This window comes from Thermobia domestica, chromosome 5 (assembly GCF_964235325.1).
Source record: "Thermobia domestica chromosome 5, izTheDome1.hap1.1, whole genome shotgun sequence".
NCBI classification, from domain to species: domain Eukaryota; kingdom Metazoa; phylum Arthropoda; class Insecta; order Zygentoma; family Lepismatidae; genus Thermobia; species Thermobia domestica.
Genome location: NC_137458.1, coordinates 219,136,772 through 219,425,129, shown reverse-complemented (window position 1 = coordinate 219,425,129; position 288,358 = coordinate 219,136,772). Strand labels below are relative to the sequence as shown.

At 35.0% G+C, this 288,358-nt stretch overlaps 2 protein-coding genes and 1 long non-coding RNA gene across 6 annotated transcripts in view; 2 read left to right on the top strand and 1 right to left on the bottom strand.

Moving 5' to 3' along the window:
- LOC145685395 (serine protease 30-like) overlaps positions 1–22,295 on the top strand; it is a 106,007-nt gene extending 83,712 nt beyond the window's left edge. The window contains exon 6 of the mRNA XM_081757790.1: positions 22,180–22,295. Within this exon, the coding sequence (XP_081613916.1) occupies positions 22,180–22,295 (116 nt within the window). The remainder of the gene's footprint in view (positions 1–22,179) is intronic.
- A 63,014-nt stretch (positions 22,296–85,309) lies between these two features.
- LOC145684770 (trypsin-1-like) lies at positions 85,310–164,011 on the top strand. Its single transcript, XM_081757142.1, has 7 exons — positions 85,310–85,419; positions 100,618–100,660; positions 120,665–120,809; positions 125,020–125,219; positions 145,858–146,057; positions 159,521–159,587; positions 163,733–164,011. The coding sequence occupies exons 1-7, from the start codon at positions 85,357–85,359 to the stop codon at positions 163,849–163,851; spliced, it is 837 nt and encodes a 278-aa protein (XP_081613268.1). The 5' UTR covers positions 85,310–85,356; the 3' UTR covers positions 163,852–164,011.
- Positions 130,220–198,206, bottom strand: LOC145684771 (uncharacterized). 4 transcript variants are annotated; one of them, XR_014131391.1, is made up of 4 exons: positions 198,028–198,206; positions 195,835–196,041; positions 166,037–166,196; positions 130,220–130,825 (listed from the first exon to the last, which is right to left on the bottom strand). It is a non-coding gene; the product is annotated as an uncharacterized LOC145684771 (long non-coding RNA). The 4 variants fall into 4 exon arrangements; XR_014131390.1 differs by having other exon boundaries at positions 130,220–130,804; XR_014131392.1 differs by lacking the exon at positions 166,037–166,196 and having other exon boundaries at positions 130,220–130,804.
- Between the last annotated feature and the right edge of the window lie 90,152 nt (positions 198,207–288,358).

The following is a 288,358-nucleotide window of genomic DNA, read 5'->3' as shown; positions in this document are numbered from 1 at the left end:
CAAAGAATGATGTAAAACTGTATGCTTCCTTTATAAATAATTATTTTCCTACACCGCTAAAGATAAGAAATATTCTTGAGAAATATCAGTGTGTGGTTCACCTGCTGAACTTGTCATGAAGCAATTGAGCTTTATCGTTTAAATCGAGTATGCACCATGCATGTGGTAGCTTGTTTTAACTGAATTTTGTATTTCAAGTCACTACAATGTACGAGCAAGGGCATTTTCACTGAATAGACTACTAGTGTTCGTTCATAAGCATTAATAACTTTACTCACATACCAAATTAATATGCTGGGTGGAATTATTACCGTTTAGAAGTGTCTTAATTTTTACATGAGAAGAGGATTCCTTGTTCAGGAATTACGACAAAATGGTAAATTGAATTCAAATTATAAATTATCTTTTCACGCTCATAAATCGATATAAACTCAGAATAGTTTATATCGATTTATGAGCGTGACAAAGATAATTCTACTAATTTGAACTTCAATTTACCACTCTTGTCGGATAATTCCTGAACAAACGGAATCTTCTTTCATGTCAAATTTCTCTTTTCATTCTTACAGTCGGATAATAATTCCTAATGATAAGAGGCATTCCAATAAAGTTCCTTGCGTGATAACACTTGATTTGAAAATAGAAACAGGGGATCACTACATTAGTTTATATTTCTAAATATTGCATGTTTACCTTTAGCACCAAGTATTACAGTTACAGCCCACACAGGAAGAAATATTTTCAAAACGTTTCTAAAACGTGCCATCATTTTCCTTCAGAAAATGTATCCTACTTCATGTAAGGAAATATATTCTGTATGTTGTTGAAAACATTTTCCAAATAATACTGAAAATATTCTCTTAATACACTCAAAAACGTTTTAGAAATATTTTATATGCCGTTAGAAAAGTTTTCGAAAAATGTTTTCTGTACGATTTCCAAACATTACTGAAAACTTTTTATACAATGTTGACGGAATGCTTTTTAAATTGTTTCGTATGGAATATTTTAAAATTATTTACTAATAACACGGAAAATAATTTGTCAAGAATAAAGAAAAAAAATCTAAATATTTTTACAATGTCAGTATACCGCCCAAAAGTAACGGAAAGTAAAACGCTCCCACTGTTCGACAACACTGAGTGAAAGAAAGTGTGGTTTGAAATTATTTGGACCAAAGAGAACGGAAAGACACGATGAAAGATGCAATGCAGGGCTAATTTCGTGTCTTTTGTATCTATTCTCTCACACAACCCCGTGGTTGCTACGCCACTGGCGCGGATGCTGAAGTCGCATGTTTTTCTTTCATCGTGTCTTCTTTCAATTCTTCTCGGTGCAGCAAATTTCAGGCCACACATTCTTTCATTCATGTAGTCCAACATGACGCACGGTAACGTATTTTCTTTCTTGGACGGTATACTAGTACATAACAAAACGCTGGAATTTAAAAATATTCTTACCTTATTTTCATATCTGCAATAGTAACCGAGTTGGCCTATGGGCTCCGGACTTTTGCGTCACTCTGTATATATACCACCTCCTTTCTAGGAACAAGTAGTGGGCTGAAAACAAGCCGGCCAGGCAGCGACATAGTAGTTGGAAGAAAACATAAGATTCGTCTGTAGAATTTTACCTGCTTAGGAGCTTTTGCATCACTCTGTCTTCATCACGAGGAACTGTTACTACTTGTATGGGCCAGGCCGTGCATGTATGTTGCGGTGTCTTATGTGACGTTACGAGGTTCAAACTTCAAAATCGCCACCTGCCAGTTTTAAAAGCGGCTATGTTGGATTATTATTATTATTATTATTATTATTATTATTATTATTATTATTATTGTTATTGTTATTATTATTATTATTATTATTATTATTATTATTATTATTATTATTATTATTATTATTATTCTTTTTTTACAAATAGGAAAAGGATTGAAGTTTAATCATCAAATTCAAGAAACAATTCTTAGCAATCGTTTTCCTATTTTAAAAATAGTAAATCCAATATAGCCGCTTTCAAAACTGGCAGGTGATGATTGTGATGACGTTAATATACAGTTTGAACCTCGTAAGGTTACATAAGACACCCCAACATACATACCCGACGTGGCCACACACCAGTTGTAGCAGTGGAACACCCAAAAACATTCTTTGTAAATAAGATTTTGAGTAAAAAAATGCTTAAAATTATGAGAGCAAGCGAACATTATGTAGTCAAAAATTACTCTATCCACTATATATATATATATATATATATATATATATATATATATATATATATATATATATATATATATATCAGTTTATCTCGGTTAGTAGTGAAATAAAATATAAATGTACATTATCCTAGGTTTATTTCTTTATATTCTCTTCAGCAGCATCTTTTTCATGCTGCTCGTATTATTTGTTTCTGTACATTAAGGACAATCTCTTCAAATATCAGAAATTCACCTTTTAACTTTTATACACTTGTTCTAGAAAATTGTTGCTGACACCTTAATTAAATAATAAAAAAAACAACAATATTTAGATATGTTGCTGAAAATAAGTTCAACAAGTTTACGGCGCATTGGGAATAGAACTTTTCAAAAAATGTCACTTTTTGTCAGTTTCAAGAAACAAAACACATTGCTGAATAACCAGAAATACATATTTGCTCCTTTATAATGTTACTTTTGATTACTGACTGTAATTTCGAATCTAACTCTAATTTCGACGCTGCGAAATGTCAGATAAAGTTCTGTGGAACTGCAGCTAAATTCTTAACTGATTTTCTTGTTCATCTGTTTGGCATATTGAAGCCAATTCTCAATAATCTCGTTAGGCACTCGTTAGTAACGTTTCTCTTGTGTTGGCGCACAGTTTCAGAAAATACAAAATAATAGGTTCTGCTTAATAAATTAATAACAACAGGGAATGATTAAGAATCAACTTTTACATCTTAAACTAACAAAAATATTTAAAATGTTTGCGTAGGACTTGTAACAGCTTCTGAAAACAATATTGCGTCAAAAACGTAACACACTGAAAAAATTTAAACGACAAGAAAGACAACAGCTACAGCTTAAAATGACATACCTCAGAATGTAGCTTAATTACAGACGTTGTAATATGTTGAATCAGTCACACACTTATTTTTAAAAAGTATAGATTCTTATAAATATTTCAATTACATAATACACTTAATTTATTTAAAACACTGTGCTGTAACTAAACTTATGGTTCACTCTCTCAGTCGTAGTACGTAAATCAAAAATGAAAATGTTATAACTGAGGCAAATTATAATCTCAAATAGCAGCATAGAATAGAAAAAAATATTAGAAATATTTAAAAAATAAAATAATATTATTTGAAAACATGTGACAGCATTTCAATTGATGAAGAACTAGCGTCCCATTCCCAAGGCCTCAAATCTCATCTCAAATCTTGGCCTGGCCATTCTTTTTCCCTCATTCTCACCTGGTGAATACCTAGATAGTTACTGAGGCCATGACGACCGCTACCATCCTCATTCCCACGGAGCAGGCCATACATACTACTTTGCCTTATACAAATGAATAATTTTGATAACGTTGCATTGCAAAGAATACAAGAAATCGCAAAAGTAGGAATAAATCATGAAATGGTCAAGAAAACTACCAACAGGGCAGAACAGTTCAGTAAAAGACTGAAATTAATTTAGGCGTGAGCGAATGATCCACAACCTGAAAATTATCCGTCCAAATGCCATAGAAATACTACAATTTGCACACAAACAAAACATTTTTTCAGTAAGAATAAGATTTACAAGTAACTTTTTTTTAACGGAAAGAGCACATCAATATTCTTGTGTCTGCTAGTGACAATCGCAGTAGCTTACTCTTGCAACGTTGGCAAAATTGGACTCATTAACTGCCAGATTGTAGCTTGGCGCCCTTTTGATAGTTTTACATACATATTCACCTCTCTATCGCCGATATACATATTCAGCTGTCTCTCTTCCACGGCCTCTTAACCTGTCACTTGAACATGGGAAAACTGCACATTTTGCCAAAATAAGGATTCCCAACGTCTTTAAAACGTTATAACATGTCTTTGGGAAGTAAACTTTACAGAAAGATTGTTTCGACAAGTATTCATGGCACAATACACTAGACTCGCTAATCCGGCCATTCCTGGCAGATATGGGTGCCGGTTTATTGAATGTCTGACATTTATTTGATTTATTTATTTATCTCGTTTTTTATTTATTTTGAAAATATAGGGGATATAGTGTACGGTACCTTATTAAATCAAAGGATATAATTTTAAAACATAGAGGATATACTTTATTAATTCCAAATATACATTAATTTTCAAAGAAAACTTAGTCTTTGAGTAGTATCACTCACTATGAAACATATCCCTAATTTTTAACTGTCGGAATGATGATACGCGACGATGTCATGCTCTATCACGCAACCGAACTGCAAAGAATACTACAGTTTCGAATAGGTAAAAAAGCATTGTTTAACTAGGCATTGTTTCGCATGCGCAGGATAATACATTGTGGACGTGTTTTTGGTTGGATGTGCGCCGTATTACTGAGAAGCCGGATTAGCAAGAGTCTAGTGTAGTATATACTTAAAGCGAAAAAATAGCATCAGAAAGTTTGTTTGTTTGGTTGATTACTCTTTTTTACAATAGTTTAAACATAGAGTATCCCTCTTCAAACGACAAGTCCTACATTTTTTTACACTCTGGAAGTGAGATTAAAGAACAGTAGGGAGAGTTCCTTACCTATTATTGTGTTTGTGATTAATGAGTTAAAGCTTTCTTTCCATTCATCGTACCAACTTAATTGCTCAGCTACTCCATTTGTTATGTTTTTCTTCTTTTTTATAATGGCTTCTAAGCTGTGACCTCCAAGTTTTTCATTTCTTAGATATGTAACGAAATGCACAGTAAGTACACAAGTAATAGTAATGGAAATTTAGAACATACATCTAATGCCCTTAAACAAATTACATTGATTCTAGACGATAGTGTCACCAAGTCAGTTGCAATTTTCGCATACTCAAAGTTAGTATTTGTACTGCGTTTCGTTTTTTCAATAAAAGAAAATATACATACTAATTTTCAAGCAGTTGTAAGTCAGGAATTGATGAAAGCAACGTATCTATAAAAATTATTATGAAATCTACAGGAAGACAAGGAATAATTTAACGGTTTCAGATGTCAATATATAGGGTGGTTGTAAATTCAGTGCTTACTTTTAATTTAGATTATCCTACAAACTAGCATCAGTTCTAGCTGCCTGGCGTGTAATCCTGTAAACATTTTAGAAGTTTGCGGAAAATGTGGGTGCATACGTTGAAATATAACTTAATAACCAAAAAGTACACCCTAATAATGTATTCCTTAGAAATAAAACTGTGATATGTTGTTTATTTTAGAAATACTTGTTTTTACAAATAAGAACTGGCTTTACACTCACGCTGTATTCAGAGAGTAGTAATACAGAAAACAGAAATTACTCGCGAATTTCAAAAAGGATGAGATATACTCTCCAGTATGCATTGAATAACAAGTCATGTCTTTCCAAATTACTTCCGAAGGAAAGCCTACACGAAGTTGTTCTATCAGATTTCATAAATGTCAAATTCTTCGGAGAATTGTAGGCACCAATATGTCAGCAGCCTATATTAATACACTAGTTTAATATAGTTCACATATGGAAAATATTACATATCTTTAACTCAAGAAGCAGGAACTTGGGCATGGAAATGGAGATGAAATGAAACGTTTAGTTTCACGTCCCACGCTTATGAATGGAGATTAAGTGAGACACTGATGATGATAAATGAATGAAATGGTGGAATGATGAACGGTCTACCACTGACGAGGAAGGTCCATAAACCGTGAGAGTTTAATTTTGATGAAAATTTGTGACAAGATTCAGTTCAAGTTGCTAAGTAACGTAGTAATAGTCACTCGATGCGCAAATGCTTCGTTGAGCTGCTACACCGACGCCATCTTGAAATCCTGTAGGGAATGTCCAAGAATACCCTTTTAGCACAAAAATGAAAAAGCTTTTGATATATCTGACTTCAGTATTGTAAACCAAGGTAGATCATCTATATGTGAGAGTACTTCCAGTGCATGACCGCCATCTTGAAAGGCGCCATATTGAATCGTCGTCAAATATGATAAATGGCAAGGGGGTCATGTGGGGTATGAAGTAGCACTGGAATTTACTCCTGAATTCATTTCCGTAACCAAAATTTAGATATCTGTTTTCACTTCAGAGTTAAGAGCCCTCTTACCCACAGGAACATATAAAAACTGTGCGAGTTAAACTTGTGTCATGAAACACGGCCGTGCGAGCACTTGCATGATCTTAACTAATGCAGTAGTTAATGCAGTACAATAGCAACTATACCAATCAGATCTTGAGACTAGTAAGAGAAATCGTTAATTAAATTGAAATTTCTGTAGTGAAAAATGGAATATCAGCATGCTACAAGTTATACCTATTTCAAAGTGCGATGGAATAGACTGTTGGTCGATGAAACACATGCCTAATAGTACTGACAAGCAGAGAATACCAAAGGGATTGTTCGGATATATATTAAAAAAATTATATAAACTGGTACATATTAGTTGAACGAACAAAATTGTTCGGATTCCACTATAATCAGTAGGTCTACGTCTCCTTTAGTGTAGCAGGCGTGTGGGACGTTGAATTGTATCAAACCAAAAATCTCTTTTAGGCAATTTTACGTGGTCCATTATAGTGTGTTAAGTTTTATTCTCCAATCTTGAAACCTTACGCAAAGACCATTATTGTTGCAGAATATTGCGTTCCTTTCCAATACTCATATTTGACGACCTATAATTTACCGTGGATATTACCAATTTAAGATACTTTAATGTATTTATTGACAGTTTCTCTAAATACAATCGATTTATTGCTGCCACATTGAACAATGAAGGAGATTTAAATTATCAGCCCACAGCCAATTCTTAGAAGATACACCTGGAAACTTAGAATTCACTTTTCTTGTGTCTGTTCTGCTATTAGTGATAAGAGAATGCATGCACAACTGCTAAGAATATGTGGCAGTAAAGATTATTACAAGATTCAATTCCAAGTTGCAATCCATAAAACAAGCCTCTTTCTTCCTTTTCCCTTCAATATAAAATAATTAAATATCTGCATCTTTCCACCTTTAACGATAAAACACTTGCTTATAATAAGGGCAAGACTAGTTTTCTTATCAAAAATGTGATAAATAACTGATTGTAGCAGGTGTTCACTTGTTCGGTGTACAAGTAATATGGTAGAATTTTCATAAAGAAAATGCATTCTGTTGTGTATCATCAATTTTGTGCGCCAGTCCTAAAGGACATGCTTGCATATGCATAGCAGAAATGTGGGTACGTAACAGGAGCAATAGTTGGTTCATTTACAAATGTTCTGAAGACTAGTAGAAAATAGTGTCTGTGGTCATGAAGATTGTGACGAAAGTGCATTTGTTAAGTGTTTGCACTGCTCCATGATGCTGTGTGCTAATCACTACGTTTTGGATCTCCATCATCACAATTGAAGAGCAAAAGGTTAGTAGGTTAATATTTGCTTATGTGCAATAATTTATATTACTTTTCTAATATTTTTTCTATTAATTTTCTAATAACTTCAAGACAGATTCTTTAAAACCATATGTGCCGTTCCACCTAACTTATATTACAGCATTTAAATGCTATGCATAATCACAACACACACAGACTCATATACAGTATATATAGCGATTTTGAAATAGGTATAATTTGTTTCAGTGCTGCTATTCCATTTTTCACTACAGTCATTTCAATTCAATTAACGAAATCTCTCACTAGTCTCAAGATCTGATTGGTATAGTGGCTATTGTAGATCAAATAACTACTATTGCATTAGTTAAAATCATGCAAGTGTTTGCACGACCGCATTTCATATCACAAATTTTACTTGCTCAGTTTTTGTATGTTCCTGTGAGCGAGAGAGCTCTTAACTCTGAAGTGAAAACAGATATCTAAACTTTTGTTACGGAAATGAATTCAGGAGTAAATTCCAGTGCTATTTGATACCCCACATGACCCCCTTGCCATTTATCATATTTGACGACGATTCAATATGGCGCCTTTCAAGATGGCGGTCATGCACTGGAAGTACTCTCACATATAGATAATTTACCTTGGTTTACAATACTGAAGTCAGATATATCAAAAGCTTTTTCATTTTTGTGCTAAAAGGATATTCTTGGACATTGCCTACAGGATTTCAAGATGGCGTCGGTGTAGCAGCTCAACGAAGCATTTGCGCATCAAGTGACTATTACTACGTTACTTAGCAACTCGAACTGAATCTTGTCACTAATTTTCATCAAAATTAAACTCTCACGGTTTATGGACCTTCCTCGTGAGTCATCGCAGCTCCCGTAAGAATTTCTAAAAACAAATATAGTTCAAGTAAACTTTATTGTTCCTTGGTATAACTGGGTACAATTTTCTGTTATGTCGCAGTTCAGTAAAACCTCTCTTAACGGACACCTCTATAATAGGACAGATTTTTTGTCCCAGCAAATATGTATGGTCTCCTATGAAACAAAACCCTCCCTTTTATGGGCACTCTGATATGGACGCGGAGTCTTTTTTTTTTTCTTTTGAAACGTTACAATAACCTCTTCAAAACGGACAGGAATTATTCTCGGTTATGCGACATATCATAGTTGAAAACAAGTCTTTTACCCACAAGTGTATCTGAGTCTAGACCTAGTGAACCATTAAACAGAACAGTTTCGACCTGAACTTGAAATTCTTTTTTCTGCCCAATAAACTGTCTTCTCGTGAAAACCATAAAAAACCTTCAATGAGCAGTTACACTCATGCAGGGACAATCGTATGGACAATAATTTTATGTGAAAGATCTTTCCTTCTGTAACAAATTTAGTAGTTTTTCCTCTGGACTTTGCATCTTTCCCGAACGCATCTTTTGGGAAGGTTCTGAGAATTTGAAATAAATGAAAAACCCTTTCCCCTCCCATATTGAAAAATAATATGCCAAAGATGTTTGGATATTTCCATCAGTTGATTGGCGGTATGTTAACGAATATATTAACATCCCCCAGCAATAATATTATTTAGCAGATACGTATTTCTCCTTCAACCCTCCCAGTAATTTAAATACGTAATAACTAGAGTATTTTCATATTCAATTTTACGTATTTGCGCTCATACATAATATATTTACTGTATACTGCTGCATACAATTAACCGTTGTGAGAAATTTCTGTAACCTCTCTGTAGCGGAGATAATTTCGCGTCCCATTGGTGTTCATTATTCAGAGGACTCACTGTATAACAAACGGTTCTGAGAACTCGAAATATTTCAACCGGTTCTAACGAAATATTTCAACCGGTACGTAGCACTACTGGTTATAGTAAGTTCACCTTATATGACTTGAAGTGACACAGCATAAGTAAAACAAAATAAGTAAATTATATGTCACTTCACTTCATTTCGCATGTAGTTCTTCTGCCAATGTCCCGTGTTGGCCACTTTTGCTAAGCTAATACAAAAGAACACTTGAGGTAAGGTTGAGTGAGCAGTTTAAAATAAACGTATCTGAATAACGTATGTCCTGTAAGGTATTATGAATCTGTAAGCAAATATTCGGCCATGTGCCCATAAGGGTAACAATTAGAACTAGTTGAACATACCCGCTACACTGTGTTAGAACAACAATTGAGCCCTTTTCATCCTAATAAACGGAAGTTTCAAAAACTCGGACACGTGTCTGATTATTTTTCCCACTTTGTTTCTCCCTCCATCACCATCAGCGAACCTTTTCTTCCCTTCTAGGACATATTTAAAACAGACCGCTTAATTTCGTATCTAATTATTTTAGATGAGAAGTCCAAATACCAAATTCCATATTTCTAACCTTCAAACCAAAACTGTTTTTCCTTTTCCCCTCTTTTCTTCCGATTTTTACTAAAATATTAAAAAACACTGCAACACGTTCAAATTATTTTAAATTAGGAACCTAAATACAAACGATCAAGTTTCTAAGCTTAAGGGATTCAGAGATATGGCCATCTTATTAAAATACTTCGCACCTCTTTCCCTGTCCCGCCTCTTTTCTTCCATTCTAGGTTCTATGTAAAAGAAACTTAAATATGTGGCTAATTATTTTAAATGACTAGTACAAATAAATCTTGAAATATCTAACATAAAGGCCCAAAGGGGTATTCCCACAGCTGGTAAAAATTTAAGCATCTTAGGAACTACTTTGACCCCCTCTTATCTTTATTCAGTTTTAAAAACCAATACATTCATTTACACTAACACACATGAGATATATATATACATTATAAAAACAATAGTAAAATGCAATGGTACTTCGTAAAAGAAATTTGTATAGTAATAGGTGTATGTATAACTCTATTCAGTTCCCCTTCTCTCTCTTACTACCTTCGTTCTGATTGTTACTTCTATTACAACACATATGATACAACCTTTTAATACTCATAGTTGTGTAACCCTCAATAAAATACAAAGTTTTAATAATCCAATAATAGGAAAACAGAGAAGTCAAAAGCTAAAAGCATTATCAAGTACACCACAGACCAAGTTATGAAAGATAAAGCATAAATAATACCAATAGAAAAGAACTATCTAAAATTGTAATAATTTTTTCCAAACATTTATATACAGCAACAACACCATTGTTACAACAAGTAACATAATAAAATTATCCAACCAACATTTCTAGTATTAAAAGTCATTAAATAAACATAATGTAAATAACATAAATATAATGTAAACCAATTAGTAAAATACGTAAACTCACTAAAAGCCTTTGATTTTGTTATATATAACAATCTTCTCAACACTACATTAAAAATTTCTAAATCATCCTTGTTTGTAAACTAATAAAACTACTAGGTATAATCTAAATGCGCATTAAGAATTTCAATACTTGATTTCAGAGCAAGTACATCAATACGCTTGACAATAAAATTAGCCACATTAAATTCTTTCAATTTTTTTTAGCACTTTTACTAATTGCTCTCCTGGAACCAATAAACACCGGTATTACCTTGAATTTCTTGTTATCATTAAAAAATTCAGAGATAATGCCACATTATTAAAGCACTTTCCACCGCTTATTCCCGCTTTACTGTAGAATTCCTTTCATAGCGGTACCATACGTCACAAATCATATGTATTCTGCAAATTTCAACTTTTTAACTTAAGCGGTTTGGCCTGTGTGAGGTTTGGTCAGTCGTCGCTAAAAACTTTGAATTGCGGGTGCTGGTTTACTTTTGGCGCACCACATTTTGGAAGATCTACAGGCAAACGATTCTACCAAATTTTGACACATTTCTCGCATTTTCGGTTTCTTTTTGCACAACATTCACTAAATGAGGAGCACTAAAGACTACAGTGCATAAACCACGAGCGAGCTGAAAACCACGAATGCTATCTAACCGAGTCAAGGGAGAAGTGCACCAGGGGGGCCCGAGAGACAGCAAGGAGGTGTGTCCGCAGGAAGCAGACACGTCAGCGACGGGGGGTATACGGATACACGACGATGTGGAAAAACACTTAAAATATCTGTAACAATTCCTATCCTCAAAAACATCTAATTGCAATCCTTAAAAAAAACTCACAGCTGATACACGAGTGTTAAACTGTCTTCCTTTCTTACCTTAACGACAGAAAATAGTGCATGCAGGTTATTGCGTCTGTTCTTAATTTTTGCTTCTTTCCCACACTTTCCACATTTGAAGGGTAAGGGTAAAAGGAAGGAATATCACAAAATTTCATTTTCGAGAAAACGGCGTTTCAATATTGAAACTGCGTACGAAATGAATAGGGATTGTCAAATTCTTAGCCCCTTCTTACAAGAACATTTCTACATCTACTCATGCATAGCATATACTGTCAAATAGTACGAAGAGTCACAAAGAGATAGTACAAAGCACACGTTGAACCACACAAATGGACATTCCTTGTCTTTCCCCTTGCCCTTCATTTGATTTTACGCTTCATCGTACCATGACTCTGCAGAAATTTTACAATCCTTCTCTCTATTATCACACAATTTATTTTTTTTTAAATATTACATTCATCGCAGATGTTCATAACAAATTTATGAACCGGATATTCCCGACGTTTACTTTTACCCTATTTTGTTTTCGGTAGAAACGTCTGCTCGAGGTAACCAAAATAATTATAATACTTCATTATTATATCGAGTGGCACGTCAAAAGTAAAACTGCAGACAGAATTATTATAATCCGTCAATAAAACGGTAATGTACGCACCTTTTCACTTTGGAAGCTTCTCCTCGCTCCTCATGGGTAACCCACATTCACGCCGAACTGACTCGGTTAGATGGCATTGCTGCTTTTTAGTGATCACCTAGCACATGTTGTTTTAAGCAATACATACGGACTTCATAAAGAAACGCAAATTTTAAAAGAATACTTGTAGACTTACGGCGATCTCTTCTGATGGACCCCTTGAATTTTATCTATGCCAGGTGAAATATTTACATGGCGCCTAGCGCAAATCATTGAACAGATAATGAGAAGAAAATTTGTGACAGAATTATACTTTTCCAGCAACTATTTCGAGTGGCACGCCAAAGTAAACCTGTAGGTAGAATTAAACATTACTGGCGAAAATGATTCTACCAAATTTGGACACATTTCTTGCACTTTCCGGTCTCATTCTGCACAAAATCCACTAAACGAAGAGCTCGAGAAAGACTGCAGTGCATAAACCATGAACTAACTAAAAAGCACGAATGATATCTACCCGAGGCAAGGCAGCAGCGCAGCAGGTGAGCCCGAGCGGAGCGTGAAGGTGCGTCTGTAGGGAGTAGGCACATCAGCGACGGGGGATATACGCATAAACGAGAATTGTAGAAAAGCACATAAAATATCTGTAATAATTCTTATCTACAAAAAAACTACCTAATTTCAATCCTCAAAAAACTGATGCACGAATGTTAGACTGTCTTCCCTTCTTACTTTTACGACAGAAAAATAGTGAATGTATGGTTATTGCTTCTGTCCTTAATTTTTACCACTTCTTTTCCACACTTTACACACATGATTTAACTCTTCATCACACCATGACTGCAGAAACTTTATGATCCTACTCTCTTTATCACATCATTTTTTTAAAAAAAAGTGTGCTAGTATTACATCCATCGCAGATGTCCATAATCGACGTATAAACCGGAAATTCCCGCCGTTTTCTTCTACCCTGTTTGTATTCCCGTATTATTCCGCCTTCTGCTTCAGTAAATAGTTACACTTAGAATACATTCACTACCATTCAAAATGTATTTCAATATGACATCCGCTGACAGAAATTACTTATATTCACACTCTGCTTCTTTTACAAAAAGTGTTCCACATCGTATTTTACCAATACACTTTGTTTCCGGTAGAATAGTCTGCCCGAGTGAACCCTAATAATTCTAATACTTCATTAACTATATCGAGTGGCACGCCAAAGGTAAAACTGCATGCAGAATTATTATAACCTGTCATTAAAATGGTAATGTACTCACCTTTTACATTTGGAAGCATCTCCTCGCTCTTCCTCGGTCCTCATCTTCGCCCTGCGCTGAATCGGTTGGATGGCATTGGTGCTTTTTAGAGGCCAACTAGTAGAGATTGGCTTATATTTTTTGCACTCTAGCTTTTATGTCATACATCCGGTTCTGGGCCCCTATATATATAAACGCAAATCATAAAAGAATAATTGTAATTTATCGACAATTACTTGCGACGCCCCTTCTGAATTTTATCTACGCCATCTGAGATATTTCAAGTCGGCTAGCGCAAATCATGTAGGAGACAAGAAGGAAATCAGTAAAAGCAACGGTGCAGTTTTACTGTACGGATACACATATTGTAATATGTAGGCTACGGAAAAATTTAGAAAGTCTTTAATTTGTCCATTTTGTATCGAGAACAGAATCCAACGAACCCCTGTGGGGCTTCTAATCCGTTCCTACTCCTACTGCCACCTCTACCCCTACTCCTATTACTACTTATACTATGGATCAGTATAGTAAAACTGCACGAAAGAATCAATTTTTTCAACTATTATTTCGAATGGTTAGTCAAAAGTAAACCTGCACGGATTTTTATGTATAAAGATAAAAATAGAAATTACAAAAATATAGGCATTTGTACCGAATTGAGAAGTCACTCTCATATGGACAAGAGATAGAATACTTTTCTAAATGTTCAGCAGCTCACAGAAAATGTTCAATACTTAATCCACACAATATTCGCTATTCCTGTATGGATAAAATATATGCGCTCACTCACTTTAGCCGTATACAGTTAAACTGACCTAAATTATTTTATGATCGTTATACTTACCGACTTTTCAATTTACGTCTGTTGGCTTCCTTCTTTCTTCTTCACTATTATTAGTGTTGAAAGAGTATCTCCGACTTACAGGACCATATTCTGTAGAACTTCGTATCACGGTAACAAGGACTAGAAAATGACGTTTGTCGAAAAATAAACTGGAGTTCGTGATGGCCTGTCCTATAAAGACGCAATATTGCCTCGAACCCTTCTTGTTCTTAGTCATCTCCAATACAAGTAGCGCGCAGGGAATGCTGGTAATTCTGATAAACAAATGACGGCTGATGTAGCGATGCTAATTTGCAACCTCACGTCTATGCGATGTCACACAGGTTAACATTATTTTCAAATTTTTAAGAAATATATTTGTTTGATGCTGCTGTAATTAGTACAATAATTGCTAATTTGCTAGTACGATATTCTCGTGAGAAAATTTATGATGTACTCTTGAGGATATCGCAGAGACGTCGCCATTTCTTATTTTGAAAAAAAAAAACTTTAAGATTTCTCACCTGTCAGTAATGTAGGGGAAGGGAGGGTAAGTTGACGATAGTAACCTTCTATGCATGTTTTGTCAGCCTTGTGTTGATGAAATGTTTCGATTTTATGTTCACGGCAATTATTAGAGTTTCGTTTTACTCTGTTAATTGTTTGATGGTTTTAAATTCAAAAGTTACGATGATATTTCACTTTTATTGACCCCATATCATTTTCGTCATCTTACCCTCCTATGCGGGAAAGATGACTTCCATAGGTGGGTAAGATGACGAGACAAAAAGCGAGAACAGAACTGGACTGATTATTGTATTTCAAACGCAGTATTTTGCAGAATACACAAATAATAACATGAATAGAAGAATATGAACACAAGCGCAATGTGATTTCAAGGACAAAAGTCACAGATGTATGCTTTGAATTTTGCTTCTGTTACAGACAATTCAGTACTAACAACATGGGCTCAATTCTGACACATATTACAAGCGAACCACGTTTCACTTTTACCATATTTATTACATACTACACACACTTCTTCCCCCAAAACATCGGAATCGTCGTCTTCGTCCATATAAGTCACTGATATAGAAGAGTCAGAGGAGTCGACTGAATGCATGTCTTCTTTGTATACTACGGAGATTTGTCTTTTCGTTTCCGTGTTCCTTTTTTCTGGGTACGTGTATCTTCTTTTGTCTTCTTTTTCGCTTATTTCCCGGCTTTCCTTTCTTCCAGAGTTCTTTTGACAGGACTGCTGGTGATAAGCAACGAAGGCAGCTTCTTTCGCTGTTTCCTTCCTTCATTAACTGCTTTAGGAAGAAGGGGTAGACCATTGTATGATTTCACATTTGAGGTCCAGGGTCTGCATGAGATGGTCCGGGTTCAAAAATGGAAGAATCGGGTTCTGCAAGTGTTGATGCAGGTTCAGATTGTATTTGGTTAGATTGCACAAAGGAAGGAGACAATTTTGGAATAGAAGGTTTAGGTACTGATACAGATGATGCATATGCTGAGTTAGACATTGTAGTTGTTGAATGTTCCGTGGCATTTATTTCAGTTGCTGCGGTCGCTGTAACTTCAGGAACATATTGGTTTTCGGTTGTCAATGATGGCTCGAAATCAGAATCACTGAAAATCTGAAAATTTAATGGCACTAACCCTGTAGCACGGAAACCCTTTACTGCGTGACTGATCGTGGCCACCCTACTATATGCCACGCCACATTGAATGGCAGCAACATTCTTTATGCTGATTCTCTCACCTGGAGGAGCCATCAAGTAGTCATAACAAGCACGGCTATATGCAGTTTTCAATGAACCATACAGAGCAACATCCAAAGGCTGCATCCGGTGGCTTGTGTGCGGAGGAAATCCTAAGAGGCTAATATGATTTTCTCTGCACACGTAAACTGCCTGTAAGGTAATATGGGATGGGACTCATTCCAGATACCAGCAGAGCCAGGAGGAGCATTGTTCAAAAAGTGTTCCTGCATACGCACCTTGGGGAAAATAAAGAATGGTGAGAAGTAGTTGCCAACAGCACTAAAACGACAACCTACACTTACATTCACACCTCTTTCAGCAGAAGAAACTTTATTTACTCTTCGATTTCCTTTTGACCTTAATACGTTTGGGGTTTTCCTGGGTACAGTTGAACAGCCCGTTTCATCCATGTTAAAAATCTGATGAGATTCAAAGTGTTTCTCATTTAAACCATCTTTATAGACATTAAAGAATGATTCAACCTTTGTTTTATTGAAAACAGTTAGCCTCCCTGCAGATGTAGTTCCGCTTTTCGCAGAGAGTAATGAAATTTATTCATAAAGGTCTTGATGAAGTCCTTGCTGGCCCTCTTTTCTTGGTTCAATCGGTGAGGAATCTTCATAGTCTCAACATAGTCATAAACTATTCTTCCAAATTGCTCCCTTGTTAGGCTCACGCAGCTCGGGCAAGATGACGAATTCTCCATCTTGTCCGCCTATTTGATTCGTCATCTTACACGAAACAGCCATTTTTTATTGCAAAAGAGACAAATCTGTCATCAAGTTATTTCTGAGTTACATTGAGCTATTGATGTAATTAATATACTACATTGTTTCGAAAAAACAGAAATCATATCCTGGGGACTTACCACAATAGCTTCAGACGTTATTTTCTGACACCGGAATCTTACAACGAACCGACGTGCAAACAGTCAAACCACTCCTGGTCAACTGGAACACGGCCGATTGGAATAGTTTCTATCTCCCAACACGTGTGGCACTAGTGCCTTCCGAACCGCATGAAGGCTGTGTTGCCATATCACTTCAGGATTCTGAAATTGACAATTCGTCATCTTAAACACCTCGTCAACTTACCCTCCTTTCCCCTACCAGGGACATCTCACAGGGATGTGTCCCATTGAGATGTAAATAGGCTATAGTGGGACATCCCCAGAACGTCGCGTCTATTAGCTTTTGCAGCAGTCGGTCGCTGGCCAACTCCTTTACCACTATTGTTCCGCCATTCTCCCTAGTCGAAAAATGCGCTCATATTGACCGCCTGTTGACTCATTTTTTTACTTCCATATAAATTCCATTCAACTCACTTTACGTTTCAATACATTTGTTTCAACGAATGTCCTACCCGAAACGCCTACTCGTGCAGGATATATATATATATATATATATATATGTGTGTGTGTGTGTGTGTGTGTGTGTGTGTGTGTATTCTGATAGAAAACATTAAAAAAATCTCCAAAATAGTGGAAAAAAAGCAAAAACGGTATGTTTTATCACGATTTTAACTCGACATACCGTCTACCTAATTGTTGAAATACAATGGCGGTATGTTGCCTGAACGATTGCACTGCTATTTACATAATGGCTGAAAGCCAGCGGACAGCTTCTTAGTTATAGGGGCGGATATTGAGAGACTTTGATCCTTCGCCAATCACGTTCTGAAAAAGAAACTCCTTATGTTGTATTATAGAGAATTATACACGAAAATGCTCAGAAACTGAGTTGTTATATTAACAATTTGCTGCGAGCAAGCTCCCGGATCCCCCACTCGACTAAGGTGTATTCTAAACTCCCGGAAGACTTACCCCCACAGCCGACAAACCCGAACTACATGAACTTATATAAATGAAAGAGGTATTTCCGGTTGACGTGGAAAGTTGAAATTTTGCATGATTGTAACTTTTCGAGACTAACCGACAGGAAAATTGCCAAACGTTAATATTTTTAATTTTTAGGGGGTCTAAAGGGGGATGAAGAATTTCCCCGTGTTATTTAAATGGGTCTTTTTTTTACACATAATCATATGTTTCAGACACTTGGTATTGGAATAAAAACTTGAAATTCGGTATTTTTGTTTGTTTTCGTTAGCATTACCGAACTAGATTACCAAAACTAAAATTTTCCAACTTTGGAGTATTTTAATGGGAAACTGAAAAATCTTTCCCATGTTAATTATATGGAACACCTTTTACATCCCAAAATTATTGGGCACTTCCTGTAGGGCTACAATGATTAAATTTGACATAATCGTCGCTTTTCAGACAGAACAATTGCCAAAAGTGAATATGTTTTAATTTTTAGGGCGTCTAAAAAGGAGATGAAAAATATCTCCATGTTATTTAAATGAGCCTTTTTTGGATGTAAAATTCGATAATTTAGGAACTTGGAATTGGAATACAAACTTGAAATGCTGTATGCTTGCATGTTTTTCTTAGCGTTATCTAAGTAAATCACTAAAAAGGAAATTTTCCAACTTTAGAGTGGTTTTATGGGGAACTGTAAAATATTTCCCATGTTTTTTATATGGGACGTTTTCTACACCCCAAAATGTTGAGGCACTTCCGGCAGGATGAGAATTATGAAACTTGGCGTGATTGAGGACTTCCGGAACTAACTGACAGGAAAATTGCGAAAAGTGCATATTTTTATTTTTTAAGAGATTTAAAAGAGGATGAAGAAATGACCATGTTATTTAATTGGTCGTTTTCTTCGGATACAAAATCTTATCTTTTATATAATTCAAATAGGAAAAGAAACTTGAAGTTCGGTAGAATTGTGGTTTCAAGAGGTGCGAGGCCATAGGCCGAGCGGGAGTGTAAGCGAGCGGGGGTGTGGGTGCAAAGCCCCCAGCTGGGCACATTCAGGGACTATGAACAGTAAATATACGAAATTCACTGTTGATGCAAAGGCTGATACACAAGAGGTGCGAGGCCGCATTCCGAGCAAAAAGCGGAGTCTGGGGGTGGAGCCCCCAGCTAGTCAAAAGCTAGTTAAAATATATAACTAGATGAACTTTTTTGAAGATATGTGATTTGAGAAACAAAAGGTAGGGAAAATATAGCAAAAATTTTGGTGCTGTTAACTTAGGAAAATCTCTTTACGTGCAAAGCTGTTCGTCAGTTACTGTGTATATAAATGGATTTATTAAAAAATCTACTCTCCAGTGACGGTATATCTTGATCATTGAAATACCAGAGGCGGTATGTCTTCATCACTGAAAAACCACAGGCGGTATGGCATACCACCACTTACCGTCTCACTTCGACCACTGTCTAAGGATATGCAATACTTTAAGTTAGTAAACTGTTTCAGAAATAATTCCGGTAAAATTCATTTTAGGAAATCTGTACTTTTATTGAAACTGAAGAATATATTATGAGAATATTGTCAAAATATTTCTTTAATATTTCAGAAAATATTAATAGCTAAAAGCGCAAACTATATTTCATAATCACGATGGTAAACAGTTTCTATTCATTTTTAATATCTGTTTTAAAATTTTAAATTCAACATTCAATAAAACATTCTGGAAATAATTCTAAAATATTGTATGAAAATATTTCATTTAAGTTACGATAGGAGGTAACAAAAACATTTCCATACAAAATGAATAGGCGTTTTAAAAATATTTCCTACATTACGTACGAATTTATTTTTAAAATATTCGAAACATTTTAAAAATTATATTTCATATGTTCTCTCGTAGCAATAAAAACGATTTCAAATAAAATGTTGGAAAACGTTTGTGAAATATATCGAAAACATTTCCTATTCTGTCTTTTTTATCATGTGCGTAAGACATTTTTAGTATTACTTCGAAAACATTTTCTCTGTCAACATTGAAAACATATTACATTACATTTAACACAATAAACCTTATGCAGAGGCATATTGTCGTATAATTAGCGTCCTACTAAAAGCCTGACTACTACAGGAATCATATGTTAGTCGAACTCTTTAGTATGGCACTAATTACGCTTCAGAACGTCTCTGCGTAACGCCCAATATTTCCAGTACAATTTGTGAAAATTTTGCTCACATTATTTTCCTGCTAACGTACTAAATATGTACTTCCTGTACTTTACAAAATGTTTGCCAAACATTTTTTAAAAAGCATAAATATTTGGAATACTTCTCAGATATAACAAGGAATATGTTTTCTATAGTAACGAAAAAGTATATTCTGAAAACAATATAAAAATATTTCTATAATATATCAGAAAATGTTTTTCTCTAAACACACAAAACATTTTCCAAAAGACAACAAAAAACATTTTCTATTCATTTTCAATATGTTTTCTTTTTCCTGTTTTAAAGTTTTATATTGAAAATTCGATAAAATATTCTGGAAATAATACTAAAATATTGTACGAAAATTATTCAATTACAGGTGAAAGTTACTTAGCATTGCTACGTAACTTGTTGATTCTGCACCTTAGTAATGCAGAGGTAGACGACTTCGTTCTACAACAAGATGGAGCGCCGCCACACTGGCATCGTGCTTTACGCAGGTTTCTAAACTAGAACCTCCCAAACCGATGGATAGGGCGCTCTGGAGTCAATGATCAAGTTCTTTGCAAGTTGCCTCCAAGATCACCTGACCTCACTGTTTTGACTTCTTTCTGTGGAGATTTGTGAAGGACAAAGTGTATGCACCTCTACTACCCGCAACTCTGAACGATCTCCAAGAACGCATCAGTGATGCTGTCAACTCCATCACACCGGATATTATTCACAACGTGTGATTGGAGCTAGATTACCGCCTCGATATTTCCCGCGTTACAGGTGGCGCGCACATCGAGTGTTTGTGTTTTCAATTATTGCTACAAAAACGTTTTGAGTTTATGTATCACTGTTCAAAATTTCAGCAAAATATTCCTTCGCATATTAAATTTACGCTAATTTGAAACTTTGGACTGTTTCTGTGCTCACCCTGTACTTTCGTAAAAATAAGTAAACTTTTTAAAAATATTTCTGAAAAATATTTCTTATATTGCGAAATAATTTATTTTTAAAATATTCTAAACGTTTTCTTAAAATATATATTCTATATATTTTCTCGTAAAAATAGAAAATATTGCAAATATCATATTGGAAAACATTTTTTTGTTTCATTGTTTTCCATATTATATACGGAGAACATTTTAATATCATTTCGAAGATATTTTCCTTCTCAATAGTGAAAACATATTTCATTACATCCAATACAATATTTCTAATACAGTTTGTGAATATTATCCTGAATTTACTTTCCGGCGAGCATTCTCAAAATGTACTTTCGGTAATTTCTAAAATGTTTTCCAAACATTTTTTTTTTTTTAATATTTTCGGGAAATATTCGTATGACATTTGGGAAACCAGCATCTCAAGAGAAGGAAAACGTTTTGGAAACCAAGGAAAATATTTGTTTTCTTTTGCTTGAGGAAATATTCCTTGCTGTGTGGGAGTCGGGACATGAACAGGAACAATGCTGCGTTACCATCACAATACATGCACTAAGCAACATTACGTGTCTATGTTATAAGTAAAGAAAAATGCTGCTGATCACTCTACCGTTAAACAACACACATCAAATCAGAAAAGAGGTCGACTAATACGGACATCCGCCACTGCAAGTTCTATACATGAAATTAGACTTATTCATTTCGTTCTTTGCAAATGATACAATTTCTTCTAGGAGTTGGTTTCGCCTTACTTTTGTGAAATTAGTATTCTGCTTCCAGCAATTGGTTTCTTTTCAAACATTTAAGTACGAGCCTAAATGGAGAATATAATTATTATAGATACGTATTTTTAACGATATTGAAGTAGAACATATTTATTAATTACTGTGGCTAACTAAATCAGTAAATAGCAACAACATAGTTAATTTATCTTGCATCAGATCATGGAAAATTAATGAAAGAGGAAAATATCAATGTAATTGCAGTAATAAGTAAGCACATATAAAAACTGCTTTCGAAAATCGATAGTACATTTCTTTCTAAATCTTTATCATTTTGTAGGTATAGTCTCCTGGGGAAAGAGCTGTGCTCAAGAAGCATATCCTGGAGTGTATACAACATTACCAAACTATCGAGATTGGATAGAAGCTAAAACAGGAAAACTAGAACAGTTGTAATGATTAAAATTAATATTATTAAAATATTTTTGTACTTTCAAATAAGAATAAAATAATATATATTAAACTATTATTTCGCATAAGCGAAAATACAATTACTTATTTAATTCCAGTACATATTTTTTGGTCCTAATATATTTATCTGTTTGAAATTTATATATATTTATTAACTTACTGTTTCGATAATAAAAACATACATGTAAATCAAGGAGAAGTGAAATCAAGTATATTCTATGTTTCACAAGTAAATAACTCCACATCAGACTTCTTTTTTCGGTGATATATATTTTGCAATATAGACTCGAAAACATTGATTGAATTCTTTGAACATACAAACCAATTTGTAAGAAAATTAATATTTTTATAATGTCGTCACTGTTCTATTTTCTTGTACAGTTAGGGAAGTAAATTCTAGTGAAAATAGAGAAGAGAGAAAACTCTTAACTACTTGAAATAGTAGACAATTTTTGTCGATTTTTTAAAATTCTCTATAAGGTATGTCATTCTTTTGTTTGTCAAAGTAAGTCATTGTTTTAAACTCAATTAGTTAGATAATGAAACGTGTAGGGCGAACATTATGGAATATCACAAGTTTTAACTTTCAAGTAAACTGGAAAAGGGGAATAAGCAGTTTTAAGCAATTCAATGCAATGACACCTAACAAACAAGCTTCCTCTGTTTGAGGCAACCACATTTACGAATGAAAACTATGAACGTACTCTTGTGCCGTTCAATCACAATCCATTGCACCTCATATAACAATTTCAACAGACGTGCCCTTTCTATTACGTTCGTCCAAGTATTTAAACTAAATGCATGCCAACTTTTGTTGTATCATTAGTGGGAGAGCTTCAGAAATTAGTAATCTTTGAGATTATATATATGGGGGGGGTTACAGAATATTAAAGAGATAGCTTCATATACAATATACGCAAAAGCATATTGAACCAAATATGAAAGTACCGCTTGCCTGTGAAATACCCTGTTTCCACTATTTGTTGAGTTCATTGTACAAATCATCTGCACTAACTATTGACCGCCATCAGAGTTTAAATTACACGAAGCTGTGTTGCAAGTAGACCATAGGTACTGCATCCTGTTCTTGTGGCCTCGCGTAACGTAGTCAACGCTCTGGCCTTCAGTGCGAGCGGTCCCGAACTAAATTCCCGGTGGGGACACTCGTTCATGAAAGTGTAAAAAGCTTTTCCAGGCCAGCCATCCTGATTGAGGTTTTCCTCATTCCAGTCGGGAGATGAGTTAATTGGACGCAACACTTTATTTTACGTTTCGCTCCAGCTTTCAGGGACATAGTTTGCTCCTGGGAAACCAGCCACACTAATTAACTCTTTTGAGAAACTCACTGCTCACGGGCGGAAGAATGTGCTTCACAGTGTTTCCACACAAGAACTGTGCAAATTGTTTTAAAAAGGGAATTTTATAGGTAAATTCGAAAATTTTCCCTCCGTTTCTTCGCTCTTGTATAAAATGCTGGAACAATTTGTATACCATCTACAAGCCTATTTCATTAGCTTTCCCACAACCCCAATCATATCAATATTTCAAACGAAAATCGGCAAGTGCAAGAAGCAAAAAAGTTACCCCTACTCCTATCTCCGAGACAAGGGGGAATAGACCTTATGTTCATATAATCATTTTTTGCTTAGAATGACTTCCCCTATCACCTCCGGAAATCTTTGACTTTCCTCACCGGACACCCTTTATAACCACGAGGTTGATAGCTTTTCTTAATATTTTCATGGTAGGCATACTAAAATAAGTAAATGATAGGTATGTTTTAATGAAAAGTAGTTTAATATGCCATAAAATTCCTGGGGTAGATTATAATTGTAGACCACGTTATTAGTTGATTAATAAATGAAAAATCTGGGGCGCCTGGAGTCGTGAAATGCAGGCGAAGATCGTTAAAATATAGGAATATTGGGGGAACATGGTGCGAGGATTCACTAGTTGACATAACTGGAACTCTATAAAATGTGGGAGGTCACTAAGAACTACTAAGGTTCGGAATTTTCCACCAGGCTACCAATTCAGAGAACTGGTACCAGCCATGTTACAGTCTCATTGGTCCCATAAGCCTATATCAGAAATCCAGGAATGATATTGAAGTATTCACATATATATTAAAACTTGCACTCCAATTCCTTACAGGCATTGCTTTCCTATATGGAATTTTCGTCATAATATTCCATCAAGATATTTCCCCACCATATTAAGATATATTTATACACCACATCATTATAATCTTAAGTGCTATATTCGGATTAGTAGATATTTACTGATTTAAATTTTCAGACTACCGTCTCCTTTAGCCTAAGCGGCATAATCTTTCAGTGGGACGTAAAATTGAAAGATTTCATTTTTCTAAATTTCCAGAAATTAAATTCCGACACGAAATTAAGATATTAATGGTAATATTTCTAAATTTCTTTACATAGTAAGTTTATAATGCCGAATAACAAGTTAACCTTTCATAATCTGATTTGCTTAAGATAGGCTTGGTGCCTCAGTGGTAGAGCGTTCACCTCCGGTGCTTGGGGTCCCTGGCTCCATCCCAGCTCGCGCCGTGTGGACTTTGTGGTGGACAAACAATGTGCTCATGGGTTTTCTCGGGGTTCTCCCATTTCCTCCCAACTTCTTCGTTCCACCTTTTCATTCATTTATCATAATCACCGTCTCTTTTAGCCTGACCGGCATAACCGTGGAACGTAAAACTGAAAGCTTTCATTTCATTTCATTTTCTGATTTGCTTACTGGATTTCGTATTAAAATGAGAGAAAATTAAATTATTTAATCAGCGATAATTCCTTTCCAATCGACTATCAATTACAAGTGAAAATTTCTTTTCAGGAATACTTTGCCTCGTTATTTCCTAAGTTTGATTACTATATTTGATACGATATGGTGTAGCAAACAAAATTGTAACTTGTATAAAATCAAGAATTTAAAATATCAAAGTTCCAATTAGCAATTGTGTTGTGGTAGTGCATTCATCATAGCTTACTCTAACAAGATCAAATGGAAGTTATTCCGTATAAATGCACAATGCTAAGGCCGGTCCTGCCATGGTTAGTGTTTTTTTTTTTTTTCATTGCCGGTTATGGCTCCATAATCGAAGTCAGGTGGCTTATAGCTTGTCGCTAGTTACCAATGTTCACCAGGGTCTGGCAATACTACATAACGGAAAAGAAAACTATGCACCGGCCGGGTGTTTGGATGGAGCGTCTCCCCTGTCTGCTACCGCGAGTAAGAAATTACATTGTTCTTACCACATGAGTTAAGTTCCTACGTGATGCACACGATAAAATCCGCGGATGGACTAACTGACAGGTTCTGTTCTAGGGCGCGCTCAACACCTCGGTTCATCCGTTGTGCGGGTGCAATTTTGCTACCGACACAGTTCCCATTTCCGCTTTGTGGGTGTAGTTTTGCTACCCACACACTTCCTATTTCTGCTGTGTGAGCGTAATTTTGCTACCCACTCATTTCCTATTTCCGGCAGCGGGGGTACCTGCCAAGGGAGGGAGTTTATTTTTGTTTGTTTGTTTTGTTCTTGTGCAGTGGTTCGTTTGTTCTTTCCTTTTTTCCGTTTCCTATTTATTTTTTTCTTTCAAACATGGATATCGATTAAAGATAAGAAAACAAATAAATGGCTATGACGATAACCCATTCCGGTCAAGAGTTCAAGATGCCATATCGGAAAGACGGGACTGAGTTAAAGGAGAGTAGGTACTAAGGATTGACGACATACAACGAAATTCCTCTGTTTTTCCTGTGATCTCAAAATAAATCGGAAATATCCATGACCTTGAATTTGTTTACAATTTTGCAGTTTTCTTGTTTACATTATAATTTTAACTTAGTTTAAATATTTGTTAATTAGTTAATTGTAAATTAAGTAATTCTTTCAAGGTTCAAGGATAATTTCTCATGATTAAGAACTCATTATTTCAGTCATTCCTAGCATCTTCCTTTATCATTGTTTTCCTGTTTTTTTCTTCGCTTTTTCATACTTTATAGAGGGAGAGAGAAGTATGCGCAAGTGCTGATTATAATTTCAGCCAATGAACTACGCTATAGCAGACTCAGTCTTGCGTCTTCTTAGTTGTTTCCCAATGTATTTCGCCAGCGTTACGACTAATGACAGAATGTCTGTCTGTGGTAGGGGTCCAGCTCCTGATGTCGGCTGTAGTTACCGTACCATTATATCGTCCTTTGATTTTGTTGTTCCGTTCTGCATCAGATAACGATACCAGCAAGACAGAAACCAGGTGGCAAGATTGGCTACATGAACTGGGCTTTCTCTGTTATTATTGCTTGTTTTCTGCTTACACAGGATATTGATCATATATCGTATATTTTCACTGAAGCTTCACAATTCTCATGATGTTTCACCGTTCTATAATGTTGTAATGTAGGTTCCAAACTTTCGTCTTGGATTTTATTTTCCCAGCTCTCTCCCTGGCACTGGCACTAATCGCATTCACTGGTTTGGCTTAGTTTCTTCTCTGGCTTAGTTTATCTTCGTCAGCTACCGGATAAAACAGTTTTGTAACTAAGTTGGGGCAAAATTAGCAAGATTGAGTTTATGTAGGATTTTATTCGTATGGATTTTCTTCATTGTACGCTGTACCCTTTTATCACGTAGCATAGTTCTGCCAACATTGCTACATGGGACATAGTTACAGTCCTGATTTCCGACATCTAGTACATAAAATCATGTTACCGGATGTTCCTCCTATTTTCTAGTAGAAAAGGGAAATATCATTTGTATATGAATGTGCATAGAAAAAATAAGAGCAGGTATTATCGATTTTTATGTTAGGCTGGGTACACAATAACTTATGTGTGATATACGTGGCGCTTCATTCGTTGATCAGTTTACAGTACAAACATTGATATCATATCATATGCAACGAAGAGTACTAAGTAAATCTTATTGGAAATGAACTCCTTTCTTTAGAGTTACCTGAAGCTGAAGATATCACATGTGTTGAGTAAAGTTGTATGAACGTAAATGCTACTTCAACTCTATTCTCAATATTTAGGGGAAATATTTTAAATCTAATGTAAAAACTTCCATTTTGTATATCGCATTTAGAGACTGAGCATACCTACAAGTTTTATCACAAATGTTTCCAAGAATTGTAAGGTTTAATGGCACGGAGGTGTACTACCATGAGCAAAATAAATGACGCGTCTCTTTATTTTGAATTTTTTGAAAATATCTCTGCTTTCTTTATATGCTCGAAATTTCGGAAGGTTTCCCCAGCAGGACAGGTTAATAACAAACCCGTTTTTAATATTTGTGTTAGATATTAGCTTAAAATAAATAAATTAGAAGCAAAAAGCATTAAATCGACAGAAATCTCGAGAATTACCAACTCTGCTAAAGTGGGAAATTTTCAAGAACGCGAGGGAATTCTGCAGTTCAACACGAAGCAGCGACATCTATGTCACTGAGAGAAATGTGGATAAAATCTACAAACGAAACTTTTAACGAAATATTTCTAATATGTCTTATTTCGTGCATTATCTGCAAACTCCAAATATATGAATATATGCCAAGTATTAACGTAAAGATAGAGCAAAAAGTGGAAATTGTCTATGGAAAAGGACGAATTGGTAGCGCGACCGTAATGAAAAATCGTCTTTACCGTAGAACAGGGTCGGTTCACGTGAGGAAACAAATAGCTCAGTTAGTTAAAGCAACTAGTCTGTATGCCGAAGGTAGCGGGTTCGAATTCAGATGGAAGTGACATTGTCATTTTTATTATTATGGTTATTTTTATTTATTTTTTATGTGGGAAAGAATCAAATTGTAACATATGTGTAAAATTCATGACGATACCAAAAAAAGAAAAAATGTCGTTGCCGCACTTGCATTAGCATCCCTAATTTTGTTTGCAAAAAGTTTAGTAATTATTTCCCCTGTGCTCACTGCTCACTATACGTAATGCTCGCTGGCGCGTTGTTTCCCAGTAAATGTTAATCCTAATTTGGAAAATTTTATAAAGTTTCACAATATTTCTCACTAGATAGTCTTCTATCTACTTGTTTGGATATTTTGATAACAGATTTCCCTATTAAATGTTAAATTTTCCCTAGATGTTTAATTACGGAAAAGTTTTACAATGTATTTGTATTAAATTGAAATTGTTTTGAATTTACCACATGAGATAAGTATCTCGAAGGAGGAAAACTCAAGTAATTGATATTCTACGTAAAAGCTACCTATTGTAGAATGATGATACTTCTTGCCATCAGCACATAATCTTCACGTTAGAGAGTCAGACAGAAAAAAATTCTGGTTTTTCCTCCATATGACCACCCATCTTAAACCTCTAGATTCCATTGTTCGTCTCACAAAATTTCGGTGCTCCAAAAACATTCATATAATAATAATAATAATAATAATAATAATAATAATAATAATAATAATAATAATAATAATAATAATAATAATAATAATAATAGAGCATTCATGCGGTCCGTGGCTCGACTCCACTTCGCGCCAAGTGAAATTTGAGGTAGACAAATACCGTGTGCATGGGTATGGGTTTTCTTGGAATTTTCCATTTTCCTCCCACTTTCTTCATTTCATCATTTCATTCATCATCATTCTCCCTTAGCGTAGGTGCATAATCGTGCAACGTTAAACTAGATATTCCATTTAATTTTAATTTCAATAATAATAAACAATTAATTCAACTGAAAGAACTGTAATTTATGTTGACGGCAATTATCATAAATATGCAACCATTATAAAAACAATGCTTTGAGTAGAAAGATAATCCTTCCCAACTGTTAACAAATGCGCACGAGATAAGACATGTCTCGAGAAAGAGACGAGACGCGCTTTGTGACATCCAAAAGAAGACGTAACAAATGTTTTGGACACGAGATAGCTTTTAAAATGTCTCGTCTTTTTTGGAATATCTCGAAAACAAAAGTCTAAGTTTTAAAATTATTTTTAAAGATCTATTCTCTCAAAAGTAGTTCTCTGCCTTAAAATTAATAACGGCATTTGTGATTTTTTTTTTAAAAAAATAAACAATGTCTAAAGTTAATAGTTAACTTTTCGAAAAGAAGCTTCATTAAAGGTGAACCTGAAAGATGTCCACAAACTTCGGGAGATGATTCGTGACATCAAAAGGAGACAAATAGCCCTCTTGCAGTTTTCGAGTTCACCTTCGTTGTCGAGATACAGGGTTGCCAACTGGTAGTGTTTGAGAAACTCACTGGAAATAAATTCAACTCCAAGAATAAGCTACTACAGGTCAATTGACTTATACCATGCTGCAAGGTTAAATATTTGTTTATGAAGTGTGTACAAAATTTGCCAGTGTCCTTTCTGAGAACATCGTCGAGAAAAAGTCACCCCCAAGAATAAACTACCCCTCGTAAATTTTTCTAAGAGAAATATCTGATACTGCAATATAGGGTTGTTAATTAAATATTGATTAATGAAAAATAAACAAAATTGTTAAAACCATTTTGGAGAAAATAGCTTTTTTCGATTTTCGGCTGTTAGTAAACCACACTTATTTTAGGCGGTAGGAAAAAATGGGAAAATCTCCTGTAGAATACTATGTAAACCTTAAGTTTAAAATTTGGTGTAGATACGTTGAACGGTATGGCCTCTAGGCGAGTGCACAGAAAAGTGTACCGAACGGACGGACCGGAAGGACGGGTATCGAAAACTCACATTTCCGGTATGTAGACGCCATGAAGTATGTAAATCCGTTGAAATCTGAATTTGATATACTATTTTCACAATCACCATATTTTCTTCTCTCTTTTGTCGCTCGAAAAAGAAAAGCCTGAGTTTACCACAAAAAGCTAGGGTGTTTACCAAAAAATATTCAATTACAGGGCCACCGCACTAAACTTTTTCAATTCAATTTCTTAACTGTGTTAGGCCGCAGTTGTTACTGAAGTGTGTATTTGGATAATACGAAAAAAATATCGTATTATTCAAATACATCGAATGTCAGATTATCGAATAAAAAACTTCGATTGAAGAAAATCCACACTACAAAACTAACTCACACTTTGAGCACATTTTCATGAGACATATAATAGAGCAATTAATGCAATAATTGTTTATGAAATATGAAAAAATAAAATGAGTCATTTTCGAGAAAGTCGTTCAAAAAGAACATGTCAGAAGTAACCTACCTCTTGTGAATTGTTTCGAACAATGAGTTAAGATATACTTTTGCTTATTAATGAAATATTTATTTGCGAAATTTGAACAAAATCGCCTGTCGTTCGAGAAAATTGTTGCTAAAAACCTTGGCCCCCAAAATAATCTATCCGTCGGAATTTGTTTTTCATAGAAATGACTTATACTAAAATATAGGGTTATTAATGAAATATTTATTTATGAATTATCAATAAAATTGTCCACGTAAGTTTTGAGAAAATCGTGAGGGAAAAATAACTCCCCGAATAAACTATCTCTTGAGGATTCTTTCAGGGCAAGCGAGTTATTCCATATTATTAGGTTTTTAATGAAATATTTAATTCTAAGTACGAACAAAATTGCTTGATTCATTTTAGAGAACACCGTGGAGGAAAAACACCCCCAAGAGTAAACTACCCCTCGTATATTTTTTTTCAGGACAAACGAGTTTTGCCATATTGTTCGGTTATTAACGAAATATGTATTTTTGAAATACGAATAAACTCTTTTGAGTCATTTTTGAGAAAATCACCCAGACAACACACTCAACCAAGAATAAACTACCTCTCGCATATTTTTTAGGACAAACGAGTTATTTATGCCATATTGTTAAGTTATTAATGAAATATTTATTTATGAAATATGAACGAAAACACTTGAGTCCATTTTGAGAAAATCACTGAGAAAAAACTCACCCCTAAGTATAAACTACCCCTTGTAGATTTTTCTCAGATAAATGCTTTATACCACAAAATAGGGTTGCTAATTAAATATTGATTTATAAAAAAAGAAAGAAAACAAGATCGTTAGAGCCAGTTATTAGAAAACATATTTTTTCTATTTTCATCGTACAGGAAACTACCCTTGTTTTGGGAGTAGGAGTAAAATAAAAGAAACTATAGCAAATACTATGAAAATCTTAAACTAAAATTTGGTGCAGATAAGTTGAACGGTTGGCCTCTAGGCGAGTGCACAGAAAAGTGTAGCGAACGAACGGACGAACAGATGGACATGTATCAAAAAATAACTTTTTCGGTATTAGGGGCTATAATACGTGTAAATTCGTTGAAATCTCAAATTTGATTTTTTTTCGATCACCATACTTTCTTCTCTCATTTGTCACTTCAAAGTAAAAGGAACTCAGAACTACAGATAAGAGACACCTACTTTTACACATAGACATTTATTGATTTAAAACTGTTTTAGTTTGTCATTTCACTTCCAATTGAAAGGTTTTACCATGACTAACGGCATACCAATGACGAGACGGAAGTTTTGAGGAAGTAAATGCATTCAGAAGTCTAGACTACATTACGCCTATCAGCCTGTTTTTACTTGTTAACAGTTGTAATTTCGTCCAAACACTACATGAAATAATTCTTGGTTGACGTCATTGTGTTACTATTTTAGTATTTTTCTCTTCAGACTTGGTTGAAGTTTTGTCTTAACGGTTATACATTTTTTCTTTCTTATTTCATCGTTACACATAAGAAAAAAATGTTATGGTGAGTGGATAAATTCGAACCTACAAACATTGAGTTTTCATTCTTCCAACACATTACCAATGGACCAAGCTTTGTCTTCACGTTAACGCACAGTTACAGGGTTTATTACAATTTAAATAAAATGGCTGGCTGTTAGAGTTTCCTGCCCAAATATTTCGATAAAAAATTTTCATTGCTTCGTAGATACGTAGAGCAATGTTTAGATACACATTTTAGGATAGTGCATTTTAGTGTATATAATAATTTCATGATAGATAAAAGCTAGATAAGTTTTGATAAAATGTTTCATATGTAGTTCTCAATAATAGGCTTGCTGTTCGGGGTGAAGTTTCAAGGTTCAGTATTGACTAGCAGTTTTTGCTATTAATATCCCTTCTAACAATATTGGTAGTGGACAAAAGTTAGCCCGTGTTGAAGCTTTTTGCTCCTAATTTAATTATTTTACTTTATTATTTAACGAATATATTGAAAATTGTCAGCAGGCACGTATACAGTAATTTATTTCGGAAGGGGCCCGACTTCAATAATAGGATAAATTATAATAAAATTTTAAAAGATAATCCCAAAAATTAGGCTAAATTTACAGAAAAGTTGAGATTTCAGAGGGGGTCCGGACCCCCTGTACCCACCTCTAAATGCGTCCTTGTTTGTCAGTAACGTTTCGTCATTTTGAAACCCTCAAAAACTTCGAATATATAAAGGGAAAAGAGTTATTTTCGATAAAATATCACTTCAAGGAGACGCGACAGTTTTATTGCACATGGTGGTATCCAACGTTCACAAGGGCAAGAATTCCTTCCCTTTTAATCTTTTGCTATTGTGCTCTATCGAAAGGTTAGGTTTGTAAAATATTACTCTTACAAACAAGCGTGATTGGCAGATAGGAATACTGAACAGAACTCCACAGAAATGCATGCTGAACTTACGTTTATAGCTACTCTTTGGTGATTTGGCCTCAAGGTCAATAAGGTGGTAATTCAGTTCCGTCTCTGTTCTTGAGCCATGTTCGTATTACTTTGAACAGTTTTGCTAATGAAAAGCATGCCTCGTAATCTAACAGACTTCTTTCGCGTAAGAAATCGAAACTCAGTTGGTCACAGCAACTTTTGTTACCTAACCATAACGGCCTAGGGTCGTCTTCAGTAGAATAAAAAATGTTACGTGATATTCCATCACGAAGGAAGAAAGGTTACTTTAAATATATTTCTTATTCATTTTGTCTACTCTGCTTCTCAGAAATTATATACTTTCTGTTGGGACGGTGCTGAAAAGAGAGGGGGGAAATAAAACTTCGTGCCCCCTCATACATTTTAAATTTTGTTACATGGTTGCTCAAATTATTACTAAAGAAAGCACTTTAAACCAAGATATCTAAAGTTACATTATGTAAGGGTGGCATATTCAGGAATAATAATAATAATAATAATAATAATAATAATAATAATAATAATAATAATAATAATAATAAATGTCTTTGGAGAGCCGAAATTATGTGACACGAATCATTACATGTAGAGCTTTAAGATGAGTGGTCATAGGAGAGGAAAAAACAGGGTTTTTCTCTGTCTGACCAACGTAAAGATTATGTGCTGAAGTTAAGAAGCATAATAATTCTACAATAGGTTGCGTTTACGTAGAATATCAGGTACTTTAGTTCTCCTCCTTCCGGCTACTTACCTCATATGGTAAATTCAAAACAATTTCAATTTAAGACAAATACATATAAACTTTTCTGTAATTAAATATATATAGGGGAAATTAAACATTTAATAGGGAAATCTGTTATCAAAGTGTCCAAAAAAGTAGATAGAAGAATATCAAGCGAAAAACATTGTGAAACTTTATAAAATTCTCCAAATTAGAATTAACATTTACTGGAAAACATTCGTTATGCACCAGTGAGCATGTAGTGAGTAGTGAGCACAGGGGAAATTATTACGAAACTGTTTGCAAACAAAATTTAGAGACACTAATGCAAGTGCGAGAACGGCATTTTTTTTTTTTTTTTGTATCGTCATGAGTTTTACACATATGTTACAATTTGATTTTTTCCCACATAAAAAATAAATAAAATAACCACAGTAATAAAATTTACAACGGCACTTCCATGGGGTTCGAACCCAATACCTTCGGCATACAGACTAGTAGCTTTAACTAACTAAGCTACTTGTTTTCTTACGTGAGCTGAACCTGTTCTACGGTAAAGACGATTTTTCATTACGATTGTGCTAAGAATTCGTCTTTTTCCATAGGTAATTTCCACTATTTGCTCTATCTATACGTTAATACTTAGCATAGATTCATATATTTGGAGTTCGCTGATAATGCATGTATACTACGCGACAAAACATAGCCACTTTTTTCCTCGAAGGTCAAGATCTAAGAGTTCACTTGTCCCTACCATAAATCCTTCTTTGTAACTAGAATCCGGCGTTGCCGTCGAACTCACATTGAACTTTTTTCAGCTGTCAGTATGGCTAACCCCACTACGGTTATCATAGTAGCATTGTACTGCGGTTCCTCCGTCTGGCATCCGTAGCTTTTACTAGGCTTTGCAATCAGCCCACGTCATATGAATAGAATAAAGCTATTTTATTCTACTTGTTCAGCTTAAAATACAAATTACTTTGATCAAAATTATGTCGGGAAGATGCAAATATTACCGAATAGAGCAAAACTTCTCTACTCCCGATCTAAGCCTTTGCATTATGTTTCCTCCATAAGTGACGTAAAGGCAATGGTCTAAATAGAAGAGGGGAAGGAGTATGCATGATATACTTCTTTAGATCTCCCACTTCGAGCACTGCGTAAAGAAATAGCAACGCAGTTTAAAAGCCGATATCTTCCTATCTCGAATATTTTCAGTGTGTGGCCGATGGTTGTTATTGAGTTGAATTGAGTTTTACGTCCCGTTCAGCAGCGAGGCTATATGAGACGTGGGCCTACTGATTAACGTGAAATCCGAACCACATAAGCTCCCGCCGGGAATCAAACCCGGGTCTCCCACGCCAAAGCCGCGTACTCTAACCGCTTAGCCACGGAGTAGCTCTCGATGGTTGTTGCAATGCGCCATTGGTTAGGCACAATCCGTCATGAACCGTAGCTCTAGGGAGTCAGTTTAGCACTTCCTTATATTTCCTTGCAAATGTCCTCACTATTTCAATATGCATTTATTATTTTACTACCAACGCCCAAGCTACACTGGAATATCACTACCCGTGAGATCAGCGAAGTTAAGCAGTGCCGGGTCTGGTCAGAGGAAAGATAAGTGTGACCATTCGTAGCTACCAGATTGTGTTGGCGTTGCAGCGTTCACCCAGCATCGTGAGGACAATTCAGGGGAATAGAAGCAAACCCTGTTAAATCCATTTTTTCAATTTTGTTAGGGAACGAAGACAAAGTGATGCCCTTATGTTTCAGAATTATTGATTTTTTTTAGTGGTAGATTTGACTCATCTGTGACCATTAAAAAATCAACAATTCTGAAACATACGGGCATCATTTTTTCTTCGTTTCCTGACAAAATTGAAAAATTGGTTTAGCAGATTTTGCTTCTATACCCCTGAATTTGGAAGCCACTTGAAAGAAAAAAGTAGCGAACTGCAGTCTATGAAGCCAGCATTAAAGGCGAGGATAGCCGATGTGCTGACAATATATCATCCCACAGTCATCAGTGCCATAAGTCCAGGCCTCCTAAGGGCTATTGCGCCAGGAATTTTGTTATTATTATTGCCAATAATAATATTAGCAGTAGGCTTAATAAAGATTCTAAGTGTTTGTTTGCTCTGCTCATAAGAACATTATTTATCACTTTATGGGCGTAAAAACTACCACATTATTATTATTATTATTATTATTATTATTATTATTATTATTATTATTATTATTATTATTATTATTATTATTATTATTACTTTAATAGGAGAGCAAATTACTTGTTGAATGACCTCTACGTATTTTATCCCTATTTTAAAAGGTTATTCTGGTTTTATGTATTTGCTTATTGGTTTGCAACACTCAGAAAGAATTGTTCGAGACTTTATTGTTTACCCTGGCGACAGGGATAGCGGCTAAGCTTTTGTAATACCGGCAGCATCCAACTGGTTGACAAACCGCACGTGGCCGCTTACAACCATATGACAGTTTTACTGCTGATAAGAACACTTGGTTTAGCTTTGAAAAACACTATAATAAGACACATTAGAAATGTTTCGTTAAAAGTTTCGTTTGTAGATGTAATCCACTTCTCTCTCAATGACATAGATGTCGCTGCTTCGTGTTGAACTGCAGAATTCCCTCGCGTTCTTGAAAATTTCCCACTTTAGCAGAGTTGGTAATTCTCGAGATTTCTGTCGATTTAATGTTTTTGCTTCTAATTTATTTATTTTAAGCTAATATCTAACACAAATATTAAAAACGGGTTTGTTATTAACCTGTCCTGCTAGGGAAACCTTCCGAAATTTCGAACATATAAAGAAAATGGAGATATTTTCAAAAAACTTCAGAATAAAGAGACGCGTCATTTATTTTGCTAATGGTAGTACATCTGGCTTCAATGTCGAAAGGGCATGGACAGAAAGATCGAAGTCAAAAGGCGTGGGTAAAATGGGCCTTACGACATAACGTCCACGCGATAGAAGGGCCAGGGTCAAGAGGACTCCGTGACAGAAGGACATGGGTCAAAAGATCCCGACATCATAATGGCCCGGGTCAAGATGGCCCCGGTGAAAAAGTTCCGGGCAAATACGGAGCCACGGCCAAAGAGTCTGAAATCTAAGCAGGTGGGGAAATCGGGAGTCACGAAAGGATGAAGTAAGTTGAAGTGTTTGTCCAAAAGAAGGAAGAATATAAGTGATTATTAGTAACGAATGTGGAACTTGGATGTCTATTTTGATTTTGTTTGGTGGTTGTTTCTTCTTCAACAATCACTTAAGTCGATTTCCATTAAAATTTGCTTGCGCTACCGTCTCTCTGGGCTTGTATTCTCGTGACATAGCCCGATCAGACTATATATATTAATGACTGTCCGTTTAGTTCTAGATTTCCATTTCCACTTCTGGGTCATAGTATAAAATATTTTATTAGTATGAAAGCTCTTCTGTGGAAATCACCTGTTTCATTTTGTTGTAAGGGCATACATGTCTATCTGCATATAAGATTATTCAAATGTATTGGGAGAGGCCAGTAACAATGACACGCGTGGAAGGAGGAAAAGAAAATGTTGTAGTTGGTGTTATTACAAAAAAAAAAAAAAAAAAAACTGCATTGCTTGGGAATGTGATCACTGGGAAGCCTGCTTGAATTCCATCATATTACAAATCACACAATATTCTTCTGAAACGGAAAGAAGTATGTTTTTACACTTCAATTTAGATTTCAGTGTTCCTAGGAAAGAGAATGTAAACTGATTTTAAACCTATAACATCCTATAAACCTATTTATAAGAAATAGTGTGCCATGATTGTCGTATAATCTAATGGGGAAAAGTATCATGACAACAAAAGGTGCGGGACGGAGGGAAAGCAATATTACAAGTTGGTGTTGGTGTAACAACTGCGTTGAATGATTGTGTATACATCATGGTAGCCATCTCGAGTTCCACATTTTGAACTTTAAACAATAATGTTAAATAGGAAAAGGTAGCTATGTATGTCACGTAAATTTAGACGAGAATTTTTTTAAAACGAAAATCTGAACTCATTTCTGACCAATTGCAATTTGTTTATGAGATACCGTGTGCTACGTTGTCATTTGTTCTTAGTACAACAAAGTATCGGGTCAAACAACCAATAACGTTAGCTGTGTTTTTCATATTTCTGTTCGTTTTCATGAGTTTATAAAATATTGTGGAGTTGGTTACCGCTTATTTTAATAGTAGGTGTAACATATATGCATAGTAAATATATTGGTTGTTAATTGTTACTTTACAGTTATAAACCAATAAGAAAGCTCTTAATATGCAATGTTTTAAATATTCACTAGAGCTCAACGATTTTGTTCAAATGGTAGCAGTTGGTGACAATGTTCTGTCTGGTCAATGTATTGGGTGAAGTTAATACGGAAAGAGTATAATGGTAGAAAAGCTAGATTGAAACCATATATTATCCTAATTAAGAAATATAAGATACTTAAATTTGGTAGAGCTTTTGTGTGTAAGCCCAAACATTGGTGGGAATACCGACAAATCTAAATTGAATCTGCATAGATATGATGGTAGAATGATAGCTTTTTCGACAAGTAAATAGAGCAAAATATCAAGAACGTAGAAGGTACTGTAAAACATGGACGACGAAATGTAGTAGTTTGGACTATATAGGTTCATCAGGTATTTGAGAGTTAGTGTGTGTTGACAAGAGTAAGACAAATTTTCATCAAAGTAAGGTAAATTGAGAATGAGGAGGAATTCTAACTGCCAAAGGTGTGCGAAATCACATTCCAAAGTACCAACTTTAACCCCGTTGAGAATCTTTGGAACGAATTGCAACGTAAGAACAATAGCTACGAGTAACGGTTAAAGAAGATTTAAGAAAAACATTACGCATAGCATAGAACAGTTTTTCTTCACACTATACCAGAAAAATTATAACAACAGTGCTGATTCGCTTAAAGGAAGATATAAATCGTCGTGTGTTTGATATTAAACATTAACTGTAGTGACTTGGTGCAAGCAAATAACTTTTGCGGACAATTTATATTAGTTTGTTTCGTTATGTCTGAATATTAACGTGATGTGATAAATATATAGTGCCTAAGCAATTTTTATTTTATACTTTAAATGTTCATTGAATGCATTTTGCATAAAAAGATCCAACGCATTTCTGGCAAAAAAATCTTATTGAAGGCCTTATATATATATATATATATATATATATATATATATATATATATATATATATATATATATATATATATATATATATATATATATATATATATATATATCTGGAGAACTACATATAATGTAGCTAAACAGAAACTATCACTTAAATTAGTATGATGTGCTTATTTCGTAAAAAATATGAAAACTCGATTTAAGGGCCACTCAAAAATTTTCTGGCCCCTGATCCAAAGAGGCACCATAAGATCCAATATATTTCATTCAATTTTTTTGTGTGCGCCTTATATTTGGAGAACTACATATAATGAAGCCAAATCTAAAATATCAGTTAAAATATTATCACAAAAAATACAGAAATTTGATTCAGGGTCTATTCAAATATTTTGTGGCCAGTAATCCGAAAACTAATTATTGGCGAAGACGACAAACTTTTGATGCATTTGTTTAAGTCTTCCCCAACATACTTGGCCAAAATCGCAATCTTTTCATCCATTTCTTCGAAATTTTCTAAAATTCTTGTTATAATTGTAAATCCGTATTTCAATTTCGTTACAAATAATATGTGTATACACGACTTCAAAAGTGCATCACCACCTACAATTCTTTTCCTGCAATAGTAGGCAACCCAAAAGTAGATTCTATGGGTAGTTGAAAATTAGAATGTGTTAGACCGAACCTCAATTTTGTTACAAAGATATCAGAGTGGCAAACTGCAAACAAGAGAATAAAATAAATTGTTGGAATGACGATTTTATTATTAGAGAGGGAAATACATGACATAAAAAAATGCAAAAGGATCTTACTTAAGCAGTTCAAACAAGATGAATGGTAACAAATAGATATCAGAGGAAAGCAGCTTCTTTCCTTTTTCACAAAAAGGTGAAAAAAGATTACATAATATACGTTAAAGGTTTAATATAAAAGCCTAACAGAACAACAACAAACATCCACAAGAAGCGGAAACAGAGACAAACACAGGCTAAGAAATTCCATTGCCGTAGCAGACTTGCTGGCCTCAGATGCAAGATGAATCCTTATTGTCAACGCAATTATTATTATTATTATTATTATTATTATTATTATTATTATTATTATTAGTAGTAGTAGTAGTAGTAGTAGTAGTAGTAGTAGTAGTAGTAGTAGTAGTAGTAGTAGTAGTATTGAAAACTCGTTTCTTTTTTAAACCTTTGCCTCTGCCTAAGAGCATGTGTGCATATAGAGGTCATATATGCAGGTTTTGTCAATGAGTAGCTTCAAAGGCAAAATGGGATCGAAATCTCCGAGAGAGAGGAACAAAAGATCTTTCTTATGATAAATTCTAGGTCAAACTGCGAAGCACTTTTGACAGGTGCTTTTTTTTCTTTCTATTTTTCAGGAAAATAGAACGTTTTCACCTAAGAAATTACAGCATATGTTATTGCAAATTTGCAAGTGGATTTATTTACATTACAATTTGTAGTGATAAAGAAATTGTCATTTGAGGGCATTATTGTAAAAACTAAGTTTTGTTTCTTCAACCATCCCAAGTTTTAGGGGCCCCTATGCCACGCACCCACTTAGCATGGGCACCACAAACTTAGGATATGGATATAATGATGTTGATATATTTGCGATATCGAACGTTAATATGTGTCAATACCGATATCGAGCATATCGATATATCCACATAACGCACAGGCCTAGTTTTCATAAATGATGCTTGAAGTATACTCGAATCAAGAATCAAAATCTACCAATGTTCTTGCAAAGTTGAAAATGAAGGGGTGAACCCGAAAGGAAAAAATGTTTGTTAAAATAAAAGTAGTCTTAAGACAAACTGTTACTATTTATGTTTTAATCCTGTTTCTGATTGTCATCAGAAATTAGTGACAGTGCATATACTTTACATAGTATAGCAATTTGCTCTATAACTTTTCACAACTAAGCAAATCGGAAGATGAAATTCCTGTGATACTAAAGTGGAATGTTCTACAAAATAATCATAATTCATTGTGCTTATCTCTGTCACCAATTTTCACATAGACTCAGAACTACAAGACTAATAGTACTGGAAATGATAGATTTAATTATTTTTTTCTCTTAGATTAAAAGACTTTTGCATTTTGCTAAGACTGTAATTCTTTAAAAATATAGGTCACCTATTCCGTTCTAAATCTGGCTACCGAGGTTTCGTGGTAATCGATACCGGAAAGTGCAAAGTTCGTCGACTCTCAAATCTCGACAGTTTCCTAGAAGACATTTTAAATTTCACGTTGTTATTTCATCGTTACAAAAACACTTCTGATTTATTCTCTTCATGGCGAACTACAGAACGTAAACACTCCATATAAACGCGACAGATGACACCTTGCAGCTAGGTCATCCAATATCAACCTTCTTATCCCATAATCGTGCCTGAGAAAGGGTCACCATCTCTCTCCTCCTTCCCCTCTACCATATTAAGATCAGAAACAACACGAGCACAATAGTAATTTCAAAATATATATGTATTAGTATCAATAAAGTGAAAGAATTAAAATAAGACGAAACGAGATTCAGAAGTTGATGTAGGGAGAAACTCATCTCCCTATCTCATATCTCAATGAAAAATTGAAACCAATAGACATATGTTAGGGTTACAGAAGTGAAACAGAGAGAGTAAAGAAGGCAGAGGAAGAAAACAGAAGTGAGAAAATATATAAATATATGACTTAAAAGAAGTAAGAAGAGAACAATATAAATGTCTGTTTCCTGAAATCGAATACTAATATGCCAATAAGGTTTGTTCTTTTAACTTTGTCCGAACTGTTCGAATATATACGTAGACGATGCTTGAAAAATACATTAAGTCACTTTCAACATGAATACCAAATTTTGTGGCCAAATTAAATACTCAATTTCCAGTGAAACTAAAAACTCCCGAGACAAATTTAGGATCATGCCAAAAGTTTAACACACATTCTGTCTTTCCGATAGTTCGGTTACAAATTCGGTAGTGTTCATTAAACGTACGGGAATCTAACACATTATAATAAACCTAATAGGTCATACCTTCCATTCCATACAATTAATGCAAACTGAACAAAAACGAAAGAAAGAAAAAGAGAGAAAGGGAAGTAAATTAGAGCTTTTAGTGCCAGAGGAAAAATGATATTTTACGTATTACCTTTACATAAAGTTTGTTTGTGTGTGTGTGTGAGAGAGAGAGAGAGAAGAGAAATATGTAACACATGATAAGGAAACGTGAAGAAAGATGGATAGAGAGAGAGAAAGAGAGACGAATATAAATAGTACACCTACTTATCATTACTTTGTATAATGAAAATCACAAGCACTCTTTTTTGGATTCTCGCCAGTGCTGCCTTGAAACTTCTCCAATCAACGTTGAAAGCGAATATTTATGGAAAAGAATATACTACCTGATGGATACTCTTGCGACATTTTCCGTTTGCAAGTCTACGGAGGTACCAATACACCACCAGTTACTTTAACCGAAACATATTTAACAAAAGGTTGTTTTTATTTCTAGGAATAATAACAACAAACGTGGATACTACAGACCAATTAAGTGTTTCTGATTGTCCTAGTAGCACCCATAGTTATTATTTGACCTTCCCCACCAAGATTTGTAAATCGTTCCTACCATGATACAGGTGTTTGTCTCCACATTCTTACGGATATCTCCTTTAGTATCAGTAGTCACTTTTCGATTCTTCATGATCACTTTGTGGAAAAAATACCTTTGTCTTGATCAGAAATTGAACTTACGTTTTGAATCTATACTTCTTGTAAATCCAGGATCAATATAAAGAATATTTAATATAAAGAATATTCTTTGAAGATTAGGCAGTTGTTCCATTTACTCTTCTGTTTCCATAAAATCCACGCACGTGATGTTTATCCACTATAAAGTACGTATGACGTGAAAATATCGATCTTATGTATACATCAAAGTCGTGACAAGTTTTACACATGTTATTGTCGAATAACTCAAGCTTGTGTGCAGTGTTACACAAGTATTTACTTACGTCTTGTGCTCGTGGGCATGGATTCAATTTCTTTGGGAAAACAAAACACTGTTGATTGTTAACATACTTTTACCAGAAATGTAAGTCGCGCCGTTAGAATCTGTTCTTCGTTTTAGTCTTTCGTAGCAATTATTATTGATAATGTTTTTAACGCTAATTTCTGTGCATGCGTATTTTTTATTCCGTTCTTTATTTTAAAAAAATATGCCACGAGTAATTACCCTTATTTTGAATGTAAACGCCTTTTACAATTGACAACGAGCAAAAATTTAACGTTCCGACGTAGCTGCAAAAAACATAAAACGAAAGTTGAAGTACGTATTGGGGTTCGAACCCATATTCATAGACATCAAAAGTTTTACAACCAGATACCTAAAACCGATTGGCCCTGACGATTACGCTTAGTTACCCGCAATGATTTCTTGTTCTGTATTGCCCCTATTGGGAGTATTCGTTCCAACCCAAAAACTTTCACTTTTTGCTTTTTTAGTATTTACAGTTACTTCAGAACGTTAACTTTTTGTTCTTTATCAATTGTACATGGCGTTTACATACAAAACAGGAGTAATTATGATTGTATTTTTGAACATATTTTGAAATAAAAAAGAATCAAAACAATTGGCAAAGGCAAAAATTACCGGTACTAAAAATTATCAATAATTATTACTACGAAGTACTAAAACGAACATGGGAGCTTCTAACGATGAAACTTACAATTTCGGTTCAAGTATGTTAAGAACTACTGTGTTCTATAGTTTCCAAAGGACTTAAATCTATGTCCACGCGCAAAAGATGTAAGTAAATATTTTTGAAACGTTGCAAACAAGCTTGAGTTATTCGACATTAACATGTGTCGTACTGGTCCAGACTATTATGTATACATAAGATTGATCCCATCTCATGTCATACAGACTTTGTGATTTATATACACCACGTGCTGAATTTTTTGCAAACAAAAGAGTAAATGGAACAACTGCCTATTATTCAAAGAATTTTCGTTAGATTGACTCGGCATATTCATATTATTATTTGTTGAAATGAAAAAATACAGTGAAGCTTACAACGATATGTTGTATTTTTAATTGTATTCTTTGGGCAAAATGTGTGATCTTTCCTATAAATATGCACTAGCAAGCTAGGTTAAAAAGAAGAAGAGGAGAGTGTTGTTAATCTTATTATAAATCAATATTTTTTTTTTGTTATCACCAAGACGACATATTTGGATGTTACTATGGGAACAGAAGCAAGGTTAGGCATAATGACTACTACCTTTTAAGGATCATAATGTTTATAAAAAGAAGGTATAGAATAAACGACATTTTGTATTATGCCAATTTAGTTTACTCATTGTGGCTCAATAAGATAATATAATGTTAGAATCAGGACTAAAACGAAAATAATGAAATGTAAAAATTATTGTTATATATTTTATGGTGCCTAAACGCCGAGAAACCTTGTGTATCGTTTAGAAGTTTTAGTAAAATAATTACAATTGAGCTAAATATTAATTTTACTATTCTAAGAAGTGGCACAAAAATACATAGACGTGTCAAGATGAGTGATATCGAAAACGAAGTGGTTGATAACAGTATGAGTGAGACAGGAACAAATCATACGGAAAGTATAGTTGACCTATTCAAACAACTATCACAACAAATATCTCAACAAAATATACAGTTACAACAACAACCTAAGGATGAATTTTCACAACAATTAGATGGAAAAATGTATCAACTTATTAGCAAATTGGACAAATAATAGCAGCAATATGATATTAAGTTAGTTAGAATACAGCAGCAATTGATCCAAGTGAATCATCAAATAGATGAGAGGTTTGAGTAGTACGATAATAAAATGGAACAAATGTCATGGAGGTTCACCGAGGTCCAGGATTCGATCGAAGAATTGAAATGATCACGAATTAACATGCTAACCATATTCGTGAGATAAACGGTGAAATCAATTCCCTTAAGGAAACATATATATACGCATGAATGAAGAACGTGATGGCGGGCACAGAAATGATAGTCATCCCGTTTTTATCAGAGAGGAAAATGTGCATCCTCCTAGAAGGATTTTAGAAGATAGTGATATTTTAGACTACCATGGAAACAGTATGGAGAGGGAAGGAAGATCAAAGTATTTATCACATAGAAGTAAAGGTGTGCCAGGTAGTCCTATAAACTTTAAGTACCGCACAACAGGTAAATCAATAAAATTTAGTGAGATCAAATCTTTAACAAAATTCAGTGGTTTGCCAGAGGACATTTCGGCTAGAGTATTTCTTGAAAAGTTCGAAGACGAATGCAAATTAATGGGTGTAAATAAGACTCAGTTTTTTGAAAATTTTACCGCACATGTTATTGCCTCCATGGCTAACGTGGTTTCAAGCTATTAGGAATAAGATTAATGAATATTAAGATTTTAAGTTGCACTGTTGTCCAACTATGAAAACGATTTCATATTGGCCAATAATGACGCATTACTTCGTACAAGACCTTTTAATCCTAAGGTGCATAAAAATATCACCGAACTTGTAATTTCAATCTATAACGAATTAAAATCTCTCAACCCTAATCATCCTGAGACCATAATAATCGCTTCAATACCTATTCTATTGCCTTTTTGAGTACAGTAAATGTTAAGATCAGCAGACTGTATTAACTTTAATCATTTAATTATGCTTGTACAAAATTTTGAAAGTCAGTTTTTAATGCAAAATAATAAGAGAGGGTAAGACAGTGGACAGGGTAGTTTTGTCATATTAATTATTCCATCAGGCCTTTTTTCCATTTTGTATTAATACACAATAGCACACTGAGCAAGGCTATGTGATAATATGTAAAAAAACAGTATCACGTAACAGTTTCAACACAATAATTGTATCTTCATCAGACTTCCACTCCTTCTCATGAAACTGTTACGTGATACTGTTTTGTTACATATTACCACATAGTCTTGCTCAGTGTTATTGTGTATTAGTCATATTAATTATGCCTCTGTTCACAATCTTAACGTACATGAAAATATTAATTATAACAATCATTCAAACAATAGAACAAATAGTAGAAATGCTACCGGTAATACGACGCAATCTAATCGTAGAAATGGTAATTGAAATTTCAGAAATGGCCGGAATCACAACAGAAATAATAATACTCGTATGGCTTTTCAGAATCCATTCATAGGTGGCACAAATTATGGTGATAGAGTTCAAAGTGTGCCAACAACATTGATACGCAAGATTACGGGATACAATGTGATTTGACTAAAACTATGGATCATCGCAATTTAAACTAGATTTCGCTGACGTGGAAGGGGCAAAACCACGTCAGCGTTAAATGTACCTTAATCTTTTTTTCTGATTGTGAGACTAATTTAAAAATTATAGATACGAATACTATGTATCAATATATTCCTATCGCCAACTGTTTTTTAGATGTTTGATGATGAAGTAGAAGGGAATAATGCTGTCGAAAATGATTTTGTTTTTCTGAAACTTTTTGTACGGCCAGAATACCTATTAAAATTAACGGTGTTTCTTTACAAGCATTGATTGATACTGGAGCTACAGTGTCACTTTTGTCTTATTCGTTTTGGCGTGAAATTACTAAAGACTATTCTAATCCGAGAGTTCAAAAGGTAGACAATCTGATATTAGTCGACTATACCGGCAAGTATAAAAAGATGGTGATGGGAAAAACACAAATTGAAATCAGTATACAAGATTACAAAATTATCATACCTATATTATTATTAGTGAATTAAATGAAAAGGTGTTAATTGGTTTAGATTTCGTAACTTAATTGCGTGTTCGTTTAGATTTTGAAGATAAAACGTTCACTATAGGTACCCTAGATGATGTGATAATTCAAAAATTCATCCCTACAAGCGACAGCATAGCTTGCCAGTCTCAACCAATGTGAATAACGTTTTCGATATTAAATCTAATAGTTTGGAAGTAAATTATGTTAAAGAAATTATACAGGAACCATCTTTAGGAGTAGATGAGGATCATTTATTTTATAAATGTGTGGATGGTATTATAAATTCATTAAATTTTGTTGATGAAGAATTGGTATCATTATTTAGGGATATTCTCTATAATCATAAAAAGGATTTCTGATTTAAAACTGAATGTTGTAAAAATTTCGCGTATAAAATTGAAGTGAATTCTAAAGATCCCATTGTAACAAAACCGTATATTATACCGTATCGTTTCGAGAGGACGTACGTAAACAAATATTAGATATGTTGGCACAGGGCATAATACGGCCTTCACAGAGTGTCCATTTAAATCCTCTACATTTAGTTCCGGAAAAGGACGGCAAGCTGAGAATAGTTATGGAGCTCAGAAAGCTAAATTCACATATTAAACTACAGCAAGTGAGATACCCACCTTTAGATAAAATCCTTAGTTCTCTTCAAGGCAATACAGTGTTTGGGAATTTAGATTTTGTCATGACTTACAACCAAATCGAATTAGAAGAAATTTCGAAAATCTTTACTGCTTTTTTATTTGAAGGACAACTGTACGGATACAATCATGTTGTTTTTGGGTTAATTAGTGGGAGTGCCGCTTATGCATCATGCTTGAATCGGATACTAGGACAAGACGTATGAAGTAACGTTATTTATTATGCTGATGATATTTTAGTCATGAGGAAGACTCCAATGGATTATTTGAAAAGTTTAAATATGGTCCTTGGACGATTGGAAAATGCAGGTCGAACTGTGAATATAGAAAAAAATTTTTTTCAGAAAATTGAGATCTTAGGATATTATTTTGATGCAAGTGGCATATGTTACAATGACCAGAACGTGCAAGCTATTAGAGGTCTACCCACTCCCACTAACGTAAAAGAAACACGACAAGTTCTAGGCATATTCAGTTGGTTCAGGAGATCTATTCCTAAATTCGCAGAAATCGCACGAACTCTATTTTCGATTACAAAGAAAGGAGTGCCATGGCGACGGGGATACTCACAGGAACAAAGTTTCCAACGACTGAAAGAATGAATTATGAAAAATATTCGCTTGAAACATCACGATTATGGTCGTCTTTTTTTGTTCAATGTGATACTGCACTTTCTGGAATTTCTGGAATACTTTGGCACCCAGATGTCACCACCAATGAACCAAATGTAATACATTGTGTAAGCCGGACACTAAAGAACATTGAGAAAGTGTACACAATCTCAGAAATCGAATTGCTTGCAGTACGTTTCTCTTTACAAAATTTGCTCCATACCTTAGTGCATGCAATTTTACTGTTATTACTGACCATAGTTAAGTATGTCATTTAAAAAGGGTACAGGGATATAATAGTCGTCTGTTAAGATGGTCTTTATAATCCTTTGAGTTTGAAATTCGACATATAAAAGGAGTTTATAACGTTCCAGTTCACACTCTATCTAGATTGTTTCCCACTGAAAATCACCGTACATTATCAATAAATGTTTTTAAAATCTTGCAGGAAGAAATATCTAATATCTCCGTGGAAGAATTGCGAAAATCCACAGATCTACTTTCACTATAGAGGATTGCAGGCATTGTGCGGTAAATTGAGCTCTAACTTTGACGTTCACTGAACCCAAAATACGACAAGAATGGGTGAGAAAGTTTTGCCTGTAGCTAAACAAAGTCTTGCCTGTCGCCATCTTCACTTTATGCTAAAAATTAATTAAGTTAGATTTTTGTTACAGGAAATTGAGTTTTTGTTCTCTCGATGACAGGCAAAATTCTAGGAAGAGAAGAATAGAGGGATAGACAAAGTTCGAAGCAAGAGCAGAATTGTTATTTCCTATGTACTCAAAGGAAGTTGAAGGAAATCAATACATGGATCACCTAGACTCAGATTCCGCTTAAACAAATGCAGTGAAAGGCTGCTGTAGCTTGCAACAGCCAAGAGATGAAACATGAGCTTATCAAGAGTGGTGGTCAACTCAGCTATCAATGCCAAGGAAAAGAAGAAAATGGGCCATGGGGTAACGAGAACAATGACCTCAAAGTTTGGACGGATATGTTTATACTTTGGATTCAGCATCCAGGAATTAGTATAAAACTCACAATTACAAATTTATCCAAACGCGGGTACTTTCATCATTTGGCACGAGCAACGTTTTAAATGTCCCAAGTTTTCGGCGTCCCTAAATTAGTATGCAGAACAATTAGAAAATTATCGAAGCGTGATCACATTTCACCAATGGCATTAGCTTTATTTCTTTTCTTAATTTTATTAAATATATACTTATGGATTAATGCTGTACCTATATAGGATGTTGCGTCATGATTTAACGTAGAAGTCCTTGCCTCAACTTACTTTATAATCACGCTACTTGCTTGGTATAGTTGATTGCAATACGTTGCTTATGAATAGATATTTGAACGGTATAAAAGTGTATTGATTCACAGCTCACAGTGTATTTAGGTCTTTTCAGCAATGAGCTAAATAATTCCTTTTTTATAAAGAAGAGTACAGTTGCTTGTTGATAAGTATAAAAATATATCTAAAGCAGGTGAAGTAATCTAAAACCAATTATGTGTGTACAGTTATTATAGGGTCAATTTGGCTTTATAAATAAATGTTTATTAGATATGGAAAACGAAATAAACAACAAATCCTTACTCCCAACCCCATGAAATGTAGTACTAAATAACACTCTTTAAAATAAAATAGGTATTGCATGGCTGCCCTCGAAAGCACGCAATGAGAACTTGTTTTTAAATTTATTATCAAAGATAATAAATTTTATTGTTAATATTGTTTATTTAAAAATGCACGTCAAAGTTGATAAGTTGGAAACACTCCTATTATGGTGGTGGGTAGAAGACAATATACTGTAGCATGTCTCTGTGCAAAAAGGAGAAGGAAAAAGTCTCAAGAAGCCGCCGCCGACGGCATGTCCTCAGCTTCATTCAATAAACAACAAAAGACAATATCCCTATTGAAGCTTCCTCTGAAGTCAATTCCAAAATATGATCAAAAAAACCACTGGATCCCACGGGTTGAATACTATGAAAGTTGTTTGTAAAAATGAAAGGAAACCGCACTCTGTTCTCTACAGTTCACTGATCCACAAGAAGAAATGATGGATGAAGACAGAGTTGCAGTCTAATACGATTTTAAATACCGTGCCAATGTAGATCTTTTCGGCGAGGTCAATTTCTGATGATTTGTTTTGTAAATAAAAGTTATACTTCGACTATTTCCTTGCTGGATTTAAGAATCCTCCGTTTCCACTAATCCTCCTGTTGTGAAAGCAAAAGGGTAAGAAATAAATTTAAACGGCAATCAAGTGGAATGAAATTAAAATCACTAACAAGTCTAAGCGCATCATACTGTTCAAACACTCACATAGGTATGTATGCATTATTATTATTATTATTATTATTATTATTATTATTATTATTATTATTATTATTATTATATACCAGGTAGAAATACAAAAAATCTTGCTGTGTATCTGACTACTCTCAATACTAAAAACTGTGTTTATTGATTGATTGCTGTCCTCGGTGGTTGAGAAACCGAGGTGTCTGAAAGGCCAGGCCATACTTCACTGCGTTCCTGTTTCGAGTTCTGGATTTTACAACAATGGTAACAGGCTAAAAGCGTGATGTGGTGAACTTTTAGCGATTGGATTGGCCTAGAAACACGATTTTTTTTTAACGGAGATCAAAACTGTGAGTATGTAAGTCTTCACTAGAGATCGAATTCGGGACTTCCCACGCTCATGTCCACATGCTGTAAATGATTTATGTATTTATTTATCGTTAAGTGGGAGATAAAATGTACTATTATCGCTTTAGACCCAGCGGTATATTTCTCTATTCTGGCAATCTTGCTTAGACGCTTAGACCAAGAAACACTTGCTTTTCGGCCGGTTTTGATATTATATTCCCTACGAACTTGTACAGATTTTTCTATTTTTATCTTGACTGACTTCTTAACAGTAATAAACATTCGGAACGCTTTGACCTGTCACAAAAACGAACCTTTGTTGATGTATGCATGGTTGTTTCCGCTCAATTTCTCTCTGAATTGCACGTGTGTTGTACTCTCTTTTCACGGGAGTTCAGTGACAAGGAAATTAACGAGACATCGTCTCCTGCGATTCAGTAGAATTGACATTCTGTGTGCAAAGTTTTTTTTTTTTTAAATTGTTCAGTGAATGTGTTACGATTCCTTGAAAATGAACAGTAACAAAGTGATTCGGAAATTACGAAGTGGCCAATGTGTTGCAATTAGAAAAGAATCCGGGAAGAGTGACGTGTGGAGAAAATTCAGTGTAATTATTGAAAAAGACACATCTAAAGAGACAGGTTTCACACAATGTAATTCTTGTCAGAAGGTTTTCTCGTATTCACCAAAAGCAGGGACTTCCCATTTAAATCGTCACACTCTAGTCTGTAAACCATTACCTCAACAATCAAAGATTACGCAACACCTAACGCAAAAAGTGCCGGCCAGTGTAAAAACAGCTGCTGTAAGCATGTGTTGCAGTGACCTTCGCCCGTTCGAACTTGTTGCTGGTGAAGCATTTACCCATTTTTGTCAAACTTTACTGCGATTGGGAGCGTCTTATGGAAACGTGCCTGTTGCAGATCTTCTGCCACACCCTATCAATGTGTCACGAAATATTAAAATCGAAGCCGAAAAGCTAAGGAGTTCGCTTATGCCAGGACTTCAGGCAGCAATTGATCGACAAGAGTGTGCAACAACAATGGACATGTGGACTGACAGCTATCGGCAGGTATTATATATTAGTGTTACTCTTCATTACATAAATGCTGAGTGGGACTTAGTTAATCGTGTTTTGTTCAATTGCGAATTTCCTGACGAAGCTGAAACGAGAGAAAACATTAGGAAAGAACTCAAGAGAAAAGTTACAGAAATTGGATTTACCGCGGACTCTCTATCTAAGGTAATACGGGTTACAGATCATGGATCAAACATTGTGAACGCTTTGCTTCCATATCGTCTTCTGGATTGTTGTGCGTATGCTCTAAACACAGTTTTCGTAACACATTTCAGAAAAAGATTTTAGTTGAAAGTGTTCCTGAAATGGATAAAGTATTTGTTGCAGTCGGGTCCATCTTGTCATACTTAAAGTCCTCTGGAGAAGTGAAGTACTTAAGCAGAACTGTCCATCAAGAATGCGAAAGTCTGTGCTACAGCAGAGTTGACATGTTGCAAAGCGTACACGAGATGTATGATGAAATAGAGGTTAGGCTACTTCAGCGTGATGAAGAACACAGGCTAAGTGGAGTATATCGAAGTCTTATGAAAGAACTAATTGAGCTTTTGGTTCCTTTCAAGGGTGTCTCTCTTCAGTTCGAAGCCGAAAAGAAACCAACCTTGCCTTTAGTGCTTCCTCTAAAATTTAATTTAATGGAACATTTGAAACCTCGCACAGAAGATTCTTCTGTCTCGGCAGTCATACGGGACCGGGCTAGAGAGCTACTCCTTCAGAAATTGCCGACAGTAAAGGAACAGAAAATTGCAGTGCTTTTGTGGCCACAGTTTAGGCAGCTACGAATGTTAAGCCAACACGAAAAGGCCTTTCTGTTCTGATATGCGTTTCTTGATAAAGGACATGGAAAGAGAGCATAATGGAGCAATATCGCAACAGAGCTCTGCAATTACTCTTTCCGGGGAAAATTCAATCGCCAGTACTTCTAAAGTAGGACTGGTTGACGAAAAGTCCTCACAAAAACAAAGCAAAATTTTGGACTTTGGTGCAGTGGCAGTAGAGTGGGGACACTTGAGCGAGTTTTTTTTCCTACTGCGCATGCGCAAACCCTGGACGCTGATTGGCTGGCGCAGGTTACGCCCCCTGACGCTGATTGGCTGGCCACGCCCCCTTGACGCTGATTGGCTGGCGCAGGCCACGCCCCCGGCCACGCCCCCTGACGCTGATTGGTTGGCCACGCCCCCTTGACGCTGATTGGTCGGCGCAGGCCACGCCCCCGGCCACGCTCTTTTACGACCTCCTATCTACTGTGCCGATTGGCTGGCAGCGGACCCCCTTCCGATTGGCTGGCGCAGGACTCCCTTCCGATTGGCTGGCAGCGGACCCCCTTCCGATTGGCTGGCGCAGGACCCTGATTGGTCGGCCACGCGCACGCTCTGCTGCGCCGCACACCGCACACATGCCACGCGCCACATAAGACTCGTCCCCTTTTATGAGCACTTTACGAACACATAACATAGCACATATTACACAAAGACTCGTTCCCTTTTATGAGCACTTTACGAACACATAGCAGAGCAGATATCACATTCTTCATCCGCCTATTTAACATAGCACATATAACATAAGACTATCTAACATAGCAGGGGTGCACTCATTCCCTTTTATGAGCACTTTACGAGCACATAACATAGCACATATAACATGAGACTATATAGCATAGCAGGGGTGCACTCGTTCCCTTTTATGAGCACTTTTTTTTCAACATAGCAGAGAATAATGGGGGAGTATTCGCCCTCCATTTTGAGACCAATTTTTTGACCTACTGCGCATATGCGCAGAAACATAAAATAAGACATAACACCCCCGTTCTCTTTTACGAGCAGACCGCAGATTGTTCCAGTTTAGGAGCAGACTACGGCTATGCGCAGAAACATAAAATAAGACATAACACCCCCGTTCTCTTTTACGAGCACTTTATAGCAACATAATAGAGCAGACTGCAGATTGTTTCAGTTCAGGAGCAGACTACGGCTATGCGCAGAAACATAAAATAAGAAGCAGAGAATAATGGGGGAGTATTCGCCCTCCATTTTGAGACCAATTTTTTGACCTACTGCGCATATGCGCAAAACTGTTCCAATTCCGCCGTTAAAAAAAATAACAACACACACAGCACACCGCAGACTGTTCCAGTTCAGGAGCAGATTACGGCTATGCGCAGAAACATAAAATAAGACATAACACCACCGTTCTCTTTTACGAGCCCTTTATAGCAGCATAATAGAGCAGACCGCAGATTGTTCCAGTTTAGGAGCAGATTACGGCTATGCGCAGAAACATAAAATAAGACATAACACCCCCGTTTTCCCTTACGAGCACTTTATAGCAACATAATAGAGCAGAGAATAAAAAAATAACAACACACACACACACACACACGCACACACACACACACACACTTGATTGCTTATGCGCAGTAAAATTAAATTTCCAATTAATTACACATTGCACGCATGCGCAGAAAAATTACACTAGACTACAGACTGTCCCAGTTGCAGTGCTGGTCCCTGTTCAATAGAGCAGACTACGTGCAACAAGCAGGTCATAAAAGACTATGACCTATTTTCATCCCCTAAATAACATAGTATACACCCACACTTGGTTGCGTATGCCAAATCCGATTTAGTACAAATAACACGCATGCGCAGAAACATTTACATTTCCGATTCGACCATGCTGGTAAAGAATACCACGCCTATTTCTACCAGGGTCTTATAGTTTATGCGGCATACGCCCTTTCTATGACAATTTTAACCGATTTGGATGAAACTCAGTATATGAGGGTTTTCGAACATGCTGATTACGAATATCATACTTATTTTTACCTGGGTCTTATGGTTCATGTGGGATACGTCCTTTCTATGATAATTTTAACCGATTTGGATGAAACTCAGCATATGGGGGTTTTCGAACATGCTGAGTACGAATATCATACTTATTTTTTAACCGGACGTCGTTTGTATGACACTTAAAACCTAATAACTCAAAAAAGGATCCACATATTGAGGTCGTGTTTCCACATTTAGTAACGGGTCACCAGCAACCACAAGTTCCAAAATAATGACCATCGATGTCAAAGGTCAACATACTTAAAACCTAATAACACGAAAACGGAGCCACATATTGAGATCGTGTTTCCACATTTAGTAATTGGTCATCAGGTACTACAAGTTCCATAATAATGACAATCGAGGTCAAAGGTCAACATACTTAAAACCTAATCACTCGAAAACGGAGACACATATTGAGATGCTGTTTTCAAATCTAGTAATTGGTCATCAGGTACTACAAGCTCCATAATAATGACCATCGAGGTCAAAGGTCAACATACTTAAAACCTAATCACTCGAAAACGGCACCACATATTGAGGTGGTGTTTCCAAGTCTGGTAATTGGTCATCAGGTACTACAAGATCCAAAACATTGACCATCGAGGTCAAAGGTCAACCTACTTAAAACCTAATAACACGAAAACGGGGCCACATATTGAGATGTTGTTTCCAAGTCTGGTAATTGGTCATCAGGTACTACAAGATCCAAAACATTGACCATCGAGGTCAAAGGTCAGCCTACTTAAAACCTAATCACTTGAAAACGGCACCACATATTGAGATGGTGTTTCCAAGTCTGGTAATTGGTCATCAGGTACTACAAGATCGAAAACATTGACCATCGAGGTCAAAGGTCAACCTACTTAAAACCTAATAACACGAAAACGGGGCCACATATTGAGATGGTGTTTCCAAGTCTGGTAATTGGTCATCAGGTACTACAAGATCCAAAACATTGACCATCGAGGTCAAAGGTCAACATACTTAAAACCTAATCACTCGAAAACGGCACCACATATTGAGGTGGTGTTTCCAAGTCTGGTAATTGGTCATCAGGTACTACAAGATCCAAAACATTGACCATCGAGGTCAAAGGTCAACCTACTTAAAACCTAATAACACGAAAACGGCACCACATATTGAGGTGGTGTTTCCAAGTCTGTAATTGGTCATCAGGTACTACAAGATCCAAAACATTGACCATCGAGGTCAAAGGTCAACCTACTTAAAACCTAATAACACGAAAACGGGGCCACATATTGAGATGTAGTTTCCAAGTCTGGTAATTGGTCATCAGGTACTACAAGATCGAAAACATTGACCATCGAGGTCAAAGGTCAGCCTACTTAAAACCTAATCACTCGAAAACGGCACCACATATTGAGATGGTGTTTCCAAGTCTGGTAATTGGTCATCAGGTACTACAAGATCGAAAACATTGACCATCGAGGTCAAAGGTCAACCTACTTAAAACCTAATAACACGAAAACGGGGCCACATATTGAGATGGTGTTTCCAAGTCTGGTAATTGGTCATCAGGTACTACAAGATCCAAAACATTGACCATCGAGGTCAAAGGTCAACATACTTAAAACCTAATCACTCGAAAATGGATCCACATATTGAGATGGTGTTTCCAAGTCTGGTAATTGGTCATCAGGTACTACAATATCCAAAACATTGACCATCGAGGTCAAAGGTCAAACTCGAAAATGGATCCACATACTCAGGTGCTGTTTCCACATTTAGTAATCGGCCACCAACTACTACATGTCCTAAAGGTACTTACCACGGAGGTCAAAAATCAGACTAGTAAACGAAGCAACATATTGAGGTGGTGTTTCCACATTTAGTAATTGGTTACCAGCAACTACATGCCCCAAAAAGGTCAAATATTTAAACCAGAATAACTCGTAGATTGAGCGTCGGAAAATTTTTGTACCAAGGAGAAAATGTGAAGGAGGAATAAATTTGAGTGCCCTATTGAATTTTGTACCAACGAGAAATCTCATTTGCAACTAGCTTAGAATTTCTGTACCTGTTTGGGTTATTCAAAATTTGGATAGACTAAGAAAGCAAGATATGCCATTTTAACCAGCTGAGAATTTAAAGAAACAAAGGGAACCTACTCAATTTTCTATCGACGAGAAATGCCATTTCAACTACCTCAGAATTTATGTGCCTTTTTGTGCTAAGGTCTATTTTAACTCTTCTTGACTAATTAGATAAACAAAGGAATATTGTACCAATGATAAATGCCATTTTTTCTAGACCATGTTCTAATATTTAAACAAACGAAGGGGTGAATTTGATTGAGCTATTCAATTTTGCACCAATGAGAAATAACAGCGTATTTTAAATAAACAAACAATCGGATAAATTTCATTTCATTTTGAAATACTCAAATTTGGATGGAGTGTTTAGTTTTGTTCGAACCAGAAAAATTTGATTGGATTATTTCCTTATGTACCAACTGGAAAAAAGGGAAGGGCCATTAATCAAATAAATGAAGGAATAAATTTGGGTAGAATATTTAGTTTTGTACCTAGCAAAATTAGAAAAAGAAGTGAAGAACGAATAAAATCTGGATGGACTATTTTCTTATGTACCAACAAACAAAATGGAGCACCAGCGACAAAAAAGAAACCGAAGAAGGAATAAATTTGGGTGACCTATTCAGTTTGCAGAATCAGCATTCTATACTTTTTTCTGCCATTCGTTGGGGGTGTCCTATTTCTTTTCGTGCCAACGAGACCATTTTTAACCGACTTAGAATTTGTACCAAACAGAAAAGAGGAGCTACACGATTAAACAAAGCAATCAATTTTTAACTAGCTCAGAATTTATGTGCCTTTTGTAACGAAGAAACAAATTTGAAGAAGGATGATTTTAACTAATCCTGCTGCGAGTAGATCAATTAGTACATAGTAAAAAATAAAACAATATGGCATTATTGCGACTTTCATTTTCGAATACATACGGATTAAGCCACTATGGCAAAAAAATACTGCTCTCTCTTTGTGCTTATTTGGAGCAGACTTAAGAGGACCAAGCATTAGAAACCCGCTAGTAGGGCGTCGATTCAGTAAACTCTACATCTAGTAAAAGAAAACGAATAGATAATTTTGAGACAGTTCCATATGGGTAAATACAGTATTAGTAGAAACGATAGTTTTTAATTAAGTAGAGATAAGGAGAGAGTGAAAAAAATGGAAAATTAAAATTTTAAATCATTATTATTATTATTTTAGAGGTCAAAAGGAAGAATAAATGAATTTGAGTGGCATATGTACGGAATTTAGTTTTGTAAAGGGCAAAAAAAATTTGAATGGAATATTTTATTTTGTACCAGCTGGGAATTTAGTACTGTACCATTGTATCAATTTAAGTATTTTGTACTATTTATTACCACCGAGAAGGTGTAGAATATTTAGTTTTGTTGGCTTCTTTATTTTGTATTAACGACTAAAACCGTTAACACATACTTGGTTGTGTGCATCACAATGACCGAAGTTTTTCATTTCCCTGTGGTACAACGTAATGGTCGCCCCGCTTATTCTAGGTCTACAGTTAGATATTTTCGGTTGGATAATGGAATAAAGCCGTGTTTTGTTGAGCACAATGCCCACTATAACGATGTGGTAGACAATTGTTTGATGGATAGATGTTTGTTTAATAGTCGCTATAACAAATGGTATATGCTAGAATTTGTTAAGCATTTATCGCAGGTAGATATTAAGATAGACTTTTTGTCGTTGGTTACTCGTTTAACCGCACACAGTTCTCTTTTCCAATCAGCTACCTTTTTTGCCATGAAAACTAAGGGTAATAGTTATACTGTGATAGCTTTCTTTCGCTATGGGGGAACGCAGGACACTTTGGATGAGTTATTAAAGTTTTGGAATCATGTGTGCGAGTTCAGGCCAAGTATCCAGATTGCGGATTTACTTGGTTGCTTTACACGATGTGGTAAAACTGGACTTTTTGCTGTATCTCCTGATACCTATCTGTTGGACCTCGCGGTATTTGGAAGCATGGTGAAAAAGAATAACAAATGGTTTTTCTCACAATAAAGCTATACATACAGAATAATCCATTATGGCAAAAAAAATACTACTTTCTCCTTATGCTTAGTTGGAGTAGACTTCGATAACAAGAACGATACATTGTGTAAGAATTTCCAATTAATAGCGGTATTGCACTGTACTTATAATAGTCTGTAATAGTGCGGTTTATTGTAGTCTACCAGCAATAATGATCTCTAAGAGAGTTATTAGGTAAAGATAACAATTACACCGTCATTCGATCGAACACATTTATACGATCCAATTTCTCAGATTTAAACAAAGAAAGACCATATTCTGTTACTCAAACAAACGAAGGAATAAGCTCTGAATTTCTATACTTTTTTGTGCTATTCAAATAAACGAAGGAATAAACCTATTCACTTTTAGTTTTGTACCATCCACAAAAAAGGGAAAAAGGACCATTATAACAAGCTCACTATTTTTATACCATTTTGTATTATTCTATTTCATTTTTGTAACAACCAGAAGAAAAGTGAAGATGATACATTTTATATATGTTTGGGTCATCCAGAGAACAATTTAAATTGCCTCTCCCGTCACTATATGGGTATTGTCGTGTGTTTAGCGAATTAGGTTTACAAAATACTAACGGCGACGCTAAAGTCCAAAGTTTCCCGGTCACTAACTAAATTGCGTCATAATTGTGTAGAACAGACTCCATAGCAATTTGCGTAACATCATGCATGGCCATTTTTGATCACAGCAGAAGAAGAAATCATATCAAAGTAAGAAAAGTTTTAAAAGTTCCAAGTTGCTGCAGATATTTAAACAACGTTACGAATGCGTTACCTAACATTTGTATTGCTAAGGTACTGCCTATTGTTCAACGATTCAATTATTTATAGACTTTCCTTCCTCGTCTAAGTCAAAAAAGACAAATATATATTTTTGCAGTTATGTATTTTATTATAATGGAATATAAGATTATGGAGTATATTTGGAAATAATAGAACATACATCATGACGTTATATTAACGAATTATTTTGCATTGCCTTGAAACATATTATTAAACACAGCGAATGCATAGAATGCTTTTATTGTAGGTATATAAGTAGATGTGTCACACTTGATTTTTTGCGGAAGAGTAGAAAAATGACTAGCATGGAAATTGCTTATGTTTCACCTAGAGAAAAAGAAATTCAGCGTGAAAACGAGAAACCAATACTGTTAATCCAGCCGTCTGACCCTGATTTGCCAGATGAATTACGTGATAAAGTGAGAATCATATATCCAACACAAGAAATAGAAGAAGTGTATTATTTTAGACGCTATAATAGATATAATGATGAAATACTCCCGGAAAGTGATGATGACAGTGTTTCAAATATTACCTGTTTTGGAGTGGAAGCTAATGAGTGCGAGTGTACTAGTGAAAGTATTAGTCATACATGTGTTATACAATTATTTAATGAGTATACACCAAATTCGGTATTATTATGTGAGGCATGTTCTAAACATAACGAGAATGAAAAAGATCACAACTGTTTGCTGCAGTATGATTACGAATTATTGCAAAAGGTGTGGACAATCTTAATTAAACGTGAAATGAGAAAGAAAATCTATAAACTCTATTTAAAGAAGCATTTTAAAGGTTGCAATATTAAGAACACTTATACTTTGGAGAAAAAATTTAATCTGGTATATGAATACATTACAGAGTGTGATTATTATATCAACAAAATAGTAGAAATGTTTTTAGAAAAAGATAAACAATTATTTAATTCTGTAAATGAACACTGAGCCCACTGTAGCATATGCATTTGATTGTGTAAAAATAGAAGAACTTGAACTGTTAAATGGATCAATCTGTAGTATTGTAATATTACAAACATTGTTCTCTGGATGACCCAAACATATATAAAATGTATCATCTTCACTTTTCTTCTGGTTGTTACAAAAATGAAATAGAATAATACAAAATGGTATAAAAATAGTGAGCTTGTTATAATGGTCCTTTTTCCCTTTTTTGTGGATGGTACAAAACTAAAAGTGAATAGGTTTATTCCTTCGTTTATTTGAATAGCACAAAAAAGTATAGAAATTCAGAGCTTATTCCTTCGTTTGTTTGAGTAACAGAATATGGTCTTTCTTTGTTTAAATCTGAGAAATTGGATCGTATAAATGTGTTCGATCGAATGACGGTGTAATTGTTATCTTTACCTAATAACTCTCTTAGAGATCATTATTGCTGGTAGACTACAATAAACCACACTATTACAGACTATTATAAGTACAGTGCAATACCACTATTAATTGGAAATTCTTACACAATGTATCGAAGTCTACTCCAACTAAGCATAAGGAGAAAGTAGTATTTTTTTTGCCATAATGGATTATTCTGTATGTATAGCTTTATTGTGAGAAAAACCATTTGTTATTCTTTTTCACCAAGTTTCCAAATACCGCGAGGTCCAACAGGTAGGTATCAGGAGATACAGCAAAAAGGCCAGTTTTACCACATCGTGTAAAGCAACCAAGTAAATCTGCAATCTGGATACTTGGCCTGAACTCGCACACATGATTCCAAAACTTTAATAACTCATCCAAAGTGTCCTGCGTTCCCCCATAGCGAAAGAAAGCTATCACAGTATAACTATTACCCTTAGTTTTCATGGCAAAAAAGGTAGCTGATTGGAAAAGAGAACTGTGTGCGGTTAAACGAGTAACCAACGACAAAAAGTCTATCTTAATATCTACCTGCGATAAATGCTTAACAAATTCTACCATATACCATTTGTTATAGCGACTATTAAACAAATATCTATCCATCAAATAATTGTCTACCACATCGTTATAGTGGGCATTGTGCTCAACAAAACGTGGCTTTATACCATTATCCAATCGAAAATATTTAACTGTAGACCTAGAATAAGCGGGGCGACCATTACGTTGTACCACAGGGAAATGAAAAACTTCGGCCATTATAATGCACACAACCAAGTATGTGTTAAAGGTTTTAGTCGTTAATACAAAATAAAGAAGCCAACAAATTTCTGCTTGGTACAAAACTAAATATTCTACACCTTCTCGGTGGTACTAAATAGTACAAAAATACTTAAATTGATACAATGGTACAACACTAAATTCCCAGCTGGTACAAAATAAAATATTCCATTCAATTTTTTTCTGCCCAGTAAAAAACTAAATTCCGTACATATGCCACTCAAATTCATTTATTCTTCCTTTTGCCCTCTAAAATAATAATAATAACGATTTAAAATTTAATTTTCCATTTTTTTCACTCTCTCCTTATCTCTACTTAATTAAAAACTATCGTTTCTACTAATACAGTATTTACCCGTATGGAACTGTCTCAAAATTATCGGTTCGTTTTCTTTTACTAGATGGAGAGTTTACTGAATCGACGCCCTACTAGCGGGTTTCTAATGCTTGGTCCTCTTAAGTCTGCTCCAAATAAGCATAAGGAGAGAGTAGTATTTTTTGCCATAGTGGCTTAATCCGTATGTATTCGAAAATGAAAGTCGCAATAATGCCATATTGTTTTATTTTTTACTATGTACTAATTGAACTACTCGCAGCAGGATTAGTTAAAATGAACCTCCTTCAAATTTGTTTCTTCGTTACAAAAGGCACATAAAATGATCTCTCTTTATGATATAGTCCTTCTTGCTACAAAATTGGAAATCTCACTCAAGAGACCTTCGTTTGTTTAAATAGTACACTTTTGAGCCGGTTAAATTTATCCGATTGTTTGTTTAAAATACGCAATTATTTCTCGTTGGTGCAAAATTGAATAGGTCACTCAAATTCACCCCTTCGTTTGTTTAAATATTAGAACATGGTCTAGAAAAAACGGCATTTCCCATTGCTACAATATTCCTTCGTTTATTTAATTAGTCAAGAAGAGTTAAAACAGACCTTAGCACAAAAAGGCACATAAATTCTGAGGTAGATGAAATGGCATTTCTCGTTGATAGAAAATTGAGTAGGTTCCCTTTGTTTCTTTAAATTCTCAGCTAGCTAAAATGGCATATCTTGCTTTCTTAGTCTATCCAAATTTTGAATAACCCAAGCAGGTACAGAAATTCTAAGCTAGTTGCAAATGAGAGTTCTCGTTGGTACAAAATTCAATAGGGCACTCAAATTTATTCCTCCTTCACTTTTTCTCCTTGGTACAAAAAATTTTCCGACGCTCAATCTACGAGTTATTCTGGTTTAAATATTTGACCTAATTTGGGCATGTAGTTGCTGGTGACCAATTACTAAATGTGGAAACAGCACCTCAATATGTTGCTTCGTTTACTAGTCTGATTTTTGACCTCCGTGGTAAGTACCTTTAGGACATGTAGTAGTCGATGACCTGTCACTAAAATGTGGAAACCGCCCCTCAATATGTTGCTTCGTTTTCGAGTTTGACCTTTGACCTCGATGGCCACTATTTTGGGACTTGTGGTACCTGATGACCTATTACTCAATGTGGAAACAGCATCTCAATATGTGGCTCAGTTTTCGTGTTATTAGGTTTTAAGTATGTTGACCTTTGACCTCGATGATCATTATTTTGGAACATGTAGTACCTGATGACCAATTACTAGATGTGGAAACACCACTTCGATATTTGGCGCAGTTTTCGTGTTATTAGGTTTTAAGTATGTTGACCTTTGACCTCGATGATCATGATTTTGGAACGTGTAGTACCTGATGACCAATTACTAAATGTGGAAACAACATTTCAATATGTGGATCCATTTAAGAGTTATTAGGTTTTAAGTATGTTGACCTTTGACCTCGATGGCCACTATTTTGGGACTTGTGGTACCTGATGACCTATTGCTCAATGTGGAAACAGCATCTCAATATGTGGCTCAGTTTTCGTGTTATTAGGTTTTAAGTATGTTGACCTTTGACCTCGATGGTCATTATTTTGGAACTTGTGGTAGTTGATGACCAATTACTAGATGTGGAAACACCACTTCGATATTTGGCGCAGTTTTCGTGTTATTAGGTTTTAAGTATGTTGACCTTTGACCTCGATGATCATGATTTTGGAACGTGTAGTACCTGATGACCAATTAGTAAATGGGGAAACACCACTTCGATATTTGGCTCCATTTTCGAGTTATTAGGTTTTAAGTATGCTCACCTTTGACCTCGATGATCATTATTTTGGAACATGTAGTACCTGATGACCAATTACTAGATGTGGAAACACTACTTCGATATTTGGCTCAGTTTTCGTGTTATTAGGTTTTAAGTATGTTGACCTTTGACCTCGATGGTCATGATTTTGGAACTTGTAGTACCTGATGACCAATTACTAAATGTGGAAACAACATTTCAATATGTGGATCCATTTAAGAGTTATTAGGTTTTAAGTATGTTGACCTTTGACCTCGATGGCCACTATTTTGGGACTTGTGGTACCTGATGACCTATTACTCAATGTGGAAACAGCATCTCAATATGTGGCTCAGTTTTCGTGTTATTAGGTTTTAAGTATGTTGACCTTTGACCTCGATGGTCAATATTTTGGAACTTGTGGTAGTTGATGACCAATTACTAGATTTGGAAACAGCATCTCAATATGTGGATCCATTTAAGAGTTATTAGGTTTTAAGTATGTTGACCTTTGACCTCGAAAGTCGGTACGTCATGTACTAGTTGATGACCAATTACTAGATTTGGAAACACCATCTCAATATGCGGATCCGTTTTTGAGTTATTAGGTTTTAAGTGTCATAGAAAGGGCGTATCCCACATAAACTATAAGACCCAGGTAAAAGTAGGTGTGGTATTGGTAATCAGCATGTCCGAAAACCCCCATATGCCGAGTTTCATCCAAATTGGATAAAATTGTCATAGAAAGGGCGTATGCCACAAAAACTATAGGACCCGGTTAAAAATAAGTATGATATTCGTACTCAGCATGGTCGAAAACCCCCATATGCCGAGTTTCATCCAAATCGGTTAAAATTATTATAGAAAGGGCGTATCCCACATGAACCATAAGACCCAGGTAAAAATAAGTGTGATATTCGTAATCAGCATGTTCGAAAACCCCCATAAGCCGAGTTTCATCCAAATCGATTAAAATTGTCATAGAAAGGGCGTATCCCCCATAAACTATAAGACCCTGGTAGAAATAAGTGTGGTATTCTTTACCAGCATGGTCGAATCGGAAATGTAAATGTTTCTGGGCATGCGTGTTATTTGTACTTAATCGGATTTGGCATACGCAACCAAGTGTGGGTGCATACTATGTTATTTAGGGGATGAAAAATAGGTCATAGTCTTTTATGACCTGCTTGTTGCACGTAGTCTGCTCTATTGAACCGGAACAGTCTGTAGTCTAGTGTAATTTTTCTGCGCATGCGTGCAATGTGTAATTAATTGGAAATTTAATTTTACTGCTCATAAGCGATCAAGTGTGTGTGTGTGTGTGTGTGTGTGTGTGTGTGTGTTGTTATTTTTTTATTCTCTGCTCTATTATGTTGCTGTAAAGTGGTCGTAAAAGAGAACGGGGGTGTTATGTCTTATTTTATGTTTCTGCGCATAGCCGTAATCTGCCCCTGAACCGGAACAGTCTGCGGTCTGATGTGTGTGTGTGTGCGTGTGTGTTCTGGTACCATTGATATAGAGAGCGGCAGTTCTGCTCCGGCGGAATCGGAACAGTTTTGCGCATATGCGCAGTAGGTCAAAAAATTGGTCTCAAAATGGAGGGCGAATACTCCCCCATTATTCTCTGCTATGTTTAAAAAGAGTGCTCATAAAAGGGAACGAGTGCACCCCTGCTATGTAATATGTGCTATGTTATGTGTTCGTAGCCTCTGTGTAATTTCTGCCATGTTAAAAGTGCTCATAAAAGGGAACGAATCTTATGTATTATCTGCTATGCTATGTGTTCGTATTCTCTGCTGCAATGTGGCATGTGCGCGGTGGGTGGGGCCCCGGCGCCGACCAATCAGCGCGGTACTCCTAAAATGGCGGCCATAAAAGAGCGTGACCGGGGGCGGGGTCCGGTGCCAGCCAATCGGAAGGGAGTCCTGCGCCAGCCAATCGGAAGGGGGTCCACTGCCAGCCAATCGGAGGTCGTAAAAGAGCGTGACCGGGGGCGTGGCCGGCATCGACCAATCAGCGTCAGGGGGCGTGGCCTGCGCCGACCAATCAGCGTCAAGGGGACGTGGCCAGCCAATCAGCGTCAGGGGGCGTGGCCGGGTCACGTGACCTGCGCCAGCCAATCAGCGTCCAGGGTTTGCGCATGCGCAGTAGGAAAAAAAACTCGCCCAAGTGTCCCCACTCTACTAGTGGCGGATACAGTAAGCATCGGGACAAGCCCCCGAGCCACCCAAGACAAAGTTAAAAAATGCTTAGATATTACTTCCAGCGAGTTCAATGTCAACGTTGATTTGGAGAAGTTACCTAAATTGTGGGGAAAACTTCAGCTCCATCTCCCCGCACTAAGTAAGGTAGCAAAGAAAATGTTATGCATTCCCGCAACTAGTAGTCCGTGTGAACGAAATTTTAGTGTAGCTGGATATCGCATTCAAGAGCGATGTACAAATCTGGATCCTGAAAGTGTAGATAGTATGAAGTAAGATTTGAAGCTTTCCTGGCGGCGTATATGATAAAGTTCTTCCTTCTTGCTACGGTTGTTCGGTTCATGAACTATGGCGAGAGATTCGGCTACTATCCTGGTCCAGTAACTGGTGCTCTTGGTAAAGATGGATGTGTCCTTAAATAAAACTTTATGGCCTTCTGATAAACTGTGTTCAGCTAAACCTGATTTTTCTGGATGGAATAATCTAATGTAATTTTCATGTTATCTGCAACGTTGTTCAATGGTGCGTCCTGTTTGTCCTTTATAAGCCGTTCATGAACCGAACAACGTTAATAGAGACACTGGATTTCAACTCAGCCCCCTGTGGAACCCGGTCATCAGTACCACAGCAAAGAAAACGACACACAAACATCCAGATAACCCTCAGCCAATCAATAGCACGGACTACGGAACATAGCCAGCCAATCATAGCTCCAGTTTTTCAGATTGAACCAGCCAATCAGGAACCAGCATTTTCAGCCAATCAGGAACGAGCATTTTCTCCAGCCCAGAGTATATATTACTTATATCCGCTGATCTCTACATAATTGCCCTGATGACGAGAACGATGACAGCTCTCGAAACGTTGGCCTATCCACCAGTTTTCACCTGGCTGATTGCCCGAGAAGAACTTTATCATGTAGATAGTATGTTTTTCCTGCATACCAATAGTGTTCAACAGATGTAACGAAATATAAAGGAAACAGACAGCGTTTTTACAATTAGTTCATAAACTTGTAATGTTTCCGTGAAAAAACTGCGATGAGTGTGTTGTTTGGTTTTAGTCTTTTAGTGATTGCTTTAGTTGCTCAAGTACATAGAAGTATGAAGTAGTCTGGTGGATGTGTGCATTTATTTCATTAGTTTTTAATAAGTTGTGTGAATAATTTAATCTCTCAACAAATTGCAAGTGTAGAAATAATTGATATATTGGACTCTTTTTGGAGAAGTCAAGGCATAATTACATCAATGGTAAGTTGAAGGTTTCCATTCACAAATTCTTATATAGTATTTTGGTTTTAATTTATATATAAATATATATATATATATATATATATATATATATATATATATATATATATATATATATATATATATATATATATATATATATATATATATATATATAAGAATAAAATCAAAGTTAAAATGCTCAAGACTAAGTTTTAAGCAGTATTTTGATCTATAATTGGTATAAGACAAGTAAAAACGACAAATCTTAGCACTTTTAATAAAAAGTATATGTGATATTTAAAATTTTTACCCACCTTTGATGATCTTCATACCATTACAATGTTTGCTTTCAATGTTTCACCGAATATTAGTTTAGTTATATAGATTATATAAATCAGGATTCTAGAATATTATAAAAATAACCAATTATTGTATGTATACATTCTAATAGAAAAGTAAAGCTTATTAGATCGTAAAATTCAAATAATAATAATAATAATAATAATAATAATAATAATAATAATAATAATAATACTTACTATTCACTAGTGTTGTAAATAGAAAAAAAACGGTTCGTATTTTTTCAGAAATTTGCGTTTTTTTTTAGAAAAAAAACATTGCCTCTCGTTTTTTTTCTAAATTTCGTTTTTTTTTCAAATAGTCATTTGTAATGCATCTTACGTCAATTTAAGTATGAAATATTTTTATGTAGGTGTAATTACCGTAAAATGTAACATAAATTATACGCTAGATGCTGATACGCTACAAATATTTTACAATTTACATGAATATCATACCTATTAACAATTCGGGTTTCAGCAGTTTTCATCACTATCAACTAAGAAATAAAAATAGAAATGAAATTTTGTTTTTTCGTGAAAGCAGGCCTTTAATAAGTACTGTCACGAACAATATCCAATAACTTGTCTAAAGGTAAAAACTAATACTAATTTGCCTAATAGTATTTTTCTAAATGTCATATATAAATAATTTGTCGACTAGATATATGCAGAGCCGACTCTACCATCTATGCAACACGGGCATTTGCGTGGAGCGGCAAGCTTGGATGGTCCGGCAAAATCTGTCATAAGTATATTGTAATATCCTATGTGATGTGGCAAACAAGCAATTCCACATCAATGTTTACAAACACCTCTACATAGTTCGGCAAGAGGATCTCCCACCAGAGGGACCTATAATCACATGCAGACGACGGCTTCTGGCCCCTCCCACGGAGCAGAAGACGACATCGGAGCAGCAGCGCCACCGCCACCCAAAGGACCCTATAAATTGGATGGACGAAGGCAACTCGATACCAGTTTTCTGGAGACCCTCCTTTAGTCTGCTACGGGACTCTTGGAGTAACCTAACCCCAGGCCTCTAGTCTGCTATGGGACTACGCCTATCCCATCTCCTGGCTTAGCCTGCTACGGGGCTCTGTCTGGGAATCCTAACCTCAGCCGCTTAGCCTGCTACGGGGCTCTGTTGGTCATTTAACCCGCCTCAGCTTGCTACGGAGCATTGGTTCCTTAAATCCACTCCTCTTAGCCTGCTACGGGGCTCTGTTGGAGATCCTGTCTGCGACCTTACGGTCAAAGACCACCTATAACTCACCTTGATTCTAGAGAGATCAATTTGTATAGTATTTTGTGAAAATACTTTTATAGAGGAAACTTTTTATAATAAAAACTGGTAGTGGAGAGTCGATTCCGGACGCTCTTTTTATTAACTGCTCTACCCAAAGATCCTATATGAGACAAAGTTTTACAATATTATTTAAATTAAATATTTCTTGTTGGAAACAGACTTCATGAGGATGGTAGTTACATTTACTAAGCTGACCTTCTATTTGAATACTACATTCATAAATTAAGTTTAGCTTGCATTAGTTTAAGGCCACATGGACAATGCTAAAGCAAATGGTGGAATAAATCCGAGCACAAATTGCTTGATTGTTTCAAATGCAAGAATTCAATTCTCGAATAGTAGTGAATATCTGTTCCATGTAGTACGTTATCACAGTTTTGATATGAAACGAGTCTTGTTTTTGTCAGAAACAAGTTCCTTATCATTGAAGATAGAAACAAGTTTTTTTTAAATGTTAGAAGATATAGAAGAAAAATCAAGAAATAAAGATAAAAGAGCTAGTTGCACTGGAATTGCAAACTTATACATTGAGATTGAAGCTCGATAGTGAATTCTATAAAAAGGATTGCCGTCTTTCCTCTGCAGGTGTGTTTGCTTTATCTTTCACTAACATAATAGATTAATATTTAAAGAAAAATAAACAGACACGACGGGATTGCATTTTTAGTAAGTATTTAAGCCTTTCTGAGTGCTACTGCACTTACCCTCGCCTTTGTTGTTCATGCTGGAGTAGCATACTTAAAATCATGACTTTTAAGATTTATTCTTTCTGGAGAAAGGGGGAGGCGGCAAATTATGGCATTGCACGAGGCGACAAAATGACTAGGGCCGGTCCTGATGATATGTATATAAAAGACATGAATATAGGATGAGTCAATTTGAAGTAATGCAGGGTGTTTCAAAATTAATATTAGGGTTTTGAAACTTTGTAGTATCTATTACAATTATAAATATTATGTCAAATGAAAGAGCAGCTCAAACAGTTTTGTACTCACGCATGTACATGCATTGTTTCTTCTGTCTGCCGTTAGAAAGAGCAAGTAGCAAATATGGAGACTAGAGAGCAGAAAGCTTTTTGTGTTTTAATAAAGACTGAATCTGTATGAAGAATATTAAGGAGAAGCTTGTAACTACGTCTTTATCGTTTGCAGTTGCTACAGGTCTAAAGCCTACAGATTACGGTTTACATGCCAATTTCACAAGTTTAAATATCCCTGCATAACAATGAAGATTTTCTGGATCGTGTCGTCTTCAGTGATAAATCGACCTTTCACCTAAGAGCTAATGTGAACTCTCATAATGTTTGCGAGCTCCCTCGTGGCTAAGCGGTTAGCGTACGCGCCTTTGGCGTTGGAGACCCGGGTTCGATTCCCGGCGGGAGCTCATGTGGTTCGGATTCCACGTTAATCAGTAGGTCCACGTCTCATATAGCCTCGCTGCTGAACGGGACGCTTAACTAAAATCAACTCAACTCACAATGTTTGCATCTGGCCGTCAGCAAATCCTCAGGAGATAGTACAGTTGAAACGAGACTCCCCTAAATTGAATGTGTTTTGTGCCATATGGCAGAAACTTGATGGGCCTTTCTCGCCTATCGACTAGATGTGTGCCGTGTGACGAATGAATCTCACATCGAACACTTGTAGCAAAGACTGTTTGAGGTGCTCTTTTACTTGATGCATTGCTTATAATTGTACATAAAATGTAATAAGTACTACGAAGACTTAAAGCCCCAAAATTTATTTTGAAACACCCTGCATTTCTTACCAACAGTGTTGGAACTAAGATGTAAAAAGGAGAGAAAATTTTCCTTAAAGTTATTGTTTACAACGATATTATTATTAGTCGAGACTATAACTACAAAACAACATGAGTTAGTAGTCAAAAAATGTAATCAAATGTATACTCGGTGGCCCAGGTGGCCAAAGTGGCACACACGGGTGTATCACTTGTTTAATCCGCTCCTGTGTGGACACTAATTAAGATATCGGGATATTATTCTTGCAAAATATGGCTGGACTATAGTTTATCATATTAATTTCTTTTTCTTCTGGTGTCGAATTTCCTTTTCAAATTTCACCCCAGTCAAAAATTCGAGAACTTTCGAATTTCGAATTTCCTTTACATCTTTTTTCCTTGTAGCTTCCTTAGTTGTAGAAAGAAATCCTTAAGACTTGCCAGGGAGATACCTAGGATGGATACCTAACTGTTGACATCAATTGGACGGGCCTGCGCGCAGTGTTGCCAATTAGGGAAATTTAAATTCTCCTATATTTGGGCAAAAGATTAGAAATTTTTGTTTATAAATCGGTACTTATACGTCCGAGTGCAAGTCAACTTACGCCAATCGAAAATTTGTCCTTACTTAACAAACGCAAGTACAGATCGTTACAATGGGGTAATTAGGGGGCGTACGTAAAATTCGTATTTAGGTTCTAACCCTTGATTTTTCTAGTTTTTGCCTACTTTTCTGTTTACCGTAATATATTTTTGGTAATTAGAAACTTTATTCCTCAAATATCGCCATCATACTTGTAGGATATATTAGTGGTGTACCAATATTTAATTTAAGATAATTTGCGTCTGTCTGGTAGCAGTGTTGCCAGCTACAGAAAATTTTAATTCCAGATTTTAGGGGGAAATTTTGGAAAAATTATATGTTTTGTCTCTATTATTTACCTCTTGTTAGCTATATCGGAACAAACGTACCAGTATCTGGAAGTCTCATCTTTGCTCTACACAACGCACTATAGAAAGTTTCAATAGGATAATTAGGGGAAGTACAGTTGAGGTTTACAGTAGACCTTGTTCTCTAATTGGAAAGATAACTGATTTTTTTAAAGGTAGAATGAGATATTTTTTATTGACATGCTTACTTTGTTCTCTAATTGGAAAGATAACTGATTTTTTTAAAGGTAGAATGAGATATTTTTTATTGACATGCTTACTTTATTAGATATCGTCACAATACTTGTTGGATATATTAGAGGGATACCAAAGCTTATTTTAGGATAGTTTGTGTGTGTCTGATGGTAGTGTTGCCAGCTACAGAAAATTTTAATTCCAGATTTTAGGGGCAATTTTTGGAAAAAATTCCCTTTTTATTTCTATTATTTCCTTCTTGTTGGCTACATTCGAACAAACGTACCAGTGTATAATAGCCTCATCCTTAGCCTACACAGCGCACTACAAAAAGCTTCACTAGAATAATTAGGGGAAGTACAGTTGAGGTTTATAATAAACCATTTTCTGGAAATGGTAAGAAAATGGTGAATTTGTGAGGTAGAATGAGATTTTTTTTTTAATTCCATGCTTACTTTGTTATATATCGCCATGATACTTGTAGGATATATTCTTGGAGTACTACTATTTATTTCTAGATAGTTTTCGTCTGTCTGATGGCAGCGTTTCCAGCCAAAACAATTAATTCCCACTATTAGGTGAAAAATTCGGAAAAATTCCCTTTTCCCCTCTATTACTACCCTCTTACTGGCTACATTGAAACAAACGTATCACTACCTGAAAGCTTCCTATTTTCCCTACAGAACGCACCATAAAAAGTTTCAATAGGATAATTAGAGAAACTGTAGCCTCGGCATATTTGATTTTTGCTTCTGAGGCCTAAAAAGTGTCAAAATTTCATGTGTATGACAGAATTTTTTTCCCCTCTTTGTTTGGAAGCCAGCGACTTCAGGATTTCACTGTATCTTGTCAACACACCAAAGATTTGTTTAGGTGACTTGAACTCATATAGCAGCAGTGGTGCTAGATACAAAAAATTTTGAAATTCGGTTAGGAAATTTTTTGTAAATTTTCACCCCCTACATTTCCCTCAACAATTTCCCAGCCGTTGGCAACAATGCAATGCAACTTACAACAAAAAATACCCACTTCTATTTTCTAAAAAACAAGACTTTAACCATATCAATCAAATGAATGGTTTTTGAGCAATAATTCACTAACTGGAAATGTAGGAAAACGCCAAAAATGACCTGGGGCCGAAAGGAATAATCGCACAATTTTGCTCGTATAGGTACAAAGAAACAAATGATTTGTAAGTTACGAGAGCTTCGACTCAAGCTCTGTTGATTATTTCAATAATCTTCCACATAAATCAATAAATAATAGTTGCCAGAAAAAAAACAGACTTTTGAAAAAAAACATGAAAAAGAACGTTGTTTTTTATTGAAAAAAAACTTCACACAAAAAAACCGTTTTTTTACAACACTACTATTCACAATTCCTTTAAATATTTTATTACTTAGAATTAACGTATAATTTTCATGCTTAACAAAAGTATCTCATAAAGATCTTATTTTAACATAAAAAATGAACGATTCTTAAATGAATCTTTGCATAGCATACTACAGAACACCTAAATTGGTTTCACGATTCACTAAAATCCGCATGTGAGGGTCCCAAGTACGGGGGTGCAAGCAAAGCATGTGCCCGGGGCGCGTGGTTGGAGCGGCGCTTACATTCCTAATATTTTCAGTACTTAATATTTTTCATGCCGAAAAGGGCGTGGAATTTTGTGTTTGCGCCGGGTGACAGAAGAACCAAGTGCGGGCTTGCCGCACGTAGGCCACCAAATGGGAAACGCTTTATAAGTCAAACACGTTTTCACAAAATATTCAGCTTTCTTACCTGAATTTTAATTATTCCAGTGAACTGTCTGAGAATATGCCAGATTAAACTTTATCCAAGACGCAAGTCGCAACAGGAATTTCACGTTACCTCTCAATAAGCAAAATTTGCCAAATTATTTGAATCATTACATTTCTTAATCATAATGACAATACTGGAATCCTTTGGGCATTAACTTGCCAGATAAAATATTGGGAGAGATTATCATCCGACAACTGTTGGCTTATCTGTAAGCCAATCTCACTTAAAAAAAAAAATTGATTTTCAGCTCGACTATCTTAAAATATCAGCTTAAAGATAGTACACAGACGTAGGCGTGTCCACGGGAACAAGACGGGCGAACGACGTCTCTAATATTCGACATATCGATCCAGAACATTACTTTTCAACGAATTTTTTATATATGAAAAGTTATTAGTAGTGCACATTTTTCAATCAGTTTCTAAAATTAAAGTATATTTCACAAAAGTGACCACTCCAGAAACCTTCAGCTACCCACAGACACTCCCTTATTTATCATCGGTAATCAAAGTATCTTTTGGTTGTAGCAATATTCATCAACATTTCTGGTTTTCAATTATATTTTGCTGTCTTTCTTTCCGTTTCTTTTATCTTCCAACAATGACCCCCCATTCCTGCTTTTTACTTGACGTCACTTGAATGTCTGCTAGTGGCCGCGGTCGTTCAGTGGTAGAGCGTTACCTCTGGTACGTGGGGTCCCTGGTTCGATCCCAGTTCACGCCAAGTGGGCTTTGTGGTAGACAAATACCGTATGCGTGAGTTTTCTCGGAGTTCTCCCGTTTCCTCCCACTTTCTTCATTCCACCATTTCACTTATTTCTCACCATCACCGTCTCCCTTAGCCGTAATCGTGAGACGTTAAACTAGATATTTCATTTCATGTCGGATTTCTGCTTGTTTGATGATTCTTTGACCAAAAAGGAGACGTCTTCTTAATGTTTTCGTCCACCGACTGGTATTCCGGTATCTGATGGTGAGAACTAGACATGCAAAATTGTGCCGCTACAAGCAGCTTCCGGTGGAAGATGACAACTTTTTTTTATGCTATTCAATATAAGAAGACGATGCCACTGAATCCTGTTAAAAAGATGCTACTGACCTTTCCTTTTTTTGGTTGACACAAATATCACCTTTTCGCATCCAATTCAGTACTCATGTTACGGGTCACGGATGACTGACTCAAATCATACAGGTGTCTGTCTTTTGTTGTCACAGTTTGCCCTTGACTGATCCCGCGATATATTGGAAGTGGAAACAAATATGTGGTATTTTTCTAGAATTTTCTAATACATTTCGAAGTGTCACGTATTTTGCTAAAGGCTTTCCTTTAAATGGTAAGTAAATGGGTTCCTATAATTTATATAATTTAGTACATTCGATACTTTTGGGAGTTGTCTCATGTTCGAAAAAACTTAAAACTACTGAATTATTGAGAAATATTATACTACATTTGCAGGACTGAAGTTCAGATATTAAAATACAGTATGTTCCTTGTCTCTGCTTCATTCAATATTATTTTTCTTTGTTTTATATTATTACCTCTTATGATTATTTTCTTACGAGTAAAGCAGATAAAGAAAAATGCAAATAAATAATAATGAATGAAGTTGATGGAATGAGGAAGTTAAATTGATTTTCAAAATTTAAAAGGTATCTCCAATTTGGGGTATTGACTTCCCCCTCCCTAATTTCAACTGAATTGTGATAGGCGGCTCTGGATCTTCCCCTGACAGCACAGTAACATTCTTGGGGTGAGGCAAAAGGAATCAAATAAAATAGGGAAATGACGGAATGACAAGTTGGTTACATATTTTAAGAAGTAACACTACTAATTTTCCCCCGTGCCTCTACGCCTATGTACACATACCAATATTTACGCAAGTTAGGAAAAACTACTTGACGTTCTAAATAATCAAAATTTTCAATTTATGTTCTGGTAATTTTTATCAAGTGATTAACTGAGGTTATAATTCTTATCGAATATCCTTTAGTGTACATCCTTTGGATTGAACTGCTCCTGTTTCTGCAGGAACACAATATAAATTCATTGTAATCTATCTCTATAATAGCAAATTGCAAACACAGATAGTACCATTCGGGAGGCAAGCATCAGGTTGTGAACCAGAGTTTAGAAAATGTTTCTGAGGGTTAGGTCAAGTTTAATACTAAATTTTGAGAAAGATTGTGGCTCGAGCTAAATTTATATATATATATATATATATATATATATATATATATATATATATATATATATATATATATATCGGGCCGGGGTCGGGTCAAAAACTTTTAAAATTTATCGGGCCTGGGCCGGAATTGGGCCAAGAATTTTAAAAAACTTACCGGACCGGGCCGGGCTAGGGCCGGAAATCTTCGGGCCCGTGCTGGCCCGGGCCTAGATACATTCGGGCTGGATTGGGCTTGGACCGAAAAATTCGGCCCGTGCAGGTAGGTGTGGGATACCGAGTTTCAATCGAATCGCCTGACATTGCGATGACTCGTTACAGCTCTAGCGTGTTCATTCTATCATTGCGAATTGCCACGTCGAAGATTTCCATCCAATTTAGCCTTTGAGACCGCTTATTGACAAAAACTGCACATATGACCACTACATGCAAACATGCTCTCAGTGAGATTCAGAAATCTGGAAAGGAAATGAGTTTCCAATAATAATAATAATAATAATAATAATAATAATAATAATAATAATAATAATAATAATAATAATAATGGGTTCACAACTATTGTGCATCTTGTTTGGGTAGCCCGGAACTCTGCTACGAAAACGGTGTCTCTTAGTCTGTGTTTGTCTCTTTCTGCTTCTTGTGGATGTTTGTTGTTGTGCTGTTAGGCTTTTGTATTCATCCGTTACATTAGCTTTGTAATGTAACGTCATGCTGAAACGTCATTGCCAGTATCCACAGAAATAAATGCTTGAATAGAGATATAGGAAACATCGTTACTCATCCTTTTTAACTGGCTGCAAGCTGACAGGTGAGGAGTATTTGACAAGGCTTCGTAAACAATTATTCCTGTCATCAAATTTCCAGATATAAATTTGACCACGTTTGGCTCCAACAGGACAGGGTGCCGCCACATTATGCATTGAATTTATGACAATACTTACATAACAGATACAACCTTTCCACAAAATGGACTGGAAGAACGGGTGTGACCGTATTGCCTACAAAGTTGTCTGTCTCTCACCACTGGAATACCTTCCATATCGCAACATTAAGGACAAGGTATATCACATCAAACTACAAAGTCTGAATGACTTACGCCATCACATTGTAAAAGAATGAAGCAAACTTCTTTCGGGCATGCTACAGTGTGCACTCTCCGATTTTTAAGGCCGACTGACCTATTGTCAGACAATCGACATAGTGCAAATAAATGTGAGTCAATGATATATTTTCTTGTTCATGCTCTCTGTAATATGCAGAGTACAGTTTCCCACAGAAATATAGTAAATCTTCTTTCAGATAAATATCAATTTTTAGTGTCAAACATAGGGAAATGCTCTATCTCTTAAAGAATTAGTAATAGGTGAAAATTAGTTCAGATCCTCTTTTCGGTAAAGATGCTACCCAATAGTAGTGTGTTACACATATCCTTTCAATCTAAATATCCCTTCAAAGTTAATGGGTCTTCTACACCAGCATTCACAATTCGTAAGTTCATACATCAAGGAGAGCTCTGCCGTTGATATAAAATATGCATATATTTTTTATCACTACTGAATTAGGTCGTAAGCTTCTGGAATTCTCGTACTTCCATTGTAATCTTCACAAGATAACATTATTTTATTATCCGTTCAGAACATTATTATCAACAACTTACACAAGTTATTGTTCATCATCGAACATCTGCTGGAGCTAGTCTGGATGCATAAGTGCAAATTTGTAAAGTTTCTGAAATAACCCTAACTTGTATGCCAACTACATATCCAATGTGTCTCTATCTTAATACACTCTACCAGACAATTCTTTCCTTAGTGTTTGTTTCTAATTGGGAACTATTGGTTACTAATATAAGATTACTTTATCACAATACTCGTTTTCGTCTTTTTAATTTGGAACAAGAGATCTAGTTTAGTCATCCATAAATTTAAGCTAAATTATAGCATGTTATCAAAATTTTACCTGCTCTGAAGGTTCGTTTTCAGCAAATTTAATCTTTGAATTTTTGCAATGTCTCTTAACCGCCACCATCTCGTGTTCCTTATTCAATACTGTGTAAAATATAAAAGTGTGGATTCATAAACTTGGTCAATACGTATGTATAGTATTATATACTGTATCTCAGGAAAGCTTGTATTGAACTGTTTTTCTTCACCGAAGAGTGGGCCTGAATCTGGTATCAAACAGTCGAAATAAATGTCCCGTTATATAGTAGTAAATTCCTCCAACTCTTTATTATTTAAAATAAATATCGTTAAAGGGCCGTTATTTACAAGGAGATCCGACTTCTTTTCATGAAGACTTACTAAGATGTACAATATAACCTACGGTTGCTTTCTGACTAACTTACAGTTTTCTAACATAGAAAGATTCAGTCTCACCTCTTATTTAACGCAAATTGGGAAAAATGTGCAGTCTTATCAGACCACAATATAGCCTATATGTATTGAGTGGTTTAAGTAACCCATGATTTTCTTCTCACACTAGCTCGGTTAGTATGTGTTAGGTTTCTTGCATACAATTTATGCCCCTCTTCTGGACAGGAAAATGAGAGATTTACGACGTGCTCCAAGAGTTTTACAAATTTGATATTTATTATGAGCTGTGTTAGGTTATATATGTCACAGTGGGATACAATTATTTTCAGATACACTGTTACGATTTTCTAATTTTTGCTGCAAATGGAGGCCTAAAATAATATAATAATGTAGTATTGAACTTAACGGTGTATTACGTTGTTATATTTATAAATCATTCAGAATATCAATACAAATTATTCTCGTACGATGAACATATCAAATATCAACATGTTTTTTTTTATTATTATACTTATTTTGGTAATTGTTTCAATTTTTCGTTTCTCCTTCTTAACTTGGGGCGTTTTTTGCTCTCTAGTAATGTACATTGTATAGTATAGGATAAACTGTACACGTGTACTGTTAAGTTGTAAAAATGATAAAGTAATAGTGTGTGAAAGCAGAGCATTACTGATAATGTAGTGTAGTTGATAGCCAGTTAATCCTCCACTGATGAAGGTTATATATATATATATATATATATATATATATATATATATATATATATATATATATATATATATATATATATATATATATATATATATATATATACAATTTTATAGATATATTACTCAGAGAGAAACAGAGAGAGCGTTGGCGGATATAGTTGAGGACTCAAAGCGATGAATCGCTGGAGACTAAGGTGTAATTTCGTTGAAGATCCGTATGCTGCAGAGCCGACCGGCCGTCATTGTGTTCCTAGAGGTTCGCCATCTATGATCAACAGTCTTGCTAATATGAATATATTCAATGATTTAGTTATCAACTGTGGTAATTTTGTCTGTATTTTTTATATTTTCATATTATAATTATACAATGTAAATTCCAATAGAACAAAAATTCAATAACGCAACAGATGACATTATATAATGTGTTTTTTTTATGATATTATTATCTGTAAAAATGACTGTCACGATTTTCCGTCATTACACAACATAAAAGAAGGAACTAATCTGAAATCAAAGCATTACATTACTTTACGTATAAAACCTCTATAAGAAAACCTATTTTGAAATTGTTGCTATGATAATGGATTTACATCATTCGATCTTCAAAGCGACCTCTGCAAATTAGTACAATACCTAATAACACGAGTTTTCTTGGTACAGTTCTTAATGTTAAAATCTTACAAACTATGTCATACTGTGAATAAGTTTTCTAAATAGTCCTACGTTTTTTTTTTGTTTTTTTTTTTTCGGATTCATTCCATTCACACAGCGGTAAATCATATTCGATACGCATGTCGCCTATGTTTTTTTCTTATCATAAACGTATCTGTAAAATGCTCAAGATAAACTCTACATTATATCTTCAGAAGCTTCATAATTGCTGTTGTTCAGTTTTAGATTTTACGTAAACTTTATTCGATTATTTTATCTCGTCTCATTTATTTCTTTATTTTGGGTTCAACAATACAAAATCGCTTATATGAACCCACAGAGAAATGTAATATGATAATCGCTATGTCAAAAGAAAATAATTGCTCATTTTCCGTATACTTCAGATAACTTATACCTATAATATTATTTTAGGTTCAATTTAAATTCCTGGGACCGCAGTGGCTCAGTGGTAGAACGTTCACCTCTGGTGCTTGGGGTCCCGGGTTCGATCCCAGCCACAGCCAAGTAAACTTTGTGGTGGACAAACACCGTGTGCGTGGGTTTTCTCGGGGTTCTCCCGTTTCCTCCCACTTTCTTCGTTCCACCATTTCATTCATTACTCATCATCACCGTCTCCTTAACCTAACCGGCATAAACGTGGGACGTAAAACTCAAAAATTTTATTTCATTTCGTTTCAATTCAATTTAAATTTCGATAATTGACTGGTGCTTTAGGTTCAAAACGTAACATCTTCACCAAGAAGAAATCTCAAACATATACACATCAATTCGTGACACACAAGACACTCTCTTAACCAGTATATACGTATGGATAATAGAACTGTTCAAACTGTAAGCTGTTTTCCATTACATGGCAAAGTAGAAAGCATTCCTGTAACATCAGGTCATTGAAGCACGAAAAAAGGGTCGATGATCAACAAATATACCACCAAGAGAATATTGTATGAAAACTGTTAGAAGTAACATCTTTAGTAGTGTCTATGGAGCAAATAATGAGTACAGTGATTTCCGTGGGAAAGCAACATTACATTAGAGATATAAGTTGAGTAATAAACTCAACAGCCACATTTCACATCAAATAGCACCATTATTAACTTGACCACGTACTATTTTAGTGTTCTATGCGACATCAGCACAGATTGAAGTGCAACTCCATATATGAAGCTCATCATATTTCTTTTTCCTACATTGTCATTTTTAGTAATTCAAATACATACAGGTCTGCGTAACCATCTGTTCCATACAATGTGAAATTAAGATCAACTTCCTCAGCTACGAAAGTCACGTTGCAATAATGAAGACCTAAATGAGGGAATATTTCAGTATCAGCTTCGTCTCAATAAATAATATTGTACTCGTACAGCATAAACTTTTTAATTTTATTATTTTTCATTTATCTCAGACTCTACGTATAAACCTTTTCACTCACGTGTATCTTTTCTTTAGCTCAATAAGATTTGTCGATTAGTATGCCTCTCATCTTCCAATAGTTTTAGTGGTAAACACCAATAACACTGAAAGAACACAGCCAAACATCCCTCTTTATCGTGATTTACAATAATGTATGAATTTGTTATATAATTATAGTGTTATAACTTTAATTTTTAGAACATTATACGTAATTTTACATATCAGTAAATTACTATCAAATATGATTATTTCATTTCCTCTTAAATTCTTATGCCCGTTCCATAACCATTAACTTGAACTAATCATCCGTCTCATTTAGTCTCAAGAGTATAATAGTGAAACGTTAAATTAAGCTCACCGTTTAATTTTCTCATATTAAATTATAAAAAGCAAAGAAAAAGATAAAGAACAAACATTTTCATAAAACTTATTTCAGATTCTTCCAATGATTCAGTGTGTATAAATTTCTCCATCATCTTAATTTTGCTTTGCAATTGGTTGCACTATGCTTTATCAGACAATAACTTGGAAACATGGCTTCTCTTTGATAGCGGCACAAATAGTGATGAAAGTATCATGGTTGACAAACCTTGTTCGTAACAAATTGAAAATATAGTGACTAGGTACTAGTGCTTAGACGTAGAGTAATGGTAAGTTTTCATCTTTCTTCTAAATGCGTGTTTGTATTTTACGTCTTTGTGCAGCATCCAGGTTATGAGGATCGGGGCTTCTATTAACGTGGGCTTCGGACTACCACCCGGACTTCATACTTTTAGAGTAGGGGATAACACATATCATTCTGCAAGATTATACGTCATAATATGGTTTATTTCCCACCCAACTATCTAATCTCCAAGAAAGCTTAATTCGAGAATCACCCTTACATCACTGTTAGTCCTCTGATTTCAGATAATGTTACTTGTTCCCTTTCTTCATTTATTCTTATGTTGTTTCCATATTTAAACATGAGATTATCTTTTCATATTGGCTCATATATATTGCACTTTGAAATTAAAATGATTCCTTCCGATTAACACCACTATTGGGTACACAAAAACTTCGTTACCTAAAACATCCCATATAACCTAATACGGATATTATGTAGTAAATCAACTCTTAAATTACACATGTCAACCATTAACACATTTTCAGCCAATAGATTAATACCCTCTGAATTTCTTAGTTTAGGCTGGTTTACAATTGACAACACTCCAACACATGGACGGTGACATCACAGATAAATGTGCACACTTTGATTTGTACAATATCAAGCCTAAATTTCATCCAGATAAACGTAAGGACAAGATTTTAATCGTTCAAACCAGAAGATCCATGTATCATCCGACATTTGAACAAGGAGAACTGGCATACGGTATCGGGATGCTTAAGGTTTAGCACAAAATATATTTTAAAAATATCATTCATTCCACTTCTAAAAGTTAATGTGGAAATACCTCCTGATTTCGAGATCTGGACTGCAAATGTCCTGGCGTTTTTTAAAGTTCATATTCTTGACCCTATACTTGTTTAGGAATGGTATGCTAAAAATACTTTTGCTAGAATTCATCAGCTAGAAAATCTGAAGACATCCTTTTCCACATTTATTTGTAGAAGATTTCATGAACGGTATTAAATGAACACGAACGTAAAAGTAAAAAAATTGTATTGACGCAACTTTTGCTCTATTACGAAGGTAAAACAAATAATAGTGTTTCGTATCTGCTACAACAATATTACCGAGTTCAACTGAAATATGTATAATATTCATTTGCGTTAAGAATTGAAGCTTTTGTGACAGAGTGTGCATCAAGTAATGTGGAGAGGCAGAGTTGTAACAGCATGACAGAAGGGAAAACTCACCTAGCCCAAAATATATATGAGGAAACAAGCACAACGTTGAAAACATTGTAGACTCTGTCAGAGTCACATTACATCAAGGACCTTCCTTGAGCCCATACATATTCAACCTAATTATAAACGTCCTGGCTACAGGTATACATTATACATCCCTTTGCTCTATGCCTATTGCAGATGACCTTGTATTATCTAATACCAAAGAGAAATTAGAAGAGTGTGGAACAATTTTGGAATACAGGGAATTAGTAGGAATAAATCCCAACATATGCACTTCCGAGAACATGGTAAACAAATTGTAAAGATAGAAGGGCAATATCTAAAGAACAAAATAAATATTTACAAACCTAATTTCCACTGTGATTAAATATGGGGTATCAAATGCTGAATAGAGCACAGAATTGAGGATGTGCAAAAGTGAAAGATACGGTCTACAAGATCGTAGAAGTACCTATAATGCTTTACGAAGCAGAAACTTGAGTAATCCAGAATGCATTATAAAAGAAAGTTGACATGGAAAGAATGAAAATACTCAGATGGAAGTGTGGTTTTAGCAAACTTGATATTAGAAACGAAAGCGTAAGATTCAGCGTTAAAGTAAATGAGATTTCAAAGAAGTACAAAAGGTACGATAAATGAGTGTCGTCACGTTATTGAAGCAATTATGATTTTGTCGGGAAGAAAGAAGGAAAGATAAGGTAGACTGTAAATGAAGAAAAGGGAAACCAAACAGTTGATGGATAGATTCTGCCACTATGGACAAAGACGCGAAGAGGTTAATAAAGCATGGTGATCGGAATTCAGCCTGATGCAAGTAAATCACCAAAGTGTTGACCTCGTGTAATCGGTGTCGAACACGATTGGAATGTGCTCCAGTTGTTCTTCTATAGAAGGCATAATTTTGAATGGGCATTACAACCTTCACACTCTGTATACTTCCCGGTCAACGTATTTTATGACACAGCACTCCTACCCCTAGTGCGTCTTTTCAGAGGTGTATACGGTCCTGCTTCGTCTTTGTGGATAAATGTTGTTCACACCGCTTTAATCTTATAGTCAGTGCGATATACTATACTCACCTGAAATTTTAACCTTTAAAGTAACAGGTGTTAAATGCATTTTCTTTGAATGCTTTAGTGATATGCAAAATTTAACGAGACAGATAAAGTAACACAAGATACTGCGTAGTTATTGGAAATGTACTAAAGCTCGGTAGCATGTTCTCAGAGGTCCCCACATGTCCAAAGGAAGTAAGATAATGCATGATGTGGAGCCAGTGTTATCGTGGCATCAAATGAGTCTTCTTCCCCAACGTAAAGTATTTCAATGAAAGAAACGAGACAGTGTGTGTCAGTTATAAAACTAAGTTGCATTGTGGTGGTATTACTCCAAACAACCTGGCACGCATATAATATTTGGGTTAATTTACACGTAGAAGAAACATAGGATAACTAGAAGGAGGACGAAATGTGACGATTGTAACCGAGGAGTTTTGTATTGCTGACATCATTGTTTTATATAAATGGGGAGCATTCCGATCTGAAGGCGATACTTCGTGAAGAATGTATAGCGGTGGACCACAGTCAAGTACAGCAGCAGACCACAACTATGTTATGCAAGAAGCGGGAAGATCAAGAAGCTGGTGTGCTTAAAAAAAACATTAACGTGACTGATATGCAACCAATCTCAAGCTTTACCGTGGTACATCGAATGCATGAGGCTGTCCTTTTCGATACACGAACATTGAATTTGTGTTTCGTTAACACACGCGAATTAGCGGCACTGTTTGCGGGGGTGCGAAATACATAAGGAACGAGCTGGGGAGGAGTGCGGTCACGTTTGTTTTCTCATATGGAAACATATTCAGTATGAGTAATGATTCTAGAGATGTACAAGATTTTCCGCGAGATGGAAACACGTGAATATCCCAGGAAAATTCTCCAACGCAAGTCTTATGGTCGTCCAGTTGTTCTGATGTGGAAGGTATAATTTTGATTAAGCAAAATGACCTTTAAATCTTTAAACACAGCACATTTACCTATCAACGTCATTGTGGACCTACACTTTTAACCCCGGTGCATCTTGGGTGTAGTAAGTACAGTAAGACCCTACTCCATCTTTATGAATGAATCTTACTTGAGATTAATAATTTCTTAGTTCCCACCAAATGATTATAGCAATTAGAAATATTTCGAAGTACTAACAAGTAAGTAATATATTTTAATCACACAGTTAATGTTTGGTATATTTATTTATTTATATGCGTATAGAAATTTAAGGAATATAAAATGTATTACTTTTTATATGCTGGAAAGAACCGTGATTAATTTCTAAATAGTACACAGTTACATGTAAATAAGGAGTTCGTATGCCATTGATCTTTTTAATAAGGTAAAAATCAACTGGCATGGTAGTATTTCAAATAATTAATTTAAATCAGGCGACAACGTTTATACGATAGTTGTTCAAGAACCTTCTGTAATTTTACTCAAAATTAAGTTCAATCGCACAACTCAAATATTACCTATGATGTAAGTTGCGCTATAATATAGTCTTGTAATATATTCATCACAATATTATATTTTAATACTATTATATATATGAGTTTACAGCATATGTCAGTCACATATTCAGTGTTTAGAGCTATGAACGTTAAAAGCCAACAGTTTCATATATATATATATGTCAAGTAACTGCAGCAACTATTGTGTTCAAAATGCGTATCACATGCTGATAAAGCTTCTGAAACAAGCTTCACTTCAAAGGAAATAAAATATTTACTTTCCATGAGTCACATACATGTTGAGTATACATGGATGTCACAACAAATTATTTTCGTGAATATAAATTACAATGAAACAGCTTGTGTCCCTTCTCCTAGCATACTGCGTTTTCTGTTTTGTGCATTTGATGAAGGTAAGTAACACATAGAAACTACAGTTCTTCCGGAATATAGGAATAAAGGAATTTAATAATCTATTTATATTTTACACAGTATCGTTACTCACGTTCTATTGAAAGTTTCAAATATTTTTAAATAATACATAATGTATTGTAATAAAATACAACCACATAATAAAACCCTTTAGAATGGTTGAAATATTTAATAATCTTATTTAGTAAGTAGGCGTGTATGTAATTTAGAAAGTATTTACCTGTTTATACATGTGTCGTGAGGAATATATATTCTTCACAGCTGATAATAAAATAAACTTACATTAATTTTTCAATTTGCTGAAGTAATATTAATTACAATAGTTTGTAAACTGTTAATTTTTATAAATGCCAATTTTGGTGTAGCAAAAATTTAATTTATGACGAAACTATATCTCATAATCTAGGAGAGATCAGAAACGATAATGGAATATAAACTTGAATTGAAAGTTACGCGAATAAGTTTGTTTGGAGGAATACTTCTATATACGAAATGAGTCGTATTTCAATATTTGTTTGTGGACATATGCATGCTGTTATAGTCTCTTAGACTAAAGGAAAGAATATTTATTTTCACGAGAAAATATGCTACGAAGTACCTTTTCCACTTTTGAACTCGAGTTCCGCTTAGAAAATCTGCACATATCAATTGTAATTATACAGGGTGGCTCAAAAGTATGTATACGCCGCTGCATTGATCAAGTATAGCATTCTATTTTAAGAATTTATTTGCTACGACTGTTTCGGGCTTAAGTTATAAGTAAATAGACGTTGAAAACAAATGCTAATGAAACTAGGTCTACTACCTGTTTGATAGCCATAAGAAGTTATATAAAATACATTAAGCTGATAAGTAAAGAACTGTATCCCTACTTTTGGGCACCCTGAACTTCCGTAAATAATTTTCGATTATCTTCTCTACAGCACAATTGAGATATAGAAATTAAAGGAAATAGGGAAATAAAATAAATTAAAATGTATTCTTATACAAGTATAACTCAGTTTCCTATAAACTGTCTTAAAGTGCCTAATTAACGTAATTTCTACTCACCGTTAGAAAATAAAATTTAGAGTATTATTTTACCACCTCACATGTAGGCAACTTAAACTTAATACAAACAGAATTCGTGTTATTAGCATATGATAATTGAAATTATATATCCATTTTTGATAAAATTCTATTTAAGTTGTCTTGATTAATTGAACTTGATTTTAAAAGAAATCAATAATTACTACACAATTTACGATAAAGCAGATCATTGAAACATGGAATCAATATCATATTACAATGTTAGGATAATTTACGAGTAGATTTTACGTCAAAAACAATTACGTTTAGAGATATGAGTAATTTGCGTAGATAAAGAAAATAAAACATAGTGATTCACAGAACTTAGTAAATAATTAGAATTGAAATATTATTAATGAAAGTCGTAGTGAACGTTGTAAAATGTCATATAAACACATCAAAAGGATAGGCATTACTTCAGAGTAGCCGTACACATTAATTACAATCAGAATTAACCAACTTTCTCTTAGAATTTTACGCCTTTATAGACTTCCAAACTATGTTTTATATCAATACCGCAAGTCTTAGAAAATGCCATTGCTTGCCCGTCTGTACATCTCTCGATAGCTAGAACTGTAAAATATAATGAGAATCATTTTTGTTTTGCAATCTATTCAACGTCCCAAAATTTGCTTCTATCTCCTCTTAACAAAAGAAACGCTGACCAAAGCTTCAAACCCACTATATTTTAAACTATAATATGTAGCGGTTTCGGACATCTAACATATCCTTCTTCAAACACTATAGAACGTAAATGAAAATACAGACATATATATATAATCATTGTTACGAACATTTTTAATAACAAAAGGTTTAATTTCTATTTGCTGAGGCTTTCAGCCGATCCCTTAAGTCTCAGTGCTCACTTTCCAACCAATTACGTTCCGCCATTTTTGGTTCTTATAAGGGCCTTTTTTATTTTCTTCTTGTCTCTACGCTCTACCACTGAGCTACCGCGGCCCGTTTCTATACTGGGATTCCAGATCTAAAGGTCTAAGATATCTAACCGGAAGAATTCTAAGGTCACATTCAGTCGTAAGGCATTTACCGCACCAATGCTGACTGTAGAGAACGGCTTGTGTAACTCTTTCCATATTTTCGGAGTTACGTGCCGTTCAAGGAAATAGCTTGATTTCTGTGGATGTTGAAATGACTACGAAACTCACTGTGAGCGACCGTTACAAAATCGTCATTCTTGACAAAACTGTCATAGCAAAACACAATGTTCTATTGTTCAAAGTTCCAAGGCTAATCTAAAATAAGAAGAAAAATAATATTAAAATATTACAGAACTTAAAATGAACTGACAATAAATTGCTAAGATTCACAAACTTAATATCACTTTTGTATATATGTTATTCCACCTAGTAAAGATTTTTTAGACATTTCAAAAAGATAAGATTTTTTAGCCCTATCCTGTACTTCACGTTTGAGTATTAAATTTGCGTAATTTGAACGTATATTATAGTTTCACACTGTAAAACGAAACTAACTTCTTTAATTTGTTATTCTGCAGATCGTTATCCAAGTTACTTTACTGATTTTCCTAAGGGTAATTTATCACTTCAAATTCCAAGTATAAATATGTTTACAATAGTAATGTTCGTATTGGCTGCTTCCTAACTAAACAATATTCCATTATCTTTCTTAAATGATCTTTGAGTGCAAAAAGACTTGCAAATTGAAGACAAAATTGCTTAATTCGTAAATTGTCATCAAATCTGGAAACGACAAATATAAACATAATTACAAATATAATTATAATGTTTTCAGTAAATTAAATTCATTGCTACGTTCAAGCATGCAATTCTATGTTCACATATTGAAACATATTACTGTCTCAAAGTACTAGAAATATGTGTGGGACTAGTTTCCGTTTAAAATATATCTCTTTGTTGAAATCTACAAATCTCACATTTAGTACTAGCAATTTTCATTATATATTGAAACCTTTAAGAAACATTTCTTATGGGTTCTTTTCTTTTATTTTATTTTGAAATTTTTATTTGCAAAGTACATCTTTGACACTAAAGGTCCTTTTAAATCATTTTAATCATTTTTGTGCATCTACTGTTATTATTGTTATTACGCCACTGTGGAAATACCTTACAGTTTAATCTCCAATACGAGTAAGTTAACATTGTCATATACTCCTGGGAATAAAACTACGAAATTTAACATTGTCCATGTATCTATTGTATCAAATAATATCAATATTTAAGGATTTTTAAAAAAAATCTGGTTCTTATTTTGGTTCTTAGTTTGGTCATTTTACGATGAATGTCAATTATGCTACCTGCTTTTATATTGTAGTTTTTGCTTCGTTTTCGTTTACTGGTATTGCTAGAGGTGTATGAAAATAATGTCTACTTCCCTCGCAAGCATGGCGATCTTTTTTTTTTAAAAAAAGAGAAGAGATATAGAAGACACATATCTCTCTGTCGATCTGATTATCTATACATCCCCGAATAAAGCAAAAAAAACTGAGTGAGTATTTAGTTACGAAGTACCGCCTGCCAGATTTTGAACTGCTGGAAAATTGCAGCATTTTTTCAGCTGAGCTTAATACTTATACATTGTGTTACAAAATAAGGCAGGCATTGACACATATATTGGATCCGTTGACATCTACATATGGCAAAAACATATTCAGTATTGACGGTTAAGTACTTTCTGTCAACGTTGTGATGCTACAGTTGTAAAACAACAGAAATTTAGTGTGAAATAGGATGCCAATCGGAAGAAAGACGAACCATAACTCAAACGTAAAAGTCTAAAGATCTAGTATAGTAGTTAACAGGTGAATGGTATTGTAAATATATCACAGATTTTGAAATTTATGAGGAAAATCCAAAATGTGGTAAACACTGAAAATTATAACCAAAGTAACAATGTAGGTGGATGATAGGGATTAGCGTTACTGTTTGAGGACCCATCACAGTGATGTCTCCCATCTTCAATTTTACGCAATTGTCTTAAGTACAAACCATATCATATAATGTAGCATTTTTATAGCATGTAGAAGTTGAATAACACTGTTATTTGTTGGTTCTAGCACTAATCATTATGAAGTTATGACTGGTTTTTGAAGTATTGTTGCAGTTGATTTACTTGTAGAAGTTGCCCATGACACAAACAGAGCGAATTAATATCGTACTTAGCTCTGGAGAATGGAACACTAGGCGACTGTAGACGATTCTAACGTCGACGTCCAAAAAGGACACCCATCAACAATCGTACTGTGTTGAAAGTACAAAGAAAATTTTAAAAAAGCGAATGTCAAGCAGATTGGCCCAAGACTGGTAGAAAACACACAGCCTCAAAAATGTTAACAATTTAAGTAGTGTTTGTATCTTTCAATAAAGGTCTAAAGAGAAACACGTTAAGTAGCGCTTGTAAGTGGTGTAGGTTGCACCTTAATCATGCGGATTGAGTCAGTGAATAGGTGGCATATTTCAAGCCACAACTTCACCAAACCTTGCAGGACATTATCCAGATTGTCTTCTGAAATGTGCTCAATGGGCCACAGAGTAAATTCGACAGAACTCCACATTTGCAGTTGTTTATTGATGAGGCAAACTTTCACTTGCCGAGCATGATTAACAAACAAAACGTGTGGTACTGGTCGGATACTAACCTGCACCAGTTTTGTACATCTCCAAATGTTCCCAGAAACGTAATTGCGTCATGTAACATGTGCGTACTCGCGCTCTGGGTGTGGCAAAAGGCTAGTTTATATTATAAAATTGAAAGTGACTATGTTTGTGACTCTTAATCTCTTGAACCGCCCGAACGATTTTGATCAAATTTCCAACGTGGATATGTTTCTGGCCTGGGAGTGTTTTTAGCTATTTACTTTAACGGTAGAACTTAGGGTTGGGGGAGGACGGGGACATAGAAAAATTAAATAAAACTTAATAACTCTTGAACCACCCGACCGATCTTCATCTAATTTTCAATGTAGATGAGGTTCAAGGGGTGGGAGTGCAGGTGGAGATATACAAAAGTCAACAAATATAAAAATAAAAGTGACTATGTTCATGGATTAATAATTTTTTAACTACACTATCAATCTCAATCAAATTTTCATCATATATGAAGTTCAACCTGAGAAGTTTTTTGTCATTTCATTTTGACAGTAGATCTTAGGGAAGGGGATAGGGGAGGAGGGGAAATATATGAAAATGAATAAAACTTAATAATTCTTGAACCACCCGACCGATCTCGATCAAACTTTCAACATAGATAAGGTTCGGTCCTGAGATGTTTTCTTCACTTCACTTTTACAGCGCAACGAAAAGGAGGGAGAAGGGGGGTGTATATGTAAAAAGAATAACAATTAAAGTGACTGTCTATCTGACTTCACTCTTGAACCACAGAACTGATCTTAATCAGATTTTCAATATGGATGAAGTTCGTTCCTTGGATGGTTTTTATCATACCACTTTGACGGTAGAACTTAGGGTTGAGGAAGGAGTGGGAACAGATATACAAAAATAAATAAAACTTAATAACTCTTGAATCACCCAACAGACCTCGATCAAATTTTCAACATAGATGACCTTCAGTCTTGAGATAATTTTTATAATTTAACTTTGACGGAGCAACGTAGGGGAGGGGGAGATATATGTAAAAAAAATGAAAGTGAATGTCTATGTGACTTCACTCTTCAACCAACTGAGCGATTTCAACATAGATGAGGTTCGGGCCTGAGATGGTATTTATCTATTCACTTTGACGATAGAACTTAGGGGAGGAGGTAGGAGTGAGAGACATATAAAAATAAATAAAACAACAACTCTTGAACCACACAATAGACCTCGATCAAATTTTCAACACAGATGACGTTCGGGCTTGGGATATTTTTTAAAATTTACCTTTGACGATGCGACGTAGGGGAGGGGAGGGGGAGATATATGTAAAAAAAATAAAAATGAAAGTGACTGTCTATGTGACTTCACTCTGGAACCAACTGAGCGATTTCAATATAGATGAGGTTCGGGCCTGGGATGGTATTTTTCTATTTACTTCGACGATAGAACTTATGGGAGGAGTTAGGACGGGGAGATATATAAAAATAAATAAAACTTAATAACTCTTGAACCAGCGGACTAATCTCATTCAAATTTTCAACCTAGATTAAGTTCGAACATGAAATGATTTTTGTCATATCACTTTGACCATGTAACTTAAAGGAAGGGAAAGACATTTACAAATGATCGAAAATGACCGATATTAGTGTCGAATCTATAGTTTTCAAGGTCACTCAGACAAACAGTGACACTTCTGATTATATGTACTGTATAATCAAAATGACCAATATCAGTGTCAAATTCATACTCTGAGGTGAACAATGACACTTCCGATGCCGTGGCCCGCAACATGGAGAGGAGAAGGGATATATAAAAATAATCGAAAATGACCAATATCAAGGAGTGCTTTAGTAATACTAACAAGTGACTGACTAACGAAACATATTACTATTGTTTCTTAATTTAATTGATACTAGTTATATTTCTAAAATATATCTGTGGCTATATTGATTTATTGGTATAGCTCTATATTTAGCTTCATTTTGTTTAACAAAAATTTTTGTTACAAGAACTAAGAAGTGTTTTTCCAGGAAAGACGTTTTCTCGCTTTGGCTACTTACGTTACTAAACAAATTCGGTGGTTTTAATACATGAAATGGTGCCCGTATATATACAGGATGTAACTTAATTAATGTAACAAACGTCTGAAGGTGATTCCTGGCACAGAGATAAAACGAAAAGTGTACACCAACATAGGTGTAAAAATGCCTCCTTTCGGCGCCTTGATCATCCGGAAACTTGTCTGAAAAATGTAAAAATAGCCATAACTCAAGAATAGAACGTCGGATCGAAGTCAGATAAAAGAGAATGTCCGTTATTTTTAGTCATAGAATCCATTAGTGTACAATATAATATAGTGCAGTGGCGGCGCAAGGGTAACTCCCAACGGAACTGGAGTATTTCTTTGAGTATTTTATCAAACATTCATACACTCAAGTACATGAATTCAATAATTGAAAGTAGGCTAATAATAATTGTTCAAGTCAGAACACTTAGAATTCGAAAGAATCAGAGATGTGTGAATGATTTATTTTGTCTCAGCATCAGAATAAACTCTCGGAAGAAGAATTTAATTGAAACGAAGTCTTTTACGTATCACAGTTATATTTTTAGGCTAATGATGACAAATGAAACGTGAACGGCTTCCTGTAAAAGTTACGAGAGTGTGAAAATGGAAAAAATAACTTTGATCCACATTAGTTTTGAAACGACTGTACATAGGACAGTCAGACGGCATGTAAAGAAACATAACATGTAGTATTCAAAAATGCAAAAATCACGTGTGATGAATCAGTGTACAAGGGATTCTCCACATTACACAGGGATTCCCAAATATTGCGTGGATACATATTGGGCAAAAATGAGCTGCATTAAACGGTATCCTCCTCGTAATATGTAATTCCGTGGAATATGATACTTCTGTGCACAGAAAAAAGAAAAATGGATGAAACACGAGATGATGTACACGTTGCATAACGATACAAAGAAATACACTGGGACAGTGTACTTGATTATTCCGTTAGGTGAATCTTGTTAGAGGGATACATTCGAGGGGCGTTTCCCTTCACTTGGAGTTTGCAAACCATCCCTTACCCCTGAGCTACAAAAAACTACATTGCTATTGTAAATATACCAATATAGCGTCCTAGTGTAGCCCACTTACATTTTGATTTTGTCACTGCTGGAAAAATTTCCTAGAAGAAAGCTCATTGTAATTACATCCAAAAAATGGGGGAAAATCTTTTTTAGACGTTCTAATGCACTTTGGACTTGGATGGAATGCTTACACAAAGAAAAAAGAATGTGACACTTTTACGTACGTAGTAGAACGTACGTAGTTCGTAGTACTTTCACTAAGAGAATGACCCTTTGGTCGCACACAACGGAACTATCGTCCCTTGTGTGCCAATTGCGCGTGGTTCGCAGAAGGCTGTCTTGCAGGTTTGTTGTGGAATCGACGTCAATTAGTATGACTGTGTTGTAGTAGGTATCTACGCAACTTGTGAGTGATATACATAGTCCGATGCTCTGGTGTTGCGTGTGAAACTACTGTATAACAGGACAGGAAGTGTTGAGTTCAACGGTAGATTGTTGTGTAAAGGTATTCACGGTCGTATAAAAGTGTAGACATTGGTATTTAAGTAAAAATCACGAAGTTAATCTGTACGTGCCTATACAATGGCAGATTACCCTGTCCACGAGCTGGCAGACATGCACTTTATTTATGGAGAGTAATGGAGAAATAGCCCAGAGGAGAGGCATTTATATCGTGACCGTCGCCCTCGAAGAAGAGTAACTTTTCCTGTACTTCTTTCACGCCTCCATTTCGCCTTCGAGAGATAGGGTCTCTTCGATTCCCTTACGTGAAATCGGAGAAAATCGCACCATGTTGACAGTTGAATTTGAAGATAGCGAACTGGGAACGATCTTAGACTATTGCGGAACTAGCAGTAGCCATGTGTAGCCAAAATCCACATGCAACTCTAGTGCACGATCAGCAGCAAAGATTTAGTATGAGCGTGCGGTGCGATATAGTGGACAATTTTGTGGTAGAACCTTATATATTACCGGCCCGGCTATGTGGAAGTACGTATCTTTTATTTTTACGCAATGCTCTCCTAAAATTGTTAGAAAATGTGGAATTGAACATAAGGCAGCAGATGTGATCATAGCATGACAATGCACCTGCACATTTTGACAGGAATATGCAGACATACATAAATGAAACATTTCCAAGTCGTTGGATATGAGAGAAGGACCTTTGTTATGACCACCTCTTCACCCTACCTCAAGCCGCTAGATTTAGTTTTTTCGGGAGGGTATGAAACGCTTTTTGTGTGCAACACCAGTCACGACAGCCAAAGAACTGGTTGCTCAAGTTAACATAGCTGCGGCAGTCATCTCAGAAATTTCAGATGTGTTTGACCGCACGAGGAAAAATTTGCTTCGCCGATGTCATCTTTGCAATGCGGTCAATCGTCGACAATATTAGTCTAAGAACTGTAATTCTTCACAGCTGTCTCGTGTACACATACTGCTTTGCACAAATACTGAACAAGGTATCTCTGAGAAATTCACAGTTATCCTACTTTGTATTAAACGGAGTATACTGGTAGTTTGAATCTCTATTTCTTTGTGTCATTGTGCAAACATGCGCAACAGTGTGTGTTTCGTCGGGCTTCATTGCTTCTGTGTTCTGAATTATTATCTCCCACTGAATTACGTATTACGACCCAATGCAGCTTACTTTTGCCCAAATTTACATATTTGTGGTAATCAGTGTTGTCATGTGAAGAATCTCTTGTACTCTCGTTCATCATACATGATATTTGCAGCCTGACTGTCTTATGCACAGTCGTTATAAACTTAATCTGGATAAAATTTATTTCTTCCATTTGCACACACTCTTAACTTGGACAGAAAGCTGTTCATTTATCATCCCTTGCCATTAGCCTAGAAAATATACTTGTGATGAGTTAAAGACTTCTTTTCATTTAAATTCTTCTTCCGAGAGTTTATTATCTGTTGAGACAAAAATAGATCAATCACACATGTGCATCTCTCTTTCTTTCGAATTCTAAGTGTTCTAATTTGAACGATGTGTTATTAGCATACTTGTGATTTGTTGAAATCTTATACTTGATTGTAATTAATTTTCCTTATTCAATGTGATAAAATAGTCGGAGGAATACACCAATGTCTTTGGGAGTCACCCTTACACCGCCACTGCACTATATCCGATTGTACACTGATGGAATCTAGGACAAAAATAATAGCCATTCCCTTCTGTCAGATCTCGGTCCGACATTTTGTTCTCAAGTATGGCTGTTTTTTCATTTTTCCGAAAATTTTCGAGTGGTCATAGCTTCGAGAAATTTCTTAATCCAGCTTGGTCTATACTTTTCGTTTTATCTCGGGGGACAGGAATCACCTCCAGACGTTTACTACATTAATTAAGTTACACCCCATATATATATATATATATATATATATATATATATATATATATATATATATATATATATTCAAGTTTGGATGGGCGCCCTTTTGGTAGACACGTCCACGCCCTCGTTAGTATCCCAGCACGGGCCTGGATACATGGTTCTGTTTCATATTTAGTACAAAAAATGAAGCTACCAAGTCGATTATATTTTTATTTTTGCATCAGCTCACTAGCATTAGGATTCTAATGCCATTTCCGGTGAAATGTCCTTTATTATTCGGGTAATAGCGTGACGTAAGTGAAAACAATCTTGAGAGTACTCTGCTAGAAACCATGATCTTGCTTATACGAACATTGTTTTCCCTTATATAGGTGGTCCCGGCGATAAACAGAATATGTTTTGCTATTCCACATATCCTCTTGCAGCACTAACACAATTTTCTAGTCGATCCTGCAGTGATGCAATACCAGCAAAAAACCACTATTTCGGTTGGTTCTACAGAAAAAAAATCACATTGTCCATTGCCCCAATGGCTGCAACAAAGGCCTTCCTTCAGGTTAGGAAACAGATCACTGGAAAACACATCTGTCAAATAGAGGCAACGGGGACACACTAGAATCCTGATTCATAAATTGCACACTCCACAACTTGAGAAGTATGAACAAAAGCACTATTGCAATGGAACAGCATACCACGGATAATCCTTCCATGACGTTTACTCTCATAGGAATGCATAATTTGGCAATTAGGGTTTCTCAATAAACACCTGGCAATTGTCTCTTCTTGTTTGAGATAATCAGTTAAAGTAATTCCCTGTCTCTTCTAGGAAAGAGATGCCATCGCTTTTCCCTTTACTAGCTTTTCCTTGAAGTCCTTGCGTTCTAAGGAGCGCGGGATTTCCATTGCATGCTTTGGGAATTTACACTCAGGTTGGAAATGATGACCAACGATTTATCTATGGTGACAAACTTTCCTAAAAACTTCCATTCGCCAGCCTTATTTACAAACAATATTCCAGGTCTTCGCCCACAACGTGTCCTCTTTTGCTCGAGCATCCACGGACCCACCGTTCAAAAACGTTTTGCATTAACACATCTTTATGAATAATTGAATACATATTGCCAGTTGAGATTTAATGTGTCTCTGCTGGGTGATTAACAGCTACACATAGGTCCCTCACAATGATATCATAATGATGCTACAACTGCAGATATGTCAACACTATAACCACCAAGTTTGTCTGCAACAGCAAATTTATGTCACCTTCGTGTCACTAGCTCATAAAAGAGGCAATTGTCCCTAACAGTTCGCACCATATCAAAATGGATATCTTAGGGTGTTAGATATTTTTATTAGATAGTGTATTTACAATTAGACAGAACTCTTTTTGTTAGCCACTCTACATTTCTTACTGACCAGTAACCAGTACAATAAGAAAGAATGCTTTATTTGTTTTAATCACAATGAATTTCAATTTGAAGGATGTGTGATATCATGCGCAAAATTACAAGGATTTGGGTTCAAGGGCTGAACATACGGAACGATCCTTATATTTAGTATAAAGTAGCTGGGAACGTTCTTTTTAGTAGTGGTATCATGATGTTCCTAACATGAGAAGGTTCGCTTTTTCCAATTTTGTAACCATATCAACTTTTACTTTTCAAACTCATGACCTAATGTTTTACTACATTACGCTTTTTTCTCTCCAACCTTGTTAACTTGAAAATATCAAGTGTTTCGATTCATATATGTACCCTTTTCTTTCGATTATTTTAACAAGTAACGATTGGGTCTTGTTCCAGCTGTAATTGTATTTAACTAAATTTTCATATATGTTTTTATTGCTATTTTATGAAAGATGACTTCGTAATATAATAAGAATATCGTTAAAGGTAACTGTTTTAATTTTATATTCTTCTCAAAACAAATTAGAACAAAAAATGTTAAAATAAATAGTGTTATAATAAATACCACATAAACAAAGTTTTATTTATAATAACTTATCTCCATATATAAGGCAATACTATGAACAAGTTGGTTTTATTATGTGAATAACTGAACCCGAAAATTTAGAAAATGCAGTGGTTAAACAATTTTTTCACACTTCCAAAAGCAATTGTTACAGCTTAACATAACAAAATGAAAGATACATATGAACCAAACTACTATAAATAATAATTGTAACATACGAATGCATAGTTTAACATAAGAAATAATAAAAATATATCAAGCAAAAAGTTAATAAAATTCGAAAGTAATCCTGATAGCAACTGCATTAAAATTTAAAGCTATGTATTTTCGTTATCAAAGCAGTGCTCTTCAAGTAATTCCATACGTTTACTTAACGCACAATGAAAAATAATATAATTAGCTGGCTGGCGATTAATACAATCCAAAGCTCACCTCACGCATAGAACACGTTTTATGAGTTTTCCCCAAAATGGAGTTGGTTCTATTTATAATAACATATATATTCGTACTCTGAAAAGAATATTATCAGAGGCATGTTAAAGAACATTGGTAGGATACATTTCATCTACATTGCAATAAACTATCGTTTTACATTTCTTTTAAATTAAAAATACAATATGCGATGTGAGAAAATCTTACGTTAAGGAATTATTAACTTATGCAACTGAAACATTGTCTGAGTGTTCTGCGACGAAATAGGCTGAACGTGATTACGAAAACGAGAAAACTTTCCTTTTTAGTTATTTATTTTCACAAAAGTAAATTAGGTATAATGTAGAGTTGTTAAAGTATGTATCCGTTGAACACGAAGAAAATCGTCAAGATCTCAACTCTATGTTTGGTCTGCGTTATTCCGAAGAAACTAATTGTATGACATTATAGGAAGGTCGCAAATTATGACCTCATGACTGGCGCAAATACATTATAATCAATTTGATGAGTACCTGAACGGATCTTTGAAAATAATATTATTTACATTGTATGCAAAGACTCGTGTTATTCTATTCAAAGCTAGATTTCAATTTTGAAGGACACAAAACTTTTCTTATATTGCAACTCCATGAACGATTATACATGTGTTTAAACTACAGGTTAAAATACCTAATGAGACAATTATAATTACAGTGTTTCAATAGGTTAGTAGTGAATTGCACATAAAACGTCACAAATGGGCGACTCCTAAGAAAAAGCTGGAATATACCTGATTTAACTATAAGCAAAATCTAGGTGTTTTAAAGGAAAACTAGCGTAGTTTTAAATGTTTAGGACATCCGAAATACTCTTTTTGTTAATTTATGGTGGGTACAATATAGCATTAAGAGGTAAATGGAAAAGCATTCAATTTATAGATGAAACTAACAAAAATATGAATCATTAGAAATGAAGATAAACTTGAGACAGTTTCATAACGTATTCAATATGAAAACAGATTAACAATCCAAACAAAAATGAACAATATGATATTTATTTCACTTACTTTACACTTTGTCTGAGAATATTCGCATTGAAAACATATTGAAATATTAAATATATTCCAGAAAATATCAAAGCTAAAATACGGTTAGTAAGTGTAACGGATTTATACCAACCTATTTCTTACAAATTACAATATTTAATGTTTTCTTAAGTTGAACATGAAACTCTCTATTCACTAAGTTGGTAGAACACTTAATCCGTGAACATTTATTTAAAACGTACATCCATTACCCGAGACTACAATTACTTCAAAGGACAGAGTATGTGTGTGTGTGTGTGTGTGTGTATTTTTTTTTTTTTTTTTTTTTTTGTGCTGCAATTTCTTGAACAGAACTTTCATTTACCCAACTGCACAGCATTATGTTCATTAAGTTCAAGGAAAATGAAAATATTGATTTTCTTGCAAAAGCTATTAACTGTCTACAAATAATTATGTAAATTCCAGAAGCACACCTGGACTACAATACGTAATCCTAGTTAGTTTGTCCCATATAGCACTTGTCCACATCAATCTTCTTGCGTAATTTGGATGTCTGCCACCAAAGCAAAGCGCTCAGCTTGCGGATTAAACGGAATGCCTCAAGATATAAATGTTAGCTGCGATTATGTTGAACAAGCAATCAGACCAAGATTGATAAATCTGCATGACCTGAGCAAAGTAAAATGGACATGAGATTTGGAACACGGAATATAAGGAGTTTATTTGGCAGGCGCTTTACGTTTCGTAACAAGTGAGTAAGAAAAATATAGGATGGATGATCCTAGTAGGTTTTCAGGATGATAGATTTGAAGGACAGGGAGCAGAGAAATCCGGAAATTTTACACACCCTTATGGGGAAGGAAGTAAAAATCATGAACTAAGAACAAAGCTTTTCGTTCACAAACGAATAACATCAGCAATTAATCGGGTTGAATCAAGGGTTTACTTTCTATTCCCCTTTGTAGAAGATTCACCGCAGTACTATCCTTTCATTCGGACCACAGTATTATTCATTCAATTGTGACTTTGCGATTGGGTTCATAGTTAAATTTTCGAAAGGGGCCCTACTTCCTTCCATTCTGCCTATATAAACAGATCACCTGAGCTTCCCATCTTTAGTAGCTGTTCAACCATATCCCACTTTCGTCTCATTCGGTCCGAATATTAGCCTCGGATTTAATTTTCGTATACTTTTGGTCTGCATTCTTCACTCAAAATAAACATCTATGCTTTGCAACCAAAGAGTGCAAGAAGCTTGATTATCGTTTTCATATATTAAGGATTATTTGACAGAATTAGCAAACGCAAAAATCTTTGGACTAAATGGAAGTACGGATTCTATGCACTTACCCAAGATTCAATTTATTTGGGGATATGGTTTTAGTCTGTTAATTTTGACTCTAGATATTCGAAACTATCATAACATATTCTGAAAAATAAGTTAACTGGTTGGCAAAATCTAAATACATAGATATTTATAAATTCTAGAGATTCTCAATTGCATTGCATCAATTACTAGTTTAAAGGAAATATATCATTTATCTTACATTAAGTACCAGTGTGATTAAACAAGTTTAACTGCTTCGAGGCATGTATATAGACAAATAAGTATTATTAAATCTAAAATCGAATTCATTTAATTTTCAGTTTCCTGAAAGTAACCAAATGGTACAGGCAGGACAAGTAAATGGTTAGTATTTATACATACATTTTTATATGCTGCAATCACAACAACTTAAATAACTACTAAAGACACTCACGGGTTGAACATCGAGGAAAAATAAGTAATTTAATGATGCAAAATTTTATTTATACATCACTTTACCAGAAAATGACTAAAGTACAATTTATTGTTATAAATACAATAGCAGATATGGAGGGTTGAATGTTCATATTGATATCCATCTGTAACTTTTAAACCAATAGAAACAAATCACTCAAATTTCGTGTCGTGTAAATATCGAAAAGCTATATTGCCTGATATAGTACTTCACTGAACACCATATAGACAGGATTTCTAACCAACAACTTTTTTAAAAAAAATGCACTATGTTGGGTTACTACACACTTTAAATTAACATGTAAAACTAAAACTTCCAATACCACACATACTAATTAGTACTACACAGTAAGGACGATAAAGCATTACAAACATCCATCATTGCATTCATCTGTATATCTACTGCAAAAAATGTAATTAGATGTGGTAGTAATCTAAGCACTTTTTCGTGGAATGAAATTCTTTTGGAACAATGAAATTTTCAATTTTGTGTAACTTTGGGCCTACGAACAGTGCACGAAGTTTCTAAAACTGCTACTTATAATACTGCTAATGTCCCTCCATTATAAAATTCAAATTCAAAAGACAGGGGGCCGCGCTGGCTCAGTGGTAGATCGTTCACCTCTTGTGCTTGGGGATCCGGGTTCGATCATAGCCCTCGCCAAGTGAACTTTGTGGTGGACAAACACAGTGTGCAGGGGTTCCTTGGGGTTCACCCGTTTCCTCCCACTTTCTTCATTCCACCATTTCATTAATTTCTCATAATCACCATCTCCTTTAGCCTAGCCAACATAACCGTTGGACGTAAAACTTATTCATTTCATTTTTTTTTTTCAAATTCAAAAGATTGCTCCTTATACGTTTATATTATATATGATCTTTTGCATAAATGATTTGTGTATTCTTCACAACAGTGTGAAGAAGTAGGTACGTTTGAAAAAGTGGAGATGTCTCGTTAATGCGTTTGGGAATGATTTACGTGATTTGGAATGTACTCTGTGTAGTTCAACACGAAAATTATGTATGAAGTGACTTCATTTTACTTTTAGAGATGAAGAACTTTTGAAAAAACTTTGAACAAATGATTTTCCGAAATATTGGGGGTTGAACACTCCTCAGTAAAGAATTTCATGAAGGTCATCCACCGAAGTGTGTTATTGCCAGTAATGTTTATGCTGTGCGTGTAACGGTTCAGAAAGATCAGGATGTATCATACTATGAGATTACAGCATCGTTGGACGTTAACATGAAATAAATGCGTAGCCATGAAAACGTACGAAATATTTGAAGCCGTTGGATGCCACAAAAATTGACTCGACCCCAAAACTAAGTTGGTGTAAATCAATGTAAATAAATGCTCAGTACATTCAACCAACGTAAGTGAAATTTAGTTTTACAGGAGGCCAAACTAGGATCTATTCAAATGGACCTAAAACTAAAGAGCAAACTAATGTGTGGGTGTTTCAAAATGAGCCGAAACGAAGAAAAGTTCTCTATCGATGAATCTACCACCGAAGGATTGCTTGTTTCTTCTTTGGGTGACAATCATAAGTCCTAAAAATATAGGCACTAGACCTAAATTTTAGGTCTTGTGCCGTTTAGGATTTGTGCATTTTAGGACTTGTGCCGTTTAGATCTTGTGCCCTTTTCATTCACTTTCTATAGTTCTGAAATTCACCGCCACCACACGAATTTACGACGATGTGGTAACTAGTAGCGATAATGTCACGAGCGTAGCTAGTTCCAACGATAACAGCTATTTTGTACTACTAAGATTATTATTCTCATTATCTGTTCTGCACTTAAACACGAATTACATAATATAACCTATTCCATTCTGAGAATTTATTTTGTAATTGGTTAAAAAATTCGTTTCTTTCAAATAGAGATACGAGAATCCCAAGACAAATTCCTTAAAATGAGAATTAAATAAAACTGTTTATAAAGCATATTTTACCAGACTTCTGAAACCAAGAAAACATTCAAAATTTCCATTTATACTGTGTGGAGTGTATTTTATGAAGAGTAGGAAAAATTTCACCGAAGGTTACTTAATTAGGACAAAAGTTCACTAGACATTTCACGAGTGAACATTAAATACCAACTGTATACATTAAGAAAGCAGTAAATTTAAAATTGAACAAAGAACATTTATACAATACAGTTACAATATTTCACAATATATGTATAAGCAAAAAAAAAAATCAACAAATAACGCTAAATTACTAATGTAATATGCAATACAATACGTTTGCAGAAACCACTATATTGTCGTTTAGAGATGTAGCCTGCAATTTTTTCTATAGGAGCAGTCTTTTTATATATTAAAAGCAAACAAAAAGTTTATTTCCAGATTACAAAAGCTTCAATAATTCCCTTTCTGCCTATTCTTTGGAGATGGGGAATTTTGTACAGGGAGGGATTTCTTCTAGTTTTTTTTTCCTTTTAATTGTGAGAGATTCTGTAAGAAGAATAACTATTTCTTCAGATTTCATCATAAATTTTAAATGCCCTTCTACTTGTTCTTCTCAGAAAAATGAGTAGATACTGTTTTTTATTAGCAGTATTATTCACATCTATTTTAGTAAAATTGAATGTGATTTTTTAAATACCAGCAGAGAAATAGAAAATTGATTGACTCAGTTGCAAGAAAATCGTTTGACATTGTAACTGAAACAATCATAAAACAAATTTAATTCGGCCTAATATAAAGTCATTTGAAAACAAAATTTTTCTCAATTTTCCAGTAATTCATGTCCAGCATGGTAAAGTTAGCAGTAAATAAAAGGCATAATATTTTACATCCTTAAGACATGGTTGTCCATACATTAAACAAATAATCCAAGAGGGTGCATAAGAAGGCCCTCATCCCAGATTATCTGACCTCTTGATTTGGTTTGAACTCTATACAAGAAAACATACAAGTATTTGAATGTGTGATATGGATATTTTGTATTGGTACTATTTACAAGCTTGTACATTGACAATATAAATATGAGAAGTATGTTATCGCATATAGTATAGAATTATGTACAGAAGACAAATCAGCTGATAAGGTGATGATGAAAAAGAAGTTGTGATGTACAAGACTAAGACTTTTTCTTAAGGTCTTTCTTATGCGTTCTCTTGCATTGTTTACTTAATATGTGGCCAAACATCTCTTGAGGAAACTAACCGTGACACATTTTACGTACTGAGAGCCTTAGCATATTGGAAATGGACTTCTGGAAAACTGAATAAAATTTTGATGTGAAATGACTTGATATTAGGCCGAATTAGGTTTATTATATGTTCGTTTCAGTCACAATGTCAGACGGCTTTCCTGCAACTGAATCAATCAGTTTTCCATTTCCCCGTAGGTGTTAAAAAATTACATTAATTTTTACTAAAGTAGGTGTGAATAACACAGCTAATGGCAGAACTGTATCCTAGTCCTTTTTCCGAAAATAATAAATAGAATAACATCTAAAACGTATGATGAAACTTGAAGATATTGTTATTCTTCTTACAGTCTTTGTTAGAATTACTAAACAGATTATTACGAATGCAGGACAAAATGCAAGAGGACAAGACCTTGAAAATTCTGACAAAATGAACTAAAATCAAGGGACAGAATCACAGGCACACCCTAATAAAAGTATGTTTAATTTTTTCTTCAAGTGTCACACACCTTCGACAGAGGGAGAGGCGAAGGAGACTACAATAATATTGATTGACGATATCAAAACAGAAAAATCGTACGTCAATAGAAAGAGGTTAGTGGAAGACCATGGAGCATGGAAGCTTCTCAGTTGCAACAAGTGACCTGTCAATAATGGCAGAATACCTATGATGATGATGGTGCCATGCACCTAAAATGGTATCTGTAATTCTTCATTTTATTGAAGTAAAATTTTTAAAATACTGAAAACTCAACAAAACACGTAAGACTGTTGTACAGACGTGTTCAAATTATGAGACTCACCCTAGAAAATGCGAAACTGATGCTGCAGTCCTAATTTAGGAGTTCTTGAATATGTAATTTAATTGTTTAAACCACCCATATAGAATCCTTCATTTGTTTACTGTAAATTTGAAGTGGTGATATCACCGTTGAACAGCAGAAGGCATTAGTACAGACGAGAGAGTTCTGAAAGTGATATTTCAGTTGTAGGCAGCTATTGTGGTTTCTAACAACAAGTTACGGTCTGAAGTATTGTACTTGTAGTTGTAAGCAGTTACGACATTCAAGGTGTTCAACAGTTCCAATGGGCCAGTTCAAAGTAATCTTGACGTGTTTTGTATATTAATCTTTTATTCTATGAAGTCCTGTAATCGCGGCATAATTTGAAAAGCCATAGACATTTCTTCCCGGAAAGTGGAAGTTGTCAAAACAATTTTGGCGGAAGGTAGATATACAAAACGACAAATTTCTATTACAGTTGAGGTAGGGCAAAAATTTGTGAGTAAAATCTCAATTGCGATGAGCAAGAAGCATATGTATTAGCAACATAGTCCTTGAAAGTGTGGGCGAGATCCAAAGTTATCGCTAAGAGGTATCGAAAGACTAAAATGATTGGCTCTGGGAAACAGAAATGCAACTCTAGAGACTTAAGAGCCTGCCTTACTAAAAATAATACAAAATTTACCATTTTTCTTTTGCTTGTTTATTCATCAGTGAAATGAGATAATGAAATGCAAGTCACCACAATCGTAGATAATACTATTCTACAACAGAAAATATAAACCTGAAGAATGTTCAGTACTGCCATCCATAAGAATTACAGTGTTGCCAGAAAAACAATTTCCCTAAAATCTAAGTTAAGGCAGCGAGTAGAGGAACAAACAGTACTGCATTTGGTTAGGTATCGTATTATTTTGGTTCCCTGTGAACTACTTTTTAAATAATACTTGTATTTAGTTCGTAATAAACAAAATAGTTTTAACATACAGTTATTAAAACTAAATAATAATGTTAATTAAAAATTAGTTCACAAGAAACCAAAACAACATGATACGTAATCAAATGCAATTAAGTACATTCCCCTCTACTCGCTGTCTTAACTTAGATTTTAGGGAAATTGTTTTTCTGGCAACACTGTAATTTCTATGGATGGCAACACTGCACATTATTCAGGTTCATATTTGCTGTTGTAGAATAGCATTATCTATGATTGTGGTGACTTGCACTTCATTATCTCCTTTCACTGATGAATAAACAAGCAAAAGAAAAATGGTAAATTTCGTATTATTTTTAGTAAGGCAGGCTCTTAAGCATAAAAATGCCTGAGAATGGTGTAGACATTTCGCCTGAAAATGTTTGAAGGATTCTTTGGGTTGAGGGAACAAAAGCACTCAGACCAAGAAAGAAAGCAAAAAACTACTCCAATCATTGCAAAGAAGCGCCTCGAATGCGCACGAGGCCTAGAACGTTGGGCTGGTGATGATTGGAGAATAGGAGATTGTGTGATTAATCATGTGTCTTCGTGTCTGATAAATGTTCACAATATTTGCGACGTCGACCTCTGGAAGATTTCAAGTTGAAATTCCTCCAACAAACAGTGAAGCATCCTACTTCAGTCATGGATTGGGGTGTGATGTTTGTCTTCGGGCCTGGGAAACTGTATAGGGGAGCTCGCTCCAGTACCGGACTCTCCCCAGTGCCGGACAGTACTAGTTTTAGCATTCTGGCGTTAGAGAGCAGTAGCTGTTCTACGTGCGTCTGTAGTATTTATCAGCAGGGGTAAGTGTTTGGTGCCGCTTGACTTTCGTGTTTGCCAGTCTCAAGTAAATCGCTGAAAATTGATCCTCACTGCTATCGTGCATTACACATATAACTTTTACAGAAAATTTGCACCCTCCTCAGGTAAGTGAACTAAATTTATTTTACTCTCATAATATTTCTTATTAATTAAAGAAGAGTACAGTGTGGAAGCATTAGCTAAACTTTCCATGGTCTTTAGTTGGTCATATTTTTTCTAATAGATCGTGTGGTCCCAATACCGGACACTTCCAATGTTCCCAGTACCGGACAGAAGAAATTACCCAATTAGTCTTAGTTGAGAAGATATTTAGTGTGGACTTGATTTCTAGGAAGTTGCTACAAGGATGGCTACATACAAGAAAGGGAAACGGGATGAAGAAAGTATGAAGAAAGCTGTGGATAGTGTGTTAGCGGGAAACTGTAGTGATCGGACAGCTGCTGGACAAAGCAGAGGAAAATACTCTCACGGAGTTTCTTATTTGAGGAGGTTTCGATGAGGTTTGAGTACAGTGCTGCTGCCGGTCACATTTTGGGTGTACCGATAGTGAAAATATTGATTATTTCACTTGTGAAAATTGTAAGCAGTGAGCTTTCTGAGATGAAGCACTTAATGTGAAAATATCTTTTTGGCTTTATTGTCTTTTGGCTTTATTCTTATCTTTTGGCTACACATTATTGTTACTATAGTCTTTGTTTTATTATTGTTGTAGAAGTTTATAAATATGTTGGTTATGCGAACGGTTGTAACACTAGTCACTTTTGTGTACAGTTTAATAGGGAGAGAAACATTGTTGCGGTGAAGTACTACTTTATTTTGCTTTTTTTTAAATTTTCTAATCAATTTTCATAGTTTTAAACCGAAAATACTAATAGAGGTTATAGCTAAATACTAAAGAATATTGGGTTGGACAGTAAACAGAAAATAAATCGACACGTGTTGAACACGAAAGACCTTATTTTACATTTATAATATCTACACACAATATCATTCGCTTAGTTCCACTCTTTCCGCCACCCAACGCTTCGTTACACCTATAAGTTTCTTTCTTTTCTTTTTTTCACAAAAATGCGAATCACCTATTCCCTAATCTTACGTCTACAATATCTATGTACAATTTTATTCACTTCGGTCTACTTCTTCTTGCCTTTCGGGCGTCAACTTTCAAAATTTTGGGTTGGGGCTTTTGCCCCTAATACCGATTTTCCGCAGAAAATAAAAAAAACCGTATTCGTTTATTTTTTGCATATTGTCACTACACAAAGTTTCGTTGCATCTCGTCATGTCCTTTAGGCCTTCTCACGTACTGTATTTAGCACTTTTGATATTTCGTGATCAAAGGTTTGCAAGGGTCCGTGCCCCACCGAACCTTTTTTTTTTCAGAAAAATACAAAACACGTATTTTTTCATTCTACGTCTACGTCTTGCAATTTTGCCAAAAGCAGGAAATATCTTTTTATTTGATAATGAAATATAGAGTTATTTATTGTGGCTTGCAGCTTTGTACTTTTCTTATATATATATTTATCTTACTTAGAAGAAGAAATAAAGCGTTTTCTTAGTTACAATTTCAGAATGAATGAATATATGAATATTTATTAGTTTCTCTTCTGAACGAATATGTATAAAAAAACTTTATTTCCTGAGAACTTCTAGTATTTTTAATGGGTTACTATCGTTAAACTTTGAAATTTTCGGTAGCCAAAAACTTGCAGTAGATATTTTTATATATTTCGTAATTATTATTTCTATAAAGTGAAAATATATAAATATAGAAAAGTAATAAAGCTATGAGAACATCTTGTCATCGCGCATGAAAAGCGTATGAAAGTGATGCAATTTTGAGTGGGTGCTTTTGTCCCTAAAACCTTTTTTCCGAAGCAAATAAAAACACCGTGTTAGTTTTTTTTTTTTTTTTTTTTTTTTTTGCGTACTGTCCCTACACAAAGTTTCGTTGCAGTTCTGCATGTCCTTTAGGCACTTCTGACATACTGTTATTAGTATTTTTGATATTTTTCATATTAGCATTTTTGATATTTTGATATTTCGTCTGCTACACACCACAGACTTAAATATTCGATAAAGGATTTCAGTAGTAAGTAGTTGCCACAATACTATTATGAACGTATTTAATTCCAACGGTAATAGCTATGTTAGTAATACTAAAATTATTATTACTAATCACAACGAGTTGGGAGTAGTTAATCACGTATATGACAACAATTTGCTACAGAAAGACTTGCATACAATAAATATATGTGTAAAAATAATTCACTTCAAAACAACACAAGGAAAGAAATATTAATGACGTACATAACTAAAACACAATATTATGTTACTAATATGAGGTCAATGGTGTGGAAATAGAAAAAACAGACATTATGGAAGATCTGGAAATCACATTTGTAAGGAAGTTAAAATTTTGTCACTATAGAAATATATCGTGGAAAGAGCAAGAAAGGCAGTAGGCTTCGTTTATTTATTTATTTATTTATTAGTTTAGAACGATAGAATATGTATTTATACAAATTACTTGTAAGAACTAAGGTTGTGTAATATGAAACACTATATATATAAAACTTTGACTAGCAGATTGAGAGTGTTCTTGGCACGGACGAGATGGTACCGCCACATGAGATTTTTAGGTCCAGTGCCGTTTAGGACTTGTGCGCGAAATGATTTTTAGGACTTTTGCCGTTTTGACTTCTGACGCGAAATGATTTTTAGGACTTGTGGCGTTTAGGTCTTAAGCCGTTTAGGTCTTGTGCCGTTTAGGACTTCTGCCGCGTCCCCTCTTCGTTTACACAGGGCACGCGAAATCACAATATTAGACGATCGAAGGACTGTAAATGCTGAATAATAGATAATAATTTGTTTACCAAGAGTCACTAACAAAAATGTAAAAAACCAAAATGAATTTCAGTTTTATGTCCAACAGTTATGCCGGCTAGGCTAAAGGAGACGGCGATAATGAGAAACGATTGAAATTTGGTATGAAAATGTGGGAGTAAAAAGGAAGAACCCCGAAAACCCACGTACACGCAGTTTATCCACCATAAAGTCAACTTTGCACTAGGGACCCCACACACTAGTAGTGAACGCTCTACCACTGAGCCACCGCAAGTCAACTAATTCCACGAAATAAATGCATATTCTTTCATCATTTTTCACCATCACAACATCAGTTCTCACTGGGCACAAATGGTATTACTTTATTTTCATTAAAATGTCGAATAAAGAACTAGTGTGTCCGTATTCCCCTTATATTTTATCAGTGAATGGCATTGGATACTAAAACAACACAGGTGGTATGCCCTTTCTGTTACCTCAAGCAACTATTATGAATTTCGAATAGCAGTTTCTATTTATTTCTAAAATCTCTACGAAAAATACATAATTTTAAACTAGCAACCAGCGGAATACGGTTCCACTGTAAGTAGCAGTTTACAGAAACGCATTGAGCAGAATTCGTATTTATTCAAAATATATCATTACATGATCATACTACTCAAGACTGAGGTACTTTGGGTGTACGTTCTCCAGTTCCTTCACTTGAGGTATTCTTGTCGCAGAAGCGTCCGAGGTTTTGGTGTTTTCAGATGTGTGTGATTCTGTAGCCTGAAGGTTCATTGGAATAAAATTGCCAAAACATTTTAATTTGGGTGATTTAAACCTAATTTATCCCTCCGGATGGGGCTTTATTACCTAACATGGTTATATGATAGAGTAATAGGGGTCCATTCCCTTTCATAAAACATTGGTATATTGAACCGAGTTATTAAAATTATAATAGGAGTACTTAAGACTACCTCTTAAATTTGGAATTGCAAAAAGTAGCGACACGTTTCCTAGGATCCTAATACACCATTGTAAAATTAGGTGGTCCATTTCGTTCCCTATCCTGGGTACAAAATTGCGAAAAATTTAACTTTCGAACATTTTGGCCCATTTTATCCTCTTCGATAATGATTTATAATGTTATATGGTTATATAGGTGTTTATATGTGTTCATTTGTTTTTACGGAATATGATACTTTAACAAACTCCTCTAAAATTTCAGGATGGGTACTTATAATCACACCTTTTAAATTTAGGAATTTAGAAATAAAACTTCTAAAATTGTTCTCTATGACCACAATATATACCACCGTTAGCTTGTGTTGTCAACTTCGTTCCCTTTTATGGATATAAAATTACAAAATATTTAAAACTTGAAGCTTTTTGACCTATTTTGTTCTCTTTGATAAGTTTTTATTATCCCATATGTTTATATGCGATTTGTATAGGAGTTCAAACTCTTTTATAAGACATGGGTTTATTGATATATTTTTAAAATTTTTGAGAGGATCACCCCTTACTTTTGAGAATTGACAATAAATAAAATTTAATTAATGTCCTCTAGGACTTAAATACATATCATTGTATATTTGGATAGTCCTACTTATTCCTTTTGTAGGTAAAAAATACCCAATATTTGTATTGCCACGTCGGCAGTTATTGACCTAATTTATGTTCTTCGGCGAAGTTTTAATACATCAAATGGATTTGTGGTTAAGTATAGGTTCTTATTATTTTCTTAGGACTTAGGCACTCCATTTAAATTCTGGGAGGATACATAGGCATATTCTTTAAATTTGGAAATTATTATTTTAAAATTTGGTATTTTCCTCTAGGGCTAGAATATACACATTTTAGTGGTACTTCTAGTTTCCTTTAATGGATAAAAACTTAAGCCACACATCACGCAGGTAAATGCCAAAAGACACCACGCTTGGTGTAAGGAGCGTAAACATTGGACGATTGAACAGTGGAAAAACGTTGTGTGGAGTGACGAATCACGGTACACAATGTGGCGATCCGATGGCAGGATGTGGGTATGGCGAATGCCCGGTGAATGTCATCTGCCAGCGTGTGTACTCCCAACAGTAAAATTCGGAGGCGGTGGTGTTATGGTGTGGTCCTGTTTTTCATGGATGGGGCTTGCACCCCTTATTGTTTTGCGTTGCACTATCACAGCACAGGTCTACATTGATGCTTTAAGCACCTTCTTGCTTCCCACTGTTAAAGAGCAATTCGGGGATGGCGATTGCATCTTTCAATACGATCGATCACCTGTTCATAATCCACGGCCTGTGGCGGAGTGGTTATATCCCTGTAATGAACTGGCCAGCACAGAGTCCTGACTTGAATCCTATAGAACACCTTTAGGATGTTTTGGAACGCCGACTTCGTGCCAGGCCTAACCGACCTACATCAATACCTCTCGTCAGTTCAGCGCTCCGTGAAGAATGGGCTGCCATTCTCCAAGAAACCTTCCAGCACCTGATTGAACATATGTCTGCGAGAGCGGAAGCTGTCATCAAGGCTAAGGGTGGACCAACACCATATTGAATTCCAGCATTACCGATGGAGGGCGCCACAAACTTGTAAGTCATTTTCAGCCAGGTGTCCGGATACTTTTGATCACATAGTGTATTTTGTTCAATATTTCCGTTGCAGCAGCCTAGACAAGGTTTTCAGCTAGGGTGGACAATTTTATCAAGGTGTCTTTTATACTTTTTCTATTCAGCTATCTCTAACGGTCCACTCCAAGTATGCTAAAGGTACACTCCCACTTGAGACAGGCCTACAGCCTACAGCAAGGCTCCACATTTTATTGACCTTCGACACGTGGTTAAGATAGTTATGTGGTCGCAAGGAAGGTGCATGAAGCTTTCAATGTGACGAAGAGTGGTCTATACAATTGACGCAGAACACCAGAAAATGTTAAATGCCGAATCCCTACATTGGAAGAACGTAATAGAATGACTAGTAGCAGTAATACAGTTTTTAAGTGAACAATGTCTCCCGTTACACGGAACATCAGATAAACTTTACACAAGTAATAATAGTAATTTTCTGAAACTGGTAGAACTATTTGCAAAATTTGACAGCGTCATGGCTGAACACATTAAAAGAACCATGGTAGGCCAAAAAATGCCAGCATTGCTTAGGAAAATATGTCCAAAGTGAAGTTATTCAAATTCGTAGTGAACAAATAAAAAGTAAAATACTGTCTGTTGAGAGCTTCAAAATATTATAGTATAATACTAAACTGTACGCCTAATATTTCTGGTATAGAGCAAATGACAATAATCTTTCGTTTTGTACAAATTAATACAGTAATAGAGGTGCCTTGTATAAATTTGCGAACACCTTCTGGGTTTCGTACCGATAATAGACACAACTGAACTAGGACTGACAGAAGTAATAATTAAACTGGTAAAGGAAAACCGCTTGTCAATAGCGCTTACCGTTTTAGGTCTAGGAAAATCAATATTGAAACCAGAAGTAGTAGTGAATTTAAACCACTTCCGATTTTAGTGGAAATACAGGAGTACAGGTGGTTTGTCCCCTTAAGACCTTAAATCGATTTCTGAAAACTCTTTATCGTTAGCTATGTTTTATATTCGTTTATGAGTTATGAATATGTTTGTTCAAACCAGATATGGTCGACTTCTACCACTTCCCGTTTAAGTAAGATTGTTGAAAGAGATGGAACATATTCTGGCAATGCAGAATTGATTCCCGAAAACCGTTTGTTGATAGCTCTTACCCTTTTAAGTTTATGAAAATAAATATTGAAACCTGAAGTAGTAGTGGAACCTACCACTTCCAGTTTTAGTAGAAATGCAGGAGTTAAGGTGGTTCCTTTCATACCCACCTATTTCCGAAAACCGTTTGCCGATCGCTATTACCGTTTTTTACTCGTGGTCTTTAATTTGAAACCGGAAATGTCCGATTTCTACCAATTCCGGTTTAACAGATTGACTGCCAAGGTGATTTGAGGGTACCTGTTAAGTAGGAGGTTGTTGAAGGAGATGCAACCTATTATTGGGATGCTGGATCGATTCCCGGAAACCGCTTGTCAATAGCTCTTACCGATTTTGATGTGATACCTGTTAACAGACAGACACACAGACGGACACAGCCGTTCTATAAGACTTCTTTTTCATGTGCATAGCGTAGTTTGGAAGTCTAAAAGTACGTATATAGCCAAAAGCAGGAAATATCTTTTTATTTGATGATTAAATATAAAGTTATTTATTGCGGCTTGCAGCTTTGTACTTTTCTTATATATATTTTTCTCTTACTTAGAAGAAGAAATAAAGCTTTTTCTTAATTACAATTTCAGAATGAATGAATATATGAATATTTATTAGTTTCTCTTCTGAGCGAATATATATATATAAAACATTATTTAGTGAGAACTTCTAGTATTTTTGATGGGTTACTTTCGTTAAACTTTGAAATTTTCGGTAGCCAAAAACTTGCAGTAGATATCTTTATATATTTCGTAATTATTATTTCTATAAAGTGAAAATATATAAATATAGAAAAGTAATAAAGCTATGAGAAACATCTTGTCATCGCACATGAAAAGCGTATGAAACTGATGGAATATTAATATGACGATTTTCTATGAACGACGATTATTTCTAAGAAAAACTACATTACATTTTCTAACATATTTTCCAGAAATGAAGAATTGCAAGATAATTAATTTTATGAACCCTTACCCTCACATTCAATTGACGCCCTCACCCTCACCTCCTTCACACTCACCCTCAACGGATACCCTCATCCTCCATTGACACCCTCACACTCACCCTCCCTCACACTTACCCTCCATTGACGCCAATCACACTCACCTTCCATTGACGCCCTCACACTCACCCTCCATTGACGCCCTCACACTCACCCTCCATTCACGCCCTCACACTCACCTTCCCTCACACACACCCTCCATTGACGAACTCACACTCACCCTCCCTCACACTCACCCTCAATTACTTTATCGCCCTCACCTTCCAACGCCCTCACCCTCAACTACTTAAATGAGGGTGAGGTGAGGGTGAGGTAAGGGTGAGGTCGATTCTAATGAGGGCAAAATGAGGGAGGATGACCATCTCTGTCTGAAAATATCTGAGAAAATTCTGGAATGTTTTGCGTCACTCTTACCGTTCCCGAGATATTGGCCAAAAGTTACAATTTCGAGAGGTTTAAGGAGCTGTATCTCGAGCTCATATGTCTAGAGAGATAATATTGGTGTTGGTCAATTCCTAAGAAGTTTCAACGTATTAAGAGGATATACCTCGTGAACACCCTCAAATTTGAATTTGACAATATTTTATCTGTCAGAACACAAGATAAATCACACATATTTACCAAAATTAAAAAATTCTAAATTTTATGAATGAATCAAATATACTTCTCTTGATCTCAATGCAACATTACGTATGTTCAAAGAAAGACAATGTAATCTTGTATTGATCTCTATGGTTGTACTGAAATCCATCATAGTGAACGTTAAACACAACATTCAAACTTTGCTTCTCCTGTTAATTCATTTTCCCTCCAAACCTTAAATGTTTATTCAAAATGCCAAGCGTAACTTTTACATTATATTTACGATTATTTTGTATTCATAAATTAGGGTATATGAAGAAAAAATAAGTTTTGAAGAAGTTTTAGAGAACATTTGCCAATATAATGTTTCAAGCAATTCAGAAATTTAAGACTTACCTGCCAAAGTTAGAACTAAAGCATCAATATAATCATATCCTATCAAAGACAATGACCATATACTCATCTATTAATTAAATAATAGAGTAAAGCTTCATGAGAAATGATATAATAGGTCAATGACATCGAAATTTTGAATATTTGACAATTTTTACCTATTAGAAGAAGCGGGCAGAACCTATCAAATGTATAAATATTCAAGGCCTTGAGAGCATTTACCAAATTTTACTACCTTTCGCAAATTTAAGGAGTGTGCCTATTTATCTCTTTCAAAATTTAAAAGGAATGCGTCAATGTACCAAAGCCCTAAGAAACAATTTTGTCCATTGCTTGACAATAAAAATAGATCATGTATTAAAACCTCATCTCAGAAAATAAATTACGTTAATAACCGACCACGTGGCAATAGCAATATTTGACAATGATATATCCACAAAAGGGATAAGTGGGACAATTCAAATTTATATTATAAGTATTTAAGTCCTAGAGGACAATTATAAAATTTTATATTTTGACTACTCCAAGTTTAAAATATTTAAAATATTCCAAGTTTAATATTTTGAATATTCCTGGTCCTCTAAAAATTAGAGAAGTACATCAACGTATTGATGTCTTATAAAAGAGTATGAACTGCTATAAAAACTCATATAAACATATAAGATAATAATGCCTTATTAAAGAGTATGAAATAGGTCAAAAACTTTCAAAGTTCGAATATGTGGCAAATTTGTATCCATAAAAGGGAAAGAAGTGAAACACACAAGCAAGCAGTGGTATATATTTATGTCACAGCAAAACGTTAATGAAATTTTGCTTTTTAAAAAATACCCAAATTTGAAGTGATGATTATAGTACCCCCTCCTGAAATTTTAGAGGAGTCCATATTTTATAAAAGAAAATGAACGCCTATTAACATAAACGTAGCAATATAGCATATTGGAGACGATAAAATAGGTCAAAAACCGTAGTACGTCATTTTTTGGTAATTTTGTACCCATAAAAGAGACCAAAATGGACCAGCCAAGTTTACAAGGGTATATATTAGAGTTATACTAAACATTTTGAATTTTTTAGCAATTTCCAGATTTAAGAGGTGATCCTAGGCACTCCTCTCAAAGTTTAAGAGAGGAGCAACAATGCACAAATGTCCTATGAAAGGAAATGTTCCCCTATACTCATTCATATAATCATAAAACGTAACAAATGCCTGATCAACGAGATAAATTAAGTCAAACAATATTCACATTTTAATTTTCTTGTAATCTATGAAAGGGAACATTCTGAAGAACCTACATTTAGAATTGTATATATTAAGGTCCTAGAGATGACTAACCAATTATAGTTTTTTTTTGACAATTCCCAAATTTATCGGATGGATCTAGGCACCCTTCCCAAAAATAAGAAGGGATGCGCCTATGTTTCCAATCTTATGAAAGGAAATGGTCACCAGTATACAGGCAATCCATTATCATCAAAGAGGGTAAAATAGGTCAAGGACTTCAGAAATTAACATTTTATTTTTTCCCATGAAGGGGAACGAAATGGACCACCTAAACTTCGAATGGTACATACAGTAATTCTATACTTTTAGGTTTGGTAATTTTCAATACGTAAATTGGGGTAGTCCTAACAAGCCCTCCGGAAATTTAGAGTATGGGGTAGATACCTCTGCCAAAATTAAGAGGGCGTTGCCCTATGTACACCTGACCATTGTCTCTGGAGAGAAGCGATGGACTCTGAGCCAGGAGTTCCGAGCGCACAAAACTGGTATCAAGTGCCCCATCACTAACTGCTGTTATAGGTTGTTTTTGACGTTATTATTTGTAAGAATTGTATGTAGTAAGACAGCAGGTGTCGTAATTTATTACTTCTAAGTATATAATATTCGTATGTGTCATTATGTTAGGAGGCATTGTTTCGGCCAAGTATAGAATATGATTGGTATTATCAGGAAAAATCATAGCTAAATATGATAAATTGCTATAACATTAAGCATATTTCACAGTTTACAAAATATTAAAGTATATCGTTGCTAACCGAATAATGCTTTCTGCAAATATTACAACTCGTGATTGATTCAACCGTGCAATTCGTCTTAACTTTAGTTCATAAGAATAAACAACTAAATTTGTCTCATCACTAATCATTAAACATTTGGCTAATCTTTTCCATGACAACGATTGTAAAGAATATATATATATATATATATATAACTGTTACAATTCTTTTTGTGGTCACAATTTAGTAATGTAGTGTATATCTGGTATATGACTACGGTGTTTCGTAGTATTTTTCTGACATATTCTCTAGTTATAACATCAACAAGACTAGATAATGCATCTGCTTAAATATGGGTTCGTCTTTCCTAGATTTTGGCTTGTCAGTCTTTAAATAATACAAGAAGCTAGACACACCATTTCCTTTCTATTTTTATCAATTTAACTTGTTCAGTTGTAGTACAAGCAATAAAAAACGTTGATGCTGCCTTGTCTGAAATTTTAAAGAAAAAGCTCACATGACAATTCCACGACAAACTTGTTGGATGCCTACTTTTTCCTTGAATCTACCAAGACTAAAACCTTCTTTTGGCAGGTTTATATCCTAATGATCACAATAATACATCATGAGCAGTATATCATTGTTTCTCCTATCTGTAGTTATTTATTCCTCATATAAATTTATACCAAAAACACAGTCTACAATAGTGTGTCACAGTTTTTAAACGTTTATTCTAACATATACTGTAACCAGAATGTACTTGCTTGGAATTAAGTGGCAATGAGACAAGATTATCGTTGTCCAAGTAGATGTTTCTGTGTATTACTTATGTATACACAAATACGTTAGCCTTCCACTTATATTTTGTCGAATGGATAGATGATTATTACACTGACCAGAACATTTAGAGGAACAAGACAAAAAGTTGCTACACTGACTTAGAGAATAATTTAATACTGCTTTATGTGTTTTTGATCATCGATGTCTTTCCTTTGATTGGCTGCGTAAGAGAGAATTTGTGTGGTTTCGAGAAGTATGACTGACTTCTGGTGTCAAAACCTGAACAGAAGAGATTGACAAGAGGACTACAGTAGTGTGTTACTCAAGGTAAGAGAGAGAGAAGGATTATCAATAGTGTGAGGCATTGTTTCGTAACTATTTATTTGCAATATGATTTAGAGGCACATATGACATAAAGAACGATTATAATGAAAAAAGCGGGCTGACACAACAGAAGATAGCAAAAGCCTGACATGTGTCTGCAAGTGTGACTTACTGAGTGTGAATACGTTTTTTGCGGATACAAACTGTTGAATGTAGGACAGAGCAAGGCCTACAGATGCCATACGCTACAACAGTAAAAGACAACTGGCATCCCCAAGTAGGAAAGATGATATTCTACAACGTTCAGCTTCTCATGGAAACAGAATACAGAGTATCAACTTACACTACCCATAACCTCCTGTGGGGGAAGCGGAGTTTATACACGATTTCCGTTAGTTTATGACACTCTGGAAACTTTTAATACAGTGCTTCTCTGTATTGGTAATGTTTCACTTCCTTTTCTGTAGCATATCCTCCTTGTTCAATGTTCATTGAAAGGAAACCAGGAGGATATGAGTGCGTAATTTGGCTAGACTGACTACAGCAAATTCAAATAGCATGTGTATTGAGGCTCGAAATTATTCCTCAGAACAGAATACAAGAAGAATAAACCAACCGTTTGTTTTTACGTAATTGGAATAGCCTTCACACTCACACTAGTACATCAGCAAGTACTGGCCCCGAAAGGAAGATTTCACTCTCTGCATTAAGAACATATCGAACAATTATGAGTTGTGTGAAATTCCTTTATGAAAGGTCGTCTTCCCACCAGCTACTGTTTTTTATCTCACTACCATCTACTATCACTAAATGTTGGTAGTTTCATGGATTATCACCAGACATTGAAATGTCCACTGCAACGATATGCGCTGAAGCATGTGCAAACAAATTTTGGCCTATTTCCAGTTCCATTTATTATGTGGCAATTCTGTATTTAGCTATGGTTATTTCGATGATGAAATATTTTTCTTGATTTTGTTTCACTATTCGGTGGTACGAAAAATGTGCGTGCAAGATGATGTACCCTCATATCCAATTATTTTCATGGTATACCCTTATATCATTCTTTGTCGTACTTCTTTAATAAAAATTTTCACACTACTATCTTCATTTACAAGCATAATGGCTTATAAAAGTACTTTTGATTTGAGATTTGATCTGAATTGGCTATCACGTAAAGTTAGTTGTATTATACATAACGTATATTGTAAGTGTTTATATATGAGAAAGCTTTCAAATACAACGGAAAAGTTATTATATATTGAGCACTAACAAAGAACGAAAATATTTTTTGAAAGTGTTTCAAGGCTCATGTGTCAAAGATATTCCTATATTTGCCAGAGGAACCTGAAAAATTAGCATCCAGGACATTTGGTGTCGAAATGTGATCCTTGGTAATCGCGATTACGAAGAGATAATGCTAACGACTGAACTATATTAATAATTTGGTAAATTAATAATTTTTCTGTAATTATTTTTGTAAAATGTTTGTTATTTCTAGGAAGAAAAGATTTTTTTTAGCTCGGTTGAAAACTATCCCTATTTTACTTTTAACTAACAAGTAATTTTAACTAACAAGTGTTCATTACTTTTGTCTAATTTCTAGATCTCACATGTAAAAGATGTTGGTAGTAACTTTTCTGTTGTGTCATTTTAGTAATGTTTCATTAATATTTAAATGTTGCCCTTGCAAGTTATGACCATAACTAGAAATGAAGGTGTATCTTTTTGTAACATTTTTCATAATTTTAACAGTTTTTAACACATAACTCTGAGTTATTTGTTATCTCTTAAAAGAAAACTACAATGCAGTAAATAACAGGAAGAAATTCTGAAACAAAATATTGTTCAATGAATTGAGAGAAACAACATAAACAGTTTTACTGTAAAATATGGACTTGAAGTGGGAAAGGTAAGCCATTAGAGGTTACATGTTAACCAATTACTCTACTAAAACAAGTGGAACTTCTTCTGGCTGGGGGTTTTATTTACAAATTTACTTATTTACAATATATTTTTAAAAATCACTAACAAGAAATTCATGCTCATTTCGATATTTTTTAGCCTAGTCGTGCGTTTAATTGTAAAATGATAAATGATTAAAACTTCAAATTGTTCCTATTTATAAATTACTTACTTATACTAATTTTGCATTATTTTTTTAAAAACAAAGATATTTTTATACGTTTCCGAAAGACATAAGGAAGTTTTTCTCATAAGAAATATAATAGTTTCTCTTTGTGTAACTTCGAAAGATATACAGCACAAAATTTGATCGTGAATGTCCGTAGGGTAATAACGCTTCACTGATCAAAAGAAAACCTACTGCACATTCAATCGTAGAGAGCACACACATAATAACTCATATTTCGTATTTCTATTAGAAACAAAATTGAAAATACCACTGCAAAACATTAAGAAATAAACTACGAGATTTCTTTTAATGCTAATTCTGCACAATGATGTCTAAATAATGAAATAAAAGGCATATTTTTTCTCCACACAGAGCTAGTAAGAAAACCTAGAGACATTAGAATGGTGGACAGCAAGTATCCCTTCATGGCTTTACTTCGGTCAAACAAAATAAATTTATGTGGAGGAACAGTTCTTAGTCAAAATGCCATACTTACTGCTGCGCATTGCTTGCAACGGTAAACATCTACTCACCTTTCTTCGTGTAAGTGTATATGTCACAAATAGTATAGTCTTTATTACACTCTGTTTCACCATGTAGTCACCTCAAAGAATATACGTTTTCACATTATTTTCCATATTTTCTTCTGGGATTACTCAACACATCATGGAATCAATATGCTGACTAGTTGGAACTTTATTTTACAATTTAGTTTGTTTCTATCAATAACTGATTCTTTCAGGAGACTATTGAGTGAAGCATGTTGTGTTGTCTATTTTACAGTCCTAATTAGAGTGTTGGTTTAAATTAATATCAAAGTATTATAAAACCAAAATATTTTCTTTAATTGTTGTTAGTTGTTCCCCATAGCTTTCTCTCGGCTACAGGTTGCTTGCATAGCTATCTTTTGGCGTCAGGAAAAAGTTAGACGACTATTAGGTTGAGTGCAAACTATAAAGAATTAGTGCCACGAGACGTCTGGTGTTTATAATAAGGTTTACGTATATCTAAATATTTTGACTAGATGTTCATGTAAACATTTTTTAAATGTTTTGAAATTTGCATATTAGCATTATTCACGGACTGATACGTTTCTGCTTCATAAACAAGACAAAATATGTTTGTTATTTATATTGAGCAATCTATTTTAGTTCAGTGCAAGGTTAGAATTATATGAGTATACTGACACAGAATACACTCCTGCATTACCAAATAGGACGTAGAAACCCAATAGTAACAGATTATTATTATTATTATTAGTAGTAGTAGTAGTAATAGTAGTAGTAGTAGTAGTAGTAGTAGTAGTAGGAGGAGGAGGAGGAGGAGTAATAGTGGCAGTCGAGCCTTTATTTTAGATTGTCACTTGAAGGTTACACAGAATTCTGTGGTCTTGAACATTGCAATGTCATACAAACAAAGATAAGTTATAATTCAACCAAGTTTTAAAATTTCGATACTGTGCTTTGGAGCATTGAGTAATACGCTCTCTTTTTCTCTATTATTTCAACCCCAAAATATAAGAATAGGTTTATAATCTTAAAGGAAACGGAATTTAATTTGTAAAAATTGAAACATTTTCACAGATTTTCTCGAAATGTATATTATTTTAAACCATGGATGTAGCTAACGCTTTGGTTATTCATTTTCTTAATAGCTTCAAACCGTAGAGATAATTGGGAATTATCTCAACAGCAGATTATAATCCATCCTAATGTACATTTTTTTACAAACGGTATCTTCGAATAGATTGTTTATTTTTAAGTTAAAGCGAGAGGTAGACAAAGTTAATACTTACGAAGCCTATTATTCCGATGTCCTTTTAGCCACAACAGGAGGAGCACATGAGAAAACGAAACGGGGATAAGGCTAAATTGTTTATTGAGGGACATCTCCTCCCAATACAGATATAGTGGTCTTTCAGTTCAATCATTGTGTAGTAACGAGCCCAAAACCATATCGAGTGAAATCGAAGGGACCCCCAAATATGAGACTGGACTATGTAAATCGATTAGTCAGGCAGAAGGACATACTACAGCCTCAATTGATCGTTGAATGAGGAAAAATGTGGCAGGCACCTTTAAATGATGATGGTGTACATGACTACTGAAGAGGATATTTAAAAGAACTTAATAATATTCAGCACGCGGGCGGCCAAGAGTAGAAAACAGTGACGACAAACAGACTTAATAAATACGCTAAAGGTAAGAATTACGATTTCTGAACTTTCTGCTGAGAAACTGAAATTTCCAGATTAGTACTTCGAGAAATCAAATTATACGTGCCAAGTGCTTTGATTGCACTCGAAATAATTTAAAGTTCGCTACTCAACGACAATTTCTTGGTAAAATCCGTCTGTGGATGTCGTGGGTGTACATTGTCCAGTAAAAAAATTTATGTTATCCCCGTTCGTCATCACATCCAATTGTTCTTTGGTAGCTTAACGAAGTTGCAAAGAAGAATAGCCTCATTTTGATTAACCAACTCGAAGCAACAAGAATTATACGACACCTCGATAACCACACATACTATGTTATGTCAAAATCGAATAATAATTCCTATATTAACGAAATGCTGTAGCTATTATGTTTAATACTCGGCTATTGTATATAATGTCCGGATTTAACATATTTTTCTTAACATGTATAATATATATGATATATCCAACTTACAGTATATATACTTTTTGGGGTTAAAATATATCAAGAATGAAGAGTAAAAAACCCCTCCCGATTTAAAAAACAGTTGCGTTGACAACTTTGGTGAAGCATTCATTTCTGGTACAATATGGCGTATCCGTCTATTTCTCGGGATTTGCAATGATGCACACACATTGAATTTAAAATGAACCAGAAATGATGAAGTGATTTAGCTCCCCCTCTCCCAATTCAAATACTGTATTGTGTTTCATTATATCGTAATGTATGGTAAAATGATTTGTTTCCGTGCAGTATAAATATTTCTGATTCCTTGCTATAATCTTCATTGCTCGGAGTACTACGCGATGAATTACGGCAATCAATTTTGTTCCTTCCCCATATATAAAAAGTAAGATTAAAGCAAATGGTAAGACTCAGCCGATTACCAAATACTGAAGCATATGATATTATAATACTAGATGAATGTGATAAAGTTATATGTCCTGTAAATGAGGACACCTACACTATTTCATATTGTGTTCAGTGAATGTATGAACGTCTGTGTTGGAATTGATTAAATTTGGACATGGCCATATAGATAAACTACGCTTCACAGAATTGCAACTAGCATAATTGTAACCTTCCAGTGATGTATCGAGGCTGTACACGATGGAAGGGAGATGTTTTTATCAAAACAGAAAGACGATTTTATTAAACTATTCTCTTTCGATAATCGGAATCACCATAACCATGTATATTTGTCTAGACCAAAAAGAGGGCGAATTTTAATATTATCAGTATAACAGTTGTCCACCAAGTAGGAATATGAGCAATAAATAATCGATTGTTGGAAGCAAGACTGCATTACTCTCTCACGATTACTTCCTACAGTTATACATTGCCGAGAGCATATTCGGAAATTTTGGGAGGAACGGCATGAGAAGTAGACAAATCATTGTTGTATTCAGCAATGTGAGTTATTTTATCTTTGACAGACGTCTTAGCTTGTATGCGCCTGGACGCGTGAAGGAGCGTCGTAATAACTAAAGGTGTTCAAGTCGTCATACAACTGGTATTCGGATAGGAGAGAAGTTATCTACTCACCTCATTCGCCTCTCATTGCCCAAGAAGTATGTTGACTAGATGCGAATACGAAGTGAATTATGTGGATCAGTTGTTTCCGATTGTGAATTAAGAAAACGTACTAAATGATGCAGATGAGAACAATCCTAGTATGCTGGAATTACAAACTCGTGATTACAGATTCTATTTTCAGACCAAAGAAAACGTTTACAGAAACAGTGTGCAGGTCAAGTGAAAATATACATTTTAGGAAGATAAAACACTAAAGAACGATTTCATACTATACTACGTCTAATGATAAAATTTTTGAGTCATATTACACAGTGTTCATATAATAACCAACTATGAACATTTAATCCTTGGCTACGTATGTCCAGATATTATCATGCTTCACAAAAATACGTTCTGCGAAATTCTTATTTGATATATTATATTAACGATTATGCTATCTTGACATGATGTACTGTAAAACAATATGGATAAAGTGCGTAGGAAAATACTCTAGCCTCTCTACGGGTAATTTAATTTCATGCGAATAAACATAAATTCAATAATGGAGACAAGCAATATGTTTTGTGAAACATAGTATGATATATAACAAAAATTGCTATTGTTACGTATGTGATAAGTTTTAATATATTTATATGTCTCTCTATACTATACAGATCTTCAAAAATAAAATTTTACATTGAATGTTTAGAACTAAAATATTAATGTAAGTAGTAATTACTAATCTTTGTATTCATTTTTTTCTGACTTGAGTTCTACTTCGTATTCTCTTCCTTTTGAGATGCAACTGAAGAAACGGCACAAGATATGATGCATCTGTGTCAGAACAGATAGCTTATAACAGCTTTCTCTTACCCCAAAACCCTTAGGAAATTAAAAAGTTGTGTATATTTATGGAGCTTTGGTTACATATGACAATGCTAGACAGTGCTATAGACTGAAAAGAAAAAGGGACAATCAATAATATATCATTGTCATTACTGTTTTATTTTATTTTAGGGATGTGGGAAATAACTTGGAAGTCGTTGTGGGAATACCTGTGATCCTTTCCGACAAGGTGGATTCAATCAAAGTAACAAATACAATTCCACATGAGAGTTATGACCCGAAAACTTACGACAATGACGTTGGCATTGCAATATTGGAAAACCCAGTTAATTATGGTGATCTGATACAGCCTATATGTATCGCATCGCAAGGTAGGTTACGGTTTCAAGTTCTAAAATTTGTTAAAACTGTTATTGAGTAACTTACACCATCAAAAAGTGTAAACGAAAAAAAATATACAAGTTCGTTTACACAAATCGTATTATTTGGTGAGTAATAAAAACTTAACGGATGAGAAACGATGCCAAGTGCTATTGAAATTTGACATTTTTAACACGAAATTTGTAAACTAAGTGCTGAGAAGAACTTACGTGGAAAACAAACCGTCTGAGAGACTATACTGCGCAGAACTTGATTGCTGTATTAAAACAGAAAATTTCATTTTCTAATTTTCAGATTTGAATAAAACTTTGCAGCATTTCACATTTTCAATGGTAAGCGCTTATAAATAACTATTCTGAAAGAAAGTAGATATATAGACACACCATCTTGACTGATATCAAACACCTAAATTTGTTTGGAATTTTAAATCGTTTCTTTACAGTAAACATTTTACTGTATATGTTTCACTTACTATTGTTGGTAACTCAAATCTAAGTTTTAATGTTTACAGTTAGGATGCTTTAAGTTTATATTTATTTTAAAAGGTAATGTTAACATATGATTTTACCTTTATCCCCAATTCTCCTCCCATTTCAAGACAAAAATTTGGAGTTTCTTCGGATTATTTCTACTTTACTTTCAGCTTACGATAATCGTATATGCAAACTTTTCAGTTTACAAGTTTACAGGAAGTATCCTATCGCCTTCGTACATTGTCGTTAGTGATGTAACATTATGCAATTTTCTCCTTTCCGCTAATTTTCTCATTGCGTGGTAGAATTACCAATTATCAGAATTTTAATTTACTTAACGAAAATCTACATTTGTGATGAATATCAAAACTCTATGTCTAGAGAACGTATCGTATAGGTTTCAAATTATCGTCACAAGAGACGTACCAATATATACACAGAGAAAAAACATATTTGGTGTACGTAAAAACGTACGTTACATCCGTAAGTCCTGTACTTTTTTGAACTTAAAGTACGACTATATATATATAACATCATGCTGGAAACATATAACTGAAAACGTATATTTCATAGTACTGCCAGTACAAGTGTACCATATATACATACTTTCAGTATAATTGTATATAAACGGTAAGGATCTCACATACAGATGGGCGTATATAACATATAGCTGACTTATGTAACCAGAGCAGTAGCTATGAGGACGTGCGGGGCCGTTGATAGCAAAGGTGGGCGAAATGAGCAAAAAGAAAGAGAAAGTGTTGGAAATGATTAAACGACGAGTCGCCCTGAAAAATTATTGGAACTCTAATAAATCATTATTGTTGTCAGTTTGCAAAGAAATGGATCTGTAAAATAAAATTCTTGCTCGCTGCTCTAAAAATTTACACGTGTCAATAACAGTCACAATAATTATTTACTTATTACCTAAACAAAGTTATTACGAGGGCTATCCAGAAAGTAGATTACGTTTTCGTCTGTGTCCGCTAGGGGCGGGGCTAGCGCGGCCATCTTGGGGTCAGAGCGTTGCGCAGCTCAGTCGGCATCTAGCCGTGCTAGTGAGAGGTTCGTGCTGTGCTCCGTTAAGATACTGTGACGGTTTGAAATGTCTGCGTTAATTGAAAATCCCGCGAGCTGCGAGGTGCGTGCAGTAATAAGGTTTCTGACAGCAAAAAACTGTAAACCGATAGAAATCTATCGGCAGCTGTGTGAAGTGTATGGGGACAGCATTATCACTGAAGGTGGAGTGCGACAGTGGGTCATAAGATTTAAAAATGGCCGAACCAATTTTCACGACGAAGATCGAAGTGGGAGACCCAGCAAAGTGACTGCCGAACTTGTCGAAAAAGTCGATGTTAAAGTCCGTGAAAATCGAAAGTTCACAATAACGGAACTTTCTTTGAGTTTTCCACAAATTTCGCGAAGTTTGTTGCACGAAATCATCAGCGAAAAGCTTGGTTACCACAAGTTTTGTGCAAGATGGATTCCAAAAATCTTGACAGAGGACCACAAAAATCAGCGAATGGCTGCAGCGTTGCACTTTTTGGACGCCTACAATAAGGATGGTGACTCTTTACTCGATCGCATCGTTACTGGTGACGAAACATGGGTGAAACACGTGAACTGTGAAACGAAATTGCAATCAATGCAGTGGGGGCACACAGGTTCTCCCCAAAAACCCAAGAAATGCATGCAAACAATGTCGGCAAGGAAGATGATGGCGACTGTTTTTTGGGACAGAAAAGGTGTGATTTTGGTGGACTTCCTGGAAAGAGGCACTACAATAAACGCTCAAAGGTATTGCCAAACTCTGCAAAACCTCAGAAGAGCAATTCAAAACAAGCGCAGAGGAATGTTGAGCTCTAAGATATTGTTGATTCACGACAACGCCCGGCCCCACACGGCAAATGTCACGCGTGAAGTTCTTGAATCTTTTCAGTGGGAGTTGTTTCCTCATCCGCCGTACAGTCCCGACATGGCACCGAGCGACTTCCACCTATTCCCAGCAATGAAGAAGTGGCTGGCTATGCAGCGTTTTGATGACGACGAACAGCTGCAAGAAGAGGTAACGAAGTGGTTGAAGTCGCAGGCGGCCGAATTTTTCGACGAAGGAATTTCCAAGCTCGTACATCGCTACGATAAATGCCTTAATTTGAATGGTGACTATGTCGAAAAGTAGTATTTGTGTGTGGCTTTCATCTGTATATAATAAAATTTGTTTCCTATACTTTGTTGATTTTTTATTCCAAAACGTAATCTACTTTCTGGATAGCCCTCGTATATATGATTTGTTAATGTTATACAAGGTGCCTAGTAATGACTTATAGAGTAGCGTTTTCAAAATCGGAAACGGTCAAACTCTGAAATACATGTTCGGCGTTGTGATGCGATGAGTTTGCTTAAATAATCACGCTTTTCTACCCAATCGGATTAACTACGATGATGCGAATGAAGTTATGAAATTGGGATGAGTAAAGAGACACACGCAAGCTATTCTTTGCTTGGAAATATTAAAAATGGGGTAAAACAAGGGGAATAGTAACATTTTGAACTTGAAGTAATTTTAGAATAGAGCTTAAGGGGTCAGAGTTTATCCCAACGAATTTCTTCTTTTTCAAAGAATGTTCACTACCAATTATTTTTTCTATTCCATTGAAATGTGACATACTTTCAATTTGAGGGAATTTATTGGGATCATTAGTCCATCAACTACTTATATCGTCCTGATATTTTTTCCGTTCCCACGTATCTAGTTTTGTTTACCTACATACATACAAAACCTAGATAGATAGATAGATAGATAGATAGATAGATAGATAGATAGATAGATAGATAGATAGATAGATAGATAGATAGATAGATAGATAGATAGATATAGCGAGAGAGAGAGAGTTTGTCTGTATGTGTGTTAGTGTATTTTTACTATGTTAATCAAAATTAAGTGAAAATAAATTCAGAAATTTCATTCACTAAAATATTAAACAATTCCTATAATTTCAAACATATATAGTAGCCAAACTACATCTTGGATTTTAAATACAAACATTAAAAGTATTCCTCAACTTCAACAATCAAAATTGAGAAATTCGAAAACAAAATCTTTCTGAATTCTGGTATATTTCACAATATTTTTTACCGTAAAAGAACTAACTAACTCAATGGCCAACGGAACCCGGAGGTTCAATGTCACGTTCACAAAATCTCTCCAATAACTTCTCTCCTTAGCCACCTCCACCTAGTTTCTACTTTGTATTCCTATTTCTGCAAGACCTATCTTAATAATTCTCTTCCCATTTGCGCCTAGGTCTTCCTAACGGACATTGCTCAATTGAATTTCCAGTCCAAATTTTGCAAGCGTTTTTAGTTTCTTTCATTCTCGCTACATGATCTGCCCATCTAAGCCTACTAGGCGTGATGACTCAAACAATGTTTGGTAATCAGTATAAATTATGCAGTTCATCGTTATGAAGTTTCCACCATTCCCCATTCCCGTTCCTCTTGAGTCCGAATATTCACCTCAGTATTTAATACTCAAAAACTTTCAGTCTGCGCTTTTCCCTTAAAGTAACGACCATGTTTCGCCAACATACAGTACAACAGGCATAGTTATCGTTTTATATCTTTTAAGCTTCAAATGTTTCGACAGAGTTCACGACGACGAAAGACTTGGAACTGAATAATTATAATAACCCAAATTCCCTCTTTTCAATCGACATTTTATTTCTTTGTGTGTATGATTTTGGTCTGTTAATATTGATCCCAGATACTGAAAGTACGCACTTTACCGAAAATAGTATTTGATACTTTGACGCATCCGTAATTCTCAGTATTTCGATCCCATTGAATTTCCATATATTTACTTTTCTCTGCAATTACTTCTAAACCTGCAAGTTTTTAATGAGATCTTTGTATTTATTTCTATTTTTCTATCATTTCCTATGAGATTTACATCAACACCATACGCCATAACCTGGTGAATAATATTCAACTCTCGGGCCTGGTTGCTATCTTTGATGTTCCTTCTAGCGTATTCCAAACCAAAGTTCAATAATAATGTGGACAACGCACCTCTTTGTTTCAGAAGATTCTCGACGTGAAGCTCGTGGACGAGAATTTTCCTACTCGCCCTTTACTTTCGAGTAAATTTAACGCATTTTAATTAATCTAACTAGTCTATTTTGGTATTCAAAATTCTGTAAGAATGTTGTACAATGTTTATCTCCTAATACGGTCGAAGCCTTTCAAGAAATAACTAGGGTAAGTTTGGGTGAATCCAGACAGTTGTGATGTTTCTTTTCTTTTACTACTACCCCGCTAAACAAAAATATCCAATACTTCATCCTATGCTTTAGTGATATGTTGGTATGCATGTACAACTGAAATAGTTTTCCTGGAATGGCATGTTAAGACATAAGAAATAATTTTCTGAAATTTGACGAAATCTTTGATTTTCAAATTTGGAAGGGTGAATCCGGACAGTAGGCTGGCGATTCCGGACATTCAACTTTGAAGGAAGATATATACATGATAGGTATATTTTAGCTTATTACCTTGCTACACTAACATGATAAGTACAGAATTTAAATACAAATACATGATAAATACAGACAAATTACGAACATAGCAATTTCTATACTAATGTCTTTAATGTTGAAATTGTAAGCTAAATGCAAAGTAGTGTAACTATCACTATATTGTTTAATCATAAAACATAGCAATCACATTTGTTTCCATTAGAACTACATTGAACTAGTATTTTTAGCAAGTAACAACTATATTATTAGAAAAATGTATTATTTGTGTGCACTGAGACTAACATTTATTTATTTATTTTTGCGTTAATGACGCCTGCCAGTTTCGTGAAGCACTAGAAATAATTCAGACACATTATCCACAGATAAGACACTGTTCCTTATCACCTGTCACACATCTTTCATGAAACCAGGTCTTTCACAGAGTAGAGGATACCCAGGAATCGTATTTGCTTGATGCCCTAATAGCACAAGATGTGCTAGGCATTTGCCATTTAGTTGTCCCAGCGAAGAAAGCGGTACCATCGGCATACTGGAATGTATGGACGTTTGCGAGCAGAACCGGGAAGTCTGAAACAAACAACAAGTAGACTAAGAGGGATAAAGCTGATCCTTGAGGGACGCCAGAATGTAGAAATATTGGATGAAACAAATGATGGTTAATATGAACATAGGTAATACGGCAGGCCAAAAAGTTATAGACAAAACAGACGTATGGTGATGGTAATTTAAGTTCGATGAGTTTGAAGATGAGAGCGAGATGCTACACTTTGTCAAATGCTTTTTCTAGGTCAAAAAGTACAGAGTTATAATGATTTGTAATAAGGGTGCTTAGCTGTTGGAGCTGATCGTTTTTAGAGTATGACGGGCGGAAACCGGCTTGGTAAGATGGGATGAGATTACGTGCACTGAGATAAGGATGAAGCCTATTGACGAGAATGCGTTCAAGTATTTTGCTAAAAGTTGAAGTGAGTTGCATAGGGCGATAGGAAGACACGGCACTGGGTGGTTTATTCGGTTTCGGGAACATGAGCATTTTAGACATCTTCCATTCAGCGGGGGAAAACCTGTGCGAAGGATGAAAGTGAATACCGAGGCTAATAGGAGGAGGAGTGACTTTCCTTGATATGGCGATATGTGATTGAATCCAAACCTGGAGCAGAGTTTCGTTTAGCCTGAACAACAGAAGTGATGTCGACAACAGTGATAGGAGAAGTGAGTTCATTCGGCGGCAATATATGATTGGCACTAGGTTGGAAGATAGGAGCTGCTGTGTTGACTTTGTCTACTGGGTGAGAAAAAATACGATCGGAGGGATTGAGGGGTAAAGATATCTTGGAGGTAGTCGGCAAAAGTGTTGGTCTTATCCGTATCAACAGCAACTTGACTGTCGTTGATGATGAGTGGGTGAGAGGTTTTACTGAATACACCCCACAAAGCGCATTGCAACGTTTCCAGAAATGTGGAGGATGTGCCGTGTCGGCAAGAGTGTTACAGTTTTAATCCACTGGCGTCTGTTGTACGCTTCAATATAATTTTTACAGAACGTTTTAGTTGATTGTAAAGACGTAGAGCTTCGTGATTTCGTGTCCGGACGTAGTCACGATATGCTTGACGAGAGCGTTTGATCTGAGCTAGGTAGTGCAGAGGTAAGTTAGGTTGGTATGGAGTGGAACAAGAAGTTGGGATGAACAATTCAGATTCACGGGTGATCTCAGAAGTCATAGTAGAGACGTGAGCATATAGCTCGTCAGATGATGTAGGAGGGTGGAGATCTGCGACAGCATGGGTAAGATATGTGCGATAGTGATGCCAATTGGCTTTATCAAAGAGAGGCGTTCGTAGTGGTGGAGGTGCAGTATGTGAACGAGCGGTGCCAATATGATATGAAAGTTTGACCGGGGCGTGGTCACTACCAAGGAGATCAAGAACTGTGATTGTACTGTTAGCGGCGAGTGTATTAGAGGTGATGGCAATGTCAGAAGTGGTATTGGATACGGGTCTAGTAGCAGATGGGAGAATATGTGTTATGCCGGTAATGTGAGTGGTGATATGGGGTGTAAAGCGTGTGCGTTCATTGGGAGTCCGACTATGGCAGTTGATATAGGCGAGAATTATGAAATGTTTATAGGTATTAGAAATATGACTGAAAAATTCAAGTGGGATGGGGTGGCCGGGTCTAACATAGATAGTTGCAAAAGTGATGATGATTGACTTGAAGTGCAATGTAATGATGATATTAGTGGCGGCGGTTGGACGTTAAAAGTGAGGGGGCAAGACATGATCTGAATATTTAATTTCAAACGTTAGTTTTCCTGGTTGCTTGTAACATTTTGTTTGACGAAAACTTGTATAACTATTAGGATACTGTCTTTTTCAGTTAAAATACCGTTATATTGAAACTGGAAATTAATGAACAAGTTATATTTTTAATTCCACGCATGCTATTATATGTGTTATTACTCTTAGGATGACAGTGAATACTACAAACATATGCTACGACATTTAAAGAAAAACTTTTGCAGCTTTCCGAAACATGTTCGCTGCCATTAAGTACAGTTTTCACTTTCTTGGAATATATCACAACTCAGCAATACTTAGAGTCACTTCACATTTCAGTTATACAAAATGATCCTAAAACCTAGAATTATGCTGAATTTACTAAATTTAATTGTATATACAAAACTATATATGTACACCCCTAAACTCGTATATTACACTGCAAAATTAATATACATTACTGAGCCCCTTCGTGGCTAACGGGTTAGCGTACACGCCTTTGACGTGGGAGACCCGGGCTTGATTCCCGTGGGAGTTCACTTGGAACGGACACCACGTTGATCATTAAGTCCACGTCTCATGTAACTTCGCTGCTGAACAGAATGTTAAACTGAAAACAAATATCAAAATATTCCTTATTATTAGAAAGAAGAAAATACATTTTAGGAACTGTTGATTTTTGTGCAATTAAATAATAACTTGTGAAGGACTTCTTTTCTTGTTAAATGTTATCTCAATTAGTTCCAGAGTGGCTGACTAACATATCGAGCCCTTGCAAGAAGAAATGAAAGTACGCTCAAATTGTGGCGCTCCAATAGGTTAATTTTTGGGCCATTTTTAGTGGCAGTTCAAACGCAATTCCTGTAGCTTTCTTAATTCCACGGGAAGAGAACCAATACGTACTCATGGAACGACAAATATTTTATGGCACCCTTTTTATTCTATGAACCAATAATACATACAAAACTTTATATTTCCAAATAAAATTATATACATTAATGGGTAATATCAAAAAGGGAAGGCAACTGCCCCCCTTTGGCCCCCCTAATCGCCGCCCATGGATGATATGCTCAGGGAGGTGTGGAACAGGACAAATGTGATGGCGAGATGGTATGTGAGTGCGAAAGCCAATTGCTACTCCCCCATTGGCCCGTAATGCAGAAGCTGTATTTATTATGACGAGTGACTGTGTAGCGAGGAACATTACTATGGTAGACTTGGTTAAAAAGGCCCCATTCTGCAAAAATGCAGATACATGTTCTTCGAGTAACAGTGCTTCGAAAAGGGTTTTATTTGTATTTAAGGAGCGAATATTCATGAAAAGAAAGACTAAATCCATTATAACGGATAGGTTAAACAGTTGTTTCTTGACGTTATGTATGAAAATGAACGTAGTTATTGGTATAGATGGCGTAGAAATTGACATTGAAGACTGATTTAGTAGCTATGGTAAATTGTTGTAGAATATGAGTGCGTTGAAAAGGATGAATGTTTTGTAGGGTGAGTGTGAAAAATTAAAGAAGCTGCTGGATAGTAACTGGATCAGTGCTTTGGAGATAGGTTTTAGGTGGAAAGTCTGGCATCCGGAGCGATACGACTAAATCAGGATGTTGTGGATCAAGTTGAGGTTTATTCTTGCATTTGTCACTATAGGCCGGATCTTGTTCGTGTCATGTGGGGCTTTCAGGCGGCTGTTGAAGGTTGGTGCAGAGGCGCGTAGGATGTGGTCCTGTGCAATGTCCATATACTGGCTGATTTTTGCAATTTACCGTGTTCTGATCTTTGTAGATTTGAGACTTTTCGCATCTCACAGGAAGAGGATCTGGAGAGTGTGAAGGTTCAACCCTGTGGCGACGTTTATAGACGTATGCGCCAGTAGTGAGTAATGCATCTATCGTATCTTGTGAAGGTGTGAGAACGCGTACCATATAATTTGCACCTTCATTGTTTCGTATGCGAATGACCTTATGAATATTATGTCCCTCATGTTGAAGCTCTTCATGAATTTCGGCGTCGGAATATGTTGGGTCAACCTCCCGGATGACAACAGATAGATATGGTGGACGTTTAGGTGGCGGTGCTTGTTTCTGACGAGTAGAGAAGAGAGATGTAAGAGTAGCGTTTTTCCCGAAGATCTCAAACGAGGCCTTGTTTCTAACGGTGATAGCGAACTGAGGATCTATGGACTTTAAGATATAACCGTTACGTGTCTTAATTATTTCTGCTAGTGAAATGCTCGGAAGATATTTTCTAAGTTGTAATGTGATGAACTTTTCATTGCTGTATTTCGTGTCATAATTTTGAAGAAGGAATGAATGAGAATCGAGCGATATGGAGGTAGATTATTGGTGAAAGATGGTTGAGAACGTAGATTGGTTCTATTACTATTGTCATCAGCTGCATCCATATCAGAATTTTCTGAAATATCGTCTCTGTGCTGCTTCTTCGACTGATGTCGAGGCTGCTTAATAGTATCAGCATACAGTTGTGTGGTTCGTGGAGACTTAGACCGGGTGGAGGCATTTGAAGCTGTTGAAGCGGTGGAACTGCCGGATATGATTCGCTGCCGGTTGCCAGTATCCTTCCGCTTGACCACTTTCGTGCTGGAAGCGGACAGAGTGGCAAAAACCGGAGGAAGACTACCGTGCCGTCCATCTACCTTTGTAACAGAAGCAGCTTGATCTGTCATAGCAGAGGCTGATAGTTTTCTGGAGAGCCGTGAGACCCTAACATGAAGTGTAGATGTGTGATGAATATGATGAAGGCAGGACAACCCGTTTGGATAGTTGTCCAGGAGGAGCGGCTTCTCTGGTTCGATCCGTAGATCCGGACGCCCTTGGCTTGATAAGTCTCACGGACGGATCTCTAGAAAGAAACAGAGGAAGCGGCTCAGGATGTGGAAAAGGAAGGATAATTCAAAAATCGTCACCATATACAAGGTAACGCTTCAGAGCAAGCTCTGGTTAAGTATGTTCTCACCTGAAAAAAAATATCTTAATGTTACGCAAGTTGATTTTTTCATACATAAACTGAAAAAATGTATGACCTACAAAAGAATTTATACCAGAGATTGTCTGGAACATTATTATGCACGTTATACAATTTAATTTGTATAGAAAAATAAATGTCAATTATATGGACTAAATTTATAACTAAGTTTCTTTCCTCATACCTACATCAGCTGCATAATTGCTTACAGACGCACTGCTGCTCTCTAGGGAGCGCTTGATGAACTACAGAGCAAACAGATACTCTTAGGTTCGAGCTTAATTCCTGAATTGCTAGCAATTCCAGGGAGATAGGCAAAAACTAATGTCAGATTATGAATGAGAGACCTCAACACGTGTAATACGCCTGAAATTTTCAAAACAATAATACCCACGTGGACCAGTGTAATTGGTGTTAAAATTTTTAAAGTAACCCTAAAATTAGGGAAAACTTACAGAAAAGTCGAGAATTCGGGGATGAGGTCCGGACTTCCAGAACACACCTCTGCAATTACTCAAATGTTTAAACCAAAGCGTTTCCACTTTAGTTTTATGTGGAAAGTATTCTACTGCACGTTTCAAGGAAAATAAGTGTAATAAAAATGAACGAATATAATTGAACACCAAGGTATATAACAAACTAACTTTTAGGATATGCAAAAGTAGTTTACTTTAAAAATCCTACACAGGCCATAATTCGATGAGCTAAGAAATACAAAGTAACAAAATAGCATACAAGTTTCAGTCTACAGAGCAATTGTTACCTAAAGAATGGCTATACACTATATCGAGAAGCGACATAAGACGAGATATGTTTTAGATATTTTTCGTATCGTCTCGATTCTCAGGAAGGAAACGAGACAATATTTTGAGTTAGCCTTGTCTAGTCTCGAATGTAAAGTATTCATTCTCATCTAGACTTTATTTGTTTTGTTTCATCAACGACAAAAGAAATTTCTTTTCTCATGAGTAACACTAAAAAAATCGCAATATTCTTGCCATATATAACATTCCTCTTTAATAATAGTAGTATGACCTTAGTGATAATAACCTCCTAACTTTTAATCTTCTACAAAATAACTATTATTATTCCTGAAGATTTGATAGTTCAAGTATTGAAACATCCCACTATTCAAATATCTGAAGATAATAAAACGTGTGTCATCGCAGATCCCTTGTCAGGAAGAATTCTAAATTAAAAAAAAACACCAGCTGGAAATCCGAACCGAGTACCTGCAGAATACCGTCCGAGCACCTTCACCACTGACTCACGATCACTACACGATGAGTGGTACGTCTTTACTGTTTACGTTAGATTTCTTTCTCTCCAGTTACAAAGTTATACGTCGTTTTTCCTTCGCTTCAAAATGTCTTTCGTATTTCTTTTATTATGTTACGCCTAGTGTATATTGTTAACTTGTGTTGTTCTTGAAACTTTAGTTCACAATTTAGTTTCCTCCTCACACCCAACTAGAGTTATGACAGATTTAATTCTCACACTCACGTTTGTTTCCAAAGTAATCGACATTACCTGGTCAAGGATTTGTATCCGCCACTATTTGTTATAACGATTTTAAGAAGTGTTAAGCAATGTAGACCCACGAAACAAATATTTTTCACGGATAGTAATGTATTATTTTACCACCCAAGACGCTCGTTTCAGATTTCATCGTTATTAATTGAATAACTACCAACACACAGGTTTCTATGGTAGAAAAGAAATACTGTCCCACACTCAAGATTTCTTCAAAAATTGTTGTCCTAACCAAGACTTGGCAACTTAAACCTTGTTCAGCAAACCGACAGTTACACTGTTTATTTCTTTTTGAAAAAATCAAATTTTCTTTCCGTTCTTTCTCCCTCCGACCATCACCCCATGACAAAACTCTCAAGTTAGGAGATCGGAAGTATTGAAACAATAGTCGAGGTGTTATAGGCAGTAGGTTAGTAATAGTGGGGTCTTGTGTTCAAATGCACTGTAAGTCAATTTAACCCTTTTAAATTTAATTTATTCTTCCAAGGTGTATGATGACTTCTCTTACTCAAAGTTCTCTATCTAGAGATGAAATACAAGAATCATGATCATGATAACCGAGAGAAAGAGAGAGTGGAATTATCTCCAATTGAAATATTATCCGAAACATTCATCCATACTCATATTTGACTACGTTTTAGTTCATTTCTGATTATTCTTCTTTACAAAATTATAGTTCTCGATAACTTAGAATATAGCAAAAGATAGTGAATGATATATTTTTGCGTATTATAAGAAACAACTCGTATTCTTTTGATATCGTAAATGCTTCTAATAAAAACATGCTTGTGTTATTAATTGGAGATCAAATTACACAAATTCATGTTGTGTGCCCACAAAATATGGCTATTTGTCAAATTATAAACATATGGCGCGTTTTCTACTGATGCAGTGGTTTTCGAAAATTGAACTCACACACACTGGATATAATTTTCTTTACTTTCTTAGGTTGTCTTTCCTTTTTCCTTTTCATTTTCGTTTTTCATCTTGATTTGTTTCATTTTCCGAACTCACTGGAAACTAATAATATAAATTCAGAAAATATTCCTGTTATATTTAATGTGTAAGTGAATAATAATAATAGTAATAATAATAATAATAATAATAACAGGGGGCGCGGTGGCTCAGTGGTAGAGCGTTCACCTCCGGCGCTCGGGGTCCCTAGTTCGATCCCAGCTCGCGCCGTGTGGACTTTGTGGTGGACAAACACCGCTCTCGTGGGTTTTCTCGGGATTCTCCCATTTCCTCCCACTTTCTTCATTCCACCTTTTCACGCATTTCTCATTATCACCGTCTCCTTTAGCCTAACCGGCAGAACCGTGGGACGTTAAGCTTAAAGATTTCATTTCATTTTCAATAATAATAATATAACACATTTAAAAAATAAAAACTACGATGGTTTTGCTGATAAATAAATATCCTCCTGAAACGATGATGGGAGTCAAATCATCTTGACCTGATATTTTTTGCATAAAGTTTTAGTAGAAATATTAAAACTGATAAGCAACAAAAGTGGAGCTGACGTTTAAATGAAATATGTAAAACATTCGGAGATTTTACAATATACTTTAACCTGTCGTATAAAATGAACGTTTGATCAACATTGTTTTTTCTGGGTATGTCTAAAGTTAGATAAGATTTCTTTGTAAAATTATCATGATATCAATCGCTCTGTAGATACTACGCGGCGCTTTCTACCTCATTGATTTTTTTATTCATTGCAGAGGCATAGATATATTTCTAATTGTTTGCTGTTTTCTACATTGACATATTTCAAACAAGCCACTGCATTTGTAGAACGCCTTGTGTAGTTCTCAACCTACAAACCTTAACAGTATTGTTGGTTGTCTAACGTTGCAGGATATGAAAATTGATGTATGAATGCACTTTTGCTCATGTATATACCTTATGAATGACATCAGTAGCAAATTGAGTTTTCTAGCCAAAATTAACTTGAGACATACACCATTTATCTCAACCCCCATCATCTAGACTTTCCTAGTGGACAGGAGCTGAATGTGCTGTATGAACGACGATAGACCAAATTGAGTTCAGATTCTGAGTTATGAGACAGTTCTAGCCTGAATTTGTATGACCAAATATTATCCAAATATCGAAGTAAACATTTCTTCTGGACAACCACGGTACATACTTCATGAAAGAGAAAATAAACCGAACTGAGATCACGTTTCTGAGACATTCTAGCCTAAATTATTAAATTAAGCGTACTTCTTTTTCTCCACCTCCCACTAGATACTCCTTCGTGATGTTCAAAACCGTATCTAATTTACGAATAATTAACACCAAATTGAGTTCTGAGATTCACATATACTTCTAACCGTAACCCAGATACTACTACTATTATACTTTGAATAATCCTAAATGGGACACGCATAATCCTAATAAAGACGCATATTAACAGTGACACGAATATCCGTATCGGTAACACACACATTACATCCATAAAAACTAAAAATATTTAACAATGAAAACATTCTCTTAACAGTAACGTAAGTTAACAAAAACATCTATATCGCCAGCAATGAACCTCATGTAACGTTTATAAAAACTAAAACAATCCTACGAGTAGCATACATACTCCTAACAGTAAGTACGTTCACTTATACTCCTAGGAGTGATTCATATTTTACTTCTACGAATAAAAATGCCACGGACAACATGTGCGCCACAAACTGAAATGGACCTGAGATCTCTTCTAGGATCACTTATTTTACTCTAGGAACGAATAAAGTTCTAATTTTAAGTTCCACATTTATGTCAATAGAAAAAGAGATGTACCACCAGGGGTGAATGCTCTAGCACTTAGCCCCTTGCTTTTCGCCCTAGGGTCAAGGAAACGATTTTTCACTCCCGAAATGAAATGAATGATGTTTTCTTAATTATGCGTCGTGCCCTTATAACCCCTAGAGAAAAAAGAAGTTGCACCAGAAATGAGCTCTCTATCCTGAGTCACGGGCCTCACGAGGTCAAAGGAGCTGATTTATTACTGATGAAATCAAATATATGTTTTCCGTATAGTTTTGTATATCACGATTATGCCTCATACGCTAAAAGTGATGTATTATCAGAGTTGAGCAGTTGTCACATTACACACACATTAAGGAAACATAGTTTTAATTAATAAAATTATTAAGTTTGGGTCCTACGTTTATCCCTTGAACTAAAAGATATATACCAACCCGGTACATGCTTTACCGGTCACCCGCCGCAGCCCAATTCAAGGGAGTCAATATTTGTATCATAGAAGACTATCCTTTCTTTTATATATATATATATATATATCATTCCTATCTCAAATTTATTACCACCACTAAAGTGCATTAGTGATCTAGTTTGCCAAACCAGAAAAGTAACATAGAAAGTGCCAACTTTGAACCGCTTGGTGGTTCATCTCGGCCAATAAATTCACAAAATGATCTTAATGCTTTGGATCTGGACTTAAATCTGTCGAAGGAGTCAGCAGAAGTTCTTAGTTCTGGGCTTCACAAGTATAACATATATATATATATATATATATGTATATATATATATATATATATATATATATATATATATATATATATATATATATATATATATATATATATATATATTATTCAAGTTATAAATTGTTATAGCAAACACACACAGAAAGGTATTAACATACCAACCTCAAAAGTTAGCTTTTAATAACGCAGCACTCAGTCTTCACCTCTACCTTCGCTCCTTACCAAGTATTAGGTAAGCTTTTTCTATTGTGTTATAACGTTACATTCCTAACGTATTTCTTCACATTAAGGTCTTTTTATAACTATTTTCTCAATATTATTAATACTTAAGGAACACACACATCAGATATTTTCAAGATATATACTAAGAAACACATTATTTTTATAGACGGAATTTTCTTCATACAAGCCTAAATATTGCTCATATGGGGTTTGCTGAATTATTTTCAACCCAATTTCCAAACAAAAAGCAGTTAAACACATAATAACTGATACTATTTCGGGCGATACTTTTAAAAATGATAAAAGTTATGTATGTTATAAACAAATATTATAATTCTGCTAACAAACTGAAGATCGACAAAAATGATTAACAATACCACATATTGAAAAAATATGTCAGGCAAACTTTTCCGAACAAAATTTTTTTGTAAAAACAATCAAAAATGATTTTCAAGAAGTGAATAATTGATCAAACATGTTTTAACTGCAAATACATAAAACTGTTCAGTAGAAAGTTTCAAGGAAATTCCGTTTAACAAAACGGAAATTGGCAAACAATAATATTGTTGTACCAAAATCGTTTCACTGTTTATCGTCATGTTTTATAAAATCTGTAGCCACTTCATTAAAAAATATACGGTTTTTAAATATACGACTCAGAAAACAGAAAGGTTGTAATGTTTAGTTTACCATTCTTGCGGTGACAGAAATGTTCAAGAATTTTAAATTACTAAATATTTTCTTTCTGTTATACATTATTTCACAAAATTTTATATTATTAAACATAGGTAAGGACAAAGTCAATGAATACGCCTAACAAATCGGGTTTAATAAAAGATAATTTTCTACAAATAATCTTTCGCTATGAGTTGTGACTAAATTCCCTAAAATTAAGACTGATGAATAGTTGTTATGTAAAAATCGTCTGAAACAATTAAATATCAGGTTTCAAATCCAAATTTGAGAAAGCGAATTGGTACTGCCATTTGTATTAGATCATAGTAACATATCAGGACTCTGTACCAGTTCAAATAAGTAGTATTATGATAGATTTCAGTATTCAAGATAACCAGTATCCTTCTTTAGAGTCAAAACATTTTATAGAGTGGCCCAAAAGTAGGTTTACAGTCCCGTACTGATCGGTCATGACATTTTATATAATTTGCTTACTGTTATCCATAGAGGTATTGAGTTACTTTCTTCCTTATCTGTTCTTAATTTAGTTTCACTTATACCTTAAGCTCGGAACAAACCAAGGAAAATAAATTCATCATCTTAATAAATTAAAATGTCATATTTTATCCATGCTGGTTTGTATACTTACTTCTTTGCCACCCTGTATATTATAAATATTAATGTAACATTTCTTCAAACGTATTTGAAGGATATTTTCAAACTTAATCACCCAAGTAAAGAAATATGTGAACGTGACTGTGGAACAACTTTCTAATTTCAAATATCTCATCATTTACTGAGATTTTCTATAAAATATAAAATTATGTTAATAAACTTGATAAATAATCATTAAACAACAATATATGGTGGCTTCAACCAGGGAAGGTATTTTCCAAATCACAACTAACTAAATTTGGTTCCGAAATCTTTTGTGTGGTCCATTGACCAGATATCTAAGGATAATGCAAATCGTTTAATTAAGGAAGATAACATCCAATTCGCATTTCTATGTACCAAATTTCCTTCCTAATTTTTAGAGAGTTACATACATTGAACTAGCTGCATAAGAAAGGACTGAATCACTGATGATACTGAAATAAGTTGAGTTGAGTTAATTTTGAGTTAAAGTCCCTTGATACTGAAATAGTTGTCACAAGTTAAAAACACATATATGATGATTTGAATAAGGCAAATTGCTTCCAAAATCATATTTACCATATTTTTTCCCAAAATTTGAAAACGTGTCGTAGGATAAACCATGATGAACCTCATATATCTCTCGTAAGTTAAGACACGAAAGAACATCTAAGATGTTTCTATTAACAAAAGCAAATTCCAAAATAATATATTACATTTAGTTCCAATTGTTTTGATAGAGGTATCTAGAACGAGGTAGTACCTAATTTACAAATATGTTCATGGCCTATACATTAACACTACTCACAGTAACATTTTGCTAGTTATTGATGTAGAATGACAAAACGTACCCTGTGCGTATACGCTCGAAGTTCTGCAAATGTTCACACAGACTTCAATTGCGTGAGTGATATGTAATTATCAAACAGATTTAGAGATTTGTGCATTAAAATTAAATAAGAAATATTGTTTCGCAATATCATCACAATATTCAGCACACTGTAAGCTACGAAACGGTTCAGAGGAATCGTAATTACCGCTTTCGTATTATTACTTCGCAATTTTAGGGACAAATTTATATCATAGTCCTATCCTCCAGGGACCTAATATTACATTTACTATAAGCTATAGTGAGTTTCTAAATTAATAAATGAATTATAATGTACACCATCTAATTCGTTCACAAATTACAGAGTGGATTTTTACGACTCACTTTCCGAAATATTATTTAGAAAATTTGGGTCAATCCGAAAGTATCTTAGTCCTATCGTCTATGAACGTAGCATTCAATTTTTCCCTACGCAGATATACATTTCCAAATTAAACCGTAAATCATAACAAATTTCTTACAGATATTGTATCTGCCACTCATTTGTCATCATAATTTCCACTCACAAGTTTACTGAAGTGCATGTTCGAGCACTATAATAATTTACCAAGTTTTATTTATTCGTAAATCCTAAATTAACGTAATGTTTCCTCTATAACCGCTGCAATGACCCCATCTGGCGAGCAAATAGTGAAATAGGCGACACGTGTCATAGCTATGCCATATAAAGTACTTCATTGTGCAGCAGAGTCTAGAATAATGCCTACTCACATTTTGAAATTGCGGCATGTGATTGATCCGAGCAGTATAGGAGGACAATAAAGGTATGTCATGCTCTATGAATTTTATAACGGAAAATTACCCATCAAAGCTTCAGGAAACATCAACGCCGTACGTGGTCAAGGCGATGTAAGGTGCGGAAATATCAGAGGTAAATTCAGAAAGTTTTCATCTGCTTAAAACATCTCGCCGGAAATCAACGAAAAGAGAAACATGTACAGTTGGACATTAGCGGTCCAATTCTTAGACCACTAAATCGATTCTTTACAAAAAGAATGTTCGCTCTCTCTTATGAGACCGTGTAGATCAATACTGAAACCGAAAGTTGTGGTGAGCCTTTACTGCTTCCGGGCTTGGTAGAGAGTAAAGGCTATGGCTGAAAAGTCTGTTCGGATGGGTAATTGATTGCAGAAAGCCACTTCTCCATATTATCCTTTTCACTGTAAAGTGATTAACATAAAAACGCTAATTCTTTTATTTCTATTAACATTGGTTTGAATATTTCTCCGTAAACGAATTCGATTACCCTTGCTTTTGATCCTCTACATACTGTACAAAATAGGTGGCTCATCAAGATCTTTGAGAGATTTTCCTCTTGTGGACTTAACGGACACACAGACAGAGTAAGTATATATCGGAGTGTTGGTAAACCAATCACGTTAGCGAGGTGTTTCTCTAATTGTAGTACTTTCATCTATAAAATAAAGTTGTTTCGTGTGTCTATCCTTACGAAGATTCGAAAAGGAATTCTATGATGAGGAAAAAGTATCCGTGCCCGGGATGAAACTTTCATTCTTCAAGCATGCACACATTTTTGTCAGATGGAAATTTCTGGCATTCTGCTCCTCCGTCAATACGCGCACTGCAAAGAATAAACCCATAACCTATTTTGTAACAATTCACTTGCATTTACATACCATTACAGAAAAGAGAAAAGAAAAACCGTTCAGATTATTCATTTTCTTAGTGTTGAAAACTCGTAGGATACAAACGACAATCACTTAACGACATTCTAAAGTATGACTTCGTCTGAAGAAAGTGCATTGCAAAATACTGTTAACTACAAACAGCGTAATTGAAGAAACAAATAAATAAAAAGCACAGAATTGGATTCGAACTACTCTATTTTTGGTATGAAAGTTTTGAATATTCACACAAAGAAAGAACTAAACATAGGTTATCTTGCTTTTTCCTGAAAACTAACTGATTTACCGAATGTTTCTCAGTAACTTAATTTCCCTAATTATCACAATTTCTACTTCATTTTACTTTCTTCCATTCTTAAGAGAGGAACACGAACACACAAACTTCGCGGACAGTTAAAATTCATAAGGATCTCCCACCAGGAACCAAACCCGGGACTACGTACACCAAAATCTCACGCGCTAGCCAATAAACCAGCAGGAAAGTCATGCATGGCTATGGAAAAAGCTGCGGAACTTGCTTTGAGATATATTGATATTGAGGGAACTGCTTAATACCATTTTTGTTTATTACGATTTTCTTTGGATTAAAAAACGTGTGTGTCGTCTTCAATTAAACACGTTTTCTACATTTGTCAAGGCACTATTTGGTTCTGAAACTAACATTACATTAAGTAATGGAATAGACCCTGAATGTTTCAAACAGCAAACAATCTGGTGAGCTGAAAACGCTTCACTACTCTATTTTTACTTATGAATTTCTCTCCTATCGTAGTACGTCAATGCCAAACTCACAATGTTAAGAGACTTAAAAAGTTCAGGTGAGCATTTATATTTTGAAGAAATGTACCATCAGGTCTGTAACTTTGGAGCTGTCATATTTGTTTTTTAGTGGTATTACGTTCTTTAATGGTGAGCAATATTGAAACCTTAATTCACTATTATAACATTATTTTTTACATTATTGACTTCGTTAAAGACCAGACATCAGTTAGTTCCAGAACCATTTTAGTTCGGAGCGATTGTAAGTAGAAAGAATACCTCGTATATTGCAACAGAATTGAACGTAACGAAAACGAAGTAAATACTATAGAATCTTGTGAATAAACTGCTACTTTTTATTGTATGGAACTACCAAGAGATCCCTTTCTTCCAGCGTCACCTCAATTTCAATTACTGTAATTTTAGTCTTTTTTCGCAATATAGTTTATTCTAACAAGTAAATCTCCTATATTGGTCTCTACACAGACTTTGGTCAAGAAGAGGGCATAATAGCAGGCTGGGGTCAAGAATCACCCGGGGGAGATGTTTCTTCTATATTGAAAGATACAGAGCTGCCATTAATTCCTATTAATATATGCCGCACAGAGACTAACTATCAAAGTAAAGAAATTACTGACAACATGATCTGTGCTGGATACGAAGAAGGAGGAAAAGATGCATGCTTGGTAAGTGATTTTTTTCTGAAATTATATAGGAAACACTAATGTTATATTTTCACACATATGCATTTTTCGAACTTCGAACATTTCGGGTTTCGTAGTTTCAGCGAGTCATAGGTTTAAGAACATTGCACAATATTAAGCTTAGGATTTCAAAGTGGCCTCCTCAAACCTACAAGATAGTTCTTGTTAATATATATATATATATATATATATATATATATATATATATATATATATATATATATATATATATATATATATATATGTGTGTGTGTGTGTGTGTGTGTGTGTGTTAGGGTGGTTCTTAATTTTTGATTTCTGAATTTCTTTGGACTAACCCCTAAATGGTTTCATATGGGACCAAGTTAAGCAAGGAAAAAAATTAGCTCCAATGAATAATATTAAATGGTGCCTCAAGAGACCTAAATTTGGAAGCCGGTTACAATGCATAGCATATGAAAAAAATCTAGAATAAACTATTGTAAATTAGAAACGGCTTAAGAGAATCCGAAGATATCCTGGATAGTGGAACTAGAGGAAGGAACACACCTAATGTTGTATAGTATTGTCATAGCAACCATGAAGTTCGCCATCTTGGATTCAGGTGAAAATTTTCAAATAGGAAGAGGGTCATGTGACACATCGGTTTGAGGTAGCATTTTAGGAGAAACACAAATTTGGCACTATTTTAACGGTAGCTTTAGTCGTCTAAGAATTATTACCTGTGAAAAGATTTCTCTTTTTTACAGATAATAATTTATACACGACTAAAAAAAAGGACATGAATTTGCCGCGAAAAGAACTAAAAAGATATGAACGGTTTCAAAAGAAAAAGGAACGCAAAGCAAAAATGCAGTTCTGAAAATTATTTGTTAGAATTTTAAACACCAAAATACATGGAAGTAAGCATTTCAAGAAATCCAGACCCTGCAAGAGATGTAAAAGGGGAAAAACTATTTTTAGGCCTACTCCAAGACATGTTGCTACTCTTGATTTATACAAGTCACTGATAGTGCAACAATGCATATTCTGACAGCGACGGCAAAAGCATTAGGCCATAATGTATAGGAACTAGTAATAAATATGTCTTTCATTCACCTATGCTCAGAGAAAATCCGTAGCGGACTTACACAGGACCACCAAAATAATCTCGGTGTGTATCAAGTGCGATGAGACGGAAACGTATTGCCGAGTTTGACTGGCTGAAAGACTCAAGAGTTTATCAATAATTATTACAGGAGATGGTCATGAGAGGCTAATTGGTTTTTCATTATCAAGAGGAGAACATATTGCTTCTACTACAGTTCATTAGCTTGGAGAAAAGAATTTTGTAAAGTTCGTGCACTCAATTTGTTGTAACAGTACTCCCTGCAATATGTGTCACGTCAACGATGCCTGCATTCTTCTAGAGCAGAAGCTCCAAAACAATCTTCTATATCTTCCTCAAAGACATTACATTTATGAATTGGTTTTAAAATGTGTATTTGACAAGTGTTGTGTTTCGTTTGCATCTGGACTAGATGTTCCCCTATTTGAGCGTTTTCAGAACGAGTGGTCTAAAATAGATTTACCAATTTTATTCCAGGAATTGATGATGATGATGTAAGGAACTATATTTCCGATGTAAGAAATGAAGTATTAAATTTTGCTATCAAACTTGTAGAAGCAGGACACTGCCTAGAAGATTACAGGGAATGTTTAGAACTGACCATCATATTCTTGGGTGGCATACCTCCTGGAGGAGTTTTCTTTCGTTTAACTGGAGCAATTCGCCATGCAAGGTGGATGGGAAAAGCTATCTACTATTTAAAATTACTTCTATTTGCCAACAATTTCGTTTAATGAAGTAAATAGAAACGGGTCTACGGAGAGTATGCATTTTTCTGATACAACTATATGTGAAAGCTTGATTTAAATGTGATCAAGCATCCCATTCACTAGTACAAGACCTGCAATTTTTGAAAGGTTTGTACAGTTATAGACAAATAGATACTGAATTGTCTGAACTGGTTCTTTCTCTACTTTCTCGGCATCTCTGGTACTTGACGGATGAATACATAGCTTTGTTTTTTTTTATGATGAAGTTAGCATAATGGAAAAACAATAATTGGGAAACCGTGAAGCAGCAAAGAGGCTTGACGCAAGCAACTATCGTGAAAAGAGAAATCAATCATTTTGTTGCAAGCAACAAATTTTTCTCGAGAGATTTAAAATATTCAAAGGGTTTCTTGAGTGCGATCCGATTTCATGGTCAAATAACAATGACTATCTTCAAGGAAAAACAATAGTTAAATTCATCCACATAACAAACGATGCAACAGAAAGGTGAGTGAAACTAATATAAGATTACAGCAATGTTCCTACGAAAAATTAGGAGCACAAACAGCAGATAGTGAAAGCCCATAGAAAATCTTTACCTAGATGTGACAAAAGTCAACTGTGTACGAAATAAAATTGAAAACTTACCATAAACTATTACATAAATAAGGAATATTTCGATTTCTTCCAAGTTATAATTTTTCTTTTTCCTTTATAATGGTCTATGAATCATCTTGATGGGACACCTTATTTCTAGTTCACGGGAAAACAAAGATTTTACTTTCTCTAGCAGTTTGTTTCCAACTTATGTAAAATATTTCCAAAATTCTTACAAATCTCTGGTGCATAACTACAATAAAATAACATTACATCGAAGCATTTCGTTTTCCGCATGTAATAATTCTTACATGATTATTGGTAGCGTAAAAATAATGCCAGATTTGTGCTTCTGGGAAAACGCTACCTCAAAACGATATGTCACATGACCCTCTTCCTATTTGAAAATTTTGACCTGACTTCAAGATGGTCGCGATGATAATGCTATACAAGATTAGCTTGGTCTCTTCCTCTAGTTCCATTATCCAGGGTATTTCCCATTCCCTTAAGTCGTTTCTAAATTTCAAGGGTATATTCCAGATTTTCCCCATATACTATATATTGTAAACGAATTCAAAACTTTAAATCGTTTGAGCCACCATTTAATATTTTTCAATCGATCTAATGTTTGTCCTAGCTTAATTTGGTCACATATAGAAACATTTAAGGGGGTTCGTCCAAGGAAATTCTTAAATGTATTTTTCTCATATAAGTAAGGACCATCCTAATATATAACAAAAATGTCCTTAGCTAGTTGTTCTTGTTTAGTTATTTGATACTAACAGTTAGTTAGATAATTTGTATAACCTGGTACTAGAGTATTATATGGCTAGAACACCAAAGGAATTTTCATCTTCCACGTTTCTGAATTAATTAAACTATATATACTGTATCTGAAAACACTAACCAACTAAGCCACAATTTTATACCACTGGCGGCAGATATGTCTGCTTTCAAACACTTTCTTATCAGATCAACATCAACAAAGAATAATGCAGCTTACTGTAAAAAAACGAAATATGTCTTATGTATTTTACGTACGAGAGTACATGAACGTTTGTGAGCTAATAAAATGTATTGTAAGTCCTCTACATGTAAGTATATAAACAAATAACTGACTCGCCTACAAAAGTCCTCCCTTGGAATAACCTGTAACCTAAAATAACTTGGGAATTCTCGGCTTAGCTTGCTTGTATTCTTAAAATTGCGGGGCATTACTCATAACGGATTAGTTTATATACATGAATTCATTATACCACAAATAAGTACTTGTTCTTTTAATATATTTCTTTATTATGCAAAAATAAGTAAAATAATTGTCATGTCTATACTCAAGGTTTAAGTTGTCAGGTAATAACTGCTACATAAAATATATATGAATTACTATTAAATTTTGTCGTCCATAATAATCATTATACTGCAAATGACTATTTAAATTCGGCTAGAGAATTGTTTGATAAGACCTTGTTAATTTATTACAGTAATAAAATTGGTTACTACCGGTATGAGAAAAAATAATTAATAGTAATATAACTTAACATATATATTCATTTTCTGAGTATTTTTAGATAGAAAGGTTTAAGATATTATCATACATTACACTTTAAAACTTACACAAATTAGTGTAGGAAATTGCGTTACTTCTTTCTATCGTATGTGAAATTATCCGCATTCTTACACGCAGACATAATGTCGATGTTCTATATCGACATTAAATAAATCTATAATTAAATGAATGTGTTCTAAATGAACGTGTAAAATTCAAAGAAATGAGCCTACTGTTATATGAATCAAGAACGACAAATTTACAGACGTTCCAGTGGATAACTCTCCTCTCTTCTACGATCTATTCAGTCAAAAAGATACACTCTCATTGGAAACCAGATTGGAACGAGACCAAGAGACTGAAGTTTTATTCTCTAAAACCTATTAATAGTTTCATCAATTAAGATATGTTTGCGTCTGAATAACATTTGTTAGGTTTTGGTGATATCCTTATTTATTAGGGTGTATCGAAAAAACTTTTTTTCGAAATCCGGTTACGGCTAGTGCGGATTTTTGGCCAAATGGCATCAATAAAACGTATAAAAAATCTCAACTCGATCAGACAACTCCTTCTGCTGCCGAGTAGAGCCCAAATATTAGAAAAATCAAAAAAAGATTCACTTTTCAAATGATTTTCCAAAAAATATTTTTAAAATATTTCCTATATTTTTCGGTCTTTTAAATTATTGAAATAGCATTGGAAAGGAGAAATAAATACATAAAACAAATTTATTACGGTTATTTCAGTACATCACAAGCATAAAAACCTAGTTAATTATTTGTAAAAATGCACTGATTTTCTGGCCTATCGTACAATTAAATTTTAATATAAAATTATTGAAGTCTCTTGAATAACGAAGAAAACACTTTAGTGCTAAATTCTAAAAGCAGTAATAGTATAAATAATTTGCTCCCAATGCCATGTGCATCTGCTTATCACACTAGATCACCTGCCGCCCACCTCTTCCCGAACGCCTCTTCTCTTGTACTTGACCAGCTGAAAGGATCTGTCTTATCAGTCGCCAGTAACCAACCAGCTGTGTCGAACGTGATTGTCGCTGCTTGAGTTATTTATTAGTGCTGTAGGAAATTTTAACTACATAATTTGTTTTCGTGTGACGTGCAGTATGTAGAAGTGAGAACAGTGTTTCAGTTATGTTAAGTATGTTTTATTAGGAAGAGAGTGACAGATATGCTGATGTTACGGCATCGACAAGTTTGTTACGGTCTGACGTTAGGAAAAAAATGAAATCTTTGAGTTTTACGTCCCACAGTTATGCCGGTTAGGCTAAAGGAGACGGTGATGATGAGTAATGAATGAAATGGTGGAATGAAGAAAGTGGGAGGAAAGGGGAGAACCCCGAGAAAACCCACGCACACGGTGTTTGTCCACCACAAAGTTCACTTGGCGTGGGCCGGGATCAAACCCAGGACCCCAAGCACCAGAGGTGAACGCTCTACCACTGAGCCACCGCTGCCCTCTGACGTTAGGAACAGCATTATTGGGACACCCAAGGAATTGGGTAGAACACAGCTACCAACCGTTGAAATGTATTGAGACAATACCTATGGGGGCGAGAAGAAAAAATGAGAATTTCGTGATCCCGGAAAGAGCCTTCAACAAAGGATTTATCTTCTATCGTCGCCAGGAAGATTGTAGAAAATTGAGATTACGCCTCAATCTTGTGGTTCTTTGATCTAGAAGAAAAGGCACCTCTAGCACTGGCACTTTTCTTCCTTTTTCGCAGTTACAGGCAAGAAGATCGGAACACTTACAAAAGGCTATATCAAATGAAATATTTTTGGCAGACTGTTGAAAATCAGCAATTCGTTTCGCAGAAGTTTGGAAACCGGACTTTGCTGAGTTTTGCAAGTCACGGACAATATTATGGTACTTCAATATCATTGCAACAATCCTTCTGACACTGAATATTGCTTCGCCGCTCATTGAGGCGTAATTTCAATTTTCTACAATCTTCCTGGCGACGATAGAAGATAAATCCTTTGTTGGGGGCTCTTTCCCATTGGTATTGTCTCAATATATTTCAACGGTTGGTAGCTGTGTTCTACCCAATTCCTTGGGTGTCCCAATAATGCTATTCGTAACGTCAGACCGTAACAAAATTGTCGATGCCGTAACGTCAGCGTATCTGTCACTCTCTTCCTAATAAAAAGTACTTAACATAACTGAAACACTGTTCTCACTTCTACATACTGCACGTCACACGAAAACAAATTATGTAGTTAAAATTTCCTACAGCACTAATAAATAACTCAAGCAGCGACAATCACGTTCGACACAGCTGGTTGATTACTGGCGACTGATAAGACAGATCCTTTCAGCTGGGCAAGTACAAGAGAAGAGGCGTTCGGGAAGAGGTGGGCGGCAGGTGATCTAGTGTGATAAGCAGATGCACACGGCATTGGGAGCAAATTATTTATACTATTACTGCTCTTAGAATTTAGCACTAAAGTGTTTTCTTCGTTATTCAAGAGACTTCAATAATTTTATATTAAAATTTAATTGTACGATAGGCCAGAAAATCAGTGCATTTTTACAAATAATTAACTAGGTTTTTATGCTTGTGGTGTACAGAAATAACCGTAATAAATTTGTTTTATGTAATTTTTTCTCCTTTCCAATGCTATTTCAAAAATTTAAAAGACCGAAAAGTATAGGAAATATTTAAAAAATATTTTTTGGAAAATCATTTGAAAAGTGAATCTTTCGTTGATTTTTCTAATATTTGGGCTCTACTCGGCAGCAGAAGGAGTTGTCTGATCGAGTTGAAATTTTTTATACGTTTTATTGATGCCATTTGGCCAAAAATCCGCACTAGCCGTAACCGGATTTCGAAAAAAAGTTTTTTTCGATACACCCTATTATTTATAGACACCGCATTTACAGATTTATTTATATTCAAATAGTTTACGTTCTCAGAGTTTTTCACCTGGCATTTATCATGCTGTTCCTTCAGAGAGAGAGAGAAAGAGGATCCTGTTTCCATAGTTGTGGCAAAGAACTACGCTCCTGCAACTCTGGTATCATCAAGTATTTTTAACCGTAGAATTTACAAGCAGCAGCCTAGAAGCTGACTGAAGACTTATATTTGATATGAAGTTCTGTTTGGTATCCTGTGACTGTATATCGGAATCTGCAGCAGCATTGGAACAATGGCCAATCGAGCTCCTTGCGAAAATTCAATTGGAAAAATAACTTCAACAAGCTTTTAATGAATCTGACATAAAAGGTAATGAGCTCTGATACATTGAGTCGCACCTCACCTAACATAATCTAACCTCTGAAAATATATATCTTTTGCGGAGCCTGAATTTAAAAATCTCTCGCCGTTTCAAAGTATTCAAGGGTGGACGAAATTATACCTTGTAATATTCGTGATTCTGTAGCTCTGTTAGTTAGCAACACTGGCAGACAAGCTGTAGATTGTTTGCTTACGTTTTACACGTGTATTCCACTGATACAGAAACCTGACATTGTGCTATTAGAAAAATTGTAATTTTATGTTAGATTGGCAACGCTGCTCCTCATGTGACATTCCCTGCAGTGCCCAATCAAATTTCTTCACACTGTCTATCTTTTCGCGGAAAGAAAATGTAAAAGTATTTCGCCATTCGAAAGATAACCAGGATGGAAAAGTGTAAAACGGTAACCTTGAATTCAATGGAATACTGAAATATTCCCCATTCTTCCCCACTCTACCACAACATCATTCAAATGCGATTAGAAGAAGCCTTTGTACACATACTTCACTTTACTACGTTGTTAGTGTTATAGTTTTTCTATAAAAGCAAATGAAATAAATCGGTCATAGTTACTGACATAAATTAAAGAAATGGTAACTTAAACAACTACACACATCAGGTTGGCAATACTGTACTCAAAAACCTAGTAGTAGTGTAGAATAAAAACATGTGATGTCTTAGACACCTCAAGTTCACATCAAACAATATATTTTTTTTCGTGGGGAAATAATGATATTACAGTTGTAGGCCTCAGCGTCCCCAAACCCCGGCTTGGTGCTTAATGTAGCCCAAAAATACCTTGGTGTTCCTAGGGTTACACTTTATCTATAATTACGAGTATTCCCATTCTACCGTTCTGGCAAATATCCACTTATTTAGATTTCTTTACAATCACTTCTAAAACTATGTCCCTGTCTGCCTTTAGTAATATCTCTACATTTCTTTTTCTTGTTCTACTATCCCACTCAGATTTACATCACCCTCATACGCAACATAACCTGGAACATACCGTTCAGTTTTGGTACTGTTTGCCATCTTTGAGTTTCCTTATACCGTACTCAAAAACAAAGATGAATAATAACGACGACAGCGCTCCTCCTTGTTTCAGGCCATTCTCGTGGACAAACACATTTTTTTTTCTCGGACTTTACTTTGGGTGTCAATAAAACACATCTTAATTAATATAATATAACTAGCCTTTTCCGTATTCCAATTTCTGTAAGAATCTTATAAAATATTCCCTCCTAACTAAGTCGTAGGTATTTCTAAAATGATTCAATAATTGATTTATGGAAGATTGTTCTATCATTTCTTTCCGAGTATTTGTCGAATGGTAAATATAGGATGTATAAGAAGTTGACAGACGAAAGATGCCTCGATAGTTATTTCAATCACTTTTGTCGGGCTACTTGTAAATTGGAGAAATGAGTGATACTTTTCACTCGTGTGGCAATTTCTACTTGTTCCAGAAAAGGAGAATGAATTTGCATCTTGATCCACACTGTTTCAATTCAGCTAAAATTAACTCACTTGGAATTACGTCTAAACCCAGAGCTTTTTCTTTGTTTAACTTAATTATAGGAATTTATATTTCTGTTCCGTTATTCTCTAGAATGTATGGTTCTGGTGTCTTCTTTTTCTTTGTCAAGGGACGATATCTCTGGCTTCATGTTAAAGAAATTCTCTAAGAAATCTTTCAATATCTTAGAATATAATGTGTACTAGTAAGAATTGTTCTATCGACTTTCTTTAATGTACGTACAAGAGCGAGGTCGATAGCCTTTCTTAATTTTGCTAATTTCCTTTTACATTTCCCGGATGTTTTGGATTTTACTATGTTTTCAGAAAACCTTGTTTCCTGGCTTTATAAGTTCTGAAAGCTTCCCAACTGATTTCAACGAAGTTGTGTGAGGATTGTGTAGCCAACTTACCTTTACCTGTTTTCTCTTCTCTGCTAGCTTAATAAATTCTCGTTCAAATCGTTTTTTGTTTCTTTGTATTTCTTCGTGTTCAATTTTTTTGTTTAACTTAATTAATAGTGTTATTTCTAATTTCTATGTTCCAAATCTCATATTCACTTTACTTTGCTGAGATCGTGCCAAATTACAAGTCTTAGTCCGAAGCTTTCGTGAATGTTTCTGAACAAGTAGGTTTTTTACACGATAAAGTTATTAGCTTTATGGAAAAACCCCAAGCTGAAGGATAAGCCCTAGTCGTCTTTCCGTGACTCCTTATTTAATATATTTACAGCTTACCTCTATATCTAGGGAACTTTTCCTGTATCCGCACCTGACAGAAAACATTAAAGGACAAAGAGACGCACTAATATTCTAAATGCGTAGTAGATAGAGGAATTAATGGGAATATATTTATTCGTGGTGTTTATTGTGGTGTTTTGCAGGTAGTCTGAGGTTGATTAGAATTTTGTAAACATCGTAATTTTATAATTTGATGGACTTTACAATATATGTTTTGTTTTTAATCAATAACAGTACTCAGGTGTGAAAGGTTACAGAAGGTTGTCCAGTTTGATATATGGGGGGTGCGTGTATGTACCTGTATGTATTATGTATATGTGACACACGTGATTCCTGCTTGTCACGTGCTATATATATATATATATATATCCAAAACATACTACACTTTACTTGGTGCCATATGACACCGAAGAAAAAAGATATTACTTACACTAATGCCTGTATCGAGAGAGACCCGAAGACTTACCTTAAAAGGAGGAGCAGCGAAAACCTCAGTATCACTCTATCCCGAGAATGACTACATGTAACCACTGTTCGGCCGCTCTGGGCCGTAGAGTGTTTCCTGCATTTGACCTTTAGAGTACTCCTACACAACTACTCACTCTGTTCGGTTACACTCAGATGCGGAGTGCCCCTTAATGCCAACTCACACACTCTATTTGGTTGGATTGGGCCGTGGAGCACTCCTTACCTGCTCTGTTCAGCTATACTGGGTCATGAAGCAATCTAAAATAAACCTTGAACCATGCAAATAAAGAGAGAATGAATTAGAGACTGAGTTGCATCTCTGGAAGTTCTTCTTACAGTTTTTTCAACTTAGTGAATTTTTATTTGTGTATTAATCTTTACTAATAAAAGGTGGCGGATGACACACAAATAAATCGGATTTTCACTGCTCTGCCACTCTGGTATGATGGAACATTGTAATAGGATGATTTTTCTAAAACTCACGGATTTCATTTAGGTCTAGAATTTCTAACGGAAATCCGATTTTCTTGCGGTTTCTGGCAAATGATCAAGGAATGGTGAGAGATTTATGAAAGTATGTTTTTGGTTTAAATTCATCCAGGTAATATCGACCACTTCTCAAGAAAAACAGCAAATTTCCGCAAGTGTTCCTTACAGTTCTAATGAGATGCTGTTTGGTGAGAACATCTGGGTATTCTTCGTAAGATAGCAACCTCGCTAAGGTCAATAACAAACAGGAAACTGGGTTGTTACATTGGGACTTATGCTGTACAGTTCTGTGCTGCTGTATGAGTATGATTACGACACAGTAAGAAGAGTGTATTCTTTGGAATAACATGAATTTATCGTTAAAAGATTTTGGAGAAGGGAATCTGTTGTCGCTACTCAAAGGGCATTTAGAAACAAATTTATCTCACGCTCTGCCCAAGACAGAAACATCATATGGTCGTTAGTGAACAAATTGGAAGAAATAGGACAACCTCTCAATGAGACAGGGAAGCATCGGACCCGCAGGCAGGTTTTCTGAAGGATGTCAGGTTTTGACCCATTAGGTAGTCCAAGAAATAATTCCGTCGTTTGTCGCGAGAAACCGTCTATACCTATTCAACATATAATTTATGGGTGATAGCACATTCCACTAACACTTAATTTGTATTGTGCAATTTCGTTTCAAAAATCCAAAACCACATTCCAACTGTAAGGTACATTGGCGAATATTTGCTGTTTTCTTGAGGCATGAGTGATATTACTCCGAATGAATTTAAATCAGTAAACATAATCCCATAAATCCCCCATCCTTTCTTGATAATTTGCCGCAAACCTCATAAAAATCGAACTTCAGTTAGAAATTCTAAACCAAGTGAAATCCGTGAGTTTTAAAAATCTCTCCCTCTCTCTCTCTCTCTCTCGCTATATATATATATATATATATATATATATATATATATATATATATATATATATATATATATATATACTGTGTATGTGTGTGTGTGTAGTGTTATGGGTTTGCCCAATTTTTCATGACACGCGTCGCAAATTCTTAAATGAAAGCTTAAGTGCATAGAAGAAACTATTGGAGCTTTCGGATAAAAGGTTGCATAAGTAAAATACATTAAGTAAAACTCAAAAGCAGGCATGATATAGTGAGATACAAACTACTGATAAAGATATTTCTACTTCTCAATGAAAGAATAATTAAATTATTAATATCTAAATTTTAGAATTTCTAAGCATGCTCTGAAAGCATCAGAAGATTTGCAGAACAGCTTTATCCTTGCGTCTCTCTGTCTGCTTAATTGTCAACAAGTATCAGAGCAGAAACGGTAAGAGATATCGAAAAACAAATTTTTGCACCGGCTTCAGCGTTTAAAGAGTTAATTCCACATTCCATTGAAAAGGAATTGCTGGAAATAATTTCCAGCTTGAACGTTAATTGTCATAGACCAACACGTTAACAGAGCGTCAAGGTTGTTTTCTGGAATTCATTCAGTGCTTCAAGAAAAAATACCATATTCAACTACATAACTTTGCTAAAACCGGAAGTGATAGAAATGTACTATAACATCACATATCCATATTGATCGGTATAGGAGGAAGACAATAATAGATAGCGACAAGCATTCTTTTGGAATCGATTCAACATTTCAAGAAAATGTTCCACGTTATCCTTAACACTCTTTTCAATTTCCGGTTTCAATATTTATCTACATTAAGCTAAATCTTAAGAGATAGCAAAATCCGGTTTCACGAAAGAGATTCAGTGTCTGATGTTATTTCTCTCGCTAATATTTTATAGAAACGAGAAATGGTAGAAATTTACTTTAACTTCCGTTATTAACATTGATCTACATATAACAAAGACGGTAACAAGTAGCGGTAAGCCATCTTTTGGAACTGATTCAGCACTTTCCACATTATCCGTAACGCGCTTTTAAAGCTGGAACTGGTAGAACTAACACATTTCTGGCTTCACTGTTGATCGCCTTGAAACAAAGACGTTAGAAATAACGGCAAGTTTTCTTTTAGAAACGATTTTCCATCCCAAGAAAATGTCCAAAATTACCCATAAGCCTCTATTCAAACCATAAGTGATAGAAATTAAGTTTCCTTACTGTCAACGTTGATCGACATGTGGTGGAAACAAAAACGGTTATAGAAAGCGACATGTGGGTTTGCGGAATCGATTCTAATCTTAAGAAAGGATACTATCCTTACCCGGATTTCTATACTAAAGCCAGAAATGGTAGACACATACTACTTCTTCCGTTTTCACGTAAGAGAAAGCTAGAAGCAGTTTTATATAATCCATTAAGCATCTGAAAAAAACCTTCTATTTCCGAATCCATTAGTCTAGTGTAAGTGGCACTTCCAGAAACGTCCTACCACTTCAGGTTTGAATATTAAGTACGTATAGCAAACGTAATAAGAGAAAGCAGGAAATGGCTTTTTGACGTTCCAGCATCCCAACAATAAATTCTAAATATGTTCTCATTAGTGAATTGCTTCAGTAACTTACATACTTACTATGTCTAGCTTCAATATTGAGCTCGCATAGTTTGAAGCTTGGCCGTGGTTTCAAGATGAAACGAAACTCATTTGCACATTAAGCATCTTTAAAAAAACATTGACGATTAAGCTTCAAAAGATATGAGATATTATGCTATTGACGTCTAGTACAAGGCAAGTTATGTGTTTATTAATAATGAATAGGGTTTATATTGTTATCGTTACATAATGTTATACTGGAAACAACCATCTGTGAACACCATACCTCATAATCGAAAACATACTTTCATCAAATAAGTAATAATTGAAAACAATCGTCCATGACCCATGAACGTATATATAGAATTTAACACAGAAAAAATATTTTTAAATAACGCATCAAACAAATATTAAAGTTATCATATAACTATATGTTTAGTTTTGATATGTTGACAGGAATTAACAATCTGAAGTTATACAGATTATTACAATAAAAGCAAAAAAATCACAAACATCTTAATTTTTTAGGGAGATGGTGGTGGACCCCTATTTATAACATTACCTCAGAACCTATCAGAAGAATTTGGACAAATTGGTAAGTAATCATCATTGCGTTCCCACTTGACCAAATACACATTAAAACACACACAAACACATGCACATATGCAAAGTCTAATATAGTATATACTAACGTCAATTACCCGCTTCGCTGGGTTAAAATACATAAAAAATAGTACTGTGTTCCATTAGTCATTTTCTTTATACTGTTACTGAAGCGCCCTCTGACGGACGATGTTTTGTCTTAAAAATTAAATATTACTATTGCGGGCTGAATTTGGAAGATTTAAACACCATCAGAAGTGTTATTGTTCATCTCAGCTATCCCGAAAACTCTGGGTTCGACACTAAGATGAGTCACTTTCGATCCTGTATTGAATATCTCCACTTTTTCACAAATTGTGGTGCTAAATTTTGATTTAAATTAGATCTGAAGTGTCACTGTTCATCTTTGTGACCCCAGAAACTATATATTCGACACTAATATCATTTTTTTCGTTCATTTTTACATATCTCTTTCCCCCCTAAGTTGCACTGTCAAATTAAAATGATGAAAACTATCCCAGGTCCAAACCTGATCTACAGTATGTTGAAGATTTGATCGAGATCGGTCCGTCGGTTGAAAAGTTATTAAGTCACAAAAATACTCAATTTCAATTATATATATTCCTCTCCCCTCTTTCTTAAGTTGCACCGTGAAAGTGAAATAATAAAAAGCATCATAATCCTGAACCTCATCAATGTTGAAAATTTGATTGAAATCGGTTGGGTGGTTGAAGAGTTATACAATCACAAACATAATCACTTTCCAGTGTTTTATTTTTGGAAGTACGTAACGGCACAGCGTATCGGCACGGTTTAAGAGAACGTAATATTTACTCCTCTCTCTTAAAAGGGGTTGACGATGAACTTCCAAAACACCAAGTAGTAAATACATACTTTTATTGAAAATTAGATTTTTTATTGATTTTCTTTTCCCTATTTTTTTCTTTCTAGAGAAGGAGTTGCGAATATTTGTTCCTTTTTCGAGTCAGTTAATTCTATTTAGGGAATAGAAATATTTGAGCCCTTCGGTCTCTCTCTCGCTGCCACGTCCTCGCACCTCTTTTTCTTGATTCCTTTTTCGCACGGTCATATAACCCATAAAGGTTCTGAACCGACAATATTTTTTTTTTTTTCTGAAAAGGCTAACTTCGCACAACGAAATAATCGCGACAAATTTGTCTTTTGCTAAAGTTCGACTAAACTGAAAGTTAGTACAAAAATTCTGTTGGGACTCCACCTCTTTACTTTTCTCCGCAGAAGAGCCTTGTACATAAAATTGTACATGAATTTGATGTTTTACGTGCACTTATTCTCATTTGGAAACCCGGAAGTTGAATCCAATATGACGGTCCAAGATGGCGGTCGGGTGGATAACATGTCAGAGAAGCAGTACTTGATCCTTTTTTTTTTTTTTTTTTTTTTTTTGCATATGATCACATTCATCTTTAGTTACATCTAAGAAAAAAACCTAAAAGGAATTGTGTATCCGAGCGTTATAGTAGTATAGATTGAATTCCGGATATATGAAGGCCCATAAATATGCAAATTACCAGTATGGGCTGCTGAAATTAATACAATAGACATTGGGTTGTGTAGAACTTTGCATTTGAATGAATTTTACACGAATCCCTGGGAACACTTTACGAATGTATCTTGTTAGTGTATTTGTATTAATGTTTGCGTTCTGTACAGTATTATGACTTGGCGATTGTTATGAAATGATACTTTTTTGTATAGCATGTTCATGTTAGTTGATTCTTGTTCACAATCATGTCGCAATTGAATATTCCTGTTGTGAATTATTAGTTCATGACTAATATTAATGTTTGTGTTGGGAGTGAAATCTCGGTTCTTTAACATAATGTTTTCTTCTTCTCAATATTATAAAAAGAAACTAGTATGCAGATAGTAGAAATTAGTATTATGATGGTAGTTAAACCATTCCTAACAATATTGAATATGTGTTATCCATTCGAAGAGGGAAGTAAATAAACAATAAAACTGATTTAACCTATATGCAATAGTACTGAATAATATAAGAGTATCCTCGTCAAAGAATCTCATTTAAAAGAAACAATTATATAATATGGCATACTTATTTGTATCAAATTCTTAATATGAACATCTTTACCTAATCTTCGATTAGGATAATATCACCCATATTTATCGTTTATTTTCATTTATGCTGTATAATATTTCATTGATTTTTGGACTGAATATTTCTATGCAACACACTGTCTAAGAGTAAAACTATGATAATACAGGGTGGACCAAAAGTAAGTATATAACCTTGCATTACTCAAGTATAACATTCTAGCTTATGGGTTTATTTGCTTCGGCTGTTCCAAGATTAAGATATAAGTAAAAATACATTAAGAACAAATAATAAATAAGCTAAGTCTACCTGACGGATAACAATAAGAAATTATATAAAAAGCAGTGAGTTAACCAGTACGGGACTGTATACCTTCTTTTGGGCCACCCTCTGTACTGTATATAATTCCAATCAATGAATTCGTCTTCAATTTGTATAGTAAATAAATCAATCAACGATTTTTATTTTGATTTGGTATCATTTTAATTTATGTTATTACTTTGCATGTTACATGTATTGATAATCAGTTATCCTAGATATAGTCACTATCGATTCCAAAATACTTGGTTTCTAAAATTAAATAGCTGTTTGAAACACGGCAATTGACAGTTTGTTTATAAAGGAATAAACTTAAAATTTTATCAAAACTACTGTCTCTTACCTCATTTCAGATTACCATTGAAATTACTACAAATCCAATGACGTAAAACTTCTGCAATTAGAAAGTTAGGCAAACATAGTAATATAAAAAGAATTACAGAATATTATTTCTATTACAAATTATTTGGCCATTACTTAAAATAATTAAGCATTTACGGAAACTTTTGTTCTTACGTCGGTTCTATGAACAAAAAATTCCTGTTGTGAATTATTAGTTCATGACTAATATTAATGTTTGTGTTGGGAGTGGAATCTCGGTTCTTTAACATAATGTTTTCTTCTTCTCAATATTATAAAAAGAAACTAGTATGCAGATAGTAGTATACAGATAGTATGCAGGACTTAGCTTATTTATAGCTTTCTTTTTTCTTATTTCCAGGAATGATACTAGCTCGTTTTATATTCTACTAATTTGGAATATTGTCTGGAAGAATTTTACATGTGAGACTTATAACTACCGGACTAGTTTGTTTGCTTTGGTGGAGGTTAAATTTCCCTTATTTTATCTATTTTTACTCTAACAAGAACATTAAATGCGGTAAGCCATGGCAAATGTCTCAATACAAATTCAGTGAACCATGGTGTGTTTGTCAGGGAAACATTAAACCTAATCTAACATTTATTATTCTTCCGTGTTTTCAAATCCTTATTACTTTCAAATATTATTGTTTCTACTATTATATGAATATTTAACCTCTTAATGGGTATCCACACATTACGTACCAAAGCGGAAATCATTAACGTACCATAAATTAGAAAATTGTTTATATTCGACCTAAGTAAATTACAAATGTGTCAACATACAAACCTCTACTTTTTGTCCAAGGCTCACACTTCCTAAAATGTATTTAATATTAAATCGACGCATTCATATCGCGTTCAGTTCAAAGAAACACTAAAAATATTGACATGAATTATGTTCTCAATTTATGCACCGTGGATGCTAGTATAATTATACACTGTACACCACCATGTTAAGGAGAAAACGATTAAATACATTTGGTTGGTAACGAAGAGTAAGATTTATGTCAATTATATGTATATTTCAGGTTAAGAAGCGCTATTAAAACATAATGAATGCCCACTGAAGTACAGTATTATAACGATAAAGTTTATTCATTTCGACATATCATATGAAGTGATATGCTAATTTGCTAATGGATTTTTCTAATAATGACAAACTAAATCTTTGGAAACTATTCTCAAAACAGTCATGAATATCAAAATTATGCTCATCTGCGTTACAGCGGTGTTTCTTTAAAAACATAATTATAAGAAATTTTTAATAATGTTATACTTTGAATATTTTAGTTACATTTATTTAAATTCAAAACGTTCATTTAGTAAGATGAACAGTAATCCTAACACAAATTTGTTTTCAGGTATCATTTCGTGGGGAAGAGGATGTGGAGTTCCACGCACTCCTGGCATATACACTAATATTGCCAAATACATCGGCTGGATGCGAAAGAATGTTCCAGATTTAAAATTGTGTACCTAAATGTAATAGATTAATAACACATTAATTAAAACCTGACTCAAAACTTTGTATATATATTTTTTAAATATTGGTCACTGTTTTGCTTTCAGTCAGAAACAAACAAACATCGGCTGGCATTGTTTAATACAAATCTTTAAATGTAATAGTGGAGTACATTGGAAATTGCGTGAAATCTCCTTTTTTTATTTCCTTAATAAATTAATAAACATGGTTGATCTTCTCATGTCAAGAGCTACAATAAACTGCATCAGTAATATTAATAAATGTACAGTATAATATAATGGAAAAGTTCAAAGGATATACAAATTAAGTTCATTATCGTGACGTGAAGTAATTGTAGAAAGTAAGAATATATAACTATCATGAACACAAAGTAGCTAACCTGAACTAAATAACTATTCAATTGATTATACCAATACAATTCTCTTCCATTGCTTACGGAGTCCGGAATTGCATAAATCGTATCTCGAAGAGGCTAAATTGTATAGCACAACAAAGCAAATCAACTTGAAAATATTTTTGATATATATATTGTATCGTATGTGTGGACTTAGCTCTCTGAATTATGTTGAACTAACAAACAATAACGTATGTGTAGTGTGCTAAAACAAAATCAGCATCCTAAATTCATGATCAGGTAAAAATGAAACATGATAAATCCGGAAATGCATGGAGTTTAACAATGCGTAGATCGTTACAATCACCTAAATGATGTGTTATACTTATCAATATAGTCTTAAATCGATTTATCACTTTAATAGATACGTATCTTGTATCACATAAGAGTTGGAGAGTGATTGTAGTATCTTATAAGCTTACCGAATACACGTGTCATTCAGGATTTAGGATTTTAGATTTCTGGGCATTCGGCATCGAAGGCCATTAGGCCTTCACGTTTGAAGGATGACGTCCCTTGGCGAGCACACACTCTGGGGAAAGGGAAAGAATAAAGGGAAAAAAGGATTGAGGAAAGAGGTAAGTGGCCTGGAACCTATAAGTTAGGACGATCCCGGCATTTGCCTGGTTTGAATGAGGAAAACCAAAGTAAACCTCATTCAGGATGGCGGGCCTGAAAAAGCTTTCTACACTTTTTCGACCGAGTGCTCCCACCGAGAGTCGAACCCGGGACCGCTCGCATTGCAGAAGAGAGCGTTAGCGACTATGGAAGACACGTGTCGTTGTAGGAAATTAGAAATTCATGCTCATATACTGGGTTTCCGAAGGGTGCAATAATGAAATTCATTCTTATGTTACGTAGATCGCACCTCAAAACAACGTTCACACTAGACGATATATGGTCAATCTGTCCCAAAACAAAATTGTACTTAGTGTATCGTTTAGCATGTTTGAATGATATATTCAAATTAGAACTAGACGAGAAAACGTCTCGACGACGGCAGTCATGACGTTTCAGACATTTTGAACGTATGCACGCACTTATACGACACTCCAGGCAAGTAAGTAATCACGGAAAATAAACTGATACACGCCCACAAACGACTGCCAAGTCCTCCTAAATGGAGTTCGACTGTTAGGAGTTCATTTAAACATGCTTACTACATCAAATGACGAATGAAAATAATATAATAAGTAGAAGTTCCCGTTCTTCACACGAGGAAACAAAGGTTTAATAAATGTAGAAACTAGGAATTTGAATTTGTAAAAGTTGCCTGTCTTTTCCTTTTAAAAGTGGAATTGTTGAGAAAGCTACAACACATGTTGACTCAGTTTTTATAATGGCTTTGTCAACGACACATCAAATTGTACGCCTTCAAATTAAGCAAATGATCATCTTTTGCATTTTCTAAATAAAGAATAAAAAATGTTGGTTAGAAATTGTCCCCAACAAGAGCTGATTTTTTAAAAAAAGAAGAAGGTGGGAAAACATTTCTGAATAATTTCTATTAGTAGTATATGAATGTATAATAGTGTGCAGTCGCCCCTTGACAGTCTGAAAGTTCAGATAACATGCTAATTAATTGTGTAATTGGGGATGTCAGAACTGAGAAATTGCGCCCAGCATTTTGTAAACATTGCATTTGGTAGAGTATAAAGTACAGGATCTGACCTGGATTGCATAAAGATAAAATCAAGCATAACAAACGAAACATATTGTGATGTCAAAGGGGTTGAAAAAGATGAGAAGGGAATAACTTTTAGGATTGGTTAACCTACTCGCACTTACGTGCAAATCCCGGTGTTTCCTCCTCGACGATTCATCCAGTGAATTGATGTCCGTCCATCTTTTCTCTCTGGTCTACTGGGCGTCCAGGTAGTCGTGAATTAAGGGTCTGCGAAACCCGGGCAGGAAAACTAGCATTTGTAACAAAAGCCGCCACTGAATCCTGGATTTGGAAGAGAATCGTCAGGACGACTTTTATTACGAATATAGAAGCAGATATAAAATAAATCAATACTGTTTAACATCGTAAAGAGAAATGTTGTAATTACCAGATTACCACTCCAATTACCAGATCGTTTATTTGTGAAAAGAGCGATGAAAAATCGATCACTCCACTTTATTTCCTCTTTCCTGACTACGTTGTTACTTATTTTGAAAGAATATCTTCTTCTGTCTTTTTTTTTTTTTTTTTTTTGTTATTTGCGATGAATGGAGTGGTTTGAGTAGGAGTTAAATCGAAGGTCACTATTCCGTCCGAAGGAGAGAGACGACGAAGAAGATTGGTAAGGAAAGATATTTGACCACCATTACAAGGTAAGAACCAGTTTAATTTTTGTACTTCCCTGTGACCCTAATCAATGTTAGGGAATATTTTCTCAGATGTGTTGGTCATCTCTTAGAGTGCTTCCTCTAATCAGGTTACACTTCCGTAGTTCGTTAAGTAGGAAGTCATCTAGACCGTATTTAAATTACTCAGCCGTTTTTGACAAAATCTCAGCTCGATCCTTAAGAACAAATTCGCAGTAGTCGAAGGAGAAGGAGATAGTTTGTTGCCTGGAAATACTAAATTATTTATTTGCATGAGAATGTTTAAAAATGAAATTAATGTTGGAACTTTGACGGGATCAATCCCAGTGTTATATTGGTATGAGTACGAGGCGTGACCACTTGTAACTTTTGAATTATAAATGACATCAATTTAATCTAGTTTAAATTTTAAAAAATAAAGAAAGGAAAGTAGAAAATTGTTTAAAGATTAAGGTTAGGTGGCGGTACCCCCACCAGATTTCTTGAATCAGTAACATTTGAGAGCTGCTTAAATAATTGTGATCTTTAGATAGCTTTGAAATTATAGAAGGTTCGATATATTCGAAAGTAAAAAAAGAGAAGATATTTAAAGTTTGAAATTTTGAAGGTTCACGTCGCATATAGATACGACATTAAATTGTTATATTTGTTATTCTTTACAACGAATTATTTCTTGTTATCCCTGTTTGGAGTTCAATAAAATTATAAAAGAAGAATCTTGAGTGATTATTTCTGAGATTATATGTATGTATGTATGTATGTGTTATTTTGTTTCTGCCAATTTAATTGCACGTTATATTCAATCGAAGGTTGGTGGAATTTGACACTGTTTGAACGAATAAAAGGTAAGGGTTGTTCGGGGATTGAGCTGAGATATCGTACACAAGAATCTTCAGATGACCCGCACCAAAAGCGTCCGATTGATGAAGACTGTTTTATTTTTTTTCTATTTTTTAACTGACCGGATTCTTTAGGGCGCGTTATACGTTGCGAAGATAGTAAATTTAATCAAAGTCGAAGTTGTTCTTTAACGAACTATCCATTGAAGCTGATAGCTATGACATTAGCTAACACAAGGAGCTCTCTAGGATAGAGCAAGGTAAACTTCTCGTAAACCCGGAATTGTAGCTTGTGTTCCTACATGTTGACTTGTCTACAATCTAACCAGACTACCTGTTCCAAAAGACTCTTAATGGTTTTGTTCGATGTCCCTTCGGGGTTAATATCCTGAGTCGTTGACTATTTCTTCAGTCTCGATGAAAAATGCGTGCTCATAGATTATCCAAAGGTGAGGCTATGATAGAAATGCTGAAAGGGAAACAATCTCTCGTTTCTATTGGTAAGAAATTACATGTGTTGAAGGAAATAACATACAGCAAGAAAACTTCCTATTTTAAAAAAGAAAAAAACATGAGCATGTTTGTAGCTCTATTCAGTAGTCATAATAAAAGTCACAGCAGCAATTGCAGTCTGGAAAGAAAACATATGGTAAGAAATGATGAGTACAACATAAATGTTCACACAACACAGTTGATAGCAGAACAGTCATTGCCAAATGACGTAAACACAGCAACGTCGATGTTGTAAACACCGCATCACTAAGCACAAGATGTGGGTCTGGAAATCACAGGCACAGTGTCCTTACGCATCACATAACTGGAAAGTTCATTCAGCACAAGTAGATCATATGAGTAGGGTAGATAGGTTTGTTATAGTAACATCACAAAGAGTAGGGGATACAGTCAATGACTGCCTAAAACATGTAAGATATGAAAGTACGGAAAATAATTGGTTAAAACAATGAAACGAATAAAAATCAACGAAAAATCAGGGGGATTGAAAAAGTAATAACTTAAACCGTAATCCATACGTATATATCTATATATAATAAATAAAAACTCCAATACCAATAAAAACTTAACTCTATAATCGAAATAATTATTACGCGGTAGAAGATAAAGTAATCTAGCTACCCATAGAAAGAACAGATAAAACTACACAAAAGAATGTTGATTTCAGGTTTTAGAAAAAAAAGTGGAGAATTTAGTTCCACAATGACCGACATATTGGCAGAGTTATAGCCCTCTGCACTGGCTCTTAAAACCTTAAAGAAATCAAATGACAGACTATCACCAAATACATCCCTAAATCCCTAACTAAACATGCGATAACAGAGAAAAAAATCGTCTTTCTTCTTACATGAAAATAAAAGTACGTGGACCCACACCAAAATGTGGAATCAAGTCCATTCTTCAAATATACAGGAACACATGCTATATAAAGCACAAAATCTTCTTCAATCGTGAATCCCAATTCATCTCCATGATGAGATACTGGAGTTCACTATATACACTGCAGGCAATGAAAAATTCACTAAAATCACACAAGAGGTTATAACAGTATATATTCCTTTCAAAATAATACATTGACTGAATATGTTTACACTAACTAATAACAAATGGTAGGACCAGATCAAAATAATCCAGGAAAAGAAAACGTCATTTTTCTTTACATCCACATTCGGATCATAAAATACATCTTCAAGAATGCAAGAAAAACGTAAGAATCCCTTCTTCATTACTATATTAGCATAGATAGCATGCAAATATCAATTCATAGTTGCATCTGTTTCCCTTTTTTCTTCTGCTAAGCATAGTATATCAATAAGATGTTGATTTGGTGTCGAAATACTAACTATTCAGGTTATAAGCTGTTGATAAAATAACCAAGAAAAAGAAGGTATTCTACAAAGTTAACCAACAGTTCTAAGTAATTGAGAAAACAATGATGTCTATATGAGTACTCCTTTTTCTTCTTTTCTTCGTTGTAATTGTTATTACAGGCGACTTAGAAACACAAACAAACCAAAACAAATTCCAAAATTACATGGCCAGTGCCAAAACAAAATTCGTTACCAACTTCACAGACGTTCCTAATCCATCAAATCTTCCTTTGAGAACCGTCTTCTTCCGCTTCTTTTCCTTCTTCCAAGGGAAAATACACAGGTAAAAGACGCTGATAGAGATCCCAATTCTCCTTGTCGAAAATACACAATACAATACGGTCTACGTTGTCCACATGATCCTCTAAAAATTTTCGTGTACTCAACAATGCAATTCTCGCAGCAGGTTCCTTAGGGAAATGAAATGCACCAGCAGCGATGCAAGGAAAAGCCACAGTTGAACACTGATTTTTCAACACAAAATCAAAACAATTGTTATAACAATTCTCCAAAGCCTTCTTGTTCGCATCTCTGGGATCACACGTCAATAAGACATGATCAGCGGGGAGATTATAACCTGGAGCAATCTTCACTTGTCATGGTTTCAAAGAACGTATTTTCTCACAATCTTTACGAAATTCTTCTCCTGTAGCTTCTTGGATACTTCTGTCTGTTCCTCCTAATGGAATAAGTAATTCATTCGTAGGGTTAACAACAGCGTCAGCTTTAATCATAGCGATGTCTCCTCGAAAAACACGAGTTTTCTTGTTTATTTCAGAATTGGCACAAAACTTCGGTTTCAAACCGGAACAATTCTTCCCTGTTTCAGCCCAAGTGGGTAATTGGCTAGCAATCACAACCTCACGAAATTTCACAGATGGAATACCTTCTTCTTTTTCTATCATGTTCACCACAGGATTAAAAACAATTTCACAATATCCATCTTTCTCTTTCTCTCTCTTCTGTTTCTCTCCCTGTACTTTGGCATGGCAGGCATTCGTAGTAGCATCCTCCACAACGTCTTGTATATCCAAGTCAACATCATCTTCATCCTCTTCTTCGTTTTCCTTCTGTTTCTCGTAGTAATTTTCAACCTTTGTAGTGCAATCGAATCAACCTTGAATCTACCTCGCTCAGTCTTAAACTTAACAAATTAGGAATTTAGGTGGTCAATATCCTGAATGATTCCTGGACCAAAATAAAGTCCACTAAAAGCTCTGGTGGATCCTTTCTTCACGGTAGTATCCAAAATCCACACCTTGTCTCCGACTTTGAAATTGGGTATCGAATGACGTTTGTCATAAAATTTCGTTGCCGTCTTATGTCTCTTGAACCATTTGTCATGGGCTTTGTCTCGTATTTCTCCAAGTTGCCGCAAACGTTCAGCATTGTCCTGAAATTGACAGGGGGTGTGCGAAATTGCTTCGTGTAGTATTCTGCATCGAAATCCATGCAAAAGTTCAAAAGGGCTGTATCCAGAGGATAAATTGACAGTTAAATTGTGAGCCAACACAACAGATAGCAGCAGTTTGACCCATTTTCTTTGATCCTTATTACACAACGCAGATTTCAGTCTGTGTAAAAGTTTCGGGTAGCTATCTCAGCAGTCCCATTAGCGTAATGAGCTTGAGCATTTACGAATCGAATCTTAGCTCCAATCATTGCACACAACTTCTTGAATAAGTTACTGGTAAAGCATGGACCTTTCTCTGTAACTATATATTTAAAAATACTGTATTTCAAAATTATGTTTTCATAAAGAAAACTACTTACAGAGGAGGCTGTTATATCTGCTAGTGAACCACAAATAGTATAACGAGTGACAGCATCGACAACCACAATCAAATATTTGTGTCTCAAAATATTACTCCGGGAGTACCCCTCCGATATCAATGAAAAGGCGATAGAAGGGTCGCACTTGTGCATACGTTTGCAATGTACCATAAGAACAACCAGGTTTCTTTTTGATTGTCTGAAAAATTAAACATTCCTTGCATTTCTGATATATGTCTTGTTTCATGTTAGGGAAATACACATATTTCAACAAAATGTCATATGTCTTTGAGAAACCTCCATGACTTGAACCAATGGCAGAAGTATATGAGCCGCATTAACAACTTTATAGCGCAATGAAACAGGTACAGCAACTAAAACTTTCATACCACTAGATGTTTTTTGTTTTCTAGTATGTACAGATTTTGCTATGTATAGACTTAGAAGAAACTCACATTCAGTTTTTCTGTATAAGAGATCAGACATTTGAATAATACTGGAACTGTTCACTTTTCCTACTAGAAGTGAATTATCGAAACACGCTTCCGTAACTTTTAATTAAGAGTTTAAATACCGAACCCCACACATCAAGCTTGAGTAAATCCTCATATCGGCATTTTCACAATAAAGAGTCGAAATTTGTATTCCCCTTTTCCTGTCAGTTTTATACGTTGAAGCTATAGTAGCATGGTCCTTATGTTGATGCGTGAGGTACGTTTGTTCTTTTATATAATAGCACAGATATAAAAAGACAAATGTAATGTATATATATATATATATATATATATATATATATGGCCGTGTGCAATAGACTAAATGTCGATTTTTCAGAATTTTCGATGATTTCTTTTTGTTTTTCTACGTTTTTACTGTATACAGTTGACTTTTTTTAAAAGCTAAAGTATGTTCTGGACTTTGTGTACCTTGACAATAGAAAGTAATGATTCTTTTTATTTCTTATTGGCAACAGTGGTAGGAAGCAGGCAACAGTGGTGAACAACTGCATCACTGTATACTTATATTAGCCCATGAAGTGGAGTTGGTCCTTTCTATATGTGATACTAAATTTGCTCTCTATGCTATTGTGTTTTTAGCATTCCAAATAATATTTTAATGTGTATTAGGTGCCAAACACATGGGATTTTTCTTTCTTAGATTTTATGTTTAGCTGAAGATATGTGCAAAAAAGTACTAAAATTTCTTCTGTTTTGTATTCGGGGGTTTAGTGAAAGTAACAATTATAGGCAGAGCCAAAGTGTTATCACCAGATAAAATTGTAGTAACTGAGTGTCTTTGGATAGAATAACTTTACATATAGCAAGAAATAACTAGAAAACTCTATTTCTCAAGAAACGGTTAGTTGAATAAGTCGGGCTTTGAAGCTCGGTGAGTCACACATGCAAAATCACTCCCGTAAATGTGGGCGTAAACCGAAATCAGTCCTCCTGTTCAACGAAAACTACTACAGAGGCCAAATCCGATAGAAGAGCTACTAGCAAGGATTTTTCAAATCAGTTAAAGGGATACGGAAGCGGCATATCTCCGTCTACAGTGAAAAGACGATTATGTGCAGCGGGCTTACCAAGGCGAAGAACCCGCAGAAAGGCGAAATTAACCCCAGCAAAAACAAAGAAGTTAAAATATGCAAAAGGAAACGTAAAATAAATTCAAGGATGACTGGAACAAGATAAAGTACCAAGCATTATATATTTATCCTGTATAGTTTATCAATTTGGGCATCTTTGAGGTGTTGTGGTACACTTGAATATTTTTTAACTTTAATGTACAAGGGTTTATGGAAACAATTGCTCCTCTGAATATGATGTTTGGTGTATAATATTGTGACAAAAATTAAAATAAATACACTGATATATATTACACTATTTCCAGGTATGTTCTCTGATGAATCAACATTTACCGTAAGAGAAAAAAGTAAACAATATGTTCGCAGGACGTCAGATGAAACATTTTCTCCAAACTGTGTTTCCCAAACGGTGAAGCACCCAACGTCAATCTTGGTCTGGAGCTGTATGCCAGTGTATAGTCCTGGTGTACTGTATCTCATGAAAGGAATTATGAATCCAAGACAATACCAAAAGATGCTACAAACCAGACTTATCCCACAAATGAAAGAATGGAAATGTTGCTTTTATGCATGATGGGGTCGTATGCCATAAAGCAAGGACTGTAATTAATTTTCTGAAGGAAACTGGTCTTGAAGTTCTGCTATGGCCAGGAAATAGTCTCCACTAAAGCGCAATCGAAAACTTGCAGGCTATTGTTAAGAAGAAAGTGAAGATTGATCTTATCGCAGCACTTATCAGAATATGGCATCGCGATGAGGAAGTAAACATAATTTTGTAAAGTTAATGAAAAGTATGCCAAAATATATAGAAATGGTAATAACATCGAAAGGAATTCATGCTAAATACTAACAAGTTGTAATATTGTGAAAGAACACAGTAATACAAGATTTATTTAAAATTATATTTAAGGTTCCTCATTTTTCAAACTTTAGTCTAATAATTTGCACATATATATGTTAGAGTGGTGCAAAAAATTTTTGCGAATTTAATTGATCATTGTTGCTAATATTGTTTCTTTTCTATAAGTATATCTCACTGCAAAAAATCAACTCAATTGGATAATATTTAGTGGTCGCTCAAGCGGTACGACGTTGTGCCATAGGATGCATATAATTATGTCGTATAGAGACATAGTCGAAGTTCAAAAATTCAATTCTTATAAAGTAAACTGTACTTTTTTGCCCTGTTATTACTAAACTTGCAAATAGCTATTACCAAAATTACCATTTATAGATTTCAAAATAAGTGAGATACCTCTAAATAAGCAATTGCTATTTATTTTAAACAAAAAAATAAGGTTATTAACGAATTTGGTAATTTCTCAAAGTGCTCTTTCGAGCGTTTGGAACACGCTTTCTGTGGTCCTCAACAACGTGAATTAGGCTCTGCATTTCACTTTCTTTCTTTGCGATTGACTCATTGAAATTGGATATAAGAGCCCCTGAACGTTCAGCAGCATCGTTGACAACCTTAAGTGACTCGACGATTCGTTTGTCCTTTTGGAATTTGTCCGAGTTACTCCAGTGCTCGGGATCACACTGGAACAAGAAATCAATGTCAACTCGAACAGAACGTAAGGCGCAAACAGAAGCTGAATTAATCAAACATGAAGATTCTTTGTTTCTAAGCCGTGGCAGTCTGTGAGTTTTATGCCTCTTGAACTCCAATTTTCTTCACAAGCCTTAAGACGATTTATAATTTTTACTTTTGTCCTCGAAAGATAACTTCTCAAAGAACAGTGAGAGTGGAACTAACTCTGCTCCAAGATACCACAAGTTAGTTTGAAACTTGTTCATTGCAGATTTAGACACAGATTTATTCACTATGGCGTATTGTTTGATCTGCTTAAACAGACGTAAGTCATTGACAGGGGCATCGCATACCTTGGGATACGAAATCCACGCGTTTACGTACATGAGACTTGCAAACAAACACACTTCCCGCAGATTTTTTTCTCTTTAACTTTAAGCTTAAATATTTCACGGAAAAGGTATATCTTGAAGCAGTATATTACCTTTCCCATCCAACGAGCCTACGGTGACCAGAATCTGACAAGCGAAAAATAGGACACAAATTTAATAGTATATGATAGTTTACTGCGTCGGCCATACGCATGTCCTCATTTCATTTATCGTTAACTTCAAGTTAAATCATACGTTTTCGTAAACAAAAATATTGAAGGTATTCAACACAACTTCAAAATGCTTTGATGAATAACAAAGTGGTTTATTTTTATGAACATACAGGGAAACTTCGTGTAGGGCTAAAGACTTTTTTTAATCGATTTCCGGAGTGTGAGATTATTTTAAGAAATAAAGGAAAATTTAGACCATCACGCCATAACTTGGGTAGCATCACTATCGTAAGTTGAAAAAGAAACCTTTCCTACTTTACCGATAAATCAACAAGCCTTCTAAATAAAATCAATGTATTTGCAAAACAATGGTTAGTTGATTCTTCTCCTTTCCTTTTGAGGAGTGTTAAAAAACATAGCGGTTCACCATTCAAGAAAAGAGTGCCTGTGATTCAAAATGTTTGTGAGTAAAGAATGAAACATTAAGATATTGCCAATAAATTAACTCAGGACATTTCGCAGGACATTTTAAAAGAGAAGGACATGTCTCGATTTCTAGGCGTCTTCACAATACGCAGGACAGCTGTTTGAAAAACAGTACTGTACTGCGAAAATCAGTACGTCTGGTCACCATAAATGAGCCATATGGTTAGCACTTGGTGACTTGAAACAGTACTCTTTCTTTGGAAATTCGCCAAGTATCAACAGGCAAAGCTCTACCATTTTTTATAATTATCACGGGGAACATAGTTATTATCTTTCTTATGTACAAAACAATTTTGTAGAAACATGACTTCATTTTTCAGTGTTCGTACATATGGCATGGTAAGGCGTTCCTCTTCCTTCGCCTTAAAATTATAATGCTTAAGGTTTGGCCAAGACTCCTGCAGACATTGAAACAGTATAATATTTGTACCTCTAGCAGGCCCAAACAAGTGTCAAATACTGTGGTAATGATCAGTTCGTGAATGTGGTGCCTGCAAACTAAATACAACACATTTCTTCCAATACGTTGTTCAAACAGAATGCATAAACCTCTCATCCTACCTGTATTAGCTGCTGTTGTATTGAAACTCATTTCCACAATGTCATCCAGCACTTCCCAATGAACAACAAGTTGGTGCATCGCTTTTACTTGTACCTCTCCTGTTCCAGAGGGTAGTTTGGCAACACCTAGTATTTTATTAACACCATAACCTGTCACAAGTACTGGAAGTCTATCCACAGTTGCTTTTTGATTCATTTTATTTGTTCGATCTTTCATCACCTTACTATCCCACTCCAAGACTAAGGGAAATTTTGCACTGTTACGAAGTTTCTCACACACAGCTTTATCAATGGTTTCCCGATGAGACTCTCGCTTTCGCTTCACTGCGGAAAGTGACAGCCTTCCATCGTCGAGATTTTGGCCATCTGGTTTTCCAACCGCTGCCGCAAGTATAGTAAATTTTCTGTTCGAAAAGTTGATAGATCTAAGGTTGAAGCAACATCTGAAGAGCTGAGCATGGTTTGAAGAATGCATGATTTTTTAGGTGCATCAATAAGATCTAGTTCTCCAGGTGCTGTTTGAGTTTCCTGTAGCTGCTTTCTGTAGTACATAGGAATTTCAATCTCGTAATCGTTATCATCGTAATCTTCATATTTGTCACTGACATCAATGTCGCTTGCAACCACGCATGACGTACTGGCTGCAACTTTCAGTCTTTGTTCTTCTTGACGTGTACGCTCTAATTCTTGTTCTTCCCTTTGTCTTGCTCGTTCTTCCCTCCGATTTGAATTAACATCAACCCCTGCCATCTTCATTATCCGACAACTTCTCTGATCTCTCAAACTTTCTTGTCCATTTAGCATCATTTTGTTTTACTCATTCTAATTTTCGTATGTATAATTCTTTTCCTATGCAATTTTCCTCATTATACACATAGTATAATTATTGAAGCTACACTGCAAAATCATTATCAAATTATATTCTTACAAGAAGACAGTTATAGATATGTGACAATCATTTTGGATATGGGTGTACAATGGGAATAAAAGTAAAGACCACTGAGCACGATTGCATTATCTCAGGAAGCAATGGAAAGTAGTATACCAAATAGAAACTTGCAGAGAGAGGGTAGAAATAAAAACAAGTGTAACTAATCATGTAACGTAATGTAATAACAGGCAGAATACACAGCAATGCACTATATTTCTAAAGTAGTATCTAACAAACAGTTGCACTACAAGTTACTAGGTCGTACGTGCTAACAATAAACATGCCTACAGAAGATATTCAAAGTGCTGTCCTCCCAAATCTAAGCAACGTGCTGCTCATGAGTTTCGAAATGCATCCCATGACTTCGGGTGTGTTGTGTAACTGTTCAAACGAATCTTCAATGTGATTTTGTAAGTAGGCTAATCCCTTGCTCTAAGTGTTAAGTTCCTTTCAACACACATTCGAAGCTGTCTAGCTATGCCCCTGTCAACTTGCGGACTATATGCCATATAAACTTTTTTCTTGTTTTGGTGCCAGGAAACTGGTTACATTTTCCATTACTCTTCGAACACCCTATACACACACACACACACACACACACATATATATATATATATATATATATATATATATATATATATATATATATATATATATATATATATATATATATATATATTTGTGTGTGTGTGTGTGTATACAACAACCATTAAGTGGCGTCCTCATATAACTTCTTGCAACAGGAAGTAAAGCATTAATTACACAGAGGTGAGACGAATTGCATGAAATACTGTGGAAATTTCTATGAAATACTACAATAAACTTCATAGAGCTAATCATGTAAGGCTATGGCCAGCCAGATAACTTGCTTCAACTGGGTGATGAGTTGTCAATGATTTGGTTTCCAGACATAGTGTTTTATTTTTGGCGTTCTGGATCTGAGTTCGCTTCCTCTTGATGTAATGAGGTCACGCACATTACCAATGCTCCTATTAGGAGCAAAGTAACAATAATAATTAAAAATCCTATTTCTTGTTAATACACTCTATTTGCAATGGCACATGATAAGCTATGATGCATATAGTAAGGAAAAGGATTTAAAAAATTGAAAATATAATATATATAACAAATCTGTTGATATCTTATGTAGAGTTAAAGAAATAAAGAGTTAAAGGATGTCAGAATTTTATATATATATATTTGTGTAATGCTTGATTTTCGTGACAAACAATTTCTATAAAAGCATCATAACATCGACGGAAAATTCGAATACACTTCATGAAAGCGGAATTCATTTCGGCATGATTGCGCTAAATGCGAATGGCTTGAGTTCAAGCCGCGTCCTACCTACGTCATTGGTACTGATTGACCATCAAGTTTGTTACTTTCATTTACCTAATTGGATGCGCAAAATGGTTGTTTATTAGTCTATTTGTTTCTTGAATTATTTTCAATTTTCACAATTGTTCACACAAATAAAGGCGGAGTCAAACAATTTTTTTACTATTCCTAAATTTTTCCTAATTTTTTTCTTTTTTATGAATAGTTTTCTGAGACAGCCCGTAATTGCTTTGTTTCAAGTACAACCTTCGATTTTAATTTTCCAGTCTCAAAACCCATATTTCAACTACAAATAATAAGAACATGTATAATAAATAACTAATCTACGCACGGCGAGTTATTAAATCTTTCATAATCTCAAGCAAGACATTTGATTCGCTTTTATTATATAAAAATCTATTTTCCCTAAAATAGTTATGTCCCCAAGAAGGTATATATAGTACTTAGATGAATGTAAGGAACACGTTTTCAAGCGTGATTGTCTTGTGTATCGTTTGGATGTCAAATAGTGTAAATCCAAAATGTATTTTTCTTCCAGGAGAGAACTTTGCAAGTCAATATCTAATAATAAAAAAAAAATTGCATATACCGGTATTTTATGGTTGCAACCAAAATCACAATAGACATTTCCAGTGATTTTTAGAAATTATTATTATTATTGCTCTAAAACAAACTTCAGAGCTTGCTGATTACGCAGAACAATTTCGCTCGTGCGACAATTCTAACTAATCGAAATTTGCTATGGAATCCCGGTTTGCTACTCGTGCGCTTAAAACAATGACCACCATGTTAGTACTCACAGGTCGCTACAGGGGAAACGGTCTGCACCGCTCACTAGGTAAACGGCTTAGCGAAAGATACGATGCATGTTTTTCAAATCTGCACGACGTTGCTAATAACACAAAGATTAAGAATGGTAACAGAATTTAAAGTTTATTTAAAAAGCAAGCTATTTATTTATTTATTTATTTATTTATTATCAATCATTTTAATAAGCTTGAATATCTTAGGACAAAGTTGAAGTGAACTAATTTGCTATATTATTGATATTGTTTGCAGCCTGAGGTGATAAACTAATTAATATTCTCATGTTTCTGTCACCGACCGACCTTACTAAGCGAATTTTATTCATTCTTAACCCTAGAACGGTCGGGCCGGGTCTGTGAGACCCATCTTCTTATAATATAAATAAATTTTTCAACTTAAAGTTAGTAGTTCGAGTTGTAACTTCGTATATCTTCCTGAAACTCTCGATAAGAGACGCTAGTGTTGAAAACAAGTTCGGTTTATTGTTAATTTGCTTTTAATAGAGCTCTAAACTTCACGTGAGCCTGTCGGACACCCCGACCATTCAAGTAATTTTTTTTTTTTTTTTTTTTTTTTTTTTTTTGCTATGTCAAAAATTTTGTAGTAAGTTTACTTTTCTATTGTGATTACCTATTCGATATTTTTTGAGTGTGTATATACGAACAAGATTTCAGTTGGTGTTTTGAGCAACTTTAGAACATAACAGAGCGCGAAACAGTTTCTGTGAGTCAAATTCATACAATTTTATGATTATGAAAGTGAACTGGATGTTCCCGATGCAAATTCTGATTTTGAATTATTTAGTGACCATGATAGTAACAGTGAGTGTGGTGAAGACAGGCCCGTGCTGCCCCATCGGGACACGTCCCGTTGCGCCCTCCGCGACATTACATTATAAATAAAGCTACATTTTTCTAATAATAAATTCTTACTGCTGTTAAAGAACCCGTGATATGTATAGTGCACAATTTACACAAGGTGCCCTTGCGAAACCACTTCAAAGATAAACGGTTTTATGTATTTTTCTGTATAGCACAGTTCTGTGCAATTAATAATTTACATACTGCTACTCTTGGTAAAGAACCCATGAAGGGTACAGTGCGCCCTTTACATAAGGCGCCCTTGCGAATCCACATCAAAGATAATCGGTTTTATTTATTCTTCTATATAGCACAGTTCTGCACATTAAATACATACTATTAATGTTGATAAATAACCCGTGAAGAATACAGTGCGCCCTGCGAAACACCACATTATAGATAACTGGTTTTAGTTGTTCTTTTGTATACCAGCTATGCATTATACATTCATAGAGTTGTTATTGGCAGAGAACAGGTAAAGGGTACCATCACTTTTAAAAAATATGTATAAAGCCACTAAAGCAATTAGCATGTAGGTCTGTTTGGTACGAAATCGATATCAAGTGGTTCAAGCTATTTTAAGCTCTTTGTTTACAATTTTGATTGTTAATGTGTTTTAGAGCGGTGTTCGAATAATCAGTGCCCATTGTATTTCTAAATTTTAGCTAGGCTATATTGATTTATTGGTATATATTTAGCTTCAGTTTGTTGACAAAAATTTACTACAGGAATCCAAAAGTGTTTCTCTAGTAAAGACATTTTCACAATTTAGCTATTTACGTTAGAAAACAAATTTGGTGATTTTAATACATAAAATTTCACCCGTATATATACAGAGTGTAGCTTAATTAATATAACATAAGTAGGGAGTTGATTCCTGACTCTGAGACAAAACGAAAAGTATACGCCAACCTGAGTGTAAAAGTACCTCCTTTCGCCGCCTTGATCACCCGAAAATCTGTCGAAAAAAGTAAAAACACCTAGTATAATTCAAGAACAAAACGTATTATCAAAGTTGGGTAGAAGAGAATGTCCATTATTTTTAGTCGCAAATGCCATTAGTGTACAATCGATATAAAGCAGTGGCGGCGCAAGGGTGAACCGAGAGAACTGGAGTATTCCTTCCAGTACTTTATCAAACGTTGAATGAGGGAAATGAACAAGAACAAGATTTCAACAATCAAAAATAATAGTACTTTATACAAGTTAGAAGAACACTTAAAATTCGAATCAAAGAGATATACACATGCGTGATTGATCTATATTGTCTCAGTACAGAATAAACTCTCGGAAGGAGAATTTAAATGAAACGAAGTATTTAACGTATTACAGTTATATCTTCTGGGCTATTGGTGACGGATAATAAATCAACAGCTTCCTGTCGAAGTTATAAGTATGTGAAAATAAAAAAAAAAAAAACATTGATCCAGATTAGGTTTAAAGCGACTGTGCATAGGACAGTCAGGTTGTATGTAAAGAAACATAACGTGTAATATCCGAAAAGACAAAGATCATAATTATATGATTAACGAGTGCGCAAGAGATTCTCCACATGATACAGGGATTACGAAATATTGCGTGAATGCATATTGGGCGAAAGTTAGCTGCATTAGAGTTTCCTCTTCGTAGTATGTAGTTCCGTGAAATATGATACTTCTGTGCACAGAAGCAACAAAAATGAACGAAACGAGATGTTCACGTTGCATAACGATACAAAGAAATGTGCTGAGACAGTATACTTGGTTTATCCGTTAAATGAATTTCTCCCATGGATACTTTCGAGGGGCCTTTCCCTTTGAGTTGTAAACCGCCCCTTACCCCTGGTCGCACATTATGGAACTATCTTCATTTGTGTGCCAATTGCGAGTGGCTCGCATAAGGCTGTCTTGCAGTTTTGTTGCGGAATGGCGTCAATTAGCCTGGCTGTGTAGTAGTAGGTATCTAAGCAACTTGTTTTTGATATACATAGTTCGACGCTCTGGTGTAACGTGTGAAATTGCTGTATAACAGGGTAGAAAGTGTTGTGTTGAACGGCAGAATGTTGTGTCCAGGTATTCACGGTCGTGTAAAACTGTAGACGTTGGTGTTTCTGTTAATCTGTACATACCTGCGCAATGAAAGATTACCCTGTCCACGAGGTGACAGATATGCACCTCATTTATGGAGAGTCAAGGGGAATTAGCTCAGAGACAAGGCGTTTAAATCGTGACGTCGCCCTCAAAGGACAGTAACTTTCCCTTCATTTTTCCACGCCTCCATATTCGCCTTCGAGAGATAATTCAATTTCTCTACGTGCAATAGGAGGAAATCGCACCATGTGGAGAGTTGAATTTAAATAAAGTGAATGATCAGAGACAATCCTGAAACTAGCAGTAGCCATGTGTGAACCCCCGTGAAGTTAGCGACCAAAAGTTTAATAAATCGATATTTTTTTAGAGTTCTGAATAGCACTCAAAGAGTTCTAGAGTTCTTGCTAGGTTAGACCAATAGTTCTGGGTTAATCAAGATTTTATAGCGATTTTAAAGTTTCGCTGCTAACTTCACGCAACACCAAAAATCTTAAAATATCTATATTTTTTTAGAGTTCTGAGTAGCACTCAAAAAGTTCTAGAGTTCTTGCTAGGTTAGACCAATAGTTCTGGGTTAATCAAGATTTTATAGCGATTTTAAAGTTTTGGTGCTAACTTCACGCTACACCAAAAATCTTAAAATCTCTACATTTTTTTAGAGTTCTGAGTAGCACTCAAAGAGTTCTAGAGTTCTTGCTAGGTTAGACCAATAGTTCTGGGTAAATCAAGATTTTATAGCGATTTTAAAGTTTCGCTGCTAACTTCACGGAAAACCAAAAATCTTAAAATATCTATATTTTTTTAGAGTTCTGAGTAGCACTCAAAGAGTTCTAGAGTTCTTGCTAGGTTAGACCAATAGTTCTGGGTAAATAAAGATTGTATAGCGATTTTAAATTGTCGCTGCTAACTTCATCCAAAACAGAAAATCTTAAATGTCTTTTTATGTTTTTACAATTGTCAGTATTGGCTAATGCTCATTATTCTATATTTTGTGACCTGTTTATAATTTTAAAACAGTAATTTTGTCGCCCGACTTTTTTGTTAACAATGTCGACCACAATCCTTGTGTTTAACAATGTCAACAAGAACTCTGCAGCAAACACCATAAAAATACTATATATATTGTTTCCGTTATTGTTTATTCCTTGTATATAGAAAACAACAAAATGAAATTTATATTGACAATATAACAAAATAAATTTGTTTTCAGCTGAAATTGTATACGTAGCGGAAGTAGTAGCTTAAGGTGACCATCGAGCAGTCCACATAGTTCCGCCTTAGAAATTATCTCATTCTAGTAAAAGGTACAATTTTTATTTTTATACAAAATTATCGCATATTAAATGCAAGTAGTGTTATCTAAAAAGTAATATTTTTACATACTACACTGAAGAATGGTTCAACTAAGCCCAATGAAAATTTAATTATTTTTTATTCTAACAAAATTAAAATTAGTCCGTTAACTTATTATACTCTCTCATATAGACATTTTATGATTTTTGGTTTTGCGTGAAGGTAGCACCAAAACTTTAAAATCACTTTAAAATCTTTATTTACATAGAACTATTGGTCTAACATAGCAAGAACTCTAGAACTCTTTGAGTGCTACTCAGAACTAAAAAAAATACTGTAGAGATTTTAAAATTTTTGGTTTTCCGTGAAGTTAGCAGCGAAACTTTAAAATCGCTATAAAATCTTTATTTACCCAGAACTATTGGTCTAACCTAGTAAGAACTCTAGAACTCTTTGAGTGCTACTCAGAACTCTAAAAAATCTAGAGGTTTTAAGATTTTTGGTGTTGAGTGAAGTTAGTACCAAAACTTTAAAATCGCTATAAAATCTTCATTTACCCAAAACTATTGGTCTAACCTAGCAAGAACTCTAGAACTCTTTGAGTGCTACTCAGAACTCTAAAAAATATAGATATTTTAAGATTTTTGGTGTTGCGTGAAGTTAGCAGCGAAACTTTAAAATCGCTATAAAATCTTGATTAACCTAGAACTATTGGTCTAACCTAGCAAAAACTCTAGAACTCTTTGAGTGCTACTCAGAACTCTAAAAAAATATCGATTTATTAAACTTTTGGTCGCTAACTTCACGGGGGTCATGTGTGAGGTGTAAAAATCCACATGCAACTCTAGTGAACGAGCAGCAGCAGAGATTTAGTGTGAGCGTGCTGTGCGGTATAGTAGACAATTTTATGGTAGGACCTTATTTATTACCGGCCCGCCTGTGTGGGAGTACGTATCTTTTATTTTTACGTAATGTTCTCCCAAAATTGTTAAAACATAAGACAGGAAATGTGATCCCAGCATGACAGTGTACCTGCACATTTTGACAGGGATATGCAGACCTGCCTAAATGAAACATTCCCAGATCGTTGGATTGGGAGAGAAAGGCCTGTGTTATGACCACCTCGTTCATTCTACCTCAAGCCTATTGATTTTTTTTGGGGGGGGAAGGGTTAGGAAACGCCTTTTGTAAGCAGCAAAAGCCACGACAACCGAATAACTTGTTGCTCGTGTTAATATAGCTGCGTTAGTCACCTCCGAAATTTCAAGTGACCACACGCGGAAAACTTTAGTTCCTCGAAGTCATCTTTGCAATGCGCTCAACGATCGACAATATCAGAATGTGAACTGTCTCGTGTACACATACTGCATTGCACAAATACCGTACAAGGTACCTCTGACAGTGAGTATTTCATAGTTATGATAGTTTGTACGAAACAGAATAAATCGGTAGTTTGAAGCTATATTTTTTTTGTATCATTGTGCAACACGTGGAACAGCTTGTGATTCGGCGACTTTCATTGTTTCTGTGCTTGGAATTATTGTCTTACACGGAATTACGTATTATGAAGAGGAAATCTTTCAATGCAACTTATTTTCGCCCAAATTGTATTCATATAGTTTGTAGGAATCACTGCTGACATGTGAAAAATCCCTTGTACTCTCGTTCAACATATATGATCTTTGCCGACTGTCTTACGCATACTCATTATAAACCTAATCTGGACCAGTTATTTTTTCCGTTTTCACACACTCGTAATTTTCACAGGAATCCTTTCATTTATCATCAGACCATGAACGACCATCTACTTTAAAATACATATAACAAGTTGTTGCAGTTTCCTCGGTATGTAATTTCTAATCATGTAAGTTCATTAACTATGTGAAACAGCTTCTTAAAGCGGGTGTGAAAAAACATAGAATCGTTATACTTTTCACAATTTATTATTATTGTTGCAAAACATAATTCATGGAAGAAAATTATTTATGCTACAAATACTATAGTATTCGCGCCGACTCGTGAAGCTTGACCTAGATCTACCGATTTCACCACCCAATAGAACGCGAGGGTGTGTTCCATTCGTCAACCCCCACCCATCAGATTTTGTCACTGTCTTCTCTCACGCTACACGGAAAACATCTTCCGAGAGTACAGTGTTGTCGGATTGGCGCCAAATTCCGTTTTATTAATTGCCTTTTTATTGCCTTATATTTTCGTTGTTACTATTCGTGTTATTGTTACCATTTTAGAATAATTGTTACACTGGTTAGTGTTGTGGAATGTTATTATTAGTAATTTTTAAATGCTTGTTTAAATATTACTTTACTATGTCTTCAAAGTTTGGCAACATTGTTGGTGTTGGCCTGGGAGACCCGGTTCAATTCCCGGCGGGGCTCATCTCGTTCGGATTCCACGTTAATCAGTCGTTCCACGTCTCATATAGGCTCGCTGCTGAACGGGACGTTAAACTCAAAATCAACTCAACTCAACATTGTTGGTGAATTTCAGCTGTTTGACGTTTCCCCAAGTGTGCGCTCGGGAAGCGGCTCCAAGAATTGTACCGAAGTTTTCCGATGTGTTGGAGCTCAAGCAAAATATTTCTATGATTGGTTTAGAACCCAAACTTCACGACTGGGCGCGAGTACTATAACTATATTGTAAGCTTCTGCAGGAAGCAGGTTGGTAGAGACACATAAAGCCACACAGAAATGGGCTTTCTGGCACAAATCTTTTATTTAAAAACTTCACTATGTTATAATATAAAATTCTAAAGGTAGCCCGAAGACCATATAGAGTCCCTTAACTTGGTGTTGAAGACTAGGGATATCCCAGGGTCCAGTCGCGGCTAAGGGAAAAGGTTGGGAGAACCTGAGGGCACAGTCACATCCTAGAGGTGAATATATGCTATCTCTCAGGACTCAGGTGCAACAATACAGTGACTCGGAATTCTCAGACGCAGGAAAAAGCATGTGCTAAGGAGCTCTCGGGGCTCAGACGAAAGCAAGAGAGGGCAAGTTTTTAGAGCCCTATGCAGCCAAGATAAGGCAGGTAAGGTGACCAGTCCAGAGCAGATTCATGGCTTCAAAGGTATTACAGCTTCTTATATACCTTATCCTCAGGAGACCTCGGGGCGATAATGACCTTCGTCTTCTTTCGGATCACATGTTTATTGATGACACCTGTCGTCTGCATTGTTGTTGCTGTTGTTAAACACGTGCATCGTTGTCATATGGAGATGATATTACAATACCTTTCTGCCTATGCGCTACGGCTTTTGTTTTTTATAACTAAAACCAAAACTTCATATAATATCTCATATTCACGAAATGAATGTGCACTTCCAGGATCATATGGAGTACTTGGATGCCAAGTGTGTAACTCCAAAATGGGTTTTGTATTCATGAGATGACTGTGAAGTTCCATATTTCGTGAAAATTTTATATTTATTTTATGATTGCAGCCAAAAACATGATTCGTAAGCATGATAAATGAGCAGTGAAAGTTATAACAAGAAAGAAAATTTTATACTGTATTAACACTACAACAAAAATCACTTTTAATGTTACTTATTATACATATGGCACAGTCCTAAATTGCATAAGTATTAACAATAAGGACTAACTAGAAATAAACTTCAGAATATCAAAACCGACCAAGCATACAGTCTAATGATTTGTTTCTATACATATTTATGGGACAGAAGAGCGGACAGTGTCAGTGTGCATGTATCTAACGCTTTTAAAAGTTGCACTTTAGATGTTATAAGTAGTCTAATCTATTTGCGCTTAATAAAGAACGTCATAAGTTATGTTAGTGTATTCAAATTACCAAAAAATAAGGAACAAATTAGTAACAAGCTGAGAATTGGTATACATGTTGGGAATGATCGTTCTAAACACATATCAAAAGTCCACTGAAATCCCACGTGACTTTCGTCGCCATATTGCAAACTGCAAGCTGGAAGTGTCAAATGAACAATAGCCAAATAAAAATGGCAATTTCTTCGCTATAGTTGAACATAAAGATATAAACTTAGTGTCGTTTTATAGAACATAGATAACACAATATCTTTATAAAGGAACAATTTTTCATAACTCGCAAATTTTTAGAAATATTTAGCTCTAAATTCTAAAATTCCGAAACTACTGACAAACTGATTTAATTTTTTTAAAACTTAGGATGTAACTATTAACAAGTTAAAATTTCACATAGATGTTGGTAAAGATTATTTAAATGACATACTAAAATCCCACAACTTCTTCGTCCGCCATATTGGAAAATGTCAGAAGTAATTGAAACATGATATTTTTAAGTGAAAAATAAAATATGAACCGGGCTAAATATTTGAGAATCCACAAATGCAGTTAATCCGGAGTCAATTGGGATCAATGCAGGTGCGAAGGGGAAATAATATGACTTGTATAAGGTTGTCTTCGCCATCTTGGAATCAACTTGTTTATTTTAAATGATAACATAGTTCTGTGGCATATTAAACAACATCCTAGTTCAAATAGAAACCAAACGGCAAGGTTATTTTTTCAAAACTTTCAACAGTTTTGAAGTTGTGAACAGATTTACGATATGTTATGTGTGAAATGTGCTGTGGGAAGTTTCGAATTGAATAATAAAGTAAAAATTTTTAACTTTTAATAAAAGTAATAAAGTAAAATTTTTCACCTTTTTAACATCTCAAATTACGTATTCTTTAATAACTAGGAAAAGAGAAAGCCAACACACATAAGACAAATGCAATCACATGACATATTTAACATGCCCACCGTTCTGTTCTATGCACATCCTTGAAAGTGCGGCCCAGTGTTTGTGCACTCTGCGAAGCACAGTTGGTGATATTTGTTCACATGCCGTAATGATTCTCCTTTTCAGGTAGAAAATGTCATTAATTTTACACTGTCAATAGATTTAAAGTGCCCCCAAAGAAAGAAATTCAACGGAGTTAGGTCGGGGTACTTTGCTGGCCACTCAACTGGTCCATGCCGATCTATCCAGCAACGGGGAAAATGTTCATTAAGTCATCGATTACATTACGACCATAATTGGGTAGAGCCCCATCTTGTTACCAATATTGATGAAATCACCCTTTCTCCTTCAACAAAAGTGGCATAACAGTGTTTTCAAACAGATCTCCATATGGTGCAGCATCCGAGGTCCCATCAATGAAAACAAATCCAGTAAGTTTTTCGCTCCATATTCCACACCACACCATTACCTTTCCTGCTCCTTGCCAATTAAGATTTGTATTAACCCAGTACCGAACATTTTCCCCAGTACCGAAAAATCATAAGTAAATCTTTTTTAAAAAAATCTGCAACGGTTTTGAAGTTATAAATGGATTTAGAATAAATTATGTTATCATTTAGACTTAAATTTAGTTGTGCGCGGAACATTGTATAAATGGGAACCGTCTCTTTACTTTTTCTTGTAGTTAGGAGAGGATGCTAACTCGAGAAGAAAGAATCGAAATTATCCTTTTGGCTGAAGGACGCAGTTGAGCAATAAGAGTAGTTTTCAAAGAGCGACATCCTAATCGCGAGCCGGTGACAGACAGTTCTGTACGAAAACTAATCCACAAATTCAGGTCAACGGCAAATGTTAATGATTTACCTCGATCAGAACGACCACGAAATGCAATTGATCCAGATATATCAGCAGTTGTATTCGGTGTATTGGTAAAAAGTCCTGCGAAGAATGTGCCACGTCTATCGAGTGAACATAATGTTAGTGTTAAAAGTGTTCAAAGAATATTAAAAATAGAAAAGTGGCACCATTAAAAATTACAGTTGAAACAAAAACTTCAGGTGAGATTAATAAAAAAAATATCGGTACTGGGCTAATACAAATCTTCATTGGAGAACTGCATGAATGATGCAAGGTGCAGGTAAGGTAATGGTGCGGTATGGAATATGGGGCGATAAACTTATTGGATCCGTTATCATTGATGGGACCTCGAATGCTGCACCACATGGAGAATGTTTGAAAACACTGTTATGCCATATTTGATGAACGAGGAAGGGTGATTTCATCAATATTGGCAACAAGATGGGGACACTGCTCCATTATGGTCGTAATGTGACCGATAGCTCGGTGAACACTTTCCCGGTTGCTGGATAGGTCGGCATGGACCAGTTGAGTGACCAGCAAAGTACCCCGATCTAACTCCGTTGGATTTCTTGCTTTGGGAGCACTTTAAAGCTATTGACAAGGATGTGCATAGATCAGAACGGTGGGTATGTTGAACATGCCATGTGATTGCATTTGTCTTATATGTCTTAGCCCTCTCGTTTCCTAGTTATTAAAGAATACGTAATGTGAGATGTTTTAAAACCTTGTTTTTTACTTTATAATTCAATTCGAAACTTTCCACAGCACATTTCACAGCATTCCACATATAAAATATCCTAAATCTGTTCACAACTTCAAAACTGTTGAATGTTTTGAAAAACAACTTTACCGTTTGGTTTCTCTTCGAACTAGGATGTTGCTTAATATGTAATACAACCATGTTGCCATTTAAAATAAACAAGTTGATTCCAAGTTGGCGAAAGACAACCTTAAACACGTCATATTATGTCCCCTCTGGCAGCAGCATTGATCCCAATTGAATCCGGATCAACTGCATTTATAGATTCTCAAATATTTAGCCCGGTTCAGATTTCATATTTCACTTAACAAAATATCATCTTTCAATTACTTCCGACATTTTCCAATATGGCGGACGAAGAAGTTGTAGGATTTTAGTATGTCATTTAAATAATCTTTACCAACATCTATGTCAAATTTTAACTTGTTAATATTTACTTCCTCAATTCAATAAAATTTTAAATCAATTTAACTGTAGTTTTCGAAATTTTAGAATTTAGAGCTAAATACTTAAAAAAGTTTACGTTTTATGAAAAATTGTTTCGCTATAAAAATATTGCGTTATCTATGTTCTATAAAGCGATACTAAGTTTATATCTTTATGTTCAACCATAGCGAAGAAATTGCTACTTTTATTTGGGTATTGTTCACTTGATATTTCCAGCGAGCATTTTCCAATATGGCGACGAAAGCCACGTGGGATTTCAGGAGACGTTCAGTGTGTTCTTTATAACATCATTTCCAACATCTGTACTAGTTTTCAGCTTGTTTCTTTCTTCATTAAACTCGAGCTTCATTTACTGCACTATATAGTTAGTATTGAATGCAAATGTATTGTGTGTAAAGACATATGTATGAGAATTAGCAGTTTAAGAGCAATACAACACAATTGACAATTTGGTGAGTTTCGACCGTGTATTAAGCAGATTGTATAAAAAATTACGTTTTGTTTGATAACATTATAAAATAGAAGCAACCTTTAAAACGCAGGCATAACTTCCGCAATACCTTGTAACTATTAAGTTTAAATCAAGTTAAGGTTAAGGCTCACGATGCTTGTGTTTAAGTGCATTATATAGGTTGACAAATAAATTACTTTCTGAGTTTTGGCCTCAGAAGAATTTCAATGTTTCCACTGTGGAAGTCCTCTCCATTGGTCTATTGGCTGCCCTCCCACTGGTCTAGTGGCTAGCACGTGGGCCATTGGTATACGGGGTCCCGGGTTCAATTCCCGGTGGATAGCCTTTGGAATTTTACCTGTCCTCGATGTTTTGTGTTCGTGTTCCTGTCGTTCTAGGTTATTAAAAGCGTATAAAATAAGTAGTTAAACAAGTTAATGAGGTATGTTCGGTGAATCAGTTAGCTTTAAAAAGAATGGCTAGCGCATATGACTTTGCTGCACTTGGTTCTGCCTTCGATTCCCAGTGGGAGCTCAAAAATTAATTTTACAATCCTTCACTTTCACTATTATCAAAATCCACCCCTTCAGTAAATTTGTAATAGAAGTATTCAATATCATTGCTTCGGCACATAATAAATTCACAGCTGTTATTTATCAGGACAGAAATTCCCCTCCTTGAACTTCCTCTGAATTTCCCTTAGATTCTGGCTCTCAGGTGAGAAAGAATTAATTCAACTAACCGCTTTCACACACAATATAATTTTGAAACCTGGAAGCATATTGTTAACTTTCTGTCTGTAATAAATAATCTTTTGTCGATTGACTTCAGAGGACTGAGTTTAGCCTGTCAACATAAGTTGCCTATAGGTCAAACATATTCGATGTACGGTCTTGTTTAGTAAAACCCGACCCTCTCTCTGCTTTAGCTAAAAAGTCGTCTATTGTTATGAAATTCAAAGACAGGTCTTTAACATATTATATTTTTATTCAATTCTAAGTATTAAAGAGTGCTAAGCGTGATTGCGAGGAGTTGCGTAGTTCTTTTTTTAAATATCGAACTTAAATACCTAATATTAGCACTCATTTTCTTCATGAATTGATGTAAGAAGCGTCCGCGTGATTTTCGGCCAATTATTTCATCACCGATATCTTTGAGCAATAAGATAACAGTGGAAGACAAACTTCGTTCTTTTCAAACTTGATACTTCGAAAACTTACGCGAGTCGTTTTGTTATTCAAATACATATTCACACTAATCAGTTTCAGAAGTAGCATTAATCTTATAATAACGTAATGGCTGAAAGAATTACCCTGAAAATGTTTTTTTTTAAACACGTAATTCAGGTTTTTTCAAAGAATTTCATTGATTATAAGGAACCCTCAATTGTCAGGTACCTACTTTAATCATTCCCCGTCCGCCCCCAATGCAGCATGGGATATATTTCTTTCAAATAAAATTTTTAAAATGTGGAAGAAATACTAGAATTTCTTTATTACCAAACCATACTAAATAGTGACAGGTTAGACACCAGAGAAAGTTACCTTTACTTTCATCTGAATCAGAGGAGGATACAGGAGTTCTTCAGAGGAAGTTAAAGGTTATCAATTTCTCTCTCAACGGACTAGTGATGTCAATGGGTGAAGCGGCTCAGTCACCACGAGCCGAAACTAAAAGTGAGCCGAGCCAGCAGCTCACCAACCGGGCCGGCTCGAGCGAACCGATGAACCAAGCCAATTGAGCTGAGCCCACACGAGCTGATGGCCAACCGAACTTGCTCGAGCTGTTAGCTCAGTTCACCTGAGCGAGGATGAGAGAGCTCGAGCAGAGCCGGTTCACGTTTGTTATGAATCAGTTCTTACTAGTTTTCCACCAGTATTAACGTTTCATTGCGTCCTTATATTATCTATAACAATATATGCAATTTTATTTACCATTATAACATGTCACTACATAGAAATGACATTGAAACGGATATTTCAGGAACAAGTAAGGTGTAGAAATGGAAAAGTTAAAATTCGAATGCAAAAGAATTTTGTCACTCAATACTTCTTAGACAATCGATCGGAGTTTGCATGGTCTGACTTCGTCGCAATTTCAAGACATCTTTTCTCAAAAACACAGAGTAGAACTTGCTTTAAACAATGGAAGTGGAGGTGCCAAATGTATAACTTTGATTCACAAAGACTAATGTCGAAGTTTTGTTAATAGGAGGAGTATAAATTCCTTACACTCGAATGCTACAAAGTTCTTAGTGTTTCTTTGTACAACACTGAGGTTAGTTTATTCGAAAGTCTTTGCCTACTTAATATGTTTTTTTTTTATTATTTTTTAATGGGTCACTTAGAATGTTCTCTGAAAATAACTTCCAAAACTTTTGAGGCGGCGTTTGTCTTAACTTGAACTTATGCATCAAGTGGTTTATTACGAACAGGACTAAAGGAACTGTGCTAGATTAATTACAAATAATCCAGTTAGAAACACTGTTGCTTGCACTTTAGTTGTAAAATCGGCCGTCCGCACCCGCTCGATGGTCAAGTAATAGTAACCGGGCTCTACTGTGCATTTATTCTATTCAACTGTTTCCTCCCTATGCGATAATAAACAACAGGCAACATAGCTTTCAATATAAAGAAAGGAATATGCGAAAATGACCTCTCCCTCCCTAAAATGCACTGAAAAAAGAAAACGTATATGGCTTATGTAAAAATATAGGTTACATGTGTAAATCCTGTAATTTTCGGACTACGTATAACAAACGTATAACTGAAAAAGTATATTTCATACGTAATTTCTGTATAAGTATTCTGAATAAACGTGCTTTCACGAGCTAAAGAACTGTATATAGGCGGTCAGGATCCCACATACAGATAGATGTATGTAACATATAGCTGACATAGGTAACATACATATACATATGTAATATACGGAAGACTGTTAGATATCAGACATTCCACAACGCCATGATGTAACATAACATCTAAGCGGGAACAGTATGTAACATTGGGTAACGCATGCCCCCTACAGATTCCCGTAGTAAATATGAAGATTCCGTATATTTGTACAATATACCTTTCACCAGATAATGAATTTTTCTCAGTGCAGGAATTTTCAAAAAGAACGGGAATCACTAACTCTTCTTTTGTAAGGAGATTATGTACCGAGTTTCATCTTTCTGCCTTGACGAACTTGTAATATGCTGTAAGCGCCTCAGGTTGAAGTGTATACGGAAGGCCCGTTACACCACCTGCTACCGCGTCACATTGCCGAAGGTAATATGAACTGCAGGAAACTGTATGAAAAATGCCTGGCGTGTTCCAAATTTAAGAAAGTTGACACAATGGATGAACTATATATTCATCTTACTTCTGCTGGTTACATTCGGGCGATCACATACAGTGACATTGACGGCAAGAAGCACAGCAACCTTGTTCTCCTGTGAAGAGAACTCGTGGCTTTATGGTTGTTACAGGATTCGGATATGAGAATACGTTGTTGATGTACAAGGTGCATAAAACCGTGAAGGTGAATGCAAGATACTTCCAATAACCCATTTTGACACCTATCTATCAGAGAAACATCCCACAATTGTATGGAAAGCGCGTAAACAAGGTGATGATCCATATGGACAAGACTTCGAGTCATTGAGCCAGAATATCACTATTTTTATTAGGACGTGGCACGGAATATAGGAATTCGTGTCATTCGTTTGAAGATATTCCTATGAAAAGTCCAAATGCCAGTCCAATGGAGTTTTGCGCATTTGGATTTTTTAAACGTCTTCAGCAACGCCACCCACGCACACTGGATGGTTTATGGAAGGCTCGCATGGAGGAGTGGAACAGAATTCCCATGGCTATCCTGAGCCGGAGTTTGCCGCGACGGAAACCGTGCTGTCGTGTTATAATCCATAATGATGGGGTCCAACGTCCAATAGAACATGATCGGTGGTGGCGGCACGGCATCTTTTAAGATGAGTGAGTACCTGTCAAGAATGGTCGAATATAAAGTGAAAAAATTTCTGTAGTTGAGCAAATTTCATATAATGTCTCCACAAATAAAACCATTTTCATTTTCACACACTAGATTTTAAAATTTGTATGTGGATAATTACTGATGGGGGCAAAACAAAATAAAGTAATAACGAAAATTCGAAACATAAACAAATAGTAGGCATCTTGCATTAATGTAAAAAAGGTGATTGAGTGCAATCATAGGTAAATCTTCAGAAGTTAGAAAATGCAAAGTAAAATCCGTTGTTTTATACATGCAAGAGCCAAAAGTTGCTGAAAATCTCAGACCTAATGGGAAACCAACTCCAACATTCTGAACAAAATTCTTAATATATTGTTAATGATCCTAATTCGCTTCGATAAAATTCTATGGAAGGACAAATGAAAGAATGAGGGTTATAAAGAGTTCAGTGTATAGTCTAAGAAATGAAATCACCAAAAACCCAATCATTTCGCTGTATTTACACAGATTAAGTGTTAAGTTCCGATAACCTCCCCCCTCCCGCCAATAGAATGAAATAAGTGAAAGAAACAAAATTTAATCTAAACTAACCAGATCTCACCTAATCTAATTTTCTAATAAACAATTATTGTCATGTTGAACAAGCTTGCGGAGGTTAACAGAAAAAAAATACCAGACTAATACCAAATTAACTGATTGCCGAACTATATGGAAAATTACTTTATAACTAGAATCTGAATTGTTTAAGTTCGAAAAAACAATAATAGGTCTACAAATTGAACGAAAAGAATGTTGTTTGTCATTAATTACAACACAACCTAGTCGAACGAAAGATTGTAATTATGAACGATTTTCTGTGCAGTAATTTTATTTGGTTTGTGATGGAACAATATCTCGTCTTGGTGAATTCAGTATTTTTATACAAAGCAATCTTAATATTAGATAATTACTAAGCAAGTGTGTAACTTCCTGTTAAACAAACATTTTAAAATTAAAAGAGTAAGTGGTAACACGTTTCAATCAAACAACATGAAAAACACAATTTTAAACTAAAGTGCTGGTCCAGAATATGGAAGCATAGATTTTAAGAAATTGCGGAAGAAATATATCTTGTGATTTGGAAAGAACAATACATAAGTTATCAAAACATAAGTATGGGCTTCAGTATGCTTACTTGTGATAAGCATAAAAAGTGCAAATACCTAATGGAAAGTGTATACTTCTAACCACACTACAGTAAATAAGAAACAAATTATGAAATATGTGAAGTCAATGTGCTATGTCATGATGCGTAAGTATACAAATGTAGAAAAGTGTCTCACATTCAACGCATTTCGTAGCAATGAACTATATTTGTCTACACAGATATCCACTCTCTCCCGTTTCCTACGGATGCATCCGCGTGAGGAGTGCTAGTACAGTTTATGGAACCATAGACTGTTAAAACTAATATACCAAATATCTAATGTTATTTCAAAACAACAATGCGTAAGTAATCAAAATACATTGATTTCTTACCTGTGCCACATCCAATCACGCAGAACCACTCATAGCAAAATTCAAACGTTTAATGCTCATATTCATGTATAAGGAATTCATTGCTACGTGATGTCACGTAAAGGCAGTGCACTAACTCACGATGTGCTATTGTGAAGGTGTTCGACAAGCATGAAGTCAGTGTGTTCATTCAAAATGTCCAACCATTTAAGTATTCGAGAGCTGTCCCTGTAAAAATATGAAAGTATAACGTAAAAAATTCTTTCTTATATGCGATCGTTGATTTAGATAGGTATTTCCAAATTAATATATCTTTTGCGCCAATTTCGTTTAATCGCATACTCACCGCCGCTCACGTGCTAGTTCCCTATGGATGCAACCCCATACTACCTCGCGTCTCACCAGCTTCCATCTGCCCTTACTGGGTTTACGTACAAGTCCTACTTTAAGTAGTCACCTAGCAAGGTTCATATGCGTGGTTCGCACTGTTGTTTTTATGGCACTCATAACAGTATAAGCTCCCTAGAACGAATCTGCATCCACAATTGCAACTTTCCCTAGAAAACAATACCTTTTCCAAATAAATAAATACGAGGTGCAACACAATTTTTCTTAGGACTGGTAAAGTGCTGTTGTTTCTAAAAATACGTAACATTTCGTGGTAACGGAGATGACAACATCGTATGGCACACAGATCTCTAGAGGCAGTAGTAAGAGTGATGACTGCTTTTGATACTTACAATTCATTACAAAACAGCGTGTAACTTCGTTTTCTCTATTTGCGCGATGTAACACTGCTTGAAATTAATCGCCAGTTGAGTGATATATCCGTTGATACACCTGATACACGAACGCACATTAGACATATCCATGAAACCATAACCACATACAGAACTCAACTGGCGATGAATTTCAAGCTGTGTTGCACCACGCAAATGGAGAAAACTAATGATTACTCGCAGTTTTTGTAATGAATCGTATATAAAAAAAAAAGTCATCACTTTTAACCCTGCCGCTAAAAGTCTCTGTGCCGTACGGTGTTTCCATTTCTTATCCCACATTGACAAACCAGTACTCACGTGTTTAAAATAAACAGCACGTTTCTATCTTTTACGTACCAGTCCTCAAAAAAATGGAAGTGTTATAACTTGTATGCACCTCGTATATAGTTAATTTATGTATTTATGGCACCATAAATTGTATTTCTGTCGCCATTGTTTGCTCACGTTTGATGCAATTTTGTTTTTCTATACACCTAACACAGATTGGTCAGTGCTTTTCGCATTTCGTCTTTTTTTTTCGTATATATATATGTGTTGTATTTATTCCCATCAAGGTTAGGTCCTCCTGAAATCAATTTGCGCCTAGTAATACAATTCCATCCACAAAAAAAAAATATTTAATGGTACTACCAGTTTATTTCATAATGAAAGGTGTATCAATAATTGCTGTTGAGTTACTTTTGGCACACCACATTTTAGATTTATAGATAAAATTCAATACTTTTCATGAAAATACATATTTATAAAGAATACACTTATACAGGCGATAGAATTAAATACGAAATTATACAGCTGTATTTTAGGCTTAAAAGTGTGTGGTTATTATGTAAATTCATTACAAGTGCTTTACGACAGATAGAATAAGTGAATGCATATGAAAGATAAATTTATTCCACAGATGGTGTATTTCTGTACAAAGTACAAAATTTGTATTTTATGTTTACAAGTGGAGTATTACTAGTATGAAACCATGACAAGTGCTATTGAAACATATCATTGCCAAAACCAACGTGTTTACTACCTACACGTACGCGTATACTCAACATTGCTGACGCGCCTGCTCGCTTCGGACACCCAAACTCGGTTACAGAGTATTCATGCTTTTTAGTGGCCAACTATCATACTTTAGTTTCTGTATTTTGCACTGTAGTTTTTATGATGTATGCTACACCTGGACGCCGTATGTATACGCAAATTGTAAAAGAATCGCAAGTTTTCAAAAATTAATTCTGATGACCTCCTTGAATAATATCTATAGCAAGTGAAATATTTTAATGTCACCCAAATCATTTAGTAAATAAGAAGGAAATTAGTGAAAGAATTATAATTTTCCAACAATTATTTCAAATGATGTGCAAAAGTAAACCTGCATGCAATAATTAATGATTAGTTTCAGATTCAAGACCTGCACGAAATCGACTTCCAATATTACCTGTTTACTTTGCAGAAATATGCAAAATATGAAAAGAAACTTTGTAATGTCATTACAATAAGCACCATGTATTTGTTTTTTTTTTTTTCTGTAAACGCGACAGATAACGCAACACAACATACAATCAAACGGCTATTGATATGATTACTCAAGAACAAGTTGTAGCATGCCTATCTACATTTGATCCGTTATCTTCAATGTTGCCAACACAATATTCAAGCAATCCGATAAATCGAAACCCAAAATTAGCTGTAATATTTTGCTTTGTTTTCAAATAATGCGTCTTGAAATTCTTTCCCTTGTTTTTTAGCTTACCTGAATAGCATATTTCTATTCAGTTTCTTAATTGCTTTAAAATAATAAAAAAAAAAACAATATAAACACAAAAACTTTGGTAAGAAACGTTGGCTATAGATTTTAGAAGTGGCGACTCCTGACTATACTAACACTTTTTACCCTAAAATTAAATGTATACATGCCTGTATTAAGTATTCAATCTGGTTGCCATAGGAGAAGTTAAATTCTTTATTTCGTCGATAGAAGAAGCACGTTTGATCTTTTTTCTCGAATTTCATTTCTTGGAATAGTCAATGTAAGTATGTTATATGTATGTAGATACAACTATGTGTTTATCATGGTTCACAAATCAACAAGGAAAAGAAGGTGCCGAGTCGATCTTGATTTGTGTATTCCCTTGTCGAGAAGATTGAAAGAAATTTAAAAAAAGGCTGATGAAATACAGAAGATTTAAAAGATGCACAGCTATAATATCACATTGTTGAAGACATTGGCGGCTCTGGCATGTAAAATTTGGGGGGGGGGAATCAAAGGAAATGATCTAACTGCTAGTATCTCAGCCGAATTTTAGATTATGTCACTTCAAAATATTGGGGGGACACGTCCCCCCGCCAGAGACGCCCATGGTTGAAGAAGATGAATAATCACAAGTACCTAAGAAGGAAACAGAAATACGGGAGACTCACGAAAATGCTGGATTTATAGAACTTCTCAACTTTGTTGTGGAGTTCGATTCAGTCATGAAGAGCCACATTTTTTTATGTGAAGCGAAATAAAGATTAACTAAGTAAATTTCAACAAAATGATAAAATGACTTCATCCAAATTTTAGTTTGTACAACTAGAAAAAACTTGTGTATGACATCCATACAGCCAAATAGTATGCAATGATTATTGATTCAACTCTTGATTCTGCTAGGAATAACAAATGTCGGAGACCATTAGATACTTGGAAATTTATATATAACCGTATATATATACCGTAAACGGGGCTACATTGACAGATGAGCAATTCGTGCTTCCTGTGAGAATTGTTGCATATACTTTCATAGATAAAGGCTGATATGGTGTCCACGGTGCGAATTGCCGGAGGGGATGAGGGATTTCTCCCATTGTATTTCTAGCCCCTCTCAATATCCTTCCTGTCCCCAAATATATAATATAAGGACTTCTAGATCCGCCACTGTTTATTCCGCCCAAAAAGGAATAATCTAATTAAAATAATCATGAATAATCATGTCCTGTGCAAAAAATGGGTGTATGGGTTTTGTAATGGTGGATCAAAAAATCCTCAACATGCTTGTTACGACTGTGATGTTGACGACTAAGGTTTTTCTTTCCATTGTTACATGTAAAGATAACATACCGATACATATGTAATTATGTTAAAAGTAAAGTAAAGTAAAAAAATAAAGTAGAGTAAAAACTAAAGTAACAATGTAAGATAAAGCACCGTGTATGTTCAAAGTGAAAGATGTTAAAAGTAAAGCTTTAGAAAAACTTATACAGTGGTGTATAATGATGTACCACAACAAAATAAAGATTTCGTGCTTATCAAGTATACAGCATACTGTACTTTACACATGACCAAAACAGTGTTTTATACACTTTACATAAATTCCATGTCAAAATAACTCTATACGTTGAGTAACTTTGACCTTATGCAGCAAATACATAAGATGTCAAAGTAGCCCCACCCCCGGGGCTACTTTGACCGGTATTTCTAAATTTCTTCACGCGAAAACTTACTTGTAGAAACTTAGGTTTAGTAGTGGATGTGATAGTCTAGATACCTATTGTTATGATGAGAATAGTATCATTCATTGGTTGCAGAAAGTGTCCTGTGTACACATCTAAACTAGTCCAAAACCTGTCAAAGTAGCCCCGTTTTACGGTATATATATATATATATATATATATATATATATATATATATATATATATATATATATATATATATCAGTGGTGGTTTCTGTTAGTGTTCGCATTTTTGTAAAAACTTCCTTTCAATATTCAATATTTTCAATTTTTATTTGTGTTAAATCACTTTTCGTTTTATTGTCAACATAATCTTTTCTTAAATAAGTGTGTTTGAAACGAGGATGGGTAGTTGCTTTCTGCTTGTGAGTTTGACAACCTTAACAGCTTCTGGGCCACTGCGGGGGTTGCGAAGTGCGGGAATACGAGGATCCTTATCTATATGTTTACCTCATTACTATCTATATGCTTGCACATCTTTTGCAAGCAAGTCTACCATCAAAAACAACTTTTCCAAAACGCTTTGAAACTGGGAATTCTCCACAGTCTTCCCCCGTGCAATATTGGTTGACACGGTTCTCGCGTAAAGGAGAATAGTCTGCTGCCTCAAGTCGACACAAAGAAAAAAACATGCGCCTTGCCTAAATGCGAGATTGCCAAGTGGTCATAAGTATTGGTTCTGTTAATCAAGTAAGGTCAAGGCAGCTATGGAAAATGTAAAGCCGACCCCGTGAAGAGTGAAGATAGATTGAAGGAGTCAATGTTTAATACATTCGTCTTTGAATGAGTAAAAATTTAGCACCATAGAGAGAATGTTTTCCTTTTCATATGTGGATGAGAAAGTTGGAGAGCAGTTTTTTAGAAAAAGACCGATAATTGGGGAGGGGGAGATTTTAATGCCAATTTTGTAGGGCACTGTGTTTGTCTGTGTGTGTTTGTCTGTGTGTGTGTGTGTGTGTGTGTGTGTCTGTGCCGGTCTTTGTTGTTCATTGTAATATAGTTGCTGTAATTGCATAATTACGTATCAGTCCCTGATTTACATGAACTGATAATGAATTCTGTAACACCTGTGTTGAATGACCCATTTTCAAAAAGAGCTTCAGAAGCAAAACTACTTGTGAAAAACATCGGAAGGCCGATCTGACTCTCAATATAACGGAAGTAATTAGAAGTCAGAAACGAACATTCACAAGGAAGTTTAATCCCAACTTGTACGAACAGCAGAAGTGGTAATGTAGATGCGAAATTAAAATTGCTTTGTTTTGTTTACCGTGTTTGATGTTCGAGGCGGGGAAAAATGCATGGAGTAAAAAAAAAAAAAAAAAAAAGGATATATCCAGCATCTGAACGAAAAAACCAAGAAACAAGAAAATTCCTCAGCTCATGTAAAACACGGTCTTAATCTCACTGTGTTCGGAAATGTGAATATTGCTGCTCAACTAAATGCTGGTTATAGGCGATACATTGAGAATCACAATCACAAAGTAACGCAAAATAGGTACGTACACAATATAATCATCAGTTGGATTCGGTTTTGTGGCGCCTTCGAACTGGCTTTAAGAGGACAAGATGAAACAGACTCTTCCTCAAATCCAGGCTTATTTCGTGGATTAATTAATTTCAGTATGAACTTGACACAGCTCTCATTTAGAAAAAGCAAGATACGTCAAAAATCATACGAAATGAGGTTCCCCATTGCATACTAGAAGTATGCCATGAAGAAATCGCTATTATTGTTTATACTAACTATTATTATTATTATTATTATTATTATTATTATTATTATTATTATTATTATTATTATTATTATTATTATTATTATTATTATTAAACTATTATTATTTATAATAATAATGAAAAATTCGAGGTCATCAATTGTGCACTACCATATGTAGGCCTAGAAAGTGCCGCCCCAAAAGAAGAATTTCAAAAAATTCTATGAGACGTTCTGTTCATTTTCAATAAAGAGTTAATATACTGAATTTCAACTCCGTAAATTTAATGGCTTGTGAGATACTCAATTTTTTTTCGCAAAAATTCGGATCCAAACTACCTCCTTAAGATATTATTATAGTGAAAGTGATATGATAACATCCCAATTTGAATTAAGGCCTGACTATATACGAAAATTTAGTTCATTTGACTTTGCAATTTGGCCGTGATAATCAGGCACACATAGTTACATGCATTTTTATATAATAATTTATATATTATAGTGATTCAAAAATGTATTGTTTCCAGCAGTTAGCTTCTCTAAAAACTCACAGGCTCTGTGTCTTGAATACCAAGTAGTAGTATAAGTCCTATTGTTATTATTGCAATTATAAATATCAATAGCCAAAAATACCTGAAATTCTTTTTTCACTTAGAGATACTCATCTCAGATAAGTAAAGAGAAACAAATGAAAAAGGGAGGGTAATGGAGGCCTTGAAAGTAAATCGTGGACAAAATCCCAGTGTTCAGAAGCATATTTTTTAAAGACGCTCGACCCTAGCAATAGGAGCTAAATATGCGGTTCTGATTAATTGAAGTTATCCGTTTCTCGCCCCGTACAATAAATATAGCAGAAATGAACCCCTGTTGGTCTTCCTAGCCCAGCGTGCTAGCATAACTGCTTAGTAATTATAATAATTATTGACGTGAGTTTAAACCCGATTCAGAGAAACATTTTTAATTCTTATATTTTATTTTTTATTAAGTTTCCATAAAACTTTTTCATTAAAATAAGATAAATAATACTCAAAAAAGTTTTTTCCTTAATTTACGCGTGCAGTTTTGCAACTCAAATCCACAGTATAAGTAAATTTATTAATAGTAGTAGTAGTAGTAACAACGGGTTACAAGCTCCGCAGGGCTCCTTTCGTTTCAGCATGACTGCCATGATATTAATTTAACCTCAGCTGCATCTTCAATTTTCTTCTTCTTTAATTCCAACAAAGTGACAACTTTCTTTTATTACTAATACACAATACATACGCCAGAAGATGTGGGCAATTGCAAACTGCAATCAATCAGAAACGTGTATTTGTTTCCTATGGCTCGTGTCGATTGTGAAAAAATATACTCTTCAGAAGATACTTTCTACAATGCAGTAAGTAGAGTGGATCGGTGGGTCGTAGTGGGTCACATGCTGTTGACCCTCGACCCACTGATCCGCAGAGAAAACTCAACCCACTTGACCCGCTGACCCACCAACCCACTTCAACTGATTTGAGGATGGGGTACTTGGTTCGTTCCCAAGGCAAGTAAACTTGAATTGGACAATATGAGTGCTCGTAGGTTTTCTCGGGACAATCGAATTTCCTCCCATTTTCTCCTTCCACTAATTCGTCCATCATACGAGGGTCACTACGAAAGTTTTGAGATGTGAAGTAAATTAATACTTAAAATCAATTTAACACTTGCATTTTCTCAAAGTATTCACCATTACACTGTACACACTTTTGCATCCTCGAAAACCACTTTTGGAAGCAGTGGTGCCAGTCTTTTTCTTCAAGTGTTGAAAGTCCATTCTCGTAAGCCACTACAGCTTCTTCAGGGCTGCAAAATCTCTTCCCACGCATGCGATCTTTGATCCTGGGAAACAGAAAAAAATCACACGGGATCAGGTAGGGCTATCCGGCAGATGAGTCATAAGTTTGACCTCCGTAAATTCTGAAAACTGAATGGTGATGTTGGCCGTGTGTGCGGACGCGTTGTCATGATGAAGCAGGGTCCCATGCAATCCAGTTCTTGGACGCTGTTCCCGAAGCTTCTGGAACACTTTTGTTAGGCAAACAGTGGTGTACCATTCAGCAGTAATAGTCCTTTGTTCTTCAAGTGGAACAGTTGCAACATGGCCAGATTTGGAGAAGAAAGTTGCGACTATCTTCTTCCCCACACTTCGCGGTCGCTTCACTTTCGTGGGTGGATTTTCGTCTGGAAAGATCCAAACTGTAGACTGTCGTTTATTTTCAGGGTCAAATTGATAGATCCAAGTCTCATTACCAGTAACAATATCAGAGACGCGTCGAGAATTGACTCCATTAAGTCTTGCAAGAAATTCTTCACACCATTCCACACGCATGCGCTTCTGCTGTTCACTCTAAGTGTCAGGCACCCAATGAGACGAAACCTTCCTGAGCCGAAGATGATCATTTAGAATTTTTGTTACTGCTGGCGATCCAATGTTCACTGTAGATTCAATGTCCTTGAAAGTTGTTCGAGGATTTTCTCGAATCATTTGTTCCACAGCGGCAATGTTTTCATCTGACACAGTTGTTGCTGGACGTCCAGCATTCTCTTCATCTTTAAGCGATGTCCGGCCTCTTCTGAATTCACCAAACCACCGAAAAATTGTAGCACTGGAAGGAGCAAGGTCCCCAAATGCCTCCTGCAAACGGTCAAGGCTTTGTGTCTCGTGCAAACCACTTTTGAAATCGTAAAGGATCATTGCCCGAAAATGTTCCCTTTCGAGCTTCATTCTAGACAGCCGAATACTGCTCACATCAACAAACAAGTGAAGGTGATATGGCCACGTCGATAAGCGAGGCGAATTGAAACTTGCTTCGCTTCCTCGGTCTGGATACCACTACCGAACGCAATTGTTGGAATTTAAATACTGTGCCACAACAATGTCTACCTCAAAACTTTCGTAGTGATCCTCGTAATTCACTTCCTTTAATCAAGAAGTCTCTTAACCTATAGTGCGTCCAGTAAGAGAAGGTCTCTGACAGCTCGCAGTGACATTGCCACTACTCGCGTGTTAAGGTTTTTTTCGGTGCAACTGTAGTGACAATTTAATTAATGGTATAAGACAGAGTGATCGTGGTTGGTAACACCGGTATCAAAGTAGGGGCTGCATTGTCCCACCGCATGTGGTAAGAAACGTCAGAGACCATCTCTTGTTGGCCGTGCTTTTTAACGGGCATAATCGTGGAAATTAAACGCAAAGCTCAAAATTGGTAGTGGGTTGGCTTGTATAAATAATCGAAAACGTTTGATATTAGTTGAGAAACAAATTCAGAAACAAATTGAGAAACAGAAACCATGAGCTTTCTACTATAATAATTGCTGAAGCGTATGTTTATTATATGTAGCGCTTAGGACACAGGACAATCAAGCAAAAAAGTTGTGAGAAAAATAGACATAAAATTCGTAATATACCCTTAATTACACGGAAATTTTAAGTTTGGAGTGTACGTTGGTCTACTTATTTTGATTTCGGACTTTCAAATTTTATGAGTTTTTCCACTGCAAAGTATCGATAATTCGACAAGGAAATAATTATACCATGTTAATTTAATTGAAATTCATCGAAATTTGGTCCATCACAAACACGTTAAAATTTTATATCGTAGAGGTCAGAACCACCGTTATCGTAACAGACCGGTGTTTGAGCGAGTGACCTAAAAATTCAAACTCCGATTAGTTAGAATTTCACAACCTGGTTTTATTACAAGTAAAATCTCTTTAGTGAGTAGAGAAGAGGCTGTGTATCATGTGTCAGAGTTGATAAGGATGTGTTTTGGAAAGTGGAAGTCTGAGCGAGTCGGTGGTGTTGGGTCACGGTTGGTAGAGGGTCATGCCGGATCATGGTGGGTGATGGTGGGTGCTAGGTCAAGTTTTCATTGACCCACGACATCACTGCCTCAGATAGTGCAGTGCTCGCGGTCCCGTGTTCAATTCCTGGTGGGAGATCCATTGAAATTGTATATGTCCTCGATGTATATGTGTTCGTGTCCCTGTCGGATGTGTTCGTGTCCCTGTCGTTGAAGGGTACTGGAAATAACTGTAAAACGAGTATTAAAGACAAGTTACGGAGATACTTTCGGTGAATCAGAGAAGAAAGTGGTCTCAGGCACTATATGTATATTTTTGTTTTTTAATTTAAATTTCAAGTCTCTCGGCTATAGTATTTTATCATGACCGAAATCAGTGTGTTTCGTCGTTATCGTAAACGTGTGCAATTTGCTACATACACGAGTGTATTTTGACTCTTAATTAACAAAGCAGTCTTACCGTAGTAGCGTGAGCTTTCCTTTCGTAATTGAGCGATCCCGGGTTCAATTCTCGCTGCAATAAGTTTTTTTTTATCAACTACAATATCCATACTTCTGATGTGTAATAAAGTGAGGAATACTCAATTTCTTTCGGTCTTACAAGATAGAGTGGAGACAGCTTTCTTCGCAGGTGAAATACTAGCAAAACGACGTCACATGTCTGTCTACAACCTTGATTCGTACTCTGTGAAACCGTGACGTGTTTAGCAAGCAAGTCGTGAATACGACCCCTAGGGGTCATACTTACGGCCTAGTATAAGTCATAAATGTGTCTGAAACGATATTTGTTTCCGAGCAATTATTCCGAACGTCTTCTACTATTACTCCTATTGCTAGAAATAACAATATTTTCGTTCGCTTTTTTCCAGTACGTTCCATACATCCATTCAACCAAAATTTGAAATTAGGAAGTATTCTTTTTTAGATTGGTATGTACATTTTGTTAAAATATCACTAAAACGCATACATAATCGAAAGTCTTTTATCCAAAGGAAGCATGTTACTATGTGTCGTCATGAAGACAAATCCCATTTAGTTTGTGTTCAGGTATCCGAAGTTTCGATATTAATATTGTCCAGAAGCTGACACCTTCTTTCTCCCCTCTCGTTTCCTTTCGAAACTAATCCCTCGAAAGTATCTATTATCCTTTCTTTTTCTTTTCCTATCAACTTCAGTTTGTTTATTTACATTGCAATATTACGTAATATTGAGATCTTAAATTTTCAGTAATAATAATAATAATAGTTTTAATTTTTTAAGTTGCCCTAAAGTAGGCAAAACTTGCAGATAAGTCGGGATCTCGGTAGGGTATCTGGACCTCCAGGACACATGTCTACAACTACCAAAATTTTAAACGAATGCGTTCTACTGAAGTTTCATGTAGAAAATATTCTACTATACGTTTTGAGGAAAATAACTGTAATAAAAATAACTCAATATCACTGATCAGTAAGGCATTTAATATACTAAGTTTTAGGATATGCATAAGTAATTATAAAAGCTTTGCTACAAAAATACCTGCAGAGACCAATGAGCTCCGAAATACAAAGTAACAAATAGTGTATAACGTTCAGTCTACAATGCAATTGTTACTTAAAGAATGTACATACACTATTTCGAAAATCGTGATAAAACGAGAAATGTTTACGATAATTTTCGTCTCCTCTCGATTTCCATCTTCAAAGCGAGACGATAATTTGAGATAGCCTTGTCCCGTCTTAAATGTAAAATGTTAACTCTCGTCTCGATTTGGTTTCTTTTTTTCAGAAACGAGATTATAAATTCCTCTTCCCGTGAGCAACACTAAACAAAACCGAAATATTCTTGCCAAATTTTACATTTCTGGTTGTGATGTTATGCCCTGAGCGATAAAATGCTCCTAACTTTTAATCTTCAATGAGATAGTGATTATCATTATTATTATTATTATTATTATTATTATTATTATTATTATTATTATTATTATTATTATTATTATTATTATTATTCCTGAAGATTTTTGGAATTTTTGCGGGCTTATCATTTACGGGATGTAGTCATTGTTTCCAACTCATCTAGGATCTATACTTATTGCACCTCACATTCGAGAAGTAGGGATGACAAAATATATATCACTCCTGACTTGTTTCCCACTATTATTGACGTACTGACTATTATACCATCTTTCAGCGATCATGCAGGGTTCAAGCTTTACATAAAAAGCAGCCCAACCCCTGCCTGCTCTCAGCAGGAGAGAATACTGGAAGTTAAATACATTATTACTTCAACTCAACGGTTATCGGGAAGAACTGACATAACAATATTCCTATTGGGAACGGATGCAACAATATTTTCCCGATCTCGCCTCTTAGTGGACAACTTTTCTTAAAATTAAGATCGCTCGCTTTTTCCAAGGCAAAAGACGCGAAACACGAGACGATCGGCAGTTGATGTTTGAATTTTTCTATCAGGCATTGCGTCAGGCATGGTGTGCGGCACCTCTCACTACAGAATAAACGCACCCTGCAACAGCAAAAACTACGAATACAAAATATTCAGGCTCCCACACTCACGCCTTCCTTTATCATTGAGACCACATATTATAGGCTTGCCCAGGACACTGTCACTATATACGAATTGCACGTCTGTTACACCGAAGGAAACAAACTACAATAGTATCTTTTCGCTTCCCCAATGGTGATATCACTAGTGATTCGATTCAGATTTTTTGATAGTATTACCTCAATTTTGTTCAACCCCGACCTTCTGACCCCTATGTTACAACTCAGTTTTAGTCGATTATTCCCAAACTGATTACGCATGAAGAAGGATGTAATCTCATTCGCCCCATAACTTCCCAGGAAATATGGATGGCCCCCCAGGCAGCAAAAGGAAAGGGATATGAAGGTCTGCCATACGCGTTTTACAAACAATATTGGACCTTTCTTTCAGATACCCTACTCGAGTTATTTAATGCATATTTGATGGGAGGCCCCATCCGCGGTAACGTCGGAATCACAATATTCATTCCGAAATCCGCCAATTCCCAGACTGTACAGGAGTACAGACCCATTACTTTACTGCCTACCGATTTGAAACTGTTCACCAAAATTCTGACGGCACTTTTAAAACCCATATTAGAAAAGTATATTAGTTCATACCAGGCAGGCCCCCACTCCACATAAAACATATATTATGTGTTACAGGATTTTATAGCGTAGTGCAAACTCGGCGCGTTAAAGCGGGGGTCCTTGGCATAGATTTTTCTTCCGCATATGACTGTGTTGATCACGAGTGTCTTCTTCAAACTTTAGCGTGTAAATCTCGAAAAAAATAGATCGGATTTGTTATAACAAAGAGTAATGTGTAAAAAATTAAAAGAAATTGACAAATACATTGCAGGAATGGAGACAACAATAAAAGTATCCACTTCTGAAGAAAATACTGCCACAAGATTTATTTTGTCACTCTAGAATTAGTATTTGTAGTCGAAAAGATTAATTAGTTCGTAAGGTTCCTCGGTAAAACGTCACGAAAAAGAATATAAGGAGAAAAGGAATAGAATCTAAAAACAACTAGATCTGATTTGTTCTGACAGAGAAAAATTTGTAAAAAAATAAATAAATAAATAAATAAATAAATAAATAAAAATAAAATGACACAGATATTGCAGAAATGGAGACAATAATAAACGTGTCCACTTATGAAAAATAATACTACCACATGATTTATTTTATTTAACTAGAATAAGTATTTGTAGTCGATGAGATTAATTAGTTCGTAAGGTTCCTCGGCAAATCCTCGCAAAAAAAAAAAAAAAAAAAAAAAAAAAAATTGAAGAAAAAAGGATCGAAATCTAAAAACGACTAGACCTAATTTGTTATGACAGAATAATTTGTAAAAATCTAAAAGAAAGAAATTGATACAGACATTGCAGATGTGGAGACAACAAAAACCTGAAAAATAATATCACCAGACAACACGACAGATGATTTATTCTCTCCAACTAGAATAAGTATTTGTAGTTGAAAAGAATAATTAATTTACAAGGTTCCTCAGCAAAACCTCATCAAAAAGAAACTTGAAGAAAAAAAGGATCGGAATCTAAAAACGACTAGACCTAATGTGTTATGACAAAGAATAATCTGTAAAAAACTAAAAGAAATTAATACGGACATTGCAGAATGGAGACAACATTAAACGTGTCCACTTCTGAAAACTAATACTATGACACAATTTATTCTCTCCAACAAGAGTAAACATTTGTAGTCGAAACAATTCATTGTCAAAAAGATTAATTAGTTGGTAAGATTCATCGGCAAAACCTCAAGAAAAGAAACATGAAAATAGAAGCATTTCAATCTGGAAACAAATGTATCTGATTTGTTATGACAAAGAATAATCTGTAAAAAAAAAAAAAAAAAAAAAAAAAAAAAAAAAAACCGAAAAGAAATTGATACAGACATAGCGGAAGACGAGCCAAAAATAAACCTGTCTACTTCTGAGAAAGAATACTACCACAGGACTTATTCTCTCTAACTAGAATAAGTATTTGTAGTCGAAGAGATTAATTAGTTGGTAAGATTTCTCGGCAAAACCTCACCAAAAAGAAACTTGAAGAAAAAAAGTGTTGCAATTTAAAACAACTAGATCTGATTTGTTATAACGGAAAATAATATGTGAAAAACTAAAAGAAACTGATACAAACATTGCAAGAGTGGAGACAACAATAAACGTGTCCACTTTTGAAAAATAATATTGCTAGACGATTTATTCTCACAAACTAGAATAATTATTTGTAGTCCAAAAAATTAATTAGTTCGTAAGGTTCCTCGCCAAAACCTCACCAGAAAGAAACATGAAGAAATAAGTATTGCAATCTAAAAGCAACCAGATCTGAATTGTTATGACAAGGAATTATCTGTATAAAAAAAAAAAAAAATAAAAACTAAAAACTAAAAACAATTGATACAGACAATGCAGAAGGGGGCCAACAATAAAGGTGGCAACTTCTAAGAAAGAATACTACCACATAATTTATTCTGTCCAACAAGAATCAGTGTTTGTAGTCCAAAAGATTAATTAGTTCATAAGGTTCCTCGGCAAAACGTCACCAAAAAGGAACTTGAAGAAATAAGTATTGCAATCTAAAAACAACTACATCTGATTTGTTATCAGAGAGAATAATCTGTAAGAAACTAAAAGAAATAAATACTTACATTGCCGAAGTAGAGACAACAGTAAACGTGTCCACTTCCGTGAAAGAATACTTACTACACGATTCATTCTCTCCAATTAGAATAAGTATTTGTAGTCCAAAAGAATAATTAATTCATAAGGTTCCTCGGCAAAACCTCAGCAAAAAGAAACTTGAAGAAATAAGTATTGGAATCTGAAACCAAGTAGATCTGATTTGTTATGACAGAGAATAATCTGTAATAAACTAAAAGAAATTGATACAGTCATTGCAGAATTGGAGAGAACAATAAACGTGTCCACTTTTGAAAGAGAATACTACCACACGATTTATTCTCTCCAACTAGTTCTGGAGTGATTACTTTTTCAGTGAAACGGGTATCAATTCTTCTGTCACCTGTTGAAAATAAAATGAATATATTAAGATTGTACTGCATACAAATATTAACTATTCAAAAGTCAGTTTTCAATTGTTTTCTAATGTTGATTAGTTGTTAAAGTTTCATGTTTGCTTTTCAGAATCGAGTCTTATAGGTAATAATAATAATAATAATAATAATAATAATAATAATAATAATAATAATAATAATAATAATAATAATAATAATAATAATAATAATAATTTAATTTAAAGGGACTGCGACCCATACTAGTTAACCATATGATAATTTATCGTGATATGCTATAATTTAAGCTTTAATGCTACATACGATAATTTTCTTGCGATGGTAGGTCAATATAAAATAATTTTATAACGCAATTTTTCTGCAGTTTTTGAATGTAAATTATATAATTAGAAAACACACACACATGGAAGCTTAAATAAATCAATAACAGTTTGAGAACTGGTGAATACAACCCTGTGTCCATTCTTTAAATTCAATTATGTTTAGGAAGACTTGGAAATATTATTGTTGTTCAGAGTAGTGTTAATAAGGTTTTTTCTTTTTTAAAAAAAATGAGAGGATGACTGCGATTTGGAGTTCGAAACTGGAGATTACTAGATAATTTTATCATAAATACTAGCGTCGATTATCCGCTTCACTGGTTGTAATAAAAATTTTAAATGCACAACTCCTTATCTCCTGTGTGTATGTGTGTGTTTATGAAATATGCTATTTTAGTTTTTAGTGCCATGGATTTAAACGGAATCGGAAGTATCATTGTTCGTCTCTGGGACTCCGAAAACTATGGTTTCGAATCTAATATCGGTCATTTTCGGTGTTTTTATATATTCCCTCCTCCATTTTGCGGGATATGACATCGACAGTGTCACTGTTCATCTTAGTAACCCCGAAAACTATGCCTTAGACACTAATATTAGTCATTTTTAATTCCTTTGTAAATATTTCCTCTCCCCCTCCCCTAAGTTGGACCGTCAAAATTACATAATAAAAACCATCGCAGGTAAAACCTCATGTATGTTGATTATTTGATCGAGATCAATTGAGTTGTTTAAAAGTGATGAAATCACAAAGACAGCCACTTTCGCTTTATTTTTTAATATATCCTCCTCTCAAAGTAAAATAACGAAAACCACCCAGGCCTGAACCTCATCTATGTCGAAAATTTTATCGAGATCAGTCGGATGGTTCGTGATGTTAATTTTTATTTATTTTATATATAGCTCCCATCCCATCCCTCTGCCGTAAGTTCTACTGTCAACGTGAAATTATAAAAAAATTCTCAAGCTCAACATCATCTATGTTAAAAATTTGTTTGTGATCGTTCGGGTGGTTCAAGACTTATTTAGTCACAAATATAGCCACTTTCATTTTTATATAGATTATTTTTTATGTACCTCCCCCTCATCCCTTTCCCCTATGATGTTGCTTCAAAATGAAATGATAAAATCCATCCCTGGCCCGAACCTCATCTATGCTGAAACTTAGATCGACATCGATCTGGTGTTTCAAGATTTATTAAGTTTTTTTATTTTTTCTCTCCTCCTTCCCTTCTCCTAAGTTCTACCATCAAAGTGAATAGATAACAAAACCCCCAGTCCCCAACCTCATCTATGTTAAAAATTTGATTGAGAAGAACTGTCTTCATTCCGTTGATAGAGTCGGTCGTAGAAGACCTCAAAATGCGTCTTGCGCCGGAAGTTTTAAACGTATACGGACTCAACATTCTATTGCCAACACGTGCAACTGACAAAACTCTGAGCAACACTTCCGCGTTCTAAAACCATCGTACTTTACAAAACTATCGGAACTGAAGAAAAAATGCTGTTTTCCCTCCTTAGTTCTGAATTTGGAATCTGTACTTCTAAATGGAAGAGAATTAAAGAGGAAGGTGAAACTCTATCATGGACTGCGTTGGAAGCCTTGGCCACCAGTGACGAAGATCTTCGCGTGACTGCTGTGCATACTTGTAATCCTGCATTCGAGTGTGGCCAGTGCAGAACGATCTTAATCCACATTGCACCGACTGAAAAAGTGGTTGCGATCTCGTTCTGGCGAAAAACGGCTGAATGGAAAAAATGAAAATGAAATTTTTGAGTTTTACGTCCCACGATTATGCAGGTGCTGATGAGCAATGAATGAAATGGTGGAATGGAGAAAGTAGGAGGACTAGCACTTTTGAATGTTACAGGAACATTGTCGTAGATCGCGACAATATTATATCGACAGATACGCCTTGGGTGGTATTCACCAAAAACCTAGTTTTGCGTTGTAACTTGTCGTAAGTTCTTTTGTCATTTTGTCTAATTCATTTTACTAAAATACAGAAACATTATGAGCGTTCTAAGAAATGTTTAACCTGATATTTTTCTAGCGAAATATTTAGTAAAGCATAGCCACGACCAGGCCTGTAGACAGAATATCGTTTTGGGGGAAGGGGCATTGTGGTGAAAATTCCATAGCAATTATATCTTTTACCCTCTTTTCCTGAATCCGTTTTACCTTTCTTTTTTTGGGGGGGGGGTAATTTATTGGAACATATTCCACTCCACAACATCGAGCCCCCCCCCAAAACGTTTGGTTTAATCCGCCCGTGCATACATATAATGCATGTTACATTCGTCAGCTATAGGTTATATGTACTCCATTTGTATGTGAGATCCTGATCGCTTACATTGTTTCATACGGAAAGTATGTATAGATGGAACACTTATACGGAAAGTATTATAACATGCGTTTTCAGTTATACGTTTGCTGTACGTTAAGTCCAAAAAAAAACAGGATTTTCATATGTAACATACAATTTTAAGTACGCCACATATGATGTTTTTCTCAGTGTAGATTTGTGTTTTCCTGTACTTAAGACGGCACATGATTTCTTTCACAGAAATTTGGTCCTCTTCCTTGCATTCGATAATCTTTACTTTATCGTCTAAAGTAAGAATCACGTGTCTTTTAGACACTGTATGTGTAATACACAGAAAGAACACACGATACTTAACACGGAGATCAAACACAGAATACTGAATATTTTATCAAGTGGTTTTCGTATACAATTCGATCTTGCTAACCTCTACCTCATCCTACTTTCTCTTTCTTTCCCTGTTTTAATGGTGACAGGTTTCCATTCATAGTGCTCCAGATGCATTACTTGGAGCAAAATTAGTGAATCGTGCACAGAAGAAACCATTTCTGAAATAAAGATTCAAAGCTCTCGATACAAAGAGTTGTGGATTCCAGCACATCTTAAGGCCAGGTCAAGGTTACATACGTATATCTAGAGCAAGGCGGAGGATTAAGAGCAACTGCAGACAGAGAAAATGGGTACAACTAAAATAGACTGGCAAGGCTGCCCCAAACTTTCCCAACAATAGAATAAAGAGTATGATGGAAAAGCAAGAGAGCCAAGTTTGTTATGGTGGTGGTATTCTGTGATGCATTATTTAAAGGCAAGAAGGAGTAGAGAAGAGGTCACTTTTGCTACCAAGTTACATTGCGTATTGGCAACTTAACCTCTGAACAAGACACGCACACGAAACAATAACACCTTGCTTGTGTGTGTGGATTTGAGGAAAAGAAATTCCGTTTTATGCAGTCTTGAAGGACTACATGTATATTTGCTTTTCTTTTCCGTACTAAGAAACATTTAGTTTTATACAAAGCATTTATAAAGAAATTACCGTAAGTGCTGCCGGGACTTTGAAAAGTTTCTGTTCTAGACATATTTCCATCTGATGCAAGTTCTGGTTTAAGCAAGTTTCACTGTAGTTTGGTTTTAGTTTAAGTTTTCGGAAAATAGTTAATACCGTTTTTATACTGAGATTTTTTTTTTAATCCACAGGTAAGCTGATATTTAGGTCTGATTTTGGATAATGAAGAATGCTAACTCGGAAATAACAACTGGTGCATTGTAACATAACGATTGTGCTTCACTGACAATGTACCTTCTATTTGCTTAATAAAGTACACTCTAAAAACAGTACCCATGATTTTGCACAAGTACCCATGAAATAGAAGGTACTTCGCTGATGTACCTATGAAAATTCAATGTACCGAAGACTTTAGTGGGTACACACCGCATCTCAGCCTCTTACCCATGAATTAGTGGGTACATGGAAGATTTATGGGTACAGTAAATTCGTACCGAAGAATGTACCTATGACCATAGTAGAAGGTACATGATACCAACATGAACATACGCCATATTGTGTGTTATCGGTTGATGTGTTGTGTGTACATTATTTCAATGAAGATCGGGAAGATTCGAGTAATCAATCAAACGGTTCATATATAAGAGTAAATGGAATATTCTGTATTTATAGTTGTATTTGGATATTGTAAATGAATTAACTTATCTAAAATGTATACTATATTATTTCATAGTTAAACAGTAATTTAAGACGATTAACAATTCGATTCTTAAGCCGATTGCGAAATGTAAATTTTAATCTATCTTTTTATTTTCTTTCTGTCTTTCTTTCTTTTTTTTTTAACATGCAGTACATGCTAATTTTTGTGACTGTATCTGAATAGTATTGCGACTTTTCCGTGGTTCATTCACGTACGTAGAAAAATCAAGAATCATTTATGGAATACAGAGTGCAAGGGTAAGTATTACAAATTGGGTTTCACACACATGCTTACGTACACCTTGCATTTCATTTGTTTGCATAGATTGTGTATATGGCTACTGGTGCTTATGTTCAAGGGAACGTTTACTAAATCCCTGTACCTTGTACTTGTGCAAGGACTTCGAGAATTCAATAGAAGGTAGATTGAAGAGCAAATAAGTGAAGGTGTGAGAAGAGTAAGTGTTGTATCGACGGACCATTTTTTTTTTTTTGTTTTTTAATTTACCGGGTGAATTGAATCATTTATTTTGGTTTGTGAAGAAGAGTGAGTGAAAGTGAGGCAAGGGGAATAGTTGAAGTTAAGAAAGTGATTGCTGTAGGCTGTGTTTGATGTAAGGGACACTGTATGTGAAGAAGAAAGGGACTATTTGGCAGAGAAGCTCACTTAAGATGTAGTATCGGAAAAGGCAGTGTGGAAATAACGTGTGTATGTCAAGGTTGTAACATGTCGTGTTTGCGTTTTATAGAATTATGCGAAAATAACGAACGTCAGTTGTTGAAATTGTATTAAGGTACGGTATAATGTTTTTTTAAGTGGAGCTATTGAAACTAAGTGATTACTAATATGAAGTGGTGCTATTGAAACTAGTAACCACCTGTTTTCATTACTCACTCTCATACCCATCATCACTGACACACCTGCTTCCATCGGATGCACCCCACACGGGCTCAATACCATCGCCTTGCCCTGACTCAGTGAGATAGGATTTCTACATTTTAGCAGCTACCTAGCATAGGTTGGTTTGATTATTTGCACTGTAGTATACATCCGGACGCCGTGTTTATAAGCAAATAGTTATGACATACTGTCACAGCATTGATAGTACAGAATTTTTGTTGGGAGGGAACGCACTTTTTACCTTTAAACTTTTTTTTTATATACTTTTCGGTCGGTATATTTTAGTTATTTGATTATTATTATTCTCCAAATTAGTATTTATTTAAACTACAAATCGGTAGAAATTATATTTTGAGGGAAAATTACTTTTATTTTACATTAGTATATGATTGTTTTAGAAGCAAACGTATTTATTACAAAGAATTATGAGTAGTACCGTTTCGCTCCTAGTTGAAATTATATATCCGCCATTGGGTTGAATTTTTGGCTTTAAACACTAATCTGAATTTAAAAGAATATTTTAAATCCCCTTCCACTTAGTTTGATATACTTTCATTATGTTAAAATTCAGTTATATTTAGAATTTTAGTAAATATTTATTCTATTTATTTTCTCAACACCAAGTTCCTTGCTTTGATTGATACAATTTTATTTGGGGATTGTGAGTAATGAAGAGGTTGCTTGCGTATTTTGGCATCGGATTCTGTGCTGGTAAGTCAAACTGTTATAGCCCTTCGTCAAACATTAAGTTGACGGTATCTCTAGTATTTTATGTTGTTAGGGTAATTTCAGTGATTATGTTTGAGTAAATTTAGATAGGGGCTCCAGCTCAGATTTCTAGAATCAATACCGTTTCCCACCAAAAAATGGGTTGAATTACCAGTTTTTGGGAGACTTCCTTCAGGAAGGGGATCTCCAAATCATCTTCTGTTTTGTTTTGGTAAAGATGTAGTAATTATAAGTAGGGCCACCAGGTCCTAGATCAGTTTATTCTTTGAATTCAGAGTCGGTTTAGTGATGATTTATTTACCGAAGGAATCTTAGCAGATGTCTGCAAACTTTTCTAACCAACAAAGTCAGGGTTGACAGTACACAAAAACATTTTTTTCATAAAAAAAGAATTCAATCATGGACGGTGCCTTTCCGTTTTCACATAAAATCACTAAGCGGCTAATTTCATAGCTAAACACTAGTCTATCAGATACACGACAATAGTGTAGGGTCATCGACTGACAGTTAAAAAAAATTTAGAAATATAATTTAAAAAGACAAAAAATAACAATTCTATAAACATCACTGTTGACTCCCTTAGAATACTTACCCGAATAACCTTACAGGTAGGCACAAAAACACTTTCACAAATCTTAATGTCAATGTCAGCATCAACCACACATATATATGAATATCAAAGTGTGCTCAATAGTGCATCAGGTAGAAAGAGTCATAGAATTGGAGCCATAATTTACATATATTTAGTAACATTTCTTCGTGAATCTCATTCTATATTTCCGGTGACCCCCCTTCGAATTAAGAACTAATAAACTTATCTGAAGGACAGAGCGTATATCTACCATATATATGAGTATCAAAGTGCGCTCAATAGTGCATCAGGTAGAAAGAGTCATAGAATTGGAGCCATAATTTACATATATTTATTAACATTTCTTCGTAAATCTCATTCTATATCTCCAGTAACCCCCCTACGAATTAAGAACTAATAGACTAATTTGAAGGACAGAGCTTATATCTACCATATATATGAGTATAAAAGTGCGCTCGATAGTGCATCAGGTAGAAAAAGTCATAGAATTGGAACCATAATTTACATATATTTATTAACATTTCTTCGTGAATCTCATTCTATATCTCCGGTGACCCCCCTTTGAATTCAAAAGTAAACGGCGTATTTCAAGGAGAGACCGCATATCTACCACATATATGAGTATCAAAGTGCGCTCGATAGTTCATCAGGTAGAAAGAGTCATAGAATTGAAGCCATAATTTACATATATTTATTAACATTTCTTCGTAAATCTCATTCTATATCTCCGGTGACCCCCCTTTGAATTCAAAAGTAAACGGCGTATTTCAAAGAGAGACCGCATATCTACCACATATATGAGTATCAAAGTGCGCTCGATAGTGCATCAGGTAGAAAGAGTCATTGAATTGGAGCCATAATTTACATATATTTATTAACATTTCTTCGTGAATCTCATTCTATATCTCCATTGACCCCCCGTCGAATTAAGAACTAATAGACTTATCTGAAGGACAGAGCGTATATCTGCCATATATAAGAGTATCAAAGTGCGTTCAATAGTGCATCAGGTAGAAAGAGTCATAGAATTGGAACCATAATTTACATATATTTATTAACCTTTCTTCGGAAATCTCATTATATAACTCCCGTGACCCCCCTACGAATTAAGAACAAATAGACTTATTTGAAGGACAGAGCGTATATCTACTATATATATGAGTATCAAAGTGCGCTCGATAGTGCATCAGGTAGAAAAAGTCATAGAATTTGAGCCATAATTTACATATATTTATTAACATTTCTTCTTAACTCTCATTCTATATCTCCGGTGACCCCCCTAGGAATTAAGAACTAATAGACTTATTTGAAGGATAGAGCGTATATGTACCATATATATGAGTATCAAAGTGCGCTCGATAGTGCATCAGGTAGAAAGAGTCATACAATTGGAGCCATAATTTACATATATTTCTTAACATATCTTCATGAATCTCATTCTATATCTCCGGTGACCCCACTTTGAATTCAAAAGTAAACGGCGTATTTCAAGGATAGACCGCATATCTACCACATATATGACTATCAAAGTGCGCTCGATAGTGCATCAGGTAGAAAGAGTCATTGAATTAGAGCCATAATTTACATATATTTGTTAACATTTCTTCGTGAATCTCATTCTATATCTCCGGTGACCCCCCTTCGAATTAAGAAATTATAGACTTATTTGAAGGACAGAGCGCGTATCTACCATATATATGAGTATCAAAGTGCGCTCGATAGTGCATCAGGTAGAAAGAGTCATAGAATTGGAGCCATAATTTACATATATTTGTTAACATTTCTTCGTGAATCTTATTCTATATCTCCGGTGACTCCCACTCGAATTAAGAACTAATAGACTCATTTAAAGGGCAGAGCGTATATCTACCATTATGTGAGTATCAAAGTGCGCTCGATAGTGCATCAGGTAGAAAGAGTCATAGAATTGGAGCCATAATTTTCATATATTTATTAACATTTCTTCGTGAATCTCATTCTATATCTCCGGTGACCCCCCTTTGAATTCAAAAGTAAACGGCGTATTTTAAGAAGAGACCGCATATCTACCACATATATGAGTATCAAAGTGCGCTCGATAGTGCATCAGGTAGAAAGAGCCATAGAATTGGAGCTATAATTTACATATGTTTATTAACATTTCTTCGTGAATCTCATTCTATATCTCCGGTGACCCCTCGTCCATTTAAGTACTATATGCCTTATTTGAAGGACAGATCGTATATCTACCATATATATGAGTATTAAAGTGCGCTCGATAGATCATCAGGTAGAAAGTGTCATAGAATTGGAGCCATAATTTACATATATTTATTAACATTTCTTCGTGAATCTCATTCTATATCTCCGGTGACCCCCTTTCGAATTAAGAACTAATAGACTTATTTAAAGGACAGACCATATATCTACCATATATATGAGTATCAAAGTGCGCTCGATAGTGCATCAGGTAGAAAGAGTCATAGAATTGGAGCCATAATTTACATATATTTATTAACATTTCTGCGTAAATCTCATTCTATATCTCCGGTGACCTTCCTTTGAATTCAAAAGTAAACGGCGTATTTCAAGGAGAGACTGCATATCTACCATATATATGAGTATCAAAGTGCGCTCGATAGTGCATCAGGTAGAAAAAGTCATAGAATCCTAGTCATAATTTACATATATATTTATTAACATTTCTTCGTGAATTTCACTCTATATCTCCAGCAACCCCCCTCACATTTAAGAAGTACATGCCTTATTTGAAAGACATAGCACGTATGTACCACATATATGAGTACCAAAGTGTGCTCGAGAGTACATGAGGTAAAAAAAGTCATAGCATTCTAATCATAATTTACATATATTTAGTAACATTTCTTCGTGAATCTCACTCTATATAACTCCAATGACCCCCCTCCCATTTAAGAACTACATGCCTTATTTGAAAGACATAGCACGTATGTACCATATATATGAGCAACAAAGTGCGCTCGATAGTGCATCAGGTACAAAAAGTCACAGAATCCTAATCATAATTTACATACATTTATTAACATTTCTTCGTGAATATCATTCTATATCTCCGGTCACCCCCCTCCCATTTAAGAACTACATGCCTTATTTGAAAGACATAGCTCGTATCTACCACATATATGAGCACCAAAGTGCGCTCGATAGTGCATCAGGTACAAAAAGGAAACAGAATCCTAATCATAATTTACATACATTTATAAACATTTCTTCGTGAATTTCACTCTATATCTCCACTGACCCCCCTCCCATTTAAGAACTACATGCCTTATTTCAAAGACATAGCACGTATCTACCACATATATGAGCACCAAAGTGCGCTTGATAGTGCACAGGTAGTAAATGTCATAGAATCCTATCATAATTTACATACATTTATTATCATTTCCTCGTGAATCTCATTCTATATATCCGGTGACCCTCCTTCATATTAAGAACTGGATGACTTATTTGAAAAAGATGGCACATATCTACCACATATATGAGTATCAAAGTGCGCTCGATAGTGAATCAGATACAAAAGATCATTGAATCGTAGTCACAAAATATATAAACTTATTACCGCTTTTTCGTGAATCTAATTCTATATGTCATGTGATTACGCTCCAAAATCAGAACGACTTGCCTTATATCAAAGACAAGAGACATATGTATTACATATATGAGTATCAAAGTGCGCTAAAATGTAAATCAGGTACAAAAAGACATAGAATCATATTTACAAAATATATACACTTACCACCGCTTCTTCGTGAATCTAATTCTATATCTCCGGTGACTACTTTGAAGCAAGGGAGGGATAACAGTGAAGAACTACATGGGAACTCTGAACTATTCAACTTATCCGTACCAGGAGATTGATAATTCCTCAAAATTTAATTTGTTTCACTCAAAATCAAAATTTATTATAAAATATATTTCAAATTTTATTAACATGTACGAAGTAAATTGTTATTCACCTTAATATTTATTAGTTCTGTGGTTGATTGTTGGATTGTCACCGACAAAGGTTGTCACTAGTTAATTTTGTTGGCAACAATTATACTCACATTAAAGTCTTTGCAATTTTGATTAATTTCGGTTATTGCGTTTAATTTTTCTTCCAAAGCTTAAGTAAGATAATAACGTCATAGAAATAATACTAGTGACTCTAGTGGTCAACTCTTTCCCTTGGGAAAGGTAAATTTTTGCATTTTCGATTTGATCTGGCCTGTGGCTTTTGTTATACCGTATATATTTTGTGAGCTCTATCAAGATTATTAGTGGAAAATAATCTCGAAATATGTACTGATGATACATCAGAAGATACGCTGTAAACAGAACGTTGAGAAATAGTTCCAAAGAATGGAGAAGAAATCTAAGAAGTACTGTGATCGTAAGTACAATTTAATTATTCTATGTATTATTATTAAATTTTGCTACACATGGTACATTACCTTATATTTATACGGTAGAACTTATAATTTTCTCTTACTTAAAATATTCTAAGTAGATGAAAAATGGAACTAAAATTGTCAAATCATTGATAGATGAATTCTAGTTGACAGAATGAACTCGGGAACACTACAGCCGGGGTGTAAGTTTATGGAATGTGGGAAAATCTGAGGAAAACATGTTGTATAGAACAGTAGTTTCCAATCCTTTAATTTGCTTTTAATCGTTTACTTTGAAGATATACAACTAAAATTTACACACCTCCATATTTTAGAATAGGGCAAGAAACAGTAATATCTGTAGGAAGTTATACAGATTGAATTAAAAGGTTCGAGGCACCTTTTTATTTTGAAAGCAGAGAATATTGGCAAAACTGTTAATGGGAGATGGTAGTAGAGAAAATCACTTGTGAAGTACGTGGTGACTGTGATAAACATCTTGATTAAAAATTCAAAATTTCAAATGAAAACGGCGGCACGCCATATCTCAAGTAGTGCCAAAGTAACCATAGGAATGTAACCAAAAAGCCTACGTGCAGTTAGCCTCTTCACGCTAAATTTAAAATTATTTTCGTGTCAATCGTTTGGTCAGGTACGATCAATAATTTCTAACGTTTGATCAGCTTTACGAACATAAATAACTCTTATATTCATATAGCTTTATGAAGCTACATTTAGTAGGAAGGCCAACTACGCCCCCCCCCTTCTCTACGGCAGATTCAAAATTTTTCGATTCTAATTAATTTATCTTCATTTGACCAGGTGTGATCAACAATTCGCAATGTTTGATCAACTTTACTAAAGATTAGAAAAGGAGGAACTAGTTCCCATGCACCCAAGATTCAATTCTTTATTGTGTCCATTGTTTGATCATCATTTGATCAAGTATGACAATCTTAGCTTTGAAAATGCTTACATAAAATGCAATCTTAGCTTACATAAGGAGTTTTATTGCTATCATTCGGTTGCATTAGGAATTATCGGATTTATTTTAACGATTAACTTTTACATCTCTTCTGATTTACGAATATTTAAATCGCGATTATCTTCTTAAGGTCAATTAGTGATATTTTAAATCATTTTGAACCAACTTTATATATGGTTAGTCTTGTTATACGGGAATAATTGAGACCAGAAGCAGTATACAGGCTAAGTCCAAAAGAATCTTGGCCGACTCCTGATAAACCACGTCTTTCAGCAAGGTGAATTGTGGCAATCCGATACCCACATGAGGAAATCTTCGGTTCAGTGTGAAAGCTTCCATAAGGGCCAGCACTCTAATCAGTGAAATGTGTTTTGCTAATTTTTATTCAATGTGAAAGTACCTAACTTTATTGCTAAAATGGAAAAGGCATTTATTTTAAACAAGTCACCATTACAGTTTTCGTATTTGAACACAACACTCATGAAAAGTCATGTTAAAGCGCGACTTACCCCTGAAAAAGAATATTTATGTTTTTTGTTTCTCGTATTCCCCAAAGTACATGTGGAATTAGTGCAAGTGCCTTCCACTCGTATTACCTAGGTACAAACGGCTACGATCTTGGTACTAGCACATATTTCGGTTTCCAGATGTCAAATATTTATCTTTCAGCCTAATTCTATGTATGAATCCGAAATTTCAAATCTAGATAAGGGGCACCAAAATTCATAGTTTATCTCGGTGCTCATATTGTGATTTACTAAATAATTATTAAATCTAATTGTAAGGTATACATTTGGTATTTTGAGCAGACTGAGCAAGATAAATATACGTAAAAACTAGTCAATACTTATCTTAACTGTTTATTTTCTTCACTGTCAATGAAATAGGCGTATTGAGGAATTTTAAATATTCGAAATTTGTATTCCGGTTTCAAATATAAATATGTGTGTATTTCATCTCGGTCCTGCACCGGGTGGACCTAGATTCGACATTCGAACTCTCATCCGGATCAAATCAGATTATTTTTTAGTAAGGCAAGCATTTGATCTTTAGTGTAGAATGAAGGAAACAAATAGACTTGTCAATATTCGTCTTAATTTTCTGTTTTCTTCTTCACTGTCAGGACTTTGTGAAATTACTTTCGGCGAATTTTTGATATTCAAGTTTATCACAATTTGGGTGGGATGTGGGTTTGGATAAGAATCAAGATCTGAGATCCGGATTTCGGATCCAGATCCGATTTTGGGACCAAGATCCGAGATCCGGATCCATATCCGAGATTCGAGATCCGGATCCAGATCCGAAATCCGAGATCCGGATCAAGATCCGAAATCCGAGATCGGGATCCATATCCGAGATCCGGATCCATATCCGAGATTCAAGATCCGGATCCAGATCCGAAATCCAAGATCGGGATCCATATCCGAGATTCCAGATCCGGATCCAGATCCGAAATCCGAGATCCGGATCCGGCCATCCCTAGAGTAAGATTTTTTTTTAATTCTGTATACCTGTCGTCGCGGCGAGGACAGTTGAAAGACCCTTCTATTGTCTCTTAATACCGCTGCCTAAACCACATGCGTAGAAGACCACACACAACAGAGGACCCTGCGAGGGCCCAAGAAAGAAGAATAAAACAGCTTTTAGCATCTTTTTGTGAAATTGAGAAACATAATAAAGTCTGAACACATTGAATAGAATCCGAGTGGAAAATAATCTCTGCGAATTTGTCAAAATCACAGCATAGACCATATGTCGCCACGCAGTACCAAGATTAGGGCTACGATTCTATATGATGCACTATCGAGCGCACTTTGATACTCATATATATGCTAGATATGCGTTTTGTGCTTGAAATATGCCGTTTACTTTTTAATTCAAAGGTGGGTCACCGGAAATATAGAGTGAGATTCACAAGGAGATGTTACTAAATATATGTAAATTATGATTAGGATTCTATGACTTTTTCTACCTGATGCGCTATCGAGCGCACTTTGGTACTCATATATGTGGCAGATAAGTGCTATGTCTTTCAAATAAGGCATGCAGTTCTTAAATGGGAGGGGGGTCACCGGAGATATAGAATGAGATTCACGAAGAAATGTTAACAAATGTATGTAAATTATGATTAGGATTCAGTGACTTTTTGTACCTGATGCATTATCGAGCGCACTTTGGTGCTCATATATGTGATAGATACGTGCTATGTCTTTCAAATAAGGCATGCAGTTCTTAAATGGGAGGAGGGTCACCGGAGATAAAGAATGAGATTCACGAAGAAATGTTAATAAATGTATGTAAATTATGATTAGGATTCTGTGACTTTTTGTACCTGATGCACTATCAAGTGCACTTTGGTGCTCATATTTGTGGTACATACGTGCTATGTCTTTCAAATAAGGATGCAGTTCTTAAATGGGAGGGGGGTCACCGGAGATATAGAGTGAGATTCACGAGGAAATGTTACTAAATATATATTTAAATTATGATTAGGATTCTTGGACTTTTTCTACCTGATGCACTATCGAGCGCACGTTGGTGCTCATATATGTGGTAGATGCGTGCAATGTCAGTCAAATAAGGCATGTAGTTCATAAATGAACGGGGGGTCACCGGAGATATAGAGTGAGATTCACGAATAAATGTTACTAAATACATGTAAATTATGATTAGGATTCTATGACTTTTTCTACCTGATGCACTATCGAGCGCACTTTGATACTCATATATTTGGTAGATATGTGCCTTCTCATTCAAATACGTCATTTAGTTCTTAAATGGGAGGGGGGTCACCGGAGATATAGAGTGAGATTCACGAAGAAATTTTTGCTAAATATATGTAAATTATGATTAGGATTCTATGACTTTTTCTACTTGATGCGCTATCGAGCGCACTTTTATACTCATATATGTGGTAGTTACGTGCTATGTCTTTCAAATAAGGCATTTAGTTCTTAAATGGGAGGGGGGTCACTGGAGATATAGAGTGAAATTCACGAAGAAATGTTACTAAATATATGTAAATTATGATTAGAATTATATGACGTTTTCTACTTGACGCACTATCGAGCGAACTTTGTTGCTCATATATGTGGTAAATACTTGCTATGTCTTTCAAATAAGGCATGTAGTTCATTAATGGGAGGGGGGTCACCGGAGATATAGAATGAGATTCACGAAGAAATGTTAATAAATATATGTAAATTATGGCTCCAATTCTATGACTATTTCTACCTGATGCACTATCGAGCGCACTTTGATGCTCATATATATGGTAGATATACGCTCTGTCCTTCAAATAAGTATATTTGTTCTTAATTCGAATGGGGGTCACCGGAGATATAGAATGAGATTCACGAAGAAATGTTATGTAAATTATGGCTCCAATTCTATGACTCTTTCTACCTGATGCACTATTGAGCGCACTTTGATACTCATATATATGGTAGATATACGCTCTGTCCTTCAAATAAGTCTATTAGTTCATTAATGGGAGGGGGGTCACCGGAGATATAGAATGAGATTCACGAAGAAATGTTAATAAATATATGTAATTTATGGCTCATATCCTATGACTCTTTCTACCTGATGCACTATCGAGCGCACTTTGATACACACGCTCTGTCCTTCAAATACCTATTAGTTCTTAATTCCAAGTGGGGGTCACCGGAGATATAGAATGAGATTCACGAAGAAATGTTAATAAATATATGTAAATTATGGCTCGAATTCTATGACTCTTTCTACCTGATGCACTATCGAGCGCACTTTGATACTCATATGTGAGGTAGATATTTGCTCTGTCCTTCAAATAGGTCTATTAGTTCTTAATTCGAAGGGGTGTCACCGGTGATATAGAATGAGATTCAAGAAGAAATGTTAATAAATATATGTAAATTATGGCTCCAATTCTATGACTCTTTCTACCTGATGCACTATCGAGCGCACTTTGATACTCATATATGTGGTAGATATAAGCTCTGTCCTTCAAATAACTCTATTATTTCTTCATTCGAATGAGGGTCACCGGAGATATAGAATGAGATTCACGAAGAAATGTGAATAAATATATGTAAATTATGGCTCCAATTCTATGACTCTTTCTACCTGATGCACTATCGAGCGCACTTTGATACTCATATATATGGTTGATATAAGCGCTCTATAATTCAAATAAATCTATTAGTTCTTAATTCGAAGGGGGGTCACCGGAGATATAGAATGAGATTCACGAAGAAATGTTAATAAATATATGTAAATTATGGCTCCAATTCTGTGACTCTTTCTACCTGTTGCACTATCGAGCGCACTTTGATACTCATATATATGGTAGATATACACTCTGTCCATCAAATAAGTCTATTGTTTCTTAATTCGAATGGAGGTTACCGGAGATATAGAATGAGATTCACGAAGAGATGTTAATAAATATATGTAAATTATGGCTCCAATTCTATGACTCTTTCTACCTGATGCACTATCGATCGCACTTTGATACTCATATATATGGTAGATATACGCTCTGTCTTTCAAATAAGTCTATTAGTTCTTAATTCGAAGGGGGTCACCGGAGATATAGTATGAGATTCACGATGAAATGTTAATAAATATATGTAAATTATGGCTCCAATTTTATGACTCTTTCTACCTGATGCACGATCGAGCGCACTTCTGATACTCATATATATGGTAGACATATGCTCTGTCCTTCAAATAAGTCTATTAGTTCTTAATTCGAAGGGGGGTCACCGGAGATATGGAATGAGATTCACGAAGAAATGTTAATAAATATATGTAAATTATGGCTCGAATTCTATGACTCTTTCTACCTGATGCATTACTGAGCGCACTTCGATACTCATATATTTGGTAGATATACGTACTGTCCTTTAAATAAGTCTATTAGTTCTTAATTCGAAGGGGGGTCCCCGGATGTATAAAATGAGAATCACGAAGAAATATTAATAAATATATGTAAATTATGTCTCCAATTCTATGACTCTTTCTACCTGATGCACTATCGAGTGCACTTTGATACTCATATATATGGTAGATATACCCTCTGTCCTTCAAATAAGTCTATTAGTTCTTAATTCGAAGGGGGGTCACCGGAGATATAGAATGAGATTCACGAAGAAATGTTAATAAATTTATCTAAATTATGGCTCCAATTCTACGACTCTGTCTACTTGATGCACTATCGAGCGCACTTTTATATTCATATATATGGTAGATATACGCTCTGTCCTTCAAATAAGTCTATTAGTTCTTAATTCGAATGGGGGTCACCGGAGATATAGAATGAGATTCACGAAGAAATGTTACTAAATATATGTAAATTATGGCTCCAATCCTATGACTCTTTCTACCTGATGCACTATCGAGCGCACTTTGATACTCATATATATGGTAGATATATGCTCTGTCCTTCAAATAAGTCTATTAGTTCTTAATATGAAGGGGGGTCACCGAAGACATAGAATGAGATTCACGAAGAAATGTTAATAAATATATGTAAATTATGGCTCCAATTTAATGACTCTATCTAGCTGATGCACTATCGATCTCACTTTGACACTCATATATATGTGTGGTTGATGCTGACATTGGTATTAAGATTTGTGAAATGGTTTTTGTGCCTACATGTAAGGTTATTCGGTTACGTTTATAGAATTGTTATTATTTGTCTTTTTAAATTATATTTCTAAATTTTTGTGAACTGTCAGTCCAGAGAGCGTATATCTACCATATATATGAGTATCAAAGTGCGCTCAATAGTGCATCAGGTAGAAAGAGTCATAGAATTGGAGCCATAATTTACATAACATTTCATCGTGAATCTCATTCTATATCTCCGGTGACCCCGATTCGAATTAAGAACAAATATACTTATTTGAAAAACAGAGCGTATATCTACCATATATATGAGCATCAAAGTGCGCTCGATAGTGCATCAGGTAGAAATAGTCATAGAATTGGAGCCATAATTTACATATATTTATTAACATTTCTTCGTGAATCTCATTCTATATCTCCGGTGACCCCCCTCCCATTAATGAACTACATGCCTTATTTGAAAGACATAGCAAGTATTTACCACATATATGAGCAACAAAGTGCGCTCGATAGTGCGTCAAGTAGGAAACGTCATATAATTCTAATCATAATTTACATATATTTAGTAACATTTCTTCGTGAATTTCATCTATATCTCCAGTGACCCCCCTCCCATTTAAGAACTACATGCCTTATTTGAAAGACATAGCACGTAACTACCACATATATGATTATAAAAGTGCGCTCGATAGCGCATCAAGTAGAAAAAGTCATAGAATCCTAATCATAATTTACATATATTTAGATAAAATTTCTTCGTGAATCTCACTCTATATCTCCGGTGACCCCCCTCCCATTTAAGAACTGGATGACGTATTTGAATGAGAAGGCACATATCTACCAAATATATGAGTATCAAAGTGCGCTCGATAGTGCATCAGGTGAAAAAGTCATAGAATCCTAATCATAATTTACATGTATTTAGTAACATTTATTCGTGAATCTCACTCTATATCTCCGGTGACCCCCCGTCTATTTAAGAACTACATGCCTTATTTGACTGACATTGCACGTATCTACCACATATATGAGCACCAACGTGTGCTCGATAGCGCATCAGGTAGAAAAAGTCATAGAACCCTACTCATAATTTGAATATATATTTAGTAACATTTCCTCGTGAATCTCACTCTATATCTCCGGTGACCCCCCTCCCATTTAAGAACTGCATCCTTATTTGAAAGACATAGCACGTATGTACCACATATATGAGCACCAAAGTGCGCTTGATAGTGCATCAGGTACAAAAAGTCACAGAATCCTAATCATAATTTACATACATTTATTAACATTTCTTCGTGAATCTCATTCTATATCTCCGGTGACCCACCTCCCATTTAAGAACTGCATGTTTTATTTGAAAGACATAGCACGTATCTATCACATATATGAGCACCAAAGTGCGCTCGATAGTGCATCAGGTACAAAAAGTCACTGAATCCTAATCATAATTTACATACATTTATTAACATTTCTTCGTGAATCTCATTATATATCTCCGGTGACCCCCCTCCCATTTAAGAACTGCATGCCTTATTTGAAAGACATAGCACGTATCTGCCACATATATGAGTACCAAAGTGCGCTCGATAGCGCATCAGGTAGAAAAAGTCATAGAATCCTAATCATAATTTACATATATTTAGTAACATCTCCTTGTGAATCTCACTCTATATTTCCGGTGACCCACCTTTGAATTAAAAAGTAAACGGCATATTTCAAGCACAAAACGCATATCTAGCATATATATGAGTATCAAAGTGCGCTCGATAGTGCATCATATAGAATCGTAGCCCTAATCTTGGTACTGCGTGGCGACATATGGTCTATGCTGTGATTTTGACAAATTCGCAGAGATTATTTTCCACTCGGATTCTATCCAATGTGTTCAGACTTTATTATGTTTCTCAATTTCACAAAAAGATGCTAAAAGCTGTTTTATTCTTCTTTCTTGGGCCCTCGCAGGGTCCTCTGTTGTGTGTGGTCTTCTACGCATGTGGTTTAGGCAGCGGTATTAAGAGACAATAGAAGGGTCTTTCAACTGTCCTCGCCGCGACGACAGGTATACAGAATTAAAAAAATCTTACTCTAGGGATGGCCGGATCCGGATCTCGGATTTCGGATCTGGATCCGGATCTGGAGTCTCGGATATGGATCCCGATCTTGGATTTCGGATCTGGATCCGGATCTTGAATCTCGGATATGGATCCGGATCTCGGATATGGATCCCGATCTCGGAATTCGGATCTTGATCCGGATCTCGGATTTCGGATCTGGATCCGGATCTCGAATCTCGGATATGGATCCGGATCTCGGATCTTGGTCCCAAAATCGGATCTGGATCCGAAATCCGGATCTCAGATCTTGATTCTTATCCAAACCCACATCCCACCCAAATTGTGATAAACTTGAATATCAAAAATTCGCCGAAAGTAATTTCACAAAGTTCTGACAGTGAAGAAGAAAACAGAAAATTAAGACGAATATTGACAAGTCTATTTGTTTCCTTCATTCTACACTAAAGATCAAATGCTTGCCTTACTAAAAAATAATCTGATTTGATCCGGATGAGAGCTCGAATGTCGAATCTAGGTCCACCCGGTGCAGGACCGAGATGAAATACACACATATTTATATTTGAAACCGGAATACAAATTTCGAATATTTAAAATTCCTCAATACGCCTATTTCATTGACAGTGAAGAAAATAAACAGTTAAGATAAGTATTGACTAGTTTTTACGTATATTTATCTTGCTCAGTCTGCTCAAAATATCAAATGTATACCTTACAATTAGATTTAATAATTATTTAGTAAATCACAATATGAGCACCGAGATAAACTATGAATTTTGGTGCCCCTTATCTAGATTTGAAATTTCGGATTCATACATAGAATTAGGCTGAAAGATAAATATTTGAGATCTGGAAACCGAAATATGTGCTAGTACCAAGATCGTAGCCGTTTGTACCTAGGTAATGCGAGTGGAAGGCATTTGCTCTAATTCCACATGTACTTTGGGGAATACGAGAAACAAAAAAAAAGATAAATATTCTTTTTCAGGGGTAAGTCGCGCTTTAACATGACTTTTCATGAGTGTTGTGTTCAAATACGAAAACTGTAATGGTGACTTGTTTAAAATAAGTGCCTTTTCCATTTTAGCAATAAAGTTAGGTACTTTCACATTGAATAAAAATTAGCAAAACACATTTCACTGATTAGAGTGCTGGCCCTTATGGAAGCTTTCACACTGAGCCGAAGATTTCCTCATGTGGGTATCGGATTACCACAATTCACCTTGCTGAAAGACGTGGTTTATCAGGAGTCGGCCAAGATTCTTTTGGACTTAGCCTGTATACTGCTTCTGGTCTCAATTATTCCCGTATAACAAGACTAACCATATATAAAGTTGGTTCAAAATGATTTAAAATATCACTAATTGACCTTAAGAAGATAATCGCGATTTAAATATTCGTAAATCAGAAGAGATGTAAAAGTTAATCGTTAAAATAAATCCGATAATTCCTAATGCAACCGAATGATAGCAATAAAACTCCTTATGTAAGCTAAGATTGCATTTTATGTAAGCATTTTCAAAGCTAAGATTGTCATACTTGATCAAATGATGATCAAACAATGGACACAATAAAGAATTGAATCTTGGGTGCATGGGAACTAGTTCCTCCTTTTCTAATCTTTAGTAAAGTTGATCAAACATTGCGAATTGTTGATCACACCTGGTCAAATGAAGATAAATTAATTAGCATCGAAAAATTTTGAATCTGCCGTAGAGAAGGGGGGGGGCGTAGTTGGCCTTCCTACTAAATATAGCTTCATAAAGCTATATGAATATAAGAGTTATTTATGTTCGTAAAGCTGATCAAACGTTAGAAATTATTGATCGTACCTGACCAAACGATTGACACGAAAATAATTTTAAATTTAGCGTGAAGAGGCTAACTGCACGTAGGCTTTTTGGTTACATTCCTATGGTTACTTTGGCACTACTTGAGATATGGCGTGCCGCCGTTTTCATTTGAAATTTTGAATTTTTATTCAAGATGTTTATCACAGTCACCACGTACTTCACAAGTGATTTTCTCTACTACCATCTCCCATTAACAGTTTTGCCAATATTCTCTGCTTTCAAAATAAAAAGGTGCCTCGAACCTTTTAATTCAATCTGTATAACTTCCTACAGATATTACTGTTTCTTGCCCTATTCTAAAATATGGAGGTGTGTAAATTTTAGTTGTATATCTTCAAAGTAAACGATTAAAAGCAAATTAAAGGATTGGAAACTACTGTTCTATACAACATGTTTTCCTCAGATTTTCCCACATTCCATAAACTTACACCCCGGCTGTAGTGTTCCCGAGTTCATTCTGTCAACTAGAATTAATCTATCAATGATTTGACAATTTTAGTTCCATTTTTCATCTACTTAGAATATTTTAAGTAAGAGAAAATTATAAGTTCTACCGTATAAATATAAGGTAATGTACCATGTGTAGCAAAATTTAATAATAATACATAGAATAATTAAATTGTACTTACGATCACAGTACTTCTTAGATTTCTTCTCCATTCTTTGGAACTATTTCTCAACGTTCTGTTTACAGCGTATCTTCTGATGTATCATCAGTACATATTTCGAGATTATTTTCCACTAATAATCTTGATAGAGCTCACAAAATATATACGGTATAACAAAAGCCACAGGCCAGATCAAATCGAAAATACAAAAATTTACCTTTCCCAAGGGAAAGAGTTGACCACTAGAGTCACTAGTATTATTTCTATGACGTTATTATCTTACTTAAGCTTTGGAAGAAAAATTAAACGCAATAACCGAAATTAATCAAAATTGCAAAGACTTTAATGTGAGTATAATTGTTGCCAACAAAATTAACTAGTGACAACCTTTGTCGGTGACAATCCAACAATCAACCACAGAACTAATAAATATTAAGGTGAATAACAATTTACTTCGTACATGTTAATAAAATTTGAAATATATTTTATAATAAATTTTGATTTTGAGTGAAACAAATTAAATTTTGAGGAATTATCAATCTCCTGGTACGGATAAGTTGAATAGTTCAGAGTTCCCATGTAGTTCTTCACTGTTATCCCTCCCTTGCTTCAAAGTAGTCACCGGAGATATAGAATTAGATTCACGAAGAAGCGGTGGTAAGTGTATATATTTTGTAAATATGATTCTATGTCTTTTTGTACCTGATTTACATTTTAGCGCACTTTGATACTCATATATGTAATACATATGTCTCTTGTCTTTGATATAAGGCAAGTCGTTCTGATTTTGGAGCGTAATCACATGACATATAGAATTAGATTCACGAAAAAGCGGTAATAAGTTTATATATTTTGTGACTACGATTCAATGATCTTTTGTATCTGATTCACTATCGAGCGCACTTTGATACTCATATATGTGGTAGATATGTGCCATCTTTTTCAAATAAGTCATCCAGTTCTTAATATGAAGGAGGGTCACCGGATATATAGAATGAGATTCACGAGGAAATGATAATAAATGTATGTAAATTATGATAGGATTCTATGACATTTACTACCTGTGCACTATCAAGCGCACTTTGGTGCTCATATATGTGGTAGATACGTGCTATGTCTTTGAAATAAGGCATGTAGTTCTTAAATGGGAGGGGGGTCACTGGAGATATAGAGTGAAATTCACGAAGAAATGTTACTAAATATATGTAAATTATGATTAGAATTCTATGACTTTTTCTACCTGATGTACAATCGAGCGCACTTTGGTACTCATATATGTGGTAGATACGTGCAATGTCTTTCAAATAAGGCATGTAGTTCTTAAATGGGAGGGGGGTCACTGGAGTTATGTAGAGTGAAATTCACGAAGAAATGTTACTAAATATATGTAAATTATGGCTAGGATTCTATGACTTTTTCTACCAGATGCTCTATCGAGCGCACTTTGTTGCTCATATATGTGGTAGATACGTGCTCTGTCTTTCAAATAAGGCATGTAGTTCTTAAATGGGAGAGGGGTCACTGGAGTTATATAGAGTGAAATTCACGAAGAAATGTTAGTAAATATATGTAAAATATGGCTAGGATTCTATGACTTTTTCTACCAGATGCACTATCGAGCGCACTTTGTTGCTCATATATGTGGTAGATACGTGCTATGTCTTTCAAATAAGGCATGTACTTCTTAAATGGGAGGGGGGTCGCTGGAGATATAGAGTGAAATTCACGAAGAAATGTTAATAAATATATATGTAAATTATGACTAGGATTCTATGACTTTTTCTACCTGATGCATTATCGAGCGCACTTTGATACTCATATATATGGTAGATATGCAGTCTCTCCTTGAAATACGCCATTTACTTTTGAATTCAAAGGAAGGTCACCGGAGATATAGAATGAGATTTACGAAGAAATGTTAATAAATATATGTAAATTATGGCTCCAATTCTATGACTCTTTCTACCTGATGCACTATCGAGCGCACTTTGATACTCATATATATGGTAGATATATGGTCTGTCCTTTAAATAAGTCTATTAGTTTTTAATTCGAAAGGGGGTCACCGGAGATATAGAATGAGATTCACGAAGAAATGTTAATAAATATATGTAAATTATGGCTCCAATTCTATGACTCTTTCTACCTGATGAACTATCGAGCGCACTTTAATACTCATATATATGGTAGATATACGATCTGTCCTTCAAATAAGGCATATAGTTCTTAAATGGACGGGGGGTCACCGGAGATATAGAATGAGATTCACGAAGAAATGTTAATAAACATATGTAAATTATAGCTCCAATTCTATGGCTCTTTCTACCTGATGCACTATCGAGCGCACTTTGATACTCATATATGTTGTAGATATGCGGTCTCTTCTTAAAATACGCCGTTTACTTTTGAATTCAAAGGGGGGTCACCGGAGATATAGAATGAGATTCACGAAGAAATGTTAATAAATATATGTAAACTATGGCTCAAATTCTATGACTCTTTCTACCTGATGCACTATCGAGCGCACTTTGATACTCATATAACGGTAGATATACGCTCTGCCCTTTAAATAAGTCTATTAGTTCTTAATTCGAGTGGGAGTCACCGGAGATATAGAATAAGATTCACGAAGAAATGTTAATAATTACATGTAAATTATGGCTCCATTTCTATGACTCTTTCTACCTGATGCACTATCGAGCGCACTTTGATACTCGTATATATGGTAGATACGCGCTCTGTCCTTCAAATAAGTATATTAGTTCTTAATTCGAAGGGGGTCACCGGAGATATAGAATGAGATTCACGAAGAAATGTTAACAAATATATGTAAATTATGGCTCTAATTCAATGACTCTTTCTACCTGATGCACTATCGAGCGCACTTTGATAGTCATATATGTGGTAGATATGCGGTCTATACTTGAAATACGCCGTTTACTTTTGAATTCAAAGGGGGGTCACCGGAGCTATAGATGAGATTCATGAAGAAATGTTAATAAATATATGTAAATTATGGCTCCAACTCTATGACTTTTTCTACCTGTTGGACTATCGAGCGCACTTTGATACTCATATATATGGTAGATATGCGCTCTGTCCTTCAAATAAGTCTATTAGTTCTTAATTCGTAGGGGGGTCACCGGAGATATAGAATGAGATTTACGAAGAAATATTAATAAATATATGTAAATTATGGCTCCAATTCTATGACTCTGTCTACGTGATGCACTATCGAGCGCACTTTGATACTCATATATATGGTAGATATGCGGTCTATCCTTGAAATACGCCGTTTCCTTTTGAATTCAAAGGGGGATCACCGGAGATATAGAATGAGATTCACGAAGAAATGTTAATAAATATATGTAAATTATGGCTCCAACTCTATGACTTTTTCTACCTGATGCACTATCGAGCGCACTTTGATACTCATATATATGGTAGATATACGGTCTGTCCTTCAAATAAGTCTATTAGTTCTTAATTCGTAGGGGGGTCACGGGAGTTATAGAATGAGATTTAAGAAGAAATGTTAATAAATATATGTAAATTATGGCTCAAATTCTATGACTTTTTCTACCTGATGCACTATCGAGCGCACTTCGATACTCATATATATAGTAGATATACGCTCTGTCCTTCAAATAAGTCTATTAGTTCTTAATTCGTAGGGGGGTCACGGGAGTTATATAATGAGATTTCCGAAGAAAGGTTAATAAATATATGTAAATTATGTCTCCAATTCTATGACTCTTTCTACCTGATGCACTATTGAACGCACTTTGATACTCTTATATATGGCAGATATACGCTCTGTCCTTCAGATAAGGTTATTAGTTCTTAATTCGAAGGGGGGTCACTGGAGATATAGAATGAGATTCACGAAGAAATGTTAATAAATATATGTAAATTATGGCTCCAATTCTATGACTCTTTCTACCTGATGAACTATCGAGCGCACTTTGATACTCATATATGTGGTAGATATGCGGTCTCTCCTTGAAATACGCCGTTTACTTTTGAATTCAAAGGGGGGTCACCGGAGATATAGAATGAGATTCACGAAGAAATGTTAATAAATATATGTAAATTATGGTTCCAATTCTATGACTTTTTCTACCTGATGCACTATCGAGCGCACTTTGATACTCATATATATGGTAGATATAAGCTCTGTCCTTCAAATTAGTCTATTAGTTCTTAATTCGTAGGGGGGTCACCGGAGATATAGAATGAGATTTACGAAGAAATGTTAATAAATATATGTAAATTATGGCTCCAATTCTATGACTCTTTCTACCTGATGCACTATTGAGCGCACTTTGATACTCATATATATGGTAGATATACGCTCTGTCCTTCAGATAAGTATTCTAAGGGAGTCAACAGTGATGTTTATAGAATTGTTATTTTTTGTCTTTTTAAATTATATTTCTAAATTTTTTTTAACTGTCAGTCGATGACCCTACACTATTGTCGTGTATCTGATAGACTAGTGTTTAGCTATGAAATTAGCCGCTTAGTGATTTTATGTGAAAACGGAAAGGCACCGTCCATGATTGAATTCTTTTTTATGTACAAAATGTTTTTTTGTGTACTGTCAACCCTGACTTTGTTGGTTAGAAAAGTTTGCAGACATCTGCTAAGATTCCTTCGGTAAATAAATCATCACTAAACCGACTCTGAATTCAAAGAATAAACTGATCTAGGACCTGGTGGCCCTACTTATAATTACTACATCTTTACCAAAACAAAACAGAAGATGATTTGGAGATCCCCTTCCTGAAGGAAGTCTCCCAAAAACTGGTAATTCAACCCATTTTTTGGTGGGAAACGGTATTGATTCTAGAAATCTGAGCTGGAGCCCCTATCTAAATTTACTCAAACATAATCACTGAAATTACCCTAACAACATAAAATACTAGAGATACCGTCAACTTAATGTTTGACGAAGGGCTATAACAGTTTGACTTACCAGCACAGAATCCGATGCCAAAATACGCAAGCAACCTCTTCATTACTCACAATCCCCAAATAAAATTGTATCAATCAAAGCAAGGAACTTGGTGTTGAGAAAATAAATAGAATAAATATTTACTAAAATTCTAAATATAACTGAATTTTAACATAATGAAAGTATATCAAACTAAGTGGAAGGGGATTTAAAATGTTCTTTTAAATTCAGATTAGTGTTTAAAGCCAAAAATTCAACCCAATGGCGGATATATAATTTCAACTAGGAGTGAAACGGTACTACTCATAATTCTTTGTAATAAATGCGTTTGCTTCTAAAACAATCATATACTAATGTAAAATAAAAGTAATTTTCCCTCAAAATATAATTTCTACCGATTTGTAGTTTAAATAAATACTAATTTGGAGAATAATAATAATCAAATAACTGAAATATACCGACCGAAAAGTATATAAAAAAAAAGTTTAGAGGTAAAAAGTGCGTTCCCTCCCAACAAAAATTCTGTACTATCAATGCTGTGACAGTATGTCATAACTATTTGCTTATAAACACGGCGTCCGGATGTATACTACAGTGCAAATAATCAAACCAACCTATGCTAGGTAGCTGCTAAAATGTAGAAATCCTATCTCACTGAGTCAGGGCAAGGCGATGGTATTGAACCCGTGTGGAGTGCATCCGATGGAAGCAGGTGTGTCAGTGATGATGGGTATGAGAGTGAGTAATGAAAACAGGTGGTTACTAGTTTTGAATAGCACCACTTCATATTAGTAATCACTTAGTTTCAATAGCTCCACTTAAAAAAACATTATACCGTACCTTAATACAATTTCAACAACTGACGTTCGTTATTTTCGCATAATTCTATAAAACGCAAACACGACATGTTACAACCTTGACATACACACGTTATTTCCACACTGCCTTTTCCGATACTACATCTTAAGTGAGCTTCTCTGCCAAATAGTCCCTTTCTTCTTCACATACAGTGTCCCTTACATCAAACACAGCCTACAGCAATCACTTTCTTAACTTCAACTATTCCCCTTGCCTCACTTTCACTCACTCTTCTTCACAAACCAAAATAAATGATTCAATTCACCCGGTAAATTAAAAAACAAACAAAAAAAAAAATGGTCCGGCGATACAACACTTACTCCTCTCACACCTTCATTTATTTGCTCTTCAATCTACCTTCTATTGAATTCTCGAAGTCCTTGCACAAGTACAAGGTACAGGGATTTAGTAAACGTTCCCTTGAACATAAGCACCAGTAGCCATATACACAATCTATGCAAACAAATGAAATGCAAGGTGTACGTAAGCATGTGTGTGAAACCCAATTTGTAATACTTACCCTTGCACTCTGTATTCCATAAATGATTCTTGATTTTTCTACGTACGTGAATGAACCACGGAAAAGTCGCAATACTATTCAGATACAGTCACAAAAATTAGTATGTACTGCATGTTAAAAAAAAAGAAAGAAAGACAGAAAGAAAATAAAAAGATAGATTAAAATTTACATTTCGCAATCGGCTTAAGAATCGAATTGTTAATCGTCTTAAATTACTGTTTAACTATGAAATAATATAGTATACATTTTAGATAAGTTAATTCATTTACAATATCCAAATACAACTATAAATACAGAATATTCCATTTACTCTTATATATGAACCGTTTGATTGATTACTCGAATCTTCCCGATCTTCATTGAAATAATGTACACACAACACATCAACCGATAACACACAATATGGCGTATGTTCATGTTGGTATCATGTACCTTCTACTATGGTCATAGGTACATTCTTCGGTACGAATTTACTGTACCCATAAATCTTCCATGTACCCACTAATTCATGGGTAAGAGGCTGAGATGCGGTGTGTACCCACTAAAGTCTTCGGTACATTGAATTTTCATAGGTACATCAGCGAAGTACCTTCTATTTCATGGGTACTTGTGCAAAATCATGGGTACTGTTTTTAGAGTGTAGTGGCGTTTAAAATCTTCAGCATAATGGTGCGATGACAAGATTATTTTTGAGTGTAACTTCTCCCAGCATCTTGATGTCAGCTTAATGTCAAAATAAGATTATCGCTTTCTCGTTTTTATGTTTCTCTAATTTGTTTCCGTTTATTGGCTTGCAACACACATTGTAGGTTGAAAAGAATGCTTGTAAAGAGGGTGTTTTTAAGTCGTTGCAAACAGAGTACGTCTTTGGTGTTGGGTTGGGTGAGGCTACCATCAGGATCACTGGCTAAATAACAGCGCAACAGTATACTTCAAATTCTTTCTACATATTTGAAAATGTTACTATCATCCTGGTGGAGACAAGAACTATATAGAACGGATTGATTCTGTTCATTGGTGAGACTAACGGTAGAGACTAACGGTTGGTGAGACTGATACAGCTTTACTCCCGGACCTTATGAGATTGATATAGCTTTACTTCACCTTATCAAATGTTCAGAGACAAGAAAAATAGGAGCTCCAGAGAATTCAATTGTATCAAATTCCACTTCTTTTCTTCAATAGATAGTTAGAAAGAGAGATTATCTCTGCCGAGCTTATTAATAGAGTCAAACTTTTAGCAGATTAACACGTAACGGTGACTTAGGTTCGCTCGTTGCTGCATACGATAACTCTTGAATACAAGCAAATTTTCCAATTCTAACGCTAGCTGTGCATATTCCATGTTTGACTTCCAAGGGTATGCTATGCATAAGTGCCGAAAGTCTTGTAGAACGGCTATGTCCTTCCATCCGTCCGTTTGTCGACAGGTATCAGAACAAAAACAGTAAGAGATATGGATATGTGGTATTTTGCAATCGATTCAGCGTCCCAAGAATAGATTGTATCAACTCTGTTAAACCTTTATTCGAAACGGATGTGGTTCAAATTATTGTCATTTGAGGTTTTAACGTTTATCGCCATAGACCGAAAAGTGTAACCGACAGTGTAAAGCATATATATATATATATATATATATATATATATATATATATATATATATATATATATATATATATATATATATTACAAACAATTCAGCGTCTCGAGCCAACATACCATGAACAACTGCCACAATCCACTAAAACCGAAAATGGTTTAAATTTATTATAGATTCCGGTTTCAATACTGATATCCACAGAGCAAAAAAATGTATCCAGCTATGATTTCTAGCAGTCAATTCAGCGTCTGAAGAACAGGTATTCCGTTCTGAACCCTCTATTCAAACCGGAAGTGGTTCAAATGAACGATTTTAGGTTTCAACTTTTATCAACGCAGAATAATTACAGTAAGGGAAGCTTCGTGGCTAAACGGTTAACATACTCGCCTTTGGTGTGGTTTGATCCCCGGCTGAGCTTATGTGGTTCGGACTCCATGTTAATCGTAGGTCCCGTCTCATATAGCCTCGCTGCTAAAAGGGACGTTAAACTCAAACTCAACTCAATTACAAGCGGGCCGCGGTGGCTCAGTGGTAGAGCGTTCACCTCTGGTACTAGGGGTCCCGGGTTCGATCCCAGCCCCCGCCAAGTGAACTTTGTGGTGGACAAACACCGTGTGCGTGGGTTTTCTAGGGGTTCTCCCGTTTCCTCCCACTTTCTTCATTACATCATTTCATTCATTACTCATCATCGCCGTCCCCTTTAGCCTAACCGGCATAACCGTGGGACGTAAAACTCAAAAATTTCATTTCATTTTTTTCAACTCAATTACAATAAGGGGTCGCGAATACTGGCTTTTTTATATATATGGATTCAGCATTCAAGGAACAGGTTCTATTTTTGAACTTAATTGCAACCAGTAGTTATAGATATACTATCTTAAGTTTGAGTTTTGAATTTGCATGGCTTGGAAGTCTATCGTAGTTTCACACTGTGAAACGAAACTTATTCTACTATTGAGGCAAAGGTAGTAGAAGTTATACTTTTCGTCATTAGATAGCAGTGAACATCCTCCAGCGGTGGTTGACATCTACCGGATAAATTTGAAACTTCTAGTATGTGATTCAGTCTATATATAAATATATACGGTACTGTATATACCAGGTATATACATATCGTCTCATGAAAAACGAAAACCAGAGGAACGTAACTCCATTTTCGTAGGTTTACAGGCGAGAGGACAAACATATTATTATTATTATTATTATTATTATTATTATTATTATTATTATTATTATTATTATTATTATTATTATTATAAAGATGTGTTTTTAATAAGATGGTAATTGAGCTATATTAGGAAAGGAGAACAGATGGCGTTATGTTCCATTTACAGCAAGTGGGGTTTGAAAATTTTGTCCAAACATGAAGAAAACAAAAACCGCATTTCTGGAGTTACGTTCCTCTGGTTCCCATGCGACATTATATAAATCACCTACTGTCCAAAGCAAATATGTCCAAATTTCGTAATGTTTGCAGGAGAGGAGAAAAACTCAAGAAACCTACTGAAATACGCATGCATAATTTTTATGACGTAAGCGGATAGAGGGGGAACCATTATCGTCACAAAAAAAGTGTAAATGTTGGATGTGTGAGTTTTGTGCAGTAAGCCGTTCATTTACAGGGTGTTAATGAACTATACCGACAAACTGTAAGAGGTGATTCCTTACATCAAAATAAGAGAAAATGTTCATATGGATCTGTGGGGAAAAGTGCATAGTTTCAAAACTAGAGCTGTCCTAAAGTTGTGGAAAAGCCAAATTTTCAGAAGCCCTATTTCGAATTCGAGAGACTGTGGCGATTCTTATCAGCGTGAAGGAAGTCACGAATGCGCAATCAAAAAATGCATGTTTCATTAATGTTCAATTGGTATACAGAGAGTATTCCCTACAGGGTGAAATTCCCAGACATGCCATCAACCAATTTTGAGATAAGCTCTGATTTTATGATTGGTCCATAATAGGCAAACGATAAGCCTTGATAGCAGTGAACACGAAATCATCTGGCGCAATGTCGGAAGTGTTAAGGATCGTCAACAGCACTGTCTCTCGTACTCGGGAAAACGCATGTTGCAATGTTTTCTTTCACACTTGTAAGTAAAGAAAATGTGAAATATAACGTGAGGAAATACATTTCATCACGTGTTATTCTGGATACCAAAAAAAAAAAAAAAAAAACACACACGGAGCTGCCGGTTCCTAACACCTCCGACTTCCCTCCGAATCATTGGATGTCCATTGTTGTCAAGACCTAGCTCCTGTAAACTTTGGACTCTCCTTCAAATCAGATTGTATCTGAAAATTCTATTGAAAGCATATCTAAGAATTGCGCCCTGTACGCTGAGAAAAATCCGTTCTCCGAACAGCGTTAAATTGTACAAATATACGGAATCCTTGTGCTTACAACAGAAATCTGTATGGAGCATACGTTATCCATATGCTACATACGCACTGCCCTTAGATGTTACATCATGCCGTTGCAGGATGTCTGACAACTAACAGTTTTCCGTATATCACATGCATATACTTATGTTACCTTCGTCAGCTATATGTTATATACGTCCATTTGTACGAGATCCTGACCGCCTACATTGTTTCGTACGGAAAGCATGTATAAATGGAACACTTTTACGGGAAGTATTATAAAACATGTGTTTTCAGTTATACGTCTGTTGTACATTAAGTCCAAAAACTACAAGAATTACGTATGTAAAGTACCTTTTTAGTACGCCACCTACATTTTTTTTTCTCAGTTAGGGAATACTCTGTACACTTATTGAAAATTGATGAAATATGCACTTTTGGATTATGTATGAGTGGCTTCCTTTACGCTGATAAGGACCATAGTTTCTGGAACTCGAAACAGGGACTCTTGAAATTTTGCTTTTTTTGCAACTTTGAAGAGCTCTACCTCTGAAACTACGGACTTTTTGCCATAGGTCCATATGAACTTTTTCTCTTATTTTGATGAGGAATTACCTGTTACAGTTTGACGGTATAGTTCACCCTGTAGAGAGAGAGAGAGAGAGAGAGAGAGAGAGAGATACAGATAGATAGATACTTTACACGAAACTCAACTACAAGGAAAAACTACATTGTTTATTTTAACATTATAGTAATTATTTACATTACCTGGACATGAATCTTTCACTTTCCGAAATGAGCTTCAGATAAAGATCTCAAAGATTAATTAGACCAAACTGATCAAATGTGGTTCTGATTCCTTTTTTGCACTGAACGCTTCATATATCTGTTTACTCGGAGGGAATTTAAGAGTTAAGGAAACTAGTTTAGAAAACATTGTTATTTCGTAGGTTGTTATAGGCTGACTGCAATGAAAACTACTTGTGTTTTCATAACTAAATGTTGAGATAGATATTCACTTGATCTAGTCATTTTTATATCACTCTATCACTCTGAAGGGGTAATCAAAATTAATGCTTACTGTTAATGAATCAAACTTTTGTTGTCTCTTACTGATTATAGCTTTTCCTGTCCATCCGTCATACATAGCACTGAAAAGACCCCCTTACTTATACTCAAACACTTTCTGTATGATATAACCATCCAGTGTCAACACAGTTCTATGTTTATAGAATAAGATATATATATATATATATGATACTGAATTAGCTTCGTTCCTCTTCACACTGACTTACATTTTTTAAACATCAATTTTTGAATCGGGAATAAGTTTCAACACTCTCTCAGATATACCTACGTAAAGAAATGAACCGTATTGCATATTGCATATCTGAAGACTAGCATCAAGCATTACAACGAATTATTGTTCTACAACATACACATTTACCAGTAGCGTAACCAGGATTTTTGTTTGGGGGGGTCTTAGTGTTGGGAGGCATATATATATATAATCTGCGTTTGTTGGGACAGAATGTTTAGTTTTAATAATAATAATAATAATAATTCTTTCTTTGAAGTGCTTCTTTACATACTTCGTTGTTTTTCGACTGCTGTTTTCGGACACTTTATTCGTTAAAATTAACGCCAGTAGTGTATTTTTTTTTCGTTCTAGTCACTTTTCAACAGCGTATTTCGAGTCTTTCTGTGAATTAATATCTTCTTTAGACTTTTCCCTTGGTTTTGGTTTCTTTGTTTGCATATTTTCCTCAACGAAATTAACACAATTATCTTTTATCAACTTTATCCACTATTGTCATTCCCGTATTTAGGTAAGTGCTATTCTGTGCTCCATCACAGGGCGGCAGAATTTAGGGTGCGGCAAAATTTTGATTTAAAAAAAAAAAGAAATGAAATGAAATATAAGCTTTACGTCCCACAATTACGCCTACGAGACTAAAGGAGACGATGATGATGATGAATGAATGAAATGGTGGAATGAGGGAAGTGGGAAAACCTCTAGAAAACACTTGTACACGGTGTTTGTCCACCACAAAGCTCACTTGGCCCGAGCTGTGATCAAACCAAGGACCCACGCACCAAACGTGAACACTCTACCACTGAGCCACCGCAGGTCTTAGGATTTTTTTTAAAGATTTGCAATAGAGTAATATTTAAAACTAGCAACCCACAGAGTCCCGCGCAAGCGCGAGAAAATATGTTAATGTCTTTAATTTGCTCTAATTACAGAAGTTACTAATTAGCTAGCTTATCTGATTATTTTTAAAAAGTCATCCTCTTCCATCCCCACCCAAAGGAGTGAGGATGAACTTGAACATCATGCACACTAATACCGTTAAACTTAGCAACCTCGAAAACTATGAATTCAACACTAATATCTGTCGTTTTCGGTTCGTTTTCAAATCTCGCCCCTTCCCTAGGGAGTGGAGTATGTCCTTGAACTTGAATTTATTTAAAACTATTCACTATTCATCTCAGCATCCCCAAAAACTATAAATTCAACGCTAATATTGGTTGTTTTCGCGGGGGGGGGGGGGAATTTTGTATGTGGGGCAGAAAATTATTTAGAGCACAGGTGCGCAGAATAAATAAATACAAGCCTGACTATTGTAAAACGTTTTACATTTTGCAATTGCAAACAAGTTCATATTTCGACAACCTGAACACGTCTAACTGAAGGAAATCTTCTGAACTGCTCTAACTGCTCAAACACCAGAGATTGCTGTGACTAGTCTTTACTCTTTCCTGTCACCCTCGCCTGTTAACAATTCTTCCTCAAATATTTTTCGTGTGAATGAAACCAAAATTACCAAGAAAAATCTTTATTTTAATCCCCCTTTTTTAATAGGTTAAGCAAACTAAATTAGCTGCTGAGCATTTAGCGAAACCCATTAATCTCCGCTTTCTTTGATGCCAATTGCGGCTAGAAGTGGATGGTATTAAACCGAGGTTTCTTGTAGTTAATCCTGTTGGGAACGGCGGTGAATGATTCAAAATAGACGATGGCAGGTCATGTGTTTTGTTATTTTTATCGAGATCAATGATTTCTTGGGTTCAAACATGCCCATTCACTCTTAACCCTTCAACTAAGGTAATTCTTTTTTTCGGAATTTCTTTTTATGATCAGAAAGAAACTGATTCTTTTCAGTATTGAATAGCTAAGTCTGCAAAGGCTTTGGGTGAAAGAAGACACGTGAAAACTGTAGTGATTGCTGTGTCGAACAGTTGAACGATAACTTCAAGGTCACCATATGCATATAGGCCTTCACTCTTTTTCGCGCCTTGCACAGGAACGTCAATATACCTTAATAGATTATTCAACAATCACTGGTTGTCATTGAGTCCTGAACAGTTCAGGAAAAAATCTAATAACAAGAAGCAAGGAATAAAAAAAAGCACTACTCGAATACTGGTGGAAAGATCTAAGAGCCGAGCTATCTTCTTTTTTTTTAACGAACATTGCTTATTAACTAGCTACTTAGAAAAATGAAATGAAATCTTTGAGTTTTACGTCCCACGGTTATGCCGGTTAGGCTAAAGGAGACGGTGATGATAAGTAATGAATGAAATGAAGAAAGTGGGAGGAAACGGGACAAACCCGAGAAAACCCACGCACACGGTGTTTGTCCACCACAAAGTTCACTTGGTGCAGGCTGGGATCGAACCCGGGACCCCAAACACCAGAGGTGAACGTTCTACCACTGAGCCACCGCGGCCCCACTAGCTACTTAGAGTGTGGTATTTGCCTTTCACTTACTAAATTATGTACTGCAAATATAGTCTTTACTTCAATATAGTTGCTCACTTGAGTATGATTTATGTTCATTCACTTTCTGAAAATTTACACAGAGGGAGTGATAGTGCTCGAAATCGATTCATAACCACGCGACGCAAGGAAATCTTACTATTGGTAATCTAGGACCCCCTTTATCAACTGCTGTATCGTGGCATACTGGTATGTCACACAACCCTGAAATTTAAGAATTTACAACTAAATTTATATAATGAAATTTACAAACAATTTCAGCCATTATACGGCATATTTTATTTTTAGCATGAAGTCATTAATAATAAATTAAAATCAATTTTGAGACAAACTGTACAGTTCTCAATTTAATTTGCCGAAAACTTAAATAGTGTCAAATAAAGTATAATCTTATATTATAATAATGTATATAGTCTTATAGTTTTCTGTTTTATATTATAATGTAAATTCTAGTATGTGTGTCCCAAGGCTGAAAAATATTAGGAGGCTTTGATTTAGGGTTTAAAATAAAAATAAGTTTCAAGGGGGAGTTGCCAACTTGAAATAAGTAACGATAAAATGTGGATTTGAAATAATAATAATAATAAAAAGATTACTATTTTTTTAGAAACAAGTAAAATGACAATTGATATGATCTTACTATATAGGAAAAAATGCATTCACACTAATAAAATCGTGGTTATCAGAAAGCAAGGTGCTGGAACGGATCTACAAAATTTACAATCGAAACTGAAATACAGAAATCGCTGAAAATAAGTCTGATTTTAAAAACAACTACAGAAATAGTAATACCAAACAAATACAGCTACAGCCGTAGATACAGAAAACAACAGAAATAAAGCAAACAAGAAGAAGTAATACTTAAAACTACAGAATTACGAAATCGTGATATAAGACAAATACAATTTTGAAAAGGAAATGTTCTTAGAATAGAACTGCAGTTTATTGGAAATGCGAAATTGTGCTGGCATAGATAAGATGCTGAACTGTAAAAACAACAACAAAACACGATATATATGCACACAACACTTTCCTCATAACGCTTCGTTATCAGAAGAATTTAATTCAGTTTATATATGATAAATACTTATCTTGAATATATAAAATTTTATTATGTTGAACAAAGCACATACACAAATCAAATAGCGAACTGAACAATTTGATTATCGACTGCAGGTGTAATTGCTAGTTGGCAACGCAATATATTGCGTTGTACATTTTTAAAAGGAGTATTAAAATCTTCCACTCCCATCTCCAATCTTCGACTACCAAATGGCATTATAAATTATTTTCCAAACACTGTTTCTGTTTGTTATACAATGACAATTGACAATGTACAAATTATACAATAATGTACAATATGTAATTATACAAATTATACAATAATGTAATGTACAATATGTACAATGTACAAATATAATATTAAATAATGAAGAACTCTTGTAATACAATATACATTAGAAAGTACTTCAATCAATAGATCACGGTATGATTAAGATCTCGTGATTCTTTCAGTTTGCAATTAACAATCTGGAACTACAAAAATATAAAATGTGCATATCCATATTATTGGATTATTGCTATTCAACATACAACACATACGCAAAATAAAAGCGTAATAATCAAAGAAATACTTAAATCGCGACCCCTAAAAAAGAATTTCCAGCTGAGCATTCGGCTGTAGGAAAGTACAAGCCAACAAGGTCCTGGGGTATGCAGAAAGTTTCAAAAACGAATAAATAAAATGAAAATTCACCTCAGCAAATGGCAGTGAAAATAATTGGGACAATCAACATATTACCATATTCAAAACATACCAATACATAAATGGGAGCATTTAGAATCCGTTTTACTGCAAACCATCATCATTGTTAGATTTGGAATGATATCAACATCCATGAGAATGACTGATTTTAACAATAATATTATCGTATGAACTTGGCCAAAATAAAAGCATATTACAAGTTGTTATCGAAAAAGAAACGTAATCAATGTTGAATTCCATCCCATCGAATTTGACACATTATTAGCGGGAAAGAGAACACGAATTAAAATGAAACAAATTGCTAATTTTACGCGCAGACACATTATTTTTAAAAGATTAAGAGTCAAAATAACCAGTGTACCTAGAAAATGTCAGCTATACATTGTAAGTTAAACAAAAAGCGGAAGCGAGATGAACGGTTAGCATTTTCTTATATATTGAAATGGAGTTATGTAATGCAGCTCAATGAAAGTTATAGTCTAACAAGTAGACCTCACCACTTCGCCGTTGCGTTAGCAAAAGGAAACAACTACTTTCCTACAGTAGGGTTGAATATAAGATATTGCCAAAAATTTTAATGAGCAATAAATGTAAATGCTATGACACATTCCTACACAATCATGCCTTTAATAAATTTAATGGGTAAGTTAGTTGGTAAGCCGTTCATTGTTCTCCAGGAAAAGAACGTAATAGTGCCTGTAACATTGCAGACGGGATTTAATAGGTTAGTGCAGAAACTCGGCAATATAAATGTGACAGTATCAACATCTGGTAAAATGGGATTACATGAATGTGAAGAGCTATTGGCCGATTGCAGGTAGCAGGAATTTACTTATGGCGGATAGCTGGACATCATTTAATAATGAAGAGGTGCGACGTACAACAGCTCCATCTGAAAAATCAGTGTAAGTGCGACAAGTTCCAAAAGGTGCCATCGGCATAATTCAACCATTGGATGTATTTTTTTTAGACAATACAAAACATATTGGCGTACCATATGTGATTATGCAATAAAGGACGAGCATTTCCATTCAAAACTGCGTGACAGATATACTATTGTCACTCTGCATTCCCGTGTGTACAATCAATTTCAGTCTCCTCGCTTCACAGGAATGATTCAATATGCATTTTGTAAATCAGGATATATTGATGATCCGATCGAATGGTTTGAGGTACCGAAGAAGTACTCTTTCAATATTCAAGGCATTAACTTTGTGATATTTGTGACGCTTCATTTTTTATTAGATGCTCATGGTGCTCTGCAAAATTTTGTTTGACCATTTTATAAGTGCTGAGGACTTGCATTTCTTACATTCCGTAACTTTGTCCTGTAAGAATGATATCACTTGAGCTTTGTTCACTGTCACTATAGTTATCTGTTATCTGCTACAAACAACCAATTTTTCAATTCAAAGAATTGTAAGTTGTAAGTCGTTCTAGATATGGACAAATTAATTAGTGTATGAGATTGGGTGGAAAAAATCATTGTTGTTTGATACCTCACATGACCGACCCCTTTTCCACTTGGAAAAGTTGACATCGATCCAATATGGCGGATTTCAAGATGGCGGCCATGATCTGGAATGTCATAGAAACATCCCTCCTAACTCGATTTACATAGTTAAAGTCAGAACTATTATTCCTCCATTTATTTCGAAAAAATATCAGTCTTGAAACTATCAAATTATATTGTTGATGGCTTTCCCGCATTTATGTTTCTATTTCGTTTTCCCATATTTCTAGTGCTCATTAACATCTAAAATTTTTGTCAGTGTCTTATATTCAAAAGTACATTAGGAAGTAGTTATTTCCTTTTGATAACGCAACGGTGAAATAGTGAGGTCTACTTGTAAGTGTATTAAAACTCCATAATACTGTTAACTGCTGTTATCAAGAAAATTTTAAATTGAAAATACCAGGAAACTGTACATGTAACAATTCATTTATCTTATAGTAAACGAATCACCTAGAAGTGTAAATATTACCTATTCTGTTGCAATTAACTTGAAGACAGTCACGACTATAATTCATAAATTTCACTTCTTTTCTGGAACATCTAGTGTAGTTAAAATTGGAAACAATAAAACAAATTCTTCACAAGAATAATAAGTTTCCGGTAACGTGATTTCAAGCAAACACAATTAATAGTAGCTTCAATGGGTAAAATGTTTCTTGTAAGATAGAGCTTCCACGAGCAAACTCTTCCAACTATGTCCAAATCTTCGAAATAGATAAGTCTCCAAATCAAGGTTCATCTCTCATCTTTCATCTCCTATTTAATAATTTTGGAATAGACGCCAACAAATCGTTTCCAAATGGTTTGAGTAGAATATCGATCAATTTTATATAATTTAAATCTAGAAAATAAAAAAAAACTGTAAAAGAACTTGAGTAGATTTCAAGAGAACCCAGCTCTGACCCGACGCTAGTCGCTAAAACTATATAATTATAACAATTTTCCTCAATATTGTCTAAATTAAATACTCAATTAAACATGCATTTTCACTTTAAAACTAATTTCCCCAGGCCGCAAGCGTCGCTCAACCATTGATGGACAACTAGTGATATCTCGCCACAGTGGCGGCGGTTAGACGTTAAAAGTGGGGGGGCAAGACATGATCTGAATATTTGATATCAATGTTAGTTTTCCTGCTTGCTTGTAACATTTTGTTTGACGAAAGGTTGTATAACTATTAGGATACTGTCCTTTTCAGTTAAAATACCGTATATCGTGTTTCATATTTTATTAAGTAAATTGACAAGAGCAACGCAAGCAGATACTAGCCCTTTGTACTTTGAACAACGAAGGTGTAAGAAGAGATTTGATTCCTTGCTCATGAACACCTTAAAATTCTGTCTGGAAAATGGTGTGATCAGATTAGAGGCCTATTTAATAACAAATTTGCAAAACAAATAAACAGAAAGGATAATATTAATCAAATAATCATAGTAATGAATAATGAGGCTTGTTTTGCAAAAGTTATATTGAAACTGGAAATTAATGAACAACTTATACTTTTAATTCCACGCATGCTAATATATGTGTTATTACTCTTAGAATGACAGTGAATACTATAAGCATATGCTACGACATTTAAAGAAATACTTTTGCAGCTTCCCGAAACATGTTCGCTGCCATTAAGTACAGTTTTCACTTTCTTGGAATATATAAAAACTCAGCAATACTTAGAGTCACTCCACATTTCAGTTATATAAAATAATCCTAAAACCTAGAATTATGCTGAATTCACTAAATTTAATTGTATATACAACACTGTATATGTACACCCCTAAACTCGTATAATACACTGCAAAATTATATATTCCTTACTGAGCTCATTCGTGGCTAAGCGGTTAGCGTACACGCCTTTGACGTGGGAGACCCGGGCACGATTCCCGGAAGGAGATCACGTGGTTCGGAATCCACGTTTATCATTAAGTTCACGTCTTATATAACTTCGCTGCTGAACAGGATCTTAAACTGAAAAAAATCAAATCAAAATATTCCTTATTATTAGAAAGAAGAAAATACATTTTAGGAACTGTCGATTTTTGTGCAATTAAAGAATAATTTGGGAAGGACTTCTTTTCTTGCGAAATGTTATCTCAATTAGTTCCAGAGCTGCTGACTAACATATCGAGCCCTTGCGAGAAGAAATAAAAGTACGCTCGAATTGTGGCGCTCCAATAGATTAATTTTGGAGCCATTTTTAGTGGCAGTCCAAACACTATTCCTGTAGTTTTCTTAATTCCACGGGAAGACAACCAATACGTACTCATCGAACGACAAATATTTTACGCCACCATTTTTATTATATGAACCAATAATACATACAAAACTTTATATTTCCAAATGAAACTATATACATTAATGGGTAATTTCAAAAAAGTGGGGGGCAACTGCCCCCCTTTGCCCCCCCTAATCGCCGCCCATGTCTCGCCAAAAAATGGTGGTTCTACTTTAACGATCCGCGGTAGAGCCCACATCCATTTTGAAACTTATACCACCAGCCGCCCAACAGGGGCAAAGACGCGACGAAACACCAATGAACCCCAACATTACTCCCAGTAAATATGTTAAATCGCCTATATGCGTGATTTGTTTACATTAAGGTGAGGCTAAAAACATTAGAAGAAAAAGTACCCCAGGGTGGGCGCGAACTACCAACCTTATGATTACTAGACTCTTGTTCTTCCGATTTCGCCATGAAGGCGAAGAAAGAAATCTCGGTTGTAAATTGGTAAATCGTTGAGGTCTTTTTACTTTGGCCAATCAGAGTGCTCCTTTAACCGTGTATATTCGACGATAACCATTTGAGACCGTATAAAATGGTTTCGTTATGTAATTTTGTAACAAAATGATACGCGCCTATTCATTTTATTTCATAGTTGTTCCATATTCACTTTCTTATGATCGACGACTGTTGCCATCTAAATGCATACAATTATACGCACTCATCTCAAGATTTTTCACTTCATGATGTAGAGGCAGGGTTTACTCTTGACCCCCGGAGCTCCTTTATCAACAGTTCTTCAGGAAAGATAATATATAATAACCTGATGTACATGACTGGCTATAGTTTTTGTTGGTTCCTTTCGCGATTTTCCGCGACAAATCGAAGGAGTGCGGGCCAAAATGAAGTCCTCGCTGCTGCACGATTGATAGTAACTTCAACACCCCTACTCTAGATGTTTGTTTCGACTCGACGAAACCCTGCCGCCAGTGGCACAATAGCGGCAATCCTTCGAAGCGTCGCGATATCGACGATTGACATTTACTGGCAAGTGAGTCACTAGGTGTTGGCGACCTTTACGGTACTGGGTTGAACAGTTCTAGTAGTAATTATGCACATAAAACGACTTTTGATTTAAAATTACATTGGAGCTTCAGTAACAGATTTTATTACTCGACAAAGCTTTCAACACAAATACAACAAAAAGATGGTGGTGATTTGGGGGATAAGGTCACTTCTTCTAGAAGTAGAGTCAAGAATTGGCATCTAAACAGTATTATACATTCATTAGCTGGCAAGAGAAACGAGATTTCTAGATAATAATGAATAGAATAGCTGAAAAACATTATAAAATTTCAACCAGTGAAAACTTGGAGGTACACCTGTACTTTTATTTGGAGGTACCTGTGGAAATTTCTAAGAATTGGAAGGAATAAATTAACTGTACTGCCTGTTACAAGAGATTAAGAATTTTAATCAAGAAGTCATTATAAAATATATACTTTTCCTTTACTAGACTCAATTGCATAAGGCGAAAATAATGTAAAAGATTACGGAAAGTAAACCTTATTAGAAAAGAATAAAGAAAAAGAAAACGGAAAAGTGTCTCGATTATCTGCCGAGACGCGAAAACTAAGGGAGATTTTTTGAAGAGCAGACATTAGAACCTAGATATGCTATGAGCAAAAAAAAATTTTTTTTGGGGTGGATAACACATGTGTCCCAAATGAACAGAAGTTTAAATGAAGTAAACCAGGTGCATAATTCTAGGCTCTCTTATTAATAATTTTTAATTATAATAATAATAAAACGAACTATAAACACGACAATAACGAACATACAGTCGATCAGTGGTAGAGTGCTTGCCTTTGATGTTAGGGATCCCTTGCTTGATCTCGAGCCATATTAGTTTTCTGTTTAACACACTCTGCATCTAACACCATGTCTGTCGGTTTTCTTGCAGTTCTTCTGTTTACTCTCACATCCTCACTCCACCAATTATTTCATAAAAATTCACTTCTAATCATTATCCGTTATCTTACGTCTAAAAAGCATAAATGTGATAGGTGAATCAAAGGTTTTATATTTTCAAAACTCTGGTTAAATAAAGTACCTTACAAGGGACATCACCCAATTCTCCGGCTCCGATTTCAATGAAACTTTTTCTTCTGATAGAGGACGTGTATGCATTATTTGTGATGACAGAAATTTTTGCCATGGTGTATGTTTGCTATTTTTTTTTTAATTTTTAAGAGTTGTCATATGGTTATTAGAGATTACTGCACAAGTACCTTACTACCCTTTGTAAACGTAGTGTTAATGAAAGAACAACCATGTAGATACGTATAAGGCCTAGGGGGAAGTCGTATGGTAGGTATGACCTAGACGGCAGCCATCTTGAAATCCGCCATTTTGAATTAACATCAAATTTTTAAATGGGAATAGGGTAATATAATATATAATTTCGGGCTAGAATGTAATCAAGAAGACAATGGTGAAGTTAGTTTTAAAATAAGCCCATTTGATAAAAAAGTTACAGGCATATTAATTGCTTATACTTACTATGTGCGTAAGTCCCTTACCTCCGCTTCTAACCCACGTATTAATGATAATAAGTGAATAAAAGCTTCAGTAATACATAGTATGCCTAGAGGTAAGTAGTACGGTAAGGGTAACCTTGACGGCAGCCATCTTGAAATCCGCCATTTTGTATTAAAGTGAAGTTTTGAAAAATGAAAACTATAGCATGTGACACCTCATTTTAATAGCAAATTTTCCCAAAAAGCCAATGGTATGCTTATTTTTGTTCTATATTTAACTAGTATAAATTTAGGACTGCTTCTAATGTGCACCAAACGTCCATTATTCGATCTTTCAAATTGGCAACACTCCTAATTTTCACCGCATGTTTTAATATTCCAACTGGCACTTTGCAATTGTTGCCATGGCTCATGTTTTCTCAATTTATTACATTTCTTGAGAGTTGCGATTTGTCAGTTCATGAATAGTGTTGGGATAAGCATCCAGCAATCTTTCTGAATTTTGAAGACGTCACATTGTAATTATTTATTTCAAACCAGAAGATAGAAGCCTATAGACCAATGTGACGTAAAGAAATACAAATGAAATTAAAACAAATTGTTGTTATATGAACACAAAATTATCAGGAAATGTAGGCTACATGTTGCACAAACGACAAACAATAAAATATTTTTAATAAATAGAACTTTAAAGGAACAGCAGCACTGATAGAAAATATCAAAGAGGCATAATATGACTGTTTCCAACACGCTGTTTGTACCATGAACATAACATAACATGTAACTTGTATATAAAGAGATCCCGATCAGAACTGATTATAAATCTTATAAATATGAACCTTCGACAACAATTGCTAGAAAACGAATGACATTTTTGTCTTACTAGCTAAAAAATGCCATAGAAATAAGTAAATAAATAAATAAATAAATAATAAAGAAATAAATATAAAACAAAACAAAAGAACATTGATTTACACAACAATCATATTTCGTTTTACTTTTTGAAATGAATTTTCATTTGATTTCTCGTCTCATCTACTATCCATTACAAGCTACGTGTTTGGTATTACCTGAATGCAAAGTTTCCTTGTGTGATGATTCATTTTAGTAAACGAGTTTTTAAAGGGCAGGTATAGGAAATAAATAATTACATTGGAAGTCTTCAAAATTCAGAAAGATTGCTGGATGCTTATCCCAACACTATTCATGAACTGACAAATCGCAACTCTCAAAAAATGTAATAAATTGAGAAAACATGAGCCATGGCAGAAATTGCAAAGTGCCAGTTGGAATATTAAAACATGCGGTGAAAATTAGGAGTGTTGCCAATTTGAAAGATCGAATAATCTACGTTTGGTGCACATTAGAAGAAGTCCTAAGTTCATTCTGGTTAACTATAGAACAAAAATAAGCATACCATTGGCTTTTTGGGAAAATTTGCTATTAAAATGAGGTGTCACATGCTATGGTTTTCATTTTTCAAAACTTCACTTTAATTGAAAATGGCAGGTTTCAGGATGACAACCGTCAAAGTTACCCTTACCATATCACTTGCCTCTAGACATAATATGTATTACTGAAGCTTTTATCCACTTATTATAATTAATACGCTGACTAGAAGCGGAAGTAAGGTACTTACGCAAATAGTAAGTATAAGCAATTAATATGCCTGTAGTTTTCCCCCAAATAAGCGTATCTTAAAACAAACTTCACCGTTGTCTTTCTGATTAAATTCTAGCCCGAAATTATGTATTATATTACCCTATTCCCATTTAAAAAACTTGATGTTAATTCAAAATGGCGGATTTCAAGATGGCTGCCGTCGAGGTCATACATACCGTACGACTTTACCCTAGGCTTTATACGTATCTACATGGTTGTTCTTTCATTAACACTACGTTTACAAAGGGTAGTAAGGTACTTGTGCAATAATCTCTAATAACCATATCACAACTCTTAAAAATTATATAAAAAAATAGCAAACATACACCATGGCAAAAATTTCTGTCATCACAAATAATGCATACATGTCCTCTATCAGAAGAAAAAGTTTCATTGAAATCGGAGCCGGACAATTGGGTGATGTCCTTGTTAGTAATTCTCAATGAGTATGTAACTCCAAAATATTAAATAAACAAAATACTTTGAATTGATTGTCAATGATTACAAAGACGTTACTTGTCATATGTAAATGTGACCTATAAAAACTACAAGAAAAATAAGAAAATGTTTTACAGGCAAAATGACTATTTTTATTATAGAACTTATGGTCTATACAATTAATGCTTCCATATTCTCTTGACATATCTAGATTTCCAAGATTTTAAAGCAAGCATACTTCTTAGTCATAAATAAACTACAAATGTGTAAGAATATTCGAATATACAAACTATGGCAATACGAAACCGTAGTGTATCTGTAATAAATTAATAAACGTTAATTGAATTAACTTACCTATCTTTATTCAAACCAGATACCTCTTTTGCTCATACACTGCTATGAAGAGCTCAATAAATTATGAATTACTTGCAAAAGCCTGTGATCTTCAGAATCACAAACTGCGGCATCCTGGATTTGTTGTGAAAATACTAAATGATTATCTTTTAGCTTACATCATTTATTTATTCATCTATCGATACAACAGGCATTACTGCCCAATTACAGTGTCTACAAATGTTAGGCTTCAATACATAATGTTAGACATGAACTTGAATACACAATGTTAGAGTATAACGTAAAACTTGAATACAGAAACTAAATTATAATGAACCTGATGCTTGAATATAGAATATTAAATTAAAATAATACCCTACACTTTACTTGAATTTTATTTTTACAGAACTTCATAACTCTTAATGATTTTATTGTCTGGCCTGTTGTGATAAAATTCAGAATGGTTAATATTTAGATAATGTAATTTAAAACTCTTTACAATAGGCCTAGAAGTGACTCCTTTATGACCAATTTATGGGCCTTTATGACTCCAAAGTTTACAGTTTTCCCACTTCTGTCTTAGATTATAGTGCTTTTCAAGGTTCTCGTCACAGTATTGTTTTGTTTGGACACTGAAACATAAAGAAAGCAACATTTAAGCAATTATTTTAACTTATAGGAAAACAGAATAATCACAAGAAGGGTGATCTCTCAAGTATGTAGAATCCAGTAACAAACACATTTTCAGGTGAAAGCTTACGACCAAACACTATACTGTACGCTGAGATATTGTCGTGTAAAAGTTTCCAGTGAATACCACATCGATACTCTTGTTTTACAGTAGTGATTCGTCGCAGCAAAATTCCAGAATTTCTATATAAAATTATTCCGCTAGGTGAAAATTCTTTTGCTTTCAAGTTTTCTTAAAATCACTTGTCTAGATTTTTTTCTTAATTTTGAGAAGCAGATTATTGGGATTGGGGTAAATCATAAACCTTCCACTAGGCGTTATATAGCTTAGTTTCCAGATCATACTGTATTCATGCCTGCGTCTTCTGCATTTTTGATCTCCTTGGCGTCCTGTCAGCAGCGGCCATCAGTTCCAGGAAATGGTATACTCTTTCCAGTTTCTGCTCATTCGTTAAGAAATTGCCTAATAAATGTGCTCACTGTTTCTATTCCTTTAAGTACGTTGTTATTATTTGGTGAACATTCTCTTTATTATACAGCCATGAGGTCTGATATTACTCTGTATTACAATTTACTTATTAAAATTATATTCAGAACTTGTCAAGTTTTGATTCTTCTGAGATTCGTTCTTCAACTTGTAGTCGTTGATCAAGTCAAATCTGGAGATGACCGAGCTTATAACTTTTCAAGGTCGCACATAACTTATATGAATTTGAAAATGTTCCGTGCTTAAACTATCGCCACAGTGAAAAAAAGTATCGTTGAACTGTGTATGAAGTGTATATTAGAATGCTGTTCAAAATGAACTAAATATGGATACATACAAAGTAAACTAACTAATACAGCTATACTAACTGTGGAAAATCAAAGGACAATTTATACGTAATATTTTCCTATTTACCTTAGAATTCTAAATAATATATTCTTTTTGCTAATTATGTATTTCAAATAGGAAAGCGAATTCCCACTCTAACAGCAGATGACTTCAAAAGCTAACTCATTCATACTGGCTTTGCTATATTGAATAACTTATACTAAAAATACGAATGCTGAGCAAACCTACATTTATTTATAAAATAAAAAAAATGTGATAGTTTCGCCAAGTAGCTGAACATGTTGGCTTTATCAGACACTGTTTTCATCACACAGTGTTTGATAAAGACAATATGTTTAGTTAGTTAGAGAAACTGTCACACATGTCAAAAGTTGATGTTTCATCAACAATATTTGTAGCTTGATCCGAGTAGAAACCTTAATATAAGAAAAGAATTGCTGAGGAAACATGTAAATATCAATTTTCCGAGATACGTAATAGTTCGATTAGAAGGAAGTTCATGAGGTTCGGATAGCACGTTAAGCTATAGGGCAATGTCTCATATGCCCTTGCTGCTGAACGGGGCTCTAAAACCATCAAAATCAAAATCAAAATCTATATATATAAAAGAGAACGCACAAATCCTTTGTTACCTCATCACGCTAATACGGCTGAACCAATTTCTTTTATTTTTGGGGGGTTATTAGGATTTGGACCCTAGATGGTTTTTATCATATCACTTTAATTTTTAATTACCAGTGTCTTGAGATAATTGACCATTCAAGTGTCCATAACGTACAAATCCTTTGTTAGTTCATCATAGGTAAAAATAAACGTATTTATATGCAACCCGCATGACCGTGTCACTCGGCGGGTTAACATAAATGACAGGCGATATAATGTTAACATTTACTGCAATCTACTATGGTTTTTATCATATCACTTGAAAGCGAAAACTTCCGGGGTGACCGCAGCGAAGCGGGGCGGGTTAACATAAATGACAGGCGATATAATGTTAACATTTAATGCAATCTTCTATGGTTTTTATCATATCACTTGAAAGCGAAAAAGTAAAAATTATCTAAGTAACAAAGTTTATTGCGTTCCGGGGTGACCGCAGCGAAGCGGGGTGAACGCTGCTAGTTTCTAATAAATAAAGACATAAAAGAATGTCTTTTTTTAAGTTTTACTAATATAATGAGGTAGGAGTTTAGTTTGGCAATGTCAGAAAATGAAAAGAAAAAGAAAGAAAGAAAGAAGTACAGAGCGATAACTAAGTCCCATATCCCCTGCATATTATATACATGTTAATGAATTGCTGTTTATTATCGTTGCAGTTGCTTACATACATGTAAACTCATTACTCCCTATGTATTATATAGATGTTAGTTATTTCTTATTGTTGCAGGTGTTGATTAACTATGAAATCATGCCTGATGAGTCCACTTACACTATACAGCAACAATCGTAATGACAATATAAAGGAAAATCAATGAGAGATATTCAGCATTATTTCACTGTAAAGTTTTAGAAACCTTCCTCTCCAAAACAAACAATTTTTCGATGGGAGAAAAAGCTCTTTGCAACTGGTTGCATAAAAGATAAGCTCTTCTCAGGACCACCACCAACACGACTAGAAACGTGTCTATATGCTGCAGTGTCTGTTCCAGGAGCATGGTACCAGCAGGATAGAGCACCATCCCATTATGCTATTGCCATTTGAGAATATCTCAATGAAGTATTCCTTATAAATGGATTGGGCGTGGCTTTGTCCATTTATCTGCACCTTTGGAATGGCCACCCCGAAGTCCTAATCTGTCATGCTGCCACATGGTACAAGACAGTTGACGATTTTAAGGATGCTGTTTGACGTGTATTTACTGCCATTGCACCAGCAATGTTCAGGAGAGTTTCACATTGTACATGGAGAGGAATCACACTCTGTTTTGAAAGCGAAGGTGTATACACATACACTCTGAAATAAATAGTAAAGAATAGTCATGCTACACCTCAAAGTTGTCTTCTGCCATGATCCCAGATTAGTAAAATATGAAAACCTATGAATATGTGGACACGCAATATGGGGTAACGGGACTTTGTTATCACCCTGTAGTATGGAATAAAAGGATAAGCGAGAAAGAAAGGATGAAAATTTGAAAAACTGAATTAACCAATAACATGGACAAAATAAAATTTTATGAATTTGTTTACACGCACACCTGTTGCCACACTTCAGCTCCTTTGCGTTGACCATTTTTCTATTGAAATGTTCGTTGGAAGTAAATAATATCAAGCCTAGCTTTGTTACTCATAAAAATAATTAATGCTTCTATGTTAGTCTGTTGACATCTTAAAATACGGGCAATCTGCTCCTTATAACATCATATACTACATTAAGCAAATCATGAAACATCTGGTAGTAATTGATCAAGGAAGAATTGTGTTATATTGTTGTTGCCCCAGTGGGGCTCCTAAGATCTGCAACACGGAAGTCATGTCAGCAATGGCGGTGAAACTGGTTTTGCACCTCCGACCCCGCTTCGCAAAATCATCCCTTGATTTCGGGCTTCCAGTCATGTTTTACTTTAAAGACATTTTTTAAATTCTGATATTAGGTACAAATATTGCTTTCTTGCGTGCAGCGGCGCAAATCTATCTTCAGCATTACTAATATTAATACTAATCAATAGTAATATTAATACTAATGTACTGCTGTTTTATTGAATTATATGTTATTATTATAGCTGGTATATCGATTACCGGAAACTAAACCGCAAAATTTGTGTTGCGTTGAGGCAAATGCTACGGAATGAGGCCAACAGAATACATGTAAGATGCATAGAAATATGATATCTGTATCGAAATAGCGAATGACTCTCAGAATGAACACTGTTTACAAGAAATCGAGCCTAATTAATTAGCAATTGAAATATTAAAGTTTGTAACGAAATAAATCACTATTAAATAAATTGGGGGTCTTCAACATTGGTGGGGACAAGTAAGACCGTTTTTTTAAGGCGATGCTCAAAATATTTGAAAAACAATCCTGTGAGGGATCAGGGAGCACAGTGGTCTTCAACATTCGAGATGGGCAGATTTGAGGCTTATTCTGGGGGGACATCAATTTCATCTCACTTTCCTGTGTGGCATTTGGACACAAATCATCACATTTTTGACATAGAACACATTTCAAATCGGATTATTGGGGAAGGAAAGTCTCACCCAGTTCCAAGATTGGAGTGGACAGATCCCCCTCATCCCCGGGATTTGCGCCAGTGCTCACCTGTACATATTATAATAATGATACACACACACACTCATATATATATCGGATACCCATAGTTGCCACACCTCAGCTCCTTTTCGTATATATATCTTGTATACAGAATTATATAACTTAGCTTTCCTTATTTTATTCAGTACAATCAATTGAAGTTTTTGAAGAAGTGAAAAACAATTGATCGTAACACTAGACAGCTTATTTCTCTAAAATTCAATTTCCTCAATCTATTCTATAAATGAATCGATATTTCTAGTTTTACGTCCCATGATATGCCCTATGGGCTAAAGGATACGGTTGAATTAATAAAATTGGTTTATTAAATAAGTGGTGGAATGAGAATGTGTGAGGAAATGGGAGGAAACCCATGGACGCATTGTTCTACAACACAAACTGATGTAGATGAGGATCAAACCAGACTCCTCGCACCACAGTTGAGCATTTTTTAGTAAGCATTCCCTCCTCTCAACTGACTTTAATAAACATTCTGTTAAATACCTACTAACATACATAATTAAGAGTCTAATTTGAAACCGAAACAAAACTTAAGTAATATTGAAAAGTTTCTACCTTTGTTCATCGCATATTTATTTATTTATTTCTATAAAAGGGACACGATAATATTTTCATGATGCATTGAAACAGTGTGGACTGAATTTCAACCGTTTCAAAAGCAAATGAATAACTCATTGGACCACTCATTTTCAACACTAGACTTAGACCGTCTGTTGAACGTAAACACTGAGTCACACGTATATCTATAGAAAATCCAAAAATGGTGTCCCACGTGAAAGATTGTATCAATGTATATACATATGGGGAACTTCAAAATATGCGTTAAGTTAAGCAGATGTAGCAGGGGGCCGAATCTACCGAATTCCCTTGAGTGTTGTCCGCCTTAAACCTACTTCACATAAATTTTTAATTGACTTTTCTTTACTTACTGTTACCGTAAGACGTGGTTACTTTGCACATCAGAGGTTACTTTGCACAAAATATGAAAAGAGTTTCACAGTCCTCTGTCGGCAAAAACATGAACAGTAAAGAGGAAGTTTCAACTGCCACCGTAAGATAGAACATCTAACTGTATTTTGGCTGTAACGTTGGCACTTAACATCACTTCTAATGACTGAGAGGGTTCGTTGTTGTAGAGGTATAGTAAGCAGTCAGTGTAAAGGCCACCAAAATGTGAAAGATATCGCCTACAAGAATTTTCGTCAAAGTTAAGTCAGTTTTGTAGAATACTACTGTGTATAATGGGACTTTGATGCAATAATTAAAATGTGAAACATTTTAAAGTCATGAAAAAAGTAAAACTGCGAGAAGGCAGTTTCAGCCACCTCACCGATCTCAATCAAATTTTCAACATAGATGACGTTCGAACCTGGAAAGCTTTTTTTTTTTTAAATATATATATAGTTTCACTTTGATTGGAGAACCTAGGGAAGGGCGAGATTAATGTATAAAAATAAATAGAGCTTAACTCTTGAACCACCCAACCGATCTCGATCAAATTTTCAACATACATGACATTCGGGTCTGGGATAATTTTTATCATGCTGTGCCCCCAACATAGTGAGGGGAGAGCGATATTTAAAATTCACGGAAAATGAACAATATCAGAGAGTGTTTTACTAATAGCAAAAACGGAACATATTACTACTTTTCCTTAATTTAACCCAGCGCAATCGGGGTTCGTCTTAGATTCGAGGACATCTTAAATTTGAGTAATTATCAAGAAATTCTTAATTAACGATATTATTAACGCGTTATTAAAACCACTTTGCTAGCCATAAATATTTTTAATTTTGTATCATATTCAATCATTCAGACAACAATAGTGTCCTGCGCTTGCCCAAGACGCGAGGGTTTGCTGGTTATAGATATTAGCTGCAGCATCCTAATATTAGAACATTGATGTAAATATATATGAAGCAAACGCGAAAATCTTTAATTAGCGACTCCTTTAACTAACAGTCTTCCTATATAAGCCAGTCAGTGGTAAAATAATAGAAAAACAAAAATAATAAAGCCAAAAATTGGAGCTTTGAGTCGGCGTATTGAAGAAGTGCTTATTTTCTTTGGTAAAAATATAAAATAATAAGAAAAACTAACGACTGTTAGCTACACGTCAGACACGTTACAAAAAATGCAACATTGAAATGCCATGATGAAATATTGCGATACTGTAACATGATATGCACCAAGAAACAGCATGTTTCATGCGAAAATATTGTTTGTGTGAGACAATAGCTGTGTGTGTTTCCAAGTAGTTGAAAGTAGGTAAGCTCACGTTAAGAAAACTAAACTCTTAAGTGCTTTTCTGTTCCACGAAAAATGTCTTTCCTTCACTGATGAGCATTGCACGTACGTAAGGTAATAAAGATTGAAACTAATAAATAATGCCTTTGTGTATACATTGGTGTTTGCTTTCTCACGAATACATTGGAATTATTTGAAATAAATCATATTATTTAAATCATGAAAGACATCTTGAAGGTATGGTAGCAGGAGAAGTAGGAAGATGGCAAAAGAGGCTAATGTTGATGGATGGTATTTGGAATCAAACATCGCATCATAGGTGAAGACGAAGAGGATAGTTGAAGTGCATGACGTTGACGAGTGGTGCATGAAAGCATTTTGGCTGCGGCAAGTCTCTTCTTTACGTTCTTTGGTATCAGGGGCGGATCCAAGACCGACTTCTGGGGGGGCGGTGGGTTGTCATACTGCTACTTTTAAGAGCTCCAAACTTTGGGATGGGTTATATATATATATATATATATATATACATAATAAGAAAGCTTCCTCTTCTGGGGGGCGATCGCCCCGATCGTCCCCCCCTAGATCCGCCCCTGTTTTCTATACATTTTAGCTTTTAGCTGTTGTTTTTAGCTAACCATACCTTTCGAATGAAGGAACCTGTTCCTTGGTATGAATGATGACTCTGTATCACAATTGCAATGTTGTTCCTTTCTAACAAGCTTTCCTATCAGTTATAATTGCGCTTTTCTTCATAATTTCACTTAAGGAAAGTAATTTTCCTATTGTGAATTTGAACTTCCAACTCTTGTTTTAATTAATTTGGGTTTCTTCCGCTGGATTCTTTTTCACTTGTTACTTTGTCTAGTTTGCGGATGTATATACATAAGAAGACAGTTACAAATGTTTGCTATTCACATAGTTTGATACAAACTTTTCCTGGATTCCTTCACAAATTTGAGGAGCGATGTTTAATTACAGATATTATAAAACTCTAGCTAACATGAAATGTTATAAAAGAAATTATCTGGTAAGTTTTGATAATGTATTTCGTACGTTAGTCTGAATTCACAATAGTCTACTCTTCCAAATAAACTTCCAAGGTTTAGTAGTGTAATTTTTCAGTCTACGAAATTCCCTTGTTACACAGTTGACAGTGGAAAAAAAGGTAGACCATATTTAAGTTTTATTTTTTTATAACAATTATCTTACGCTGTTATTGAACACAATTACTGAAAATAAAGATATGGGTACTTTTCTTCCTGCTAAAACTTTCAATCATTTTGAATATATCGAGCAAACGGAAGTATTTCAGATAAAACGTCAGTTACAAGATGCGCGATATATTTTTTAAATATTGATACATTATCGAAGCTTATCTCTAAGTCAGTAATTGATTAATATGTCAATTTTTGTTGTTTGAGGAATCGTGGAGCAAGGTTATCTACGGAAATCACTAATATAAATACCATAAATTGGCTTATCTATTAAGCAATACTATAGTTTTTCCATCAATTAAAATAAAACGTAAGTAAACATATCCACAAAGTGTTATGGCTTACAACATGGTGCACGTCACTATTTCTTGGTTTCTGAGGGAAATTTACTAGTTTTAACTTCAAGATCCTTTCTGTTTCAAGAAAAAAATAACTAACCCCCTGAATGAAAGCTGGTGTCCTGCACTAATCGGTTGGAAATATTATGGTCATTTGCAATCGATACTTCCACAGTATTTTACCCAGTCTCTTTACTTACGACCATAATTTTTAAGGCATATTTTATGTTGCATTGAGGTCTAAAATTTGAGTAGATCGATATGTAGTGAGCTCCCGATGTGAATAAGTGGGGTAGGGAAAAGCATACTGAAGGTAAAAATTAAGACGCAAATTCTAAATCAAATAATAAGTCTTAGCAACAGCAGCAAATTTATTTCTTCTGGAGTATTGTTCAGAAAATAACTTTAATGTAGTCAGTCCATTGCTTCTTATTTGTTTCCGGATGAACTGAAGGGAAATATTATTCTTTTGTTTGTTTCATAAAAGTTTTTCAACGCATTTCACATAACAACATACTTATCTTTTATCTTTGTTATATGAAATTCTCGTCGTAAAGAATTGCAACAAGATCGTATTCTACGATATAACTGTAGATAATATAAACATACACATTCCCTAATCATAAATGTACCACCTATACACTAAGCCACAGTTGTTTTCCTAGATATAACGTTGCCAATAAATAAGAACAACAAAACGACTGACACAATTTCTTTGATACGTAATCAGTATAAAGACCCAACTGCAATTAAAATTTGTAAACCAAACAGTTAATTATATTACAATTAAGTAATTTACTAAAACACTCTATCGTAGCTAGATGTTTGCGAAAATGTTGATGCAAGGTAAATTATCAAATATTTGAAAGTTTAGCAACTATTTTATGATATCTCATGGTGAAATATGATCTTTCTCTAACAAAATAAAGGATTTTCGGGAGAAAGATTATGAAATGAGTGCTACCAATTGAGTTCAATTTCCACATTGTAAATTTTAAACATCTGTGCTATGTGTTGGTAATTATTAGATTATTCCTAACCTACAATAAAGAACAAAATATATATAGCTACAATGGTCAATAATTACATTTTAGCATAGAATACGTATTGTTACTTGTTGGATAAGATGGTTTACATCAATCTAACTGTTATTACTAATGGAGCTACGACAAATATCAGCCAACAGTAGTCCTACAACCACTAGGATTTATTATGAGATCCTAGATTTTACTTATTTCTGACAGAAAATACTTAGCAATGACAATAGGAAGCACTCTTAGATACGTAGTTTGGTGAAGATTTAGTTAAAATTAAACTAAAACTCTTGACATTATAGTTCGCAGACAGCTGTGAGAGGCTACAAATTTTGGTAAGTATATTGGTTTCTATTACGTTAACTCGGCTTCTCCACACCTCAGGTATATCTAATGTCCGGATTTTTATGTAATTACATATTTTTCCTTCATATGTAGGTAGGTTCGTTAAATCCTTAAATGTTTGTGATTCACACCTGTAGTGGGCTTCAACTCAAGTTTCATATTACATATTTTTACATATTTTGACCAATATTACATATTTCTATGGTTTCTACATATTTTTACATAAAACTGTCTTAAAATTTTGGTTTACTAAAATTTTAATTTAAAATTAAAAAATAAACTTTCCAGCTGTGCAAGGCTTGCATCTAGATTAAATTTTGCCATAACTATCTTTTCGTTTATTTACCGAAAGATAAATCTCTCTCTCTCTTTTGTTTTATTTGTCAAACCATGTTTCGCAGAATTTTCGCCGATAACAAAAGAAATATAAGAGGAAACAAGTAAAAATCCTCCCTCCGGGGTACATTAGCAGTGCTCTTTATTCTCAACTCTTGAGGAAGACAGATCACATACCTGAGAGGTGACTGGCCAGGAAATTCCTAAAATGAAGACTATTTGATTGTTATCGGAGGTCGGACGGGAAAAAAGATGAAAACAAATCCTGTAATTCAAGTTAAAACTGTATGCCAGTATGCTTCCAGGAATTTACTGCAAGAGTTCGTTCCAAGAAGCTGGCAATATCATAGCAGGGGAACTAAGCTTTCAAAGAACTTTGCTTGTTCAACTGAATGACAGGAGGACAGTACTCTAGTATTGCAGTTGAAAAACGCACGTGTTCTGTATTGACCGTTGAAGTTAGAAATGGCTCCGGTTGCCTTAACTTTATCCGAGAAATTGCGGTCGTGGTTAACTATCGATGATGCGTTTACTACGGACGTGAAGTGGTGTTGTGTCAAGTGTGTGATAAAAAAAATTGGATATTCAATGAAATCTTAGTTAGAACAACATGTAGGAAGTGCACTCCATACAAGAAATAAACATTTGCGAACTGAAAAAAAAAGTACTCTTGACACAAATGCATCAAGATACTTCAGTGAGTGAGTTTTTCAAAGACTTGTGCCAAGTAATGATAGCACCAAACATTCCTTGGAACAAAGTTCAAGTGCCAAAATACCGTGCTTTTCTGGAAAAGTATTGCGGGCGTCTAATTCCTGAAGAATCCATTCTTCGAAAGTGTTATCACGAAGTTGGTTATAGGGAAGCTATAGATACCATTAGGGCAGGAATAGGTAGTTCATATATATTTGGATTTCTGTGGACGGAACAGACGTTTTGGGACGTTATGTAGCAAATTTAGTGATTGGAAAATTAAGTGAAGATGCTCCATCTAAATCCTATCTTATTGCGAGTAAATTGCTGGAACGCACGAATCATTCCACGATTGTTCGCTTTGTAAACGATGGTCTTAAAGTGTTGTGGCTTGGAGGACTTCAGGAAGAAAAAGTCATTGTTCTCTATACAGACAATGCAGCGTACATGTTAAAAGCGGCTAGAGCACTTACAGTTTTTAACCCTCACTTAATTCATTTCACCTGTATGGCCCATGCTCTTCAGGTTGTTGCTAAAGAGGTGAGAGACAACTTTTGCGAAGTAAATCAATTAGTTTCTTCCACGAAACAAAAATGCTTGTTAAGGCGCCACAACGTGTTCAAGTTTACAGAGATCAACTGCCAGACGTGCCACTTCCTTCGGAGCCTGTGCTAACGAGATGTGGCACTTGGATACAGGCAGTACATTTCTACAATGAACATTTTCAAAAAACTTAAGCCTGTTGTTCATTCATTTCCATCGGAGTCTACTGTGTCAGTTGTCATTGCTCAGAAACTGTTTAATGACTCAAAAGTAGTGTGTGATATCGCATACATAGACAGCAATTTTGGTTGGCTACCTAGAAGCATTAAAAACCTAGAGACTGTTGGGCGGCCTCTTCCGGAATCCATGGAAATCATACAGAATGCAAAGAGACTGCTGCAAGGTGTGTGTTGATATGTAGGAGGAAAAGTTCGAAAGAAACTAAATGCAGTGCTGGAAAGAAACCCGGGTTACGACAGCCTGTTGGGAGTGTATGAGATTCTCAGTGGTGAAACAAGAACCCCCAATGTAGATATTACCCCCAACTACTTCCCCCTGTTGAAATACGCTCCTGTTACCTCATGTGATGTGGATATATCGTTCTCTGCATACAAGAATATTTTATCCGATCGGCGACAAAATTTTACTTCTGATCATTTTAAATGTACCTTGTAACCCATTGTACAACAACTCATAGTTGAACTGCAGGCACATCTTTTGTAAGTACTTTATTTCAAACTAAAAATGTTTATTATTGGAAATATTCTTCAATCTTAGTTCAACTGGTATTGTTTAAAAGATGTAGGACTGCTTTCCCCTGCATGAAATAAATATATATAAAACAATACATTTCGCCTTAAGTTGCTTTTAGTATTTAAATTTGTATATTGCGTATAATTTATTTCAAGATTGGGCCGTGGTGACGGATGTGCATTTAGTGTAAAAGGTTCTAGATTTGAAACGGGACCACACCACACCACATGAGATTTCTGACGTACAAATGCCGTATGCATTGCTTTTCTCGAGGCTTTCCTGTTTCTCTCTAGCTGATTCATATCTTCCTTTATTCGTGTCTGATTTTTATTATTCTGCAATCAGTCACGTAAGTGACGTATGGCTTTCTCAGCTGTTCAAGCATTTCACTTCATTGGGGGACTTGCATTAAGGAGGCTAAAGTATAGTAGATGTTCCTTTCTATTTTCATAATTCGTTTAAATATTGCATACTCATACGCGTGTTAATATTACGTTTTCATAAATATGTAACATATGTAATATTACATATTTTATATAATGTTACATATTTCTTACATTGTTAAGCTATTTTTGTTACATATTTATGTACATATTTAGAGGGTTGATATTACATAAAAATCCTGACTCTAGTTATATCTTAAGTGATACAGTTTCCTCATCACCTCACATTGGTAAGCCAATATTGAATGTTCTGTTATGGCATCGAAACTGATCCTGAATCACGTGCACCAAACACGTCCACTAACTATTCTCTTGCTGGGAGTTCTATATTTGTAACTGCCTTTACCAATGGCAATCAGTGACCAGATCAAGCATGACTGCCAAAGCGTAAAATAAAGAGACAATTTTCCTGGAGTCTTTCATTGATATAATTATCTAAGAGACTTCAAACCTAGTAGGATGTATTCAAGTGATATTGTATTGCGTTATAAAATAATAATAATAATAATAATAATAATAATAATAATAATAATAATAATAATAATAATAATAATAATAATAAAGGAATAAAATTTAAAAACCGCTTTTACGAAGGTGTGTTAAGTGAGTAGGATTTCCGTGCTATAGTAAAATTTAGAGCTATGGTGGCTGTAATTCACTACTAGGAGCTCCATCCCTAACTAATTGCTCTTAAATGGAGTAGCCAAACGAAGAGTCCTCACGCCGTAACCGATGAACAACTATCGAAATCTTGCCTAAAATGATGGCCCAGCAGCAACGATCCGCGGTGGCAACACTTCCGGTTTGAAACTTATGCCACCAGCGGCAGAGATGTGAAGAAACGCGAATGACCCACTAAATGAGTACCCCAAAATATCTTAAATCGCGTATATGAGTGATTTGTTTACATTATGGTGACTCTAAAAACACCAGATAAAGTACCCCTGTGTTTGCGCAAACCATCAACCTTATGATTACCGGGTGCGTGTTCTTCCGACTTCGTCACGGAGGCTACAAAGAAAAACTCGCTTCTAGAGGAATAAATCGTTGAGATCTTTTTGACCAATCAAAGTGATCCTTTAACCATGTACATTTAACCGTTTGGGATCGGATAAAATGCGTTTGCCATGTAAGTTTGTAGCAAAACAACGCATGTCTATTTACTTTATTTCACAATTTTCCTATGTTCACTTTCTAATGATCGGCGAGAACTGTTATCTAAATTCTTACAATTATGTGCACTCACGTCAAGAGTTTTCACTTCATGATGTAGAAGCAGGCGTTAATCTTGACCCCCGGAGCTCACTTTAGGAACAATTCGTCAGGGAAAAATTAAAATATAATAATAACCGAATACATATGACCGGCGATAATTCGTGTTGGCAACTTCCCGATTCTTCTTGACGAATCAAAGGATCGCGAACAAACTCGTCCTCGTTGCTACTCGATAGTAACTCTAGATATCTGTTTCGACTAGCGGCAATCCTGTGACGCGTCGCTATATCCACGATCGGCATTTACCGGCAAGTGGGCCACTAGGTGTTTGCTACGTTTACAGCATGGAGGTGTCTTGGGAGAAGGTAGCAGTTCCTCCAGTACTCAAGTTACCGGATATCATTGATTAGTTCGGCAACTTTGACATTTAGTTCCAGACGTAGTCTGAATGATTTAATAGCTAGGATACTAAGGAATTGAAGGTACCATTCTACCTGTATTCTACCCTAGTTTCCTGACGAGAGAATGAGAAAACATGCACAATGGTTTTGTAGGTCAAAATATAGTTCCGGGTGTAAAAGGTATCCCCATTCGGGTCTTTGGGAAGAGATATCTTGGAAGGACTATTGGACAAGAGGACAGCAGTGTCAGAAAGTTCGCTGAGGGAAAGAGGATTATCAGGAATAAAAGGTTTAGGGTACAAATATGGAACGTACTGTCATGTGAAAGAGGATAAGTAAAGATATTAAAGAAAAAATTAAACAAAATTATATACACTTAGTAGAAATTGGTGAATGTATAGGGGAGGTAATGACGGAATGAGAAGGAAATGATAAAGGATGTTTTACTCAGGTAATGGAAAGTGCGGTTGTAGTGGTGCGGGAATAATTAGAAAACATTGGAAGCAGAACTTGTTGATGACAGAGTTAAAATTACGCTTAAAGGGAAAATAAGGAACTAGAAATGACACATATTTACACCGATCAATTTACACACAACCCAAGAACTGGACTAATTTTGTGAGCACATACAAAAAATATAGATAGAGAGATAAAATACACATTAGTAACTGTAGTGGAAGACTTCAATGTAGTAGGAGAAGAAGAGCTAGAAAGCAGTATCGGAGACAAACATGGTATAGATGAAAGAAATAAAAGAGGTAATAACTAGTGAATACTGTAGATTTGTTCACTATTAATCGACAATACTTGGTTGAGTCACACAAGATGAGAAGACAAACATGGAAATCCTCAATAGATGGCGAAAGATATAAAAATACTATGCTATGATTCAGGACAGGTAACGAAATATCTTGGAGAACGTGAAGACACTTCCAGGGACCGATATTTTTTTTTCGAATATAACCTTGGTCTGGCCGAACTTGATATTCAACAGGAAAATGTAGCCAGTAGAAAAGTAGGCAACAAGAAGTATACTCTAAAGTTACAAAGTGAAAAAGAAATTAACCTTTTTTCTACTTAACTTCAAGAAAAGTATTCAAATAAGGAAATGATAGCTGCAGATAGTAATAGACGACAACATAGACAGCATATTAAACTGCATACAGTAGGTTACAAAGAAAAGTAGGATATAGCAAACAAAAACGGCTAAGAAACTATGGGTTACAGAACATAGGTTGCAGAAAATGATAGAAGGAAGAGCTTACGAACAGGTTAATACAGAAGAGGACAGGAAAATGTACAGGAAATTCAAGAACAAATTGCTATGGAAAACAGACAGAACAAAGGAAAAGTGTTACTAAAGAAAAATTGAGGACATAGAACAATTAGAAAAAATTGCGAAAGACGAGGAAATGTAGAAGGAGATGGAATCTCTAGAACTTTGGATTAAACAAGGAGGAATTATAAAACACTAGACAAAAATAAGAGAATATAAGAACCCAGAGGAGTGGCATCTCTGGAAAAGGAAAAGAATATTTTATGGACGTATATAAAAGTACGGATAAATAACGCGATGTAGACATTGAAGTAGTAATTGAAATACACTAGGGTGGTAAAAGGTTCCATTTTCATTCTTGAGATGAGCTTGTAAATGTTTTATTCAAAATCAGGAATGGAAAGACAATCCTAATAGAAAATTCATTCAAATCATTCCTATCAAATTCATTAAGGATCGCGAAATCAGGGCAATAAAGAATTATTCCGGTCTGCAGTGAAATATATGAAACTTCAAAGTGGCCGAAAGATTTCCCAAAGTTCAAATTTTACATGATAGACTTAGCTAAGAAATCTAACGACTAGAGAATTATTAGTCTAATAACATATGGAGCGAAAGCTATGCTTCGAATATTGAGAAGATTGTACCGAAGGACAAATAAATTCTCACTGCCTATCATAAATTAACCTAAAACACACCTGTATTAACCTGATATTGCAGTAATTTTACGACAAAAGTGTTGGCAGAGGGCCGTGTTTCTCCCAAAAGCACCAATTTTGCGATCTTCTAATAAATAGCATTTTCACATGGAAACTATCTAAACTTTGTCATATTTTCTCACCAATGGATTAAAGTTTATGCATGCTGCACATATACATAGTGGTTCACCCACAGCAAATCAGTTTTCTGCAATTGAAAATTGATTTTCTTCATTCTGTACTGTTTTTAGTTTACACTTTTGGTATTTTCTTTCATTACTACACAAAACCGTTATAAATTCCAATATTGGTTGTGATCGAGAAACTATCTACATATAACACACTTACATTTGTTTCAAATCTCAGGTCTTTATCGTTCTTGGTTCAAAAGATATACACGATCAAACTTTGGGTTGCGAAACTTGACGGACATATTGTATATAAGATAAGCCCCCTTCGGAAAGCTACAGATTCTAAAGTTTCACATGTTAGCTTATTAAGTCCGTAAATGATGATCAATTCTAATCAATCTACAAAAGACAATCTCAAAGCTTGTTTTTTACAGTGTGCACTTGGAGTCTTGTCCCACGAAAGATCAATGAAATATTTCAACTGAAGTATATAATTGGTCCGATATTACGTGCTGGAGATTATTTGAAAATATTTCAGTATTTCTCGCACACCGACTTACACTACTCATACATATGAATGTGAACATGAACTAACATTTTATTTGGATATTTTTAGTGATTAGTAGAAGATATTTTTCTGGCGTCTTCATGACGAACATACGTTGTACACTAACATCTTCTAGTATGACGCTTGCATTATTCAAGGGCCTCAAAGTGTTTTTACATGATTTCAGAATTATTCAGGTACACTTCCACGTTTGATTGGGATTCAGCAGCTCTCACTTCTAAAGCCAGTTGACAATGTAAGAGCCTACTTGAAGCATGGAATGAAAGGGAGAAATAGAAATACCTAGTTTTCATGAATATTTTAATCTACTGATAAATTAGTAGATTCAGAAATTAAGGAAAGATCAGTTACTTACCGTAATATATAGTGTTGCGGGCTTGCTTTTACTATGCTCCACTGTTATTCAGTATTTAGGGGAAAATTTATACATAAACACTGAAATGACTAGTAATTTTCTAATACTTGGAAGATAGCTTAATTTCATCAAGTATAGTAATATAGTAAAACTCCTCGAGTATTGCCTTCAACTTCATCCAATTGCATTGCTGTTATATATATATATATATATATATATATATATATATATATATATATATATATATATATGAATAACAATTATATTTTCGATCATGATCAATTGATGGTCTTATTCAATGGAACACACAATAAAATATCTTTGTAAATACAATTCTCTTTCGTTTTATGTATGATGCATGCTTGTAAACTAGGTAGATATAAATCTATGGGAATGATAGAGTAGGCTTTATGACGCCTAATTCTGTTCTTCTTTCAAGCGTATTCTTTTGCGTGTCTGATTTTTAAAAACTTGAAGAAAATATGCCAATAAGTAAGAATTAAAATTGGTTTATGTACAATCTATAGTAGCTTGGAAATTATTTGGCATTATAAGGACTTTTTTTCTAAATTTATACTGTACAGTAAAATGGTTCTAATATAAAATCTCATCTAACCAAATTTTTTCCAGCCAAGTGAACTTTGTAGTGGACAAACACCGTGTGCGTGAGTTTCCTCGGGGTTCTCCTGCTTTTTCCCACTTTCTTCATTCCACCATTTCATTCATCCCTCATCATCACCGTCTCCTTTAGCCTAGCCGGCATAAGCGTGGGACGTAGAATTCAAAAAATTCATTTTATTTCAACAAAATTTTGTAATTTGTAAGCAATTTTATTAACTTATTTAACATGAAGAACACGAAAAGTAAGTTAAATACCGCTAACATGTCAGTTTATCATATCATCGAGCTTTCATTCTATGGTTTCCGATTCTTATTCGATATTCAACTGCAATTCATGCATATGTATGTCCAAAGCAATTCAATGCACTTCCGTGAATTCTTCACTTGGGGATAGGGTCTTAGTTCGTGTTGTCTACACACACTTGCTGTCGGTTGTAAATTGTAAGATAAAATTGAGCTGTGAGTAATGGTTGTTGGTTAATGTCCTGTATGTAAAGTATCTACAGAATTTTAGTGTGGCATCATCAATATTAAAATTTTTGTCTTTATTATTTTTGGGGGAGTTACAGTGAATTTGTTGAGTATGTTTAAAACCCTAGATTACAAAGCCTTCGTAAATTTTACGACGTGCCATTTGCAAAAACGATAGAACTTAAAAACCACATTTCCGAGCACTGCCATTTCCCCAATACCTTCCTATCATAGCCGATAGATATCATTACTAGTTTGGCAGTCGCGTAGATCGGATGTATGTGTCTCATTTGAACAGTGCGTCGTAAAATTTACGAAAGCTTTGTGATTACGTTACTTTTTTTATTTTAGGTTAGAATTTTACTCTACAAGTTGTTCTAATTGTAGTGTGTACATAGTGGTGGCTCTTTGGGTTGATATATATTGTCAGTGTTATGGCAGATGCAGAAGAGCGGGGAATTGACCGCATAAGACAGTTATTGAATGAGGATTTGTCAAATTATGATGACAACGAAGATGGAGAGCGACATCAAGCATTATTTGTTGACAGTGATGAAGGGGAGGAAGATGAAGTAGAAGACATGGACGACGCAGTCGCTAACCCTGATTATACATTAGATGGTAGTGAAAGTGCATTGGATTCTAAAGAGTCATCTGCTGAAGGATAACTTTCAGGAACGAAAAAAAAAACGGAGAGAAACTCTGTATTGCCCCTTTTCTGTCTCATTATCTAATGTTACGCCCTCTTCCTCAACATCCGCAACCGCCACTCTTGACTCTGTACCATCCGCCGCTGGCGCGTCCCCTGCCGCTGCCGCATCCCCTGCTGATGACCCGTACATCATGGTTCTTCCACAGCATGTGGTACAAGCTAAAAACAATCATGTGTGGTCAACACGTCCAAGGCCACGAAATGCTCGCACTCCAGCTAAAAACATTGTAGTAAATAGGAGAAAAGTTCTAGGCCAGGCAAAAGATGCTACTACAGCACGGGAATGTTTTACTCAAATGTTTGATGAAGAAATGTTGGATAAAGTTACTCTTTAAACAAATGACCAAATGAATCGAGCCAGGGCGAAATATGCTGTTCACACTAATACAAAGTCTCCTATAACTAAAGAAGAAATATAGGCTTTCTTTGGGATATTGGTGAATACTGCTTTTGAGAAGGACAACCATTTATCCTCCAGAGAATTATTTGACCATAGGTGGACTGGTACTCAATATAAATGTGTGATGTCTTCTGAGCGATTTGATTTTATCTTGTGCTGTCTTCGATTTGATGATAAAGTATTCGGTCGGAACGGATGAGAACTGATACTTTTGCACCAATAAGAGAACTATGTGATATGTTTACCAAAAATTGCAGTTCAAAGTACAATTCAGGATCATATGTTACAGTGGACGAACAACTGTTAGGATTTCATTCCAAACAAACCTTCAAAACATGATGTGAAAATTGTAATGGCATGTTACACAAGCACATATTATATGATAGATAGTTTACCATATGTTGGGAAGAAGCCCCTAACTAGAGGATTACCCCTATCTGATTTCTTTGTCAAAGAAGTGACAACTTCTATCCACGGAACTAATGGAAATGTCACAACCGATAACTGGTTCACTAGTGTGCAAGTGACTGATGACCACTTGAAGCCACCATACAATTTGACAATGATTGGTACAATCCGTTTGAACAGGAAAGGAGTCCCAAGTGATGTGCTTTCTAATAAAAAGGAAAGACCAGTAAATAGTTCAATATTCCTATTTGACCCCTAATAAAACCTTAGTGTCTTTCAAGCCAACAAAGAATAAGACTGTAACATTGCTCTCTAGTATGCACGACAGTGCACAGACGAATCGAACTACCCATAAACCTGATATCATACACATCTACAACGACACAAAAGGTACAGTCGACAAAATGGACCAGATGTGTCAAAACATGTCTTGTAGTAGGAAAACTCAGCGCTGGCCAATGTGTGTCTTCTTTGGCATTATGAACATTTGTTTTGTAAATTCATACGTGATTTATTGCTTGAACAGTTTTGCACAGGGAGGAACACCCAAACAACGCAAGATCTTTATGAAAGAACTGTGCATGGAACTAACAACTCCACACATGAAAACTCGCTTGCAAACATCGTCACTGCAGAGAAACTTACGTACGATGATCTCCTAGAATCTGGGAATGCCTGTAAATGCGAAGTCGCTGGCCTGCAGGTGCAAGGAAAATCTGTTCCTTTTGTCCTTCTGCCAAGAGAAGAATGAGTACCAATTGCTGCAACCATTGTCGCAATGCAATTTGTTGGGAGCATAGAGCAATGTGCTGTGTAAAATGCGATGCAGACTAAAGATATGCAAATGCTCATGGTCGGAACAGTGTTATTTGAACAATATTATGTGAACAGTTTTATGTGAACATCGTAATCAAACTGAAAACACAAAACTTTCTTAACTTATACAGTGAAATATATAAAATTTTCTGTTTTTCAGTGTTAAAACCTCACAATATTTACGATTCCACCTAAACATGTTTTCTTGCTCCATACTCAAGTGTAACATTCTTTATTTTACCTTATATATTCTAGTTTACAAAATATAATTATAAAGTAAAAAAAAAAGTTCATATTCAATTTTTCAGCCCCCCTCTCCAGGCATCATATTTTTTTATTTTCCAAATACACATGTCGCGATTTTTTTTTATTTTCGCCGCACTGGACGTAAATAAACAAGTTATATATATTTGTGATATAAAACTGTGATATAGATACAACTGAATCCTAGATAAATTTTTAAATTTTAAAAATATATAAAAATCAAGTAGATATATATAAAAAACAATCGCGTCGTAAAAATTACGAAGGCTTTGTGATGTGACGAAAAATGAGGCTTTGTAATCTAGAGTTAAAACCAGTTTTAATGCACTTTCTTTCTTGATAAATATATACCAAGTTTTATTTCCTTTCTGATAGAGGAGAATTTATTCTACACAGTTGAAGCGTATGTAGTAATAGCATCGCGTCATACATGTTTCCTATGTCTTCCTACTTTTGTTATTTTTTAACACTTTTGTAGATTGATGAAATTCACATTGTTTGTGGAAAAAAATGGTAATATCTTGAAGAACGAGCGAGCAGTAAAATCAGGATGTGTGTGTCTGTATTTTTAGATCAACTATAACATAGTATCTTGAAGTACATTTCTGTATTGGTATTGTAACAATCATGCAATTGGAAATCAACAGAAACTGTTTCCATGCAGACTAAAGTAGGCAGTTTCTCAATACTTAAGAAAAATGCTGTGTTACAGTGGCTATTATAATTACCTCACATGATGCGAGTACTTTTTCTTTCGTATTCTTCTGCCTTCGTTTTCGAAAGCATGTGATATCAATCAAACACAACAATCGTTTTACACCTGTAAGAGTTATGAATGTATGATAAGACATTCAATTCACAATTCAAATCACTATATCATATTTCCAGTGGAAACAACCCAACCTTCAGAATAAGATATATTCTATCAATCCCAGTCAATACATAAGAAATCACAGGTTTTGTTGGAAGCAAACTGTTAATACAGAAAGTATTCAATAAGAAAATGTCAGTTTGTATTGATTTTGGGGCTAATTTGTGGGCTGGACAAATCACAATTCTTCATCGGAACGCAGAACACATCAGAAGGTTCTCCTGAAAAAAAATGGACAGAATTCGCTGCAATGTGTTCGTCGCCTGTGTTTGTGGCACAGTTAATGGAGAAAAGAATGTTCACTTTGATGTTTCTTTGAACTTCACAGTTAAGATGTTATTGGTTATCATTGGAGATATGGTGGTATATCCACGTTCATTGACAGAAATATAGTACAAGTCGCCATCTACAATGTACGCACAAAGTGATCCAAACATGTCTGTATTTGTGAAAGGTAAATGCTATTGGAAACATTCCATGATATTGGCAATAAATATTGCATCATATCTTCTCCGTGACTGACACAATTCAACGTTCTGCTCTTCTGTTGCTCCTAGAATTTCAGTTTCCTTCCGGAATTTTTATCACATCAGAAGTTAAACAAATGCAAATGGTTCATTTCTTAGCATACTTTACTTGATATTCTTCTACTACAAGTTTAATCGTCAATGATTTCATATGCACCAATCTATAACCGTATCACTCCGGATTGATGACAACAAATTCAATGTTCAATAAATGGATAAGTTTCCGCATGTCACGAAGTGTTTATAGGTTTGAGGAGGAGAGTAGTGTTTGATATGTATGCAATTTACTGTAAGTAAATATGAGCAGATATGACATACACTAACTGCAGCAATATTATTAGAATCCTGTAAGTCTTTAATATGATCTGAACACGAATAAAGTCTCATCGTGTTCATTTGGAGAATAAAGTATGGTTATAATTCACTCGTTCTCTGTGTTTTCCTTTGTAATATTACGAACGAGTAAGCTAATTCTATTGTTTCTGTATGACACAGCAGGCGAAATTAAAACTTCTGTTACTGTTGTGATGTTTCGGGTGTCAAACTAGTCAACCAAGTCTCTCAATTAAAGATCTGACTTGAAAAAGTCCCAAGTGAATGGGAGTAATTATTTCGAGAAACAGAAACATTATAATATTGATTTTTTTTGGTTTCCTAGTACTTGTGTGCTTTTTTATTAATTATGTTCCTCGTTAACCCTCCTTAAAGTTCGAGCTCTATATAAGAATGTGTAAAATATGTATATATATATATATATATATATATATATATATATATATATATATATATATATATATATATATATATCTGTGAACTGGAAAGTTTTTCAATTGATGTGCCCCTAGTTTGAAATATGTTTGTGTTGTTAAATATCATTATATGTTCAAAATAAGAAAAATGTGTTTGTAACGAAATCTAAAAGCTAAAAAATATTGCAGGATCCACTTCAGAAAGTAGAATCTAGAGTCCAATAATGCTGTTACTATATACCCAAGAGAGACAAACTTTGGATTTGTGACTAAAGTCAGATAAAACATTATAAAGGAATAAAATACTTCTGATTTATTAACGTTTTCCGTTATAGTGATGTGATTTGTCTAAATGCAAAAGAAATCCGTCAACTGAGTTGAATAATATTTCCAATTCTCTATCTTGGGTTGTCATTGCATTAAGCTGAAATTATTGTGTATTAAACACAAAATTTTGAGTTGAGCTTAGACTGTAATATTGTGCAATTCAATAGCCATTGGAACATAGATGGCGACTAATAAAATAGTTGAAAATACGGAACAAGTGGATTTAGGAAGCTTTCCAAATCAAGTAGTCAATTCTTAAGAGACAATCGGGTTAAAAATGAACATGAAGAGCTCTGATATAACTATGGCCATTCAGAATGTTTAGAGATAAAAAAAAATAGCATATGCACTTTTAATGTTTTAAAAGCCATTTTGTAACATTATGTATATCATAACATACATGACTGACATACAGATGTGAAATAACTCAATTGTCATAACTTTAGGTAATATCATTTAACTGTTTGTAGTATTTTAAGAGCCTTGATATGAAGAGTTGGTCAAATGTCGCCAAACTTGGACAATACTTACTCAAACTTGTAGCATACTAGAGCAAATTGCAAATAGCTGTTAAAATAGATTGTTATATGTTAATGAACAGAAACACTCTGATGTCGTTCACATAGTATATTTTAATTCGTTCCAAACTTTGCACATATTTACTGCATTTAACTTGATATTTGTAATTCCCACTCAAATATGCCACTGTCCAAGGAAAGTCCTTAGGATTCCTATATATTTCTTTGTCATTAGTAGTAGAGGAGACAAATGAATCATCATGTCGCACGTCCGTGATCTAGGCTGCAAATCAAAAACTTGTTTCAAAAGAAATAACATCTGTAGGAAGAATCTAATGGCAGGGTAGGTTGGCGGCGTAAATGAATTAGATTCCGTGGCTATCATAAGGAAGGTTTCAATAAAATATCTTCTTCCAGCGTTGTGTGTCTTCCTTTTCTGCTTTTCTTGATAAATATTTTACAAAAGGAAGCAGTATTTGCACAGTTATCATGTAGATAATCAAAGTGTCGTTTGTTATAACGTGACGTTGGTACATTTATTTATAAAACTTTGCTTGAAAGATTCATGATTAATCTGAGGTGCTGGTTCAACGCACACGGTGTTTATCAACCACAAAGCTCATTTGGAGCGAGCTGGAATCGAAACAAGGATCCCATGCACCAGAGGTTAACGCCAAATGAGCTTTGTGGTTGATGAGCTTTACCACTGAGCCACCGCGGCCCCATAATCAAATGTAAAATATAAATTCTTACATCAGTTACAATTATAAACAAACAGAGAAATTACAAAAACAAAAAAATACGTTTTCCACATTTTTATAACTAGAAAAACCCACATTATGCTTTTTTGTTTAATTATGATTTATTTTTTTCAAAATTATGCTTTATTGCTAATTTCAATTATTGTTTTACATCAACCGTGTATAATGTATAATATTTACTATACATTAAATATTCTAAATATGTTGATCTATTTATTAATATTTTGAGCAACCAGTTTCTTTCACATTTAATGAACTTTCTACTTAAGGCACTGTAAAGAGATATGCTTTACTCGAGTCAGTTTTTTTATCACTTATGTGCACCTTAGAGGTAAATATATATATACAGAAAGATAAAGTAAAATATGCCACCAAAAAGTACAGAAAGTGCTCAAGTCCAAGAAGTACACATAACAATATAGTGTGCAATTTTTGTGTACTTTTTGTACATTTCGAATCATAGTACATAACTGCGCAGTTATACTTAGAAAAAAGCTATGGTTTATTCATTGTTGGCGGAAAATTTTCTTCTTCTTTCCTTTTTTTCTTTTCTCTACTTCAAAGGATTACACCGAAAAGTTTACAGAAATAAAAATAAGCTTTCCATTGATGCATTGTTATGTTCTCAATGATTTTGCATTGTAAATATTGGTTTTAAAAATATTAATACAGTGTGTTAAGCTTGCAGTTAAGCAGATTTTTCCAAGAATTGTTCTAATAGAATTTTCCGAGAATTGTGCTATATATTTTAAATTATGCTTTATTTTCTAAAATGATGCCTTATTATGCTTTTAAACTTAGTTTATTCTGGGCCCTTAGCAACAACAATCATTTTCAAGGTACCAACCATATGTGAAAATTGCTATTATGCTTGTTGTCTTTTGGGTTGCCCTATTTATGGCTGCTATTGTAAAATTTTTTAAATATAAAGTCACCTGCGGGTTAGCTGAAAAGGCACAGTATTCCAACCCATCCGTAATCTCACCCACGTTTCTGATTTTTAATACTTTCAGAAGTTTAAATACTTTCCAGAAGACAATACTTGAAAATTTTTGTATATATATATATAATATCTACTTGGTTTCTGTATGCGCATTCTGTGTTAAGACAGTCCATTGAAAGTCCATACGAACTTTTTCTCTTATTTTGATACAGTATGAATAATCTCATTCTAAAGTTTTTCTGTCCTAGTTAATTAACACGTACTTGAAACTGATATTTTTTTTAGAAAACTCAAATGAAGGACAAATCGAAAGAAAGAACATGCATAATAAAATATTGTCATGTCATTTCAGCCTTTAAAAATGGATCTCCTAGTTACTGATTTACTAATATCTCAGTTATTCGTCCTCCTTGAACTGATATTTCAAACCGTAAGTACTATATTGTGTAGTCACTTACTTAAATAAAGTCGCTATATCACTTGGATTTAAATTTATTTACGACACATTAGAATCACATATTTAATACAGTGTAGAATACTAGTTTAGTGATGTTTAAATACTGATGAAATAAATATGTAAATTATGTGGTAAGTGGAATTATATTATCATCATAATTAAATGTATTAGTGATGAGTACAAGTCTTGGTCTTGTAGTTTTTGCAAGAGCCTTGCATGCAAGACCAAGACCAGGAATCCCGATGCAAGACCAAGACCAAGACCAACACTCTTGCACAAGAGTCTTGCACAAGTACCGGCACTACTTGAGTTTTTTATAGAATGTAAAAAAGAAGGAGATGAATTGTTTGGCTTCTGTAAAATTGCTGCTGGAATGGATGTGTTTCCAGTAGTTTATGCAATCCGTATGAGTCGAACTGCTCCTGTAGCATATAGCTACAGTATGGTGTTTTCTGAATTGCTTATTCGTGTTTTTTGTAGATATTGGTTTCGTTTTCAAGCCACACAGGTGTCATCTTGCGCCATGTGAACTTTTTAGATGGACAAACACTGTGTACGTGGATTTTCTCAGCGTTTTTCCCTTTCCTCTTACTTTCTTCATTCTACCATTTCAGTCATTTCTCATCATTACCGTATCCCTTAGCCTTGGTGAATAATCGTGGAACGTTAAACTAGATACTTCATTTGATTTCAAAGCATATTAGTGGTGTTCTTCTTCGAAAACTAAAGATAAATGTAGTAATGAACATCGGTAAGGTGTCGACTACATGGGTACGGCCTTGGCTACGAGTCTCAAGCATCCGTTAGAAATTTTTAATGTGTACTCATAAAATTATTATCAAAATAACATTTTTATGATATTGACAAAAACTTAGTGCATGTGACTGCAAGTTTGATTTCATGGGAGGATGCTTATTCGTTGAATAATTGTTTATTAATATAACGTTTAGCCTCCTTAGGTATACGGCACATCGAGGATTGAACGATATAACCAGATTCGCAACCAGAGGGAGGCTAGGGGCCCTGGCCCCCCTAAACATTTCGTGACCCCTCCAGACATCAGTACAAAAATCACAATTAAGATATTTTTAAGGAAATTTTTAATGACTTGCCCCCCTAACATATTCGTGCACCCCCCCAACCTCCGTGGCTGGTTTCGGGCCTGGATATAACATTATCCTATATATATTATAAAATTGAAAGTGAGTATTTTTGTGACTCCTAATCTCTTGAACCACCCGACCGATCTCAATCAAATTTTCAACATAGATGAGGTTTGGGCCTGGAAGTGTTTTTATCATTTCACTTTGACGGTAAAACCTTGGGGTGGAGATAAGGGGAAGTTATTAAATAATAAATAAAACTTATTAACTCTTGAACCAAATGACCAATCTCGATCACATTTTTAACATAGATAAGGTTCAAGCCTGGAATTTTATCTGTCAGTTCGCTTTGACGGAGTAACATAGGGGAGAAGGAGGAGGGGTAGATGTACAAAAATCAATATAAATAAAAATAAAAGTGACTAAGTTTGTAATTTAATAACTCTTGAACCGGTCTCAAAATTTTTAACGTGTATGAGGTTCGGTGCTGGAAAGTATTTTAGAGTTTGTTTCAGTTTGATACTAGAACCTAGGGGAGGAGAAGAGGAGGGGAGGTATATATAAAATAAATTAAACTTAATAACTTTTGAAACACCCTACCGATCTTGATCAAATTTTCAACATATATTAAGTTCAGTCCTGGAGCGATTGTTATCATTTACTTTGACAGTGCAACGTAGGGGAGGAGGAGGAGAAAGATATATATATATATATATAAAAATAAAAATATAAGTGACAGTGTCTGTGACTTCATCACTCTTGAACCAGCTGATCGGTCTCAATCAAATTTTCAACATACATGAGATTCGGACTTGGAGTGGTTTTTATTAAATCACTTTGACAGTAGAACTTAGGGAGGGAGAGGAAATAGAAAATGTACAAAAATAAATAAAATTTAATAACTCTGGAACCACTCGACCGAGCTCGATCTCATTTTCAACAAAGATGAAGATCGGACCTGAGATGGTTTCTGTCATATCACTTTGACGGTGCAGTTTAGGGGAGTAGGAGGGGAAATATATTTAAAAATGATCGAAAATGAACGATATTAAAATGGAATCTAGTTTTGAGGGTCGCTGAAATAAACAGTGACACTTCTAATGCTGGAAATCCAAATTCAGCCAAGCAACTTGGGAAGGAGGAGGGGAGAGAAATATAAAAATAACGGAAAATGACCGATATCAGAGAGAGCTTTACTAATAGTAAAAACTGACTGACTAACGAAACATATTATTATTATTATTATTATTATTATTATTATTATTATTAGTTTAACCCAACGAAGTGGGTAATTGATGCTAATAATCCATATTCACAAGTAAGACTTCAAATAACTTGGAGTTTGATGCCGTTATTTTGTATTTCTAATACAGGTCAAAAGTATTATATAAATTGAGTTTACACAAAAGGCACAAAAGGCATAGACAGTTGAGTCGTTTTGAGTTTTCCCTTAAATTATTCTAAAATATTAAGAGGTTTGATAATAATTATTATTATTTTAATTTTCTCGTTTTCTCTTTTGGCCAATATTGTTAACATATGATCAACATCATAATAGCTATTCTGCTATTATTGACAGGTTACTTGTTGCAACTGAGAAGGTTCGACGGTCCTCAGCTAGTCTCTTCGTCTTGACATAGCAATTTTCTGTTTTAATACCTTCCTATAACTAGTCTCCTTCGCTCCCTTCCCCTCTTTTCTTCCACAATATCCTCTAGCACGTCCCTCATAATACAGTTCCTCCTCAGCCAATACAGTTCCTCCATGCCCATGTTTCGAAAGCCTGCAATTTTTTCATCGCTTTTGCGTAATGTCAATGTTTCTGCTCCATAGAGTACATATTGGAATAATAAAACGAAATCTCAACATTTAATTGGAAGTTTGTTTAATACAAGGATTAGCTAATCGTGGTTGAAAAGAAACATCTGACGGCTTTCATGGTATTTCAATACTGTGCCGTCTTGATTTTCTTTCATGCTTCTCAGGGGTGGCCTCCTCCGTTTGGGAACCAGTGAAGTGCTGGATCTGTTAAAAAATATAAAAAACATTACAAAACGTTGTCATTTAGGCATATCTTATAAGTAGTGAAGCGTGGGCACCCATTTTTAAAAAAATAAAGGTCATCACCCATGTTGTACACCATCATCATACTTACACGATACATCGTATTTCCATTACTATTGGCGCAGTGTAGAGTTATATACATAGTAAAATTTACCTATGAAAAGTTTGAGATTTTTTAAATGCAAGATTTCCAAGACTCTTGCATGCAAGACCAAGACCAAGACCAAGACGAAGACTGGGTGTGCAAGACCAAGACCAAGGGTTCCAGTGTAAAACCAAGACCAAGACGCCATGTGCAACACCAAGACCAAGACCAAAACCACCCCGGTCTTGGTCTTGGTCTTGCATTTCCTCATCACTAAATGTATGCAACCAAAAGGTATTAATTAACCAGTTAAGTTAAGATCTTCTCAGACAACAGGACCTAATTTAGACAATAATATCAGGGGTGCTTTCCCTTATATAATTAGAGAAAAATTAATCTGGAATTCAACACAACATTCCTGTGCCTGTCCGTTAAATTAGTTCTATTTTTAGTTAAATTTCGGAAAATTTGTCCAACTCTTAAGAAATTTCGGGCGTTGTTTCATTCACTCCTCTGAAAAAAGGTCTATTGTATGACTTGAAATCGCTCAAGGTTAAGCACATGACTTCTGCTATAACTTGTTATAAATATTTAAGAATGTAATTTAAAATACAAAAAGAAAAGGAAATATGAACAAAAACACCAGAGGTGCAAAAAGTGCAGCCAAGTTCGTCAGCCTCAGAAAGTGTTGAGATGAGGATGGATGAGCCAAGTTCTTTGGCCACTGCATCTGAAAGGAACCCTGGAACTTGGCGCGAGGTGTCAAGGAAAATGATGTTGAGGAGCCTTAGGGATAGTGGTGGTGGGTGTGGTGAGTTTGGGACCACCATCAACCTTAGGAATATCAATTTTGCTAAGGCACTAAGGCACATATACAGTATACTGCAGTAAGATTGGTGGTTCGAAACCAGTGGCGGCCGGTGGATTGTGGTTTCGGGTGTTGCAGTACGAACGGTAAGAGACAGAAGATATAAAGTTGACTCATTAACTAATCAGCATAACTTTAGATGCAAATGCTAT

Coding starts and splice junctions, on each gene's coding strand:
- LOC145684770 (XM_081757142.1), top strand. CDS start 85,357: ATGAAACAGCTTGTGTCCCTTCTCCTAGCATACTGCGTTTTCTGTTTT. Junction 100,661..120,664: donor ACAGGCAGGACAAGTAAATG/GTTAGTATTTAT, acceptor TTCTCCACACAG/AGCTAGTAAGAAAACCTAGA. Junction 146,058..159,520: donor GAGGAAAAGATGCATGCTTG/GTAAGTGATTTT, acceptor TTAATTTTTTAG/GGAGATGGTGGTGGACCCCT.